General features: G+C 43.2%; 2 protein-coding genes, 1 long non-coding RNA gene and 2 pseudogenes across 5 annotated transcripts; 4 read left to right on the forward strand and 1 right to left on the reverse strand.

The window, feature by feature from the left end:
- The first annotated feature begins 49,179 nt into the window (after nt 1-49,179).
- API5 (apoptosis inhibitor 5) lies at nt 49,180-71,118 on the forward strand. 2 transcript variants are annotated; one of them, XM_037069068.1, is made up of 14 exons: nt 49,180-49,399; nt 53,574-53,735; nt 54,702-54,795; nt 55,246-55,311; nt 55,868-56,019; nt 57,108-57,314; nt 58,016-58,120; nt 60,228-60,317; nt 61,234-61,415; nt 63,028-63,121; nt 63,908-63,964; nt 64,385-64,461; nt 64,973-65,109; nt 69,006-71,118. In XM_037069068.1, the coding sequence occupies exons 1-14, from the start codon at nt 49,331-49,333 to the stop codon at nt 69,086-69,088; spliced, it is 1,575 nt and encodes a 524-aa protein (XP_036924963.1). In that variant the 5' UTR covers nt 49,180-49,330; the 3' UTR covers nt 69,089-71,118. The 2 variants fall into 2 exon arrangements, with proteins under 2 accessions (XP_036924963.1, XP_036924964.1); XM_037069069.1 differs by having other exon boundaries at nt 69,011-71,118.
- Nucleotides 61,427-62,464, forward strand: LOC119002968 (small nuclear ribonucleoprotein E-like; annotated as a pseudogene).
- A 7,297-nt stretch (nt 71,119-78,415) lies between the features above and the next one.
- On the forward strand, nt 78,416-175,722 carry TTC17 (tetratricopeptide repeat domain 17). 2 transcript variants are annotated; one of them, XM_037069083.1, is made up of 25 exons: nt 78,417-78,608; nt 97,097-97,186; nt 102,200-102,369; nt 103,025-103,136; nt 103,343-103,474; nt 106,563-106,672; nt 107,254-107,398; nt 107,824-107,963; nt 109,579-109,739; nt 111,160-111,272; nt 112,030-112,176; nt 113,491-113,606; nt 113,763-113,928; nt 115,055-115,132; nt 115,269-115,493; nt 121,898-122,084; nt 137,877-138,047; nt 147,897-148,156; nt 148,637-148,790; nt 152,629-152,749; nt 154,808-154,967; nt 157,202-157,285; nt 171,022-171,141; nt 172,700-172,843; nt 174,596-175,722. In XM_037069083.1, exons 1-25 carry the CDS (start codon nt 78,450-78,452, stop codon nt 174,725-174,727), a joined length of 3,597 nt encoding a protein of 1,198 aa, XP_036924978.1. In that variant the 5' UTR covers nt 78,417-78,449; the 3' UTR covers nt 174,728-175,722. The 2 variants fall into 2 exon arrangements, with proteins under 2 accessions (XP_036924979.1, XP_036924978.1); XM_037069084.1 differs by lacking the exon at nt 137,877-138,047 and having other exon boundaries at nt 78,416-78,608.
- A 19,164-nt stretch (nt 175,723-194,886) lies between these two features.
- On the reverse strand, nt 194,887-196,504 carry LOC119002988 (chloride intracellular channel protein 1-like; annotated as a pseudogene).
- An 11,218-nt stretch (nt 196,505-207,722) lies between these two features.
- Nucleotides 207,723-220,109, forward strand: LOC119002972 (uncharacterized). The gene is made up of 2 exons (XR_005069847.1): nt 207,723-207,987; nt 219,471-220,109. It is a non-coding gene; the product is annotated as an uncharacterized LOC119002972 (long non-coding RNA).
- The last annotated feature ends 68,249 nt before the right edge of the window (nt 220,110-288,358 follow it).

The raw sequence follows: 288,358 nt of genomic DNA on the forward strand, positions 1-288,358 counted from the left end.
GAGTTGTTTCCAATATTATATGGGACTGCCTAAAAGTCACAGTTTTGGCAAGTCAGGGATATGACTATCTTCAACAGATATGATCCATTATAATTGAATCATCCCCTATCAAGTGGAAGGTTCCAATAAGTCTGTTTTATCATTGCTTCCTTCAGTGATGCATGTATTTTTATATCTTCCCACTGCTTCTTTTATGTTTGTATGTGTGGTTACGCGTCCCCTTGCTCATTCAAGTTTGCCTTACTTAATTTTTTTCCTCTACTTTCCCAATTTTCCCTTTACCCCCCAAGCCAAAGCCCCCTATCCAGATCTAAAATTCTGGAGGCTAGGCACACAACACAATGCAATATGATAAATCATGTATCATAGAAACATACACCTGATACCTAAATGATCTTGCTAACCAATGTCACCCCAATAAATTTAATTTAAAAAATAGAATTCTAGAGTTTCTACAAAGAACACAAGCAGAAGACCCCATAAATGAAAGGGGCCTGTGTAGTTCCTCTTATGGTCTGTTGAGAACAGGGTCTATTAGAAGCATAAAAACCATTTAATCCAAGACATTATTTCCAGCAAAACTGTCACTGTTTTGAAATTGTTAGGTCCAGAATTAGGTTTAAAAGCACTGAATATGCCCTGGCTGGTGTAGCTCAGTGGATTGAGCGTGGGCCTGTGAACCACACGATCGCGGTTCAATTCCCAGTTAGGGCACATGCCTGGGTTGTGGGCCAGTTCCCAGCAGGGGACTCACAAGAGGCAACTATATATTGATGTTTCTCTCCTTCTCTCCTTCCTTTCCTCTCTAAAGATAAATAAATAAAATCTTTTTTTTAAAGCACCGAATATTTTGCATGGTTTTATTTTAATTAATATTATTTATGTCTATTTTCAAGTTTTTTATCATAATTAATATATTCCCTTTATCTGTGTTTTTTAAAGCTTTTTGTGTTATTCTATGTGATTTTATTGCACCTTGAAGCCATGTGCTTCCCATAAGTGTTCCAGGTTCAAGGCTCACCACTATTTTCCTCTCTCTTTACAATAGTGAATGACCCATTGCATTGGAAAATATCTGTATGTTGAAATCACAGAATCACAGACTGAAATGGTGGTTAGTGGGGGCTGAGGGGGAAGGGGAAATGGGAATTATTGTTAATCAGCAGGCATAATGTTTCATTTGAATAAGATAAATAATCTTTAGAGATCTGCTGTGCAATATTATACCTATAGTCAACAATTAACATATTGTATTAAAAAATGGGTAAAGGACTTGAATAGGCACGTCTCCAAAGAGCACATACAGATGGCCAATAGACATATGAAAAGGTGCTTAACCTCACTAATTGTCAGAGAAATGCAAATTAAAACCACAATTAGGTATCACCCATCAGAATGGCTACCGTCAATAAATCCACAAATGACGAGTACTGGTGAGAATGGAGAGGAAAGGAAATCCTCGTGGACTGTTAGCAGGAATGCAGATACTGGCTAGTATGGAAAACAGTACAGAGTTTCCTCAAAAGATTAAAAATGGAACTGCCTTATGACCCAGCAATTCCACTTCTAGGGACTTACCTGAAGACACTAATTCGAAAGAATGTATGCACCCCCATGTTCACGGCAGCATCATCTACAATAGCCAAGCCATGGTTTTCAGCCAGGACCAAACTACTGAAGCACTGCCTGCCCTGGAGTGAAGGTATTCCTAGAAGCCTAACACGGCAGAAGGAGGCTGACCTGCGGACACAGGGCTGATAATCTGATTTACAGGAGGAGCTGTGGTGTAACCGACTTCAATGGACAGTAATAATTAATAACAATAATGATATGCATTAAGAAGAGAAAGTTGGAATCTGACCTGAATATGACCAAGGACTTAACAAGACTGCCAAGATCCAATCCGGGGTCAAGAGAGAAGAGGCTGGCGGTCTCACCACCACCCTATGCCAAGTTCTTTAAAAGGCACTGCTGCTGGGCAAACTTAAAGTAATGTGCATTCCTACAACCTGGATTTTAGGTTTAAGATGCACACTTTCAAGACTAATGGAGAAGCAGCTTTTTGAACTCCCCATCCACTTCATACCCCGACTCTGTTAATGCCATTCCCCACGTTTTAGAAATGTTATTCTGATCTTATAGCTTTGCCTTGAAATCATAAAGATGGAAAGTGAGGGATCAATTTCCTTTCTTCTTCCAGGAGGAAGTGAGAATATTCCTACGAAATGATGGTAGCCGTGACGCAGCAGCCAAAGGCCACTGACACATTAAGAATCCCAACATAACACCTGAAACTAACATAAAATAATACTGAATGACAACTGCAATTGAAAAATAAAATTTAAAAAATAATCTCATCATAGTATAAAAAGAACTGGCTCTGGAACCACGCGGACCTTTGTTTCCATTCTGGTTTAGTGATGTACTCATTCTGTGCTCTTCTAAGTCAGTCCCTCAACTGCTACAAGCCTTAGTTTCCTCATATATGAATTAAGAATGACCACACCTACAAGGAAGGGCTACAATGAAAATTATTTATGTATTCATATATTTAAAGTACCTGGGCAGTGCCTGTCTCACGGTAGGCCCTTATTGTTGGAAGACTAACTCTTAAACCCCATGGTATACTTTTAAGGCATTACCCTTTAAATGTTTACTACAGTTTGGGTCCTGTAGGAAGCTTCCTTCAAAAAGGAGAAGGGAAGATTTATCATCCGAATATATTAGAGTTTCATAAAACACAATGATGTACATGGTTTTTCTATCAAAAACCATAAATAAGCCACCATGCAACTGTTATGCAGTCAAATCTCAAATTTTTCACCAAAGAGAGGAAAACAGAGAGAGACACTCCAGAAGAATGAGTAACCTAACGAAATCTCCTAGATTTCTCTTGACATTTGCATTGAATTCAGTTGTATGTGATATCCCGGAAAAGGGATTTATAATGTATTTCCCATGTGAAATCCTGACTCAGGACAATCAGCTTGACCGCGGCACTTTCCTACATCTCCTCCCACACACAGACTAAGCAGATCCTCAATGAGATCCATTCAAGAAGAGCAGTGCAAGCCAACTTCCCCCCAAATAGAGAGAGTTTCACTCTCTTGGGTAAAATCTACATCCATGGTAAGGGGGAATAGAGTGAATAAAGAAATACCAATAGAGCAAGAGATTGAGTGACCTGAGATCTATCAAAACATATGTAATCAAAACATAGATAATAAAGGGTTGGTCATATTGTCTTTTGGCAATATTTTATGGTATTAGTTTTGCAATAATAGAAGGTCTAACAACAAAAATGATGTTAGCATGGCCTCAGGGCCAAAGAGAACATCTATGAAGACACAGCCCCAAAAAAGCAGTTGCACTGGGCACTGCATTGGTAATTAGAGACAAAAAGGGTGCTTCATTCAGCCTCATAGACATTGCTAAACTCTACACCTACATTTTGAAATTCCTATAAAAAGCAGTTTTGTGTTTCCTCAGTCTTGCAGAACCTAAGCCACGATTGGCCTAAAAAACTATCCCAAATGAAACACAAATCTTCTCCAGGATGTAGAATACTGCTTATAAAACATGGCCTCAATAATCCCCCTTTCTTTATCCACACTTCTTGCAATGTGACTTTGGAGATCCTCCTATCAAGAGGAATGTATTTTCCCTCTCCTCCAATCAGAACTGGCCTTGTGATTTGCTTTGACCAATAGAATGTGGCAGAAGAGATTGTGCAGGTTCCAGAGCCTACCAGAAATGTCCAACATGTTGGTGTCTCTAGACCACAGTGGAAGAAGAAGGGTCATCTTGGGCCACGTATTAAATACACAAATACTAATGAAAACAAAAAAAATCATGTAATGTTTTAAGTAAATTTTACAATTTTATGTTGGGCCACATTCATAGCCACCCTGGGCCGCATGTGGCCCACAGGCCAGGGATTGGACACCCCTGGACCTTAAGGAGCCTTGCAGCTTCCACACTCTATGAGAATCTTGCTCAGTGGCCATCTAAACAAGCCTGAGCTAGCCTCCTCTAGGATGCCAGTCCACAGGAGCAAAGATAAGCTACCCGCAATGAGGTCATGCTAAAGCATCAGCCACAGGACAGTCTGGGAGTTGATTAAGATAAATGAGTGAGCCCAGCAGAAAACAGAAAAGCCACCCAGCTGGTCCCAGCGCCAACTCCCAACCAAGGGAACTATCAGTTAAATAAATGGTGGCTGTTTTTGGCCACTACGTTTTGGAGTGATTTGTTACACAGCAAAAGCTAACATACACCCTCCCAGATAGAGGTGTTTGAAAAACAAGCTTCAACATGCACCTTGTATAACCCTAGGTCCGAGAGGAGGATTTCTGAATGAACGACTGATATTGATATTAGAACAAGGCACTTTTGAAGGTGGAGTGAGTGATACCAAGGCCTGGCATCACTACAAGGCCTCCACAGAGCATTTCACCTCAAAACCTGAGGGGGCCAGATTTCTATGATTTTCCTGCATTCAGTAAAGGGTTACCATGAACAACTCTTATGCTTTGACTAAGAGATAAAGTCTGAATTCTGTAATCTCCAGCAAAGTGGGTTCTCCTAGTTCAATAAGCGTCACAGACTTGTAGGACTTGTCCAAAGAAGGACCCGGCTGAAGGCCTCTGGGTCTCTCTCACATGGAGACTAATTTCTTCACTCCTCTGGTTCGATGGCAACGACGGCTAGGAAATATCTGAGGGCCCAGAATCGCCTTGGTGGCCAACCTTTTGGCGTCTCTGGGCCACACTGGGAGACGAAGAGCTGTCTGGGGCCACACATTAAATACATTGCAACATGTAATCACAAAAAAAGTCTCATCGTGTTTTAAGTAAATTTACAATTTTGTGTTGGGCTGCATTCACATCCATCCTGGGCCCTGTGTAGCCCACAGGCCGCAGGTTGGACACCCCCGCAGAGGATCAGTTTAGCAAAGACAAAGAGAACACAGGAACGTGTAGGATGAGGCAGACAGAAGCTCTGGGTTGGTCATTTCTGCTCTATAAAATAAGAGGAGAAAGGAAGAAATGGATATCTAAAGAAGAGGTAAAACTGTTAGTCCTTTAGTCCTAAAAACAGGGATGTCCTATCCCTTTCCCCTCACGTATGACAGTGATTAGGGCTTTGCTCGCCTCTCTCACTGCACGGGGCAATAAACTGACAAAAGCCACCATTTTTAAGGGTACCTGCAACCTCCCAGGAAAGAGAGAGCTTAGAGCTAATGGCTCTTGGAGAGCAGTAGTTTGGTAGAAAGGAAGAAACGAGAGAGCTATGTAGTCAATACTTGGCTCTCCAAGACACAAGGATAATGAGCATTTGACCTTTTGGGCAGCTGCCTCATGGCTCATCTCTCATCCAGGCACCAGGTCTCTCCTGCTCCCTCGAGTTAATGCATCATAATGGCTCTGTGCTCAAGCAGACAGCACAGAAACCAGCGCCTCCTCTTGACAGTGTTCTCTGTAACTTAGTGCCCCTCCAACAGAGTTCTCTCTCCTGCTGCTCCCTCGGAGGCTAAGGGTTTTATTTTTAGGCCCTCAACAGAGAACTTACCATTTTTTTAAAATACTCACACAGAACCCTGGGGCAATACAGTATACATGGCCATTTAATTGTGTTGACTAGCTTAGTTTAGTGGTTAGATCCCAGGAAAAAATGAGGCCAAGAGATGGAGGGACATTTCCTAGACAGGCTGTCACACGCCATCTGCCCACGCCCACCTTGGGAGTGTTAGTGTGGGAGACTCAGTGCTGATCCAGCCCAACAGTGAGGAAATGAGTCAACCAGCGTTGCCCGGAAACAGCAGGCTAGAAGTGCCATCCATTCAGAGAACAGCTCCTTGTTACAAAGCGTTATATTTCTTTGCCCCATTCAGACATCATATTCTTCTCCACCCACGAGGAAGTTGTAAGGCTTGACCCGATTGGAGTCCTGTTTTCGTTCTGTTCATGACTTTTTGAAAATTTCTCCCAGAAGCCTTGAGACCATGTCACTCCAAAGAGCGAAACTTCAAAACGACCAAAGCAGTACTGACCTGACTAGCAAGTTTTTCCAAATCCTACGAATCCCCTTCAGGCTGGTGGAAACAGGTCTGCCTGGGGACATTCTCTCAAGAGTGAAGTTGAAGAAACTGCCTCAGTTCCCTTCCCTCCAAAGGAAGCCACAGGAGCATAACAGCAGCACAAAGCACCTGGGTGTATGGGTGTGGATGTGTCTTTGGAGACAAAGTTTTGCTGACATTTGGGCAGACAGATCTGTCTTTTAAAATCCACATATGTCCATTGGCTACTTCTGTTCAACTAGGCTCTCCATGACTTCATATTGCAAAGGTCAGGAGCAGTTTTCTCAGGCATTACTCCCTGTCGCTGCATCCACCCAGATCTCCCTTGCTGCTTTCTCTTCATCCATCTAAAAGCTCTCATTCTGCAGCACGAACTGTAAACCTGGTAGTGCACTTGGGCTTTATTTACAGTATCTCACTTAGTCCACAAATCTAATAGCATACATAATTTTTTATTTTCCCAACTCGTAAAAGAGCTCAGAGAACAGGGGTGGCTTGCCTAAGGTTGGAAAAGTAAGACGTAACAGAAGTCAGGACTCAAAACCTCACCTAACTGGCTGCAGAGCCAATGTTCTTAATGACTGTGTTCTATCATCCTCTCACTCATTCACCTGCTGATTGAATCTACCATATTCCTGAAGGCTTCCTAAGCCCACTGTCTATGTGGAGACTGGCTATTGTCATCCCAGAAAATCATGACAGGAGCCCTTGCTGAAAGACACTAGTTCTTGCTCGAGGTCCCATAAACTGTTCTGACCATTCAGTCTGGGAACAGAATTCAAACATGCCCTGTCTCCCTCACGCCCACTACGCTCTTCAACTGGGTGCTCCAATAGAAATCTGGGTCATTCCGTGGCCAGGTGTGCCAGTCTGCAGTCAGTCACCATTGGTTAGAATAGCAATGCCACCATCTAGTAATGCGGTTTTAGGCAGGCTCCTTCTTCTCACTAATCTCAGTTCCTAACTTGTAAAAGGAGAAGTTACATTGCCTTCCCACCCATTGGATCATTTGGATGATTAAAGGAAACAGTACAGATAAAGCGCATAGTTAGTGGATGGAAATCAGGTACGTTGATATTGGTGGTATGGGTCAACATTTTTACACAGAGCAAATGAGATGTGCAGGGAGAAAAACATGTCTTTTCTTTCTTTATTGCATATTAATTAGCCTCCCCTTAGGTGACGCCATGCCACTGAGGAGAGAGCAGAAAAGAGGAGCTTTTGTCTCCTCTGCTCTTCCCCCTCCTACTGGGTAGAAATTACCTGTTCATCCTACCTTCCTTCATCCTTACTTTGTGGATGCTGCTGTCCCAGGCAGGCCCCCTCCCTTCTCTCATGTTACATCAATCTTTATGGCTTAGCCTAAATGGCAGACAGCATGTGGGGAGAGAAGTGAACTTATCAATAAGGCCATCAAGATCAAAAGGTATTTCATAAACAAACTTAATTTTAAAAATTCCATAAAAAACAAAAGAGAGATCTATTTCCTGTTTATCAGACTTGCAACATTACAAAGACTGGATAACTAATTCCAACATTATGGAATATGTGGGAAAGTGGAAATTCCTTTATATACGGCTTTTTTAAAAATACAAATTGGTATAATCACCTTGAAGAGCAACCCTCCAACATAGGATTCCAATCCACCTCCCCCACCTGTTTGAGAATCAATGATATTGATTCTCATTATCATTGGTACATTACAATGTACCTGGAGCTATTCTATAACTGTATGCATGCACACATGTATATATGTATCCATTTATACATGGACATATGCATAATTGAAAGTAGTATAGTGAAGAGTACATTTTTAAAAGAATCAGTTCTGCATTGTGAGCCCCCCAGATTGGCCCAAAATGGCAATCATCAGATGTCCACCGGCCTAAATATTGGAACACTTTCTTCTTGAGGTCATTCGGATGGCTAATTGAAGGTCTAGTGCATGTCCAGGCAGTAGTGCACAACACACTGATGGGCCTCCAGGTATCTATGCAGGGCTGCAAAGTTCAAGTTCCTAAAGTCAGTTAAAACCAGAATAATGGTTTCCTTATGCATCAGCTCACTTAAAGCTAATAATTTAGCAACTTGACCACAGTGACTCCATTTTATTTCTTCACCCTATTCCTCGAGCTCATTTGAAGTTTGATGTTTAATTTTTAACTCTAAGGATGATTAGCCTTTTAAAAATAACTTCTAATACATATTAATAAGGATTCAAAATAGATGAACTGATTTCTTAATACAATGCCTATATTTCTTTATAAAATCATATGCCACTGCCTATAAGAGACTCTAGACATTTGAGCCAGTTCTAAAATAACCCTCTTCTTGGGGTCTTTGTTTAATGTTTAACAGGCAGAATGATAAGTTCAGTATAGTCATGGCTTGCTGTTTCGTAAAACAGTTGAGGAAGTGGGTTCTGGTGAAAGAGAGTGTCTCTCTCTCACCAGCCTCACCCAGACTTGGGGGGACTGGCCAGTAGAGTTATCATGTGAGAGCAAATGACAAATGAGCAATATTAAACACATCTTTTCACCAGGCAATATAGAGTGATAGTTAAGAGAGTGAGCTCTGGAGTCCGCCTGCCCTGGAGTGCTGACTACACTGACTACTAACTGTGTGATCCTGGGTAAGTTACTTACCTTCCCTGGGCTTCAGTCCCTGAAAATGTACATATTAGCAGTAACTGCCTCACAGGATCTGTAAGGATTCGTCAGGATAATCATGGAAAACACATAGGCCAATGCTGACTCTCAATTAACGGTAGCTATGTTTGCTGTCACAGCTTTCTCATGCTATGTTTCTGAGGAGGCGGCTGCTTATGAAATAGATTGGCTCCAAATCACACCCCATAGAAATAAAAGAACTAAATGGTTGCTTAAGAAAAGCCTTCTCAGAAAACTAGAAATGGTACTGCCTTTTGACCTGGCAATGCCCCTGCTGAGATTATACCCTAAGAATCCTGAAACACCAACTCAGAAGAACCTATGCACCCCAATGTTCATAGCAGCATAATTTATAATAGCCAAGTGCTAGAAGCAACCTAAGTGGCCATCAGTAAATCAAAAATCTACAGTACATTTACATGATGGAACACTATGCAGCAGAAAGAAGGAACTCCTATCCTTTGTGACAGCATGGATGGAACTGGAGAGCATTACACTAAGTGAAATAAGCTAGGCAATGAAAGATAAATACCATATGATCTCACCTGTAAGTGGAACCTAATCAACAAAATAAACAAGCAAGCAAAACAGAACAGAGACATTGAAATTAAGAACAACATGATAGTAACCAGAGGGGAGGTGGGAGAGGATAATGGGAGGAAAGGGGGAAGGTTTATCCAGGAACATGTGAAAAGGACACATGAACAAAGCCAAACAGGGGGTAGGATCAAGGGAGGGGGAGGGGGATGGTTGGAGTGGTGGGGAGGGGGAGGAAAACAGAGGCAAATGTACTTGAACAATAATAAAAGCATATATATTAAAAAACAGAAAAGACTTAGGAACTACATAACTGCACTTAAGTAGGTACACCTAGTCATCTGAATGGTAAATTCTATCAGTACACATCTCGCACTTTAATATGCTGACAAAGGCGAAATTCTAGGCAAGTGATTCCAGGACTCTGAAGGTGATCAAAGTAGAAAAAACACTAAACTAAGAGCTCAGAGAACAATTCTTCTTCTAGCTCAGCCATTACCTTCTCTATGCCCTTGTGTAAACAGCTTCACCTCTTGGAATCTCAGCTGTCTCATCCAGGACATGAGACTAATAATGGTCCATGTGCTATAAACTACACGTGTGTGCATGTGTATGCATGATGCTTGTGCGGATGAAAGGGGTATCATTGCAAAATCTTAGTACATTGTAAAATGCTATGCAAATTTGAGCTTTCCATTATTACTACTCTTAGAATCTTTCTTTGCCTAGTTGCCCCTAAAAAATCTTAAGTGAAGGTTGATTATGTGTGCGTAGTTTATTTAGAAACATCCCTGATAGCAAAAAGAAGTAAGGGGTAGAGGAAGTGAAACAGAATAAAAGGAAAGACCAACACAAGGATTTGTTACCGATTTGGCCACCACGGTGAGCTACTAGTTACTGGATCCCCTAGAACCTTCCTGGATACCTACCAATGTGCATCTGAGAACCATCCACCAGGAAAATGAAGGAGCATTTTATTGAGCAGTCCCTGTCTGCCATTGCTCATAAGACGCACCATAGGAAAGTGATTCCTTTGCACTTGAGGACTGCATCTCTCCCCAAAGGTGGCTGCCATCATGCTGTCATGGAGGCCCGTGGCCAGATATGAAAAAGGGGAGTGCCTAGGTCACCTCTGCATGGAGTTGGTCTACGCCTGCACAGCACTGGTTGCCACACAGTGGCTGGACTACAAGTCTCCAGCTGATTGCAAGTGGTTCACTCACAAGCGATGTCCGGCAGAGTTCTTTTAAAAGATCTGAACCTTTACCATCCCTCTTCGGGGTCACCCAGAAAGGTAAGCGCGGCATCATCGGACTTGGGAGGACAGAGTCCCAAACAACTTTTGTGTGGTGTCTTGCGATCGAGTGGGTGGTCGCATGATCCTATTTTCCCACACCTCTGTGGGCCCTTCTCACTCCTGCTTCTTCATGTCCCATCCTAAAGATATGGGGTGCAGCTTTAATGAAAATCCATAGCTCAAAGATTTTTTGAAAGAGCTCAAGGCTGGCTGGCCTTTTGCTTTCTTTTTTCTTTTTTTCTTTTCTGTGGAGTGAAGTGAAAAAATATAATTGGGAGGCTGATGGCTGCATGGGCACAATTTCTTGTCTCCCCAGCTGTGGCAGGAGGTAATTCTGCCCTCTTGAAAGGTCATTCCGAAACAGTCAGTCCTGATCAGCAATCAGGTAGCTAAGCGTTGCACAAATTAGCATTTGGATGACTTTGTTAGCCACTTTTGAGAATAAAGGGTCAATGGACAGTGTAACACAGAGGACCATGTATGCACAAGGTGTCACATACAAGAATTCCTTTTCGTGCTCTGGCACACGTACCTAAGTAATCTTAAACCCTCTAAGCCTATATTTTCTCATCAGTAAAAGGAGAGCATTGAACCCTATGTCCCCGAGTCATAGTAAGGATTGGAAATTAGAAATGATGTGTGTTCTCACCTGAAACGATGCCTGGAAAATAGGAAACATTCAATAAATAGCCGTTGCTGTTATCATTATCATCATCAACGCTGCTTTTACTGCTATTAATTTTTAAATTTCTGATGCTCCTTGCAGAAAATGTCAGCTGATGTTCCCAGCTCCCGATTTGAGGCTGGTGGTAAGACAGAGAGAAAAGTCATAGCTACCAAACAAAGAGACCCTCCAGCTTAGGGGTGTGTTTGCCAGGCGCAGGAACTCGGCCCACTGAAGAAACGTGTGCTGAGCAGCTAGTGTGTTCGGGGCACTGCGCCAGGTGCTGTGGGGGAGACAGGTATGGCTAAGGCTCACCATTTGATGGCAGGCACCCAGTCTCGTTTCTACTATTGTCTACTCAGTCTTTCTCTTAAATTTCCCTTCTTTTAGTTATCTATTTTAGCAACATTTAATATAGTATAACGATGAAATATGAGTTTGATATGGTGGTTACCCATTATTCCGATTCAGCTTCCAATCCCCTGTTAAACAATGTTCAGCCTGGTGCTATGTGAAAAAGAGAAAGTTACAAAAACCACATGTTTGGAAATAATAACCTAGTACATTGCTAAGCACACAAACTTGTTAATTGGAAAAACAGGTAAATAAGTGACTAAATCAATCCGTCACCCCTGACTGTCATAAGAACACATCTGGGAGATGGAGGGTCTCAGATGGACTTCTGAAATTCTTTCGTGAGCTAATTAATTGCTGCTCCTTAAATGAATCAATCCACCAATCATTTCCATTCCTAAATCTGGATCAAGCTGGAAGAAAAGGATGGAAATGGTGTGTGAACTTCCTGAGTTGGTCACGTGGACAAAGTGTGTTTTAAGGAAAGAGACATTTGTGGTCTCCAGGCAGCCATTTAAGAGCAACTTCTTTGGCTGTGTCTACAGGTACAAGAACATCCTTCTTCTCATGGTCCATTAGCTTCCAGGAAGCAAGTGAAGGGTCTGGCAACTGTCTTTCACTTGATCTTTGCTTCCCTCAAAGAAAGGAAAGTGCTTTTAGGCTGAGCTCTAATGGAATTGGAATCCATCTCCGCTGTGGTCATTTAAAGTCAACATCCCTTAACCCTCCCAAATCCAGCCGCTGCCTGAGCTCTGGGCTGAGCACTCACTCAAATGAGAGGAGAGGGACCGCTCTGAGGAACAAAGAGGGGATTCAGACGTACTTCTTCCTTCACAGCACATTCCACGTGCTGCAAGTCTCAGCATTTAATTTAAATGGCCTTGTTTTTCTTTTGCTTTCAATATGTATTTATTAGTCAGTGCTGACCTAAAAGCTATATGCGCTGGTACAGTGAAAAATATCATGACTGTGAGAATCAGGAAAACCCCAATTTTAATTTGCATGTTGCCACTTATTCCCTATAGAGTCTTGGGTAAACAATGAACCTGAGCAAACTTCAATTTTCCTTCCATAAAAATATAAACAATTTAAAAAACATAGCAGGATATGATCACCCAACCCTTTTCATTATGAAAACCCAACTCTGGGGATTTCTCCTCCTTTATATTTATTTCACTAATAGTGTCACAGCTCAGTCGGGGCAAAGAACAGTCCACTCACTCCCTAACTCCTCCCTATATCCTCCGGAAGGAAATAAATATTTTTCCTCTAGGAGAGATGAGAATGGTCCTAGGTTTTTGTTTTGTTTGTTTTAACATTCAGGGTTTTTTTTTTCCCCACATGCTAATGATTTGGGATGTTCAAGACTGTGCAGGAAATTGGGAAAGAGAGGGTGTGTGTGTGTGTGTGTGTGTGTGTGTGTGTGTGTTTACTATGGAGGGATGGTAAGGACCTGGAGGAAGGTGAGCAATGGAACATGCTCAGTCTGGGGTGGCTTACTGTGGCTCGATCTGATACTGGAGAGCACCTCAGAAAGCCCCTCCCATCCCCACTACCCATTCCAATACACACGCAAGGGCTGTGGTCTGAGCTGGGGAGCCAAGTTGGACTGAAGTCTTTGCCAGGCAGATGCCCCACTTCTACCCCAGCAGAGAGCGCATTGCATGCATGCTGTATGCACACTAAAGTCAGTCTCAAAGGACAAGGAAGCTGTCCCACCTAGCACAAAACCAGAATGTCAGATGACCATTTCCACGAGGATTTACTTTGTTGGTTTCCCACATACCCTGTGCAGATCAGTGGACCCCTACACAATTCCAATACAGCCAACCTGTTTAGAAAGGAAATTTGCCTGAGTCCTGAGCATGATTAGTAAACAACACTGTTACATGGGGATAAGGCCCTAAAGGGGTCTTTTTAAGACCCCCTTCAAGACTCTCTTTAAAGGGTGTTTTTAAGGTTTGTATAAAATAATAGACAAAAAGCACAAGACCTGTAGGATTGTCCACATCTTCTTCTTTTTTTGTTTGTTCATCACTTACCCTGAGCTTTGCCATGTCAAAGAAAACTATTAAATTTGACACACCTACCTTCCAATATTAATTGATGCCATGTATAAATAAACCAATGCCTTTTTCATTCCGAGTTACAGAAAAGCCAACCCTTGGAATGCCAGGAGTGAAACTCCAGCATAGTTTGTTGATAAAGTTGAAAATGAAGGATGTGCAAAGGAATATTTTTCTATTTTTTTAATTCTTTTACTAGAACATATTAACAACATTTGTAACTGTGTTGGTGTTAGCCCTGGGAGTATCCTTCAGAGGGGAAAATGAAACTGTGTTGAAATATTCATTGAAATCTTCTGAACCTACCCTTGACTTTCTTCACTGTGGAGGGAGTCTAAGGTATGGCCCGAATGAGGAAAATTGCAGCGTAGACTCTGAACGTTTCTAGATTTCATATTTGAGGACAATATGAAAGGTCCGGAATGCGGAATAACTCTTGAGGCCATTCAGCAGGAATCTGAACCATGGGTCACAAAGCTGGCGTTCTGGACTGAGTCATCCCGGGGCTGAGCTTATTGATCATGCAGCCTCCGCATTTCAAGGCCACCACGTCTCTGTACTCAGTGACTTTCATGGAGTTAGAAAAGAAAAATACCGCTGGGTGACAAGAAAACCAACTACTANTGAACCTACCCTTGACTTTCTTCACTGTGGAGGGAGTCTAAGGTATGGCCCGAATGAGGAAAATTGCAGCGTAGACTCTGAAGGTTTCTAGATTTCATATTTGAGGACAATATGAAAGGTCCAGAATGCGGAATAACTCTTGAGGCCATTCAGCAGGAATCTGAACCATGGGTCACAAAGCTGGCGTTCTGGACCGAGTCATCCCGGGGCTGAGCTTATTGATCATGCAGCCTCCGCATTTCAAGGCCACCACGTCTCTGTACTCAGTGACTTTCATGGAGTTAGAAAAGAAAAATACCGCTGGGTGACAAGAAAACCAACTACTAGTGCTGGTGTTGGAAACAGGTCTCTGACAAGGTTGGAAAACAGACGTTGCGGACGAATTAGAGAGCAGGGAGAGCTGGTATCAACTGGGAACCAGAAACCTAGGCAGGTAGAAATGTGATTTTCAAACTGCATTTCTATTTTAGTCCCCTATTACAATTAGTGATAAAAACTTTATCTCGTCATATTTGGGACATATTGGGTTAAATAAAAATACGTCATTAGAATGAATTCACGTCTCTCGCTTTACGCTTTTTAAAGTGGCTGCTAGGTAACCTCAAATTACACATGCGGCTCGTATTGTATTTTCATTGGGTAGCGCTGGTCTGTAGCGTTGGAACACCTCGTGGCTGGCGCGTTCATCCGAACTTCTTCCAGGACGGCCTCTCTCTCACAACGGGCAGAATGGGAGGCTCTGCCAGTTAAAAAGACCCCCCTCCACACACAGGCCCTGTCTAGTTCTCCATTTCGTCCCTCCCTACGTCACCCCGGTCCTCTCCTTCTCCTTGTCTCCAGCTGCACACACAGGTGTGCGACCAAGAGGCACAGATGGATGGGTTTGCGCGTGCCACCTATTTGATGGCAACTCCAATCCCTGGCCCCTCCTTCTCCTTGTACCCTGGGCACTCTCCATCCTCTGTGGCCTGTATATCATCTTTATAGGCTCAGCTACTAAAAACCAGGAAATTATTAAGGCCCAGGTTTGGCAATTTCACTGAACCTGACAGATCATTAAGAAGATTCATTCTAAATACATTCAGATCAGCTCTGGCACCTTCCCCCGGCCTGAAAGATAGGCTCTAGTCACACAGGGCAGAGGAAGCTGGCTTTGTCCTTGCAGCCCCCTTTGTCCCGGAGACTGTCAGGGACTCCTATTGCATTTCTGTGGCACGCAATTCCCAGAGCCAGAACTGGAAGGGTGAATGGTGGGAGCCAGTCTGCTCGTCATAGGACGCCTCTTCTGCAAAAGGTAGTTTTCAGTTATCTTTATTTATATACAGTTTGCTTATTTATTTTTTGCACATAATTGATATTAATTTGTTGCCGGGTTTTTTGTGTCATTTCTCAAATTGATGTTTTAGTACTTTTTTTATGGTCTTAATTGTATTTCTTGCAGTCTGTTTATCATAAATGACCATAAACTTCTTACATCAAAAGTAAAGAGCAGAAGTATGAACAAAACCAATAGATATTAAAAACTACCTATTCCAGTGGTGTCCTGGCTGATATATATAGGGCACGCAATATTTTTCGAATGAGTGAATGATGAATGAACAAACCTTCACCCCAAATGAGATCTTAGCTAGATGTGTGTCTCGAGCACTCGCTGCTGCCTTATAAACAAGCACAAACATATCAGTGTCATATAGTAAGAAGTGTTTATTATATTGCAACATGCCTCACATGTTTCATTCTGAAGATCAGTCTGGAGGAGAAGAAACTACCTGGGTATTTTCTCCTGCGGCTGAGAATGAGTAATGTCTCTTTGAGGTTTCGGCTCAGAAAAAGCACCTGGTCATTTCTACCTACATTTCATTGGCCAAAGCAAATCATATAGCCAAGCCTACCACCAGTGGGTAAGTAAGTCTTCTTCCATGGATGCACCAGGAGGAAGGGAATAAATATTTGCCCAGACAACATAATCTAACCTCTCAGAAATTCCAAGTCTACCTGGCTGGTGCAGCTCGGTGGATTGAGCGCGGGCCTGCGAACCAAAGGATCGCGGTTCGATTCCCAGTCAGGGCACATGCCTGGGTTGCAGACTGGTTCCCAGCAGGGGATGCACGAAAGGCAACCATACATTGATGTTTCTCTCCCTCTCCTTCCCTTCCCCTCTAAAGATAAATGAATAAAATCTATTAAAAATTATTGAAAAAAAGAAATTCCAAATCTAAAAGAGGAGCTGCCCGTGTTGATGACTGGGATAAGCCAGCCCAGAATTATCTCCAAGAACCTGGTTTCTCTCTCCTGCCTTCTATGGCAGTTCCTGGGGCACTTCATCAGAAACTAGCACCCTGCAGGATGCAATTTTAAAATAAAAGCAAGTGCTTATATTTTCCCTGGATATGACAGGGAAGTGCCAAGGTCATGAGTGGGATGGGCATTCTAAGCTGAGGGAACAAGACAAACAAAAGACAGGTTGGCTGGTTGGTTGGGTTTTTTACAACAGTCTATCCCTAGCACCAAGTACTATCCTTAGCACATTGTAGAAAGTCATTAATTAATGTTTAATAAAAATGAATAAAAATTATAGAAGACACATTCAACCTAGCTGAACAGAGCACTGTGTACGATATTCACCTGGGTTTCTAAATCAAATTTAGCATCAAACAGCCTTGCTGCTTCATCCCCCCAAAATGCCTATGGAGTCAATATAATAAGGACTCTCCAGATGCAGGTAGGCTGAATCTTGTACAAGAAACATGACCTTGAAAGCAAGAACCTCACTCCTGGTTTATTGGAGAAGAACAGAGCTGATTTCCAGGATTTGGAGATACAGTAAAAAATTACTAGAGAGGTTGAGTCATAAGTAAAAGGCATAAACATACCCATTACACATTTCATCCTCATTGAGCAGCTGACCCAGATTCAAAACCTTAGTCCAACTGTTGGGTCGTTCCAGATCTTGCTTCTTGACCTCAGGGCCCCTGGGCTGGCTGACCCACTTTCCACACTATTTAGCAACTGCCCAGGAAAGCGTCCGTGCAAGCAGACCAAAGGGCCATAAACTTCATGACCAGCTCACTCTTTCTAGGCCTAATAACTAGTAGCAAGGAAGCTGGCTGTATTTATTACTATTGCAATGATTTCCAGGTAGGAGAAGCCACTGCTGTAGAATCTCCCTCCCAGTTGCACCAAAGCAGTCTTGAAAATCTGGACGATTTCCCCACATCCAAATGGGGCCACTTAGAGTTGATCATCCACTGATAGTAAAAGGCGTCTGCACAGCTGTGCCTCTTCATTACTTATGCTCTGAGCCGGACCGCACTGCAAATTATTTGCAATATGCTAGAATGCAATATAAACTGAGTTTATAAATATATTCAACTCTTCAGAGGGAGTTGCAGACCTTTTATAAAGCCATTAAATTTAAAAGTGGTTTAGAAGTTCAAACGAGCAGACGGGCGCGGGTACCACCTTCCAAAAGTGCATGGCATTGGCTCACCTAAAAGCAACAACAGATCCTGGGATCAAATGGAAAGATCAGGATCTGCCTGCTTTGGGGGAATCTGTTTTGAAGCCCTGAATAACGTGTGAGATTCAAAGTCTTTCTCCTAGAGACTTGCATGACCTTCCCAGTCCACAGTCTCAAGTGCCCTCTGGATTCCTGTTACACTGGCTACATGCGGGACTCATTTCCAGATTAATCAGAGACACCCTAGCCAGTGTGGCTTAGCTGGTTGGAGCCTCGTCCTGTGAGCCAAAAAGTCACAGGTTCAGTCCCCAGTCAGGGCGTAGACAAGAGGCCACCAATTGATGTTTCTCTCCCTCTCTCTTCCTCCCTTTCCTTCTCTCTAAAATCAATGAGCATGTCCGTGGGTGAGTTTTTTTTAAAAAAGCTAATGAAACTAAACACACAAAATTTTGCATTGTATACAATTTTCATTTCTTATTCATATAACTTGTTATTTTCCCTGACTAAATACTAAATGACTGAAACACTTCTGCTTACTCCTAGAACTACATTACAAAGAAAAAAAAAAGTCTCCAATACCTTGACCTCACCAATGTAATCACTGTTAACCACTTGATGCAGAGTTCTCCAGGTGTTAGTTCTGGTCCATGTACTCACACAAAGGTCCGTTGACACCAACTAGACCATTCATGCTATGTTATAACTTCCTTTTACTCAGGTTTCCCCAGTGTACACTGTAAACTCCTTGAAGGTAAGAATCTGAGCTCAATAAATTGTTTATTCCATACTTATTAAATATCTACTAGGTATTAGGTCCTACCAGATATAAAAACAAATAAAGGGAAAAAAGCTTCAGATCAAAGGAGCTTACCTCCTTGGCAAGAAAAAAACCAGGAGAAATAATTATGATAAAACAGTGCGACACAGGCTGCTGTGCAGGTTCATGTGAAGTGCCATGAAGAAGGCTTTCGGGCAACCTGCGGGGGGGGGGGGGGGGGGGCACACCTTTGACTGACTCAGCCGGCTGCCAACAGCCTCTTTTGGAATGAATGGGACTCGGCTCTGCAACCCCACCCCCCAGTCCACATGCCCACACCTCAGAAATACTGCCTCCAAACGATGTCTTGCGTTAAAAACTCTTCCCCTCCGATCACATTGACACGAAAATGTAACATATAGCTGCACACCTTGAGTCTAACTTTGGGGCCCCCTGCCCTCTACCCCTAAGGCAGCAGGGTTCTGAAAATGAATGCTTTACGAGATAGATGCCAATGGAATCACTTGCTGCATCCCCCACCCCCAGGACCACCAAACAACCCTCCCTCGATGTGCAAGTTGCTCGAGCTGGTTCACATCCCTAAGCCCCGGGCTTCCCTCCTGTGAAGTAAAAATAATCTTTCTGCTTCAATCACTAAGAGAATCACTATATCCTCTCCTCAATGCTGGTGATCAAATGAGATCATATAAATGACTGCTCCCAGCTTTTACAGTGGTTATTCAGTAACTGTTAAGGTAATGGGTATATAAAAAGGAGCCAGGGAATGTAACTGGCAACTTTATTCTATTTTTCATCCCCGAATCCCTTTAGAACGCTCTGGATAAAATTTCAAGTAGATCCCAAGATTTTTCTGCTCACTCCAGGGAGTCCTAAGGTTACATTAAGCTGTAAATACAATCTCAACTCAATAATTCTAAAGTCCTGTCCTGTGCAATATTTCAAACTCTAAACCCAATTTAACAATAAATCTGCCCTTGCGTAGCTGGGGCCTGCTGCAGTATAGCGGTTGTCAGTGAAAAGGAGGTGGTGTGGTCTTTCTCACCAACACAGCACAAGACTTCCCTGTACTTACTCTTCTTGATAATTAAGGTTTCTGATTCCACTGCAGTGGTGCTGGGGGTTGGGAAGTGGAAGGTGGAAACAGGGCAGCTAGGAGATGTTAGGGGTCAGGGATGTGCTTACATGACTGGCATACACCTCACGTAGTTCTGTGCTCTTTGAGCCGAGCAGCTATTTAAAGCTGGCTTTCTCTTGCAGCTACTTTTTGTTCGTTCTTTAGACACCTTGCCCCCAACATCACTTCGACTAAAGCCAGAGTTCTCAATCTCAGCACTATCGACATTTGGGGTGAGTAATTCTCTAATGTGAAGAACTTTCCCATGCATGGCACGATGTTCAGCAGCATCTTCATCCTCTACCTACTAGATGCCAGTAGCATCTCCCTGGGCTGAAACCAAAAGTGTCTCCAGACACTGCTAGATGTCTGCGAGAGGGCAAAATCATCCCTGGTTGAGAACCACTGACCTAGGCCTACACATTCCATCTCAGAGTTGCTTCCTCCCTAGGCTACCCCACACTCTCAGCATCTACGCCCAGTTTCCTATCTATGGCAGTGCACTGGCCCTCTTGAGAGTCCCTTCTGATGAAGTCTTGGGTGAGCTTATACCGTTTTTCTTGCATGCGAAGTCCATATCCAGTCTATTGGGGAAATAAAACATTCCCATGTATGTTTCCTTTAAAACGAACTTCAGGATTATGTACCAGTCACAACATACAGTAAGTTTCCAGACTACCATGTCAAAACACTCACCACAGACCTCTTGCATCCAGGATTTCCAGGGGAAGATGCAGGCAGATGCTAACCCACTGTGCCCTCCCACCACAGAGGACACGTGTCAGGCTGTCTGAGTCATCCAGGTGATGTCTCTTGCATCAGTCCTGAGGGAAGAAACAGATACTCCACTGAAGCTTCTCCCTCAGAGAATAAGCTCTAAGAAAACGATTGTTGAAAATCATTTCCCTATCTCTGTTCAGCATCCTTTTATGCCTTCAATCTGGTTAATAGCTGAATTTCTAAGACTTCTACTTCACACTGTTTACTGGTTGTCTATATCACAACCTATCTTAGTAACTAGGGCTGTCTTATCTCACTACTTCAATCAAAGCCTCTAGTTTAACATCCTTTTATATTGGCACCATGTCCATTACCTTTCCTTTCTCACCAATTCACAGGCTACATAAAGATACTAAGAAAATAGCTAAAGCCATCCAAAACCCAGGGGCTTAAAAGAGTAAGCATTTTTTACTACTCATGGGTCTACGGGCTGAGTTGCTCTTTTGGTCTCAATTGGACACACCGATGCATCCCTTATTAGCTGTGGGCTAGGCAGGAAGCTCTGTGGATCTTGGCTTGGCTTTTTCATAATTCTGGGAGTCAGCCAGCTTTCTGAGCTTGCCTAGGATAGCCTTAGTTGTGGAGATGAGGATGTTGGAGGGTGCACAAACTCTCTTGAGGTTCAGGCTTGGACCGGCCAACTGCCACTTCCACCATATTCTGTTGATTAAAGCAAACACAAGCCCAACCCAAATTCAAGGGAGGAAAACAGACTCCATCTCTTGATGGGAGGGGCTTCAATATCACGCCACAAAGAGTGTGGACACAGGGAAATGTGAAGGATTGGGGCCATTTACAATCAATCTACCATGCTGTGTGTGATGGAGAATCTTAGCTGTCCATCAAAAGCCACTCTCCCTTTTTCCATAGGAAGAGTACTGTAGCCAGCCATGTAGATTACATTTCATAGTCCCCTTTGCAATTGGACATGATCATGGGTAACTAAGTTCTCATTATGAACAAGGTTTTTACCAGTGGAATGTGAACAGAGTGATGTGCGTTACTTAAGATACCTGAGATCGCGTACTCAAAGCTCTAGTCCACCTTCTCATCAGCTGGCATCCCGAAGTGCAACGACCTAGTGCCATTTATGCAGCTGATGACACTGTCCCAGAGGACAGAGGAGTGACAACCTGTGAGGAACTTGGGATCTCAAGTGACCAAGACAAGCAGAGCTTTCTCAGGAGCTGAATTGCTCACATCAGGAATGTTATGCGAACAAGAAATAGCCTTTTGTTGTTGTTCTTTAAACAGCTGTGATGTTGGATCTTTCCTTTATAGCAACCTACCCTCTTGTAACCAACACACTGGGGCAACTGAAGGTATGGTCTCCATTCATTTAGAAAACTAGATTAACAGATACTTCACTCTGGAATTTTGTACCAAAACCCCACAGGCAACCTTAAGGCTCTCCGATGATCACGGCTTAAAAGGAGAAAATGAAAATGACCCAAGTACTTTTTTAGTGGATTTGGGTTAGGAAGACAGTAAAGGCTAAATATCTCTCTGCCAATGCTTTTTAAGTATATTCATTCACACAGAAGCTGAGACTCTTCCTCGTTTGATGAATCCACATCATGTGTCTTTAACCTTTGCCCGAAGTGCCTTTGAGTATGATTGCTAGGGCTTCACAACCCTGGGGCATTGAAATTCTGACACCGCGAGACACAGGTGGAGGATCCGCCACTGGCTATACCTCTCTTCCGGCTGGAGTCTCAGAAAATGTGGAGAGGTGGTGGAGACTCCCCTGAAAAACAATCAACTCAAGATTCCATGTCAAGAGTTACATCATTATTGAACTTTAGGGGAGCCTGGTGACTAAAGGGTAGAATCATATCACTCCTCTATTTTCTATAATCTTCACAGAACTCGTAACCTAAACCCTGGAAAAAGGGCTGCAAGGCCCTGAGCGATCGGCCCTTCTCGAAACGCAGTCTCATCTCATCCACTGGCCCCTTGTTTGTTTTTTCCCTCTGTTCCTGCCTCACTGGCATTTTCTCCATTTCCATACTGCACTGAATTTCCTTCTGGAGTTTGCTCTGCAAACTGGATGGTTTCCTCTAAGTTCCCTGCCCAAGTCCTGTCCATATTTCAGATCAAAGCTGCATTTTCAGTTCCTCAGAGAAATCCTCCTTGAACCCCAGACTTAGCTAGAACCCTCATTTCACATTCTCATAGGACCCTCCATAGCACCACGACCCTGGTATGAACAAGCATTTCTTTATTTTATTTTAAAAGATTTTATTTATTTATGTGTAGAGCAAGGGGAAGGGAAGGAGACAGAGAGAGAGAGAAACATCAATGTGTGGTTGCTTCTCGTGTGTCCCCTACTGGGGACCTGGTCTGCAACCCAAGCATGTGCCCTGACTGGGAATCAAACCAGGGACCCTTTGGTTCGCAGGCTGGCGCTCAAGCCACTGAGCTACACCAGCCAGGGCATAAGTGTTTCTTTAACATCAAATCCTAGACCAACAGTTCTTTGAGGACGGCAACTGTGTCTACTTTCTTTACCTCTACATCCCAGAACCTAATACAGTATGGTTGACCCTCAATAAACATTGAATGAATACATACATACATACATACATGAAAAGGCAGTGCTGGGGAGAAACAGAAAGGGAAGAGAAACAGGCAGACATAGCAAAAACAGAAGAAGAAAGGATGAGCTTGCCTCCTGATGGATATAAGAAGTGAGGCAATTTGAAAAGTAATTAAACTTAAGAAATTGGAGAAAAAATTTAAAAAAAATAAAATCTGAAAAAAAAAGAAGTGAGGCAACGCAAAGTACAGTTCTCCATAGCCCTTTGGAAAACAGGTTGTTTTGAGTGATTCACATGTCAATCAGATCCTGGGGGGACAGCCTCCCAGGAGAGTTCCACAGCATCCCCTCTCCTATCCAACCAGAAATTTCAGATATCAGCCATTTCACTTCACTCTCCTTGGAGAGACACAGCCCTGAGAAATTGGAACACACCTCACTGCACATACCCTTGTAATAGCAGACACGGGGAATTGAATCAGCAGCCTGGGTTTAGGGATAAATTGCATTTGGAAATTGTATTTATGTATCAAAAAACTAATTATTGCCAAGTTCCACCTCAGTAGTACTTGATGATTTCATTATTGGATCTAATTGCACTTCTACTCAAGATAAGAGTTTACTGTCTTTTAATTGATAATGGAAATTGAAGATACAAAAATGTGAATGGCTATGGAGGCCGCTTTCTTTAGCTGATTTCTGGTCTGTGGAAAACAAGATAGCCGTCACCGCTTTCAGACCAAAAAATACAAATATGTGTTTTCTGTTTACCCGTGTTTAGTGGTCTTTTGGGGGTTGCTGGCCTTGAAAGATGAGACGTAACCGTCGGTGTCCACTCTCAGGGATGCACTGAAGTGACATAAGCTTCCAAATCTAAAGTGCTCACTTTCACAAAATCACAAACGGGTTGCTTTACAAACAATTTGCCACCCTTCCTCTGATATGGGAAGTGAGGCAATGAAAGATACAGTTCTCCACAGCTGTTCGGAAAGCATCAGGGTCACTGTCCCCAAACTCAGAGCAGTTCTGTCTCCATCTGAGACAGAGACACTGCCAGCTAGTCTCATGGAGTCACTAGCCACAGAGTCGAGGCAAGATATTCTACCCACTCACCAAACCTGGGAGTAGCAGGGTCTCCCATCCCACAGGCCCTGCTACGTTTTCATTAGAGGAAGCACTGGAGTGTCCCCGTTTACATTGCTTTCCATCGATCACTTTGTTGAGTGGCACAAAGGGAGACACTCAGTAGCTGATGCATAAGAAAGGACCTGGACCCCCAACATCTATCAGGAGGATCCTTATCCCAGCCCATACCCAGAAAAGAGAAACCTCTTTATCCTAATACTGGGTTTTAATTTAAAAACCAATGACAAAAACAAAAGACCCAGGAAAACATCGCACAGGGTTCTGCAGATATTTTCAAAGTAGTGGCCTTCCTGCCACCTCGATCAGAAAAGTCAGTGTCTGCCCCCTAGCTGGCTTGCCTGTTTCCCTCTCATGACCAGGGCCAGAATTCCCTGGCCTCTCATATCTTTAGAAAGTGCCTCTGGTTAGCCTGTGTCTCTTCAGCCTGAGGTCTAGGCAGTTAGTCAGTTGGAGAATAAGAGTATGTAACCGACCCACGGAGAGCCCTAAACCGACAGGCAGCCAGAGGCCAAGGGTACGCCCCTCCTTAGGAGATAACATTGAGGTGGACGCCCACTCTTTCACCCAGTTAGTACTAAGCTTCCCTTCCTGGTTCCGCCACAACCTTGCCTTATCAGAGCAGTATCTCTTTGTCTTGGTCTGTGTGATGTTTCTGTTGCTTCTTGCCTTGCTTTTCATTTTCATTCTCTCCCTCCCTCTCTTCTTCTCTTTCCATTCCCCCTTTTTCTGTTCCTCTTTCCCTCTTTTGATCTGTGTATCTCTCTCTCTCCATCCCTCTGTGTCTCGATGTCTCTACACATCTCTATTTTCCTCTCTTTCCACTGCTCCTTTTCATTAGAAAAGCAAAGCCCAGACCTTGCAGCCCCTTCAGGCTGAGCCACCTTTCCACCAGCTCCCTTACGTCTCTGCAAGTTCATGCTTTTTCACCCCCTCCTCTCCCTTCAGCCTGAAAATCTCCCAGAAGCAGCTCTTTTCCCTGCTCCACGCCTTTGCTCCCTTCCTGAAGCTCCCGAGCTTTCCAGTCTTTCATAGATGGTCGCTCCCTCGCTTTGATCAGCCCCTCCTGACACCCATCAGCCAGCATTGCATGCTTCTTCCACTCCTCTTGCTCTACAATCACCCCAATATTGCTTTCTTTTTCCTTCCTTGTGGAGTAACCCACCTCAGCATCCAATAATTACTCGTTCCCAAGATTCATACCCAAACCATAGTGCAACACTGAATCATTCCAGCGCAATGGCCACTGTCAAAAGGTCAACAAATAACACGGGTTGGCAGGGATGTAGAAAGAGGGAGACTCGTGTACTCACCGTTGCTGGGACGGGGAACTGGTGCGGCCACTGTAGAAAACAGAAAGGAGATGCCTCAGATAACCGAGAATGGATACGCCATACCCCCTGACAGCTCCACTTCTGGGTATTTATTTATCCAAAGAAATCCAAAACATTAATTCAAAAAGATATATACACACCCTATGTCCTTTGCAGTATTATTTACAATAGCCAAAACAGAGAAGGAACCTAAGGGTCCATCAACAGACTTTGGATAAAGAAGATGTGGTATAAATACATGTAATGGAGTATCGCACAGCCATAAAAAACAAAGTCTTGCCATTTGTGACGTGAATGGATCTAGAGGGTATTATGCTAAGTAAAATAAGTTAGGCAGGGAAAATTACCATATGGCCCCATTTGTTATGTGAAATTAAAAAATAAAATAATAAATAAACAAAACAAAACAAAAACAGACTTTTAAAAACAGAGACTAAAGAGAAGGTGGGGTGGGTAGAAAACGGAAGGGGAATATAGCCAATAATATTGTGATAAGTTTGCACAGTGACAGATGATTACTAGAATTAGCAGGGTGATCACATATGAAAAATGTTGAATGACTATATTGTACATCTGAAACTAATACAACTAATATAAAATTGTATACCAACTATACTTAAAACTAAAAATCAATCCCGTGCAAAGAAAATATTCACATTTCTAAGTTGCATTTTTAGTAAATTTACATCATTGCTCTGGCCAATTCAAACAAGCACACACCCAAAGCCATATTAATTTTTGAAAAGGAGCAATTTCACTGCACAACCTCTGCAGTGTCTACCTACAAATACTTCCCCTGCAACTTCATAAAGTGGATATATCCATTCATTCTACACACTTCCACTGAGCACCTACTACATGCTAGCATACAGTGCCATTGATATAAAAGTGAAAAAACAATGATTCCTGACTGCAAGGGGCCAGGATCCAGTACACCCATCTCTTGATTAATGACTCTAATCTACTCCTGAAAGTCCTGCCACTAAATAAAACAATATTTTCATTTACTTTAATGGAAAAAATTTTTAATGTACTTCATTCTGACCAGTGATATCCAAAGGATTTATCCAGATAGAATAATATATCGGTTAAACAAAGAGGTCAAGTTTGTACAAGTAATAAACAATCATTTGAAAATAAACACAGCTGGTACATGAGATACAGTGCAAGCAAAGTTTATTACATGCCCTGTGGGGTAAAGAGCAGGTGGTGAAAGGCAGAGGAGGGTGAGTGGGAGCCTACCCCAGGAGAGGCTTATTCTCCCTTCTACACCATTTGCTTCATCAAAGTGCACTCAAAGTACGGTTACAGCCCAGAGTGCCACACTTGAGTAAAGTAAAGTCCAAACACAAGAAGGCTTCTAAACCCAGAGAAACAATGCCCTTCCCTAACACACTGAGGCGTCGTAGTTGATGTGAATTCTTCCCTGCTCTTGCCAGAGCTACGTGTGCAAAGAAAACATGTTGGGGTCACCCAAACGTGGTACGTGAGTCTTAGGGTCCCATATAGTCTCTGACCAGAAACTGTCTGGTCCAATACATCGGTATACCTGTCTGCAAATGTCATACTGGAATAGTACTCCTTACAGATTTTTAATTGTGTGTGTTTTAAAGTTATATTTTTTAGGTCATTATACCAAAAATAGGAATCGGTATCCAAAAAGTAGAATAGCTTTTCAAGGGCTGATGGGGCGAAGAATCTTTAGCTGAACTGCCGTCATGAGCCTGTGGACCAGTACCACAGAGTTCAGGACAGACGGGGAAGCAGGTAGTGAGGAGTGTGCAGGCCCCGGCCACACCCTGTCTGAAAAGGAGGCTCATCCCAAGTAGGACCAGTTGCTTCGACGAAAGTCAGGGATGTCTTTAGCTCCAGAAAGCCGAGTATCAAACCACAAAGAAATCAAGAATACCTTCTGCCCACAAGGGACCTCCCTGTCAGCCACACTCAGCCGTTAAGTTTAACCTGCCCAGATACATATAAAAATTGATACTGAACCACTTTCTTACACTATATACGAGAATAAACTCAAAATGGATGAAAGCCTTGATTGTAAGACCTAAAACCATGAAACTCCTGGAACAAAACATAGGTAGTAAACTCTTTGACATTGTCTTTAGCATAATTTTTTGGTAGATGGCTCCTCGAGTAAGGGAAAAAAGAAAAATAAACAAATGGGACAACATCCAATTAAAAAGATTTTGCATAATGAAGGACACCATCAACCAAATGAAAAGACAACCAACGAAAATGGAAGAAGATAATCACAGGTGATACATCTAATAAGGGTTAATATCCAAAATATATAAGGAACTCATACAACCTAACACCAAAGAACAAACAACCCAACTAAAAAATGGGCAGAGGACATGAACAGACGTTTCTCCAAAGAGGACATACATCTGACCAATAGACTTATGAAAAGATGCTCAATGTCACTAATCAGAGAAATGCAAATTAAAACTACAATGAGATAGTACCTCATACCTGTCAAATGACTATCATCAATAAATAAAGAAACATTAAATGTTGCTGAGGGTGTAGTGAAAAGGGAACTCTTGTACACTATTGGTGAAATGTAGATTGGTGCAACCACTAAGGAAAACAGTATGGAGGGTCTTCAAAAAATTAAAAATAAAGCTACCATAAGACCCAGCAATTTCACTTCTGGGGATTTTTCTGCAGAAATCAAAAACACAAATTCAAAACCATATTTGCACCTCGATGTCTATCACAGCATTATTTACAATCGCCAAGATATGGAAGGCACCTGTCTACCTCTGGATGAATGGACAAAGGTACATGTACACAGTGGAACATGACTCAGCCATAAAAGAGAATAAAATCACCTGCAACAATATGAATGCACCTAGAGGATGTTATGCTAAGTGAAATAAATCAGACAAAGACTAACATCATATGACTTCACTTGCATGCAGAATCTAAATAACAAAATAAGCAAACAAAACAGAAACAGACTCACAGATCCAGAGAACAAACTGACGGTTGCCAGAGGGGAGAGGGGTTGAAAGGCTGGGGAAAATAGGTGAAGGGATGAAGAAGCACAAGGTGGTAGTTACAGAATGGTCACGGGATGGAAAGTGCAGAAAGGGAACAGAGCCAATACTAATGTAGTAAAAGTTATGGTGTCAGGTAGGTACTAGACTTATCAGGGTGGTCACTTCATAAAGTATAGAAATGTTTAATTACCATGGTGCACACCTGCAACTAATATAATAATGTATGTATAATAACTAATATAATAACTAATGTAACTAATATATAATAATTGCCCTTAGGGCAATTTTTAGCCCTAAACGCTGTGGTGGGGGAGCAATAGGGGACAGGGAGGGGTTCTTTTCCTATTATCATACATCCCCTGTGGCTGTTCGAATTCTATCACAAGCACTGATGACTTTGAAGATAAAAGGGAGACAACAAGATTTTTTAATGGGATACTCAACAGTTGAGATCAAACTATAGAGGTTAATGCTGAAAGTGGTATGCCTTTACCTGGCTATCTATCTGGTCACTCCAGGGTCCACAGCAGTGCCCGGACCATTCCATTAGAGCTGTTTTAGAGACTGAGAGAGAAATGCTCTCTCCTCCAGGTTCCAGCTCCCCACCCCACCCCCAGCTTCTCTGGGTGGGAGAGAGAGCAGTCCCTTCACAGCAACCCGATTTACCCTCCCCGTGAAACATCTTGCGGGTTTCCCAAAGTAACAGTTCTCTCTCCTAGATATTAATTAAGAAGCCCAGTTGTAGGTTGACTGACTATCCTAAGTTCTGAACTGAAAAGCCAAACTTCTCTGACTCCGCAGAGACCAATAAAAGCCTCTCCGAGGAGACTTTCTATAAGCAAAGAAAATTCATTTAAAAAGGCGAGGCCCATCAGTCAGCAGGAAGCTGTAAATCCCACAGCTGGTACCTGTCAGTTACTGGCCTCCGCTGTAATAATGGCTGTTTGCATTGAGGGTGCACTGAATTCCATCAGGCTGGGCTCTCCGGGCCTCAGTGGCTGTGCTGATGCCTCCTGTGGTAACTCTACTGTTTAATCATCTCCTTTCCCATTTCCTCGTCCCTTAAATGGGGGTGTCTATTCTTGCCTCAGCTGCCTTCCGGTGAGAAGGGATCAATCAGGAATGACCAAAACACCGTCTATGAAATACAATAAAATAATTACTGCTATTATACAAACTTTAAAACCCCACTGGGGACTCCACATCACTCGGGAAAAGCATTTTACATGTGAATATAAATCACGCCATCTGCCGCACTCCCCTAATTTTTAAATCAGATCACTGTCACCTCCAGACATCAAAGAGAAAAGAAAAATAAGACCATTTTTAGCTTTATCGCAGCTTTGGGCCTCTTCACCTCGCGGCAGCTCAGTTTTCCCTCCTAAGGCCTGGGTCTTCCTTGAGGATATTCAGTCAGGTTAACTTAACAATGGATTGACTTTTTAAAAAAATTTACATACATACATACACCGATCACTGGGAGGCATTCTCCAAATACTGGAAAGAATTGAATTTGCATTTTCAGGTAAGAAGGGAAGGAGAGATTTTATAGATTAACCAAACTAGAGGTTTAATTCTGAAGACGTTCATTAAATAGACCAGGAAATAGACAACTGTCCTCACATGCAAATACGTGTAGCCCCCTCTGAACGTCATTTAATAAATATTTACCAGTCACCTACTAGGAAGGAGTGGAAAGGGCGCAGGCTTTGGAAACAGAATGAATCTGTCTGTATTGCTTGTTAATTCTATGGCTTTGGGCAAGTTGCTTCGTCTCTGTGGCCCTTACTTCTTTTTAATATCTCCTTTATAGAGTCGTTTTGAGAGTTAATCGTAAAACCTGGGAAGTACCCAGCATCATCCCTGGTCTGTGGGAGACACGCAGGGAAAGTTAGCTATCCTCACTCTCTGCCCCATGCAATGGTGAGGAAAAAAAGGAAGAAAGATAGTTCTGGCCTTCAAAGGCTTCACCACCTCTCGAAGAAATGGGCCTCCCCAACCCTTTCTTGTTTGGGGAGATGCTGTCACCCCTCCATGGGGCCTGTTAACTTCGCATCTGCTTCCAGATGGCAAGCACAGCGGCATCACACACACCGGGGAGGACCAGAAAGCAAAAACATCTTTTCGGAGGAAAACCGGGGCCTACCCTGAAATGCAAAGCTGCATCCCACCAGGTACTCCTGACCCAGGCTGAGGTGCCTGGGTACAGTGGATAATCAGAGGCCGCCCCAGTCTTTGCGCAGACATGACAGGTGCTATTTAATGTAATTACATTACCGTAAAAGGATGCGTTTTCCCATCATCGGTAGGTACGGCATAATTGTAACTACACAGAATAGTAACACCTTCATTGCCAGAGCCTCCCACAACGTTAGCTAAGTTATTGTTTCCATTTTCTCTAGGCAGCAAAATGAGAGGGCTGAAATTTTCCAAAAGAGCCCTTCACATCTGCCCTTTTTTCCCTCAAGGGATCCCACTTTTATTCTTGCAAGGACAGTGCCATGCCCTTCCACCTCCCGTCCCTATTAAAACCTGCCCAGCCAGCCAGCAAGCATCTAACAGGTTCGTGTTGTTTAGAAGTATTCCGGAGAGCACTAGGGTTACACTGAGGCAGGCCTGGCCCAGGTCCTGGCTTGCCTACTTCATTTCCCTGTGACTTTGGCAATCACATGGCCTCGCTGAGTCTTAGTTTCCTCACCTGTCAATTATGTCACCCATTTCATGGTACCAAGGTAGCAAGTAAACAAGTTAGAGCAAACAGTAGGCACTTATGAAATGTTAGTTGAAATTAAGGGTAATTTACTAATCAATAGTAATAGAATGTTGTTCCCAGGATTATTTCCATTTTTTAACATCAAAACCAATACTTTGAATTACATCAATTTAGGTCATTATCCAATAGGTTGGCAAAGTATTTGAGGAAACTGAACAGGCTTTTCCAAAACCCCTTAAGTCCCATACTAGCGTCTGGCCACTCTTCACAAGGGAAGTAGCATGATGGTTAGTGCACATGTCACAAATCCAGATGGCGCAGGTTCAAGTCCCAACTCTGCCACTTTCTAGCTGTGTGACTTGAGCAAGTGATTTAACCCATTGGTGGTGTTAATCCCATTTACAAAGACAAAATAATATTTCATTGTGTTAAACTCCTGTGGGTGTTACGAGGATCAATGCCGCTAAATCCTGGGAAGAACGCTTCTGACATTTTAAAAAATCTTACGTAGATGAGCTTGGACATCTTCCCCAAAAACCTCCTCAACTGCTTTCACAAAGGGAAAGAAGAGGCAGGCTGTGTGGGGTGTTGCACAGAGCGGGAAACGGGAAGAACGGCGGGCTCGGTCTGCCGTTCCCGAGGGGCTTCCTCGGGCACAGGCACATTCTTGAGCCTCTTCAAGTCAGAGTCGATCATAACTTTGGGCCTCTTCGCCTTCATATAATAAAAAAAGATCACAAGACTTTTAAGACCACCCCCAAACCCCCAAATGCTAGTTTTCAGTTTCATTTCTGTACGTCCATTGCCTCCGGCCTATCAGGTCTCACTGGTATTTGCGAAGCAGAAGTTGTTTTTCAAAACTTCCTCCCGTTCTCTTTTTGTTAGTCTGGAAGCTTGTGTTAGCATTTAAACCACTAATTTTTTCGTTCTCCTTTCTTCTTGGAAGAGAAGTCCGACACTTCTTGGGAAATGCCTACAGCTTGGTTGGCAGAAAAAGAGGATTAACGAGAGTGTCTCATTGGTGTGATGAGACTAACGAAGAAACGCTGTAGGACGATCACTGCTCTGGAGAGGAGTCTGACCTTGGGAAGGATTCCACCAGGGGTGACTGAAGACACTCGAGCCTTTGAGAAAGGGTTGCAAACCTTGGCGTAGGATTGCACTCACTGAGAGAGAACGCCTTCAGGAAAGGCCCTTGGAGCTTGTCCGGGCCAATCTGTAGTGAGCAGATGTCACCAGCAGCTTGGGGCTGGGACGTGAGCCAAGGTCAAGGATGCAGTCAGGGAAACCCGGGTGCCAGATCTGTGGAGCCAGTGGCCGTGTCTGTTGTAAAAATGAAACCCTTGCTTCCAATGTTCGCAGCCAGCTTTGCTGGATCAGAGAGGAGTTGGAAGGGAGACGAAAAGATGAAAAGCACCTGCCAAGAAGAGAGCAGCCTGGCCGTGACGTCTGAAGTGCCAGGTTCAATCACCGAAGCACACTTCCTCCGGCCTACTAATGACAGAACAAAGTTCCTAATGAAGTTATCGCTTTGCTGCCCGAATTAATGACTTTCCGTTACCGTGCTTGTAAACACACCAGTTAAGTGCTCACATGTTTAATTGAGGCAGCACTTTGGAGACGTTGACTCACCACGGTTAACTCCTTGCAGGGATGAAAGTGTTGGGAGAAAACGGGGCTGGCCAAGGGGAACAGGCTGTGATTGCCGGAACACTCTGAGCCTGGTGAAGCATTCCAATTAAGAAACCGGGAAAGGGAGGGAAAGGATGAGAGTTGTGTAAAAACAGGAAGGAAGGCAGAAGAGGACACGCAAGACCATTCCTGTGCCTGGTCCGCGGCAGCCTCTGCCATCTCCTACGCCCAGCTTCACACTTCTTTCTCTCGTAGCTCTCACCCTGGCCACCTTCCACCCCACTCTCTCATCACAAACCCCAAATTTAGAACCTGCACTGAGTATGTTTGTCCAGTAGTGAGCCTCATACTATGATCAAATATGTTGGAGACAAATTTTTTTTTTTCTGGATGTGTTTTTTAAAGCCATCAGAAGGGCACGCATCTTGAGAGGTGACAGACTTACCTGTGGCCTCACAGGGTCCACAGCGAGGGTGGCACACATACGCCAGTCTCAGAGGCGACAGGCTGCACCCCGCTTCCTGTGGCTGGGGCTGCGGCTGCTGCCATCTGCGCCTGAGTCAGTTTTTCAGAGCTAGGAGCACCCAGAGCAGTGAGAAAGGAGGGGAGGGGGCGCTAATAGCTTGCGAGCGTGTCTTCTAAAAGGCGTGTTAACCAAACAAGCTGCCATCCTGTAATCCCTCCCACTCCTGCCTGAATGTGCACTAATTGAAAATTAAGTTTCCAATTCGAAGCCATTTTCTAATTCCAGCTCATTCAGGAGCAGTTAGAGTCCCAGTGTTTTGCTGAATTCCCAACGTGCTTTTTCATGAGCTCCCTCAGAAAGCCAATGAAAAGAGCCTTGTCAACAAGTTTTGTGTAGAAGGCGAGATTTGTGTAAAAGGCGAGAGTCCTGTCAGGAGCCAGAGAAAGCGAGGCCAGGACAGGGCTAAGGATTCTGCGGCTCTCGACGGCAAGGGGCGTTCTCACGTTCCTTTTCCCACCCACACCTCCCCCAGCTGAACCGCAGTGGCAGCCTGGCAAAGGGCCCTCTCTCTCTCCTCACTGTGCTGTCCCCAATGCGTTAGGAAAGCCTTGCTGATGAGACCATAAGCTTCCTGTGGGCAGGTTCTCTGGTCCCCAAGGGTAGCTGACCTTGGTGTCCCAGAAAAGGAAAGCAAAATGTCGCAGTAAATAGTGACAAACAGGTTTACGGAGGGGGCCTCTATTAAAAACTGAAATGAATAGCTACCGAAATTGATTCACGTTTGCTTATATTTAACCTAATTTCGGTCATTATTATTCCAGAACGAAGAAGAAATCGTGTGTTGATTCCTCTGACATAAGGTTCCCACACAAGTTTGTGACTGCACAACGCGGTGGTCTTGATCTCCTGTTGGACTTCCACAGCGGGAGGAAATCAGAGTCGTTTCGGGAAACACTTAAAGTCTTCCTCAACGTTCCTGAGGGACTCTCTTACGCAGTTTATGCTCGAATCATTTCCTCTTGCAGAAGCCCATGCAGCCCCCTCCTTTGTCCACTGCTCCGAACTACTAACTGCGGGTTCTCCGCAAGCCCGTTTTGCCAAACAGGACGCGTGTCACTCAGACAGCCTCCTAATAATGACTCCATGGACTTCATGAAATCCTACACCTCTTGCAGGATTTCTAGGTTTACTTGGCAGCTGACTTATCTTGAATTCACTTTGCATTGATCGAATGTTCACGCCTGATGTGTCATCAAGAGACTGCCACCCACCCACCAAGACACTGGGTGATTCAAGGGGCTAGGAGCGAGGGCTGATCAGGAAAGGTACCTGACTCGGAACTGCTGTGAGTGATAAATTCATCCGTAGATGTTTTCATCTGCAAAGCCTTTCCCTGTGCAATTTCACGGAACCGCTGTGGTTTGTTAAGTAACTCAGATATCTGCTACGGGTTGCTACCAAGTGTAATTTTAGAATAATTGAATCCTAATGATGGTTGGGCTTTGAGGAAGCAGAAAGAAGGAGGCATTGTTCAGGGGTTTAATTAATGAGGTTTTTCCAAGTCATCCTTATAAATAAACTATGAGAAATGATATAGCTGCTATACCCCATTCTCAATGTCAATGACAAGCAAGAATCTCATATGCCCTGACTTAAACGTAGGTCTGAAAATGCACATTTCATGAATTTTTGGAATTTGGGTGACGTAAGTGGAGTGCTAGGGAAACCAAAGTCTTGGGGATGGAAGGAAAAGTGTGACTAATACGTGTGAATTTGCCTGGGGCTTGGAATGAGATAGGCATAGGGATGGTGGGGCAGGAGCTCAATGAAGCATCGGATGCCAGGTGCAAGTAGAAAGATTTGGGGCAACTTTAAGCCCAGGCTTGAGAGAAAAGGAAAGGAAGTGTTCATGGAGTTATCAATTCTCCCTGCTGGGAAGGGCCTAGAACACCAGCTCTTAAAAGGGCTATTCACGGGAAGAAAATCAGTGCTTCACGGTTTCACTGCTCTAGAAAACGCAGTTTCCCTAAGGAACCTGACGGTTACCCTCGGCTCCCCACCGGCTGATTGAGGTTCAAAGTCTGACTCAGCCATTGGCCACAAGTGACCTAGCTTCTCTGACCTTCTGCCCCTTGCTGATAAAATGAGGGTGTCTCTCACCATTTTGGAGAGTCTTAGGAAGTTTGAACTAATATCCATCTTATCACAGACACTATCTACTGTCTGTCTGCCACACGTGCGTCATTCACAGAGTGGGCGATGATGACGATGACAATATCATGCTATTATGAAGATAACAATACAGACAGGCTGAGGCGTACCCAGCCAACACAAAGACAGACAGGTGGAATTGTGTTTGACGAGGCTAACAACAATTTCTAATCCCTGATTCTGTTACAAAACAGACAGGTCTCTATACAAATGACAGAGGAGCCAGCACCAGGAAACGAGGTGACACCCTGAGGCAAGGAAGAGCTCACAGCCATCCAGAGTTGACGAATGTATAGTGAAGATCAGTGTCCCAGGTCTGAACGCACTCCCAGAGTGACCAGCAGCACAAAGGAGCAGCTTCCCCTGGGTATGGACCGGACAGCCTCAGCCCAGAAATGAGCAGATGCGTATGGGAAAAACTTTGCCATTCCTGGCATTAGAAGATTAACAGCAGGAAAAATAAAACACAACCGCTGTAGCAACTCATGAAAAAGGCAGGAAGACTGGTAGGTTAATTCCCAGCTCCCTGAAAATGATAATATCAATCTCATGCTTTCATCCTTGGTGCTTGTGTTGAGTCGAGTTCTCTGGAAGCAGAGCCTGAGGCAGGAATTCAGATGCACGTAGTTTACTGAGGCCATGCTCTTCGGAGGGACTGGAAGAGAGTGCGGCGGTAGGAAAGAACTGAGCAAGGATGTGGTCTCAGAAAAGTGTTGCCTTGGTCAGTACACCTGCGGTAGTGGGGGAAGGGGGTCAACCTCCCAAGGTATCTCCAACAAAGTGGGTCTTGTCAGCCAAGGGCAATTATACATAGAAAGTCACTGGTATGAGCTGGTAGCCATCACTTGGAACGGATGCCCCAGCTGGTAAAGAGATCTGGGAGAGGCACCAGCTGTTCCTACTACAACACTGTTTCTGGGTACGTGCTTTGGGTGTATTAATCCATGACAACCCTACGAGGTTCTCCTAATCAACAGGAGAAAAGGGAAGGTCAGATAGTCTAAGCCATTTGCTCTAAATCACCCACCCAGCTTATGTGGCAGAGTCAGGATTTGAACCTCGACACTCTGATTCTAGAACACATTTTCTACCTTGTTATAGTTTGTTATGAATTGTTATAGAATTCATAGAATTGTTATAGAATTGTTATAGTTTGAATTGTGCACCCTCTCCATCCAAAAAAAAAAAAAAAGTTGAAGTCCTAATCCCCAGTACCACAGAATGAGCCCTTATCTACAGCTAGAGTGATGACAGATGTAATCAGTTAAGCAGGGGTCGTACCACGGTGGGGTGGGCCCTTAATCCAACCTGAGACAAGAATGCCGAATGAAAACGAGGGCACAGCTCAGAGGAACGCAGCTATAAGCCGAGGAACACCAAGAGCTGCTAGCAAACCACCTGAAGCTAGGAAGAAGCAGGAAGGATTCTCTACTAGAAATTTCGGAAGAACCACGGCCCTGCTGATGCCTCGATTTCCTACTCCTTAGCTCCAGACCTGGGGAAGAGTACGTCTCTGTTGTTTGAAGCCATTCTGTCTACGGTACTTTGTCACAGCTGCCCCAGGAAACGAATGCAAGTACTAAGAAAATGTACTAAACAGTGGAGAAGAAGAAACTGTCCTGGTATAATGTTCAATTTTAAGCTCAAAATAATGATTTACTCAAAGATTAGAATCATAGTCAAGTGTTTCAAAATGACAGACATACAAGGAATTCATACAGCCCTCGGAGAGAGCAGAAGCTATCGTGTTTAAGCGCTCGGGCTTGGAGTCTCACTGGCTTGAGTTATAATTCTAAATCAATTATTTATTTAGCAGCTGCATGGCCTCTGGCAAGGGTATTGACCTCTCTGTGTCTTAGTATTCTGACTTGTGAATAGTACCCTCCCCTTAGAATTATAAGGATTATATGAAGTAATATATTTAGCATTTAGCATATGACTTGGCCCGTAGCAGGCACTGAATGTTAGCTATTATTCCTATGACTAATTTGAAATCCAGTCACTATGGATTTGGAAAATCTAAGATCACGTCTCATTTCTACTGGATACTCCTACACCTCCGAGTCTCCTTACCTCAGCTGTGGATGGGATTGAGTCAAAGTATTACTGGAAGGGCACAGCAACCAAATAGGAAAACATAGAAATGTCCCCTAGGAATACTAACACTGCAGATATGGCCCAGGGTGACCATGCCAGCGTATTATTTCCCGCTGAATTCAAGAGAACTATGTTTGGGTTGGTGGGAGGAATCATTTCCACCTGCGATCCCGTAGGCCCGAACTGGAATGAGTAGAGGAGTCACCTGGATTGCTTGTTAAACTGCAGATTCCAGTCCCACGGGTCTGATTCCACGGTCTGCCTTGCTAAGAAGCTCCCAGGTGTGGTCCAAAATTCACTAAGACATGTCCACGCCTTGCAAAGTACTGTGAGATAGGATTCACCTCTTAACCATGAAGACTAGGTCCCTACATCCTTCCTCGTTCCAGGAACACAGTAGAAGGTCTTTTGTTGCGAAGATAAAGTTTACATCTGTGCTTGCTGTGCTGGGGATAAACACCATTTAAGAGCCCCAGAGAAGCCCTTCTGGGTGGAGATGAACACCCATTTGCGCCCTGAGTGGTGCTTAACGCCTCCCAAAGGGGCTCTGCAGTGTGAATTGTTCCAACCCTTCCCAAAGCCCTCCTCCCACCACGCAGCTGGAGCTAGGGCTGCAGGGTGCATGCTCGGTTTAAAAAAAAGGTGGAGACTTATCGCCATCTACTGGATGAAGGAAGAAAAGTAAGAATATAGTAAAATAACAGGGTGGAGAAAAGGTAGGTTTACAGTCGTGAGTACTCGAAACAATTTATTCTTGTATTATTATTTATTAATTATGGTATTATTTTCCATATGAACTGTGAGCTGCTTTTGCCCTACGCTGTATTTCATTGATTCCAGCTCTTAAATTTGAGAAGGGCCAGAAAGTGGTGAGAAGTGGGGGTGGATTCTAGAACTGAAGAGGACCAGGGAAAGCCTCGGGGGCCACCGTCTGACCACCAAGTTCAGCCCTGGAACGGAAACCGTCTAGACCTGAAGAAGCCACCCTTTTCCTCCACCACTCTGCCANATTTTCCATATGAACTGTGAGCTGCTTTTGCCCCACGCTGTATTGCATTGATTCCAGCTCTTAAATTTGAGAAGGGCCAGAAAGTGGTGAGAAGTGGGGGTGGATTCTAGAACTGAAGAGGACCAGGGAAAGCCTCGGGGGCCACCGTCTGACCACCAAGTTCAGCCCTGGAACGGAAACCGTCTAGACCTGAAGAAGCCACCCTTTTCCTCCACCACTCTGCCAATTTCAAGAAAAATGACAGCTACAAAGTTCGCACTTACTCGTTTGAAACGTATTTATCTGCACTTTCCCAGGGCACCCGTTCCGCCAGCTCTGAAGATGCACCAGCGATCACCGGGACCTCTAGAGCTTTGCTGTCTGGCTGCACGTGGCTGTGTTTAGTTAAAGTAATGAAAGCCAAATAACATTGAAAACTGAGCCCCACGGTTTCACTAGCCATATTTCAAGGATAGTAAGTCCTCACTTAATGCCACCGATAGCTTCTACATCTTTAAACCAAACAACATGTAATGAAACCAGTTTTACCACAGGCTCATTGACATAGATGAGAGCTAAGTTACTAAGCATCTCTCCAATATTATCACCCCCAAAAAATTGTTCATGGACCTGTGGTTCTCAAAAGCCACAGGCGACTCGGGGCCACCATGTTGGCCACTGTAGATTTAGAACATTTCCACCCCTGGAGGAAAAGTTCTATTGAGGGCGTTGGTCTAGACAGGGAAAGAGGCATTAAGCAAATCCACAAATAAATGCATTAAATAATTTCTGCTTTCAGCGTCTCCAGAAAGGGGGGCATCATTTTTTTAAATTTATTTATGTTTTTGAGAGGGGTGGGGAGGAAGGAAGGAAGGAAGGGGACATAGATTGGTTGTTCCACCCACTTGCACATTCACTGGTTGATTTCTACACACGCCCTGCCCGGTGACCACAATTTGGGTGTATCCGAACGATGCTCTAAGGGAGGCACCATTTTAAAGGGCCTGTGGACCCCGAGAAAGAATTTACCCGCTGATATGATTGACTCCCCATTGTCAATCAAAGGCCCAAATTTTAAAAATAGTGAGACTCTCAAGGTCATCTCATGTTCTCACGTGCACTGGGGAAGAATCTCTGACTGAACCGTCAGCTTCCCACACTACACGCTGCTTACTTACCTCAGATGCAGCAACTGTCATTATAAAGGAGTTCTTGGTTTGGCCCTTCAACCAGTGACCTGAGACCTACCATGTCCAATCCAAACTGTTTCATAACAGCCACTCAGAATGCTAACTCTGACCAATCAGAACCATATAAATGTGGACACCTCGTTTACATAAAATAGGCCTAATTGGGAACTGGTGCAGGAATTTTTGTATTCAAAAAATGGTCTCCCCTTTGTCTTGGTGGAGCGCATTTTCATTTTCTTGCTGGAAACTCTGTCTCCCAAGTTCACAGTATAAAGTCCTTTATCACACTCCAATGCCTTAGGAAGAGTTGTGTCCACTGCTCCTCCTGGGCCTTCTCATCCATGAGGGCTCTGAGAGGGAGGGGTAGGGGACACCCCTACCCCTTAAGTGACCCTCCCCTGCCTGGACCCCGGACTAGCAGCAGGGCTGAAAATCACTACGAGACTGAAACTGTGGTGTCAGCATATTTACACCCAGGGGGCAGACGCTGAGAGGTTCCACTGGAGGGAAGTTGAGCCAAAGTCACATAGATCCGTAAAGGGAGGGGTCAGATTTGAACCTGGTTTTGACTCAAAGCCTGGGCTGCCTCCCAGCATATTAAGCCCACCGAGAAGCGTTCTCTTCCATGTGGCAGAAAGTGCTTCAGGAGAGAATTTGAGGGTGTCTCCCAAACCCTGGAACCCCAATGAGTCCGAGTGGACCGATATTCTCACTGTTGTTTTCCCTCAGAAGGGAAACTTTTTGGGGATTCATGGCCTAGAATATCTGGACACCAGTCTGGGTGCCACTAAGTAGCAGTATCTTGGTAATTATTCAGCCTTTCTATGCCTCCATCTTCTCCCTTTTAAAATGACACAGAATAGGAGTACTTATTTCATAAGAATATTAGGAGGTTTTTAAAATTTAGATATAACTGACAAAGTTGTTAAGATAAAGTGTAAACCGTGATGATATACATATATAGTAAAAGAATTTCACCACTGAGTTAATTAACACATCCATCACTTTTTTTGTTGTTGTTGTTGAGAACATAATGAGTTTTAAAATGAAGACAACTTCACAAACTGCCACAGAGTCCAATTGTCACAATAACATAATGATTGGGGAGACAATACAGGGCCAAGTTCTAAATCAGACCACCTGCTTTAAATTCTACTTTGGTTTGGCCTGAACTAGCTTTATTACTTGGCAAATGACTTACAATCATTCGTAAACTCAGAATAGACACACTTACCTTAAAGGATTGTGGTAAGAATTAAATGAAATAATTTATATATAGATGATTTATGTAAACTATGCTAACGTTACTTAGCATAGTAACTTCCCAAGCCCCTAGTAACTTCCCAATAACTTTTAGCTCTTAAAACTGTTAACAGAGGACACAGGAAAGAAGGGAGGCAGGCAGCCAAGCCCAAGGCAAACAGCATCCTTGGGCCCGGAAGGTGAGCACCACCTACTGGCCCCCAGCTGTACGCCACTGCAGCAAACAGCACAGCCAAGGGCACCAGACTTCATTCGTAACTTTGTAGTATTCCCAAAGTAAGAGCTACCCACCTCAAAGTCAGGGGCAAGTTCTAACCACGGATACAGGAGTAGAGGAAGTGAGGGGAAGCAAGTCAAAGATACAGTTTTCTGAAGCTTTCTGGGCCAGCCCTAGTAAGATACTCAAAATCCACAAACTGCAGCTTTCAGGGAAGTCTTAAAAACCCTTGAGGCGCCGGGGAGGAAGCGAACAGAGTTCGGAGAAGTTGAGCTGCCTCTTGGCTGCCTTTTTTGTCCACCGCATCATGGTCTGCCTCCCGTTTCCCAGTGTCCGACTTTCTCACTCACACAAAGCAGGCATGGTCCCTGGGAAAGGGCATCTCCCAGACCTGCGCGCAGCCCCAGCTCTGACCTGACTAGCTCTGAGCCTCGGGGGGAGTCATTTCAGCTCACTAAACCCCAAGGTCCTCGCCTATAAAGTAAATCGGTGCCGCCCAGTGGAAGGTGGTCCACTCTGATAGGAGACAAAGTTGGGTTGATGTCCCTGAGTGCCAACTTGGCTTGTCTGAACCGCCGATTTCTCTTCCTCCAGGTGCTACAGGTCATTCCAACCTTGGTGGGTTGTTAAGAAAGTTTATGAACTACAGTTTGTAAAACCACTGAACTTATAGAAGGCACTAAAAATACCATAGCTCTTTTCATTAGTTATTCTGCACGTTGTGGTGAGGTTGAAGTAAAATGACGTCCGTGAAAGTTCGTAACGCAATGCTGGGCACATGGTGGACACTGTGGGACACTACCCAGATCCCCCGCAAAACCTCCCGTGGTGAGAGCTGAGAGCTCACAGCTGAGCATCCCCTTTGGGAATTGTCCTCCTCTAAAGACAGCAGCTTTGCATGAGGTCAGGTGCCAGGGACTGGTCAAGGCATTATTTAAAGGCCCAACCTGATTGCCTCGTCTGGGCCAACTCTGCAGGGTGGTTCCAGCTTCAGAGCTCCCGAGGAAGGACCGAGGGCGAGTCACACCTGCCCTCCCCTCTGCCCAGGCCTGCTTCCTGTGCTTCTCCACAGCCGTCGTCCAGAGAGCTTGTCTCCACGAACTCGCTCATGCAAATCTTCCAAGTCTGCTTCCTGGGAATCGTTCCGGAACACTGTGATGTGTTCCGGATGTGTTAGCTAGGTCTTTCTTGCACCCCCCCAATCCCTGCATTTTTTCTGTACACCTGTAAATTGAGGATATGGAGTAAGTACCCTTGTCTCTTACCAGCTTCATTGGATAAGAATTAAGATAATGGGGACAAAAAGAACACCCCAGCACCTCAGGCTCAATTTCCTCTCCTCTAAATTGAGATTAAGTACTATGATGCCGCCTGTTCCAAAAATATTGTCGGCAAATCAATGAGATGCAGAGGTGGGGACCCTTCAGGAAATAAAATAAATATTCCATAAAAATCTCGGGAAGGACAAAACTATTGACTTGACGCACAGTGAGTTCAGATCCCCTCGCTAGTTGAATGTTGAGAATGTGCCAGGCACACGGATGATGGCATTCAACCATCACAAACATTGTAAAAGTAAATGCCATTATTGTCACCATTCAATACCTGAGGAAATTCCGTCTTAAAACATCACACGATTTGCCCAAGGTCAGTAGTGATTAGGTGGATGGAGACAGGACTGGCTCCTGTCGGCTGGGTCGCAGAGTCAGCACCGCCGTCCTCCAGGGTGACGGCCGACTAGCGCTGAGATAACACCAGGGTGGGACTCTCTGTTCCCTGGATGATTAACCCTTCATTAGGTAGTAATTCTGACCTTTGAAACCCATGACTTAGAGTTTTAGGAATTCTAGTAGAAATTCCAGGAAATCGGAGGCTTCTGGGCAAGGCATGGGTTAGGGGGTCAGAAGCGACCACTTTACGGGGACAGCTGAGTCTTTCTAATGGCATAGCAAGACTCTCGGGCTGCGCGATTTCCATTACACTAACTTCCACGGCCTCTTACGCAGCTCGCAACCACCCTGCTCAGACTTCACGGAGCCGTGGGGACCGGGCCAGGAGGAGGGAGACTCCTCTGCTCCTGTGGAACTTGGCTGCGGGCACAGTTTGCATCCTGTGGAAGGAGCACGTCCACCGCCATTCCTTCTCGGCCCTCCTAGAACCTCTCAACGGGGCTGCTGAAAACACGCTGCTGACGTTTTCATTTTCCTACTGCCAGGCTGAGAAATGAGGGCAATCCACCCCGGGGAGTCGTCAGGAATGAAGTCATAGCAGGGGACTGTTCTCAAGAATGAGGACACCTGGAATAATGGACAGTCCATGGCAGGGTGTTCCCGCTATTTACTGCAGCCAAACAAACTGTCCAAAACTGTGACGGGGCCAGTAAACCACAGTCCGGGGGCCAAACTCAGCTCACCACCTGTTTTTTTAAAATAAAGTTTTCTTGGAAGACAGCCACACCTGTTTTGTTTGTATGTCATCTACGGCTGCTGTCACACCACCATGGCAGACTTGAGTCACCGTGACAGATGGTATGGCTCGCAAAGCCTGATACATGTTCTCCCGGGCCCTTTCCAGAAAACATTTGCTGGTCGCCAGCCTACAGCGATGTTTCTCATCGCGCGGTTCTGTGGTTGCCTATAGGGTGCTGCTGCTGGTCTGTCCTGGGCTCACTCAGGCAACCTCCTGCAGCTGTAGGGTGAGCTGGGGGATGGGCTCAGGGGAGACAGCTGGGATAACTGAGGCTCTGTGGTCTTTCCTCATCGTAGAGGCTGGACCACATCTCCCCCCATGGTTGTGGCATAAGCCCCAACACACAAGTGCTTATCAAGGTTCTTCTTGCATCGTGCTGGTTGATGTTCATCCACCGGAGCAAGTCCCACGAGCAAGCCCAGGGTTAATGTGGAAGGTCGGGGCTAGAGTGAGGGTTGGAATACTGGGGAGGGTGGATCTTTGGGAGCCACCGAGACTCCAGCAGAGTGCCTTTGGATTGGAACCGCACCCTCGGCTCTCCTGGGTCCCTTCCTGGTGGCCCACAATTCAGATTTGAACTTGCCAGCCTTCCCAACCACGAGTCCATTTCTTATACTAAATCTCGTTCTGTTTATATTCACATTCTCTTGGGTCTGTTTCTCTGGAGAGCCCCAGTACAAGCCCAGTGCAACTTCAGGGAAAAGGGGTCGGCTTTGGTTATCATATTCTCAACATTAGGGCGGAGAAAAGAGAAATCACTGTTCCTTGATTTGCAGAGGGGAAAAAACTACTTTTACAGACCAGCACCTTGAGACTCTCTTATTCACTAAGTAGCACAGCCAGAACCAGGGCTGCCCGACTCCCAAGCATCTGTTCTTAACCCACTGTAGTGGGTTGAATGTGTTCCCCCAAATGATACAGCTACCTTCAAATCTCCAGAACCTGTGAATGCGACCTCATTTGGAAAACAGGGTCTTTCTAGGTACAATGACGTGAAGGATCTTCAGACGAGATCACCCTGGATCATCTGGGTAGACCCTAGGTCCCATGACAATTGTCCTTATAAGAGACACGCAGGAGAGATTTGATAGACAACAAAAAGCTGTGTCTGTTGTTTGAAGCCACCAAATTTGTGGTAATTTGTTAGGACTGCCATTATTTCCACTGTTTCCCTGTTTCCCCTATTGGGAATACATTCAGAAGGAGCAAACTAACCTCCAGAAAGCACCGTGCAATGATGAAGGATCATTCATTTCTGAAACATATGAATAAGATCTGAAGATGGTACAGGGGAAGGAGGCTAACTGGGTGTTGCAGACCGCTCTGCCTGGTTCTAGGAATTGCATCTTGACCCCTTGTGGCTAAGGGCAAGGGACGACCTCTGGAAAGCGAGCCACAGGAGACAAAGGTTGTCTCTGGTAGTAAACACCGCCTCAGTTTCCTTCCTCTCCCTGCCCTCAAAGCTTGGTCGGAAGCCAATGACGGGTAAGACCCCTCACAGCGGGGGGCAATCTAAGCCAGACTTGATCACTTGGGAGGCCTTCATGGAAGGGGGCGGGGGGGGGGGCTGCAACAAGGAGCAATGGACTCTCGCCCCCGGATTTGACATAGCCCGAGTCCCCATGCTCTCTGGGAGAAGCGCTTCCGGGCTCTAATCCCCTTAAGCCTGAATACCTGATGGGACAGGTGCAGCTCCTTGCCTTGCTAGAGCGTGTCCTGGGAAAAAATCTGACATCACAAAGACTTCCTGATAAGCCTGTGAAATCTGCTCTGCTAAGAGTGCTTTCATTCATATGTTAAGCGTTCAAGCAAAAAACCCTAAAACTCTGTTCCTGACAGACTCTGACTCATAGTAAGCCCTCATATTTCTTTGAAATGTTATCCACTGTTTGATCCTTGCCGCCCTGTATTCCTGTGTATTAGAACCCAATAAAAACCCTGGAAGAGGGGACTTGGGGCCTTTTTCTCTTCGGAGAAACTGGCCACTGCTCTCTTCTCCTCCCCAAGCAGATCACATCACGTTTCAGTCATATTTACTCTCCTCCGTGGCACACGGGGGGACTTGCAAGGAAGGTCGCCCCCACAACTGGGCACTTGTTACAGACCAGTCACTGGCCTAGGCACTGACCTCTATTATTTTGTTTAATCTTCAAAATAATCTTATAAAGTAGATTCCTCTAATAAGTATGTAAATCTTTTCTGGCAAGGCCCGTGTTAAATTAGGAGGTTAGATATGCCTGAATAAGGAACAGTGAGACTCCAGATATGACGGACGTAACGTATGTAAGAAACAAACACATTGCACCAAGAGGCAGTTAGGTGAGGTAGTTATGGGCACAGCCACGACTGCCTGGATATAAACCCCAAGACTTCTATTCACCAGCTGTGTGACCTTGGGCACGTACTTGACCTTTCTGTGCCTTGGTTTTCCTATCTCTTAAATGGACATAGTGCTGGAACCTGCCATACATAAGGTTGTTGTGAGGTAAAGCATGTAAAGCATTTAGGAAAAAGCTTGGCAGATGGCAGCCATTCCATAAGGTATGACTATTATTCTAACACGTGTGGTTTTAAGCATACGGTAAACACTCAATGGGCATTTGTTAAGATTATCATCATTAGTTTAGTTAAGACTCGGCTAGACCCTAATCTTTCTCTGATTTTTCTAGAAAGTCATGCTCTGTTTTTTCTGCTAGGATTAAAAAGCCTTCTTTGGGCCCTGGCTGGTATGGCTCAGCGAACTGAGCACCGGCCTGCAAACTGAAAAGTCACAGGTTTGAGTCCCAGTCCCAGTCCCAGGGCACATGCCATGAGCCAGGCTCGTGGGAGGTGTTCAGTGAGTACTTGCTGAAAAAGAAGCCAGATGTACCCTCTATGCAAGCATGCAGCTTGACAGAAAGGAATCCCGGTGACCCTTAAACGTTTCCTGGGACCAGTCCCATCCTCCTCCACCTGTATGCCTAGGCCCCCAACAGCCACATTTGCTTTGTACGACCCTGCTTTCCTGGTCTTAACTGGACCACAGAAGACATGTGACCTACGCTGGGCCAATCTATCATTTTCTTTTCTGGGACTTACTTTTGCCTTTGTAAGAATAAAGGGAATGTAACAAAATGACCTCTGAACTCATTCATAGATCCAATGACAAAGAGGGAGAATATATATAAGGTTGCAAAAGTCACTATGGAAAAGCTGGAGTCTTAAGAAAAGCAGAAAGAAGGCGATAAAATCACCCATTTATCAGAGTCTGTAATAATGAAAAATAGGAAACAATCTACATATCCAAAAATAAATGAATAAACTATGGTACCTTGATACTAAGCAATACAAAACAAATTAGTAAGGAAGAAAAGCAAGACACAGTACAAAATGTGCAATATGCTACTTAAACATGCAATATAAAAGTCTATAAGAATATAAATGATACTTCTGGGGAAGAGAGATGTAAAGAGGAGTTTTTGCTTTTTGCATAAAATATTTATGTAGTGTTCAAATGTATTATGATTACACTGTATTCTTATGTAACTTGTTAAATTGAAGAGAGAAATTCCAAATTATGAAAGATACTCAATAAGTAGAGTTGACTGAGGCCAGAGATGAGGAAACCACTTAGAAAGGCATGGCCATCACTCGAATGGGACGGGATGGCAACCTGAGCTGGGGCAGAAGGGGTGAGACAGAGGTACATGTGTGATAGAGTTAGAGTGTAGGGTTGAGACTGGTGATGAAGAGGAGAGAGTGTTGGGGGGTGAGAGGCGATACACTTTCATAGTTAAGAGCATGGGCTTTGGAATCCAGCTGCCAAGCCGCAAAGCCCAACGCAGCCACACACCGGTAACGAACACTGAGCAAGTTGGTTCACATCTCTCTGTCCCGGTTTGCTCATTTGTCAGTGGAGATGCTAATATCATGGCGCATAGTGTTTTTATGAATACATTCACATAGGGTGCTTAGCACTTTGTCATTGCTCCATGTGCCGGTTGTCATTAGAATGACTCCTATCATCGTCTTCCTCACCATTATTGTCACTGTCATTAACATGATCATCAGTAGGAGCAATTCTAGGCCCTGAGCTTAGATGACCAGTTGGAAATAGAGAAAAATCTGAAAATGATTGCAAGCATTCTTCAGGTCTGAGAATCAGAGGATAACAAAGAAACCAAAAACGAGTTCACAAGCCTGATTATTGTAGTGAAACAACAGACTGTCTCAGGGAGGGGAGAAGGCAGGGCTGAATGAAACTGCCTGGCAGGTTAGTTTTAAGGATTAGGTTTGAAGGAATTTGTATGAATAGCTACATGTTAGAACAGAGAAACACTAGTTGAGTCTTATTTCTCTTTTTAAGTGTAAAGATATTGTATATATGTACTGGCATACTCACATTGTAATTCATTAAAACATTAAGCCAATGAAGAGATCCCCTGAACAAACACAGCCTCACCGCCCACCTCAGGCCCTCCTCTCTACTTCTACACATAGACCCCTCACTAGATTGAATACCTGACTTGGGGGACCTGATTGAAATACATCTTCATTATCATCTTCCACCATCTCTTTAAAATTTATTCAGGTAGAGCACTTTCATTCTGGTCCTGGAGAGCCATTCTGGCAGACCCACGAATTTTCTGCTCACTCTTAGTTAAAAGATAGTCCTCCAATTTCCTCCTTTTTCTGTATAAAATAATGTTCCTCCCCTTTGTTTGTTGGACTTGCCTATGGTTTTTGCTACAAGTTGCTTGTCCTCCATTGTGATTCCTCAGCTATTCCAAAATAAACCCATTTTACTGAAAAAAAAATTGGCTGTCTTATTTTTAAGGTCATTTTTAACGTAAATGTAATTATTTTATACCTGTTTTTACAACTTCCTTTTTAAATTTAAGCTTGTATTTTAGAGACTCTTACCAGACTGCATATGGCTTCCTTTATTTATTACTCCCTTGGAATTGGATACCATCACACGGCCCTAACTTTACTCTGGCAGCAAGCAAAAATAAACAAACTTGTCCAGCAGGATAAACTTCACCCCGAGACTGGTTTAGACTTATGGACATAGTTTTTATCTTTTTTAAACGACATTTAAATCTTTTTTCCTTTAAAATAATAAATAAATAAAAACTGGATCTACTGCCCCCTGTGTCTAGAGATTTGTTGTTTCTTGAGTCAGAAGGAAATAGAGTTTATGACTTCTCATGCAGCTTGAACTCCACCCCCCTCCCCGTTCTATTTCTTTCCCTTTAAGATCACTTTTCCGGCCAAGGTGAGATCTTTCAAGGGCAGAAATGCAGTCATCTTCGTATGTTGCTCCACTCTAAACCAAAATCTCCTAGACAGGCACAAGCCTTCAAAGCAGCGTCACGCTTGCCGCCTTTTGCACCTCCCAGCGTTAGAGGGCAATGCAACCCCAGGCTGCGCATTGCCGGCAGCTAAAGGCCCCTCCCGACGCGCGCGTCTTTACGTACGCGTTGGGGGCGGGGCCTCCCTTGTGCGCGGTGACTGGTGGTGGAGCTGGCGGTATCTAAAGGCTTAATAGTGCGGCTCGCGGGCTTGGGGAACTTATTGGCGGCGGTGGCGCCGGCAGGGAAGACGACGGCGAGGACTGCAGGAGCGAGCCCTCGGCTTGTGGTTCACCATGCCGACCGTGGAGGAGCTTTACCGCAACTACGGTATCCTGGCCGATGCCACGGAACAAGTGGGCCAGGTTAGTCCCCCAGCGGCCTGCAGGGCCCGGTCCTCCGCGGCCTTTCGGAAGCGCTCCCCGGGCCAGGCCGGGCGGAGAGCACTGCTCCTTGTTCTCCTGCGAGGTCCCAGGAGTGCCGGCTGCTTGGTCGGGGTGGGCCGGTCTCTGGAAGTGTAGACTCAGGCGTCCCCTAGGGCGAGCGCGGTCCCCGGGTCCCAGGCGCCTCCGTCTCCCTTGGGCAGCTTTTTCTCCCCGTGGCGTTTTCTTTCTCAGCCTTTTCAGTCTCCTGTTCATTCTCTCCCGAGTCTTGCCTTCTGAATTTCTCTGAAGTCTTTCTCCTTTTCGGTGGAGTTCAGACGCTCAGAAGATTAGACCGAGAGTTCTCAAGAGGTCAAAAAAATAGTCTTTGTCGAGCTACAGAAGTCTGCTATTAACTTTAGGAAGAGTATTTTAGAAGACAAGTTTGTGGAAGGAAAAAAAAGAGGGGCCTTCCGTCCTGTCTTTACCTAGAGATCCCGATTTCATGTCTTTAGGACATGGCTGGAGTCCCTACCAGCACCCGGACGCGGTGCCGGGCGCTGGAACTACAAAACTGAAGAGCGGCGCTCTACGGGAATGTGTTTTTAGAGAGAAAGACTAGCGGTAAATAGATCAGAAAGATAGATTGGTTGTTTTTCTTAATTTTTAATGGAAAATATTGTGAAATATACAACAGGGCCGCGCAGTGGGAGGGGGCGTGAGCGTGAACCTTTAGAGTGGAAGCTCGGTTTCAGCAGTGTTTTCCTTACGTCGCTGCTTTGTGAGTTTTCAAGCCCTGGAGTACCTTGAACTTGATTTGATGACTATGCGTGTGTTTTATTGTGAAAAGAACCAGGCTCTCCCGGGCATGGGAGGTGTAATGTTAATTGTTTTCAGTAGAAATCCCATGACATAATATGTATTCAGGGCTTAGAACTTCGTGTGATTCTGCATATCCATCCCGTGGAGTGGGAAGCGCATCTCCTGGAGTCTAATAACAAGAGCAAAGCTGGGGTACTGCCCCCTCTGTTCGCTTTTCTGTACGTGCGTCCTGTAGGTAGAACCTTTTTGAGCTGGAGGGGGGGAAATGTCGGGGTCTGAAACTTATTTTAGCTTAGGTAGAATTATAAATATACAGTTGCAAGTATCACGATTTTCCTTCCCTGCAGTACTTCCATTTTAGGAGGGAGTTTTGACATCACCAGTGAGAAATAGACTGGTGTACATAAGGTGCATGTTAGATCTGTTGTGAAGAAGAAATTGGCTACCCATTGAGACAAAGTTGGAAAAGCCACAGTCAATCATAGTTTGATTTTGTTGTTCCTAGAAAGTAGTAGTAATGAAGGTGTTCTCATTCATTGTGAACTGAGTTGGGGATGATTACAGAAGTTGTCGTACCTAAAGTGGACTTTGCTGTAGGTCAGCACAAGGAATGGGCAGAAGTCAGACCAGTGTTTCTCCCTCCGTATGTAGCTGGTCCTCCCGGACAAGGCGCACGGGGAATCTTCCCGGGAAACTCTGAAACCAGTATTGGTAGTGCTGCCCCACATCCACACCCTCCTGTTTTGCTGGAGTAGAAAAAAGGTTGAAGGCCACCTCCTTACAGAGTCTGATAGGGCAAATGGAAGCCAAACGAGAATTTATCTATTCTGTGAATGATCGAGAATTGCTTGCATTCCCCTGTATGTCATCTTTAATTATAAAGCCAGAGTAAATTGAGACATCTCCCTCAAAGGGTCAAAAATGTCTTTCTCAAAGCAAAAGTCTGCTTTTAATTTAGGAAGCATATTTAGGAGCCGTAAGTTTGTGAACAACAAACATGCTTTCCTGCAGACTTGAATGAGGGCCAACGATTTTATGTATTCAGTACGTCTGTTGAGTGCCTGCCATGCAGCAGACTCTGTGGGGCGATAAAATTTTAGCCCCGTTCCCTGCAGGTGGTGGGAGATCAGTGCCTTCATGATGCTGTCAGCTGGCAAGCGACCACTGTGAAAAGACCTCTGTGTGACGAAGTGTAGTGATTTCCTGGGCCTCACCCGGTGAATTGTGCGGGACTAAAGCTGGGCTGACCCTTAGTGCCTACAGATGCTGCTCTCCTGGGCAGTGCTTGTTCCCTTTCAGAAACACATCTCTAAAACTGCTCCTCAAAGAAGATAGTCAATTTCAGGGTACTGCTTGTGAATTTTAACTGTCAAAAGCAAGAGCCAACTTAATGGAAGGGACACCATTCACATTTCTTAGGAGAGAAAAAGGTGTTTTCGTGCTTGGTGTAGCAAAGCCTGATTTTCGTGTTAACTCATGACATTTATAGTCAAGACTTAAGTTTCCTAGCAGATACCTCTCCGGACACTTCTGAATACATGTTTGAGTCCCTTCACCTAGAACTTCCTTCTTTTCTGGTTTTCACCCTTTGTCGAAGAGTTGAGTAACCACAATTGCTCACTGTGCTGCCACCAAGGGGAGGGCCCTTTCCACTGCTGTCGCCTCTAAACACAAGTCCTCTGAGGTTTTTATCAGCTACTTTTCCTCACGCAGATCAGGTCTTTCTCTTTTTTGAGCCTCCTTGTACTGTGTGTTCATTTATAGAGCTTCAGGTTTGTGTTTTATTTCATGTGAGGACTTTTCTTCCCTTACTAGGTTATAAACTCCTGGAATTGAGGGTTAAATCCTTTCACAGTTGACCCTGGAGCAACACCGGTTTGACAAATACCTGTTAAAAGATGGACTGTTACACTGATCTTAGATCAGCATAACACCCAAATTCTCATTTTTGCTATGTTCTTTTACATGGGAGTGCACTGGCCTCTCAGGGTGGAAGGTGTAAACTTCACTGACTTAACAGTTCATGAAATGCCATTCTTTTGTGGGTTTTTTTTTAAATGAAATTTGTTTTTTTACAACTAATTTTTAGAATCTGTTTTTAGGTAGGTTGGCATTGTATGACCTAACCTTTTGTTACATAGAACATTTTATTTCTGATTATAAAAAAGAAAATTCTTAATTAAGATTCTACTATACCTCAGTGACTTTGCATCCTGCTTTTTTAACTAAGTTTTTGGCAATCCTCTAATCCTTTGGATGTTTATGAGTCAATCCCCTCTTGATGGCCAGAAGTAAGCTCTCGTCTCTAGAGCACTAATCACGTTGCCTTATACAGAGTAAACAATGTGCTGTGTAGACGTTTGATATCGTTATTATAGGATTTAAGGATTAAGGTGTTTAGTAATTGAAGGTTTTATCTGTGTTCCAAACCGGAGATGTAGCTGTTGCCTCCGTGTTTGTTACTGTTTAAAGAATGGACTCGCTCGCTGGGAGGAAGGTGTATGGGAGCTGGAATCAGCACCTGTGGGTAGTTGGCTCATCACATTATGGGGGTCTGAGGGGGAGCACTTCTGATTTTTTTAAAGGAAACAAATGAGCTTTGAATGTATTATTCTAATAAAAAGTTAAATATGTGACATTAAAATCTGTCTTACTCCAAAATTGGCTGGCTGTACAGAATCAATTATTGTTTTCATATTCTAAAATGTGAGACAAAGAAAAGCTTCCTTACCTTTCTGGTATTACTTAGTTTCAGGAATGTGTTCTCTTCACCTGCTTTAAGGTGCTAATCGGAAACAGATGGACATATTTAAGTAAATGTAACAGTTCTTTGAGGATTCCATGCTATTCATTGCAGTTTGTTAAAGCATTTTACAGTCACAAGGCCAGGGTCTGATCACGAGAATGGAGACGTGTTGGTGCATCAACAAGCCTGTTTGCTTCTCCCGCTTAAAGTTTGAGTCATCCACCCGGCCAGGTGGCTCAGTTGCTTGCAGGTTCAGTCCCCAGTCCAGGTGCATATGGGAGATAACTGATTGATGTTTCTATCTCACATCAGTCTTTCTCCCTCTTTCTCCCTCTTTCTCTCTAAAATCAATCAACATATCCTCTGGTGAGGTTTTTTTTCTCTTCTTTTTAAATTAGAGTCATCCTTCTCTCCTCCCCAGCTCACAACTTGTGGGGGTGCAGGGGACCAGATGGTAGGAAGGTAGGTGTCCGAGTCAAGCAGCAACACTGCAGAAATAAGCCCTGTTTTCAGTTTCGCCTGTGTAAAATTGTACTAATTTAGATTCAGACAGGTTTGTTTAGCTTTTCATCATTCAAAATCGTGTTCCTTTCTGCTTCATTCCTACAGCACAAAGATGCCTATCAAGTGATACTGGATGGTGTGAAAGGTGGTACCAAGGAAAAGAGATTAGCAGCCCAGTTTATTCCGAAATTCTTTAAGCATTTTCCAGAATTGGCCGATTCTGCTATCAATGCACAGTTAGACCTCTGTGAGGATGAAGATGTATCAGTAAGTTTACAGTTGACGCTTTTCATCAGCTTTCGGGTGTTTCTCTCACTATTTCCAGACACTTGATTTTCTTTGTGCAGCTAATGTAATTGAAGTACCAGTGGTGTCAGGGCCAATGAAACGCCAATGTGACACTAAAATGCTTTGATTTTTCAGTTTGTTGTCCATTGTTAAAAACAGATTGCGGTTCACATCTTTCTCATAGATTCTTGTACATTGTGTGTATGGAATTAGACTAATGTTCGCCTACAGTCAATTTTTGCTTGCCTCGGATATTTAAAATATTTGTAGGATTACATCATAAAACATCGTTTCTACGTAACAAAAATAATTGGTTTGTGTAATAATTGTATGTGATTAATAGAATAAGAGGAATTAGCCTTTAGCATTTCTGGCTATTGATTTAGGTTCCTGAGAATTTTCAACTATTCATGACTTTTCAAATGAAATTAGAGAATTACAAACATTTCATTCAGAATTTGCTAGGCAGAACTATGCCTTTTTATGTTAAACTAAATAAGCCAAGACCACATATTTGGAGTTAAGTACACAGTATAGCCACAAATGTGTGTTAAGTATTCAACACTAAAAAATTATAAAGTGGTTACTAGATATGACATTTCCTCAATAGGCTTTCTTAAGGGATGCTATATTATATGCCCAAAAGTTGTAGAAACCCAATATTTGTATATAATCAGTATATAAACCATGGTTTATAATCTCAAATCTGTCTATTACAGTTAGATAATTGTATTGAATTGCACCACATTTTATTTTAACTTTGTGAAGCTTGAATGTTAAATTGAAGCCGATTATTTCTAAAATTGCTACAAATCTCATGTTTTATATTTTTGTGACTCATATGCCCCTAATTATGGTTTTTCTGTGGTTTAGTTTTCTTTAAAGGTTGGGTTTGTTGTTTTTATTGATGATAGTATTAAAGTTTTTGTTTGAAATTATGTGCAGATTCGACGACAAGCAATTAAAGAGCTTCCTCAGTTTGCCACTGGAGAAAATCTTCCCCGAGTGGCAGACATTCTAACCCAACTTTTGCAGACAGGTAAAGAATTTTAACATTACCCTGTTATAGAAATAGAACTTCTTTCTGAAATAATGACTGTTTTTAGCTTTTTTAAAATAAAATTCTTTTTTTAGTAGTTTGGAACTTAATGACTTATGATTATGTAATTCCTGGTATTGTTTCATTTTTTAGTTCTGTTTATAAAGGCAAAATTGCTGGATTCTTTGGGGGAATTTTGATACATCACAATTCTGACCCCCTGCAATTTCCTATAGTTTCATAATTGTACCATCTTAATATTAAACTTTTCCAGGTTTGCTACATCGGGTTCTTTACCTTTTTAAGGAATGTATTCTTAGTGTTTGAGAGAAATACCTAGTTACGTGTCTCAGTGTAATCTGTGAGAGTCTATGTTGAATCTTAAATTTGAAAATGAAGCAGATGATATTTTTCATTTATTTTATCCTTTGTACCTTCTTCTCTATCTAGATGACTCTGCTGAGTTTAACTTAGTGAACAACGCCCTCTTGAGTATATTTAAGATGGATGCGAAAGGTAAGGCCACTTATTCTGAATTGTGTGTGATGTATTTAAAAATTGAGGAACTCGGCATTACCCATAAAGGATAAAGTCTGGAATTCACCCAGAGATCTATTTCATAAAAATATTGGGGTTTTTTTCTTTTCTTTTTTTATTATTGTTCAAGTACAGTTGTCAGGAGGGGGGTGTTTAACTACGTAGCTCAAGCTTTGTGACTCAAAAACACAACAGAAATAACTGCAAAAACAGATCGAACTTTTCCATTAGAAATTTGTTGGTAAAACTCTCTCTGCCACTAATAAAAAATTCTTCCAAAATACCTGAGTTTTATTTATTATTAGTAATGATAAAAAAGGTAAGTCACACTCAAGCTGACTCTGAATCCATGAACTAAGCATCTGATCACCCTTCTAATTGGAGCTGTAGAAATTTCAAACTAATTTAACTAGTATCAGTAACATTCAGGATGTTAATAACTCACTTGAAAAGAAGTACTATAACTGAGTTAAATTTAAAAACTTTGTTATGATACAGAATTGACTTGCTACACACAAACTATTTTGTTTTGCAGGGACTTTAGGTGGCTTATTCAGCCAAATCCTTCAAGGAGAAGACATTGTTAGAGAACGAGCAATTAAATTTCTTTCTACAAAACTGAAGACTTTACCAGATGAAGTCTTAACAAAGGAAGTAGAGGAACTTATACTAACTGAATCCAAAAAGGTAAACTTTGGTCATCATTGAAGAGAACTTGCCTAAAGCAAAAGTACACATTTGAAATGAGCAGTGTCATCAATGTGTATAAAGTGACATATCCAATTAGAACCGCTATAGAACATCAAGCTTTTCTTACCATGTATTTTGCACTTTGGTTACTTACACCCTTGTCTTCCATCTTAGGATAATCTCTCAGTGTTCTAGATTGTTTCGAAAGAAAAATGAAATCACATCGAAATGGCCAGTTTTTTCCATCTTTCCCCGCAAGACTTTATAAGCTTTTCCAGAGTGTACCCCAGATCTAACATAGTTACAGATGCTGCTGAGAGTCTCGAGATGCATCACAACTAACTTTCACTTACAAAGCGCCAGAGTTTGGGAATAATTTACTTTTTTATGTGTTTAGGGAGATTTCACAATTTCCCCGATAGCACTCTTTGTTTGTTCAGTGAGAGAGAAAGGCGCAGCTGTCCAACTGGGCATGTCAGCGTTTCTTACCTGTGCCCCGGCCAGTGGATCTGGTGGCAGAGGTCATGACTGCCTGCCCCTCTGGCCACCGAGCAGAAAGACTCAGAGCCACTGGTGTGGGGCACTTGCAGCAAGGCTCGAGTGGGCTCCTGCTTCGTGAGCAATGACCATGTTGGTGCAAGTGAGGTTATTTTTAAATACAGGAAACTGCACCTGATTTACTGTCGAATTTCTCAATATTTTGCTAGCAACCCCAGAAGAGCTTTTTTAGAATTTTTTTCCTTACCCACCCTTCCTTGAAATTTTAATGCCACAGATACACTGTGTATCTTTTTATATACTGTGTGTGTGTGTGTGTGTATACACACTGGGCTTTATACATTAAAAACTAAAATTTTCCAAGAACCAAATTGTGCCCCCTTGGAGACAGTATTGGGCCCCACATTGAGAGTAATGATCTATTCTGAAGTTAAATTGACTGAAGCTAGAAGTTATACACTTATCAGTATTTCAGAAGCATTAGGAGCAAACTGACTTCAGTAGCTGAAATAATTTTTTTACAATTTTAATATTGGTCTTTCTTTCCCATTCAAGGCATAAAAATACTTTGAATTCTCTCTTTCCAGGTCCTAGAAGATGTGACTGGTGAAGAATTTGTCCTGTTCATGAAGATACTGTCTGGCTTAAAGAGCCTACAGACAGTGAGTGGAAGACAGCAACTTGTGGAGCTGGTGGCCGAACAGGCTGACCTGGAGCAGACCTTCAACCCGTCGGACCCCGACTGTGTGGACAGGCTCTTACAGTGCACTCGGCAGGCAGTGCCCCTCTTCTCGGTGAGCCCTCGTCTTACAGAGCTGGTGTGTTGGTTACTGTTAGCTTGTGTTTCTGTAGAGGTTGACTTGAACATCCTCCTCAAACCTCTGTGTAAAAGTGCTGACACAGTAGAGTTGGTATTTTCATTTATGGGGGCACAAGTGGGGTTGGTGAGAGGCAAAGGCAGCAGGAAGTTTCTTTCATGTCTTGCTAAGAGACTTTTTTTTTAAGTCTTGAGAATTTTACATCATACTTTATACTTTGGCTGAATTTCTAAACTACTTTCTTTAGCAATTTAACATTTTCAGTTGTCCAACGGATTGTCGTTCTAGGTAAATATGCTCCTAATCTCTGGCCTTGTGCTATCCCTCGCCAAGAGTGTTCTGGGATGTGCATACCACAGTTTGAAAAACACAGTTTAAATGATCTGTCCTTTGTAAAAAACTTATTGAAATCAGCACTAAAAGTTTCTCCTAAATTTGACCTGGGAGGGAGCAGTTCAAAGATGTCTGGGTGTTCCAGTGTCCCAGACAGACAAAGTGTTGTCGGTCGAGGTCGCCTCTGGGCTGCTGTGGGGCACACAGCGTGTTGGGATTGTGGCCATCACACTTGCTGCTGTGGTGCCCGGGCAGCATGTGCGGAACGGCATTCTGCTGTTATATTTGAGAGAGTACGTCTCCTTCATTTTTTTGACAACTCAAATGTTTTTGGACTTTTACAGAAAAATGTGCATTCCACAAGATTTGTGACTTATTTCTGTGAGCACGTTCTCCCTAATCTCAGTTCGTTGACTACCCCAGTAGAAGGTCTTGATATACAGTTGGAGGTAAGAGAAAATTTCTGTACTTAGTACTGAAAAGCCATTCTCATATTTTAATGAAAATGTAAACACTCATTTATACCTGATTTCTAAGACAGTCTCCACCTTTGTGGCCTTAATACTTTTAAATAAGGTATCTAATTGATGACAGTTCCCACCTCTGCCCACAACTGGTAAGAGCCAGGTTTAAGCTGATTAACACAAAATACCTTTATCTCTGATGGAATTTACGGCTCCCTCTCTCCCGGTGTCTCAACTGTAATGTTCATTTACATAAATGTGATAATACATGTTTTCACAGCACGTGTAGTACTTTACGTTTATTTATCTCTCCACCTTAACCAGATTCATCCCTATCCCCAGAATCTAGTGCAGAGCCTGATTCTAAAAGGCACTTGATGGTAGTTGAATGGAACTGAAATGTGAAAACCTATTTCCCTCATAGAAGTGAGGGGAGGTACAGAAGTGCCTCATTGTACCCGCACTGTTATTAAATGTTAGGGGTTTGGCTTATCACACTGGACTGAACAGAGCGAAGATGAACCTCAGTAGTGGCAATCACCGATGCTTTCAGTTGGTGTCCAGATACCACATTTTACAGCAAGTGAGGCCTACTCTAAATGTTCATAAATCTTTGCTGTTAAGAGTTATTCCTCAGTTTCTTCATAGTACAAATTGTCAAGTTAGTTAATATATTTATCATTTTTGCATTTATTTGGCACTATCATCATTAACCTGTAGCAGAAAGTATCATGTATGAGGTCGGTCCAAAAGGTATCCAGCCATGTGATACGAAAAATAGAGACATTCACTGAAGATACAGGAAGCACTACATAATGTCACTTCCATCCCCTTTAAAGTAGACCCTTTGGGATCTCACACAGTTCTCCCAGTTGCCATCAGCTGCCCCATCTTTGAAATCTTTTCCCTTTCAAAGGTGATTTTAGTTTGGGGAAAAGCCGGAAGTTGCGGGTTGCCAAATCTGGGCTGTAGAGGGGCTGAGTCACCTGGGTAGTGGGATATTTCACCAAAAAACTCTGCATGAGATGTGGTGGACGAGCAGACACATTATGGTGATGAAGCTGCCAATCACCAGTTGCCCATAGCTGTGGGCTTCAGAATCATCTGAATAGTTTCCATGGAGTAATGTCCAAGCTTAACGCAAAAAAATGATGCAGATTAAGTACTCTACTTAGTCATTTTGAATGTGATGGCCACACAGTACACGTGTCCATTCCATAGCTTCTACCACCCCCACTAATATAGTGGGTCATCATTGATCACCCATCCGCATTCCAGTCCACCCTCCTTGGCTGCCAGGTTACATCACATCATATTAACAATGGCTGGACTTTCTCAGGACAGACCTCGGATATTCTTTTCCTTCTCACAGATACAGTGAAAGTCATAGGAGTGGGATTTGAAGGTCTTGCCGTAGGACTGCCACATATTGTGACTTTACCAGTCACAAAATCTCTCTGACCTTCAGTTTCCTCAACAGTAAAATAGAGGGCTGCACCTCTCTTTCCAGTTCACACATTCTGATTTCATAAAAGTGCAATTAAAAAAAAAGACTGCTCATTTTTAAGATTTTATTTATTTATTTATTTATTTATTTATTTATTTATTTAGAGAGAGAGGAAGGGAGGGGAAAGAAAGGAGAGAGCCCTGGCTGGTGTAGCTCAGTGGATTGAGTGTAGGCCTGCTAACCAAAGGATCCCGGTTTGATTCCCAGTCAGGGCACTCGCCTGCGTTGCAGGCCAGTTCCCAGCAGGGGACACATGAGAGGCAACCATACATTGATATTTCTCTCCCTCTCTCCTTCCCTTCCCCTCTAAAGATGAATAAATAAAAATCTTTTTTTTAAAAGGTGGGGAAGAGAAACATTGATCCGTCACACACCTCCAAGTGGGGACCTGGCCTGGAACCCTGGCATGTGCCCTGACTGGGAATCAAACCAGCCTTTTAGTTCTCAGGCCACTGCCCAGCCCACTGAGCTACACCAGCCAGGACAAAATAAGCTGTCTTAAATAGTTATCTAGAATCATTTCTTATTTTATAGGCCTTGCTCATTCAAGAAAATAATACTAATAACGGTGATTATGTGTTTTAGGTATTGAAACTATTGGCAGAGATGAGTTCATTTTGTGGTGACATGGAAAAGCTAGAAACAAATTTAAGAAAACTATTTGATAAGTTATTGGTAAGAACTTTTTCTTTCCCTATGGAATATATATAGCCCCGAAATCTAATAGTGTGGTATGACTGTCTAGATTGTGGAGAAGTAGATTTTGGAGTTACAGTATTGGCCAATAATTCTAGCAAGTGTTGTTAGCTACTCAGGCCACATGTCGTCTACTTTTTTTTATGTTTTAATCTTTGGCATTTCTTCTGTTCTTGATGCTTTGCCTAAAGTATAATACAGGATTTATAGGAGGTTTTTCTGCTCTTCCTTTATCAGAATATTTTTTACATTTGCTGCCAGTGACCAAGTAGCTTTAGCAACCAGAAAATAAGGCCATTTAATTCATAATTGTGGAGAAAATAGGCCATTTGATAAAATCATCATCAGAGTTGGCACATGATTTTCTTGCTGGATGTGAGCAGTTATGACCCACAGTATGAATTGAGCCATCCAGTGTCTGTTCTCTTTCAGACCTGTAGTCCCGGCTAGGGTTACGGTGCTGATGTTGGATGCCTTTCGTACTACTTGAATGAACAGAGAGTCAGTACTTAAAGAATATGGACTACCATTCAAAGATTTTTGGAGTAACCAGTGGGTTAAGAGCATCAACTCTTGAGGTCAAACCTAGATTGACTCTTCAGCTTATTAACTTTTCTACTATAGGAAAGAAACCTAAGCTTTTAGAATTCCATCTACATTGAGTACCTAATAAATGTTAGCTACTTTCATTAGCCTTCTTAATAGTGGTAGCAGTTATAACATAGGTTAATATGGAAAACTGATCATCTAGATCATTGATCCAGTAGGTCTAAAAGAGCTATCTTACCTAAGTTTTTTATCTTGGTAGTTTTTCATGCCTTAAAAACATGCCTTACAGTTAGTTGAGTATATTTAATTAGCAGATTGCAAATATCTTGATATTTTTATCTCTTAGGAGTACATGCCTCTCCCTCCTGAAGAAGCAGAAAACGGGGAGAATGCTGGCAATGAAGAACCTAAGCTGCAGTTCAGTTATGTGGAGTGTTTGCTGTACAGCTTCCACCAGTTGGGACGAAAACTTCCAGACTTCTTAACAGCCAAGCTGAATGCAGAAAAGCTCAAAGATTTTAAAATTAGGTGATGTGTGATTAAAGTAGTCCGGTCCTTGGCATCGATGGTTGCTATCTGATGCTCCCTGGGTTTTGTTTTCATCTTTACAAGAGCTGTCTTCCCCTAGTAGAACAAGATAGAAGAGCCAAAAAGCAGGGATAGTTGCACGCATGTGACTCCTGTGGTGAATAACAAATGCGTGGGGAGAAGGATTTCTCAAAAGTAAACTCCAACTCTCCCCACTTGCTTTATGACTTGGGAAGGTTCCATAACCTAACACCCACGTTTCCCTCAGCTGTGAAACGATAATAGCACCCAGCTCAGAGTTGTGAGATCTAAATGAGACCGTGAATGGGAAGCTTTGAGCACAGTGCCCGGGATACGGTGGGTGCTCAGGAAACCGTAGCTGCTGCTGCTATTGGAGAAATTCTAAGTTGTTTACATGAAGTCACTTTGTATTGAATGCTTTCATTAACAAATTCATATCTTAAATTTTGAAATATTTGGCCACTGTATTATTTGTTACTGTCCTGTACTCTTGGGTTTAATAATTGGTGGAACATTTGATCAGTAGCAGGCAACTTAAGAAATTTCTATAGTAGATTAGTGTGGTCTTTGTCAGCTTCCACCATGGCATACCACAGCCAGAGCCCAAAAGCGCAGAAGGTGGTGGGACAGCCCGGCAGCCTCATTTTCAGATGCTTGCAAAATAGAGCTTGGATTCAGGTGTGGCTTTATGGGCAAGTAAGTAAGTGGATAGAGGGCTGTATCCTTGGTGTTGATGAGTCTATGATCCTCAGATTAGATGATGCAGAAGAGAGTCATTGTAAAACAAAGTAAAAAAAAAAAAACTGGGTCAGAAAATCCTAAAAGGAGATAATATTACTCCAAAGTGTCTTCTCCGACTAGAAATGACTAATGAAGTGAGAAATTGTTAAGAAGGCAATACAGCTTGTGTTTTTAGGTGTCCTTTGGTGGGAATATAGTTCTTCAACATTTACTCGTATTGTTTTGATTGCGCTTGTGTTGTTACCAGATGATGATAAGTGGGCTGTTTTTATTCTAAGAAAGAAAGGTGGGGGCCCTAACTGGTGTAGCTCAGTGGATTGAGCACGGGCCTGCGAACCAGAGGATAGCAGTTCGATTCCCAGTCAGGGCACATGCCTGGGTTGCAGGCTGGTTCCCTGCAGGCCAACTCCCAGCAGGGGATGCACGGAAGGCAACCATACATTGATGTTTCTCTCCCTCTCCTTCCCCTCTAAAGATAAATAAATAAATAAAAATCTTAAAAAAAAAAGAAAGGTGGGGGAGGGAGGAAGAAGGGAGATCTCTAAAAATGAAAAAATAAAGTAAATGGAACCAGGTTCTTAAGCAGTGTGCCTAGTAGTCATTGGGATCGAGTTAGGGTACTGACTCTTTATTCACATATTAAGTGGGAACAAACTTGAAAAAGATTACTCACGTCTCTTTGAGATTTGTGAGTTTATCATAAATCCTCAAATCTGAAATTGTTTATTTTTACTGGACCTTGAGATACAAACAGGTCAAACACTGTCACTTGTTAGCAGATAAACATAGAGATTGACTTGTTAGAAAGTAAAGTGATTATTTACTAATTAACAAATACCTCTTCCTTTAGGCTGCAGTACTTTGCACGGGGCCTGCAGGTTTATATCAGACAACTTCGCTTGGCTCTCCAGGGTAAAACAGGCGAGGCCTTAAAAACAGACGAGGTAAGAACATTGGGTCACATCTCATAAGGCAATATTTATAATAGCCACCGTTTATTATAAAATCAGACTGAACTCATACATTGAAATGTAACATTTGATTTTATTTGAAACACATACTTGGTGATACAAGTATGTGTTGAGATATATGATGTTAGAAGGTTATCTACATAGTTAATTGTTAAGTGCCATTTTTGTCAGTATTAAAGTAATCTTGACCGTGTCTAGTGTTTACAAACAGTATTTGTTACCAGACTTAGATACATACCAGTATTTCACTAAGTTCATTAGCAGCACATGTTTAAATATTTGACTGGTGGTTACCATATTTTTAATTTCACCTTTTTGAAACTCACATTAATTCACATTAGGAAAAATGATTAAATTGCTAATTTCTTAGCAAACTGTATGTGTGTTTGTGTTGAGATATTTGGTTCTCTAATCTCATCTATTTTGATCACTTCATCCCAGTCTGCTGAACCATTTTATATTTTCATCATGTCTTACTGCAACTTAAACTGATCGCTTTTAGAACAACTCCTGTGTGCACATGACCTGTCCCTCATTTGTTTTTTCAGGCATATTGTAGCTAACAATTTAAATGTTCTTACCTGTCAAGAGAACAGATTATTTGCTTGCTTGCCATCTCTACACTGGCTTAGAGTTAAAAAAAGAAAGAAAGAAAGAATGATTCTGAGAGAAGTGTAATTACTCTATTTCTATATGGTAACAGAATATACATTATAAAAGTTAGTGGCATTTTAATTTATTTTTGCTTTTTTTTTGCAGAACAAGATTAAAGTTGTTGCATTGAAAATAACAAATAACATCAATGTTTTAATCAAGGTAATGTCTTCCTTTCTTACCCAGTCCTCCCATTAGCTGGACAAGCAGTGCTCAAGTTTTGAGCTACTAAAAATGTGCAAAAGAAATACTTATTTGTTGACTTTGTTTATTAAAGTTGATAAATGATATTTTTTTCTTGGAACTTGAAATCACATTTAGAAAAAACTTAGCTTCGGTTTCTTAAGTGTTGTGCACAAAATGACTTTTAATAAGTGATAGGTGGAGGTTTTGACAAAGTTGCCCTTGCTTACTGTTCTCTTGTAGCCTTTTTTAAGTGCTTAGTCACCAGCACAAGAGCAAGATAAATTAAAGCTTTCTTTCCTACAATTAACCTTGACAATGTCTCCCTGGGTGTTACCCTTGCCACCACCCCCCACACCGTCCCATACATAGAAGTCTTGTCTGATTTTGTCTCTTCAGGATCTCTTCCACATCCCTCCTTCTTATAAGAGCACAGTAACATTATCCTGGAAACCTGTACAGAAGGTTGAAATTGGGTAAGAGATATAATTAAAAGTGATTTAAGTGTTCTAATATTTATGCTTTGTAATATGAAAATCTGAATTCAGATATTAACATTTACTATATAAAATGGTACATTATTAAATGATTCTTAATAAGATGTGAAATGACTATTAGAAGCATGACTTAAAATATTAAATCTAATTCCAGTACTTAAAAAATAAACTGATGGAATGCAACCCTGGATTTTCATCCTTGTTTGTACTGCTGTGGCATAACTAGACTTTCTGACAATTTTTGCAAAATGGGTTACTTGCATATAGTCTTTGAAGCTACGAATTCTAGATTTAAGTCTTGTACATGCTCTCTCACAATGTCTGCATAATTAAGGCACAGTTAATTTGATGACATCAGAATGTTATTTCCTTTATTCTAATATGACTGTCTTCTTTAGGATGTCTTTCATAACTGATAATGCTAAAATACAAGTGTAGTGGTGACCTCTTGTGTAATTTTTTTTAATTGCTGTTCTTTTTACTGTTATAGGCAAAAGAGAGCCTCTGAAGATACAACTTCTGGTTCACCACCCAAGAAATCTCCAGCAGGACCAAAAAGAGATGCCAGGCAGATTTATAATCCTCCCAGTGGGAAATATAGCAGCAATCTCAGCAATTTTAATTATGGTGAGCGTTTCCGTTTGGGTATAAGCAATATGAGAGATTAGGCAAGAATTGTGTTGTGTTTGATTTCACTATCAATTATGTATAGTATAGCTTTTTTATGTGATCTGAGTTAGCTTGGGAAACTAAAGCTGTTGGGGAAACAGTTGATTCCATTACTTTCTGATCCACTTTTGTGGGCTTATTGAACTGAGCATACAAAAGCAAGCACTTAAAAAAGAAAAATGTACCTGTTATATTCAGAGGAGCCAACAGGAAAAAAAAAGGAATTTGGCATAAGCCATTCATTAATGGTTTTCCCTAGTCTACCTTCAAGGCAAGACATTCTGTGCATTCTCCCTCAGGGGTAGAGCTATAGCTTCTGGCAAATGAAGTATTAAATGATCCTTCCTGGACCTTGCCCACCTACTGCTTGTCCTCCCATCTTCTGTACTATTTGAAAAGGACAGGTCATAGAAATGGAGTCAGATGTTAAAGCATCACCTGGCAAGGAAGATGTGTCCAATTATAGTCCCCTCGACACCCTGCCCACTGCCCAGAGTGCAGTCCTCCGGTCACCTTTAGCTATTAGGGCCAGAAGAGCTTCCCACTGGTCCATTCTCTCACTGGTCCAGAGCTATTGAATGAGAAGTGAGGTTTTGTTTTTTGTTTTTGTTTTTCATTGACTGATACCCTCAAAAATCCTTTCAAAGAATAATGAATGAAAGTATCACTACCTCAGCAGATCTTGTTTAAGACACAGTTTAATAATGCTAGCAATCGAAAATGCTTGCAATTGGCCTTGATTACCAACCACGATTAATTTGCAGTACAGGATTCCCCCACTCTTCAAAAGTAGAACGTTCCTATGAAACCTTTCATAAGCCGAAACTGAGTGAAGTGAAGCCATTGTTAATTAACATGGAAAAAATTGTGAGCATTCCCAGACCTAAAAAAACCAAAAACCCTACCAAATGGCACATAAAACATAAAATACAAGTAATATTATCACATAAAGGAATGATAGGACAAGTACACACCATTCTTTGGACATTCATCAACCTGCTCGAGCAGTATGCCTTCCATTACTGGATGCCGACTAAAACCTCACTTTGCTACCACCTGCAGAACCAGGAGTAGCGGGCAGCTTTCAAGATTCTCTCTCTGGGTGTAAAGTAGTACAAATGGTGGACAAAGGAGTTCAGTGCACACACTGTCTTTATGTAATTCACCACGATCAAAACACTAAATTGCATACAGTTTTATACTAAGCATAACACCTTTACAAACTCTTAGGTTTTTCTGATACTTTAGGACACGTCTTCCTCAGGTATGCACAAACTAGAGGTAAAGCCTAGGTACTCAACGTACATGGTTCAAAGCTATGTCAGCCTGATACTGAGATGCCGCACATAGTTCCGGGGAAGAAGCTCAGGAGAGCCGCCCACAACTCACTGCACACTGCCTCCCTAATGCCCCACTGCAGAGCAAACACTGAATACCATTTTCACTTTTTGCCTTTTTTCTTTGAGGCAACTTTAGTCTGAGAGAGATCCCCAAACTCTTACTTATGTAATAATATGTAAATGTGCATCTCAACCTCTTTTCTTACCTGAAAAATATAGATAACAAATAAGAGGGCAATAAATTTTAAATAAGAGTATTGTGAAAGCATTTTGTAAGTGGAAAGGATTCTGTGTTACTTCATTGCACCAAATACTATCCTCTGTCACTTGTGTGATTTAATGTGGTATCTTAAAATCAGCCATTATTAAAATCAGCTGTTATCTCAGATACTATTTTCATTTGATTTAATGAACGTATCCAAAAGCTATGGCAATACATAGAGATTTGTATTCCTTCACTTGGGCAAGTCATTTACTCTTGAGTTTCCATGAGGATTTTGCCCTGTGCCTGATGGAATCAGGTGATATATGCAAATGGAAAGAGATGCAGAAAATGCAAAGCCTTAGATTGTATGGGAATTTTTTTTATTTTTAGAGAGGGCAAAGGAGGAAGAAAGAGACAAACATCAATGTGTGGTTTCCCCTCACATGCCCCACACCAGGGACCATTTGGTTTGCAGGCCAGCTCTCAGTCCACTGAGCTACACCAGCCAGGGCTGTATGTGATATTTTTTAAACTCTTAATGTGAAAAAACAGTTTTTTAAAATTGATTCCAGAATGGCAGAGGGAGTAAGAAAGAGGAGAAAAACATCAGTCACTTGCACGTACCCCCAAATGGCAACTGTGCCCTGACTAGGAATCAAACCCCACAACACTTAAGTTTCTGGGTAACACCCAACCAACTATTTTTATGAGCCAACTTGTAATTTGGAGTACTTGTCATAAATCAAATGGCAAACTGATTCATTAGAAAATAGGTGTAAATTTTTTTGCCAGTTTTTATATTTGGGAGTGGAATGTTATTCCCTTAGAGGTATTCTCCAAGTGCTACAGATGAGAATTGGTGGGTCTTTCTTCTTCAAAATTTTTCCACCTTTTTTATTCCTGTCCTTAGGGAACTATGTAAGGAAAATAGGAAAAGCATTCTTCGGGGTGGGGGGATTGTTTTTTGTTTCTGAGATGTCAACGTTGCCTTAAATGTTGGAATTGGGCAGGGGGATGTTTTGTGTTCTTAAGAATAGATTTTGTTACCCACATTTGGCAAAATCATCATAATTCCACATTTCTGTGTCAGCCAAGCTCACATTTCGCTTTATTTTTCCAGAGAAGACGATGGGAGTTTTTAAAATCATGTACACTGAGGGGTTGGGAAATTTACTCTTTCTGTGCTATTGGGGAACCAGGTAGTGTTAATATCATCACCTCGTCACAGTGAATGGCAGGTCTGTTGTCAAGAAAATGAACTACAGGTGCCCTGGGCCTGGACGTGTTGCCGTCAAGAAGGAGCTTAGCTTTGTTCCTCACCCAAGTTCCTCACTTAACTCGCCCATGTCTCTGTTACTTACCTGTAAGAACACAATACTCGTTCCCACAACGGAGTTCAGCTTCCTAGTGCACTTTCAATCAAACCATCAGGAACACATACCCATGTTCAGTTTCCCTTCCTGTGAAACCTAGTGACCCAGGAGTTCTAAACATTCTGTATTTTGTGACTTCCGTCCTTTACCTTTTACATTTTCAGAATATAAAAATAACATTTAAAGCATATATTTTTATACTTGGAGTAGTGGCTTTTTAAGTTAGTAATAAAGCATGAAATCTCTTAAAAAATCATGGAAGTGCAGAATGGTCCTCAGGATGAAGCCCTTCAGAAAAATACTTGGCTATTCCGAGCTGTAACAGTGGCTGTACCAGATCAAAAAGAACTAGCCAGTATAGAAAGGACAACAGGATCAAACAAGACCTTTACACAGGATATTTAATATTGTCATTAGATCTAGCTAAACAGTCGAGAGGAACCCAGTGCTTTATATTAAAGGTGATTGAAAAACAACTGAAAGGGTGGAGTTCTGTAGACTATTAACTGATGGCTTATAATAATGATACCTGTGAGGATGTTTATTCGTTAAGTGTGTCGATGTTAACTTTACTGAGAGATGGAGGTTTTATAATGAGTATGGTAGGGGGAAATGTGCAGACATGTGTCATAAATGAGACCAAGTCGGAATAAAACATGCAGGAGTTACAGCCCACCATCCAAATGCGCCATGGTCACCGCATTTATCACTAGGAGCATCTTGCCCATAGACCACGTCTAATATTCTGAGTGTATTCACTAGGGTTCTTTGGTGTATATGTTGCCCCAATTTTACGTACAGATTGAATTTGTAGATGGTGTAGCAGATACCAATGCTACTTTTTAAAAGCCTACTGCTGTATTTAGATCTCTGAGCTACATTTGTTGTGTCATGAAGTCCTGAGCAAGACCTAAACCCTTGTTCGCTTTTTCGTAGAGCAGAGAGGAGCCTTCAGGGGAAGTAGAAGTGGCCGCGGTTGGGGAGCACGAGGAAATCGTAGTCGGGGAAGACTCTACTGAGTACAACATCACATTCTTCACCATTGTCATGAGCTTCACACTTCAATTCTACTACTCATTGGATTGCCGGGGATGTCCCTTTAAGCGGACTGCTGCCTTCAGCTAAAAACTTAATGTTCTTTATACCTTTGTATGTATGATCTACTTTTGTAATAGACCATGGTTGTGTCTAAGGTAAAAACCACAGCGATATTTTTGGATGCGTTGTGCGCAGTCTTGTTTTTGCAATATCATCATTATTCAGACTTCATATTGTGAATCTTTTACTTTTAAACATCTAAATAATTTGGTGAGAGTTCTTCAAGTCTAAAATATAATGAAATTCAGTCTGTTTCTGATAAAGATCAGTTTTGAAAGGTTATTGATTTTTTTTCTCCCCTCTGTCCTTTGTTTTTCCCCACAATATATGGAGAAGAGTAATGGTCAGTCTTAACATTTTGTTTTCATTATTTTTTAATAAAGCTGCTAGGCAGTGGTTCAGCATTCCTACCTAGTGTCCTAAGAGCAAAACATTTATCAGCTCTCTTAAAATGTACAAAGAACGTTACATTTTTAGGAGAAAGTAAGCTGCTTTGCACTGCTTACTTAACTCTTCTCCATATGTTGTAATAAAAAGTTTTGAATATGGGATCTTACTATTTGAATAGAAATGTGTATGTATAATATACATACATACATAAGCATATATATGTGTGTGTGTGTATATATATGCATGCTGTGAAACTTGACTGTACAACGTAAATCATTTTTTTTTAATTCTAAGAACGGGTAATCTTTGACATGGTGATTATCCTTTTGAGGCTGAATCCATTGTTAACTTGTTATCTAGGTTTTCCTCCAAGTAGTGAGGAATTCTGAGTCAGTTGCACTTACATGATTATTGTTATTTAAAACAAAAAGTAAACAAAGGCTGCATTTTCAAAGATGAGTTTGGAGATCCCGTTGGAGAAATACAGCCAGAATATTGACTCTGATGTACATATAGGTTTCTGCAGGATGACATAGACTAGTTTAGAATTTGGGGATTTAATAACCAGGGCAATCCAAGAAAAATGACTTGATAACATGCTGTACCAATAATGAGGGATGCTCTCTGTTTGCTTTTGCCACTTTGAAGATTTTAACTTCTCAGGTTATTAATCAAAATTATTGTATAAGTTAGCCAATAGAATCTTTAGGTTAAAACAACAGATGGGGGGTTTGTGGAGTGTTTAATGTCATGGGCATTTTTAGTGTATAGGCCCTTTGCTCTGCATTTGAATGTTTCATATATTTTTGTTTCAGTTAATCTTCCCTCCCCACGTTTGCTATTCAATTCCAATGCCTGAATGACATTTTCTAGTAGTTGGGCATTTTTTTTGAGGAATAGTTTGTGATCCTAATGCAGGTGTCTTCATTACTGTTACCTTCACATTGGGGAAAAAGCAAAACCCCTTTGTTAGAATTACCGCACACATGTTCATGGGAAAAATATTTCTTTGAAGACGAGAATTGTACAAGTGAGCAAAAGAGGTTGATCAGCTTGACTGTGGAGTGGTGGCAATAATCTAAACATTCCAAAAGACAGTGAGCTGAACCCAAGCTCCCTTGGAATCTGCACAGACGTAGGAACATGGAATTGCCGTTTGAAAACTGTGACCAGGTAGTCGAGCTCAGAGGCAGGTCAGCCAGTAGCCTAAAGCCATTTCAAGTACAGGAACTACATTGGGATTATAGTTATGTAAATTTAAACATTAAGTGTAACTTTTCCTCTTTTTCTTTTTTTAAAGAATATTTGTAAACTCAAAGGTAAGCAGAATTGACTCTACTTCTTCAAGTTTGATACTGAGTTGTCTGTGTTTCTTCCGCAACCACTTCATTGTTCTCCTTCCCTTCCCTAAGGCAATAGTGCACAACTTAGGTTATTTTTGCTTCAAAAATTTGAATGGAAAACTTCATGTCATGATTTTTTTCTTTGCAAGACACCTGTTTATCACCTTGTTCAAAAGTAAATGTTCCCTTATGCTTTTGAAATAAATTTCCTTTTGTAATTTTGTTTTGTGTCTTGATGTGTTATGATTATGATAGTTTCAGGTTCTTGGACATTCATTAAATATTTTTTGCTTGTCATATGCCAAACAGTGTGTCAAACGATAAATATACAAAGATGGACAAGCTACTGCTCTGCCTTCAAAAGTTCAGTCTTGCAAATTACCTTTAATTTTTATCCTTTTGGATTTATATTTAGAAGCTAATGATAAAAGGGTTTGGTTCTTTTAATCAGAGCAAAACAGATACTTGCCAAATCGTGAAATATTGCCTTCCTCAAATTCATATGCAGAGCAAATTGGAACTTCTTAATTGGACTGCCAGCCTTTATTAAAAAGTCTTCCTGAAGTAGCACCAAGAATGGTTCGGAGGGTCCTAAAGCCAAAGTTGGAGTCATTCATATGATAATTTCCCTCAGTGGTCACATCCTGTCGCTTTATGCTGAGGACTGCCAAATACATGGCCATCAGTTCTTGCTGGGAATTTCACAGTAACCTCCTCATACTGATTTCCCTGCTATTACACTTGTCTCTCTGCAGCCTGTTCTAAACAGCAGCAAAGGGAACGTCAAACTCTTCCACTTGAAGCTGTTGACTGGCTCCTCATTACAGAATAAAAATAAAAAATACTGCTATGGCTTTTCATTTCTGACCTCAGCTGCTACTCTTCCCCTCCACCATGCTGCCCAAGTCCCCTGGCTAGGCAGACACTCTTGCTTAGAGTCTTTGCAGTAGCTGTTCCCTCTAGCCATTCTTCCTTGTGTCTGCTTGCTTAACTACTTCTCCCTTCAAATCTCCGAAGACCACCTCGAGGAATCCTATTTCACGTTGCAGGTGCCCTTTCTATCCTACCAAGACTCCAGGCCCTGCTTTCCTACCGTGTGTTCCTGGAGCGCGCAGGTTACTTACATGTTGTTTATTCTCTGTCTCCCCCAGGTAAAATGTGATGTACTTTAATGCCACAAAGGTGCGGGTTTTTGCATGTTGTTCACTGATAACCCCAATCATCTAAAAGCAGTTCTTGGTACACAGTAAGCTTTCACTAATTACGTCAAAGGTAGTGTTTACGCTCTACACATACAGTGGTGATCAAGACGGGCAACCTCACAGAGTTTACATTTTCCTATGCAGAGCCTAAGAAGCTGGTTTCATAGAGTAGTGAGTGTTATAAGGACACCGAAGCATTCTAATGTGATAATGTGTAAGAGAACCAACCTAGAAAGAATGGTTAGGAAAAGCCTTTGAAGAATTCACTTGAGCTGAGACGTAGAAGATTATTTGAAGCCAGCCTAATGAATATTTCAAGGAAAAGCATTTGAGATGGAGGCAACAAAACCTACAGAACACCTGGCTCAAAGAATACCAGGCTGTACTAAAGAATGGGCTAACTCAAAGCTTGTAGGTTCCTAATCTTGACCCCAGGCCTCCTAAATTCCTCATCCATTGAGACTGAACTACTTTCAGTAACTCAAAGAGCGCCATGCCCTTTCTGACACTGAGGCATGTTTCCCATCCGGAAAACCACTGTTCCCGGCAACTCCCCTCACCCCTTCATGTAACGATCCTTCAGGTTGGACAAGATCGACCAGCTCTTTGCTCCCTCAGATCCCTATCCTTCCTCCCATTGTAGAAACTGTAGGAGGAATTCAGATCAGTTCTGGGTGGGTAGAAAACAAGTGATTTAATATTAGCAAGCGTAATGGAAACTAATTTATCAACACCCCAAGGAATTGTACATTTGTTCCTAAAAGTTGTACATTTATTCCCTAAAACTAATGTAACCACAAGTAAGAACCCAGTAAAATCCTGGTCATAATAGAGAGCTGATATTAGAAATAAGATCTGGAGTTCTAGCCAAGGTGGAGGTGTAGGCAGAAACCCTTCACTTCCTCGCACAACCAAAAGGAAGATAACAAACATCTAAAATCAATAAACAACCAGAAGCTCCAGAAAATCAAACTGCATGGAACTCCAAAAACCAAGGAATTAAAGAAGAAACCAACCAGAACAACCAGACCGGTAAAGCAGTGGACTGTGAGGGCCAAGCCAGCTCCGAAGAACCGAGGCGAGGCAGCGGAACCGGCGGGCAGGGCTGGCCGAAGGTGAAACTGAGCCTCAGAGCTGACTGTGGACTACAGCGGGGGGGTTGCTGCGGAGGGAGAAACTCCCAGTCTCACACAAGAGTCCACTGGAAAGTCTACTAGAGATGAGCAGGGGAGCTACATTGTTCCCTCTCTGGCCCCTCCCCACAGGCACACCCCAGTGCAGCAAGGAAGGTTGCCCTGCCCAGGTGAAAACCTAAGGCCCCACCCCTCACAACTTAACAGGTGTGGGAAGACAAAGAGATAGGGCCCAAATGAACACAGCAAAACCTGAGAAATAGCTAAGCGAGAAGGAGATTTTGAACCTATCTGATGGAGAATTTAAAGCCCTGATCATCAAAATGCTCAGATCTGACTGCACTTGGTCGAAAAATGAAAGATAGCCAAAGTGAAATAAAGCAAAATATTCAGGGAATCAACAGTGACAGGAAGGAAACCAGGACTCAAAGCAATGACTTGGAACGAAAGGAAAAAATAAACATTCATCCAGAACAGAATGAAGAAACAAGAAATCAAAAAAGTAAAGAGATTTACGAACCTCTGGCACAATGTATTCACAGCTGCGAGGATCTGGATAAATTGATGGCTGGTTTGGATAAATTAACGGCTGGTTCGGTCTGTAGGAGGAAGATTCTTCTGTGGCTGACCATCACACTATCCTCAGAACAGCACCGGGGTCACTGTGGGTTAGAACCCTGGGCTGATTAAACCCTGGGTCTCATGCACAGCAGCCCTCATGCTTCAGACTACCTGACATGTCTGGCAAACTACTTCTAAATGAAATTGCTACGTAGTATGTGTCCTCTGTCTCCCCGATGGGCACCCTCTTCACTTTGCATATAGCTGCTGGGGAGATACACCTGTACAGCCCTTCTACCATAACCAGATTCACTCCCTACACCCCCTCTCAAACTCCTATTGATTCAAAATTTATCTAAAGGAACTAACTATATGTAGTAGGCTACCAATGATTCCTTCCATGCCTGCTTGGACATGCTGCCACGTTTATCAAGGTGAGTCTGTCTCCATTTCCCCCTGGACTCTGGATTAGCCTTGTTACTTTCTTTGACCCATAGAATGCAGAAGGGGCACCTTGCCACTTCTGGCCTGGCCCTCAAGGAGCCTGGTAGCTTCTACTTTCCCTCTTCCGAAGCCCTGAGCCCCCATGTCAGAAGACTTTGTAATTATCCTGACGGAAAGAGAAGCCCAGCCACCCCTAGGCATTTTAGCTGAAGCACTACACACGTGGGTGGAGCCATTCTGAGACATTCCAGTCCCAGCCACTGTCTGAGCTGAATGCCGCCTTATGAATGAATGACTCCAGCCAAAAGCAGGAAGAGAACCACCCAGCTGGGTCTAGCCACAAACTATGAAAAATAATAAAATCATGTATTAAAGCTTAAGCCACTAAGATTTAAGTTGACTATGAAGCAAAAGACAATCAATTAACAGAATTAAAACCAGTGTTAACTCTCTGAGGGATATTAATATCTTAAGTATTTTTGCTAAGAAATACACAGCATAGACTTTTTTGCAACTTTCAGATAAAATGGCCCAAGGGAGGAAATAACAGGAAAATAATTTTATTATTGTCCGTTTCCTAGCTTCAAAAATCCTATTAATTTATAATGAGAGTAAATAAATCAAAGTGTCTATTTGGCAGAATACTTTCTTGAAAGACCAAATAAACGCAGTTAGGAGTTTTTCTATCGCTTATTCAACTGAGGATTAAATTACAGTTTAGAGATCAGTAATTTTATCAAGTACCATCTTATATTTCTATAGGTCTTATCTAAGCATCTAAAAGAGAAAGTACAATTAAAAAGGAAAAGTAAAGTACAATTAAAAAGGATAGCCTTTATTCTAAGGCTATCAAGCCTTATAATAAAATAAGGTTAACAGGTGGTCTATCTGGGTATAGAAAATAAGTAGCAACAACTTTATTTAAGATTTTTAATTGTTTTAGTTACATAAAATGAGAAACATACCTTTTATTGGGGGGTAAAAAACTAAGCAAGCTAGCCCTGGCTGGTGTAGGTCAGTGGATTGAGCGTGGGCCTAGGAACCACACGATGGCGGTTCGATTCCCAGCCAGGGCATATGCCTGGGTTGCAGGCCAGTTCCCAGCAGGGGGCGCACAAGAGGCAACCATGCATTGATGTTTCTCTCCTTCCTTTCCTCTCTAAAGATAAATAAATAAAATCTTTAAAAAAAAACTAAGCAAACTAACCACTTACGTATGAAAGCTTTACAGAAGATAAAAATATGTTTGTATACAAAATGCTTCTTGTTCTCAGATTCTTAGTCTAATTGAACAAAGAATTACTCAAGTTTAGCTCTTCAAAATGGCGAAGTAATTTCACAAAGTAACATGGTATTAGTTGCAATATTAGTGCCATAAAAATCAGAAGAGGCAAAAGAAGTCGACAGACTTTTTACAATGTGGGATTTGAGCTGTACCCTAAATAACAGATTGCAAAAGGAAGAGCAAGGAAAGGATTTCAGGCAGCAAAAAGGACCAGTAAAATCACTTCTATTCCTGTGTGATTCTTAAAACCACCAACAGACTAGAGGAGGCAAAGCTTGGCAGTCAGGGCCTGGGCAGGCAGATTTCCAGCATGACCCCCAGCAATCCTTGCCCCCGTAAAAATCTCCCTCGAATGTGTGGGAGATTTTATATGTGATTTTACATGTGATGTAGTATAATGCCTATAATTTATCATGTATATGGCAAAAGAAATTTTTGCAGATGTCATGAAGGATGATTAGTTAACTTGGGGTTAAGAGATTATCCAGGAGGACCTTATCTAATTACAAGAGCCCTTTCAATCTGGGCCTAGAGATCAGAGCTTGCAAGAAGTCCAAAGATTGGAGCAGAAGAGGTTCTCTTGCTTGCCTTAAAGGAACAGATGCCATACTGAGAGGGCCATGTGGCAAGGAATGGTGAATGGCCTTGAAAGTTTAAAGTGGCCACGGTCAGCAACCAGCAAGAAAATTGGGTCCTCAGTCCTATAGTGGCAAAGAACTAAATTCTGCCAAGAACTTCAAAGAGCCTGGAAGAGGCCTCCAAGCCTCAGATGAGATTGCAGCCTTCATACCAGTCGTGTGAGATGCTGAGCAGAGAACCTAGCCACGCCATGTCAGTTACTTGACCCATGGAAACTGAGTTAAGTGCAAGTTAAACTGCGGTCTTGTGCTTATTTGTTACACCACAATAGAAAACTAATAAAGGATCCAAATTGTCAGCAGTTATCATTTAGGGAAATTAGAGGTGGGTGGTACATTAAAGCTACAGAAGCTATGATTCTACTTCTTTACAGATTAACATGTCAAAGAAATTGCTGATGAGCAAAATATGTGATGTTGGGGCTTCTCTCCAACTCCTCACCATCCTTCGTCCAGGCTGTTTCCTAACTCAGGTAGGTCCGATTCCAAATCTAAGTTCTGCTGCTTATTACCTGTATAATCTCAGCCAAATTACTTAACCAGCCTATGTCTGGTAAATTAGCAAAGATTAATAGGAGCTATGCATGTACAGTGCCCAGTAAACATTTACACACTCAACAAATGTTAGATGTTGATGATTACCATTACTTAGGTTTATACACAGGTAAAAGAGTTGACTTCTATGCCTCAAAAAAAAAAGACGCGAAGAACAAAGGGATTCCATCACTTGCCACTTGTTTCTAAACTCTGAAACATTTCTATCTACGTTTAAACTCCTTGGTATCACATACAAGAAACCCTTAACAACCTGCCACCAATTTCACCTTTTCACAGTTACTGCTTATTCTGCCTGAATCAGCACCTTTACTCCAAGCCTTTCACCTGTTTGGTTACTCTCTCTTCTACACGTGTGCCTGTTACCCTGCATTTCAATGGTCAACCTACCCAGGAGCCCACTAGACTGCAGGCTGCTCAGTAGTTCTAGTTCCATATCCAGTGTCTAGCAGAGTACTAGACAAAAAGCAGGTAAACCATACATTTTTAATAAAATGAATGTTCATTACTTCTGTCCTCAAGAAAAGCTGCTCTCGGAAGGAACAAAAAACCACTACCACGCTGAGCATTGCTTCCACAGCACGAAGTGGTGTTCAAACACTTGGCAATTTTCTTCCTGCAACACACCAGTGTAGGAAGCGGTCAGGCAAAATTCTCATCCTCCTTTTCTCAAAGAGAAAACCAAAAGTATAATGAACCTAAATACAAAATAACACACAAAGCTAGAAGGCAGCCTTGAAATACCTAAACCGACATACGGGAAGGAGAAGCTAGAGTCTAGGCTAGTCGCTCGGACTGTGTTGAGTCACCACAGGGAAGTGCTTCTCAAACCTCGATGTACATACAACACACCAGGCACCTGGAACGGTAGTGAAAAGGCAGAATCTGACGGGGATTGGGAGAAGAGACATGAATGTGCTCCTCTAATAAGTTCCCGCGTGGTGCCAACACCGTTGGTCTCCAGACCTAGCCCTCCAGCCGACACCCATGCATGCGGCCCACGGGCCACGGGTGGCTATTAAGTCCCGGAAACCTAGATAGCTCTAGTTTAGCTGAGCTGTAAACGTTAAATACACACCGATTTCGAAGACTGTACAAAAACAAAACTAATTTGTTCGAATTTTATAGGGAACTTATGCTATTTTGTGCATAACGGACTCAATGAAATGTTATTTCTTTCTTTTAAATTACGTATGTAGCTCGTAGTTCATATTGTATTTCTACAGGATAGCACTGCCCTAGACGGAGAACCGTCCAGATTCCGAAGCTTCCACTACTGTGAGGCTTTAAGAATCAAAGATACAGCAGTTCCCTTAGGCGCTTCGAAAGCCTACCTTTTATTTCTCAATATTTTACACAACCAGAAATAAGATAAACACCAAGGTTTTATTTAAAAATGTGTGTGTATTCACACACTCTTGAGTGAGCTCTTTCTGGCGTAGGCTCCACGTAAAACACTACTTCTACCTCCCGCTGGTTCCCACGATCAGAGATCGGATCGCACGCGAGAAAACTACAATAAGTCGGTCTCCGACCTGAAACCAGGCTGGGCTAGCCGCCAGAGGCCGCGCTTCCCGGTCGCCCAAACGCAGGTGGAGCGAGCCCGTCGCAGGCCCGCGGGCACCCCCTCGGCTCCTCCTCCTAGTCCAACGCCGACCTCCCCAAGATGGCGGGCAGCGGAGGCCCGCTTCCTCTTCCGGCGTGAGCGGCCCGGCCGGGGGCGGGGGCAAGATGGCGGCGGCAGTAGGGGTCCGCGGCCGGTGCGAGCTGCCGCCGTGCTCCGGCCCAGGCTGGCTCCTCAGTCTTTCCGCCTTGCTGAGTATGGCAGCTCGAGGGGCCTTCGCCACCACGCACTGGGTCGTCACGGAGGACGGGAAGATCCAGCAGCAGGTAACAGCTAGGGTGCGCCTGTCCGTCCGCGCCGGCCCCAGCCCTGGGGGTGATGCCCGGGCCAGACCCCTAGCTATTTGGCTCCGCGCGGCCCCGCCCCCAACCTACCCTCCCAAAGACCCTGCGCCTGGGTCCGGATGACCCCGCGCCGCTCCTTCCCCACTCATGCCCTGGCCCTGGCCCTGGCCCTCGCCTTGGCCGCCTGTAAGTTCCTAAGTGTCCACCCCTGGGGCCGCGCGCTGTGTGGGGAGAGTCGCCCAGTTTGAGGGGGTTCGGTCCCTGGGGACATTTTCTCGCGCTCGGGCTTTAGGAACCACAGATTCGTTTTCTTTCCCTCTGGTTCTCCTCGGGCCCACGCATCACCAGCGCTCCCCGAGGAAGGAGAAAGCAGGTGGCAGCGCCGGGCCCCCGGGTGGTGACAGCTTCGGCACCTATGGGCAGTGGGTCATTTATTGCTGCTCCCCTAATCTCCGCTCCCACTTGCTGGCGTTCGTATCTGGCTGTGGCGGTTTTAGCTGGTACAGTTAACCCAGGTGGACAGGGGCCCGTTAGAGACTACACACATTCACTCTCCTTCCGAAGGAATGCCTGAAGATGCCTCTGGTGGCCTTGCCTGCATCTTTTCAGCTGTAACCGCCCTCGTTTCCCAGTGTACTTTGCATTGTTTCTCTACCTAGTTGCTGTGACCCTGCAAGAGGGATATGCGATTTCCTGGATTCTTGTGCCTGAGCTAATTCCTGCTTTTCTTACATAACTTTATGATTGCCAGCATTTTGTGGATGCTGGTGGAGTACATTTGTGTGTGTCTGCTAACGGAAATTTGGTAAACTTGGTAAATTTCAACACTTGAAAGCAATCCTGGAAAGTTCAGCAAACATTTAGAAAGTGAAGTGTGTATCCCAGGCAGTTTAGCCCAGTGGTGTCAAATGTATTCATTGTGTGAAATTACTGGACGTTAGGGTTGTGTGTAATGAACGGTGATGAGAACACAATGCAAGGTTTACTTTTGTATAACATGAGGTTTATTCACACTTACATTTGCCGTGGAATGCACATTTTATCTCAGGTATAATGAATGAGTTAAACAAAATAGTTGAAAGTCAGCATTGATATTGGTGAGGAGTTTTTGGCAATCTGAGAAAAGACTGACTTCCTATCCGGGTGGCATTCTCTCTATACCTAACTTACTTTAGAAAAATTTTCCTTTTCTTGGCCATACCAGCTGAGCTTTAATAAATACAGGTTTCAGAAACCCCAGAAAATGCTGCAAGTGCACCTGTAAAGAAAGATTGGAAGTCTTAAGTGAGTCCCTGTTACTTCCACCCTTCTTTTGTTTCCTCCGCTTTCCCTGAGGCTCTCATGGAGACATGAAATTAATTCACTCTTGCTGCAGTTTGGGGAGCCCTTATCCTATTGGCTCCTCTGCAGTATTGTTTCTGGCCACAGCTATTTATACTCCATGACATTGATTTCTCCTTCCCGCTAGGTGTCCTGCCACTCAGCTTAGAAAGTAGCCCATCTGAAAAGTGAAAGGTGGTGGAAATGTATTACCTATATGCTAAATATGCCCGTTGGAAAGTGAAATCTGATTTGGTTTTTATTTTTTAGCAACTTCCTTCTTTTTGCACATTGAATATATATGTTTTAGAGGGGAATGGTGTGGGTTGCCTCAGAAAGGGAGAAATACAAAGAATTTTCTGGATCTCTGCCAAGTCACCCTTGCAGTAAGTAGTTAGGCTTAAAGTTTAGAAAGCAGGATTTCTTTACTACATGCCTTTTTAAATGATCTTTTTCAGTGAATTTTCCAATATTTTGTTTTGTAACAATTACATAAACTCAGGTACCATCATACCAGAAGAAATAAAGTTGGTGACTATATTGTAACAATAAGCGACTAGAGAAGGAAGGTTGGATTTAATCAGAGGGAAATGCTCACATGTAAATAGAGTTGGGTACCATGTCAGCTTCTGAGTTCTACTCTGATGGCTCTGCTCACGTTATCCATGCTGCTTTTCCAGCAATAATTTTGCAGGCAGAACTCACCCGTCAATTACAATTGTGATCATCACATTTAGATATACTTACTAAAGAATTGGAAGACTGCTTTAGTACGTAGATTTGAGTACACTGCACATTTATCCATACACTCAGAAACACAATTAATTAAAAGCTTTATATATATATAAATATATAGTGTCCTGTTGACATGCCTAAGTACTTGTTTTGGGTTATACTGTCTGAGTATGATTTCAGTTTTAGTTTCTTCATATCAAGGAAAAGGCTAAGGGAAAATTGAAATAGCAGGTCTTAGAAAACTAGAGTGACAAATATCTTTTGAAATTCTTCACCTGATAGTTAACCCTGTTTAAATTAGATATAATAGGTCATTGTTTCCATAGTGAATGAGAAGGCGTACTTATAAATTAAACATCTGAATTGCCCGAAATACAGACTTAAATAGGGACATTTGTCATCATGAGAGTTAAAGCTTAAAGTACAGTAAGTAGTCCTTTTCAGGAGAAGAGAACACTTGTTTGGATTTTCTATTTCCAGCCGTAGCAGATGATAAAGATAGGCGCCCACAAGTTCGATGCCGCAGACTTGTGAGTGTGCATATGTATTGGAAGCCCTAGCTGTGTAGAGGCGTTGAAATGGGGCCTCAGTGAGAGCGGGAAGCAGACATTCCTCCAGGCAGCCTCCTCACGATTCGAGCTGGAGCCGCTCTGGCAGTAGCAGGTGTCTGGTACTTGGCATGGCAGCTCAGCACATTGTTCCTTTCCACAGCCCCTGCCCCGGTTAGGAAGCATGTCTTCCTTGTTTTTAGCCTCCCTGTTTACTGAGCTGCCACTGAACCCTCAGGAACATTGTCCAGGAAATCCTGGAGCTGGGATGTGAAGAGAATCCTCCATTCACTAGGTTCATTTCCCGCTGAGGCCAGGGGATATCTTTAAAAAAAGGCCCCTCCTCTCCTTACCCTCTCCAACTTTGTGCTTTTTTTTTTTGAGCTTTCGCCTCTGGGATACTTCTGAACCATTGGTGCCCCTGTAGCTAAAAATTAGACCCTCGAGTGTTGTGTAGTGAAGGGTCCATCCTTAATTTGGAGTCTGTGGACTTGAGGAGTGGGCTCTTATCATCTGGTCTCTGGGAGGATCTGCAGCGTGCAGAATCAGGCCAGTGGGTCTTTTGGTTGACTTCATTGTGAGGAATAGTCTTCAAGTGAAACATTGCTTGTTTCTTTGTTTCATTCTGATGTTCTTTTTGCTTGATACAAGTGTGGAAGTGTCTGTTTTCTGTTTTTACCAAAAGATTCTAGCAATTCACTTGCATTGGAACTTAAACAAACTTAGGAATTAGCCTAAGAGCCTAGCTACTATGTATCACATCATTTCTGTGGGAGAAATTAATGTTCTCTGTTGTAAATCACCAGCTAACAGATGGACTCTTGAGATGTTACCAGTTGGTTTGTTGCAGAGTATTGAATGGGGAAGTCGTGCTACTAGCACTGGATTCACTGCCTCTGGGTGGTCTTCAGAAACGTTAAGTAGAGAGTCCATCTGTAGGTCCCTTAGAGGACTTAAGTAAATTAAGTCCTCTAAAATGTTAAGTAAATAGAGTATTACCTTTTCCAACTCCCTTAAAACATTAGAACATTTACTTTCTTGGCTACTGTTTCCCTCTCTTCCAATCTTAGAATAATAGAATGTAAAATTTGGAAAAAATCTTTAAGAATATATTGTATAGCCCTGGCTGGTGTGGCTCAGTGGATTGAGTGCAGCCTGCGGGTTGAAAGGTGACGGTTCAGTTCCTGGTCAGGGCACATGCCTAGGTTGCGGTCCAGGGCCCCAGTCCGGGGTGTGAAAGAGGCAACTAATAGTCGCGTTTCCCTCTTTCTCCCTTCTTTCCCCTCTTTCTAAAAATAAACAAGTAAAATCTTTTTAAAAAAGAATGTGTTGTATAACTGATAGGCAAGGAACTCACCCGAAGTCACACAATTAATGAATGGTAGTCATAACAATCAGTAAAAATGTATTTATCTGCAGTAGTATATAAGTGAGCACTCTGGAATCACCAGGTTTGAAATTTTACCTCCCCCCAACCCCTTAACACCTACAAATGAAGGAATAGAAGGAAAAATAAAAGCAAAAATGGAAATAATGAAGTAAATATCTTCTCTTTTCCAGTTTTCTTTACCTCTGTGTCATGTTTTCAGTGACTTCAAATTGGAGGTTGGTGGGTGGAGGGTGTCCCAAACAAGTATGAATTAGTTTGGGGGTTAATCAGTTTTCCTTCTACCAAGCAAATGTCTTAGAATACAGAACCTTTTACTGCTCAGAACAAATGAGGTTTCTGACAAAACTGATGCCCTAAAACCCAGCAACCTTGGTAAAGAACAATTGTTTGATAAGCAACTATTTCATCAGCTATGGTCTAAAGCAGAGCTATCACATTTAGTTGGACAAACAGGTTAAATCTTTATCCGTTGGTTTTTAATAGCTTATAAGTGAAGGAATGGCTTGGTTTTGATCAGATGGTAAGTAGTTTGGTTAATCCGGGAGAGAGCGTCTATATAGTGCCAGGAAGCTGACAGCTTTATTTCAGAGCTTCTCAAAACTGAACCCATCTTTTTGGCATGGAGTGCAATTTCCTTGTTTATACACTTCAGGGATTAACTTGGACCCGAAGGTCATGGTGGTTATTCACTAACTTGCTAGGGACCTGCTACACCTTGTAATTTGTCCTAGATTTGGGCATCAAAGCGATTCTTACATAATCCAGTATTTTTAGATATTTCTACTATTATTTTTCTTATAAATTACTCAGTTATTAACTTTATTTATACTGTAGAGTAGTTAGCAGAAACTTAGAATATACAGAGGTAAATTATAACTTTAAGTACTTGTCCCAGTTATTTATTGAATAAATATTTACTGAATGCTTATTTTTCATCAGTTTTTTTCCGTTGACTACTGTGATGCAAAATTCTCATTTTTCTTTAGCAGTGAGCAGAGCACAGCTTCTTCTTAACTTTTTTTTCCCTTGACTCTTTGGTTTGCAGGCCTGCACTCAATTCACTGAGCTACACCAGCCAGGGCTTGCCTTGACTCTTACTCCACATATTTTCTAAATAAGTGGTTCTCAAACTTTACACAAAAATAATCTGGATTCTTACCTAAAATGCATATTCCCAGGCCATGTGTAGTGTCTCATTCAGGAGGCTGGTGGTGGATCCAACAGTCTACCTTTTTCTCAAACTCCTCAGGAGATTACGATGCAGACGGGCCACAGATCATTCTGAGCAGTTAGTGTTCCATGTGGCTCACCCTCCAGCTTCTGTTCGAGCCTTCTCTTTTTACTCTTGACCGGTGCCTGGGCTGTCTCGTCCTTTCTCAGGGCTTAAGTTACCATGTGCATGCTGAGAACGTCCACATTTCTTTTAAAAACTCACATTTTTTCCAGAGTTATAATAGATTCCAGACCCCTTTGTACTAGCTCTTAATTCCATATGAATGTCTTCTGGGTACAGGAAGCTTCATATGACCAAATCTCAACTTGTTTTACTCCTACACCTGTGTCATGCTCTATTTCCCCACGTTTAATGAAAGGTACCACCATTCACCATCCACCCATTTGCCACATCAGAAATTTAGGTACCTTCTTTAATTTCTCCCTCTCCCCTATTCCATTCCATCTTTCAATTTTACTTTTCTAATTATATATTCTTCTCATAGCCACTATCATTGCTGTAATTCAGTAATGAAAATTTGAATCATAAAAGTAAAGCATGGCATTGTAAAAATAAATCTCTAATGTTGTAGGAATATTTAACGTAATAAAGTGAAGCCCTTCCACCTCTTCCTATTTTTACTCCCCGAGGAAAACTACCTTTAATAGTGCGGTACATATCCCAGGACATGGTCCAAACTCGTTAACATATCTCCTGCTCTGACCCTTCCTTCTCTCTAACTTTCTCTCTGCTCATTCTTGGGTATCCCACCCTCACTCCAGAATGTACACACATCCACACTCAGTTGTACCTAACTTTTGTCAGTGTCCCCAAATATACTCTGTTCCTATTTGCTTCTGGGCCTTTGCACATATTCTTCCCCCAAGATGTCCCACGTTGGCTAACTTACACTCTTCACAACTTAAACATCACTTTCGCAGGGAAGTTTCTGTAACACCCAGACTTGAACCAGCTCTTCTTTCTATATGCTTTCAGAGCATCCTGTATTCCCTTATGAAAGCTTTTGCCATACTGGGTTGTGTCCATTTGCTTATGCAAAAGCCCTGCTAGACTGCTCCCTGCTCCCTGCAGGGAGTGGGTGTGTCCGTCTCCTCTGCAGCTCTGTCGACTCTCACGCTGCTCAGTCATGTAGGCTGCAGTAGAGTCTGTGGAATGGATGTTGTAAGGACATAAGAGAAGAGGTGCCTGCCTTTTAGGAATTTACCGCTGTCTGAATGGAGTCCTTGCCATACTCGTGAATGCGATAGTCATGGAGGCCCGCCTAAAGGAAGCCTCAGACTTCCAGGACTCAGCCCTGAGGCCTTCAGAAAAGGTGCTGTACACAGGCGAGGAGAGCCATAATTTCAGAGACTGCTCTTGCCTGTCTGCAGTGATCAGGTGTGTGTGTAAGAGAAGTCATCCACTTTGCCACTGATGTTGTATCCAGAAAGTCACCTTTAATGCTCAGATGTCCAAAAGTAGGGAGAAGCAACAAGAGAGAAGAAAATAGAGACAAACAAGAAAAGCAGAAAAAAAGAGTCGGAAGGCCCCTGGCCAGTTGGTTGGAGTGTTGTCTTGCACACCAGAAGGTTGGGAGTCTGATTCCCAGAGCACATATCTAGGGTGCGGGTCCAGTCCCTGGTCAGGGCGTGTGTGGGGGCGACCAGTCAATCTCTCTCTTTCACTCTCTTTCCCCTTCTCCCCTCTCTGCCTCTCCCTTCCTCCCTTCCTTCCTCCCTCTCTCTCTGAAGTCTTTTTAAAAAGACTCCTTTAAAAAAAGAATCAGAAGATGAGAAATGGCAGCTGCACTGCTGAGGGGGTTGGGATCATCCATGGGCTCGGCAGTCGTTGCTGCCTGGAAGCACTGGTGGAAGTGAACAGAGGACTGTCCACGGTGAGGAGTAAGAGGGCTTGCCCGCCCATCAGGTCAGAAATCAGAACAGCCTTGCACACTCAGCTGTCAGGAGCAGGGTGTGAACACTCCTGCTGCTCAGCTATGCTCCTTGATGAAGTCCTCTGTTGGGTGGCTCTTCTGTGGCCAGATACCTCAAAGGAGTTATTTGTGTGCACAGGCCCTCCTCTCTGCCTTTGCATAGGCCTCTCTTCAACCTATTTCAGTCTTCATCCCCACGTTTCTTGTTGAGATACCCAGGCCTCTCATACTGCCAAGTTCAGCGCTCAGTTCTGAGTCATCTCAGCCTCTTAGCAAGCCAGGATTTGTCCTCATACCTTATTGAACTGTTTTCTTACATGGCTTCCAGGACGCACACTGCTGGTTTTCCCTTCCAAGTCCCTGGCCATGACTCATCATTCTGTTCTGCTGAATTCCACTTTTCTTCATAAGTCTTAAATATTAGTGTTTCCCTTCACTTCCCTCTATACATTGCTCACCAGATGATTTTATGCAGTCTCATGGCATAAAATACTGTGTACAGGGCCCAGCACGAATAATGCCCCTTTTTTATAACAAAACCTTTTATTACAAAATCATAAGCATGTAGTTCTATAGCGTAACAATATCATGCTCAAGCACACCATATGACATTTTAGGTGAAATGTTCTACTTAAAACTGTAAATTATTATATCCATATTATTACCATACCAACCACACTCCAGCAGGCACTAGTTCTGCCAGACCCTGTTTATTCTGAGGACTCCAAAGTCACACCTGCAGTCTCTCCCTGAAACCCTGTTGTCTGCTCAACATCTCCACTTAGCTGTCTAATAGACATCACAAATACATTATGTCCTGCCTGGCTGGTGTGATTCAGTGGACTGAGCACCTCCCTGTGAACTGAAAAGTTGCAGGTTCAATTCCCAGTCAGGGCTCATGCCTGGATTGTGGGCCAGGTCCCTGGTTGGGGGCGTGCAAGAAGAGGAAACCAATCAATGTGTTTCTTGCATATTGATGTTTTTTCTTCCTCTCTTTCTCCCTCCCTTCCTCTCTCTCTAAAAATAAACAAAATCTTTTTAAGTAAATAAAAGATAGGTTCTTTAAAAAAAAAAAAACAACCCAAATACATTATATCCTAAACCGAACCCTTGAATTTCCACCCCAACATACTGTAACTAAATTGCTCAGCTCCAAAATCTTGGTATTTTCCTGAACTCTTCTTTCTCTCATATGTCATACCCAATCTATCCATAACCAATTAACTTCATTTCCAAAATGCATCCTAAATGAAGCCATGTTGTTCTTCCTCTACTTCTGCAAACCTAGTGCGGACCCTCCTCCGCCTCCTGAGACTGAGCAGGAGTCTCCAGGCTGTCCCCCTCGCTTCCTGCCTCTCACAGTGCACCGTGCGTCGTGTTCCGATATAGCGTTCAATTGCCCTCCTAGGGGACAGCATCAGCAGTGTCTGAAAGTACCTGACAGTGTTTGGAATATGTAAAACCGTTGTTCATAACCCAGTTCTCACGAAAGACCACTTACTCTATCCATTGCCCTTCACTGAAGTGTTGTGGCCTTCAGTCTGGATTTGTTATCATAAAAACATTAAACCTTTGTCATTCGTGCTCATTTCATACTTGTTAGGATTGTAGTAAAAGAAATTAGTCGAGATGAGTTTTCCTCCTCCAGCTGATACCGCTGTTTTATCGGATGAATAATCAAGTTAAACTTTATTCAAGAGCATCGATTTCTAGCATGAATAACAAGAAATTTCTCAGTTGTTGAGTTTGCCACCACCTGAGTAGTGATAAAGTTACTAAGAGTCAACACCTGACACTGATTTTAGTGTTCCTTTTCCAATATTTGATTAACAAGTCTGCCTCAGCTTGGGCCATTATAACAAAACACCATCGACTGGGTGGCTGAAGCCACAGAAGTTTATTTTCTCGAGGTTTGGAAGGCTGGAAGTCCGAGATCGGCATGGTCAGATTCCGGCGGGGTGCTCTTTCTGGCTTGCAGACAGCTGTATTCTTGCTGTCATGTGGCAGAGAGAACACGAAAGCAAGCTCTCTTGTATCTCCTTTAATACGGGCACTAATCCCACCATGAGGGCCCCAACCTCGGGACCTCCTCCAAACTGAAATACCTCCCGAAGGCTCGTTCTCCCCTTACCCTCACATTGGGGGTTAGTGCTTCAATGTGCATATTTCAGGAAGACACGGCTCAGTCCACAACAGCCATCGAAATAAGAAGCTGTCACCTATTTTACTAATCACCGTTATGTCCAATGTTATTTCTGGTACTTAGTGGGTGCTTATACTAGTTTTTAATGCTGCTGTTAAAAGTCACTGAGTGGCTTAAAACAACACAAATGTATTCTTACAGTTCAGTGGGTTAGAACTACAACTCGTATTTCACTGGGCAAAAAACAAGGGGACAGCAGCTTTATGTGTCTTTCTGGAGATTCTGGGAGAGTCCATTTCCTGGCCTTTTCTGGGTACCACCCATGTTCCTTGCCTCTTGCCTCTTTCTGTTGCATCTTCAAAGCCAGCAACATGGCATTTCTCTGACCATTTTTCCCTAACCACATCTCTTTCTCTCTCTGGCTTCCCTATTCTACTTTTGCTGTTGTTATTCGGCTGACTGCTTTCATTTACTTTTTAAATACTTTTAATATTTAAGATTTAAATTGATATAGCTATTCCACTTTTGAGGACGCTTGTGATTACATTGGGTTTACCTGATAATCCCGGTTGTATTCTCTACTCTTAACATGATCTGAATAGCAACCTTAACTCCATCAGTTACCTAAATCTCCTTTTGCCATGTAACCTAACATATTCAGAAATTCTGGTGATTAGGACATGGACATATTTATTAGACCATTATTCTGTGTTTAATAAATGTTTGCTTTTGGAATGAGAATCACTTCTAAGTGACATATGAAACAACTACAGCTGTTCAGCTACATTGTTTCTGTATGTGCTTACAAGAATATATAACTAGTCAAATGATAAGTATCCATGGCTCTTGTGTCTTGATTTAGTGTTTCATTCTCTTTCCTTGTTCCTGTAAATTGTTTATTTTATTCATTATGTTATTTGTATAGTTCTTGGTTACATAAATCATAAAATGTAGCCTAGTTGCGACTGGCAGGCCTTAGTTGGTTGGAGTGTACTCCCGGATGCTGAAAGGTTGCGGGTTTGGTTCCCAGTCAGGGCGCATACCTAGGCTGCAGGTTTGATCCCTGGTCTGGGCATGTGCCCACTTAATGTTTCCTTCCCTCCCTCCCACCCTCTCCCCTTCCTCTCTCTCTAAAAGCAATGAAAAAATGGCCTCAGATGAGGGGGGAAAATACCATGTCTAATAGCACTTTTATTGGAAGTTGTTCATATTGAAAATGAAAAAAATAACTTGATTATCAGTTAGGAAAATGGTGGTCATTTGACATGAATATTCTTGCAAAACTGGCCACAACGCTACATATCCAAATCCAGAGTGTAGCTATATATTTCAAATGCCTAGATGATTTTATGGGACCTTAAGCATGTACAACTGTGTCTTCCATGAGCTATGAAAATGAAAAGGTAAAATCTAATTGAGGGTAAGGCTTTCAGAAATAGGGATATAAGGCCATAAAAATTAATGTCATGGTCAGGATTCAGTACTTTTGTTTATTTAAAGTTTATTTTTAGTTTTGATTACTTGGTATCCTACATAATTAAAACTGGCTTTCAATTTCTCATTTAAATACTGTTTAAGTACCCTAAGAGCAAAAAAAAAAAATTCATCTTTATCTTTAATAACAAAAATATTTCCAAATCCTAACAGTTTGTTTGTGATAATGTTTTATTGATCTCATACCATTAAATTCTAGTAAAAGATCTGTTTATATTAATGTTAAGGTTTAGATAGTTACAGGCAGGAGACTGTGTACTTCCCTCTCAAGAGCTGAGGCTGAACTGGAATTTTGTGAACTTGCACTCTACAGACCTGGAAGAAAGTCCAAGTCCATGATGGTTAGGCAGGGATCCTGAAGAGAGAGTTGCATGCAAAGTAGGCAGCAGACTCCTCTGCCTGTCTCATCCCCTCCCACTAAAACCCATCTTCCTGGCTGCTGTATTGGCCTGATAGGGGCTACAGAGGTGAGGGTTCCTTGGACAATGATTTGAAAATGGCAGTGCACTAGATTGTAGATGGAGGTAAAAATCTGAGGGGAGGGAGGTAAGGAACAAGAACATACAGTAGTAGATGCTGCCTTTTTCAGGTGTGTTGACTGGCCCCGCATCTGTGAGAGAAACTTTTTCTCTATGAGTATATAAGGAAGAGCTACAAAATTGTTCCTCAGGCCTGAGTTTACCCTTGTCATTACAGTTTTTTTTCGATAAGAAATACGTGTTGCACAGTGCTCTGAGGATTTCTTTTGACAACATGACCCCTGTAGAAAAAGTCAAAAAACACAAGAAGAGAGTAATTGTTACCCTCCAGAGTTCCCATTCCCAGTGCCTGGAGTAAAGAAAGGTTTCTTGACTAAGAAGGCACCAACCAAGGCTGTGGGAGCCTTAGTAGTTCTTCAGATCCATTTTAAGAAAGCACAAGATTCAGGCTTCTTTTATGTCAAGGGAAGGGAGGTGGGAGGGGCTGTTTTTGTAACACTCAGGCCCCAGGCAGAGTTCCTCTAGTAGTTAGACTGGTCTGAAGCGGGGAAGGGGGGGGTGGGGGGGGCGGCTGTCAGCCCGCGTACCCTGGGCACCACACAGGCTAGAACAAGTGGGGTCGGGGAGACTGAGCATTCACTTTTTTCACGGTCACCCAGAGTCCACCAACTAGAAGTCACCATTCATGAAATATGACGTATAAAATGTCAGGTGGATTTAAGGGGAAGCAGTGAGAAAGGTTTTTTAATAGGTACACAAAAGAAGAAATACATATGGCCAATGAAGAGATTAAAAATGTATTTCCCCTTACTCCTATGTTCCTGAAAGTGTGTGGAAACTCAGTGGCTGTTGTTACGAATTTAAGCTGATTCAACTATTCCAGAGAAAAGCTAACAAAAATTACAAATTTTACAGTGCGGTGTATTAACCTACAGTTCTCTTTCTGGGAAGGAAATAATTGCACAGCTATCCAAAAAAATATAGGTGTAAGGATATTAACCACAATATTGTTAAAAGAGAGAGAATAACTAAAAACCCAATTTTTAGGTAAAGGAGGAGTCTGGTAAATAAATACAATGTTAACCACTAAATGTGATGAAGTAGATCTATATTTCCTGGGAAAGAAATCTGATAAAATTTAGAGAATAGTGGAGAAGGGAAGGATATAATATAGTACATATATTATTCCATTTTTGTGAAAATACTTATCTAGACAGCTAGTTATATGTGTATATATACAAAGAAGTTATTCTGACATTGTGTGTGTGTGTGTATATGTGTGTATAGCAGCAGATAACCCTGAAAATGAAATTTCAAGTAATTTCAGGTTTTTTACAAAATATTTTATTTATCTATTTTTAGGGACAGGAGGGAGAAAAAGGAGAGAAACAATCAATGTGTGGCTGCCTCCCGTGTACCCCCCACTGGGGACCCAGCCTGCAACACAGGCTTGCACCCTGACCCGGAACCAAACCGGTGACCTACTGATTCACAGGCCAGCACTCAATCCACTGAGCCACACCAGCCAGGGCTCAGTTTCTTCATATTGTCCAAAATGTGTCTGTTTTCAGTAAGCTATGTTTAGCTTACAATCAGAAAAAAAAGTTTTTTAAGTTAAACTTTGTTAGAATTAAATGGCATAAAAACAGAGAGGGCTCTCTTTACCTAAAATACTACTAGCAACTTAACTGCTCAGAAATAACTAACCACTACTAATTGGAGCCTTGGTTTATTGAACCAATCAACAGTTTAAAAGAAAATTTTAACAGTAGCTTTGGAAATCATCCCCACCTAGAGCAAATACAAACTTATCTGGCAAATCGAAAGAATGATTTTAATTCGTTTAAACATCGGATTACTTCACTGGTGTAGATTAGGCTGGTACAAATATGATGTTTTTATGAAAGTTTAAATCTCTTATATGGATAGAATTTGAAAATTATAAGAAACTTCAGAAACCAGTGGGCTGGGTTTCCTCGGTTTACAGTTGAGGAAATACAGGCCCAGGAAGGACGGTGATTTCCTTAAAGTCACCTGCAGCTAGTCACAGAGCTGTCAAGGGCTTAGTAACTTTACATCCTTTCCAGATAACCAGTAGTGAGTGGTGTGCCATCGGAGATGGAGCATCCAACACCTGTGACATCAGACATTTCATCACACAGTCAACAATGTATTAAGTGCCAAGCACGTACCTGAAAGCTGAGAGGTTTTCTTAGGCTCTGCCAAGAAAGAAATGCCAATCAGCCATAAAGGAGGCAATAAAGAGCTTTATTGGGGTTTGTGCACCCGGGCGAGGTTCCCTGGTCTGCAGGATGAGACCAGGGAAGTCACACCCAAGCCAGGAATGTCGGGGGGTTTTATTTTCATTGGCTCCCCGTGGGAGCTGGGGATTCGTGGTCTGAACAAAGCCCTCTGAACAAAGCAGCGATGCAGCATTGGTGGTCTCTTCCTCGGACTCAGGTTACTGTGAGGTTGTCCGTCTTGGCAAAGTCCAGCCGGAGCTTCCTCCTATCCCTGCCCACCCTAACAAAAGCTTATTAAGTACTGAGGGTTAGAAAAGAAATAAAAAACATTTTTGGAGAGACAGACATATAATAGTTAATATAATAATGCCGTTAAGGAAGTGTGTATAAGTACTGAGGGACTTAAAGAGAAGAATGGCCCCACAAAATATGGCCTCATATGAGCCAAGTCACTTGGCCTTCCCCAAAAGCATAGGGATAGAAGTGAAATCCAAGCAGAGGACTTAGCATGTGCAAAGGCACTGAGAGGCTTTCAAAAGAGCAACAGGGTAAGAAGATACCCCAGGCAGAGGGCCTAGAGAAAATTAGGATGAGAGGCTTAATAAATAGCATCAAAGACCTTCTGTACTGAAAACTTTCATTAGAATGTTTGGACAGACTCTAAGTGCTGCAGATACAGTTCGATCAAGAGCTCAAGCAGTGTAACCAGGATAGATTTTTCTCTGTCTTCATTCCTCTGCTTCTTTAACCACATTCTCAGGCCCCCAGAGGATAAAAGTCCCCAAAAGCTCAAACAGCTGTTCTGGATTAGAGTCTTTTTAGTACCCGCTGACCACTTAGGTAAGTAATGTCCCATCTCAGAAATAATGATCGTTGAGCAGGGCTTCCCTGGGGAGGAAGGTTGCTTCCAGCCAAGCAAGGCAGGCGCTTTTGCCACAAGACGGGGTTGCAAGTACTGGGCAGCAGGGACTGTCCCTGCCTACTCGGTGGGATCGTTTAAGGTAGAGGTGAGGTCCTGGTTGCTTTGAAGATTTTTATTTGTATTTTCCATCATATTGTCTCGGTATTTAAATAATCTAGAATTCTGAATAAAAGATATAAAATATTCCAACCCTAGTTTCTCACTTAAAGGGAAAGTTTTTTAAATGAGAGTGGCACAGTGCAAGATTTCACTCGTCAGTTTCAAACTGCTTTTGGGAAAAGAGTGAGTCCCCGTTAATATTGCTTTCATGTACTCATTTAAATAACATTTTTTAAAAATAGTGTGTAGAAATGTTCGATTTTCTGTCCTAAAGGACCAGTGGAAAGTGATTGACTAAAACTTACTTTTGTAGGAATCAAATATGTTTTTATCCGTAGATTGGTTATTTTAAATTTAAAACGTTCACCTTTTATCTGATTTGGCAGTGAAGTGACTACTCTCTTACCTGATCCTTCTGCTACCACTGAGTTTACAGAGATCCATCTGAGACGTGCATGTGGACACCACCTTGGTTAGAGACAGCAGCAAGTATATGAAAATAGACTTGATATGAGTAAGATACTTACTGCTGTTATATGTCATTGGATTATGTACTTATAAAATTGACTTGCCTTACATGGTTTGTCATTTTTCTACTAAAATAAATTGCTACAGTAACAGGGAAACTTTATTACCTGGAACTCTTAGAGAATGAGTCATTTTGGATAATAGAATTCCATAGAGCGAAGTTCCAAATACTTGGTCAGTTTTACCGTGCAGTTTAAATTTTGCCCTAAAATATATTTCATACTGCCTCTCCTGCTTAAGTGGAAGCAGTTGGTAATAATTCCACATTTTCTTAATGATTCTAGTCATAATAGGTGTTTTTTATTGTGCTGCACATTAATGGGAGTTTGTAGGGTTGTCTCTTGTGAAAAAGCCATAAAGTGCTTTGAGGTCTCACGTATGCATTATGGTCTCTTTTTTTAAAATTTACTTTATTGGGATGACATTGGCTAATAAGATTATATAGGTTTTAAGTGTACATTTCTGTGATACATGCTCTGGATATTGGTTGTATGCCCACCACCCAAAGCCAAATCATCTTCCATCACCTCTTCTAATTTCAGTCACTCTTTTGCTCCTGAACGTACAGCCAGCTCTTCTAAGTCCTAAAGATTCTGAAGACGTATTCCCATCCCTCTTCACAATGTGTATAAAATAGGACTACGTAGGTCCCAAATATTGACTCACAATGGCCTGGTTCATAGTCCTAACAAACCTTCGTTGGTTGAGTGGATGATGTGGTACTTATAATCCGCGGAGGATGGGGTGTTTGAAAGGAGAGAGATTCGAGTTTATTGACACTTGCCAAGGATAATTATCTTGTCCTAAAACTTAAGAACTTGAGGATACCTCATTAAAAATATATGCCACGCTGTAAGGCATGTGCCACCAACCCTTACCTGGCCGAGATGCATGCCATTTGCCGCCATTTAAGAAGAGAAACCCAGCTGTCAGTCGGCTCCCTCCCTTCCACTCATCACTTCATCCTCCTGTAGCTGCGTGTCTTTGTTAAACTAAACTGTCTTTGTTGAACTAAACGCTTCAAGGAAACGAAAAGTATTTCCTCATCCTCGAGTGCTGGCCAAACCCATACTATTCTAATATGATAGAGCCCTGGTCATCTAGTATCTTTTTAACCTAAAACTAATATTGTACTTAAAATATTTCTCCAAAATAAACCTTCACTTGTCTTATTCTTTCATCCCTCTTGCAGTTCTCCAATATCTGCTAATCGGATTGGTTAGGTATTTTGGAATATCATGCTCCCATTTTCATTCCCCTCTTCCAATTTTTTCCTAAAAATCCTCACTGAAAAATATTTATGTAAAGTCATATACAAAATAGCTACCTGTTGAGAAGTGGATGAAGTTGCAAAGTAAGCAGACTTTCTATGGCTTCCTTATACATAGTTCTTTTATACTCTGGCCGCTGGCTGTAGGTTTTACATTTTCTCCTGTAAAAAATTTGGTGTCCTGTATCACAAGTAATGTATCACCTTGTAAAAAAAAGATTGATGGGTTTGAATTGAAACTGGTCCATATTCAGTTTACTGTAGTAGCTTTCCCTGTCCCACCTACCAGTGCCTTTTGGGAAGATGTCCAGCTACTATTGAAAAGAGAAGCAAAATTGTCCATCTCTTACTGAGATAGACCTGGCATTTTACTCGTAGGCCTTTGCTAGGTGTGATTGTTTGGTAGAGATTTACAGCTCAAGTGGCCATGAATAGGCCTTGCTATTATCTCCTTAGTGCCTTTTAAATGCAGAATCTAGTTTTAATGTAAATTCCAATATAGTAGGAAGGCCACAGAGCAGCGAAGTGATCTCTTCATAAATACTGTGGGAGGCGGAAATCATATGACTAGGTAATGATAGTGATGTAGTTCAGATCATTGCAATGAAATCTAAGTGGAAGTTATTCAGGACTAGCGTTCCTTTCCTCTGGAACGCTTCCCCAAGAAGGTGGAATGAGCGCAGGCACATTAAGTTTTATTTGTAGTCACTCAACATTGTCCAGGTGTTTCAGTGAATATTATTAAAGCTAACTTTATTTCATACTGTTCTTATTTCCTCTTTTTAAAATAATTTTTAATGGCTTCTCATATTCATTAAGGTCTAAGCAAGGCTTTTTTCTGCACCTAAAAAGTTAGCTCTTAAAATCAATTAGTTGAGCTGATGTCAATTTCTTAGAGGTTACAAAAAGATAGTTTCTTCTCAAAGTGTAACTTCCTGCCAGGCTGATGGATAATTTGACAGACACTATGAGATTGCAGGAACTTCATCTTATCCCTTAGGTTCTAAGGCCTGTGTCTTAGATTCTTCTGAAATTCAAAAGCTGCGTGTGTGTGTGTGTGTGTGTGTATGTGTGAATTGTTTTTCCTTATAAATATGTTGTGTGTACATCACCAACAATTTAAAAATATACAAGTGTGTAGTGTAAAAGCATGAATGTACCCTTCCTTTTTATCCCACTTTCCAAAGACACCATTGTAAACCAGCTTAGTTTTGTGCATATACAGACATGTGTATGTCTTTATGTATAAAAATACACACATATAATTTCTTTTAAAAATCATAGTATACTCAATATTCTCTATTGTTTGTAGTCAGCAATGCATTGTGAACATCTTTGCATGACACTAGATCCAGCTTTCTGTGTGCCGTTCCATGGGTGACGGATTTCTCTACACCCTTATGGACCTAGGTTGCTTCCTCCTCCCCCCACCGCCACCCCAGATAAAAGTGTGATGAAGAGCATCCTTGTGTATACCTGCCTGCTTGTTTAAGAATGACAATAGGAGAGATTCCTAGAGTTTCTACTTCCAGGTCAAAGGGTATACACTTTTAACATTTTTATATATGTTGTCAAATGACTCTCCAAAAAAGAATGAATTTATAAGCCTGCTATCAGCATATGAGGGTTCGTTTTTTCTGCTTCAACCACATAATCTCTTGCTTATGACCCAGAGAAGATGAGTTGTAAACAATAAGTCTCAAGGTTATTTATAGTATCTTTCAGTTATAGCTTTCAAAAATTGGACCTTTTAGTGTTTCTCTTTTACTGCTTGCAAATTTGTTGAGATATGGAATGTGTTATCAAGACAGGACAATCCCTTTTTATTATTACAGGTATGAAATATCTTAAAGAATTTACCCGAATGATTATCTTGTTAAATATTTTTAATGTGCCCAGTGAAATCAGAATGTTTACTTCAGAAGCTTGCCCTTTCAAGTCGGAGTTCAAGGGATAGCTGTTGAACGTGTCATTCTCTTCACTGAAATTTATGTGATCACTTTTATAATACCCCTTGAGTTTTACTGAGCACCTAACACTGACAGTGATGGAGATTGAACAGTAGTGTAGAGTATACTGAAGAAAATTTTGTGATTCAAAACAAATGTTAGTGAAATCTGAGCTTCATTTATTTATTACGTGCTTGCTTGCAGGTGGATTCACCAATGAACTTGAAGCATCCCCACGACTTAGTCATACTAATGAGACAAGAAACAACAGTTAACTACCTCAAAGAATTGGAGGTGAGGCACCTGGGCGTGTGGTATGCAGCTAAAGCTTGGTGTATTTCATGGGAACTACTGTATTCAAAGAAAAATTAAACATATTACTTAAGCCTGATTCTTTGACTTTTACAGGAATTTACTACTTTTAGGTCATGTTTTTAAAAATAACATCTAATTAGAGTAACTTCTGAGCAACAATAAGAAAAACAGGCTACCATACTCTAGGTTTTATGCCTGATTCTTAACTCATTATATCCTTGAACAAAGTTTTCATGTATAAGTGTTCCTTCTTTTTTTTTTTTAAGAGAAAGAGAGGAAGGAAGGGAGAAAGAGGCAGAGAAACATCAGTGAGTGATTACCTCTCTCAAGCTCCCAGCTGGGGACCTGGCTCACAGCCCAGGCATGTGCCCTGACTGGGTACTAGCAACCTTTTAGCTCACGGACCCGCATGCAGTCCACTGAGCCACACCAGCCAGGGCGCCTGTATAAGTTTTTCCATCAAGTATGAAGGGGTGTGGTCTTTGGGGATGTTCTTGGAAGGAGAGCTTGGGTAAAATTTGAAAAGAAAGAATGATTTCAATGCACTGTAATAATGTAATTTTTGTTAATCCCCAAGCAGTAAAAATTAGGGTCTGGATATTTTGTGTTTTTATGACTAAAGTGAAAATCATTTATTACGCTTCACCTTGAAAACTTGAAATTGACTTGTACTAATAAAATGTGACCTTTTTTATTTCTTTCATTGATTCCCATAAATTTATTTTGCTTAATAGCAAACTATTAGTTATTTGAAAAACTAGGGATTTTTTCTTCATAAAATCTCTGCTTAAAAGTTATGGTGTAAATTGAATCCAAATGTTAAGAGAACTATAAGTTGTAGAAAAATGAACCAATATGTAAGATAAGATTTAGAAAATTATTTGGAGTAACAAAAGTCGAATCTTGAGAGCTAAGGGATCATGAAGATCATCCTTGTTTTAGAAGCAAGGAAACAGACCCGAAGACGGTGAATTGCCCGATTTCACATATTAAGTTAGATAGGACCAGAGGCAAACACCGTACCCCTTGGCATAAAAGCCGACATTCCTGTTAGACCAGGTAGCCATTCATTTTTTCATTATGTAAAAATCCTGAGTTTCACTTACATAAATTCAAACTAGTACACCTATCAACAGAAATAGTTACAATTATATGTTTTTAAAATTTCTGTTAATTAAGAAGGAGGAGCTTGTAGCACATATTAACCAGCTCTGTGTAGGTGGTAGTGATTTGTTTGTTTGTTTGTTTGTTCCTAATCCTCACCGGAGGGCATGCTTATTGATCTTAGAGGTACAAGGGAGGGAGGGAGACAGGGAAAGAAACACTGATGTATGAGAGAAACGTTGATTGGTTGCTTCTTGTACATGCCCCGACTGGGGATCAAACCCACAGCCTTTCTGTTTACAGGACAGCACTCCAACTACCTGAGCCACACCAGCCGGGGCAGGTAGTAGTACTTTGAGAATAACTCATCATTTTTTAAATCGTCTCACTTTGTTTCTACCGGTTTTACGACTTACAAATTTGGATTTATAAGTCGGAAAACTTATTGGAAATGTTGGTTTTTATGGATACTAGGAATAAGAGGATAGTTGTATTTATCGGGCTTCATGCTTGTGCAAAAAGATACAGTGGTGCAGAAAATAGTTTTGATTTGCGTATGCACAGACACATTGTATGTTTTTAATGCTATCCAATTTTTAAGGGGACAGTAGAGCGTAATGTAAAGGAAAGGAGACTTAAATTGAGTATATACAAGGGGGAAATGGCATTCATCTAGTCAGTGAAATGCAAATGAAAAAATGTTCACTAATTTTTTATTAAAGTAGTGTATTGAGTTTATACTTAATATACCCTTTTTGCTCCATATACACAGCAGTGACAGATAAAATATAAAATAGAAATCAAAATAAAATGTAGCCAGGCCTAAAAGCAATATAAATATCTCTCTGGACCAGAAATGAAACAGAAACGCCATGTTGGGAAAGCACCTGAACCTCCAGACCTGCTGGTCTCAAAGGCCAGGTGTACTCTGTGGTGTCTGAGCAGCTCTGAGAAGTAAAGGGACTGGCAGAATTCCATGCGAGATGAGGGAAGAGAACCAGGCTTAACTGCTTGAGGGCTGCGATGGAGCCATTCTGTTCATGAAAAGAAGTGGGGGCAGGGGGTGGCGCGGAACAGGAAGACGAAACAAAACCTGATGATCACAAGAGAAGCTGAACTATCCAATGGTTCAATAATTGCATCTTCAATTTTCTGGAATTCATTTCAGGGCAGAATATTACTATGAGGTAGAAACTCCAAACCCAAATTGTAAGATCTGTTTCTGGATTTGGGAACTAGATATAACCTGGAAGCAACCACAGCACTGTTAAGAGAGGCGAGGTCATGGAATGGTTGGGAAGAGGGAGACAGAGATGATCAGGGGTGAAGGATGACTCCAGGTTTTTGATCCAAGAGATTGAAAGGAGGAATTGGTGTTAGCTGAGATAAAGAAGACTAAAGGATGTGTAGGACTGGGGAGTTTATGGAAATCAGTGGTAGTTTGGCTTCTGAGTGTTAAGTTTGACATCTCTTAGAGATCTAAGTGGAGACGTTAAATAGGGAGTTGGTTCTTCGAATGTGGAATCTGGCATAAAGGTCTGGCTGGAGATGGAGATTTGTTCATCCTTCGAGTGTAGACTTAAAGACATAAGACTAGATAGTGCAATTCATACACAAAGTAGTAACAACTACTTAGATCTCAGAAGTGACTTCTTAGATATCAGAAGACAGTGGAGGAATAACCTCAGTGTATTAAGGGAAATCAGTCAAACTAAATGTTTATATTTTTAAACCATCCTTCAAGAGTGAGGGAAAAGCGAAGATGTTTTCTTACATACAGAGGTAGAGTTTACTAACCACAGACTCTCACTTAAAAAAAAGTTAAAGGCATGGTTTTGCAAGAAGAAAATTAAACCCAGTGAAAGCTGTATTGTGATGGTCAGTAAAAACATTGATGGAAAAGTTGCTAAATTTATTTAGCAATTTTTTGTGTGTTTTAAAAGATAAAACTAGATAAAATTAACAATATGTGGCTGAGGTGGGGTATGATCAGTGAGAAGGTAAAGCTTGTTAGACTCTTGTCATGTTCAGGCAAAGATAAAACTAACTGAATAAATTAAAACCCTGTTGCAAGAGTTACCAGCACACACATTAAAAACTGAAGAATGTTGCCACCTTTCAAGCAGTCTTGCCAGAAGAAGCAGGAGTCTAGTCAAACCACAGTACAATTAGTTTTTCAGTAGAATCGGTTCCCTTTGTCAATTTAATATTTTATTTTTGGTTTTAGAAAACTTTTTGTAAAAGGGGTCTCTAGTCTTCATTAGACTGCCAAAGTCCATGACCCAGAAAAGCTGAGAACCTCTGGATCCTGCAGTCAGCATTCAGGAAGTCTGGAGGGCAGGGGAAGGCGCAAGGTGAACCCAGGAGATGTGGTCAGCCCAGTCCTGTGAAGTGGCAAACTAGAGGACACAGGACTCAGTTTCTTTAACGAATAAATAACAAGAATTAGAATAAAAGAAGAACTAGAGAGTAGATTAAAAGGAACTTAAGAGACAAATTAACCAGTTGCAATATGTGTTCACTTCAATGGATTTTGATTTAAAGATTTTATTTATTTATTTATTCATTTATTTATTTATCTTTTAGAGGGGAAGGAGAGGGAGAGAAACATCAATGTATGGTTGCCTTTCATGTGTCCCCTGCTGGGAGTTGGCCTGCAGGGAACTGGCCTGCAACCCAGGCATGTGCCCTGACTTGGATTTTGATTTAAATTATATTTTAAAAAGAAGGAAGAAACAATTGGGGATCTGAACACAAATGAGATACTTGATATTAAGGAATTAAATTATTTTTTACATGTGATAATGGTTTTTTGTTTTATTTTTTAAACATACTGTAATATTTGCTGATGAAAAAATTAACCAAAAAAATCGTAAGGGCAAGCACTAAAGTAACAGAAATGCAATTGATACTTTCCAAACCAACAAATTAAGAGAAGGTCCTGGAGGAGGGGAGGGACTTAGAAAGTGTTATTCCGCACACAGCAAGCAAGAAAAGAGAGAAGCAGAAAAACAATGACAAGCAGAAAGCCCAAAATAATATGGTTGAAGTAAATCCAAATAGATCAGCAATTATAATAAACAAACTCACTGATTAAAACTCAAATTATCAGATTGGGTTTCTTATTTAGACCAGCTGTATGGTACATAGAGGAAATACACCTTAACCCTGGCTGGTGTGGTTCTGTGGCCTGAGTGCCGGCCTACGTGCCGGCCTACAGACCCAGTCAGGGCAGGAGGCACCCTATTGATGTCTCTCACTCCCTTTATCCCGCATTTCCCCTCCCTCTAAAAACAAAATAAAATCTTTTTTTAGAGATAGGTGCCTTCAATAACACAGAAAGTACAGCAATTAAGAAAACAATTGATAAAGTTGGCCATCTTTAAATTAAAAGCACTTTAGCTAATGACACGGTGAGCAAAATTAAAAATTAAGCTGCAAGTTGGGAAGACATATTTGTAATGCGTGAATGATAGGGAATGAGTTCATAGAATTACTCCTTTCTGAAATTTCTACAAATTATTTTTTTTAATTTAACAGAAAATAGACAGATTTGAACAGTCAATTCATAAAATATCTCAAACATCAGAAATATGTTCAGCCTCATTAATGATCAGTTAGTTAGGGTAGTCTGAGTTTTGTTGCAGTATTTCAGTCAGTTTTTGCATTGGCAACAAATAGCCCCAAAATCTCAATACTGTTCTCACTGGGTTAGAGAAGCTAATTTATATCAACTAAATTAACTGATGGCATATTCAGAATCCTGTCTTTCTTCATAAAGGATTCTCTGACTTCTTTAACATGTTAAATTCTCTTTTCTCTTTTCAATATTTCAGGTATATAGACTGAAATATTGAAAAATCTATTGTGTTATTTTCTTCCCAACAGAAGCAATTAGTTGCTCAAAAAATTCACATAGAAGAGAATGAGGACAGAGACACAGGATTGGAACAAAGACATAATAAAGAGGACCCAGACTGCATCAAAGCGAAGGTGCCCTTGGGGGACTTGGATCTGTATGACGGCACGTACATAACTTTGGAAAGCAAAGACATCAGGTAGAGAGATTCACTTCCCTCCCCCAAAGTACATTTTCTTGAACAGGCCTTTCTCAGGTCAGTAAATTACTTCGCTAATGAGAGTGACCTTCAATCACAGATAAGTTTATTAACATTTTAAAGTTCAAAGTACATAGTACGTGTAGAATTCTTACATATCAATCGAAAATTCTTAATACCACAGCAGAAAATTGAAGACCTTAGATTACAAGAAATACAAGTGGATGGTAAACTTGTAGAGAACATGTTTCTCAATAATGATCAAGTAAGTACAAATTAGAACATTTAGATAATTTTCATCTATCAAGCTGAAAAAAAATGTAAACATGAGTAACTGATAAAAAGGTGTAGAGAGACTGTCAATAGAAATGTAAATTGATTTAACATTTTTTGAAAGAATGTAGCAGTGTTATATTCGTTTTTTAAAAGTCCCCGATCTTAACGTTCTGTCACCAACCTACTTTCTCACTCTTGATTTATCTCCTTTAAGTTGAACTCCCAAACTGTTGGACTCTAGCAACAGCTGTTGGAAACATTGATGAGTGCTAACTAATGTTGGTTGTAAAGTTAAGGTGTTCTAAGGATATGGTTCAATTGGGGGGAAGTTAGGCATTTCTTCATCCTACATTCATTGTTTCTTGCTTCTTGGTTTCAGCCCTGAAGATTATATAGACACAGAATCTCCTGTCCCTCCAGCCCCTGAGCAACCTGATTGCACTAAAATTCTAGAACTTCCGTATAGCATACATGCTTTCCAGCACTTACGAGTAAGTAGAGAGTATGGGACTCTTTTTTAGTGCATTTAAAAAAATTTAGTCTCTTGTTTATAAATCCTCTTTTTTCTACCTCTCTTCAGTAGCTTTATACTTTTACAAACATCTTGTATTTTTAAAAATTCCTTCAAAATAGATGTTACAAGATACTGAATTACTTGTAGTCTTTTATAATCTCCTTTGTCTCTGTTTTTCTGCAGGGTGTACAAGAAAGAGTTAATCTTTCTACACCTCTATTATCTAAAGAAGATCCAGTCTTCACATATTTATCTAAACGATTAGGAAGAAATATAGATGACATAGGGCACCTCATTCATGAAGGCCTACAGAAGGTGAGTCATCAGTGACCTAACGAGTCAGGAGACTGTGTGAACAGGAGATATTTTACTCTCAAGAAACACCTTCCTAGCTTGTTTCTATCTGGAGAGTGATTTTAAATGATGGTTATAATCATTGAAGCTGTGTAGTTCAAAGCTAAGGAGAAATATTGATGATATAGTTCCCTTAACCAGGAAAGGGTGCTAAAAAGACTTATTTAAACTAGTTCATTAAAGAATTATATGTTAATATAAGCAACAGAGATTATAGGTTTGATTATATATTTTGAGTGTGAAAGAAAATTTAACATTAGTCTCTGCTGTATCTACACGTAATACGTAGATTATCATTATTGTCTGAATAAGAAAAAAAGTTACCGCTAGCAATAAAATATTCTAGTAATTTTTATTTCAAGGGAACATCTACTTTTAAAAAAATGAAGTAGGGAATTATACAACAGGGCCTGAGAATTTAACTACATCACGCAGAGTGATGTGGGAATTAGAAAACCGTTTTTGTTCTTCCCTGTGCCCAGGGAGTGTTGGAGCAGAGCCTGGTTCCTAGGCAGTGTTTTAGTGGTGTTGAGTAAGATGTGCAATTACGACGTTTACGTGCATGCAGTTTACTCAGAAACATTGTATATTTATATGTTTATTCGAGGACACTTTATATCATACATGGTTATTTTTATTGCTGAGTTGTCTTCATCTTGTTTTTCTGAAGGTAATGTAAGACATCACATCCCCAGAACGTGATGAGTAACAAGGGAAAACCAGCCGAGGATTTGAAATACCCTTTACTAGTTCAAGAGAGAGATGAAGGTGGTTTGGACTAGAATAGTTAGTATTGGAAATGGAGGGACTTAAACTATTTCGGGAACCATTTAGTAGCTGATAAATTAGGTATGGGGAATGAGGGAAAAGGGAATCGAGGATAATTCCCCAATTTTTGGCTTGAGCAACTTGAAGGAAGAAGAGGGTTGAGTGAGTAAAGAGAAGATAGAGATCCGTTTTGGCCATGTTGGATCTGAAATCTGTGTGAGTCTGGAATTTCAGGAATGGGCAGAGCTGAGTGTATGGATAGAGAATAATTGTAAATAGGGAGTATTGGTAGCCATGGGCCTGGGTAGGGTCCTCTGAAGGACAGCCGGAGCGTGAGAGGAGGCCCCTCTGAGTCCCAGGTCCTACGTTTAGCTGTCCAGCAGAGGGGGAAGGGCCAGCAGAAGGGACCAGAAAGGGTGTCCAGAAAAATGTGGTCCTGAGAGCCAAGGGGGAAATGCGTTCCAAAGGAGGAGGGAGTGATCAACATGACAGTAGAGCATGTATGGGTTTGGGGAACGATGTTATGAGAAATCTTACAGAAGGAGTATTTATAAAGGTCCATTTTTCTCTTCTAATATGTGTGGACTCTAGAGTATTCTGCTTATCTTGATGTTTTCAGTAATTCATGTAGAATGTTTAATTCCTCTTTTTGTTCCAGTTCACAATTTGAAGTCTGAAAATAAGAGATAAAGTATCTGTTTATTTGAAGGAAAACTCTCTCAAAGGGCTATCAAAAAGGAGATTCAATCTCAAGTAAAGTAATTTGCGAAAGAATATAGTGACCGTTAACCAACTACACGTAGTGGTCAAGTCCTTCATTGTTTCACTTGAAGAAATCATACGCTTTTCTTGAAGATAGTGTATATAAGGCTGAGTAACAGAGAATTATCCTTAGTCTTAATCTTAAAAATAACTATTTTGAAAATAAAATAATCCTTATAAAAATCAGATTATATTTAAAATCTACAAAAAGATAAAGTAAAAATTAAAATTTGAAAACATGACTAATGACTGTTTTGTATACTTTTGGATTGTTATTTTTATACATTTGTATAGTTAAAACCTAGTTATTCTTATAGGATAACTTTCTAATAGTGGAGTTGTAGGGGTCAGAGGGCAATCGCATTTCTGAGGCCTTTGACAAACACGTGGCAGATCATCCCCCAGCAGTGCTGGCCTGTGCTGACCCAGCCCCTCTGGAGCCGGTACCCAGTGGTGTCTGGGTTGCTTGGTGTCTGCAGTTGGTATCCAGGGGAGCCAGTCCCGTGCTCTTTTTAAGCTTTGCCAGCTTGTAAAAGGCAACTTGTATCTCTTTAATTTCTACTTTTTGTTAAGTTTTGCATCATTTCACCTGCTAAGTAGCCATTATTTTATATTTTTCAATTGTCTGTTGTGGTTTTGGTTGATGGTCTTTAGTTATGAGTTTGTTCATTTGGTCTGTTTACATCTTTATGAGCTCCTTATGTAGTAAAGATATTAAATGTTAGCTGTCATACATGTTTTCCCAGTTTTTCTTGAACTTTATGACGTCCTTCTGTGTGCTGGATTTGAAAGTTCTCTGCTTGGGTTCAAACTCGCTTACACTGTGGTTTGGACGTGGTCCAGTTTAGTGCTCCGGCGTCTGTGTGGTTGAGGCTCTGTGTGTGTGTGCGTGTGAGGGCGTGAGGGCGTGAGGGTCTAAGGCACAAAGGGAGCAAACCTACGTGAACTCCTTTTTAAATTGACCAGATAACACACTTATTATCAACGTATAGAAGGGGGAAGGTTTGACTTAGATTTTAAACATACGTAGGAAAATGACCAATTTATCTGTCACAGAAGCAGGAACCTGTCCTTTGCTTATGTATATACCTTCACTCAGATGGTAAATAGAAAACTTTGAAATACGTTCATTTCAGCAGTTTCATGTTAGAGCAGTTGGCATCTCTCAGTAGGTGAGGCCCTATCTTCTAAAATCTTGAAATAACTAAGGCCCAATAAATTATAGCCCACGTGGGGGGCTTTTCAGTTTGTTTTTCCCTTGGAATGGTCGCCTGTAGTTGGACGGTCTGCTCTGTAGATCACACCCTGACGCACCTGCACAGCTGACGACCAGGAGGCTCTTCTCACGGGTGTAGTTTACTAGTACTTTGTCTTACGCTTTGTCACTGCTGTGAGTCTATCTCTTCATCTTAAACTTCCGAAGTCCTAGACTAGTGAAGGTGCTTACTTTGAACATTATTAATTTGAAGAAACTGTCTTGAACTGTGCTTGATTGTCATTTTGTTTGTTAAATCTCTAGAACTCCTCCTCATGGGTACTGTACAACATGGCTTCATTTTACTGGAGAATAAAGAATGAGCCGTATCAGGTAGTAGAATGTGCCATGCGAGCCCTTCACTTCTCTTCCAGGTAGGTTTCCTCCCCTTCACACCTTCTGATTTTCCATACAGCTTGGGCTTTTAAACAACACATTAAAAAAAACAGTAAGAGGAAGCATTGTGTTGTACTTATTACACTCTCCTTCATTCCTATTCAAAGAAATTAGTCCCATCACAAAAAAGGACAGATTTCAAAGACTTCAAAGTAAAAATAGCATAATATACTTCTGATTTCCATGAGGGCAAAAATACATAACATAGATGCCCTCTGACCCACTTGAGACTTGAATACAAGGACCTCAACTGGAGACATTATCATAAATTTAATTTTTCTCAAAACAAATATAAGTCCTAGATACATTTTAAAATCATAAAATGTCTGCCAGCCCTTATTTTTGTGGCAGAATTTGTAGCTATTAGATTGAGTATCATCAGTTATGCAAAAATGAAACATGATGGTTTTTGTAAATTCTCTTCTCCATCTGTGTGTGTACTCAGTTATGTCCCTGAGCTCTGTGACTGTGAACGTGATTTTCCCTTGTCAGATAGTTGTTCACGTCGTGGAGCACAGGCTTCATTCCTCCCCCTCATTGCTCTCTCCTTCTCTTGCAGGCGCAATAAAGACATCGCCCTGGTCAACTTGGCCAATGTTCTGCACCGAGCGCACTTCTCTGCTGATGCTGCTGTCGTGGTCCACGCAGCCCTGGACGACAGTGACTTCTTCACCAGCTATTACACTTTGGGAAATATATATGCAGTAAATACATTTTTTTGTTTTTCATGAGCTAAACTAGTTGCTGGGTAGGACGGGGGGGGTCCCTCAATTGAAAATACCCTTTTCCCTTCCTCTTTTAGTTCAAACAGGGAAAGGGGATGGAAATGTATCATAGTTTTCCCAGCCTCTCTACAAAAAGGGAGAGTAATTGCATTGATAGGCATATTAAATTTCTGCATAGTATACCTCTTAAGATAGCAATACCTTCCAAGTAAGCCATCCTATAGCATGTTTTCATATTGTGGAGATTTGGCCACTGGTCAAAATGATTTGGCCACTGGTCAAAATAATATTCATTGTAGAGTGAGATACTGGTGTCATCTCATAAATGATTAGGGGATTTGGACAGATGCAGACAGACTGGCTAACATTTTTCCCGTGTGTGTGTGTGTGCTTTCTCCTTTCAGATGCTTGGGGAATATAACCACTCGGTGCTCTGTTATGACCATGCTTTGCAGGCCAAACCTGGGTTTGAGCAGGCTATAAAGAGGAAGCATGCCGTCCTGTGTCAGCAAAAACTGGAACAAAAATTGGAAGCTCAACATAGGTAATCAGGAGAAAAACTGTCCCTGAAGCACTAGCACCATAGAACCTTAGGTTAGACCTGTAGATGGTAATACCGGCATTAATTTCTTCACTGGAATTGTATTTATTTTTTATTAAAGATTTGTTTTTATTTATTTCTAGAGAGGGAGAAAAGCATCAATGTGAGGTTGCCTCTTACACGCCCCCTACCAGGGACCTGGCCCGCAACCCAGGCATGTGCCCTAGACTGGAAAGTGAACTGGTGACCCTTTGATTTGAAGGCCAGGACTCAGTCCACTGAATCACACCAGCCAGAGCTGTTCATTGGAATTTTAAAAAGCAGATTTTCACTACTGCTAGTCCCATCCCTTTTCTCCATATCCACGAGGTTTAGTACAAGTTAGTGGTGATTTGAATATCAGTTACTTCTGTGAAGTCACATGGAGGGGGTGTGCTGCTGAATACTCAGAAAGTCTGTTCGTCACGGTTTTATATCCATAGAATACAGTGTCAGTAACATTACCTGCACATGCGATATTTGATCTTCCTCTCTTTTGAATCCTAGGGTCGGGCTATTGTTGGTTAAGTGAGGATAAGAGACATTATTTTGCCCACATTTTAGTCAGATTGGTATAAGTTGTGCAGTAACGGAATTCTCTTGTACTTGGTCTTTGCAGTATACTTAATAGAAATATTTGATTCCATAAATATAGGGCCAATTAAGAAGCACCACATAACTCAGAAATGAATTGTTCATCACTCAGTGTTTCAAGTCTACTTGGATTATTAGAGAATTAAACGATGATTTGGAGCTCACTGAACTTTTCTACTTGCTGACTTTCCAGTCTAAGGCAGGGATGTCAAACTCAGTTTCCCCTGGAGCCACAGCAGTCTTGTGGTTGCCTTCAAAGGTTGCCTTCCTTGTTTACACCTGGCTTCTATTACACCAGATCAGAACTTTTCCTGGCTGAGCTTCTTCTAATATTATGCTCTTAAGAATCAAGTTGGTCCTCTTTAATACAATCTGTACAGCTCCTAAATCTCCATATGATATAGTGTACTAGGTAGTAAGATTTTTGTGACTAAATATAATCAGGCAGCTGATTTGATACCAGGTGGTAAAGAGTATTCCTCTCTAAAGTAAAATTTCTGTGGTTTTTCCCAAAATCTATAAAATCAATGAGTTAAAGTGTGAGAACAAGGTATAGCGGCCCTTACACTTAACTTCGTCTTTAGGCAAAATCAAAGGAGGATTCTAGAAAGGCTTTGAGAGTCACTGGAACTGATAAACTTTGTGGAAGGAAACAAGAATTGTTAAAGTGTAAAAGTTTGTAGTATATTGTTACGCATCTTTTCTGGCACATGAAAAGTCCTGCACACTGTTTATTTAATGTCAGGGTAGTTATATTTAAGGGGAGAATTTTGCATCCACTTTTTTTGCCCTCAAGTTTTAATAAAACAATAGCATTTATTTAGCCTCATTTTTCTTGAACTTGTGGTACAGTGATTATATGTTAAAAGGGAAAAATAAAATCTAGCAGTTGTTGCTCAGAACCAGAAAACCTGTGCATGTAAGTGGGTTTAACATTCACAATTTTAAAGCCCTGTAACTTTTCCTTGGTGTTAAAAATGCTAAGATCCCTCCAGCGAACACTGAATGAGTTGAAAGAATATCAAAAGCAGCATGATCACTACCTGAGGCAACAGGAGATCCTGGAAAAACATAAGCTGATTCAGGAGGAGCAAATCTTAAGAAATATCATCCATGAGACGCAGATGGCGAAAGAGGCCCAATTAGGTAAGCACCAATCCGGATACTGGAGGCAGCTTCAGAAATGCCCTTGTAGCTTACTTTGCTTTCATAATTCATGTAGTCGTAAGCAGTATAAAGTTGAGTTTATAACTTCCTTAGATTTTCAAATCAAGTATCATCACAGCAAGTATACCAGCAGGCCTGGAGTGCTGGTTTGGTCCCTGGACTTTTTTTTTTAATTTACATTTTAAGGTAAAAGTCAAATCTTCTAGATCCTAGTCTTAAGAATGGTTGTTTGCCCTCTGTGGCTTACATCAGTACTTCTCCAGCTTTACTCTACGAGTCAGTCTCTTGGAGATCTTGTTAAAATGCAGCTTCTGATTTAGTGGGTCGGAGGAGAGGTGTGAGTCTGTATTTCTAACAAGCTTCTGCTTGATGCCTGTTGCTGCTGGTCTGAAAACACTGTGCCTGGAGCCTGTGCCGAGTAAAACAAGCCAGACACACCCTAGAAACAGCATCCACCTCTTCAGTCAACACTGGCAATAAGGCCAAATAAATAACCTTTTTTTCTTGCTCCCTTAAAAACAAACATTGTATTTTAGAAGTAAGATTTTAGATTAGAATGTATCTCAAGCAGGTCTTAATCTGGGTCAATTGATTAGGTTCAGGGAATTCTAAAAACCTTCCCAGAATTTTAAGTAGAATTGTGTATGTGCAAACATTTTTTCTGGGAAGAGGATGTATCAAAATCTCTTAATCTGTAGGCCCAAAATAGAACCACTGGCTAAGGGAACTTGGGTTGTCAGGAGATCAGTGATTTGGTTACATCCAGAATTGTTATTTTTGATTAAACCCTAAGAGAGCAGGTCTAACAGCTTAGCACTGAAGAATAAATTCATAGAATTCCTTATATTACACATTTCTGCCTTGATCAATATATTTATCGTTTATCATTAAGAGGTCTAGAAAGCCTCTTAATCTTTGAACCTTAGCTGTGACCATTCACAATTCATTTTACAATCCACCTAACAAGTTTTCTGTGCTATTTTGAGTGTAAAGAGTATGTTCAGTCCTTAGGATTATTTACTTCTCTGTCTGTACTGAAGTGCAACCAGAGCTCTTATATGTAATTTGAAACAGGGTTATGAAGTATGTAACACAAATTCTTTACAGACAAATGGCTGAAGTCTCTTGTAATTAGTGGATTTTTACAATCATAGAATGTAATTGCCAGAGGATATCTTAACGATTATCTGGAGACCCTATGTATTGTAGGTGGAGTGAGTCTTCCTTAGAAGAATTTAATTTAATTACCCATTAATTCATGTTCTCCCATATAAATACCTCAGTAAGTGCTCTGCCAGGCTCTGAAGAATCCAGAGTGGAAACAAATGGTTTAGACTAAGAAAATCATGTTGACATTGCTGGTCTTTCTCATCAGTTTTAATTTTCTTTCTCATTTCAGGAAATCATCAGATATGCCGTCTGGTCAACCAGCAGCATAGCTTACATTGCCAGTGGGACCAACCTGTGCGCTACCATCGGGGAGATATCTTTGAAAACGTGGATTATGTTCAGGTCTTCTTCTTGTTCTTTTCTAGTTCTTACGTAAACTTTTACATACCTAAGTAATATTGCCCCCTCCTTGTATTTTTGATCCCTACAATTTTTGATTGTCATTTAAGGTTTTGAGTTATCCATTATGTTTATGTAGTCAGAGATTATAGAAAGTACCCTGTTCCTCCATGAATGACATTTCTGTTTCCCAAAAAATACTCATCGTATTCGTTCCTTTTTCCCAAGTCTTTCCTACCCTGTCCCATCCTGGCCCCTTTCTCTTATCTAACAAAGTTTTAGAACTACTCAGTCTTACGAGAACATCAAACATTGTTTTACCTTGGTTTGGAGGAAGGCTATATATATTTGGAATTGATTGTACAGTAGTCTATAAGGCCTGAATGACAGCTGTATTAAACTCTTAAGAACCTTTGCTTTGACCCACAGAACATTAATTTTATAGAGTAGTGATTGTTTGTAGTCTAGGTAGGGGAGTGAAATAATGAACCAGGCCTCTAAATCAGCTAATCATTAAACCTAAAATAGACTCAGTCATCGAAAGGAAGTGACAGGACAGGAGAACAACCCAGTGGCCTGGTTAGTGGAGAGTTGCTGGCTGGCAACATTGTCTGTGAGAGAATACTGTTGGAGCATAGCTCTGAGAATAATTAAAAGTTCTGATTTCATAGTAATTTTGAGTGTTCACCACATGTTTTGAATCAGTCTTAGTCACAACTCTTTTTCTGCTCTCAATTTGATTGAACTTTTCATTTTCCAGTTTGGTGAAGATTCATCAACCTCCAGTATGATGTCCGTGAACTTTGATGTTCCAGCAAACCAGAGTGACATCAGTGATTTGGTCAGGGCTTCTCCTGTAGCCCATTCTATTCTCTGGATCTGGGGCAGGGACTCTGATGCATATAGAGTAAGTTAACAGAGGGCGAGGAAGCAATTTTCTCATACAAACAAGCTCCTTTAAGGCAGTGGCTCTCAACCTCACAGATTAATCTGGCCCCTGTCACAGTACAGCACAGTTCAGCTCAGGTCAGGACTTTGTAAACTTACACCAGACAGCAGGCGTTCAGCTAGGTAGGTAAGTGAGACACTGGGTCTGCCTTGACATCTTTCCAGTCAAATGGGGCAGATTGATGTTCTGATTTCTGTCCAGGCTTTGAGCTCTGAGTACAGTTACCACCCCTAACAAGTGTCTAGACTGGACCTAAGTGCATACTTGGATATACATTTCTGACCAGCATTCTTTTATTGAGCTCCCAACTGTGTACCAGGCTGGTCCTACTACCATAGAGCACAGATTCTGTGCTCTGCTGGGGCTTACATCCTAGCAGAAGCTGCAGGTGATAAGCAAGTTAATAAAGATGCACTTCTAAAGATGCACTTCTAAGAAATAGCTGTATGGTAGTCAGTAGAAATACCAGAGATCATATATTTTTTTAATTCACTATTAAATTTTCAGAACGTATTTGTATTCTAACAAAATTAATATAGCCACTTTGAAATAAATTTCCCATAGTTTGATAGCATCAGGATATAAGCTTAGCAAGCTTCTATATTTAGGAAAAGTCAACATTTTACAAATCAAAATCAGTTGTTAAACTTTGGTATTGGCAAAGAAATGGTCCTAGTTAAGGGAAAAATAGTTTTCTGTGTCAGTTTTATAAGACTATGTGTACATTCAGGAACAATCACAAACTTCACCTCAAATTGGCTTCAACAAGAGAAAATTCTCATTACCGGAAGTCTAGAGATAAGTCATAATTTCAGTTTGGTTGATTCAGTGGCTCAGGGATGTCACCAGTGACCCATTTATTTCATCTCTTTAAATTTGCCATCATGGTACTGTTTTTCATCCTAAAGCTTGACAGCCAGCAGCAACTAGAGCAAAAAGTGTTTTGTTTTTATGCGGCCTAAGAAACTAAGACCGGCGTTTCTTTCCCAGAAGCCCCAAGCAAGCCTCTCCTTCGGTTTCATTGGCTCACCTGCCTTAGGCCCGCCCAACCCTGAACCAGTATGTGGTAAAGCAGGTAGAATTACTGTCTTAGACTAATAATCTGCAGTAGAAGGAATATTACACAGTCAACCACAATGCCTACATTTATCTTAAAATAACTAAATTATTGTTTAATTATCCTAGTATACTCATATGTTCTTTTAAAAGTTCATTAGGCATGTTGAAATGCCAAGTCCAAAGAATTGATGAGAAACGTTCTTTCCTTGTTAGGACAAACAGGATATGCTTTGGCCTAAAAGGGCGGATTGTGCAGAAAGCTACCCGGGAGTCCCTGCTGGTGGAGAGTTGCCAACATACTTTCTGCCTCCAGAAAACAAAGGACTCAGGCAAGTGCTGATGGATTTGGCAAAGCACTTGAATCTGCATGATTGTCACCTGGCAGTTCTTTGAGAGCACCAGCCTTGGACTTGAAAGGTTAAGTCTTTATGTTGACATCACCCAAACTTGTAAAATGTGAATATTGTTCCTTTTTCTTGTGCCAGGATCCACGAACTCAACAGTGATGATTATTCTTCAGAAGAAGAGGCCCATACCCCTGACTGTTCCATAACTGACTTCAGAAAAAGCCAGACCCTGTCCTACTTAGTCAAAGAATTAGAGGTCCGCATGGATCTGAAAGCCAAAATGCCAGATGACCATGCACGCAAAGTAAGGCTCACGTAGGCTGGTGTTTATTGCCGTCCATTCTGGGTGACTTCCCAACCCCTGCGGTGGAACAGAAACGTGGTAGGAGGCGTGGTTGAGCTTTCCCCTGATCGCACTGAAGGATGGAGTTAGGAAGTCAGTGTTGCTGTTGAAAGAGGGCCAGGAAAGTGTTCCTCGGGCTGCCCTTGGCCTAGACCCCGAACACTCCCTCCCGCTGACGGGGCTGCGAGACGAGGAACGCGGCGCTCTGTCTCTTGGTGGGGCCCTTGTGCCCGCTCGGTGTAGCTCCGCATCCCCTTCAGACGTTTGTGTGATTTGAAAGCTTGAGGATTCTTTTCCCATGGCCTTGTCAGCCTTGCTTTGGGCTTATACGAGGTCCTTAGGAATTTGTGTAAGTTTGATAACCGTTTTGGGAACATTTTTACAAATAAGTTCTGTCATGTTGTTTTCTTTAATTCTGTTATGTGTAACTAGGAATATATTATTACTGATTATAAATCCTGTATTACATTCCACTTCATAGGTGCAAATGAAAAAATAACCTTTCTACAGAGAAAATAGACCATTGCAACAACCTCCTATTAAACTTAGTTTTAAAACTGAACAGTTACTACTTACATTCAACAGACATTTACTGAGGCAAAAAATATGTGCTAGGCATTGTTCAGAGTGCTAGGAATACAAAGATAGGTAGACTCTATTACCTGTCTTAGAGTTGCTCGCAGTTGCACACGTGCGGCACAACCATAGACTAATGTAGGGTCAGGTGCTTTCCCAGCTGGAGAAGGTAGATCTTTATTGCATCAGGGACTGCATGCTGTTGTCTCCTGAAGAATTTCTCATTTGTTCTGGACACTTCGCTTGGCTTTAATGGGACATGACAGATCACTTTAGTATGTATATGGGGTATATATCTTCCAGCTTTTTTAATTATAGGAAACTAGGGCATACGTGTGAGCAGGTCCATACCTGTTGGTGTGTCTGTGCCCTCATGTTATGTAATTGTAAATATCTATTCAAATTAGCTGTTCCTGGGGAGCTGCAGTGGAGGCTGCTGTCTGTAGAGATTCTGTTCAAACGTGCTCCCTGCTGTTTTCAACTGAGTCGGTCTTCCTTTTGTTGTTTTCAGATTTTGCTTTCCCGTATTAACAACTATACTATCCCAGAAGAAGAAATTGGGTCTTTCTTATTTCACGCTATTAATAAGGTGAGTCACCTACTTCAGACATTGGAAAGTTAAGTCATTAATAGTTGTAATTAAACACTAAAATGCATGTATCAAAAACTCTTTTTAGAACAAGTACTGAACTCTTGTACTAAGTGAAGTGTTTGGGGTTTTTCAGCCAAATGCTCCTGTCTGGCTGATACTCAATGAAGCTGGACTCTACTGGAGAGCAGTAGGAAATAGCACTTTTGCTATTGCTTGTCTTCAAAGAGCTTTGAATTTGGCTCCACTTCAATACCAGGACGTTCCTCTTGTGAACCTGGCCAACCTTTTGATTCACTATGGCCTTCATCTTGATGCTGCTAAGCTGCTTCTTCAAGCTTTGGCCGTCAATAGCTCTGAGGTAAGGTTTTATGCTCCTTTGTGGCTACGTATGCTGTGCAGGGTAACTCAGACTCAGAGTAGAATGTGCATGTTTCAAGAGCACGTGGAACATATTTTGTTTTATTTTTGATGTGTGTATTTTAAATGAGTGAAATGTGTGATTATACAGTTAAATATTTTTTAGAAAATTACGTTTAAATAGGAATGACATAGCTGCTAAAAATACACGGCCACTATTTTCTGTTATTCTGAAACATCTGGTTTTCCTGTGTCCTACTCATCACAACATGCATGCTGCTTAATATTATGCTGTTCTACAACTCGAATTTATAGCTATCGTTATACCAGCCAGGCCAGGGCGCAGATTAAAGGCGGTTTGGTGAAGACAGGTGGGCCGATGAGCATGCCTGGGACCTCCCCCTGCAGTCCGCGGAGTCGCATCAGCACTTTGCAGTTAGCTGCATATTTTAGTTTCTGAGATAGCACTTCCTTTTTATCATATTTCAGCATCTCTGAAATAAGGATACAATCGATGACATGACATCTTAGGTTTGATGAAATACAGTTAGAATAAATGTACAATTACATTGCTTTTATACCTGATATCTAAAAGTTTATGTTTTCTATCCAAAGAAACTTTTAGAAGAAGTATGCATGAATGATGTAGGTTTATTTGAGATATTCTGAAGCCATTTTTTAAGTATGAGGAGAAAATAGTTCCTATTAAAACGAGTATCCTTTAAAATACACAAATTCATGGCTGGATTTGAAGCAAAAGTTGACAGTTGCTATAATATACAACAGGTCGAGTTGCTAAAGAAGCACATCCAATATTTGTTGAATATTTACTAGGCGCCCGGTGTGCTGGCAGCTTGGGAGCACACGCTGTGCATGGGACGTGAGGAAGTTTGGGTGTCCAGATGGAAGGTGGATGCAGCTGTATTCCCCCGATGCTTTTCACCTTCTACTGCTACAAAGCCAAGGCAACTAGGCAGGATATTCTTCAGAAGAAAGAGCTTCTTTACAGATCACTTGCCTTTCTACGTTTGAATGTAATACTAAAATTTCAATTGTTAAAAACAGTATACTGAAACAAGAACAAAAAGATAAATCAGTGATTCAGAGTAGATACCCTAAAGAAGCCTTAGTCAGTACCTCGTCCACAGCTGCCAGCGTTTGGAAGTGTGTCCTTGTTCAGCTTTTCTTCTATGTAAATATTTCATAGTATTGTAACTCAGATGTATTGGTGATCTTTAAAACGTATTCTATAAAAATAACTTACTACTTCTTAGTTTTTATAGCCATCTGCTTAAATGGTTGTGTAAAGGTTGGATGGATTGGTGTATCACAGCTCACTGCTCTGTCGTTGGGTATTTAGGTTACCAGTAGTGCTTAGCTGTTATCAATATGGTTTTCTCTGTAAGGCCTTTTCTGTATTCCAGATAATTGTTAATAAAGATGGCTAGCACTGAACTTACTAAGAAGAACATGAATATTTTAATGACTATGATACAAAATACCAAAAAATCTACCAACAGATTTGGGCCAATATACACTGCCATAACCAAGGTCTAAAAATACTCATTTCACCTGTATCTTCCCCAGAGTTGGGCAGTTAACAATAAATGCTAACTTTTGTTGATTTTGTTCTAGAACCAGGTACGATAGTGAGCACTTTACATCCAATAACTTACCTGATTCTCACAACAGCCCTACAAGATAGGATTTACCCATTTGATAGACGAAGAAACTTCAAGAGAGTGACCAAAAGTCAGTGCTGAGATTTGAGCTCAGGGAGAGAGGCCACAGGGCTCACACCTTTGGCTGTGTCATACTGTCTGTGAATTTATGTTTGTAAAACAAGTTTTCTCGTCAAGTTTTCACTTCTCTGTTGTAATATAAATGTCTTTGTCTTTTAATTTTTAAAGTAAAAGTTCTTATATGCATTTTGTTCATTTTGTTCAAATTTAGTTGTTTAATTTCATGTGAACTCTTACACAGTAGTCTTTAACTCCATCTGTTATGTTAAAAATATTTCCTTTGCTTTTTTGTCTTAGCTTTTCAAAATTACCCTTACATTTGTCTGTCTTTTCTCTTTTTATTTCTGTTGTTTGATTTAACTTCTTTATAAGAAGTGTGAAACAATTAGTTCTGTTTTGTTTGTGTTTTCTATGATTTGTCTTTAAATAGTTAACTCTCAAGTATACAAAGACCTTTTCCTGTATTGTCTTCTAGATGTTTTATAGTTTTAGGTTGTACATTTGGGGTTATGGTCCCTTTCAGGGTAAATGTACTTTATGATGTGAGGTAGGGATCAAAGGTTATTCGTCAAAGCTCATGTCCACACTGGTAGCCGGTTGTGCTGGTACCGTATCTCGAGAGCACCGTCCTTTCCCTATTGAATCGTCTGTCACCTCTGCTCTGAACTGCAGACTCCTTTATGCGGCAGCTTGCTTGCTTGACATCTCCACCTCAGTGTCTAAAACACACTAAAAAAACTAAGCTTCTTCACATTGTTCCAGTTCGTTCTTCTCTATCTTCCCCATTTAAGTCAAGTAAAGCCTGTTGCTCAGGACAGAAACTTGGAGCCTCGTGTATAATCTTTCTCCTTCTCTCAGGGCAAAGTCAGTCCATTAGCTAACCCTGCTGATTCTATTTTCAAAATATACCTTGAATTTCACTATTTATCACAATCTCTACTGCTGTCTAATCTAAACCACCATTGTCTTTATCTGGGTTATTTCAGTAGCTGCTACCTCGCTTCTCTTCTTTTGGCATTTGTCCCCCTACAGTCTATTCACAATATAGCAACAGTCAGTTCCTTAGTTAAAAAAAAAAAAGAAAGAAATGTCATTTGTATCTTCAAATCTCTGCAGCGGTTCTCCGTGTAATGTACAGTAAAAGAAAGATATAATGGTATAAAAGTCCTGCGTTACCTTGTTTCTTTTTTGACCTCATCTCCATGAGGTCAATCCTTCGCTCATTCTGTTTGGCCTCACTTGCTTCCTTGCATTGCCTTGAATGCGCTGGCCATGCTCCCACCTCAGGGTCTTTGCACTGTTCCCTCTGCTTGGAATACTTCACCCTCCCACCGAGATTTCTTCATAGCATGCTCCTCCATGTCCTTACAATGTTTTACGAATGCTAACCTCTCGGTGAGTCCTTCCATTATCACTCTATTTAAAATGGCACTCCCCCACTCTAGGGTTGCTTGTACCCTGCTGTGATTTTCTCCGTCACATTCTCCTCACAGTTGTGTAACGCTAGACTGGGATCCACAGGGCAGGGGTTTAGCGTTCTTCCTTTTTGTTGGGTCCCCAGTGTCCGAAACACTAGTAAATATTCAGTGATTATTTTCTGGAAGCACTGAGGAAAATTTATCATTTTTTCCACAGTACTTACTAGTGCGTCTCAGTACAGGGTATTTGCACTGCCATCACTTCGGGCGTAACAGTAATCACAACTGCTTTCTTACGCAGAGTGTAAAAACAATCGTGAAGTCAAGGTGCAAAATTTCATTTTGAATCTGAGAGTAAACCACTAAGTAATACTTCACATGTAATTTGAAACCTCCTTGAATTAGGTCTTCTAATCTGGGATATTTTGCACACCTTGGCTTTGTTACATGAGACATTTTGGGTGACCTAAACACCTGTATCAAAAGCAAGTAGTTGGGTAAACCATGGGTGTTGCATTTCATAGGTATATAAAGTGCAATTTGAGAATGAGACATTCNACTCTAGGGTTGCTTGTACCCTGCTGTGATTTGCTCCATCACATTCTCCTCACAGTTGTGTAACGCTAGACTGGGATCCACAGGGCAGGGATTTAGCGTTCTTCCTTTTTGTTGGGTCCCCAGTGTCCGAAACACTAGTAAATATTCAGTGATTATTTTCTGGAAGCACTGATGAAAATTTATCATTTTTCCCACAGTACTTACTAGTGCATCTCAGTACAGGGTATTTGCACTGCCATCACTTCGGGCGTAACAGTAATCACAACTGCTTTCTTACACAGAGTGTAAAAACAATCGTGAAGTCAAGGTGCGAAATTTCATTTTGAATCTGAGAGTAAACCACTAAGTAATACTTCACATGTAATTTGAAACCTCCTTGAATTAGGTCTTCTAATCTGGGATATTTTGCACACCTTGGCTTTGTTACATGAGACATTTTGGGTGACCTAAACACCTGTATCAAAAGCAAGTAGTTGGGTAAACCATGGGTGTTGCATTTCATAGGTATATAAAGTGCAATTTGAGAATGAGACATTCTTAGATCTTTTAAAATATTTTCAATCATAAAGTAAGTGTAGAACGAATGGTATACAAGCAAATCACAAAAACACTAAGCATAGATATATTTCAGCTAAAACACCCTAAACTAAACGCTTTGGCCTTCTTTTAAAAACCGAGTCCCACCAAACAGTAGGAAAACAGAGTATGAAACTGTTTATGACAGCGTCCGTATCTGATATCGAGAAACCAATCTAAAGGAAGATGCAGCCAGCTTCCATACTGATTACACGTCGCTGATAAGGGGGAAAAGACCTAAGTAAGTAGAGATACACATTGTGCTCATGGGTTGGAAGATTCAGTATTCTTCAGAAGTAAGTTCTCTCCAGATTGATTTATAGATTCACTTCACAGGTATTATTTTTCTCTCAGCAGTTGCATGTACATATGTGTGTGTGTTGGTACTTCATTCTAAAATCTAAATAGAAATGGATCTAGAATAGCCAAAAAAAAAAATCTGGTGTGAGATGGAGAAAAATAGAGTTGGAAGGCTTGTATTACTAGATTTGAAGACTGGTTGTAATGAAGTCCATATGGAATTGGCACAGATATACTCAAATATATTAAGGAACAACAATAGAGAAATTAAAAGTAGGCCCCCGTGTGTATGGTCACCTGATTTATGACAAAGGCACATCTGTAGTTCCATGTGTGTGTCAGCGGGGGTGGGGGCAGGGGGCGGTTTATAGTAAGTAGTGCTGGAATACTGGGTAACCCCTAGGGGAAAAGAAACGAACCTTTACTCCTACCTCACGTTGTACACAAAATTAATTTAAGGTGGATCCTGTACTAAAAGGTAAAAGATAAAACAATAAAACTTCTTGATAAAAAAATCGGAGAAAGTCTTCATGACCTTACATTAGGCAAAGATTTCAAAAAGCACTAACTATAATTAAAGAAAAATATATAAACTAAACTTCATTAAAATTAAGAATTTCTATTCATCGAAAGACACCATTAAGAGAGTGAAAAGGAAAACCACAGACTGGGAGAAGATATTTGTGCTAAATATTTCCAACAAAGGTCTTGTATCTTGTATGTATAAGTGTGTGTGTGTGTGTGTGTGTGTGTGTAGTTCTTCAAATAAATAAGGCAAAGACAGTCCATTTTTTTCAAATGGGGAAAACACCAGGCACATCAGAAATGAGGATATCTAAATAAATAATAAGCACATGAAAAAATATTCAGCATCATTACTAATTGAGGAAATGCAGATTAAAACCACAATGAGATGCTACTTCGTCTTACTAAAACCGCTTATTTAAAAAGCCTGACCCAGTGAGCAAATTCTCATACTAACAGGTAGGAGTATAAATCTGTACATCCACTTTGGAAAAACTATTTGGTTGTATCTCCTAAAACTGAGTACATGCCCCTCCTTAAGAACCACTGGTAAGTATACACCCACGGAAAATGAGTACATAACGGCTATCAAAGGACATTCACAAGAATATTGATAATGGCTTTATTTATAATAGCCAAAAACTGGAGGCAGTTCGGATACCTGTATCAGAGAATAGGTGAATACACTGTAGTACTATATTCATATGATGCAACATTACACATTTTTTAAAAAGAATTGACTACTGATACACAGAAACATTCAATTAATTGAATCTTAGTTTTGTGTTTAGTGAAAAAAGGTACAAAAGGGTACATATTGTATATACACATAAGAGAACATGCTGTTTGATTCCATTTATATAAAGTTCAGGAACAGGCAGAGCTAATCTATAGAAGTCACAACAGTGGTTACCTCTGGGATTGGGGTTGACTTTGCCCCATGGAACCTCTTGGAGCATTGGGAACATTCTGAATGTTTTTTTTTATATCTTGAGATGAGTGGTGGTTAAGAGACCTCTGTATATATAAAAATTCATTGATCTATATACTTAATATTAGTATACATTACATACTTTATGTATGCAATTTTTATCTTAGGAAAAAGGTAAAAGATAAATTTATATTTATGTTACACGATTTAGAAATAGTTGGTGAAAGTAAAGTGGGCAGTTAGCCATGAACTTCTATGGGGTAACCTAAAAAAAAAGCCAAAAGACCTATAGTGTAAAGCTTTGTGATTCTCAGATAATATTAATTCATTAACATTTTGCTGATTTTTTTTTCAGCCCCTGACCTTTTTGAGCCTGGGAAATGCTTACCTTGCTCTGAAGAATATCAGTGGGGCACTTGAGGCCTTTAGACAGGCTTTGAAATTAACTACCAAATGCCCAGAGTGTGAAAGCAGCCTGAAGTTGATTCGCTGTATGCAGTTTTATCCTTTTCTGTACAACATCACCTCTTCTGTTTGCAGTGGTAAGCAGCTGTTAAGTGCTGGCAAAATAATGAGTTCCACCAGAATTCCTGTCCTGGTCAACAACACGGAAAATGGCTTTCTCAATTTTTCCAAAGCATATTGCATAACTAGTATAATTCTAGATGCATAGGAAAGAAGTTATTTATTTCTTACTATACAGATGCTGCAGACTGTTAGGCTTAATTCTCTCTCAGAACACTAGCTGAGAAAGGCTGACTAAAGTACATTCATCCGGGATTGGTAGGCTGCGAGATTTTTTTGTCTTTTTCCCAAGTCTCTGATGTTTTTATAGCAACTGATATTTATGGTCAGGGATATTTTTTCTGTCCATGAATTCAAACTGTGTAGTTAGATTTCAAACAGTTTCTCTGTGCTCATACACAGAGATACACCCTCTTGCCTTTCAGTGAAGGGCATCCAAACCTGCCCTCACCTTTGAAGAGCCCCCTGGCATGAGTGGTATCTCTGCATTCATCCACTGTCTTCCAAAGCCACTCTGCAGTGTGCACATATGCGTGTACAAAGGTGTGTCCACCTGGGTCAGAATACTTGAGTTACTATCTAAACTGTTGTAAATTCATCCATTAGAGCTCTCTAAAAGCTCCACGATGTTTGTTTAACCTTTACTACAAGAGAAAAAATGAGTTTCTCTTGAATTATGAGAGGCACGGTTTACAAATGTACATCCTCGGTAGCTCACCATCGTAGAGCACACGGTGGTGCTCCTTTAAATGTTTGAATTTGGTTGTAGTATTCGAGCAGGGGGCTGTCTGTTCAGCGCCTTCACTTCAGATGTTAAAAAAAAAAAGTGACACCAACTTGGCTAAGTGACTTGTCTAAAGGATAATCAGTAATTACTAGTAGATTTGGCACCCCAAACTGGTTTTTCTGACTCCCTATTCTAGAGGGTCTCAGGATTGCAGTGCCATCGCAAGCAGTTTATATTGCTTTCATTTTTAAAAAGTATCAGGGCCTGGTTTTTTAGGGAAAAAAACAAAAATCTCCCAGCAAAATAACTCCATAACCTAGTTGAGGAGCGATGCTGGGCACAGTGTAAAGTGGAAGTCTTGCAAGAATTCCAAGGGTCACAGACCGTGGTTTAGCAAAGCAGTGGAGTGGAGTCCCTCATGCTAGAGTCAACCCCAGTAAAGTAACTCGTGCCCTGATCTATAAAAGGAAAGACGATAAAAGTCTATCTCATATACCTATTGGGAGGACTAGATGAGATTCTTATAAGTGTTGGGTAAAAATAAGTAGAAATGCATAATGTGTACAAAGTATTCAGAGCTTTCACAGTGCAAGTTATGGATCTTTATTTTCATTCTTTTTTTAAGACTTTATATATTTATTTTGAGAGAGAAGGGAAGGGAGGAAAAGAGGGAGAGAAACATCACTGTGGTTGCTTCTTGCACAGCCCCTACTGGGGACCTGGTCTGCAACCCAGGCATGTGCCCTGACTGAGAATTGAACCAGTGACCCTTTAGTTCACAGGCCGGCGGCGCTCAATCCACTGAGCCACACCAGCCAGGGCAGATCTTTATTTTTTTACTGAATCCCAGAAAAATGTTTTGTAGGTTACCTAAGCACAGCTTTGTAAACAAGTTTAACTTGTTCCATTGAGCTGCTTATATATTAATAGTGTTTTATTTTATTTACCTACTATCATCTCCCTCCTCTCTTGATTTGTTTGTTATTGGGAGAGAGGTTTTGAAAGTATATAATGTCCCTTTTCTAAAAAGCCTTTTCCTTAGCATTAGTGTTACATGCTTTTGTGTAGTATTTGTTTCTTTTTTTTGTTAAGATGCACTTTTATTTATTTTAATTTCTGTTTATTCTATTACAATTATCCTAATTTTTCACCCTTTGCCCTCTTCCACCCAGCCGACCACCATTCCCACAGTCTGTCCCCACCCCATTGTCCATGTCCATGGGTTATTGATATATGCTCTTTAATCCCTTTCCATTCTTTCCATGCCTCTGGTTCTATTTTGCTCGTTTATTTTGCTCATTAGATTCCTCCTGTAAGTTAGATCATATGGTATTTGTCCTTCATCAACTGGTTTATTTCACTTAATATAATAGTCTCCAGTTCCACCCATGCTGTTACAAAAGGTAGGAATTCCTCTTTCTTTCTGCTGTTTAGTGTACATGTGCTGCAGTTTTTTGAAGTGAACAAAAGTATAGCTTTTAATTGCTCACAAAATTACTTTAAAATGTTACCAGAAACATTCTGTTCATCTAATGATGGGAGTGTAGCCTGTTTCCAACACTTAGCCATTGTCAGTAGTGCTCCCATGAACATGGGGGCGTAGGTTCTTTTGAATTGGTGTTTCTAATTCTTAGGGTATGTTCATAGTAGTGGAACTGCTGGGTCAAAAGGCAGATCCATTTTTAGTTTTTTAAGGAAACTGCATACCATTTTCCACAGTGCCTGCACCCGTCTGCATTCCCACCAACAGTGGACTTGGGTTCCCTGTTCTCCACACCCTCCCCAGCACTTGTTTGTTGACTCATTAATGATGGCCATTCTGACCAGTGTGAAGTGATATCTCATTTTTCATCTCTCTGATGGTTAGTGATGTTGAGCATCTTTTCATGTATGTCCTCTTTGGAGAAGTGTCTATTCAGGTCCTTTACCCATTTTTTAATTGGCTTGTCTGTGTTCCTGGTGTTGAGTTAAATGAGTTCTTTATATATTTTGGAAATTAAACTTGTCTGTTGTATCATCAGCAAATATGTTCTCCCATACAGTTGGTTCTCTTTTTATTTTGATGATGGTTTCTTTAGCTGTGCAGAAGCTTTTTAATTTAATGAAGTCCCATTTGTTTATTTTTTCCTTTTTTTCCTTGCTCTAGGAGACGTATTGGCAAAAATATTGTTACATGGGATATCTGTAATTTTACTACCCATGTTTTCCATTACGACTTTTATGATATCATGACTTAAATTTAAGTCTTTTATCCATTTTGGGTTTATTCTGGGGTATGGTGTAAGTTGGTGGTCTACTTTCTTTCTTTCTTTCTTTTTTTTTTTGCCATCTATCAGTCCAGTTCTCCCAACACTGTTTATTGAAGAGGCTGCCTTTACTTCATTGTGTGCTTGTGCCCCATTTGTCAGATATTAATTGACCACAGAGACATGGATTTATTTCTGGGCACTCGGTTCTGTTCCACTGGTCTATGGTCTGCTCTTATGCCAGTACCAAACTGTTTTGATTGCAGTGGCCTTGTAGTATAGTTTGATATCAGGTACTGTGATCCATCCAACTTTGCTCTTCTTTCTCAAGATTTCTGAGGCTATTCAGAATCTTTTTTTGTTCCATACAAATTTTTGAAGTATGCTATTGGTATTTTAATAGGAATTGCATTGAATCTATAGATTTCTTTGGGTAGTATGGACATTTTGATGATAATTCTTCTAATCCATTAACAGGGTATATGCATCCATTTATTTGTGTCTTCCTTTCATTTCTTTTAAGTGTTTATAGTTTTCCAAGTATAGGTCTTGTACCTCCTTGGTTGAATTTATTCCAATGTACTTTATTTTTTTCGTTGCTATAGTAAATGGGATTTTTTCTTAGGTCTTCTTTCTCATAGTTCATTGTTGGTGTATAAAAATTCCATCAGTATTCGTTTCTTGAAATTGATTCCTATTATGTGTTACTCATGTCAAGATAGGAAATTCATTTGTCTTGAAATTTTTTCCCAGAATATAACCTCAACTAGCCCAAGATACTAACCTGAAACAGACCTTCCTTAAAGTTGTAGTGTCTGGTGGTCCAGATTATCCCAAGAATATTGTTGGGTCCAGTACAATAACATTAAAAGAAAATAATTGGGAAGTGGGAATACTTTTTTAGTTCTTTTAGAAAGAACTCATTAATTAATAATTTTTAAAATGTAGCCCTTTTCACAGTGTAATTAACTAGTTTAGAAAAGAATCTAACATCTGCTAGCCCCTAAATAAAGTGGGTTATATAGCATTTTCTAGGTTTAAAAACTCATTGATGGTGCTGAATTAATTTCAGTATTGAATTTTCTTTGACAGTGGTTTTGTACTTGTTTCCATGGTAATCCTGTTCATTCACAGTTGCTTTGCTGAGTTCCAGCTTTGAAAGCTGAAACTTGAAAGAAACTATAAACTATAGTTTATAAACTATAAACACCATGAACTTGTATTTGAAAACGTAAGCAATTGCAGCTGCTCAATAAACAAAAATGAATGAAAAATCTCTGGATAATGATTAGTCATACCTTTAGATGATCTGTCTGCTTTTGCTTTTTTGTTTTTACAGTATTGAAATAAGCTTCACAAGTTATTTTACTTGTCTGACATATTATTGTCTGAAGTTTTCATTAAGACAGTATAAGGTTTCAGGAGGATGGACAAGGCTCATGATTCCTTCTCTATATAGTGATCAAGGAATTCATGTTGGTTTCAGTTCGACAAGGATTTAAACTGCCTTTATCCTCCCTTTTTTTTCATAAAGATTTTATTCATTTATCTTTAGAGGGGAAGTGAAGGAGAGAGAGAGAGAGAAATATCAATGTATGGTTGCCTCTCATGTGTCCTCTGCTGGGAACTGGCCTGCAACCCAGGTATGTGCCCTGACTGGGGATCGAACCTCAATCCTCTGGTTCGCAGGCCTGCGCTCAATCCACTGAGCTACACCAGCCAGGGCTATCCTCCCTTTTTTGAAAAGCTGCCAATTTAAAACTTTTTAGATCAGCTTTTCAAGATTGAAAATACTTAAGTACTCTTGGGAAACCCTTTCTAAAATAATTTTTCTGACCACTGTTGTTAATCTCCCATAAATTATTTTCTTTAAAGATTCGTACTAATAACTGTTTTTACAGAAGCTATAGTATAATATAATGTCTTGGGTAATATGAACTTAGTGGTAAAATTATAGTCAGTATGTTAACATCAGCAAGTATTTTATTGCTTTTCATGTATAATCATGGAATTTTTCACATAGATTTTCAGTTTTTGTTTCTTGGAATATCTGCACTGGTAATATATTCTGTTACCTTTGAATACTGATTAATTCAGCTTACAAATAAATAATCACTATACTCATAAAATTTTTCTACTTATAAAGACTTAATAGGTAAAATGTGTCAATTAGTACTGAATTACTTAGCTCATAGTTATTCCACACTTTTATTAATCTGGGAATCAAGCCCTGGCTGGTGTAGCTCAGTGGATTGAGCGCGGGCCTGCGAACCAGAGGATCGTGGTTCAATTCCCAGTCAGGGCACATGCCTGGGTTGCAGACTGGTTCCCTGCAGGCCAACTCCCAGCAGGGGATGCACGAAAGGCAACCATACATTGATGTTTCTCTCCCTCTCCTTCCCCTCTAAAGATAAATAAATAAATAAATAAATCAAATCTTTAAAAAAAAAAAACCATTAAAAAAAAATCTGGGAATCATTTTATTGACTGCCATTTGTTAAGTACATAAGTTCTTATAGCAACTGCTTATCATCTCTCTCCCTTGATTACCATTTAATAAAGCCTTCTCTCTCTTATGTTTTTATTTTTTTAAATATTTTGTTTGTTTATATTCAGAGAGAGGACAAGGGAGAGAGAAAGAGAGTAAGAGAAACATCAGTGTGTGGTTGTCTTTCACATGCGCCATCCACTAGGGACCTAGCCCGCAACCCAGGCATACATCATGTTTGGGAATCGAACCGGTGACCCCTTGGCTTGCAGGCACTCAGTCCACTGAGCCACACCAGCCAGGGCCAAAGCCCTCTCTTTTATAGAAAGTTTTATATTGCCACTACCATTTCAAGAACTGGAAGGGAAAACTTAATAGATTGATTTTTTAATTGCCCACTCTCCAGTTGACTGCAAAAGAGAACTAGTTTTGATTAAATATTTTATTTCACCGGTGGTGAAATATGAGGTCTGTCCAGAAAGTATCCATCAACGCATTATGAAAAATAGGGGCACTTACTCAAGAAGATACAAGAAACATCGTACATGGGACAATGCCTCCTCAGTCGTCTTCAAAGTAGGCACCTTGGGACCTCACACAGTTGTCCCAATTGCCATCAGCTGCCCCGTCATACTTTCCTGAATGTCATCGACGGTCTGAAATCTTCCCTGTCAAAGGTGACTTTAGTTTTGGGAAAAGCCAGAAGTCACAGGGCACCAAATCTGGGTTGTAGGGGGACTGAGTCGACAGCTGGGTGATTTCGTGTTTCACAAAAAAACTCTATACAAGCTGTGATGCATGCACAGACCCATTGTCATGATGAAGCTGCCAGTCTCCAACTGTACATAACTGCAGCCATTTTCGTCATATTGCATCTCTCAACCGACAAAGAACTTTGAGGTAGTCCTCCTTATTAATTGTTTGGCCTGGAGGGACATACTTGTGATGGACAACACCTTCCCAATGGAAAAACACACTTAACATGGTCTTGATCTTGCTACAACTTGGCCACACCTTTGGGTGTGGAGAACCAGGCGACTTCTATTGGGACAACTGGGCCTTCATTTCAAGAACATCTGCATAGCCGTGGACCCACGATTCATCTCCGGTTATGACCTTGAGGAAACCTGCTTCATTGGCAGCAGTTTGAATCCAGTCATTACCAAATGCAGCATGATGTTCCTTCTGCTCTGGTAGCAGAAGCCGCAGAACAAATTTTGCTACATGTTTCATGCCAAGGCTCCACGTCAGTATCTTAGAAACGGTAGTCTTTGGAATCCCCGAATCAACTTCTAGTTCTCGAACTGCCAGTTGCCAATGTTTGTTGATTGCAGCCCACACATGTTCAACGTGCTCAGGTATTCTGCTTGCTGCAGACCTTCCAGAACATGGATCACTTTCAACAGATCCTTGACCATCTTTTAAGCGTTTGTGCCAGCTTTTATTTGCACTGCACTCATTGAATCATTCCCCAAAGCTCTCTGAATCATACAAATAGTTTCCATGGAGGAATGTTCAAGCTTAATGCAAAATTTGATACAGATTCATTGCTCTACTCACCCAGTCATTGAATGTGGTGGCCGCACAGTACACATGCTCACTCACTCAGTGGTGTCTACTGCCCCCACTGACTTGTACAGTGAAGTCGTCATTGTTCACACTGCACATTTAAGTCCACTCTTCTTGGCTGCTAGGTTACATCTGTGTCATGTAATCTGTTTTTCTAATATTAATAGTGGCTGGACTATTTTTCAAGACAGACCTCATATACACTGTTTTTCTACACTTACTGGTTTGTTATTTTACTACTTGATTTAACCTAAATACAACTGAACGAGTCGCTTTAACAAACTCATGCTTCAGTAACAACATATCTGGCCCCTTTTAAAGTAAATGGAATCTGTTTAATAAACTTATGTTTTTAAGTCTAAGTAAGGTCTCTGAAATGCTCAACATTTTTTAAAAGGACCTTTTTTAGTTAGAAAAAATGAAGTTGCCACAGAGATTGAAACTACATGAAGTAATAATTAGTTATCTTCCCTAATGACTAAATTGGGCAATAAATTTTAATAATAGTATAAGCAAAACAATAGATAGTGAATCTGTAACATTCATGACAGTGGGTTTTTCCAAGCATTTATTACTCTAAAATTTTTTCTAAATACTTTTATTCTTCAGCTTCACAAACTTGCAAGTTAAAAAGTTACATTTCACAATCTACATTGTCCTATTTTGTCTTTGATATACATAATTCCACTTTTAGTATTCTTCATTCAGTATTATTTTTATTACATTAGGAAACATCAGATCAATGGTAGGTTATATTCATCAGACTTCCTTTTGATGAGATGTTTACAGGTATGCCACTAACACTGGTGCTGGCACGGACCGAATATAGCTGAGCAGCAAACTCAGGATTTCTCAACCCTGGTCTTAATTCACTGAGACACATGCTCACTAAAATTGTTGGCCCAGAACTTTAGAATTTATGAGTAAATGTTATACAGAAGTCAGAATTTAATATCTAGGTATGCCTAGAATTTTATGCAAGTTTCTCTGTAATATGTGTTCAAAAGTTTTCTCCACTGTAGAAAAAAAAAATGGGAGAGTTTCCAAACTATTTACATGAGCTATAATGTCTTTTCCAGTCGACAGAAGAATTAACCTGCGTTGTCTTCCCAGTGTTTGTTGTTTTGTAGAGTCTATTTACCTAAATCTTATTCCCTTTTCTAACTTGTTTAGTCTGTGTTCTAAATTTCTATAGATTTATAAATTGTAACTTAAAGCAATTTTCATGTAGTTCAGATTTTAAAGGAAAAGAAGTCCTGCGTTTTGCTGCCCTCCTGTGGAGCATCCAGTATATGCCACTTGCAGTTAAGGACTTGGCTTTATCAGCTTCTTAGTAGGAATTAGTGAAAATATCTGCTTTAGAAAAACACCCACACAGTCTTAAAAACTCAGTTTTTATAGCACTTTATATGTTACTAGGCAGCTTACTGCCATTTATTTTTGTAAGAAGAATTAAAACTAGCATCAAAGTCCTGAAATGGAGGTGCATCTTACGACCAAGTATTAAGAATTGCGTGAAGTTGATTCACTGCAAGACTGTGTGGTTGACTCAAGTAGGTGTGGTGAATGTAAGCTCCCTCGCTACATAAGAACTATAGTATAATTCTGCCTTTTTCGAAGTCAGTGGAAATTGTACCAAGCTGTGATTTTTGATAGTGCTACTGTGAACAGCCTGGTTTCTTTACTACATACATCCTGCTTTCCTGGTTCCATGTGTTTGCTCCTGTTTTCTGCAGCAGTTCCCCATAATTCCACCCCCTCCATAAAATTCTTAATCGTACCTATTTTTCAGTGCCCACTTCTGCCATGTGCCATTCCTGATCTCTTAATTACAGGTAACGTGTAACCAGTCAGGCTGCATGCCTGTGCCTCTCCTTCAGCCCCCGTGACACGCTGTTGTAGTTTCTCGTGTAGAGACACAGATCTCCTGTACACAAACAGGGACCGATCATCTTCGTACCCTGGCCCCAAAGTTTAGCACATAGGATTCAGTAAATGGCGTGTTAGCTGATGATATTTCAAGTTTGAACTACTAAAAATACCTAATAGTAAAGAGTAATTAATTTTATCTACCCACTGTTGACCCAGCATGCTTTTGCCGAACCACCACTCAACGTACGTATATAAATGTAGAGGTGTTAAGGTCTGTAGCTGCAGTGTCATAGGAGGCAGAAGAGAAAACGAATTTCATTGTCTCGCTTGTCACTAGACACTGACACATCTAATAGATAGCTTATAATCTTCCACAACAGTTACAAACAAACACCCTTGGAGAGCCTCATAAAAACCTTTATGGGTGCACCAGTGAGTCTGAGAAAACCTTTTAGATTAGTTTCCCAGCATTCTTGCTTGAAATAAACTTCCCTAGGATGAAGTAAGCCAGAGATTTAAATTGAATAATAATAATAGCAGCTGTGGTAGTTCTTTTTTTTTTTTGTGTGGGAACATTTTTCATAGTAAACTTCCAGCAAGTGTTTAAATGCCCTTGTTTAGAGATGTAATCCAATCTTTGATGTTTGTAGAGGAAGGTATGTAGCGGCTGAGAGCCTGGGTTCCGTCACTGGGGTTGTTTCTTCCACAACCCGCGTTTCACGATGTCTGTGTGTCTCAATTGGTGCTGACTGCTTTAGTCACTTAAGGCCACACGGTGTGACAGAGGTCAGATTTACAGCCAATTTTCCTTTTTCTCCTCTTAAAGGGGGCGGGAAATACTGGTCTACAGAAACCAAGACAGATGCAGCCCTGAATTCTTAGGCAAAGCAGGTTCCCTACCACGTGTGAACCAAGTGTTCCCAGCGTAGATTTCAACTCCAGAATATGCAGTAGAAGGGAAGTACACACATTTACTTGTATTTGAGACCATACTTTTCTATCTTAGTTTTCTTTCTTAAACTTCCTTCTGACTCATTTAGCTCACTAGGAGGACATGCCTGTGTAATCCTGAGGTTGCTGAGTTCAAGTCTTCAATACGGTGTTTCCTACGTGGCACTGCACTATTAAGGTCAGTTAATGTACAACCATTTCTTTAAAACCTGCAAAGAATCTCATTCAGCAATAACTGCTGAGTGAGAACAAGTCTAAGGAGCCATTATTTCTCATCTTTCCTAAGTACGGATGGCGCAGGGCAGAGGAGGCAGGACGGCTTCATTTGTCTCAGGCACAGTCCTCAGCGGCCAGGTCTCTCCCAGACGCAGGGAGTTCTGCAGGCTTGTGTTCCCATTGGTTCGTTGATGTTGTCTCCCAGGAACCCTCCTGTGGGACCACAGTTTACCTGTGCATTTCAAAACTTCAGGTAAAGAGCCTAGACACAGAGATGTAGGTTGATTTGTCCCAGTTCAGATGGTCAGGCTGCAGTTGAGGCAGATTTTAAGTTTACTCTGTGGAATGTTACTCTTGGAAGGAGGTGTATAGGACTCTGTCACCACCTCTGGAGACGGAAGTCATAAAAGTGTCTGCCCCCAGAAAAGTTTCTTTCCTCCTGTTACTCTGTGTGGTACCAAGCCCCACATGTCACCCACAGTTAAAGTTTCCTGGTAACATTTTAAAGTAATTTTGTGAGCAATTAAAAGCTATACTTTTGTTCACTTCATGATTTCTTGTACTACCTTTTATAAAAGACAGGTTATTTTACTAGAGAAATGAATATGAAATTATGAGGTCGCTAAAATTATAATAAAGTAAAACATACACAGTGTGTTTCTGAGTTACCTGTATAAAACACAGTGGCTTTAAAGCTGCATAATTTGAGGCGGTTGAGTAGAAAGGTAAGGAGAAAGACATGCTGGGAAATACCGCTTGTGCCTGGTTAGAGGACGGTGTTGTCTGGGTTTTTCACCTGAGTACCTTCTATTTAACTGAATGTACCAGAATGCCTCCCATGAAGTAACTCTGCCTGTAGGCAGAAAAAAGGAGACTTTAGAGTATAATATATAGGTAATCTATTAAACAGGCACAGTAGGAATATTTTTATAATACTGTTTTAGCATTTACTTTTCCTTCAACAACATAAAATTTGAATTCTAGTTCTCATTACAAGTCAGTTCAATTATTATTTACATCATAGAAATTCATTGTGTAATAGGAAGCACGGGAGTATCAGACTGACTTGTTCTGTTCTGGGAGAAAGTATGATGGGGGGTGCAGTTTGGCGGAAGACGGGAGCAGACAGGAGCAGCCTGAGGGGCACTGTTGAGCAGCACGGGTAGGTGTTGGTTTCAGTGAACATGGTATCTAGAGTCTGTTTCTATGTTGTAAGGCAGTGATTTCACACCATCTACTGAAAGGCCCTTTAAAGAGCCCATAGTGGACTGTGAGGCTAATTTCTACAATGACTGACTAATTTAAAATTTAAATATGCTAAACAGTTTAATCAGAAATAATTGCCATTTTCTTCTAAAAGACTGGTAGAAATGAATTTGTGTGTTGCCTCCAGCATCTTCTACATACACATACACTGGAAGCTGAAATTAGACAAATAACCTTGATAACTTCTGAGAGCTAGTTGTTCATACTAGAGATTCTGAGTGGGCTATATCTAAAAGGCTTCTGTGAATAGAGATTATGTTGGGATAACTTCTCATTCCTTTGTTTTCAGGGATACAATAAATAATAATAGCAGCTTGCCATGTGCCAGGCAGTGTGGTCTGATTTAATCTCAACAACCCAATGAAATAGGTACTACTCGGACACTCAGTTTTCAGATGAGGAAGCTGGTACACAGAGATGAAAAAGAATTTGCCCTGCTTTGCACAGCTAGAAAGTAGAGACAGGATCTAACCTGACCTACCTGCTTTCAGGGTGTGCTCCTACACACTGCGCTCTGGGTGCTGCATGATCCTGTCGTTGTCTTCACTCGGCTCTTCCCATTTCTTACGCCTTTCTTTTTATTTGTGGCATTTGTTCAGTATAACTAATCCTAAGGATCCTAAATTACCCAACCAGGAATCTCTTACTAACTTGAGATTCAGAAGGTAAGTATGCTCATCCAACTCTAGTTAGAAAATAAATCTTGAACCTTTGTAAATAGAATTAATATGAGAAGATAGATTTCCTTAACCTTAAAAATGATAGGAGCTTCTGAGAAGTTAGTTTCCTCTGAAAACTGGTAGCCACAGAATAAATTGTGCTTTTATCTCTAAGAGATTTATGCTTTGACAGTGTATTAAATATTTAGTTGTTTTCCAGAACATCCTTTTAGGATAAGTTAATATTAATAACTGAATTTATGCATGTATAGTCTAACCACAGAGGAGGTTGTTGATGTGTCTTAAGATCTCATAGCAGTTCCAGATCAGAAATGCCCCCTTGGAGTGTGCTTAGTTGGTATTGTCTTGGAGACTCTTACTTCTAAGAAAAACCAAGCCACCAGGATTTGAATTAGATGCTAAATGCTTTGCAGGCAAGTATAAAGCATTAAGCACATAAAAGTGTTCCCATCTTCACCTGGGACCTGGTTATCTAAAGTATTTTATTTAAACCCTTAAAAAATTATACCTATCGAAGGCAGTCTAAGCTATCGAATCTCATTTTTGCATCAACAAAAAATAATAGTCATATGCACAGAAGATGACATGTTACTTTATATATAGGTGTCTTTCCATTTTTACTTCGCCAACACTTTCTTGTGTTTCTTTCATGTGAATGTCACCTCCACCTCTGCAGAAAGACAGGTAATATTTTTCCATGTAAGCAGCTTTCGAAGTCCCCCTTTGAGCTGGAATAGACCTGTACCATAGTCCAAAGAATGGAAACTTTCATTCTTTCTGAAATGCTGCTTCCGTTCTTCCTCAGACAACTGGAAGGAGTAATTTAAAATTAGGTAATTTGGCTTTCTATTATTAGTTAAGATAATTATGTCAATCATATCAGAATACCAAAGCAGTCTTTTTCAACTATCATCCTGAGAAAATCATTAACACTTCTAATCTTAAGGCATATAGTTTTCAGTTCTTCATTTTGACCCTGCTTACTTCCAAGAAATATCTGAATGTAAGCTTCTTATTCTTTTTACTTCCCAGTTCTCCCTGATTCCCCACTTCTGCCCTCTCTATCAGAGATTTTGGCCCAAATTTCCTGAGTTGGAGGACAAGACAGTCTTAGGATGTACGAGGTTTGTCTCAAGAGGGTATCTGGGTATTGAGGGTTGTGCAAGAGGATTATTTAGCTTTGGGAACTTAAGCCCATCCTATCTTATAAATTACTTATAAAGCATTTTAAAATACTGCAGATATTTAGAAAGAAGAAACCAATTAAATTTTTATACTGGCAAGAGGGTGGGAGAGGGGGAAAAGAGGGGAAAAAGAGATGCAAAAGGTGAAAGAAGAAGTCAGCTGCAGAAAACAGCTAGGATTTCACTGGGTTCCAGGGTTAAAAGATTTGACCTTTGCTTTTGTAACATTAAGTCTTATTCTACCTGTGTCATGGTGAAATGCTTTAGAAGCAAAACCACCAGAGCTGAGAGCAGAGGATAGTCACTGGGAATGACGTACATTTTAAAATTCTTAGCATCATTGTCATAGTTTCCTCTCTGTTTCAGTAGTCATGCTTATCTGTGTCTCGAGAGTTGCTTCTGAGAAGTATGATAGTAGACTGTATGCAGCTGGGTGTGTAGAGTTAGTGACGTTGCTCTATTTACTTTAATATGCTTACATTTAGTTTCCCCGTACTTACCTGCACATACTAGACGGCAGAAACAGAAGTGGAAGCAAATCAGCAACCTCTGTCTTCCCACAGGGGAATCTGGAGAAAGAAAGCAACTACTATTATTGGTCAAGACTTCTTTTCTTTTTTTTTAAGATTTTATTTATTTATTTTTAGAGGGGAAAGGAAGGAGAGAGAGAAATATCAATGTATGGTTGCCTCTGGTGCGCCCCCTGCCAGGAACTGGCCTGCAACCCAGGCATGTGCCCTGACTGGGAATCGAACCGCGATCGTGTGGTTCACAGGCCCGTGCTCAATCCACTGAGCTACACCAGCCAGGGCAGGACTTCTTTTCTATTAGCCCTCTAGGAGCACATGTAAACACACACACACACACACACACACAGACTTCATTGTCTACCAAACACAAATGAGAATTCCTGTTCCTTTTGCTTTGCTGAACACCTCGTTCCTCCCTGCCTAGAACGCCGCCCGCACTTTTTCTGCTACAGCAGTAGCGTTGACTAGAGGAAGCTCAAGAGGCTTTGCAGTGAGATAGAACTAATTCAGGTGGCAGATCTGTCACTTGCTGGTAAGTTGCTTAATTTCACCGAGAATCAGTTTCCTTATCTGTAAAATGAAAATATTTCGAGAGGTGTTTTCAGGAGTGAGTGGAAGGAGAAGGCAAAGGACTCAACAAATATTGGCCTCCTTGTAGGTTTCTCTTTTTTAAGTCCTACCTGTATTTCAGAATTCAAGATCTGCCTACTCAAAGCTTGTTCTCTGAAGGTCTTATTTGGCACAGAATGCTATCTCATTATTGTTTCTTATTTTGTGTTCACTGTCTCCCCAAGTTGCTTCCAAGTTTCTTGAGAGCTAAAGCTCTCTTCAAACAGAATCCTGGTTCAGTGTAGCCTTGTTGAATATGGTGGCCTCAGATATGTGATAAAATGGATTCGAATCCCAGAACTTACATGTGATAGGGTAGAATTGGAAAATGGAAGGTGACTTCGCATGCCCGTCGTCCATTTCTCTGAACTCAGTGAACTCTGTTGGGTTTCCCTGGCACAGTAAGGGAAATGGCTTGAGAAGGGCTTCCCTGAATAGTGGAGTCTGTGAGGGAGTCATCAAGGCCAGACGAGACTTCTTGTACTTCCACAGCTGCAGAGAGAGCTTGATTGGGAACATATATCTTTTTGAGACAGCATTTTCTGATGAACTCTTAGAGAATTTTAAATGTCCTGGTAAGGAAGGGAAGTTACTTATACACTTTCCCCTGAAGAAGCGTCCTGTAATGGGAAAGTTGTAGGCTTCTCCTGATCATGTATCCTCAGCTGACATACTCATGGGATGTAGGCCAGGGAGAGAAGCCCTGTTCAGTTGGGTCACTGCCACATCAGACTCAACCCTGACCCAGAGAATGACCGTCGGGTGAAGCTGGATAGTAGCTCTTTATCCACATCAACACGCAGTCCCTAGTAGGGCGAAAGCTCCTCGACCCTGGCAAAATTGTCAGAGGTCAGGCTCACCAGAGGGCTGTGGTTACACTCAAGATCTAACATTTTATGCTTAGGCAAATATTTATGTCCACAACCAGAACTTGTTTTCCAAAAGAAGAGGTATCCTTTGTGATACTGCAGTCTTGAACTTGGATTCTCTGCTACCACTGTCCCCTTTTAAATCCTTGGTCTTTCGTTTATAATCCTTTATCATTTGATATATGTTTCATTTTAAGTTAGGATAAAAAATGCTATATTTCTCTGCTATAATTCATCCATCTTCAGATTGATTTAGGTAGAAGGCAAAATTTTAATGATGTTTTTGACTTTCAAAGAACTTTCACATTCATTATGAATGGAATGGGGTTTTAGGATGTGATCTTTGTTGTTCCAGTTTCTCCCCCCAAATACTTGCTGCTTCTTATGGTAGCCCAGCAGGTAAAACTTAGACATCAGTGCTAAACCTGAGTCACGGTGACGACCTGCCTTTGGGCTCTCCTGCTCACTGATGTTGTGTGTTCTGCTGGAAGAAAACCTATACTGTTGCCCTTCCGCTCTTCTTGATGCTTGGGGACCTTGAGCTGCGGGAATACAGAAGAGAGATGTTTCTAATGTGCTGTATTGTGTCTCTTGTCATTGAGGTAATTGTCATGAGAACACCCTGGACAACAGCCATGACAAACAGAAATATTTTGACAACTCACGGTCACTGGATGCTGCTGAAGAAGAGCCCTCTGAGACAGGAACAGAGGAGGACCCTGTACTCTCTGTTGAGAATTCAGGGGGGGACTCACCTGTCCTTAGACTGGAAAGTAAGTGGATGTGACCTGAGCTGTGCTTCTGGGGCACAGTCAACTCTCAGGTTTTGAGCGTAGGCTTTTCTCTACTCAAGACTCTGTTTCCTTCTCTGAGCCGTTTCATGGGGGAGTGATACTCTCACGGGGGAGTGGGCCTCAGATGGTGGGGCAGGAGGTGAGCGGTGCTGTGGACGTGCTCTCCGTCCTCCTTTGTTCTCTGCCTCCCTGTCTCTTGCTAGAACAAACTCGATTTGGTTATGTACTACTTATTTTAGGGTTGTTAGTCTATTGAGTAAGTCCTTGAAAACAAAGCAAGATAAGGTGTATTTATGCTAACCCAGTAAAATTTAGAGATTTGGAATAATGGGGGCTTACCTATCAGCTCCCCCAGTCCCATTTTTATGACCACATTTTGAGTCAGGCCCATAACTGCCAAAATGAATGACTTGATTTTAATACTCATCCCACTTAACCCCAATTTACTGCATTTGGAACTGTGCACAGCTCCTTAAAACTCTCCCCTATCACTTGCTCTTGGCTGTCTTCCTGTCTTCAGAACATCCTTTTCAATTTCCTTCACTTCATTACTTTGCCCCTGATTTGTTGAGTTACCCAGGATTTTAACCTTGGTCTTCTTTTGCTTATCCCTCTCTGTGTTATCTCTTGGTATTTCACGTGCCTTTGAGTGTACCAGTGACCCCAGCTCTCTATTTTCAGCAAAGATATTTTCTACAACTCCAGATCTCACTTCCCCTTTTTCAGTGCTCTCTTTATCAGGATGTGCCACATGCACTTCAAACTTAATATATCCGAACTTGAACTTGTCCTCATTTTCACCCTATTTTCTGAACTGCTTCTAGGGTCCGTATTCCTCTTTCTAGAGGAAATTTTTCTATTTCTATTTTTCTATTTCTATTTTCTATTTTTCTATATTTCTAATTTTTCTATTTCTTAATGACATCATAATTTACCCAGGCACCACTATATCCAATCACTTCGTAAGACTGGTTGAATCGTACCTTCATCTGTTCCTTCTCCCCTGCCTAAATTCACACGTTCTTTGTTTCTACCTGGGCTATTGCAGGGGCCTCCCTCCCTACTATCTAGGCTTTTCCTTTAGTCTGTGCAAGGAGGGAGGGAGGGAGGGAATGAGAGTAAGAGAGAGTGGTGATACATGTAATGGTACAAAAGTTAAAAAGCAGAAGCAACCCCTGTCACCAGTTTCCTGTGTATCCAAAGAGTTGTTTCTGAAATCAGATCTGATCAGGTAAGTTGCCTACATTTACATTTTTCAACAGTTCGCTATTATTTATAGGGAGAGTCCAAATTGTCTTAAAATGGGATACGTGACGGTCTGCCCCTCGGTTTCGTCTTTGACCGAATTTCCGTTCTCTACGCGACGGAGAGGGCAGCTGCTACGCATTCCCCGCACGTGCAGGGCCACTTTGAGCCTCCGTGTCGGCGCGGGCCGGGTGTGGCCGTCGGGTACTCTCTGCTCTACACAGACAGCTCCTGTGCTGCTCCAAGATGCTGCTCAAATATCGCCTCCTCTGTGAAGCCTTCACAAAGGACTCTAAGCATTTGCCGCCGTGTTTCCACTTTCTATCCAGGCCAAGTCATGTAGTATTAGTCACTTGCATGTCTGATCTCCCATCAGACTGTGAGCTTCTTATATACCATATCTTATATTACTATATTCCTATGTACAGTAAGTGTTTTTTAAGGTAATAAAGTGTGGCATTTGCCTTCCTGTATGTAGGTTGGATTAATCTATTGGGTTGGCCAAGAAGTTCATTTGGTATTTTCCGTAAGACAGTTCTAGTAGTGTTAGTTGTCTTTAACTTCATTCAAAACAATTTTGTTAGATTGTGTTGTGACAGCTGTCATATCAGCATGCATTAAAAAAAATCAGTGAGTTTTTGTGAAGCCATTTTAATGTTAAAATGGAAGAAAATACGCAACATTTTCAGCATATTATGCTTTGTTATTTCAAGAAGGGTAAAAAAAACATGCAAAAAAAGATTTGTGCAGTGTGTGTGACTGATCGATCATGTCAAAAGTGGTTTGCGAAGTTTCATGCTGGAGATTCCTTGCTGGACGACGCTCCACAGTTGGGTAGAGCAGTTGCAGTTGATAGAGATCAAATCTAGACACTGAGAACAATCGGTGTTACACCGTGTGGGAGACACCGGTGTCAACATACCCAGAATATCCAAATCAGTACAGTTATTGCTGAAAATTAAATATGTGTCTTTTATTCTACAGGAAAAAAAAATATGCAGACTTTTTGTCCGGCCCAATATTTAGCAATTACAAAGTCTTGCTTCCTTCTAAGTGGAATTGTATATAAGGATGATGTATAAGAGAGGCAAGCTAGACCTCAAAGGAAAAGTTGTGACCTTCACCTTTGCAGGTTTAGAAAATGAGTTTATCAGTTCTACCAGAAACTACTAGGCTTTTAAGGAAGCCGATTCCGATTTACCAGCTCAAAAGAGATTGGACCTTAAATCAGGCAGCCAGTTTGTTCCTTTACAAGGAAGCTGCTCCTCTCTGGTACCTGACAGACTCACATCTCATTCTGACATCAGGCACCCACGCTACCAAATGGACATCGTGAGGTTGCTTGATGGATTGCCAGGGAACACAAATGAAACTGGGTAATGTTGGCGGTTGTTTGTTCACTTTATAGAAACTCCCCCTATTCCAATGCAGTACAGCTCCCCAGTGACCAGCATGCACATGGCTACCAAATTAGAGTCTGTGTTCCTTGGGTAACTCGGAATAAAACTCAAGCAGAGTCTTGCTCTTTGTGTCCCGGATTTCTGAATACGGCATTGGTGAAGACAGACTGTAACCTGGTACTCACATTCTTCAGTCCCATGTCCCTCACGTAGTTCTGTTCCATTGCCCTACTGAGGACGCAGTGTAGTCACCCTGGCTGAGACCAGGTGTTTCCCAGGTCCCCACAGCGCCCTGCAGACTGTCTCCCAGGGCGGATTCCTTTCCAGGCAGCTAATTGAATCTGCAATATGATGATAACTTTTACTGGCTTTGATACTTGTGGTTTTTTAAAATTTCCTCAAAAAATACAATATAAAAACTTTTATGTCTGTACTTTGGCTTTTATTATACCACACTATTTATATTAAAAAGGGGTATTTTTCTGTCTCTGACAGCCGCACCTTAGGAAGCCTGCTGGTGTGAGCATGCTAACTGTACGGCTGCAGTCCTCCTGGACGTGCCAGTGTGGAGGGGAATTTAGAAGGAGGCACTCCCAGAATTTAGGCGTGCGGGGGAGCACATTAATATCCTCTCTAGTAACTGTAAAAATACCACGATAATCACTCCTTTTTGTGGTACTTGTAATTCACGTGGGATTATTAATTATGTTTTAACCTTGTGGGTTTTATTACTAAGCCCATCTGATAAATGAAAAAATTGAGGTCCTGTGATCTTAGGTACCTTGCCCAAATTATTCAGTAGGGGACATAATTTAAATTATTCTCAGGCCTTCTGATTTCATAAGCTGTCCTTTTGCCTGTAGTTTTCAGAAGTAAAGATTTGATTCAGAACTTTATTTTTTAATTGGCAAGGTCATTTTAAAAGAAAACTAGAATCTGCCCTAACCAGTGTGGCTCAGTTGGTTGGGTGTTATTCTGCAAAGCAGAAGGTTGCCAGTTCAGTTCCCAGTCGGGGCACGTGCCTGGATTGCGGATTTGGTCCCCAGTCAGGGCGTGTGCAGGAGGCGGCCAGTCGATGCTTTTCTCTCATGTCAATGTTTCTCTCCCTCTCTGTCTCCCTCTCGTCTCCTCTCTCAAGAAATAGATAAATAAAGTCTTTCAAAAGAAAACTAAAATCTGTTATCACCATTATATAAAGCAAAGAACATTTTAATGTCATAAAGGTACAAAGACAATCTCAGAGTAAAGGTGAGTCTTTCTCAGACATGGACATTCGGCAACCTCATGGCAGCAGAAGTGCGTCTGGACACAAGTGTCCGTGTGTGTGTAGATAACTTTGTGTGTCTTTGTTTCCTTTCTCATTGCGAAGGATTGCTGGAAACTCTGTGTCTGAGTCACGTGTGAAAGCCACTGCTGTCATTTGTCATCATCTAATACAGAATCCCTCCTCCACAGTAAAGCGTAGATATGGAAGGAAGGGTGTAGATTTTGCAGTCAGAAATACTGTCCTGCTTGGCGCTCCCACGTACTAGTTACTAAATCTTGGGCAACTTATTTGGCTTTCCTGAGCCTTCCTTATGTTCTTAGTTTAAAAATAATCAAAGAAAAATGCCAGAGTGTTTTTAAGTATTTCAATGAAATAGCTTAGGGAAACATTTATTTTAGTGTCTGGTACAGAGCGGAAACTAAGTAAATGTCACTTCTGCAAACATAGGCATGAGATTCTGCTGCTTCTGGACTCAGGCTGCTTATGAGCCAAAGTCCTCACAAGCATGTACATACAGTATCTTCTAAGGACACATCTGTTTGATTAAAGGGAGTCCCAAGATATTCTCATGGGTGTTGTCAGAGGGAAGATTCCCTGTTTGCTTTTCTAGGTTATCTTCGCGGAATTCTATTTTCTCTTGCTGTCTGGACCCACCTAAAAGGAGGAAGAGCACCGTTGGTGCAAATGCAAATTCAAGATTCTCTTCTCAGGAGTGAGTCATTCCCGTATCTACTTCGGTCTGGATTAGACCTTTCAAGCTTTCTCATTGCCGGCATGAACTTTTACACCAGTGTCTGTGCGTTAAATTGTATAGGCTTTACGCTTGCCTTCAAAACCAGACCACTACCTTTCAAAGAAGACGCTGGAATGCAAGACAGAACTGCCCAGGGTCCTGTGTGGAGGAGTCCTAATTTGAAACCAAATTCGTCCCCTTCCTTCATATATTCTTTCCATTTTGTGAGACAAAGGGACATGTCCCTCTGTGGTACCATTCTTTAGGTGGACTGCGCCGACCTGTCTTCAGAAAGCACAGCCTCGTACTCAGACCTGCTGTCACTAGCCATGTGAGACTTGATGGGGGAGAAGCCGAGTCAGATTTTCAAGGGAAGACCTCCTCTGCCATTTCTCTGAATGCAGGATCTTTACCTCTGTGTGTTGTCAGTCCGTTTTGTTTTGAAAGGAGCATTCATCTTTCTGTTCTCTGCTCCAAAAACTCTGGAAACCTAACTTTCACGATCGTTAATGCTGCTTCTTATCAAATATTGTCACCTCTGTCATTGTCTGGCTTTTGCTACCTCCCGGGCCTTGGGAGCTCAGTCTCTCTCCCTGAGTAGCCAACCCATTCCACTGTCTGACGATTGAAAAGCCTTTCCTTATGCTGAGCTAAAATAGGACTTCTCATTTCTAGTCCTGTTCTCTGAGGCTAACAGAGTCAGTCCTTCTGTCATTAATATCACATTTCCTTAAATATTTGAAGGTGATTATTGTTTCTACCTTTCCTTCCCCAACCCCACCCTCATATTTTTGCTTCCTTTCACTAAGCGTTCTCATTTTCTTGAACAGTTCCTCTTAATGTGAGGCTTGTAGTCCCTCCTCCAACCCTGAAGTCATCTCTCTGGATTTTAAAAACCTTTCTAGCAAAATATTTGTCAGGCCTGATTTTTTGTGTGTGCGGTAGTAGACGGCTACTCTTCCTGCTGTGGGGGTGGCCCTTGGTTTCTTCCGCCCTTCTTCATTTAACGTGTTTTTGAGTCCCTTCACCAAGTCACTTTTCTGTAAATGTGCTCTGCTTTCAGAATCTTTTAAACTGATGTGCCCAAGCTTAACCACGAACCTCCAGGTGTGTCTCAAATATTGCAATATTGTACTGAAACTAACTGCAAAGAATAGGATAGGTTCAAAGGTGATTTCAAGATTTTAAAGCCAGAGTTGGCTGTGATCTGATGTGCTCAGCTCTGGCCAGAGAAATACTGTCTTCAGTCTTGGTGGAAAGGGAAAATGCGCTCTCCGAGCCAGAGCAGGCTGGCTTACATGAACAAAAGTTCCTGCCCTGGGTGCCTGATTGGTCTGTCTTCATGCAGATGAGGATTCCAAATCCTTGCAGTTGGATTGGTCCAAAAGGCTCTGTCCTAATTAGTCAGAATAGAGCCATTCTGATTGATCAGAGCCGCACAACTGCTATTGGAAGGGGCGCTCCACAGTCCTATTAATTGAACTAGGGTTCCAGGGACTCCTGTAAGGGCTGGCTCCCAGGGCAGAAACACAGCGCAGGCAGAGCGTTCAAGCTTCTCCTGAAGTGCAGTTTGCGACAGAGGTTCCTGTGTAGAAGCAGCTCCTAGGCTGGTTTGGTTTGGTTTGGTTTTAATTTGAGCCACCAGGAGCCCTTCTTGGTCTGCGTCTTCTTTCTCAGGGGCCACACATCCCAGTGCTCTGTCCCATTGCCCTTTTCTCACTCCAGCGTTCTGCTGTCACTCTCGGATTCCAAACTGCATTCACTAATAAAAAGCCCACTTGGGCTTTAAAATCTCGAAATCATCCTTGAACCTACCCTAATCTTTGTCCTTAGTTCCATTTAATCACCAAATTCTATTTTTCCTCCTTTGACATTTTCTCACATACATCTTCCCCTCCTTTTTAAAAATCCCTTTTACCCTCACCCTAAGTCAGCCTCCCTTCATAGAACTGATACGGATTACTGAAATGCCTTTCGGGTTGGCCTCTTATCCTCTCCTCCCCCTCCCAACCTCAAATACACCAGCGGGTTTACTACAGTAACTTGCATCCGTGTGGTGTCCCCTTGGAACTCTTCTGCGTACAAACAGGGCTCTCTCTGCAGTAGGGCTTCTTCCCGACCGTCCTAGGCATTCTCAGGTCACCCACCTTCCCTCAGTGTGTTTGTTACTTGCTGATACCCTCTAAATACAGTTTTGCTCTGGCTCATTAGGAATCAGTGCCTTTGCACGCACCTTCCTCGTGCCTGTGTCAGTCTGTGTGTGTGTGCACATGCTCTTTAGTGTCATCGCTCTAGGCAGTGCCCTGCCTGCTGTGTGCCCTATCTGAACCCTGCCTCAGGTGGTCTGCCTGCTTTAGAACGAGTTGTGTGGCTGCCATCAAGTACGTTTTCCTTTCAAAACTTAAATGTTCTTGTTCTCTCATTGTTTAATGTGTACAGTTTTGTGTCTTCATCTTGAATTAAAATGTATTTAATTCCTCAGTCAGACTCCTCAGGTTCCTGTTGCTCTTGTTCCCACCTGTACAGTTTATACATGTAGATGGGCTCAGCGCAGACTCTAAATGAACAAAGTTTGGTTTATTTTTCTTCCAACTCAGCGTGTGTGTGACCTCCCTCTCCCTCACTGTTGTTTAGTGTGGTTCAGGACTTGCTCTCACCCCAGCCCAGCAGCCTGCAGCAAGTTCCCTGGTTTCTATTTATTTGAATATTGATTTACCATATTTTGGGCTATAAGACTCACCCCCCCCCCCAATTTGGGAGGAATAATAGTTGTTAATGCTGCTGTTGAGTTGTATTTACATTTTCATTGGTAAAATATTATTTATTTTATTAAATATGTTACCACATTTTTTGCTTCAAAATTTTTTTCCTATTTTCCTAACTTTCTACATATTACCTAATGGTGAGGGCATAGGGAAGCCTTAACCTTGGGGAACTCTTTGCAGCTGAATGACATAAATGCTTTCTAAACAGTAAATAAGGCTTCCAGACCCCGTACCTGTGTGCAGCTCCAACTGTGTGCTGGGGCGTTAGTTACTTGCAGTCTCTCTTTGGCCAAAGGCCACTTTTCCTTAAACCCATATTCTTCGCTGTGGCTGAGTTTTTTTCAGAAAACCCTTTCCTGTTTCAGGATGAGGTGCAAGGAATCCCCTGGCATCCATAGGAGAGGCAAGGAGAGGAAGCTGAAGTAGCATGAGCAACACTTAGAGACCGCGGTGTTGCTGCAAGCCAGATGCCTGCAGTTTCTCGAAGTTGCTGTTAGGGTCCCTGTAGAAACCCTGTGCAGCTGCTTTCCTGGGTTAGCTAGTGAGACATTCGTAAATGGCATAGTATGCCGTAGTAAAGGGCATAAAACGCGGCTGGTTATGCTGAAGACATGCTGCCTTTCTGTTGCTTACCATTCATTCAGCCACGCTGAGTATGCTTTAACACGTGACAAGGTAAACCTTAGAGTTGGGAATGTCAGCAGGACAAGGAACAGGCAGGAGCAGCAGGTTCTTAAGAACCTCACAAACCAAATTGTTTCTGCCTTCCCATTCATTCTGTGCCCGCTCTGTGCCAGGTAAAATGCTGGACATTCAGAACATAGTAGCAACATAGAAATTGAAAATTAAAACTCTTTGTCAACCCCACACTTATACTACTGGCCACATAATTGAGGCAAGCAACCAACCCTTTTTATCTGAATATTCTAAAGAAAAGCTTTTGCCAATGCCTATTTTACTTTAATCTTGCTTCAGATCTCATTCTTCTTCTTCATCATCATCATCAGTAGAAATCAGCAGATTCATTCAGAAAATTTAAAAGAAACTTCTTTAAAAATATGGTAGTACATTCTGTAGTCACTTGTGACAAACACCAGAGCCCTATAGATTTGTCAAAGAAGAATAACAGAGGTCTCTGGTGGTACTGACAACAGACCCTCCCACTCTCTGGAATGGAATGGGGGGTGGCAGACAGGTGTCACCTGGGGTAAGGGTGACACTGCATCTTCTGTGAGTAGGACTCAGAGCTTTAGGTTGTTTTTAGCCATGGCAGTCAGGCATGTTTCCCACCCGAGCCTCCTCAGAGACTGCCGCTGACCTTTTCTAAGATCACTCACAGTGGCTGCATAGGGCACCGTGGATGTGAGAGTGCTGACCCTGGCTTTTGGAATACCATGTTCTAAATCACCGAACAAGCCAGAATTACCTGTTGAAGATCATTGGGGTAATTGGGGCAACATAGACTAGCATTTTGTGAGCCATGATCCCCAGGCTCTCAGGTTGTCCAGTGGGCATTTCATTTTGTTGTTTTATATCCTCTACTTCCCAAAAGGGTTGGAGATAACTTCCATCCAACATACAATATAGGGGTCAGCCATTAATTCAGAATAACATAAGGGGTAAAGAATTTTTTTAAGGAAGGCATTCTGTTAAGAAACTTGGAGTAATTCTTCCCTAGGCTTCCTAGTTATCTAAACACAGAGGAGAGCGTGTGAGGTCGTGCAGCCTTCGCCGTGTGATAAGGGGAGCTCACCGACTTCTCGGCGGAGAGACTCTTTAGCAGGCCATAGTGCTGAGAAGCCCCCATGGGAGTCTTCACACAAGAAACTTGAGCAACATAACGAATAATGTCTTGATAACCATTTTAGGGAAAAAGTTACTGTTTTATTATTAGCCTGTTGCTAGTTCTTACATCAGCCGTTAGTGAGAATGGGAGGGAGCCTTCGTGTGGAAACAGGATGGTTTCTCAGTAAACAAAACGTTCACTTCAGGCAATGAGGTTACATGGCCCGGACCTGCAGCTGTGGTGTTTTATGTGCTGTTTGAACAAAGCTCGAAGAAGCCCACATTAAATAAGCAAATCTCATCCTTGCCATGTGTGTCTTATATCTCGAGCAGGTTGGTCTTTTTTGCAAAAATACTTAAAACAGCCGTCCTCATGCTCACTAGGGCCATACGCTGAGTGCCTGCCATCTAGCTGCTGCCGCTGTTCTCAGCCAGACTTTTGACAAGGTGCATGACGAAGATGGTATTTCAGTAGGAATTTTGAAGATGCCAAATGGTATTTTTATGCAAGTAGGCCAGAGAAGTGCCTCTAACCAGAACCAAAATTTTTCTCAAAATGGAAGGTTGGAGTCACTCAGGTACTTGAAAGAATACTATGTAATTTTGAATAACATGCTGGAACTTGAATTCCAGGTACGGTGGTTGAAGAAAGCAATGGTTCTGACGAGATAGAGAATTCAGATGAAACAAAAATGTCAGAAGAGATCTTGGCTTTGGTGGATGAATTTCAACAGGCATGGCCCCTGGAAGGCTTTGGGGGACCACTGGAGATGAAAGGGCGGCGTCTGGACCTGCAGGGCATTCGGGTGCTGAAGAAGGGTCCCCAGGACGGAGTGGCCAAAAGCTCTTGCTACGGAGACTGCAGAAGTGAAGATGACGAAGCAACAGAATGGGTGAGAGTTGCCAAGTCAGTTCTTCCCAAAGTGTAGCCCAGGTCTTTGGGGGTCGGGGGGGCTGAGTTTTCAGAGTGTGATGTTTCTGTTGGACACGTGGCCCTACTTTACTGCGCACTCCAGTCAGCCTTCACACTGGGATTGTAGCGCAGGAAGCGCTTTATGTAACTTACGTGTCGCTAGCTTTTCCAGGAAGCGGAGGCAACAGGACGGGCGTGTGGCCACCTTCAGAGCCCGTGCATTTGGAGCTCCCCAGTTCAGATATCTTAGTTTTCAGGTTCCTCTGTATACTTACTCTTCGGGGCTAGGTACTATTTTTATTTTACTAGACATTTTTGATTTAGAGCTTTAAGAATTAAACTGAAGGAGAAAACTTAACCTTAGCTCAGGACTGGTTTTTCTTAAATCCACCAATATCCACAGCCATCGACAGATTTGATCACTGGTCTCATTTGTTCCTAACATGTTTTTATCTCCTAGATCACATTCCAGGTCAAACGGGTAAAGAAACCCAAAGGAGATCATAAAAAAACTCCAGGGAAGAAGATAGAATCAAATCTAGCAGGAAATGTACATCACTACCAAGCCAACCTGGAGGTCACGGGCCCACAGGTGGCATCTCCCGGGCCACAAGGTGATTTGAATGTTTAAATCATTTAAACCAGTTTCTTCTTTCAGACTTTACTGTCGTAGTTCTCACAAAAAGTTTGTTTGCGACTTAAATAGATGACGAGGTAAGTTGCCTAAGTGAACAAGAAGCCAGTTGTTGATACAAAAAGTTTGTTTTGAGAGTTCACTTTTTTACCATTGGTTATTTGGCATCTGTTCTTATTATCTTGAGCTTAAATATCCTATTGATAACTTGAAAGTCTAGGTTAATATATTAAAATGGGGGTTTGAGACTGACTCCCTGGCCTCAGACTCCAGCTTTGCCATTCAGTTCCCCATGCCTCACTTTCCTGACCCACAGACTGGGGATAAGAATTGCACCTGTCTTGTGTGGTGAATGCGAGGGTTCTGTGAGTTCATACATCTCTGGGGCTTTAAATGAACTGGGCACAAGGGGCTCAGCACATAGTGACTATCCAGTAACACCTTTGTGTGTCCGTGTCTCTTCACATGTTGGGCGGATGCTCCGGAACCATTCCCCAGGACAAATGCGTGCACGTCAAACTCGGACCTGTACTTTCAGGGTTCGTAGGGGTTCCAAACCCCATCTCTGGACTCCAGGGTCAGGGCCCTTCCTGTAAGTCCAGGTGACTTTCTGTTCCAGCAATCGGGACGTTAGAATTTCTTTATCCTTAAAAGGATGTATTCCCTGTCTTGGACTTTGGAGATTCAGGGTAACTACCTGAAAATGTCTCATTTCATTTGGTGTACTGACCAGAGTTCAAAGTGGAGGGCCCACAGTAAAGTGACTCAATCCCAGAGTGAACTGTGACTTGCAAAGGATAGTAAGGACACCAGAAAGGACATTTTGTCATGACTGGAGCTAAAGCATGAAGTGGCGTTCCTGCTTAAGGAAGACAGCATGTGTTAACAGGCAACAAAAGAAAGCCACACTCCCTTTGTCAGGTCTGCCCTCTGTCGCCAGGGAGCAGCGCTCAAACAGTAGAATGTGCTGGAAATGAGCACTGCGTTGGATTAAACAGTGCACGTAGTAAAATGATCAAAGAAAATTTAGATGGTTATTTATAAGCATTTAATGTGAAAAGGAAATTTCTGAGGTTGAAAGAACAAATAATTCTAGCGTCAGAAAATACCATGAAATAAAAAGACAGGACTGAAACAAAGTAATTTTTGTGGAATACTTACAGGATATATGATAAGCAAAGGATAGTAATATTTAAAGAGCACCTACAAATCAATAAGAAAAGTACAGCATTTCAGCAAAATATGTTCAAGTACATAGGTGGTTCACCAAAGACACAGGTGTGTACACACACATGCATGTGGCCCTGGACATGAGAAAGTGTGCACCCTCACTAGCAAACAAAAAAGTGCAGACATCAACAGTGACGTTCCATTTTTGCTTATCGAATTCTTTAAATGCGTAATAAACAATGAGAGTTAATAAAATGAATTATGAGTTCTGGGACAGTTTGACTAGATGTCCAGAAAATTTAAAAATATACCAACAGTTTTACTTCCAGTACCTCACCCCAAGTAAATCATTTTACAAGTGCCACAAATAGAAGTACAAAGTTATTGATCACAGGGTTGCTTATAATAAAAATTTGGAAACCACCTAAAGGTTGGTAATTTTCTAAATAAATTATAGCATGTGTGCTGTGCAGGCAAGATGTTTGTAATTTAGTAAGTGAACAAAAGCAGTTTAGTAAGCAGCATACCGATGTACTTCTTTTTATTTTAACATTTTATTGCACTTTATAGATATTGTGGGGGTTTTTTTATTTGCCACAAATTGAAGGTTCGTGGCAACCCCTCACTGGGCAAGTCTGGGGGTGCCCTTCTTTCCAGCAGCATTCGCTTGCTTTGTTTCTCTGTCACATTTTAGTAACTCTCAATATTTCAGACTTTTCCTGTATTATAAACATCATCGTGGTCTGTGAAGTTCTGTTGTAGTTGTTTTGAGGCACCACGAACCACACGCATGGAAGACTGAAAACTTCATCAGTAAATGTTGTGTGTGTCTGACTGTGCCACCAACTAGCCATTCCCCAGTGCGCTCTCCATTTGGGCCTCCCTGTATCCTGAGACACAACAATCCTGAAATCAGGTCAGCTAGTGACCCTGCGGTGGCTTCCAAGCATTCAAGTGGAAGGAAGAGCCACTTTAAATCAAAAGTTAAAGATAGTGAGGAAGTAATGTCAACAGCCAAGACAGGTCAAAAGTTAGATGTCTTGTGCTGAACAGTTAGCCAGTGGGAGTGGGAAGGAAACGTTTTTAAATGAAATGAAGAGTGCTATTCCAGTAAGCCCAAATGATAAGAAAGCAAAACAGCCTTATTGCTGGTGTGGAGAGGGTTTCAGTGGCCTGGACAGAAGACCAAACCAGCCACGGCATTCCCTTGTACCAAAGCCTGATCCAGAGCAAGGCCCTCACCCTTCAGTTCCGTGAGAGCTGAGAGATGAAGCAGCTGCAGGAGGAAAGTTTGAGGCCAGCAAAGGTAGCTTCGTGATGTTCCCTCTGCTTGGAATGCCCTTATGCTACCTCAGAGATACCAAATATCACTCATCCTTAAACTCCAGGCTCAAGCTCAAGTGCTGTCTCTTCCTTGGTGCCCTCAGACAGAATTAGTTGCACTCTCTCCAGTTATTTGGCACAGGCACTCGCCCTAACGCCACCGTATTCTAATGGTTCGTTTGTATTTCCCCTCCTCACTGGGCCGTGAGCACGGGTCAGGCTCTCGTATTGTTCCCTCCGTGCCCTGTGTTTGCTGCCACGACTCCCCGCCCTGTGCCACAGGTGTTCACGAAGCATTTTCCGAGTGAACTTCCTAAACGTAAGAGAAAACAAGCTTAATTGTGAAACTACGGTTTAATTCCTTGTTATTAGTTTAAACAGTGTTCGTTTGAAACTCTTTCACACTTTTCTGTTTTATTAAAATCTAAATCTAAAACCCTGCCTGAACCTCAGACAGTTTTCTACTATTAGTAAGTTTCTGCAGTAAAAAAGAGCTATTCAGAACCGAAGTTCTCCGTCCTGCCCCTTTAGTTATAATTCCTTCAGAAGAACCCTTCTCAGACCAAACTTAGTTCTGCTTTTTTCTGGGGAACTTGATCTAAGTAAAGGGCCTGTACCCAAAAGGGAGCACTTGGGAAGGGTATCCGCAAACAGAACTTTAAAGGCCCTAGTACCTTTAAATAGCGTGGTAATTGGGGGCCTGCATGTTAGTCTACGGACCTGGATGTTCATCCCAGCCCTGCCACCTGCTGCTTTTGGTTACTGCAGTGGTTCTCCACCTGGAGCAATTCTGCCCTTCCAGGGGGACGTTCAGCAGTACCTGGAGGTACTTTCAGTTGTCACGTCTGGGGGAGGGTGCTACTAAGCTTCCTCCAGTGCACAGGACGGTCCCCGCAGCAAAGCGTTATTCTGCCTGCGGAGTTGTAGGGCCAGGCTGAAAAGCCTACTTTAGACACATGTCTCTCGTGGTCTATAAAATCAAAATGTAGAAGGTTGAAAATTAAATTTGGTAAGAATGTTAACATTGAAGAACATCTTAACCCTTATCTGGTGTTGATTAGTCTTAAATCTAGTGAAGGACTTGAGTATTTGTACTTAAATTACTATCTACCTTCAAGTACAAGGCTTCACCCAGAGATGATCTTTATTCTTGTTGCTGTGAATGACAAGATTGTCATTCTCTATATGGTACAAATTCTGAAGGCTAGAAGAATGGCTAGCGCCTTTAAATAACACCAACCTGGGTGAAGTAATCACCTGGGCATAAGACACTGGGGATTCTGTTCCTTTGCAATTGTGTCATTGCTGACATGGTCTTTTCCCAGGAAAAAAGCGTGACTACCAGAGTCTGGGATGGCCCAGTCCAGACGAGTGCGTCAAACTCCGCTGGGTAGAGCTGACTGCCATCGTGAGTACCTGGCTTGCAGTTTCTTCAAAAAACATCGAGTGAGTATCTTGTACGTTTCCCTCCTCCGTGGCCTTCGTGTGCCCGCGAGTGCACAGGGCCTGAGGTGGCATCAGGGCTGCCCGTTTCTGGCAGAAAGGGTGAAGAGTCATCCTTCGATGACTCTAGAGTTGGTGATTCAGAGGATGACCGCTGCTGACCGCTGCCCACAGATGGGCCCAGCCAGTTGCTCCGAACAGTAAATGTGCCCCCCATCTGGGTGCCTTTGCCCTCACTTTTGTAACTTACCCAGGTGAAAACCTGTGGTCTCTCACTGATATCACACACTCAGAAAAGGATTGGGGCAAATCTGATTTACAGACACCTTCTGAAACACAAGGTTGCCTCTCTGGTGACTGCTTTTTTCCTTCTCAGACACTTGTTCTCTTTTGCTGGCCCCTTTCCTAGTCTTTAAGCATTGGAGTTCCCAGAGATTTACCAGGAAGCCTTCTTTATAATCACTCTAGTCAGACCGATCTGCTCCCAGAACGTACAGCACCGCCAATATATTCATAATTCCCAAACGTGAATCTCCAGACCAGACCTTGGTTCAAGTCCTCAGCCCTCCTCTCCAGGTAACTGCCTGGCCTCTTTGCCTAAATAGCTCTCAGGTGTCCCAAGTTCAGGAAAGCTAAACTCATAATTTTCTTGTGCACTAGCCCTCCAAAAAATTATCGTTGTGTTTGTTTTCTATTTCTTAGTAGAGAGCTCCAGCAGTGCTTAGGCCGGAAATGTGGGAGTCATCCTTAACAGTCCTCTGCCTTATCCCTTGAATCTAGTCTGTTATTACCACCTCTTGCCATTTTAACTCTCTTGAGTATTTTTCAAATCCAGCCACTTTTCTCCATCTCCATTGCTGCCTTCTTGAATCAGGTCACCATCTTCTCCCCTTACATTCATTTAGTAGTCTCCTAGCTGGTTCTCTTGCTTTATTGACTCTTGGCTCTATTCAATCCATTCTCTCCATAGTGCTCAGAATTCTTCCTCAATTACAAGTCAGATAATTCTTAAAATGCTCTAATAACTTCTTACTGCTATGTACAGTGTTCCACATTGTCAGTCTGCTCATGTCCTTCCATCTCCGACTCTGTCCTCTCTCCCGTCAGGGCCTTCATGCGTGGTGTCTCTTCCCGTCTGTTCTTTTCGTCGTCTTCCACCTGGTTAGTGCACGATCCCCCTCCTGGCTGCAACTTGAATCTGACTTCCTCGGGCAGTTCTTCACTGACCGTCCCCCTCCTCTGTCGGCGTGGAGGAGAAAGATTCCCTCCTGCAGTGTTGCACGGACATTTTACCACGTTTTTATCTTCTGTGATTTGTCACATCTGTAACAATTGTCACTCACAAGACTGAGCACCAAACAGCAGGGACTGGGTTGTTATGTTAATTATGATAGCCCTGGTATTAAATAGCTAGAAACAAAATTTGCCAATGCCAGTTTGCCATGTTGGTGTGTATGGTGGTGCATAATATTTAGCTTTTGTCTAGCAGGAAAGTGACTACTTTGGGACCATGCAGAAAATACTTTCATGTAGATACCAGGGACAGCTGTCTTGTATAAAATTTACTATCTAAACTCTCTGTAGACACAAGTGTGTGTCTGTGTAAAATGGAAAATAAAATAGAAACAACTCGTGGGTATTTATCACTGTCTGTACTCTGGAAAGAGAGATCCTACCAGAAAACCCAGCTGGTTTAAAACCTTCCCAGTGAGAACAAGCAGCCAGCAGGAGTGAGCCTATCAGATGCCATGGTGTGTAGAAAGAAGGCAGCTTGGGTGGCTGGGAAAATCGCTGAGTGCGGACTCAGATCCCAGCTGCTCCTTTGATCTGGGATACGATCTTAACTCGTGCATTCAGCACGTAGTTATCGCCAGGCTCGGGAGTCCTCGCACCTGTGTGATGAGAGATCGGTCTAAATAACTTCTGAGGTCTCTCCCTGTCTGAGTCTGTGGTTCCAGGCAATTCTCATAACCCATTGAAGTTATGACCAGCTGATCATTAATACTTTCTCCCCACCCATTCGTCTTTCCTATGGCTAATGTGGTCATCTCCATGTTTCAGCATCACAGAACACATAGACTTTGCCACTCCAATCCAGCAGCCAGCGATGGAGCCTATTTGCAATGGCAACCTCCCCACCAGCATGCACACCCTGGACCACCTGCACGGGGTTTCCAACCGAGCCAGTCTGCACTACACAGGCGAGAGTCAGTTGACAGAGGTCAGTGCTCACCTTTATTCAGCTCATCTGCAGTTCTTAGCCCAACCGTTTCAGTGCAACTGATAGCAGAAAGCACAATGGCCAGGCCGTGTGTTTCTGTCTTTCTTTGGTTGGCTGTCACTTCAGTGGCTTTAGGCTAGGCCTAATTTCTTTCAGGCCTGGGACTGAGCTTACTGAGCTTTACTTTCCTGGAAATTAAGATTTTCAGGAAATTTTAATTCTGATTCACTCCTCGAGGTGGGTAGCATTCTGCTTGCTATCAGACAGAGGCTCTTACAAGAAATATTTGGGGCAGTTTAACTCCCCTGTTGGCATTCCAAAAAAGGAAAGAAAGGACAGACCCAGAATATACCAAGCAAAGAATGTATCGAGAAGAATTGGGAAAACATGCCACAGATGCCCAACGATGCAGGATTGGTTACACAAACGTTGGTGTAGGATGAGGTGGTACACCATGGAGTCATTAAGAAAGATGTGTGGGAATACATTTAGTGGCTGGAGAAGTTTTCAGAATATATTATGTGAAAATGGTGACAGTAGGCAGTGTGGCCCCATATTTTGTGAGAGAAATAATGTGTATATGTATAAAAATCTGGAAGATACGCGAGGCGTGTCCAGGAAGTATCCAGCGGCATGATGAGGAGAACACAGGCGGAAGAGGATACAGGAGCCCTGGCGCCTCCGCCCCTTCAGGGTAGGCACCCGGGGGCCTCGCGCGGTTCTCGCAGCGTCGCCTCCACTGTTCACAACACTCTGCAAAGGCCTTTGTTGGAATCGCCATCAGATGCCCCGTCATATTTTCATAAATGTCATCGATGGTCTGAAATCTCTTCTTTTTCAAAGGTGATTTTAGTTTGGGGAAGAGCCAGAAGTCACAAGACCCCAAATCTGGACCATAGGGAGACTGAGTCACCTTTTGGGGTGAAACATTTGGGGATTTGATGTTTCACCGAAAACCTCCGCATGAGATGTGATGTATGAGTGGGCACATTGTCCTAGTAAAGCTGCCAATCACCAGTTCCCCTGGCTGCAGCATTTTCATCATATTGCATCTCCCAGCCAACAAAAAACACTGAGGTAGTCCTCCTTATTGTTTGGCCTGGAGGGGCATACTCGTTATGGACAACACCTTCCCAATCAAAAAACACAGTTAACATGGTCTCGATTAGGTTGTGACTTTGCCATTTCTTCAGGCGTGGAGAACCAGGTGACTTCCACTGGGACAACTGGACCTTCATTTCCGGACCATAGCCATAGAGCCACAGTTCATCTCTGGTTATGACCTTACCAAAATCTGGTTCATTGGCATCAGTTTGAATCAAGTCATTAGCAAGTGCAGCACGATGTTCCTTCTGCTCTGGTGGCAGGAGCTGTGGAATGAATTTTGCATGACAGGTTTCATGCCAAGATCCTGCATCCAAATCTCAGACACAGTCGTGTTTGGAATCCCCAGATCGCCTTCTCTTTCTCACACTGTCACTTGCCCATCTTCATTGGTTGCAGCCTGTACACATTCAACGTGCTCAGCTGTTCTGCTTGCTGCAGGCCTTCCAGAACATGGATTGCTTTCAACAGATTCTCGACCATCTTTGAAGCATTCGTGCCACACCTTGATTTGCGCTGCACTCATTGCGTTCTCCCCAAAAGCCATCTGAATCATCCAAATAGCTTCTGTGGAGGAATGTTTACGCTTAATGCAAAATTTGATGCCAATCCATTGCTCCACTCGGTTATTTTGAATGCGATGGGCACACAGTACACATGCTCACTCAACAGTGTCTCCGGCCCCCGCCGATTAGTACAGTGAAGTCATTATTGTTCACACAGGAGCACTCCAGTCCACTCTCCTTGGCAGCCAAGTTACATCCATGTTGAGCAAACCGTTCTCCTTATGTTAACACTAGCTGGACTCTTTCCAGACAGATCTCATGTATGGAAAGATATAATTGGTTGTGTCTGGGTGACAAGATTACAAACAGTTTCTATTTTCTTTATTCTATTTTCTCATGTTGCTGTAATGAGTGTGATTAACATGTCTGTAATTTTTGTTAACTGGGAGAAGCCTAACGGGTTGATGTACTAGCCTTAAACACGTCTGACCGACGGGACCACAGGACTTACCCCAGAGAAGTAACTTGCTTTTGTGGGTGGAGCCCAGCTCACTGTCATCAGTGCTGTCTGGACCCCGCCTCAACTCGCACCCCTCTAATCTACCGCCTTCCTCCCTGTACCAGGTGTTACAAAATCTTGGCAAAAACCAATATCCACAACAGTCACTTGAACAGATTGGCACCCGAATTGCCAAAGTTTTGGAAAAGGTAAGTCACCCTGTAGGAAAGCTGGGAACTGTTGCCCACCTTCTAACTTTTCCAAATGTATTTGTCATGCAGTGGCTCTGACTTCTCCTGTCAGGCACTCAGCACTCGGTAACTAAACAGATGACATGAAGTAACCCCATGCAGAGTGTCTCAATCCCTTTTCCTTACTTTCCCACCCCTGGATTGGTGTTGAATATTTCTGCTTCTTTGCTTACCCTCTGTGGTGAAAGCCCCCCGGTCAGTTTTCTCTTCTTTACTCCATCGTGGGTGTGTAGAGGTGAAGGCCCTGGGAACCACGCAATCGAGGTGTATGAAATAAGCCAGATGTTCTTCTCATGGTGAAGAATACTTGGTATTTCAGGTTGTGGGTGGGAAATACATCTTTAAATACGTTTCTCAAAATTGTGAAACAAAATATTTATACAACTGCATTTTCATATAGCATACAGAAAATATAACTATCCCTTCAGTTTAAAAGTGAGGAAGTGGAAAGAAAACACACAAAGTAGTCACCATTTGTTGTCAGCTCTGAAATCCATCTGGACGGTGTCACCCCAGTCCCAGAGTAGGGACTATTTTGGGCAATTGAGAGAGTTTCATTTCTAACCCTGCAAGTAGCTTGAAGACATTTTTTCTAAATTCTGCTTAAAAACTACACAGCTCCCCATTTAGTTCTCTCTCTTTTAATACCATATTATAAATTATTTTTTAAAAATCATTTGTCGGCTTTCAGCATTCTTCCTCAAGTCTTCTTCACCAGGACCACAACTTTGTTAGGTGTTTTTTCTATGTGCAGGACACAGCCACACTATTTGTATTGCCCGTGGACAACAGCACCACTTTGCCAGCCTCCAGCAGCGAGGTCTTGGGGCTCGTCCAGAACCTTTGATGGTCTCATGGCTGCTCTTTTAGCAGATGTCTGCCACCCCTTCCCAGAACTGATACCACACGTTTTAGTTCTCTGTTATGGCAACACTTCATTCGTGATGCCAAATAGTATTTCAGTTATCTATTTCTGCCTTAACCCGCCCCCCAAACTTACTGACTTAAAACCATTAGCTCAAGATTCTGCAGTCTGAGTGGAGCTCAGCTGGGCATTTCTTGTGGTCTCACTTGGCATCATTTATGCACCTGCAGACATGTGGCGACTCCTCTGAGACTGTCCACGAAAACAGGCTGCACCCACATGTCCGGTGCCTTACCCACAGTGGCTGCCTGGAGCACAGCTGGGAATGTTCTCTCTCCATGTGGGCTCTCCAGCTGTGCAGCTGGGCCTTTGTGCACAGTGGCTTCAGGCTCTGCAAGGGTGAGAGGAGTAGTGACAGAAATTGTAGGGCCCATCTTTGATGTGTCACAGTTCCCTTCAAAGGAGGACCAGGGCTGACAGCTTCTCAACAGAAATTATGGAAAGCAGAAGCCAATGTAAAGACATCTTGAAAGCCAGAAAAAGAAAATGACAAGCTTAGGATTCTGTACCAGCCAAAACACCCCCCAAATATTAAAAGTGAAATAAAGACATGTTCAAACAAACAGGAAACCCGAGGATTTGGCACCAGTAGAGCCGCACTGAAATAAGACTTAAAGGGAGTTTTTCGGGAAAATAGTCCCAGACAGAAATATGAACATGCAAGAGGGAATAAAGAGCAGTGGAAAGGAAAATATAAATGAACAGCGACTATACAAAATAGTTAACTGTAGAGCTTCAGTTTTACAGATGGTGAAGTTCATGGTAATAGCAACAAACGATGGGAGGGAAGTAAATGGATTTTAAAGTCCTAAGCTTTAATTGGTATCAGCCAAGTAGTTAAAGTGATAATTTGCATGTTATAAGGTATAGTCCAACTACTAAAAATGGTTTTAAAATATAATTTAATTGAAGGAAAATGGAGCAATGTAAAAACATTTGATTAATTCAAAGAAATGCAAAATAACATAAAAATAGAACACAAATAAATGAAATTAGACCACCAACTTACACCATACACAAAAATAAACTCAGCATGGAAAAAAGACTTAAATATGAATCATGACGGCATAAAGTCCTAGAGGAGAACACAGGCAGGAAAACCTCAGAGACCCCACGCAGCAGTGTTCTCACCGACCAGTCCCCTGGGGCAAGGGATATAAAGGAAAGAATAAACAAATGGGACTGCATCAAATTAGAAAGCCTCTGCACAGCTAAAGAAAACATCAGAAAAATGAAAAGGGAACCAAATGTATGGGAAAATATATTTATCAATCATACCTTGGACAAGGTTTTTATCTCCAGAATATTTAAAGAATTCACATGACTCAACACCAGGAAGGCAAACAATCCAATTAAAAAAATGGGCAAAGGACCTGAATAGACGCTTCTAAGATGGACATACAGAGTTTGCATGGGCAAATGAAAGGATGGTCAGCATCACTAGCCACCAGAGTAATGCAAATTAAAACCACAATGAGGTACCGCTTCACACTGATGAGAATGGCCTTCATAAATAAATCAACAAACAACAAGTGCTGGCGCAGTTGTAGAGAAAAGGGAACCCTAGTGCACTGTTGGTGGGAATGCAGACTGGTGCAGCCACTGTGGAAAACAGTATGGAATTTCCTTAGAAAACTAAAAATGGAATTGCTATTTGATGCAGTGATTCCACTGCTGGGATTATACTCTAAGAATCCCAAAACACCAATTCAGAAGAACCTATGCACCCCGATGTTCATAGCAGTGCTATTTACAATACCCAAGTGCTGGAAATAGCCTAGATGCCCATCAGTAAATGACTGGATCAAAAAACTGGTACATTTACATAATGGAATACAATGCAGCAGAAAGAAAGAAGGAACTATCCTTTGCAACAGCATGAAAGAGCATTATGCTAAGTGAAATAAGCCAGACAGTGAAAGACACATACCATTTGATCTCACCTTTAAGTGGAACCTAATAGACAAAACAAACAAACAAGCAAAAAAAGAAGAACCAGACACATGGAAATAAAGAAAAATCTGACAGTGACCAGAGGGGAGGGTGATAACACGATAAGAACAAGAAGTGTCGAGTCAAAGACACGTACAAGGGACCCGTGGTCAAGGACAGTGGGGTGGAGATTTTCTCTAGGAGCGGATGTTGGCCCAGGCAGGGAAGAGCAATAGGGGGAAAAAATGGAGACAAATGTAACTGCACAACAATAAAATAAAACCTTACGAATTTAACAAAGAAGAAAAAATATAACAAATAGTGAATACACCAAAGTTTGTCAGTAGTTAAGTACAAAAGATTATATAAAATAAGTATTTGGGACTTTGGTCAAGATGACAGTGTAGGCAGACCTGTCTCATCAAAAGTATATCACATCACAAGTACAACTAAAATATATAACAACCATCACTCAGAACCATCAGAAATTTAACTGAATGAGTCTGACAACTACAGAATTAAACTGCATCCATCCAGACTTGGTGCAGACATGGAACATGCTGGTCCCATACCTGCATGCGATGGATGAAAATTTGGGAAGGATGTCTCAGGAGCAAGGAACCCAGCCCTGCACCAGCCCTCCCAGCCCAGGGTTCCAGGGCCAGGAAGATAAATCCCCACAACTTTTGGCTGCAAAAACCAGCAGGGATTGAGTCAGTAGAAGAAAATTCTGGAGTCCCAGGCAGTTCCTCTTAAGAACTGACACACAGACTCACCTACTCAGACTCACTCTCTCTGGGCTCCAACACTGAGGTAGAAGCTTGAAAAAAACCAGTGGCATACTGGGAGAAATAGCAGAGTCTAGCATCAAGGTGAGCAGAGGCCATTATCTCTTTTCTGAGCCCTCCCCCTATAGAGCCACTGAGTGTGCAAGCTGGTGCCATATCTGAGACTGCATCAACCTGGCCAGCACTGTTGGACCCACCTTGGAGATCCCCTGAGACTCTGTCCCACCCAACTTAAGGTCCCACCCATGCTGCTTTTCCCTATGAATGGCTGGTCTTGGCCCCTGCTTCACAGCTTACTAAATCCTCTCAAATAAGCAACACCTGGCTTCAGGGAGCCCCCCCAGGCCCAGCACTACCAGCAGCCAGCCTAGGTTCACAGCTTGGCTTCTCCTGGGAATCTCCAAGCTCAGCACAAGTAGCAACCATCTCAGATTGCTTTGTAACTCAGTGATCCCAGACAAAACATGAGTAGGGGCTGACCTTGGCCTGCATCACCCAGGAAATGTGAGAGCCAGTGCACCCAGTGGACAGCTATGGACCACATCAGAGCACCACCACCCTGTCCCTGCACAGCTGATCCTCCATGAAGGGCGAACGTTGGTGGTATGTGGTGACAGCCAATCCTTGCAGCTGAGTGGCCTGGGTAAATCCCACCCATTGGTGTGCCAACAGCAATCCAGACTCAACTACAACGGGAGGCTGTACTCAGTCCACATGGAGGGCACACCTCGACTTCTCAGCTTGAGTGACAGAGGAGGCTGTGCCACCAGACCCTGCAGGACACCTACCACATTTGGCCACACTACAGAGTCAAAAAAGCTCCATGTAATACATAGAGACAAATGCAGGGAGGCTGCCAAAATGACTAGACAAAGAAACATGGCCCAAATGGAAGAACAGATCAAAACTCCAGGAAAACAGCTAAACAAAATGGAGATAAGCAGTCTACCAGGTACAGAGTTCAAAACACTGGTTATGAGAATGCTCAAGAAACTTAGTGATGACCTCAATGGGATAAAAAAGATCCAGTCAGAAACGAAAGGTACACTAACTAAAATAAAGAACAATTTACAGGGAAACAGCTGTAGAGTTGTTGAAGCTGAGAATCAAATCAATGATTTGGAACATAAGGAAGCAAAAAACAACCAATCCGAACAACAAGAAGGAAAAAGGAATCCAAAAAAACAATACGATAAGCAGCCTCTGGGACAACTTCAAGTAATCCAACATTCACATCATAGGGGTGCGAGAAGAGAAAGAGCAAGAAATTGGAAATCTGAAAAAATAATGAAAGAAAACTTCCCTAAGGTGATGAAAGGAATAGACATGCAAGTCCAGGAGGCACAGAAAATCCCACACAAGATGGATGCAAAGAGGCCCACTCCAAGACACATCATAATCAAAATGCCAAAGGTTAAAGATAAAGACAGAATCTTTTTTTAATATAATTTTAATTTAATTCTTGTTCACGTACAGGTTTCTGTCTTATATTCCCAACCCTGCCCGCCCCCCGCCCCGTGCTCCCCGCCTCCCTCCCCTTTCCACCCCCCACCCTTAGTTATTGTCCATGTGTCCTTTATACTTGTTCATATGAGTCCATTCCCTTTTCCCCTATGATTCTCTCCCCTCTCCCCTCTGGACTCTGTCAGCCTGCTCTGTAATTTAGTGTCATTGGTCGTATTTTGCTTGCTTGTTTGTTTTGTTTAGATCCCTGTTAACAGTGAGATCATATGATATTTGTCTTTCACCGCCTGGCTTATTTCGCTCAGCATAATGCTTTCCAGTTCCATCCATGATGTTGCAAAGGGTAGTAGTTGTTCTTCCTTTCTGCGGCATAGAATTCCATTGTGTAAATGTACCATAGTTTTGTGATCCAGTCATTGACCGATGGACATCTAGGTTGCTTCCTAAAGACAGAATCTTAAAAGCAGCAAAAGAAAAGCAGTTACCTACAGAGGAGTTCCCATAAGACTGTCAGCTGATTTCTCAAAAGAAACTTTGCAGGCTAAAGGGGATTTGGCAAGAAATATTCAAAGTTATGAAAACAGGGACCTGCAGCCAAGATTGCTCTACTCAGTGAAGCTATCATTTAGAATTGAAGGGCAGTTAAAGAAATTCCCAGACAGGAAAAACTAAAGGAGTTAACCATCACTGCATTATCACTGCATTTTACCTTGTGTAATGAGCACTGTCTGCCCAAGTTTTTTAAGAAAAATAAGGATGTGCATTATACATGGGTAGTACTAGATCCTGAGTGCACATTATACATGGGAGCACATGATACACAGCAAAATGTGGTATATGAAATGTCAAAGGGACTTCTTAAGAAAAAGAAGAAGGAAAGGCAGATAAAGTACTTCCCAGGAAAGGTCAGTTTAAAGGAGTTCATTATCACCAAGCCTTTATTATATGAAATGTTAAAAGGACCTATCTTTAAAGAAGATCAAATCTATGAACAGTGAGATGACAACAAACTTGCAACTATCAACAACTGAACCTAAAAAACAAAACCAAACTAGGCAAACAATTAGAACAGGAATAGAATCACATAAATGAAGATCACATGGAGGATTATCAGTGGGGGAGGGGAGGGGAAGAATGGGAGAAAAGGTACAGGGATTAAAGCATAATTGTTGAGCGCGGGCCTTCGAACCAAAGGGTCACTGTTTCAGTTCCCAGTCAGGGCACATGCCTGCTCTGCAGGCCGGGTCCCAGAAGGGGCCGTGCAAGAGGTAACCACACACTGATGCTTCACTCCCCGCTTCCTTCCTTCCTTCCCTTCTCTCTAAAAATAAATAAATAAATAAAAATCTTTTTTTTTAAAGCATAACTGGTAGGTACAAAATAGACAAGGGGAAGTTAGGAATAGTATAGGAAGTGGAGAAGCCAAAGAGCTTACACACACGACCCGTGGATGTGAACAGTGGCAGGGGGATTGCCTAGGGAGTGGGGGTACTTGGTGGAGGGGGGCAAAGGGGAAAAAATTAGGACAACTGTAATAGCATAATAAAATGTCATTCAAAAGAAAAAAGATTATATAATTTAGTATAGAGTAGATTTTTTTAATCCAACTATGTAGTGCTTATCAGAGAAACATTTTAATTATTAGGTACAGTGGGTTGAAAGTACAAAGATAGAAAATATCATGTGTACATTTTTTTTTAAAGCTGGTACAACTACACTCGTTAGACAAAATAAACTTGGAAGCAACAAGCATTACTAGAGTTAGAAGGGCTAAAATGAAGGGTTGATAATGGTAAATGTTAGTAATGGTGCAGAGCAACCAGAACTGTTATAATTGTTGGTGGGAATGTAACACAGTGTATACAGTCATTTTGGAAAACACTTTGGTAGTCTATTAAATGTAAAGCATACATGACCCAGTGATTTTACTGCTGTTTATTACAGAGATATGAAAACATGTCCACAAAATCCTTGTTTAAAAAAGTGTTCACAACAGCCCTGGCTGGTGTAGCTCAGTGGATTGAGCGCAGGCCTGCGAACCACACGAATGTGATTCAATTCCCAGTCAGGGCACATGCCTGGGTTGCAGGCCAGTTCCCAGCAGGGGACTCAGGAGAGGCAACTATACACTGATATTTCTTTCCTCTCCTTCCCTTCCTCTCTAAAGATGAATAAATAAAATCTAAAAAAAAATTTTTATGTTCACACCAGATTTATTCAGAATAGCCGATATACCTAGAAACAGCGGAATGCCCACCAGGAGAAGACTAGATAAACAATGGGATATTTATACAGTGGGTACTATCCAGCAAGGAAGATCCAACATCTGTATTGATGAATTTTTAAAATATGCTAATAGAAGACGTTGGGCACACAGAAAAGTGCATAGTGAATGATCCCAGCTCTGAAATTCTAGCACAAGCAAAAGTAACCTATGGTTCTAGAAATCAGATCAGCAATTGCTTCGTGGGCAGAACAGGTTGCCTGGGATGCAGTTTGAAAGGACTTTCTGGAGTATTGGAAATTTTCTGTCTTTAAATAATAGTCAAAAACTAAATGTTACACTTAAGAGCTGAGTATTTCTCTCTGTGTAAATTACACCTGTTTTCTTTTTAATGAAGTTTAAATAAATATTTTAGGCCACCCCAAACTGAAAGATGCATATTGCCAACAGACTTGCACTAAAAATCACTAGGGAGATTATTTTGGGCAGAAGGAAAACTATCCCAGATGGAAACTCAGAAATACAGGAAAGAGTGAAGACCAACAGGATGGGTAAATATTAAATGTAAAAGACTATGACTATACAAAATAATAGCAGTAGTGTCTTCTGAGGTTAAAATTCATGACAACAGTAATTCACTAGGCGGAAGGGGGCTGCACTGACCACCCCGAAGGGGGCTGCACTGACCACCGTCGGGAGCTTTGTGTCTGGTCAGGCAGGCCACACGCGGGGATGTCACTCAGAGGACGAGTGAGGAGGAAGCCAAACAGGCCCAGGTGTGTACCTCCCTAGACAAGTGTGACCTTGAAAACATGACTAGGCAAAGGCATTGTGAGAAAGAAAGTTATAGGTTAATCTCATTTGTGAATTTTTTAGGTATCAAAACCATTAGCAAAATAGTAACAGACTGAATCCAAAGTCATCTTTTTCAGATGCAACTTGACCAATTTGGGTTTATCCCAGATATACAAAAATGGTTTAACTTTTGAAAAATCTTACATTTACCAAATTAAAGAAGAAAAACTATGAAGTCATTTAATTAGATTGCATTTGATAGAATACCATTCATGATGTAAAGCTCATGCAGATTAGAATAGACAACTTCCTTAATCTGATTAGAATAATCAGCAAGACATCTGCATCAAAGATGATTCTTAATGGGGGAAATATTTAAACTAATTCTTTGAAATCAGGAAAAACATTGTATATCATCACTTTTTTTCAGCCTTACACTGAAGGTAGGTCCTAGCAAGTACAAGCAAGACAAAGAATATTCAGAAATAACACGATCATCTACATAGCAAACCCAAAAGAATCTACAAATCGTTAGCAATATCATTTTTACCAAGATGGCTGCCTGTAAAGTCAATAATTAAATGTTCATTTCTGTACAGCAGCAAAAAATATTAGGAAAATAATTTTTAAATATATTTGCATTGATATAGAAATAAGTTCCCAATAATAAATTGAACAAAAAATTTGTAAGATTTTATGCAGGAAGTGATAAAACCTTATTGAAAGGCATTTTGAAACACCTGAGCAAGCAGGTATATGGTGTTCAGGATGAGAGGACGCGTCATAAGCATGTCAGCTTTCTCTGTTTGATTGGTGTAGAAGCAGTGCTGTCATTTTTCTAAAATCAACAGTATCTTTGTGGCATTTGAAAAGCATATCTTTACATGGAAGGGTAAGAAACAGGCATGATACCCTTGAAAAGAATAAGGTTGTCAGAACTGCCTTTTATAAAAAATGGTAAGACATTATGCCCTTAGATCAAGAACAAGCTGAAGTCACTAGCAGAACTACACAGAAAGACCAGAACAGGCTCATGTGTACAACGGTGAAAGACCAGTGGGAAGAAGAGGACTATTCAGGAAGCTGTGCTGGCGTGGTTACTTAGTTATTACCCCACACAAAAAAATCAATTCCATGTGAATTAAGTATCAAAACTCAGGTATCAAAAACTAAACTCTAAAAATTAGAATAAAATGTGGGAGATACTCTCTCTGGCCTTACAGTACAAGAAGGTTTTTTTAAAAAGATAATAAAAATATTATATATAAAGAAAATGTTAATAAGTTCAACTACACTTAAGTTTAAGGTTTCTTAAAGATGTTTTGCCCTGACACATGGGACTTGGTTGGGCGCAGTCCTGCAGAGCGAAAGGTCGCCAGTTCAGTTCCGGTCGGGGTGCATGGCTGGCTCATGAGTCCAGTCCCTGGCTGGGGCACACACGAGGGACAGCAGGTCCATGTTTCCTTCCTGCATCAGTGTTCCTCTCCTTTTTCTCCCTACCATCCCCCTCTCTAAAAATAAAGAAATAAAATCTTTTTCAAGATGTTTTTAAATTAAAGAGGTAAGCCTGAGTGGGAGAAAATATATGTAACACGCTTAACCTATAAGGCTTAATATCTTAATAAAATACATTTTATTTATTTACATGTATATAAAATTATGAGAAAGATAAATAAAACAAAATGCATACAAGATATTAGCAGATATTTCGTAGCAAAAAAATAGGTATATATGACCAATATATACGGAGAAACAATTCTCAATTTCATTAGTAATCAGAAAATGTGAATTAAAACCCCTACTGATAATAACCAAGGATTAGAAAGGAAGTCGATTAAGGAGTGCTTTTAAGCATTGCTGATGAGATAGCAGATAGTCAACACCTTTCCGAAACATTGGCATTATCTTGTTAGGTTGGATGTATCTTGTTGGGTTGGATGTATCTTGTTGGGTTGGATGTATCTTGTTGGGTTGGATGTATCTTGTTAGGTTGCGTGTCCTGTGACCTAGCAGTTTCACTCTGAGGTACTCTAGAGGAAGAAACTCTGTGCGTCTATTTGCAACAGGAGATTTAAAAACAGGAAAGGACTCAAACCCCTATCTACAGAACATGAATAAGTACATTATAGTGTATTCCCTTGATGGACATTTAATTGTGTGGCAAGGAAATTGAACAAAAGCGACATACAACATGGATGAATCTTATGAAATAGTGTGTTGAGTAAAAATCCCAAGACCCAGTAGACTGCTTAAATGTATTACACCATTTTTGTAACACACAGGAAGAAGTAAACGAAGTATTATGTTGTTGAAGCAAATGTGTGTACGTGATGGAACAGTGTTTATACAGTGGAGTGACAAACATGGCATCTAGGGTAGGGTGTGCCCCCGGGAGAAAGGCCAGGGGCTGGAATGGCGTAAGGGATGCAAGTTCTTTGTCTATAGGGTGGCAGTTTGGGGGTTACTCATCATTTTGTGCTTTACTGCATAAGTATGTTTTATATAGTAACATGCAATATGCATAATGCAAATACACCCTTTTGTATGTGTCAAATACTGGCAGTAAAGATAATTTTATTTTTTAATAAAGAGTCCTTTGGGGAAGCCAGTCTAGGGGTCCAGTCACTAAGAAGGAGGAACGAGTGAGGCTAGCTTCAGATCTCTCCGCAGCAACGTCCTTGCCAAGGGGGGGCAGAGCAGTGCTGACACGTCGTTCCAGGCGGGAACGAGCGTGATTTTGTACCTAGTCAGCTGTCCTTCGGGGTGGAGGGCTGCAGAGAGTTTGGAACACACACGACTGTTTTAGTTTGCTAGGGCTACCATAACCAAAGTACCACAGACTAGGTGGCTTAAACAGGAGAAATTTGTCTTTCCACAATTCTGGAGGCTGCAAGACAGGATCCAGGCACCAGGAGGGTTGGTGTCCTCTGCGTCCTCTTTGGCTTGTAAAAGGCTGACTTCTGGATGCCTCTTCACATGGTCATCCCTTGTACACACGACCCCGGTGTGTGTCTTTTCTGCACATCCTTCACACACTTCCACTCAGATTGCACTAGGGCACCATAGAAATGGTCTCATTTTAACTTAATCGCATCTTTAAAGATCTTATCTCCAAATACAAGGTGCATTCTGAGGTACTAGAGGTTGAGACCTCAAATAGGAATTTTGTGGGGAACACATATCAGCCCATAACAATCTTATTCCTGTGGACTCTTGTTGAGGAGACTACTTGAAAATGAACATCAGCCCTGGCTGGTGTGGCTCGGTGGATTGAGTGTGGGCTTGCAAACGGAAGGGTTGCTGGTTTGAGTCCCAGCAGGGCACATGCCTGGGTTGTAGGCCAGGTCCCCAGTAGGGGGCGTGCGAGAGGCAACCACACATTGATGTGTCTCCCCTTCCCCTCTCTCTAAAAAAATAAATACAGTCTTTTCTTAAAAAAAGAATTTGAATATCAGTCAACCAGGAGATGATTGGGGAAGCCACAGAAAAGCTTGTGTCGGTGATCAATGAATGTATTTAACTGCAAAACCAACACAAAACAAAGCTGGAAAATAAGATGACAGGACAAAATAAATTATAAATGCTCTGACAATGAAGAATGATAAAATTACAAAAAAATAGACTGGAGAAAAGAAATAAGCTAGGAAGCATGGTAAGTTTTCTGATTGCCTCATCTATAATTGCTGGGAGTTAGAGACCATCCATTAAAAAAGGCAAACAAAATAGGAAAATCCAAAATTAGACCTAAATTAAATGCTAGAATGTTATCTATGGTAAAGGCAGCATCTTAGTGTGGGGAGAGATGAATTATTCATTAAATATTATTGGGACAACTTAGTGGCCATTTGGAAAGAAAAAAATGGAGCCCTATTATTTACACCAAGTTAAATTTCAAGTGGATCAAAAATTTGTGAAAAATTGAACTATAAAAGTTATATAAAGTTTCCTGATAATCTTGAACTAAACAAGACCTTTCTAATTAAAACTAAAATTCCAGGAGTCATCAGAGATAAATTAATAAATTGGACTGTGTAGAAATCAAAACCTACACCACATAAGCATCATAAGTTCAAAGCTGGACTTCAGAAAACTGAAGGAATGTACCTGTGAATTGTATCACAGGCACTGGACTAATCTTCCTGCCATATAAAGGGGTTTCTCAAACAGATAAGGTAAAAACCTCACAGAAAATTAACAAAATGTAACAACAGATACTTCACAGAAAAATATGAAAGGATGTCCAATATGAAATGATCAGCTCCACTCATAAGAAGAAATACAGATTTAAACCACACTTGTCACTGTCAAAGGTCCAAAGGTTTGATGACACCAGGGGGGGGCTACAGGAAGCAGGGGTGCATTTCTGGTGGGACACTAGCGTGTCACAATCCTGTGGGAACTATGTGGGGTGTCCCTCATAGCATTCCACTCCTGGCAGTGTATCCTGCAAATGCACCTGCACGAATGCAGGGTTACACCTGGGCGGGTGGTTGATGCGGCGTTATTTACAATAGTAATAACTGGGGGAGAGGAATATTCACTAATAAGGGTCTAGTTTAATAAACAATGGCGCATCCATACGATGAAATACTGTCCAGTTGAGAAGAGAATAAGGGATAAAGATCTCCAAGTTGTACTGTTTAGTGAGGAAAGCAAGATGCAGGTGACTGTTACCTCTTCCATATGTAGTAAGGAATGTAAGAAAAGAGTGGGGGCGTAACTCTGTATTCATAATTTCTTGTATAAAACAGAAAACCCTAGAAGGTTGCATAAGAAACTAAAACGTGTTTACTGATGCACAGTAGAGACGAGGGTGGGAGGGAGACTTTTCACATCATAACTGTATAATTTCCAGGTTTTGAAATACGTAATGAGTTAGGTGTTCAAAAAGTCAAGTAAATGTAAATTATAAAGAACATGGAACCCTGGCTGGTGTTGCTCAGTGGAATGAGTGCCAGCCTGCAAACCAAAGGGTCGCCAACTAGATTCCCAGTCAGGGCACATGCCCGGTTCCCAGCCAGGTCCCCAGTTGGCGGTGTGCAAGACACAACTGAACTATAGATCTCTCCATTGGTGTTTCTCTCCCTCTCCTCCTTCCATTCCTCTCTCTCTAAAAACACAGTAAATCTTTAAAAAGAAAAGAACATGGACATGAACTCTAGGTCTGCTATTTAGTAGTTGAGTGAATTTGGACAAGACACTCCTCTGAATCATAGTTTTCTCATCTCTAAAAAGGCTGAAATAGTAGAATCAAGCTCATAAGATTGTTATTAGGATTAATAAGAGGATGAACATAAGGTGCATTGCAGGGTGCCAACACCTAGTAAACACTCAGTTAAATGGTTATTAACTCATTTTTTAAATTTATTTTAGAGAGAGAAACATTGATTTATTGTTCCACTTTGTGTGTTCATTGGTTGATTCTTGTATGTGCCCTGACCAGGGATCGAACCTGCAACCTTGGTGTATCTGGACGCCAAGGGCCAGGGCCTCACGTTATTGTTCTTGACCTTGGTAGAAAATTAGCATGTTAAGACCTCAGCTGTAGTTGGCCATTCCTCTGCAGAACCAGACATCCTGGGTCCTCTCCAGCATGGCTGCCCTCTACTGGAGAGTGAAAGGCCAAGGCAAGAAGGCCATCGACTGCCTGCGCCAGGCCCTCCACTATGCGCCCCACCAGATGAAGGTGAGTGGGACTGCGACGCGGCACATCTCTGTCCCTGGGTCCCCATTGCCTGGTGGTTTATTCAGAGGTTTGGCCAGTAAAGTGGCAGAAGCCTAGGACAAGGCAGAAGAACATGTGATCGCCCTCTCTGCCTCGGCACGCTGGAACGTGCGGAAGGGCTTCAGGGTCACCCTGAGAGGTCACGTCCTTCAGTGCCCCTCCTACTGCAGGCAGGCCACCGCTCCACGGGTGGTTCTGGATTTAGCTGCCCCCGGGCCTGGAGGCCTGTGATACTTGATTCGCTTATGCTCCTGACTTAAGCTTGCTTCCAGACTCAGAAACAGGCACATTTCCATTCCTTCACATACATCAGCTAGTTCCTGTTCTTTGTCCGACTTCACCTTTCACAGACACACACACATGCACACAACCTCCACACACAAACACAAGGCAGCTAACCCCCTGTGGGGGGTCAACATCAAGCTTTTCCAAAAAGTCAGTTATTTTTATAACTGAGAATTTACCATTTTTTAACAGAACATTTGTACCCATGTGTGCTGAAAGCCGTGTTAACCTCCAGACCTTATCCTTCCTCAGCACAGCTGACGTCTTTGTGCATAGGCCTGGGAGCGTAGGGGGTGGGGAGAGGCACGGGCTTCCTGGTCGGCGTTGCCGAGTGCTCACTGCAGCGCCGCCTCTCGCTGGCTCTGTGACCTTAGGCCAGTTACTCAACCTCTGCAACCTCTCGCACTGTTGTGCACTCTTATGGGTGTCCACTTAGGACAAAGACGGGTCCGTTTTTCTTGTTTCTTCTGTATCTCCTGTACAGTGTGATATAGATGCTAAATAAATATTTTGTGATGATAATGTTGCTGCTGTTTCAGCCCACCATCCTGTGCTCTGTACTGTCAGGCAGTAGGGAAGGAAGGGCTAAGACTCTAGTAGATCGAGGGTCAGAAAACTTTCTGCAAAGGGTCAGATGGGAAGAAATTTAGCCATGGCAAGCCTGACAGCCTCTGTTCTGCTGTGGTAACATACAACAGCCACGGAAGTACATAAAGGAATAGGAATGATTGTGTTTTAGTAAAACATTACCAAAACAGGCAGCAGGCTGGGTACAGCCTGTGGGCCAAAGTTTGCCAGTCCTTGCTTCAGGTGGTCCAGTGGTCACTGCAGAAAATACTTTTGCTCCATGACAGCATGACAAAGTGTGGCCCGTGGACAGGTGTCAGCCCATTAACTGATTATTACCAACCTGAAATGAGGCAAGGAGCGTGCAGCAGATGTAAACCAACACCTTCACTCGGCAGGTTGTTTGCTCAGCTCAAGTTTCTGTTCCGCTTGTGCTTTGAGGCAAGACTCTGTGTGAAAGCAGTAATGCACTGGTCTAGACTCGTATTCCGGTGCGAGCTTCTTACCTGGCACAGGCCAGCAGCAAACAGCAGACTAGCACATCCTCGAGCTGCCCTCCCTCGTTCACCAGGAAACGTCAGCTGCGTTGTTTATGGTCACAAAAAGCAAGAAGGAAGGCTCAGACACCTGTGTTCTTCCCGTCTCGCCATTCTCCTTCCTCCCCCAGGACGTGCCCCTGATTAGCCTGGCCAACATCCTGCACAACGCCAAGCTCTGGAACGACGCCGTCATCGTGGCCACCATGGCGGTGGAGATCGCGCCGCACTTTGCTGTGAACCACTTCACGCTGGGCAACGTCTACGTGGCCATGGTGAGGCTGGCGCGGGGGCAGAGAGCCCCGTTCTGCCGCCTCTCGGTGGCGCCTCTCTGGTTTCAAAACTCATTTGACTATGTCAGTATCCTCGCTGTTCTGTAAGTTTTGTGTCCAAAACCACTCACTCCGCCAAAGGTATATTTTATGAATACGGGGTTTGTGCGTTTTTAAAAACAGTAAGTAAATTCGTCAAAGTACTTGCAGCTGTGTGGTTCACCGTGAGTTGAACACTAATCGCAGAGTCAGATGCACCTCCAGTTTCCTGGAGACACCACCTAGCAGTCCCCTCGGACACAGGCACACTCCTGCCCCCTTCAGGTTGGGCCGGGCACCTGCCATTGCACTTGGTGCCCTGTGCCTATTTCTCTTGCCGTATTTTCACCTTGTTTTATGTTTTGAGTTAAGCATTTGTCTCTTTCCCCTAGACCAGGAGCTCCTTAGAGAAAAAGCACTGCTCTTCATCTCCCTGTTCCCAGCAGGAGCAGTGTTTGGCACACAGTAGGTGCTCACCAAATGTTCAGTGAATGATGAAATGACACACCCATCATCCAGAACCCTCATTCTGGTCAGAAACAAGGACTGATTTCAGAACTTAAAATTCTAGGGGTCCCCCCAGAAGTTGTCATAACAAAATTTAACATGAGAATTGTGCCACCGCTCCATCCGAAACTTGGTGCCCCATCAGAGGGCTATCCCCAGGGTGTGCGCACCGAAGGCTCACAGAACGAGCAGCTTCTGGCTGAGTTTCATGAGTCTCCTTTACCCCAAAGGTAGGGAGTATAATGTGGCCAGGGATTTCCCTCTCTTCTTCTTAAAACTGAAGATTCTGTTTTCGTCCCCAGCAAGTGTGAAAATTTCTACCCCTTAATGAGGATTTCTGTCTCTCGTTTGGCTAAAAGGAGTCATTCAGCCACTTGGTCTGAGCTCTTCTTTGAGACCATTAGACGTCTAAGTAAAAGACAGACACCTTCAGTGTAGCAGTGATGGTTCCCAAACTGCGCCCAGGCATTTTTAACCCTCACCTGAGGGCATGATCACTGATACTAGAGAGGGCAGGAGAGAAACATCAGTGTGAGAGAGAAACATCCATTGGCTGGCTGTCTCTCGCATGTGCCCCAGCTGGGACCGAACCCACAACCCAGGGACGCGCCCTGACGGGGAATCAAACCTGCAACCCTTTCGGTTTACAGGGTAATGCTCCAGCCAACCGAGCCACACCAGCCAGGGCCATGTTCATATTTTTAAATGTTAGGGAGAACAAAAACCTGTTTCAGAATGTACAAATCTAATTGAGATACCTGACTTGACTTCCACGTTTCCAGCAGAATGTTCAGGCCGAGGAATAATTAGCATCTGTCAGGTGGCTCCTGTGAGGACTGAGTGGGAGGGGTTCACAGAGCACCCACTCGGCGCTGGCACACAGCAGGCACTCAGCAGTGTGAGCTCTCACTGTCCCCGGCAGGAGTGTTCCCCTCGTGGTCAGATCTCCCTTGTAAATGGTCTCCCCTCTCCCTGTGCATCGTGGGCTCCGCCGTGGTTTTCTCTGTGAGTTGTAGTTGGGGTTGGAGGTAGTCATTTCCCCCCAGGCCTCAGAGTTTTTCTCAGCCATTTAGATCCATTGAGAAAGTACCGGAGATCGTCACTCACGCAGAGGTGCTTTTTGACAGCGGGGAGGTGGTGGGGAGAGTCTGAATGTATCTTTGGTCTGGTGGCCGTGCCCCCTCACATTTGCCCCTTTGCCCCTCGCAGGAGGAGTTTGAAAAGGCGCTGCTGTGGTACGAGTCGACTCTGAAGCTGCAGCCTGAGTTTGTCCCGGCCAAGAACCGGATCCAGACCATCCAGTGTCACTTAATGCTGAAGAAGGGGCGACGTTCTCCTTAGTGCACCCCTCCTTTCTCTTTCTCTTCTGCTCCTAAAAAAAAAAAAAAAAAGAATAAGAAACCAATCATTGTCAGTATCTACTTTTAATGATGTGTGAAAATAACTGAGTAAGACTTATAACAGGACTTTTACGTATGTGGGAATCAGTTTTTGTTCGTAAGCTCCTCCTTCTTCCCCCAGCCAACCTCAGAAACACAGATTTCTTAAAGGAAAATGCAGCTTAATATGTTGTGTAAATACTGAGCCAAGACATTTCTGGAGCCGTGCTCTGTGTCCAGAACCTCGAGGCCCTTGGGGCTGTTCTCAGTGGTACAGCCAGCCTCCCCCTCCTCAGTGAGGGCAAACCACACGCGCATCCTCTGCTTCCTGTCTAGCCTCCGTGGTCGGTGGAAGTGCAGAAGCCCCTGGTGCCCCTCGGGGAGAGCAGCACCTTGCTCTCCGTTAGCTCTCCGTGCTGTCCCGGTCTTGCCCATTCCATGCTGCTACGTCACAGACTCTCAGAGGTAGCTTGCAGGGGAGGAAGGGGAAAATGATTTTTAACACAAAATATTTACAACAGCAAAATCCCTTAGGATCACCTGACCTTTGTGATGTTATTTATGTTGGGGAGGGAGGGGGGCTGAGAAGGGGCGGTCAGCAGTGTGCAACATCTGTATCATTTGTACTTTAATTGCAAATCATGAGGACACCAATAAGTTGAAATCCTATATAACAGGTTTATATATATAGAATATGTATATTTGAAGCCCTCTGCAGACTGAGTCTGTGGTTTACTAATTCTCTGTCTGCTGTGTTACCCATCTTGGAATAAGGTGTGAATGCAGCCCCCTGTCCCCGAGGTCTTCAGACTTAGCTCCTCAGGAGAGTGGTGAGCAGGGCTGAGTGTCTCCCTACAAAGCCGTTACCTGTGGTCCCAGGAGAATCAGGAACTTCGGCCATTTTGGAATCTTCAAGGGCACATACTGAGAACAAAATTAAAGTTGTTTATGAGCAAAACTGTTCTGTAGTGTGGTTATTCTTTAGAACCAGGCTGACTCGGACAGCTGGGAAGCCTGCCCATAACTCTGGATCTGATCCTCAAGGCCTAGCTAGGTTGCCTTTCTCTCTCGTTCCGTAACAGCAAGGGGAGCGGAGAAACAGTCCCTCACTGGGCTTTGTAGTCGATGGACTTACTAGCAGGAGACCTCTGACCAGGAAAGCAGCAGAATCAGCAGACATTCAGAGGTGGGTCTGCAACTGACCTTCCCAGAAACGGAAGAGTGATGTGGGCCACCAAGTCACATCCCCTCAGGTGAGCCCTGATTCAGACATTCACCCCAGTAAGCATCACAGAGGGCCTTGGTGAGGATCACATGAGTGTAAAACGGCCTCCCCTTCAGGACGGGACTCCCACTGAGGACAGGAGTTCTGTGGACTCTCCAAGAACACCAGTTGTCCCAGATGCAGGGTCAGGGATCTCGGTGCATTTGGTTCTCGCACGGACTACGTAAGTACCGAGAGGCAGGTGGGCAGTCAGCCATCCCTGTGACCTCTGTCCTTTATGCCGCCAGAGTCCAACTAATTCCAAACAGTTTGATCAGATGTGCTCTGAGAATGAGCTCGTTCACCGCTAATAAAGGGAGCCTTCAATCACTCACCAGATATTTATGAATTAAGGTGCTTCCCCACTTCCTCACAACTTGGTGTTTAGTTTCTTGAGACACTCAATAGTTGTTTTTTGGAGGTTTTTAAAAATTTACATAGAATGAGAATCACCCTTTGGTGGACAGTTCTATGAACTTTGAAAAATGCCTAGTCATGCAGCCCCTACAGGACACACAACTTCCATCACCCCCAAAGATGCCCTCATGCTGCCCATTTGTTGTCAGACACGCCCGTAACACTTGGCAACTGCTGCTCCGTTCTCCCTGGTCCTCCCTTCACCATACTGTCAGAATGGAATTGCGTAGCGTATAGCCTTCTGAGACTGACTTCTTCCACTTAACAGAAGGCGCTTGAGATTCGTCCCTGCAGTTGCATGAATCAGTTCATTACTCTTTATTGCTAAATAGTGTTCCATCGTTTTTATTCACCTGGTGGAAGACATTGGGATGCCTCCAGCTTTGGGAGGTTATGCATAAGGCTGCAATAAACATTCACATACAGGATTTTGTGTGCACATAGGTTTTCATTTCTCTTGTGTAAGCAATTTGGGGATGTGTGGGGCTGCTGCTATGCTCCAAAAGTATCCAGGAGTTTTCACGCAATAAAGCTCATGTAAGCCTCACACCAAACGACAAGTATGGGTAGTGTTGTTACTCGATTTCAAAAATCGGAAAACATTACATAGCTTGCCCAAGACCACAGGTGGGAAGCAACAGTCAGGTGTGAGCCCAAGCAGACCTGCACACCGTGCTCTCTGCGTCCACCGCGTTAACCCTCACAACTACACAGTGGGGTAGATGGCACTACCCCTATTTCACAGGTGAGAGGACCACGCTCGGAGGTGCAGTAACCGCTTGCTAATTGCGTAGTATGTAGTGGAGTTCAAATTCACGCCAAGCTCCGGTTTGCCTCAGTGCACCACATTAGTTCCCTGAACTGCTCTGCTGTCCTTCACTGTGTAAATTACTTCTAGAGACTGCGTCATCCTGAATTGTTCCTTATTTACTTCCAGGTGTGTTGATCTTGTCTCTCACGCGTGTTCATATGTCACATGTCTGTGTCTCCCAGCACTAACTGCACTATAGTAAATAATAAATGCTGAATGATTGACAAACAGTGCGATTAACATGTTCCTCCTCTTCCTGCTGTTGGAGTTCTGAGGGCTTTCCACCCACACATCTCACAGTCTTTTAGAAAACTAATTTCAGGGAAATGAAATGTCTTGCTTCTCTACAATGGAACTTGCACACACACACACACATCTTTTGGCCTCAGACTCTCCATTCTCAATCTGGCTAAGAGAGGAAAAAGTCTACAGTCCACCCTTCACTGCCCATGGGCCCTGCACCACGGTGGGGCCAGCCAGCTTCGTGCAGAGAATTCCCCTCTCCTGGGCCTCCGGCCACTCCACTCTGATGGCTATGCCTGCTGTCGTCTCCCAACCAGTGGTTGAGCCAGCAGCTGGGAAGGCTGCTTCCAGCTTCTGCTCTTTGTGGTTATTCTAACCGCCAGACTTCTGCTGGACAGATGTGCCTTCTTCCCTAGATCGAATCCCATATTTTCCCTCTCTGTGAAGATGTGACCGGGCAAAGCCAGCTCTACCTACAAACATTTAAGTCTGCACCTGTTGATGTACAACACTGTGGAGGAGCCGAAAGACAAGGTTTCTGCCCTCAAGAGTCCCATCTAGTGGAAGAGATGAGACTGGGAGAATTGAAAGGTGCAGCGTCTACTCCAGCAGAAGCCTGAATGTTGAAATGGAGTTCTCTGATGGAGCTACCACACGAGCCCACTGGGACGGTGTGAGCCTTTCCAGGGCACTTTCCTTGGTTTGGACACCCCAAGCAGAGCCCTCCGTGTCTCAGCCCCTGCCTGCCTTTCCATGCATTTCTTTTGCCATTGTTTTCATTCAGTAAACATAGATTAAACAAAACACCAGTCTGAAGAGATACATGCACCCCAATGTTCACTGCAGCTTTATTTACAGTAGATAAGATATGGAAGCAACCAAGGTGCCCGTGCATAGATGGCTGGACATAGAAGATGCTGTACAGAGGTGCAGTGGAATATTACTTGGTCATAAAGAGGAATGAAATCTTACTGTTTGTGACAGCATAAATGGACCCAGAAGGTGCTTTGCTAAGTAAAATAAGTCAGACAGAGAAAGACAAATGCCATGATTCCACACATTTGTGGCATCTAAAAAAAAACTAACAAAACAGAAACAGACTCACAGATACAGAGCATAGACTGAGGGATGGTTGCTGGGGGGAGGGCTTTGCCGGGGGGAGGGGGGAGGAAGGTGAAGGAGTAAGATGTACAACCTGGCAGTTAGAAGACAGTCACAGGGATGTAAAGCACAGCGTGGGGAACACCGTCAGTAATGTGATAGCTGTGCATGGTGCCAGTGGGTACTGGGTTTACCAGGGTAGCACTTCATAAGTTATATAAGTGCCTAGCCACTATGCTAAACACCTGAAAGTAATATGATATTTAGTGTCAATGGTAATTGAAAATGATAAAAACTAAAATTCAAAAGAAAACTCTGACTGAAGACCTGCTCCGTGCCGGGCACGGTGCTGGTCGCTGCAGGGAATCCTACAGAGTGGGCGAGCGGAGTGGGCGTGGGGCAGGGGCGGGAGGTGAGCCCGCAGCCAGCTCACGAGCAACATCATGGCCTCATAAGCCGAGCTATGGAGTTTGGGCTGTTGGGAAGCGAAAAGGAAATCCACGCCCCAGTTCCTCGGTCAAGCTGCAATTTAGTGTGTCCCACACGCACCAAACATCCCCCTCTCCGTGCCTGGGCCCCTGGTGTTCCTGCTACCTGAATCCCAGCTTCGCCCAGGCCTCTCTCTGTCTTCACTGGTTTATTTCCATTGGTTCTGCAAGGCGGTGTCTGCTGGTCACAGGCGCCGAGCTCCGACAGCACCTGCGGTCAACCCCGCTGGTGACACTCATCACCACACTGTGTGGGTGAGCTACAGATCTCGTCTCCGATTACAAACTCAGCTCTGAGTCTAAGTCTGTATCCCCTGCCCCAACAACATATGGGCCTGGGCCAAAACAATGCCTTGGTTTAAAAAAAAATTACTGAACAATTGAATGGTGAATAGCAACATCAGGGAGAGTGGAAACAGGTAGTTGTGGAAAGGGGGAGGGAAGACCCGGTCAGGGAAAACTCTTCACCCCAGCCCCAGCTCTGAGCCGGGCTTTGAACCGGGCACTCACTAGGCAGTCGACAAGAGTTGGCGCTTCTAATGAGCAGAGGTCTTCGATCCCTCTGCAAAATCTTTTCCTAATTCTAGAATTAGATTACCTTTTCCTTTCAGGTTAAGAGTTTTGTTCCATTTCTGGTCTCTGATTTTTTTTTTTAAGATTTTACATATTCATGTGTAGAGAAAGGGGAAGGAGAAAGAGAGGGGGAGAAATATATCAATCAGTTGCCTCTCACGCACCCCCTCACTGGGAACTGGCCTGCAACCCAGGCATGTGCCCTGACTGGGAATCCAACAGGCAACCCTTTCGGTTCGCAGCCCAGCACTCAGTCCACCGAGCCACACCAGCCCGGGCAGGGCCCTGTTTTAAAAGATTCACCGCCCAGGACAGTGGTTCCTGGTCTGGAAGGAGGAGGAGCTTCCCCACAACAGCATTTAATAGAAACACCTGAGGAAATTCTTACCTTTCTGTTTGTCACTTGGGCGGATTTCTTCTGTTCCAACTTCCAATTCACTCCAGGAAAACAAAGCCCAGACCTGTTCACGGTGAGGCCCAGCCGGACTCTTCCCAGATGCTGACCTCCTAAACAGGATGGACAGGTGCCCGGGGCATCTTCACGGAGGTCTCCCCAAGAGTTTAGGATCCTGTTCTTAAGAGTGAGTTGGCGGGAGGCTAGTAGCTCAGCCAAGTTCAGGTGAAAGCAGGAGGGGTAGGAACTCCAGACAGAGCGCTCCTGGGGACAGCGAGTGAGGGGCCCTCGACAGACACCTTCTGGGCTGGGAGGGTAGAGGGGTTTGGCCACCCCACAAAGGCCATGCTGGGAGTGATGTGAAAACAGACCAGAGCAGGTCCCCGGGGAGGCTGGGGTGCGAGTGGACGAGGAGAGATGGAGCAGGGACTAGGTGGGGCCCAGGCCCTGGGGGTGGGCAGAAGGTGAAGGGTCAGCGAAGGGTTGGTGGAGAGTTGCCAGGACCCGGTGATCATTAAAGCCACAAAGGCTCAGGGAGACTTCAGGCTTCCGGAGGGCATTTTACCAGCCACCGCCCTGGGAATACAGTAGATGTCAGTGCTCAGTATTTCTAGAAGGATAAATGAACTTCCTTTATGAGCAGTGCCCGACCTTTCAGATAGCCAGACAAGGAAACATTTAATGAATCTCTGATAAAAGGGACTTCGTATCGGTCAGCTATCACTGTGTGACAAACTATCCCAAAACTCAGTGACTTAAAACCACAGGCATTTATGATCGTATCTCACCTGTCTTTGGGCTGATAGTAGACTGGCCAAGGCTGGGGTCAGATGGAAGTCAGGGGTCTGCTGGCCTCACTGGGGTCATGTCTGCCTCTGGGGGTTGGTTTAGGTGTTCTTTTTTAGGCTGGGCAGGAGGGGCACCAGTGCCAGGGTAACTCTGTTCCACGTCTTTCCCCCTCTTCCTGGGACCAGCAAGCTAGCCCCAAAGTATTCCGGCAACGGCAGAGGGCCTGGGGAATAAGCCCAACCACTTTGGGATACTCTGCCTGTGGCACATCTGCTAGTAGCCATTGTTCAGGGACAGGGAATGACAAGTGGCCCTCAGTGGGGGAGCACTGCCAAGTCCGTGGACTAGTCGCAGGGAGGCGTGAGGAGCAGGGCCAGGAATGCAGTCTGCCACAGCCCCTTCCAAACGCTGCCTTCCGTGGGCCCGAGAAACGGCACGCCTGCTTCGTGCTTTCTGTCCACGCCACAGCTCTGGAAGGTTTGTCACTTTGAGTGAACTGTCACTGTGGGGGAACTTTTGGGGTGTCACTTCCTCCATTTTCTCTCTTATAACATGTCCCATGTAGTTTCATAGCCAGTTCTTTGCGTGTCGGTCTCTGTGTGGCTGAGTGGTCCTGTCTTGTTCATCGAGCGCCCAGAGCGGACGTCCGTAACCAACCTGAATGCAGAATGAACGATGGCGAAGTCCTGCCCGTTGCCACTTCCCTGTTCTCTGACTTCCCCCTTTGACCCCTTTGACATGTTCCTTTGGTCCCTTACCTCCTCTGGATGTTGTCTACCCTCTCTTCGGCTCACAAATCATTAGAGCGTCCCACGGCTGACTTTTTACTGATCTTTCAGAGTTGTTAAAGCAGTCACCTCGAAAACGTTATCTACTCCTGTCCCACTGAATTCTGAAGGAAGTGTCAGGAATCCCTACAGTGACGCTGTCCTGTTCCCCTGAAACCCCTGAGAGTGGCAAATCTTGGCCCCAGCAGGTTGGATGGAATTTTTGGACGCTAGCAGTCAGCAGCTTTGGATTCAAAGCTGGTGACTGAAGTGGGTGATGAAGCCGGGTCCTTCTCGGGACAAAAACAAGACGAGGTCAGGGAAAAGTGAGCCTGGGATTCTTCCGCGCTTTCAATAGCCCAAAGGAGCCTCTGATGGAAACAGAGAGTCTCACCTGACCGTGGTGACCCCTCCCCAGGCAGCAATGGGACCAGGGAGTGCTGCTCTCGTTCACCTTTGCTGCGGTTCCTGTTCTTTTAAATCCTTTGAGAGTCCAGTGAACGCTCTGTGAAAATGCTCGTGAGGCCGTATTTTGCATATAACGTCAGGGGGTCCCTGGACCCGTCCAAAGACTCCAGGTAAGAAGGGCTATTTGGAATGAGCACACCAACTACTAGAATGAAAGCACGCGAGAGCAGCGGTGTGGGGCCCTTGGGTTCCCAGTTTCCGTCACGCACCCCTCCATGAGCCCAGCCCAGACCTTGGTCTCAACAGTCTCCAAACGCAGTGTGTGAACGATGTGTACCATATTCTCCACTCTGAGGCCACTCCACCTTTGCGGGCGACATCGCTGCGGCCAGCTGGCCCCTCAGCCCCCCTTCCCCCACCGCAGCTGGCCAGCCCCAGACGAGTGTGGTGAGGTTCTCAGAGTGGCTGCGTTTCATCCTCCACAGGGTTTTTGCTTGGGAAGGCAGGAGAAAGCCATGCTGCTCCATCTAGACTTGGGGCGGGGGGAGCAGAGGACAGGCCAGGAATGATTTTACTTCGGGTGCAGAAGGGCTGGGCCAGACCAAATCCCGGCCGTTCTCCGACCCGGCTCTCCTTAGGGCCCCTCCCTGCAGATACCGGTCAGAGTTCTCCAAGCAGCCCCCAAGGGCACAGGAGTGGGAAGCCACGGCTATGAGGCCTGGCGGCCACAAGAGGGACCCATTTGTCCTGAAAGGACTAGACGTCTGGCTGAGATCGTGACTCTCGCCTTCATCCAACACCCACGTAGGCTCCCGCTCCGGCTGGGTGCTGACCACGAAGTCAGGGCTATGCCTCTGCCCTGGGACCCTGGCTCATGTGGCCACCAGCTGAGGCAGGCTCTCCCCCAGCACCCGCTTCTACCCAGGCAGGTGCGATGGGCGGAGGGCACAGGACGCCCCTCTAGGCTGCTGCCCACTCCGAACGCCTCTGAGCTCTCAGGTCTTTGGTAAGGTGTGCTTCACCCACTCTCAACTTCCTCTTTTCTTTAGGGCAAAAGCAACCCCGGTGCAAAGGAGAACGTGAGAAAATTCAGACAGGCAAAGGACACCTGTAACCAGGCCATCTCAAAGACGACCTTGCCACCCACCACCATAAGGACCCATCCTGCTCAGCACCCTCACAGACTGAGCCTCTCAGGCGGCTTTTAGGGAGAGTGGGCGTGTATTTGTGTCTGTGGGGTGTCTCGGCAGTTTGTGTAGAGCTGGGAGATACCTCCTGCGTTCTGGGTCACAGGAGCACGCAAGGTGACTACTGTCTGGGAGGGAAGGGGAGCCAACCCACAAGCAGCTGTGTGGTGCCAGCTCAGCGCTCACAGGGGCGACTCCTCCATCCAGTGCGCACGTGCTAAGGCCAGAATCATTCCCGTTTTAATGCTCGAGAAACGGAACCTCGGAGAGACTGTGTTGCTGCAGAAGCTGACGCAGTTCCAAAGCCCCAGGGCCTCTCAGGGGTCTGCGCTCAGGCTTGGACAACGCAGCCCCACCCCAACACCCCAGCTCCCACTCCCGCCTGCGCCCACAGCATCAGAGCACACCCCGAAGTCGGCAGGACAGCCCCCGGGAGAGGGCCCCTGCGAAAACCTGTCCTCCGGAGGCCTCAGTGCGGGAGAGTGTGCACTGGGGAAAGGTCCCCCGCGGACACTGCGGCGTGGCGCCTGCGGCCGCTCAGCAGGCCCGCACTGTGTGCAGTGGAAACTGCTCTGGGTTCTTGCGGGGTCTCCCTCGGCGGCTCTGTGCAATGAGTCCACAGAGGCGCTGACCCTCTTCTCTGGAAAGGGGCCCCGGCCGCCTTCCCTTGGGGGACAGACAGCTCTGAGAACAGGCACCCCCAGCCCACCCGCTCTGTTCCCAACCTCCCTTTCTCAGGACACCTCTTCCCAGACTCAGCCTTGAGGCCCAGGGAGAGGCCTCCCCTGGTTGCCAGGGCAACGGTTCCATTGTTCCCAGTGCGGGAGTTTAGCAACCAGGCCCCCTCAGTTCCTGGACCCTCTCTCCCCACCATTCTTGAGGCAGTGGAGCCCGCGGGGCCCCATTCTATACTCCGAAGGGCCTCTTTGTCAGGTCAGAGGAGGGGGAGACAGGCTGAGCGGTCACCATGCCAACATCGAATTGCCCACGTCCTCGGGGGAAAGGAGAGGAGGGGCCGGGGCAGTCAGACATTCAGAGTCTAGTGAGCAAGTTGTTCTACCTTTTGGCTCACCTGTCAGGGGCTCCTGCTGTTGCCACCGCCACAAGCCCCAGAGCCCACTGTGGGAAAGGATTTCACTAGCTCTCGGTTTTTACACACAGTTTGCTCCATTTTTGCTTGGTTAAGCAAAGCTTGGGACTTAGGTTTTCTCTTACCCACCCAGAATTCTCAGCCAGCAGGCTGAGGCCTGGCTGAGGGAGAGGAGCCTGGCTTTGTCCCCCCCACCCAGCCTGGGCGGGGGGGCCACAGGCCCTCCGTCTGTCCACTCATCCACTCCCTCTGTCTTGGTCATTCAACAACATCCACTGAGGCGGACGCAAGACCTTCCCGCAAGTTACGCATTGCTAAAATCATCTTAGAGGAGCAAAAGACAAATGGCCCAAGGTGCTCAAAGTGTTGTCAGAGGCAGGATTCACTCTCAGGCCCGCCTGGCTCCAACATCACTGCTTTCAAATCGAGAAGAGATTATGTTCTCCTCACCACTGGCAATCTCTTCACTACCCCATGCATAACAAATAGATTGCTTGTGGACGGAAAATAAAGCCATTACAGGGAGTTTAAGGGCAGAACGTCTTGAACATACTAGGTCTCTTTTTTTATATTTTATTTATTTATTTGTAGAGAGAGGTGAAGGGAAGGAGAAAGAGGGAGAGAAATATCGTATAGTTGCCTCTCGCTCGCCCCCTACTGGGGGCCTGGCCCTGCAACCCAGGCACAGGTCCTGCCTGGTTGGGAATCCAACTGGTGACCCTTTGGTTTGCAGCCTGTGCTCAATCCACTGAGTCACACCAGCCAGGTTTATAGCAGGTCTTAATGAGGTGGATGGATGGATGGATGGATGGACGGACGGACAGACATAATCAAGGTGACTTCTTAGGGTATTAAGGCCAATACCATAAAAGACAGCCACACACTCATTTATTTATTCATTTGCGCATTCATTCAGTAAATAATTACTGAGGACTCCTGTTGCCAGGCACTGTGCTGGGCACTGGAGACGTGATGAAGACAAGACAGCGATCTGGCTCCATGTCTGGGGAGAGAAGCAGGCAAGGAACCCTCCCATCACAATACAAGGTGGTGAGAGCTGGCCGGTCAAGGCCAGCTGACCCCAGTGGCACTTCTCATCTCCTCAGCCGCTGACACACAGACCCTCTCAGCTGAAATGGGTCCTAGTTCAGTTTTTACTGGCTTCACTCATTCATCACCATCACCATTTTTGCTATCTCCATATACCACTTTCTGTTATTTCTTTAAACCAAATCACTTATTAAGCTCTTAAACAATTTACATAACTTGGAAAATTTATGTCACTACCAGACTTGGAAGGTCAACATCATGGGTAAAATGAATTCATTGTGATCAAAACAATGTTATTAAATTCAAGGGAGCGAATGTTGCTGGGATGGGCCCTCATTCTAAGTAAGACCCAGTCTCTTACTTAAAGGGACATTCAGTACAGTGTTCAAAGCATGAGCACCAAATGGTTCCCGTGGAGCCCTCGGACTTAAAAGCCTTGAAAGAGAATTAAAAGGGGAGGAACTGTTCTTTGCAGGCGATTGAAAGTTATTTAGGGCCTGACATGCCCTAAAAGTGATTCAGGTGAACTATGGATGTCAGCTGTGCTGGTCGGACAGTCTACCCCCCGTCTGACGAACACCGATGATCCCTGCCCCAGCCTGCACAGGTTACTAAGTCCCCATGTCCGTGCGGAAGGGCTGCGTGGTCTGCAGGAAAGCCAAGGCGCGTCAGGATGACCTCTTCCAGTCCTCCAGGGCAATGTGTTCCACCATTTCCGCCCCCTCTGCCACCTCCATCCAGATCGGCAATGTTTGGTCTCTTGCCTCCAGTGCCTCAGCACAGGCAGCTGGTCTCCCCCTTGAGAGGGGCACCCCAAGGGCAGAAATCTCCCCCTTCCTCTGTGCAATGCTCAGCAGGGCCTCAGCCACTGCGAAAACTCACTGGCCTGTTCCTGGGTGCCGCAGGTGATTGGCTTCTGACATTTTCCTTTCCAAGCAGGTTATGGGAGAAAAACAAAAAAACAAATGGGCTAGCATTATGCACACAGGAAGTAGGATCTGGCTCTCCAAATTCTTCTTCCTCTCTGGCGTACACATGCACGCACACCCCTGTTGCCCATGCTGAGAGTCTGTCATTAGAGCTTCGTTCCTTTGCATTGAAGATAATTCCAGTTCAAATAAAAAGAAAACAATTTAAGACGGCAGTTTGCTTATCATGCATTCTGATTCCATTTATATGAAACGTACGGAATAGGCAAGTATATAGAGACGGAAAGTGGATTAGGGTGTTATGGGGCCAGTGGTGGTGGGGACTTGGGGGTGATAGCGAAAGTAATGGGGGTTTTGGAAGCGATGAAAATGTTCTATAGCTGTTTGTAGCGATAGTTGCACAACTATGTGAATATACTAAAAATCATGGAAATGGACGATTTAAATGAGTGAATCGTGGGGTGTATGAATTATATCTCGATGAAGGAGAGAGAGACAGAGAGAGCTGTCACATGCAATAAAGTTGTTTGTTAAGATATGGTTTTGGCAGAATGAATGGCAGATACCATAGCACAGTTGGGTTGTTATGAAGAATATAGGGATTACGAAGTAGGCTGGCTGATTCTAACCATTCAGACGAGTTTGAAGAAATGGAATAACAAGTGCAAAACTTTAAATTTATGGCTCAGGATACAGTCAGAGAACCAAGGACTTCCTATAACTGCCCTAACAGAGCATCTTATGATCTCCCTAAAACAATAGCTTATTCTTAGAGCTGGTAAGTTGGTGTGGCCAAAAATCAGGTACTGACTCTTAGCCTGTAGGTTGCCGATTGACAAAATTTATTAAATTCACCGCCTCACCAGATTTAAGTTAGGGCCATAATGAGGAAAGACCAGAATCTCCAAAATTAGAATGGTAATAATTAGGAGAACCCAGTTAAATCTGAAGACCCTGAACCTCAGCACTCCAGTAGCCTTCTCGCACCAGTAGAAATGCCCCTTCTGTGCCGCCAAGGGAGGCTGGGCCAGCCTTACCTGAAGGCTCCGTTGCTCTTTCCCCCTCCATGCTCACCCATCTCCCAGATCCAATCTCGCTATGCCCAGCTTGCCAATTATAACGCTGGCCTAAAAATGCTTCGATGTCCAAATTTCCAAGTTTATATGTCAGTGAACCTGGGGAATATTCGCAGGAACCAGCCTCCGCCATGCCTGGAGACAGAGAGAGAATGTAGTTCTGAATCTGGCTGGATGTTTTGGTGGGGCTGTGGTTACCAGAGACTCCGAAGCTGGTGTGCCAGCTCAATAATCTGATGGAAGTTCTGTTGTTATTGCAGTTGTAAACTGAAGACCCAACTCAGCCATAGCCAAATGAAACTGAGATGCTAAAAAAAACACACACAAATAAGGTAGGAGAAATGCATGGACTTAGGGAGCGAGGTGCATGGAAGTGGATTTATTACCTGTAAATGGCGTATCCCCTGAGAGGGACCAAAGGACTCCCCTGTCACCCAGATGCAGAGAAACACGTTGATGAGGACAGAGCACCCACGGCCTTCGTAAAGGCTACAGTTACAGTCCTCTATCTGCTGGGGATGACGGTGGAAGATGCTGCCATTGAACTGTGTCCCTGGGTTTGAAGGGAGACGATGAGATCCTAGCATTGACTATGCAGTGACACTTAGTGACCAGAAGCAAAGAGGGCAGAAGAGTCAGAGCGATCGTCCGAAAAAACGAACACGCAGGGATCTTTGGCAATGGCTAATTGATTATGAACACCAAGGACTGAAATATATGGAGTGTTGCATTAAGGTCGCACCTGGTCAGTAGAATTGGGGGGGGTGCGGACTAGAGGAGATCTGACTAATGAAGTCTCGGGACAGCAGAGACTCAGGATACCAGAGGGTGAGAGGTGTCCCCTGGATTTCCAGAGCCAAGTCAGGTGACTAGAAGGGAAGGCGTACCCCGTGCCATAGACACTGCGCCTGTGTACGCTAGATCTTCCTCCTCATTTTCCCCCAAGGGAATTCAGTGGAGTGAGTGTTCACTGGGAAAAGAGAAAAACAAGACTTTTAGGGGCTTAGTTCTGGTTCTGAAACAATGCTCTCTTCTGGTCATGGGGTGAGTGGGAGTTAACGGGAGTCAGGAAACAAACAGAGTCTGGCCCAAACCATCTGACAGCGAGTCAAATAGAGTTATACCCACCTCATCATTATTTCTCTAGGTCCTGGATGTATTCTTGGAATACACCCAGCAACGTGCCTGACCTGGGGATTAAGGACTGTCGTGAAAGGAAGGATCAAATGAAAGCTCCTGGTGAGTTTTCCGAACAAAACAGTAAATCAAAACCACAGCCACACTTCTGGGAGAATCCCAGGGAGCAGTGCTATCACAGAAGGCCCGGAAACTGCAGGTGTGGTGGCACAGTGGTGTGCTGGGATCAACCCAGACAGGCTCTGGAGAACTGGTATTATTTATTCATGGGAATTGCTGTGAGATTGGTCACATTACCTCGAAACTTCCTCTTCAATGACGTCACTTTGGTACCTTGAAATCAGCCACGGTTGGGACTATTTAAACCATGAAAATTGGCAAACACTACAAATTAGGATTTTTTTTTTCCCTTTGAGGAGCCAGTTTACCAGCAAACCACTGTTCATCCCTGTTACGTCCCCATTTAACTTCCCTGTTTGGCTTGGGCAGATGTATCTTGGATTTGGAGGATGGTGGCGGATAATGTGAGAGCAATCAGACTGTGACTTCAGTTGCTCGGCTGGTCTAGACCTGTCGTATTTACTATGCTGTATAGACAGCACCTCTGATGCCTATGGTGGATGGATAGATTAATGGGTTCTTGCATGCTATTCACACTAGCTAATATACAGAAACAGCCTAAATGTCTGTCTACGGATAAACAAATAAAGAAAATATGGTATACACACACAATGGGGAACCCCCCCCAAAAAAACCAGAGTTATCTTCTGGAAGGTGGGCCCTTTATACAGGCTTCTCCTGCTAGGTGAGTGTTCTAGGATCCTGTCTCTCATCCTGTACCAACTGGTGTTGTTGTGAGAGGCTGTGTTCCATTTCAATGAATCTTTTTTGAGGACTCTTTCAACATGTTCGCCCATTTCATGATGGGTGATTTATAGCACACCTGCCCCATTGTGCTGAGTGTTCAGCAGTTTTTGACCAAAAACAGCATGACCCCCACACCCTACCCTCTCTTACTCTCCCCTCCAGCTCACCCTGAGCTACTTTTTATATTTCCCCAAAGAAAAAAATTCCTCAAAGGGAAACATTTCACCAATGTGGAAGAGGTGAAGAAAAAAAGGCAGAAGCACTAAAAAACATCAAAACCAATGAGTTCAAAACCTGTTTTGAGCAGTGGGAAAAAAACATGGCATCAAATGGAGAGTACTTTGAAGGTGACTGGAGTTTAAACATATAAGAATAAATATACAATTTTTTAATAAATACATTCCGGTTTTTTTTTTGGGGGGGGTCCCCCCTCATAGCCATAAAAAAAGAAAGCAATCCTGCCATTAATGATGACGTGAAAGACCCTGCAGGGCATGGTGCTGAGTGAAATAAGCCAGACACAGAAAGACAACTACCACATGATGTCACTTGTATGCGGACTCTAAAATAGTCAAACTCATAGAATGAGTTTGTCCAGCTGGTGGGGGGCGGGGCTTAAATGAGGAGACGTTGGTGAAAGAACACAGTTTCAGTCCTGCAAAGCGATTAAGTCTGATCACTTTAGTGATCTAAAGTACAGCATGGTGCTACAGTCGGTAACACCGCACTGTACACTTGACATTTACTGAGAGTGTGTAGACACTGTGTTCTCCCCCACGGGGTGGGGGGAGGGAGGGAAGGAGAGGAAGGAAGGGGAATTACAACTCCGTGGGGTGATGGGTACACGATTACCCTGACTGCAGTAACCATTCCACAATGTGTACATGTATCAGCGCATCACATTGCGTACCTGAAAGAAACACAACTCTTCTTTGTCACTTGTACCTTAATAAGCTGAAGAAATTATTGACAAGGTGAAGGTAATTGCTTCTGGTCTTATATTGACAGATTAATAGACTGTCCAATGGAAAGGAATTGACCCATAACCTGTATTATTTATTATGTATTATTATTGAATGTAATGCACAACCTCATTCTCTTTGATGGACTGTAAATACATTTGAATACTAAAGTTCTTTGCAATTAATACAGATATTAGTAAAATATATATGCTACTGTACTAATCGGGAGTTCTGTCAGCTATAAAAGGAAAACAGTAACCCCTCTATACATGTCCAGTTCACAAAATGATATGATAATCAAATGAAATTGTATATGTCAAACAGTACTGTAACCCTGGCTGGCACAGCTCAATGAATTGAGAGCTGGAGTACAAAGCAGAGGGTCACTGGTTTGATTCCCAGTCAGGGTACGTGCCTGGGTTGCAGACCAGGTGTCCGGGTGTGGGGAGCACGAGAGGAAACCACACATTGATGTTTCTCTCTCTTTCTCCCTCCCTTCCCCTCTGTCTAAAAATAAATAAATAACAATCTTTGAAAAAAACAGCACTGTAAACTTTAGTGTCCTGCCTGGCTAAACTTAGTGTCACTTCCTCAGAGGAGGTCCTCTAAAGTTCCACACCGTATCAGCGTCCTAACTGTGCCGTCATAGAAAGCTGGAGTTATTTTGCCCAGGATTTATCTTAGTTTCTACCTACATGTTTATATTTGTGGCTATGTCATTAATATATTTCTCCCCCACTAGACTGAAAACCGTGAGAGCTGGAGGTCTGTCAATTTTATTCACCCCTGACTGGGGGAGCCCCTCATGGAGGAAATGGCACGCAGAAGAAACTCAATAAACATTTCTTTAAATGAGGGAATGAACTGAGTCCTACTTCTTGGCCCGTTGCCGTGAGGCCGTTATCTGGACGAAAAAATCCTTACCCACATAGAATTCATGTCGTAAGTCTCATCCAACCAAGACTTGGTGATGGCTTTGAGCTTATGTTAACCTCAGGTTACAGTTTCAATTTTGTGTCATTTATGTGATGATTGTATTGGTCAGGGTCCCAGCAGGAAGTGGGAGACACTCTCAGATGGGGTAACAGAAAGTTTAATAAAGGGGCTGGATAATCATTTGGGCAGGGATACGGGAAGCCAGCAAGGACCGGAGCTTGCCCCAAAAGGCCCAGGCACTATCACAAGTCCTGCTGGGGCAAAGGGACGGGGAGACACCAGGGCCTAGAGACAGGTGCTGCAGCCCATCACAGCCTGACCAGGCCTGTGGTCTTCAGAAGAGGGATGCAGCCCATCACAGCCTGACCAGGCCTGTGGTCTTCAGAAGAGGGATGCAGCCCGCACCCGGTGACTCAGCTGGGAGGAAGCCACAGAATAAATGTCCCAACTTTATTCTCCTTCCACCGTCCAATCTCCTGCTGGTTGACTCTTGTTGGCTGAACCTCATAGGAGCCAAGGGGGCCTGAGAGCCCACTGCTACATAAAGATAGGTCTCGGGCATAATCGCAAATGGCTGGAGAGGGGAACGAGAGGAGAGAATAGCGATATCCAGCCTCAGTCTGAGCCACGTAAACTTCACTGAGAACCTCTTTGCTCTTTCTATTTTTTACTTATGCTGGGCCTGTTCTCCACAATATCCATTGCAGACGGATATTGTCCCCTCCCTCTTTCCCTCAAATTTTAGTTTTAAGTCATGTTCACCAGGTAGGAAACTTTCCTGCAAACACCATTGTCACGACCCCCTTCAGATGTACTCTGTCCTTGGTAGAAGTCCGCTTCTATAATGTAAGTCTTAGTTCCGAAGACCCAGTTCTGACCTTTAACACTAGGGGACCATTACCCAGGGCTTCCTCTCTCTGTCAGACTTACCACATGCAAGAATAAGAGAGATGCAAACGCCTCCTGACCTCCCACCTCACCCTGTAATTTCTGCAGCTTCCCAGGGCTCCCAAGTTGTGAGGTTCCGTGGGGACGCAGCTATCCTCCATTCCCAGGTCGTGTCTCTGGGGCCCAAGGTACGCAAGCCGAGTGGACACTTCCACCTCAGGGACGTGGGCCCACACAGTTCTGGCTCTGGAGAGCAGGTCCCCTGGATACCCTCATGCACCCCCTTCCAACTATGGAATTCTGGGCTTCAAAGGCTCTGTCTCATCTCTCTCTCTCTCTCTCTCTCAACTTCTGGCTCCACATTGCCACACCTGGGCCACCTGATCTTTCTCTCCCCTGACTTGTGCTCAGTGTATTTCCCCTCAGACCAAAGACTTGGACATGAAGCCTACTAGCTACAGAAAATTCTGACCCCTATGGCCACAGGCTGAATGTGCCCTCCCTACCTGAGTTTCAGCATCTTCTTTTATAAAGATCGGACAAACGTCTAAGCCCTCCTCTGCCCCTGAGGAACCCACGCCACCTCTCCCTCCGTGTCTGGAACCTGCTCTCCTCCATGTTCCTCAGTGCCGGCTGTTCTCCTCTTCCTTGGCTTTGAGAGAAGCACCCTTCTCCTCCACGCGCTTCTCCACGGGGCCAGTGGAGGAGAAGGATGTGGTGGGGAGTGGGATCTCCTTGCTCCCCAGCCCAACCGAGGCCGGGAGTTTGGTGTGTCTGGGAGGGGCGGCGTGGGGAGGTGGTCCCTGTCAGCAGCTGTCCTCCTAGCAGACTAGTGGGTGGGTGGGTCTCCAAAGCAGGAAGCCTCTCTGCCCAGGTAGAGGTTTGGGGGTTCAGTAGGAATGCGGGGGGTCCAGGTAAGGGTGGCAGCCCCGCTCTTCTGAACCTGGGCCTCTCCAGGGCCCCTCCCAACACCCTACAGTCCTGCCAGCTGGGTTTCCCAGTCTTTCACTGGGATGACCTTCTTCTCCCCTCTAAATCATTTAAACATCGAAAAGAAAAAGGCAAACCCCGAACTCCACACACAATAAAGAGCAGTGACAGGATGGAAAATAACGAGGGATAAAAGCTCTCCGTCCCAGCTGCAGACAGAAACCCGCTCTGACGTCCTTGGGCGCCCGGAGGGGTTAACCCTCCGCAGCCCGCGGGAAGCCGCCTCCCTCCCTCCCCCTTGCCGCGGAGGGGGGTGCCCGTCCCCGTCCGTCCGTCGAGCTCTGGGTGGATGGCTGCAGGAGCTCATCTCCAGCGCCCCACCCTCCCCGACCACCAGACCTTTTGTCTCAGCCCCTCTTCAGTCAAGGAAATCTCCCCGGTGAAACTTAACCACGAGCCAGGTTCTTTGGGGACACGACATGGATGCCTTGTGCGTGCTTCTCATCGTCCCTTGCCTTCTTTCTTACAGACTGCCTCCGCGGGCAGAGGCAGTCACGGCACCTGGCGCATCCCATCTCTGGGCCATTAATGACAGCTTCGGCTGTCGTGTAGGCAGGCAGCGGCGGACAAAGGACCCCAGATGATTGAAGCCACACCCCTCACCTCCTCCGAGAGCCCGAAGCAGGCTCCTCCGGGGAGCAGAGCGCAAGGATTACTTTCAGGGCCCCCATTTTCTAAAGCAAGTGCTAAGTCCACAGTGCGGTTTTATCAAGAGCAGCATTTTCACCACTCCGTTCAAATGACATTTTTCTGCATTTTCAAACACTAGGGACTTGGGGTTGAGGTTCCCGAACCCCAGGACAACACTGTGAGAAAACGGGACCTGCAGTGAAGCAGCAGGTCAGAGCTCTCTAGTAAAAGCTGGTTTGAAGGCGTTCAAACCCGTTCGCCCCCATTCCAGAGGCACGCCCCCCCACACCCCCACCGTGAGTCTCATGCCCCAGCAGGGAGCGAGTTGCTCCCTGAACTGCGGAGAACTCCCGGGTGACCTCAGATGGAGCCCCACATGGGATGGGGACAAGGACATCCTCCCCAGACTGTGAACAGAAACACTTGGGCAAGAACCTTCCTCAGGCCTGACTGAGGCTGAAGTTGTTAGCATTTTAAGACATTGTCTGGACAAGCAAGTCCCTCTGGAGGGGAAGTGTCTAATAGATGGAAAGGGGGATTTGGAGAAGGAGGGAAATATGTGTTCAGCACCGGGACTTTATTTGAGAGGCTCTGCCAGAGTGTAAAGCGCACACACACACACACACTCATTTATTCTTTCAAAATCTATGGACTGCACCGTAGTCATGTGCCCTGGAGATGCGTCGGTGGTGAGGCAGGCCGCAACCCTTGTCCTCGGGGGTGTTAGTCTGGTGAGGACACTACACACGAAGGATTTAGCTTCCAGCCCTGACGTCCGGGCCGGGTCTCCTGCTCCGTCTCTGCATCTGTAAATGATGCTCCTTCCTGTGGTGCGACACACCAAGAAGAAGACAGCTGGACGTGTAATTTGAAATATCATATATATACATATTTGCCTGGTTTTTGATGTGGTTTTTTTCTTCATTCTGTATTTTATTACTGCAATATGTTGTCCCACCCTTCCCACCCACAGATCCCCAGTTCCTTCCACTCGCCCCCCAGGTAGGAGGTAGTTGCACACGGGGCCCCAGAATTCCCCTCCCACTAGACATCTTGGAGTGTGTCCCTTGCGTAGCCAAATGGAAACCACTGGGGGAGCTTATTCGAGGGCCTTGGCCACGGGCTCACAGGCCATCATCTGGACATGTGGAGGCATCACACAAGTACCCATGCACCCCCAGCACACCTCAGGGATGGAGAACTCACAGCACTCTTACACGTCACCTGTCCTACGTGGAGCTTTGGCAACAGGCTGCAGTCAGCCAGATTGAACTCACTGCCTTCCAGAACCTTCCCCTGAGAGATCCCCTCCTCCTTAGCACCCATCTCATCCACTCCTTCTGGGAGAGGGGATGCCCCATAATCACCTAAAACATTCAGGGCTTTCAGGAGCCCCTCTTCTGGATTATTACTGAGTCCTGGGTTTGAATTCTTGATGTACACAGGAAATGTAGTAAATATGTCCAGGCTAGTTGTGTCTGATTCAAGGTTCAGAGCTGCCCGCATGGGGCGCCTGGCCGCGGGTGGTGGTCGTCACATCACTGCCTCCAAGAAGTCTTCAGTCTTGTTGGTGTCTGCATGCACTTCAGTGCCATACGGCAGAAATGGGAGCTGCCCTCCCCCGCACAGCTCCGCACAGTCTCGGTTCACCTCTTGGTGTCAACGGCGGTGACGCCGAAGAGCCAGAGCACCAGGTCTTCGGGAGAAGGGGCAGTTCCCAGTCTTGGCCCATCACTGCCAGCCTTCATGAACAAGTCAGTCTGTGGTGTTCTTCAGCCATGGCTGCCATGGGCCTGTTGTTCAATTTGAATTAAAATGCAGCAGGGAACTGAGAGCAGATACTTGTGCCCCAGTGTCCACAGTAGCATCATTCACAACAGCCAAATGGTGGAAGGAAGCAAGCCAAGTGTCCCTCAACAGGTAACGGGAACAAATATTTATATGCACAATGGAGTACTACTCAGCCACGAAAAGGGACGAAGTTCTGATCGATGCTGCAACATGGAGGAACCTTGGAGACATTATGCTAAATGAAATAAGTCAAACATAAAAGGACAATTTTGTCTGATTCCTCTTTTACGAAGTGCCCAAAATAGGCAGATTCATAGAAACAGAAAGTACAGTGAAGGTTACCAGGAGCTGAAGGGGAAGGAGGGTGGGGAGTTATCACTTAATGGGCACAGAGTTTGTTTGGAATAAAAAAAATCTCGAAATGGGTAGTGCTGATGGTCGCACAGCAATGATAAAATTTATACCATCGTTTTTTAGCATAAAAAACCTCAAATATATATGTGATATTGTGATATATAATAAGACACATATAGTCTATTAAATTTGCTAAGTTTTAGGAGGAATAAAGGTAAAAGGAGCATTTTTTGTTATTCTAAACAAGCCTCTAGCAACTACACCTGAGTTTGTTAATGAGGTGACTTTTAAGAAGCCCCTCAGGATGGAAGCTGGTTGCCAAGGAAACCAGCCTTGTGATTAAAGGATTGGAACTCTCAGCCTCTGACCTGACCTCCTAGGAAAGAAGGATGAACAGGTTGAGTTAATCATCAATGGCCCATGGTTTAATTGTTCATGGCTAAGTAACAAAGCCTCTGTAAAAAAGCCAACAATGTGTGGTGCTGGGAGCTTTGAAATTTCTGGACATCTGGAGGTGCAGGGAAGGTTGGGTGCCTGGACTGGGCGTGGAAGTCCCACATCCCTTCCCACCTACCTTGACCCATGCATCTCATCCATCTGGCCATTCTGAGTTGTACCTCTTTAAACAACTTTATACAACGTGGTTAATAGTCAGCCGCTTCTGAGCAAATGACTAACCCCTATACAAGGTTGACCCAATAGTTCGGGAATCACCTACTTGTTCTTGCTTCGCAGCATTGGGGTGGGGGGAGGTGGGAGTTGCCAACTAGGCATCTTGGCCAAGCGGTGTTCCTCTTTAAACACCTCCGATGGGATAGAAGGCGATAGAGGAAAAGGGGTAGAAATGGGGCCTTTACTAACCAGAGTCAGCAGGAGAGACAAGCTAAGGGCCGAGACCCAGGTGGCCATCAGAATCATCTAGAGGCATCCCCTGAAATAGCTCCAGGAACACAGGCTGAAATTTTAGAAGACTCGATACCTGCAGCAGTCATTGTGGTAGCCTTCAGTTCCCATGCACAACCATCCCTGTCCAGTCTCTAAGGCATCAAAAATGTTACGGCAATCTGCTGGGTTTTGGGCCTGTTTTCCCAGTATTTATGGAAACCAATAATTTTTAGGTAACTTGGGTTCATTTTCTTTGGGAAGACATGTAACAATAAATCAGTGTCCTTCCCTCTGGGACAATTCTTGAAACAGGGGTGGGAGGCTAGCCCCTTAAAAGAGATGCCCACCTAGGAGGGTAGGGTGAGCAAAGAATGCTGCCCAACACTATGCAGCCACAGAGGAAAAGGCGTTGAAGGGAGGTGCCTGGTTTCTCTGAAGCCCCAAGCTGTTTTATGCCCCCACACCTGGGGCCCAGGAGGCTGTAGGCATATCCGCCCTGCCTTGACTGCTCCCCTGGCCCCAGTGCATCAGCCCCAGCCTCTGGGAGGCTGTGGTAGGTTGTATTATTTCTCTAGATATTACCGTCCTTCCCCACTGGACCGACCCTGTGGAAAGATTATACTTCCTGCTCCATAGATGGCCAACTTTACCACATGACTTTCTGCGGCCAATGAAGCATGAATGAGCGTGACTAGGGCACTGTGGAGCAGAGCCCTTACATGACTCTGTTGTCTCTATTTTCCCTCTGCTTTTGAGACCCACCGGTCCCTCAAAGGGACTCCACCTTGACCTTTGGTTTCAGAATGAAGAGCGCATGGGCTGGGGCGACAGGCTCCTGGTGAACTGATCGTTTTAGCTCCTTGAGGAACACGTTGGGAGTCCCTGGTTACTGCAGCATAATGGAGCTCAAGCTGATCCTAGAGTCCCCAGAGCGGATTCCCGCAGCTTCTTCCCTCATTGCAGTGCCCTCCCCGTGACATGATCATTCATTGTCTTCTCCGTGGCTCCCCGAACTCCCCACCATCGGAGCCCATGTCATTTTAACTGAGTTTCTTCAGGGCCTCACACAAGGCATGGAATGCAGTGAAACCTCAAAAACCACGAATGAATAAATAAATGGTCAAAGGATCCTAACGCCCTGCACTGTCCTTTCCTCCCCAAGGAGTGTAGCCCTCTCCTGGAGCTCTTTGCACACCTGTACATAAATCTCGGTCTTCAAAGTGGTATCACCTGACAAGATCAACTCTAATCAAAGAATACGCTGCTGCTAAACTGTATGAAATGACTGTCCCGAGGAACAGGAATTTTGAGAGTGGCCCGGAAGGGAGAGAGCTTTCTGAAGACGTCCTCAAGTTTCTAATGCTAAGGGCCACCAGATTCAATACATCCGGTAGGCTGTAGCACAGAGACCAGGGGAAACTGAACCAGCTGCCCTCACTTCTCTTCCGGGGACGACACAGTGCGTCTGCCAGACAGTGCTGAAAAGCCCGAGCAGGCCAAGCTCTCACACAGTGGCTATCGCTGGAACCTGGAATGCTCAACGCCCAGAAGGCCAGCCCTGTGGCCTCTCGCCTGGTGAGAGGGCCGCATCCAGCATCAACCTCCAGCTGGGGAGAGGCGAAACAGCTCTCCCACGGTCCCTCCCTCAGAGTGAGCCCACCCCCTCTACTGCAGGGTGTTACCAAAGGGAGGTGTTACCTAAGTGTGATTTCTGAATACCTTCTGCTTTTCATAATATTTATTTTCTCACCCTTCCTCCCTCCGTGTGTCCAACACACACCGCCTTATCTTGGACCCTACGTCAGAAGCACTGAATCCTACCTGTGAGAGCCCGGGGCCAGGCCTTGCTGCCCAGTTACCAGGGGCAGCAATTGCGTCTTCTGGGTGATGAGCGGAACCAAACCACAATATTTATCCCCAGGGGCGGACACACGTGCTGGTGACCAGCCCCAGGAAGGGGGAAAGGAGCTGGTGTTTTGACTACTTCTTCGGCAGAGTTCCTGTTTGTTTTTCCACTGCCCTGTTCCAAGAGGGTGCACACGGAAGGGGCCTTGTGGACAGTCTGTCTGTTGCCCCACTACCCTCGCCATTCCCACCTGCTGCCAGCACCCATGTAGACTCTAGAGGTGGAGTGTGGGCCCCCAAAGGAAAGCACCCATTGAAAGTGATGGGCACTTTCAGTGCCCGGGGGGTTGGGGTGGGGCAACCAAGAGCAGGATGGACAGTGTCCGGTATGGACAGGGACTCAGGGGCTGGACCAGGTCCATCCTGACCTGGTGTGGGAGGCCTCGGACATTGCAGGTGGAGGTGGGTATGTGGGGTGGCTTGGTATGTCCACGTGTGGGCATGCACAAGGGGGTAACGCTGGGAGCTAATCCCCTGCCCCCACTGCCCCCACTGCCCCCATCCCCACCCTCAAACGCACGCTGCGGATTTCTGCCAGCACGAAGCAAAGTCACGAGCAGAGCCCGAGCAGCAGAGCGGTCAGGACATCATCAGTGCCGGGAGAGCACGCGCGCGTGGGTGGATGAATGGGGGGAGGTGTGCCCGCATCCGACTGCACCCCGCGCCTCCACCACCCTGCAGCTCTACTCCGCACCCCTGCTTCTCCTTGCTCCAAATCTAGAAAAACAAAACCGGGTGTCCCGGAGAGCCTTTAGAGGAGCTGGGAGGGGGCTTCCTGGCGCTGGGGGGTCCGCGTAGGCCCAGCGCCCACCCCTTCAGCCTGCCACACCACCTCCCCCCCTTCCCTCCCCTCGCTAGCTCCGGCTCTTCAGTCTCCGCGGCCCGCCCCCGCGCGGAGCGCTCAGGGAGGAGGTGGCGGGCGCAGCAGTGCGGGGGCAGCAGTGCCGGGCGGGGCGGGGCGGGAAGGAGGGAGGGGGGAGGAGGCACGCGGGCCGGGGCGGGCGTCGCGCTCCTACGCAGGCAGCGCGAGAGGGGATCCTGGGCTCAGGCCCCGCCCCCTCACGTGTCCGCAGCGCGGGGCCGCGTGCGGTCCGCGTGACCGACAGGCCCCGGCGGACCTCAGCCTCCGAAGCCGCGCGGCTTCCACGCGTGGGTGGGAGACCGCGGCGGCGGGGGCGGGCTGGTCTGGCAAGGCTGCCGGGAAGGCTGCTTCTGCAGGTGCACACCCCTCACCCCATCGCGGCCCCCCGGGCATCGGGAACCCCTGCCCGCTTGTGCCCTGGAGTCAGGGGTCTAGGTTGCCCGGTTCTGTGCCGGCCCGAGTTTGGAACGGGAGCGTGGAACTCCGGCCAGGGAGTGCTCCCTTCCCTAACCCCGTCGGCCCCTGCGTCTCGGAGGTGGCAGCGGGAGGCACAGAAGGGCCTCCTCCCCAGTGAAGAGGTGGTACTGGAAGCTTCACCCAAGCTTGGCTTGGGAGGGAAAGGGGGAGGGTCCCCACAGCACTGCTCAGCCTCCATTACTGCACCAGCCCCCCAGGCTTCCCAGCTTGGTGGGTCTCCTCTGCCACATTGAGTGGCCACCATATTCGGAGTTTGTTTGAGTAAGGGGGCCCGTGGCATTGAGCCTGGGCCCAGCTCCCTGCTCAACACAGAGTAAGAACCTGACGTCTTCGTCCTCCCTGCGTCAGTGACCTCATTGACTCGCGCTCCCCGGCCCCACCCCCTTCCTGGAGTGGCGGAGCATGGGGACAGCATCGGTGAGCAATGGAGGCCGAAGACGGGACAACCACCAAATTCAGTGTCCACAGCAACAGAGGAGGAAACCTATCATCAGTGCCTTCGCATTGTGTCCTTAAGTGACCCATGTCCTTGCAAGGTGACAGGTGCTGAGAGAGTCCACAGCCCTGTTGCTGTCTTGAAACTCGTGTCTCACTGGTTGATGTTTCCAATGGCTGGTGAAGCGAAGTGGACACTGCTGAAGGGAAGCACTAGAGTTGAAGCCCCTAAAGTAAGTAAAGTGTCTTCAGGGAAAGTGACAAATACGGTGTGGCACGGAGCCTGGGGAGCAAGGGGCCAGGGAAGCCAGGTCCATGCTGGAGGAGGGGCAGGGCTGTGAGTTGGCCAGGGGGAGGGCACTGAATGTGACTCAGGCCCACTTTCCTGTCTCCCCGTTGGAAATCATGGGCTTGCTGTGCTCTCTTGAACGTCAGTTATATTCCCTGGAGCACAGGTGGCAAACACAAGGCCTGTGGGCCGAATCCGGCCCTGCACCTTGTTTTATCTGGCCCAGCACCTTGTTTCTACCTGGCAGCAGCTCCAAGCTCTCGCTTAACTATTAAGGAGTGGTTACATTTATAGTCCTAAAATTACATGTGGTCCTTTGAAGGCAACCTAGAGGCTGGTGTGGCCCTCTGGTGAGAATGAGTTTGACACCCTTGCCCTAAAGCAAAGGTAGTTAATTCCCGAAGACAGTGTCATGAAAGGCAAAACCTATGTATGTCCAGATCTCAATGTGTTCATTTCTGGGCTGGCCAAGGAATGGGAAGAGGGAGGGAGCCTGGGAAATGTGTCCCCTTTGACCATGTGTCCCCATGTCAGTTTATCTGGACAACTGCCCTTCTACCGTTGGCTCTTCAGGAGGCCGCTTGGCTCTTAACACTCACTTTGTTAGGTCTGTGTGAGGATGGTCAATATAAGTGAATGCCTATTGAGTGCCAGATACTGGAGAAAACAAAAAAAGTGCCAGGTAAGGTCCTTGACGGGATAGGGTTTATATCTCATGGGGGGACATCCTATATTATTGAAATACATACTTAAGGAAATGTGAGTGGGTATATGAGATTAAGAGCCAATGTGAGTGGGATAGATAAGTGCTTTCATAGAACAGAGAGAGCAATAGAGGCCAAGGAGCCAGAGTAGAATGAGGAGGATTTGAATAAATGGGCAGGAGCTGGGGAAGGCACCTAGGCGCCGAGGGAACTATGTAAACAAAAGCAGAAGGGAAGGTGTGGTTAAGGCCAGCCCACTGGTCGTGAACAAGGCTAGTTTGGCTGGAACAAAAGATTCAGGATCAGGGAAGGTCGATGAATGGATCTACTGAGGCCCGAAGCAGAAGCTTCTGGATTCCCCTGCAGCCCCACATTGCCCAGTACTCTCTGCGGCTGAGCTCTGATCTGAGAAAACCCTCCTTAGAAACACACAGTGGCTGTGCTTTGGGATAGTGGCCCAAACAGTGCTGTGGCACCCCAGGCCCTTTACGATTGATCCCAAACCTACCTGTCCAGCCCAACCTCCGGTCTCCCCTTTCAAACCAGCCATGGTCCACAGTTCCCCGCGACATGCCTTCTGTTTTCCCTTTGGTGCCTTCACTCGCATGTTCTTCCCTTTCCTTGGAGCGTCTTCTCCCTCCCCCTCCCTGCCCACTCATCCTTGAAGACACACACAGCTCAAGTGCCAGCTCATCCTTCAGCCAGATGTAATTTTCATCTGAGTTCCCACAACAACTTGGCACTTCACTCTCTATGGTTTTTTCCCCCTTCCATTCTATGTCACATTCTGGATATGTAGTGGCATCAACTTTCCGAGTAGGTAGCACTAATTCAACCACGTCTTGCCGCCTCCATCACTGACAGCCTAGGCCAAGCCACTCACATCTCTTGCCTGGACTGCAGTGATGGCCTCCTTCGCAGTCTCGTTGCTTTTGCTCTTGCTCTCTTCGGTCGGTTCTCCACACAGCAGCAAGAGTGATCCTGTAGAAACGGAAGTCAGATCCAACCACCCTGCACTGGTTTCCCCATCATACTCAGATGTAACTCAGGATGACCATGACATTAGGCACCTCTGTCATCTGGCCCCATCAACCTCTCATATGCGCACTAAGCTCTCGCCACTCTGGCTTTCTGCCTATTTCTAGGCTATTCCATTTTTGCCTCAGAGCCTTTGCTCTTGGTGGTCCCATAGAATTTACACAGTTCACACCTTCACTTCGTGTCTCTCGGCAAATACCTTCTCCTTGGAGGAATGTTCCCTGACTGCCTTATCCAGAATAGGCTTTCCTGCCAGTCACTCTCCATGTCCTCACTCATCTGAGCCATGTTATGTTTATTTGGTTGGTTATTTATTTTTAGAGCGAGGAGAGGGAGGTAGAAAGAGGAAGAGAGAAACATGGATGTGAGAAAAACATCAATCGGTTGCCTCTCATATGCACCCAACCGGGGCCAAAACTGCAACCCAGGCATGTGTCCTGGTGGGGAATCGAACCAGTGACTTTTTGCTTCACAGTACGACACTCGATCAACTGAACTATACCAGTCAGGGCACTTGGGTTATTTATTGCCCATCACTGTCATGAAACAGTATGCTTTGTGAGATCAGGAAACTGTCTGATGTAGAACAGTGCTTTCTCACACATAGTAGGTGCTCAATTTGTTAAATGACTAAATGAGCGAACAAATCTTAACTGTGTCACTCAGCCATAAGCTCCTTGAGGTCAGTCACCATGCTATATACATTTGGGTCCCCAACTCCTAGTTACTTACACATAAGTCCACAAAAATGCTTGATGGGGGAATTTCCGATTCTGGAGAGAGTATCTCTAATTTTTTTCCCCTATTACTATGACTACACCTGTTTAGAAGACATCAGGAAATGGTCCTTACCTATTCTTCAAGGATGTCCTCATCACATTGATCCCCAGAAGGTTCACCAGATCACTGTTTCACCATTAATTGTTGTGACACGATTTTTTAAAATAAAATAGAACAAATGAAATATCAAAGTGCATTGTAAGTTGTAAAGTTAAGTATTACTATCTTTCAGTTTATGTGTGTGTGTGTGTGTATCTTCAGGTCATGATATAAAATGAATATTTTATTTTGGGCCATGGTTCAGAAACTTTGAAAGTTTCTAGGGGCATCATAGGAAGCCATCTGTGGACTGCATATTTATATTATTAATAGTTAAATAGCTAACAGTTTGTTAATTCTGTCCTAGGCATTGTGTTACACACATTCACATACATTATCTAGTACAGTCCTTGTAACGTTTTAAGTGTAAGGTGCTATTATTATCATTCCTGTTTTACAGAGGAGCAAACTGAGGCTTAGAGGCATTAAGTAACTTGCCCATGATCACAAAGCTGGTAAACAGCTGAGCTGCCCGTCCACTTTCAGAGCTCTCCTTAACCACTGCTCTGCAGTATCTTTGTAGCATCTATTCTTTGATTTCATGTACTTGACTAAAAAAAGCTCACTTTGTTGTTACCTGTATGTAAAGTAAACACTACTTACCCAGCATTCCAACAGAAGACTTTTTTAGGTAGCCAGCAGGAGCTAATGACACACATGCATCCAGGGACTTTTGTCCTGGTGAAGAGTTTCATACACTGAGAGACCAAGATTTGCCGGTCTAAACGCACTGAAACTCACACACAGAACTTAGAGGAGGCTGGGACTGTAGCCGTTACAGGAAGGCCACTGACAGCAGCTGTGGCTTTCAGCAGAGGGACAGAGCCACAGACAATCCATAGCTTGTCAGGGAGGGAGATGAGGGACTAAGCACCCTGCCATGCCCTCCCCCATCCTCAGTTTCCCTGCCAGGGTCCTTCGTAGGCTGAGCCAGGGATGAAGAGTGTGTTAATGAAGTCCATAGAGGTCAGCCTCTCCGAGCACAGAAGAGAGAGGTGAGAGTGTCAAGTGGATCTGGAGGGGCACACGGAGTCTCCCCAGCTCCCTGTGCTTCATGTGCGGATGGACAAGAATTGCCAGGGCCTAGGAATGCTGAGCCTTGGCTCCTTCAGTACTTGACGGCTCTCCACAAGTCTCACCTCTCCGCGAAGGACAAGATCCGAACAGGCCAAGTGGGACATTGTGCAGTCTTGGGCCACGTTGCAAGCCCCTCCCTTGGCCCTCTCTATTCAGTGGCTGCCAAGTGAGGAAAACCAGGCCAGGAAAAGGACCGCCCCCCCCCCATACACCTAGGCATCTGCAGCTCTGCCAGCTCCTGGGCATCTTTTTCCATGATCTAATCATGGACCAGGTCAGTGGGTCTTTATATAGGCTGGAGATGTGACCATATGAGTGGCAGAAATTTATTCCTGCCAGGATTTTGCGCACTTCAGAGCTGAAAGCCCCTGGGGGAAGGAAGCAGAGAAGCAGGGCAAACAGTGAAGGGGGGGGGCAGTGTGTAAGAGGGAAGGAAGAGAATGCAGCCTTCCTTCTAAAGGTGTGTTACTGCTGTGTACACTCTCCCAGCCTATGCAGACGAATGCGTGGCTGCAATTGTGGCTAAAATATGAATGAATGTGGTTGGATGCAGGTGCATGAATGACTCTAGGTTTCTGTGAATGAATGCATTTGTGATGAAGGGTGTATGGAAGCCCCTGTAAGCCTGGGTGCTGGTTTGCAGGTGTCTGGCTGGCTGGAAGCACCCACTGATCAGTGTCTTTGCCAAAATCCATTAAGTGCTGGGTTGTGGGGGGGCGTGCCCTCGGTCTTCCCACCACACCTCCCTTTGCTGCTGCGGCTGCGGCAGCAGGAACTGCTGGCCATTGCCTTGTCCTCCCCGATCCCTCAGAGGAGAAGGGGTAGCAGGCAAGGGAAACCACATGGCCAGTCTGTCATCAGTTAGAGTTTCCTCCAAACACCAGACATTGTCCTTAGATAAACTCTTGCCCCACAGCCTCCTGTGTTACCCTCAGTGCTCCTCCTTGGGACTGAGCAAGGGGCAGATGTGTAGGAGCTGGGGATGATTTTCTCTGCCTTCCGTGCCCCTGACCTGCTAGCCTGGTGTGATAGAATCATGGCACGGACGTTCCTTGTCTGAAAATGTTGAGGTCAACAAGATCTTAACCAGGTCTCTCTCTCAACTCCATTTCAGGGAATGGAACAAAGGCTCATTCATTTTAGGAAACAGTGATAAGCACAAATCATTGAGTGATTATGAACCTGACCTTGTAGGTGCATCAAGAAAAGGAAAATTCAGGCCCTCTTAATTTTGAGTCATGATTTAAATATATCTTGTGCTCTCCTTGCCTCCACCCAAGGCCCCCACATCCCTTGTCATCCTAGTGGCCTCCAAGAGGGCCCCTGTACACAGTGGCTCTAATTAGTCCCCTCATTAATAGTCTCAGCAGAGGCCAAAGACTGAATGGGTCAGAGAAACCAAATTCTTTTGTCTCCCAGAGGCACAAGTTCAGCACATTGAGAAGAGTGGGTAAGGGAGAGAGGGTGGGAAGTAGGAATGTAAGAAATAAAGACTATACAAAATTATTATAAACTGCCTCCCCTGGAAAGAGAAAGATCCCCCATTTCCTGAACGCTTTGAGAGTGGAGGATATCACCCACCTGGCTTCCATGGGGGATGTACTTTCTATATTCACGTATATAATTCAAAGATATATATGTATATATGTATATATATATATATATATACATACATATATATATATATATATATATATGAGTATGGTTGTAAAATGTGCCGATTAAAGCTGTATTGTTAGGTGAAGGGGGTGGTTGCTCCTCTATACAAAGCAGATTTTTAAATAAATGCGGATGTTAACAATGCAATCTGATTATCAGATGGCATATTTAAATCCCCCAGTTTAAACCTAATCCCATTTTGGTGGGCTGCTATGCCTTTTCTGCCAAGCAGCCATGAGAGGAAGAAAGATCCAGAGCCTCTGCTTATGAATGTACTGTGTCTGCTCAGTGTGAATGTGCTGGTACTTTGTGTTTGTATGAATGGGGGTTGCTTGTGCTGGTCAGAGGCCACGTGAGACACGTGGGGTGGGAATTACAGCCCAAAAAGATGAATTGGAAAACCATGAAACAGAAAAGTGTGAATGGCATGAATCTCGTTATGGCACCTCCTCTCCTTCATTACCTACCAACATCAGGCACGCTTGTTTTATTAAAATTAATTATTGGCTTTGCAAATATCAATAGATCAATATCTGTATTTGTGTTCCACCCTTCACCAGACCACACTGCTAAAACCAGAAAGCTGCAACACAAAAGATACTGCAGTCAGCTCAAGCAGGGGTTATTTTTAGATCAGAAAAAAGAAGGGAAAGAAAAAAAAGAAGCAGTTCTGGGTTTGCAATCTAATTTGGTCCCTTTTCTTAAGGAGAAAAAAAATCCCATCAATGGCATTTTCCATACAATCTGATTTCTATTTGGCTCCTAGAAAAAGAAGAGATGGAGGGCTGAAAATTCTGGAGTTTTATGGTTGATTCCAGCTAGTAGCCTTTCTTCACCAGGCTCCAACTGAATTAATTTGATACTATTTTTGAAAGTCAGTGTTTCTAAGGGAGACCTAATGACGCACTGACGTCAATGCAGGTCAATAGCACACACCGCTGGAACTGGGCGTGCTACACCGAGCCAGAGCTGGAGCCTTTTCAAACAGCCCCAACTCTGCAAATATCCCAGCTTTGCTGGGGGGAGGGAGGCGACCGGGTTTTGTAAGCTTTGAGACCCCTCCCCACAATTCCCCCTGACAAAATTCCCCCTTCAAAATTGATGCATGTTTTCCGGATGCAAAAAAAAAAAGAGAGAAGAAAATCCAAGCAGATATAATCAAACGCACCGCAGTTTTTTAAAAATAGATAAAATAGAAATCATACCTGTCAAAGGAACCATATGTGATCTGCGAGCGCGCACACACACATTTACGTTCATAATGCAATGCATATCTTTAGGGTTTGTCTATAAATAGACCCCGAGAGTGAGTGCCTCGGGACTTAGTCCCCAAACGGGGTTTTTGAACGTGGGTGAGGAGTTCTTTGCTCGGATCGGTTACTCAGGAGGTGCCTGAATGTGTGGGGGTGGGAGCGGGGGAGGGGGCTGCCGCCGCCTCCTCTCCTCCTCTCCTCCTCTCCTCCGCCTGTCCCCCTCCTTCCTTCTCTGTCTCTCTCCTTCTCCCTTCCCGCTCACCTCCCGCTCTTCTGCCTCTATCCCTTTCTCGTTTCCCCTCTTTCTCTCTTCTCCCTCTCTCAGCCTACCCCTCCCTCTTTCTTTCTCCCCCTCCCGCTCTCCCTCCCTCTCTCCTCCCTCTCCCACCAAGTCTGGCACTGAACGCGAACTGTTTTGCTTTGCTCCGGGAAGAGTGCAGACATAACGTGAAATCCCGAGCTTTTTGCGTGGTGCATTGAAACGCTTCCTTATTTATATTACCCTCGTTCCCTCACCTCTTCCACCCCCTCACCAGTCCTTCCAAATTTCCCTAGTAATCTGTGTAAAGCGTGCGGAGGGGAAAACATTTGCACAAAAAGTGAAGGAGCTCGCCAAGGTAGGTTATACCATGCACTGTCTTGTGTTTGGCTTTTGCAAAGTTTATGATGTCAGTTGGTGAATGTTTGGAGAAGTAGATCGGTGTGACTGGCCATGATTACTGTCTTTTTCATTGAACACGTATATTTGTACAAATTGCCTAGACTTCTTGAGCAGGCTTTCCCGGGCCGTGTGTGAGAGGGCTTTGCAGGAGGCATGCCAGCTGGAAGGCAACCCTGGGCGGTAGACCGGGGAGGGGGTGCTGCCCCCCCCCCCCGCAGTGTTCTGTGGTGTAGGGGTGGTGGGAGGGTGGAGGGGGATTCTGTGGTGGGCAAGTGTTTCTTCCACTCTCATGTTTTGGATTGATTCTCATTCACCAAGTGTCTTCATTCTTGTAATTATTTGGCTTTATGAAGTCAAAGCAAAGTGGAGGAGTGTGAGGAGGTATAAAGAGGCAGAGCCCGGCGGTGGTGACAGTAGCGGTAATATTTCTTGCATAAAGAATTTAATCTCTCTTCCCACTGTTTGGAGGAAATGCCAAGTCTTGAGTGGGGGCAAGCAAAACAATTTTTTAAAAAATCCCTATTAAGGGGTAAAATGAAATTAAAGGAAAAAAAATACATTTCCATTGCAAGAGCAAAAACTGCTACAGCTCACAACCACCTGTAGAGGGAAATCTTTATGCATGGTTTCTCAGGGCCGGTTGCACAGAGCAAACCGCTTGAACAGGCGCCTGGCAAACTTTGCAGCTTGAAGAGCAGCTGAACTCCGCAGGGTGGAGGGTTAAAATCATGGGGGCGGGTGGCAGAGCAGGAGGGAAAGGTGGGTAAGCGGCCAGGGGCTCTCACAGTCTGGGGAGCTGCGGGGCGGGCCTCCTTGCTTCTGGAGGTTGGTATGAAGATGGCTCAGCTTGAAGGGGAGAAGCTAAATGGGTGTGGGAGCTTGCAGGGTATTTGGGGGGAGGGGGGCGTTCTATGAGGCCGGGGATTGTATGGTGCCTGGTGCCATGTGGAGATGGGGAGATCAGAGGCCAGTTTTTCCAGCGGGGCCCTGGTTTCTCTGTTGCCGCACAAACGCAAGGTGGTTATCAACAAGTGTCCCCCCCCCCCCCCGCCCAGAAGATTAGTTTTGACAGAGACTTCAAGGGGTTCTTTAATCTGGGCAAATCCACCAGGGCTTTATTATGTGTAGCAAAGAGAGTCCTTCTTTGTTAGCAAGGAGCTTGGGGAAGAGAGGTGGAGGGATTGAAAGTGGGGGATTTTGAACATCCGCCATTTGACCTTGGAGGCCAGAGTTCAAATCCTCTAGGGGGTTTAAAAGGTATTGTCCCCCCTTCTCTTGCCCTGCATCCTTCATCCTGAGCTTTCGATTTAACGGGGGAAATTTACCCCCAGTGAGGGCCAGATTTCGTCACTGGGAATTCCGTGTATGAGAGCAGGATTTTTTTTTTTTTAATCTACGGAAGCAGGCAGCACTCTCTGCTGTAGTACTGTTTTTTTTCCCCCTGCAAATGATCTCTAGGAAAGCTGAATCACATCCACTCTGAAGAGCAGCCACTTCTGGAAGGTAGAATACAAGTCTCTTTGGAGGGGGAATACCCCCCTTCTAATGGGCCTTTAAAGATATAGGTGGGGGCATCATTTGCATGCCTGGTTAAAATGCATTTGGAAATACAGAGAAGGTAAAGGCAGTGGTTCTTCGGATGGGGCTGGTGGTAGTGAAGACCACCTGGATGGGAATGTGATTCTGAAGGACTAAGTTGCAGCTTTTTCCTCCAACAGGGTTATCAAATGGACATGAATCTTTTTCAGCAAGGGTGGTGGTAGGAGAATTTGGGAGGGTGCTTGGAAATGAGAACCAACATGCTGTTGTCATGGTTCCAGAGCTAGAGTAACCCCAAGGCAAGGATTGCACAGAATGGGATCGGAGGCGGGATGGGCACAGCCTGGCACGAAGCCTGCTGCCGTTGCAACGTGCTGTCCCACTAAAAACAGCAGCGTGGCTCGCAGCTCCATCCTCGCGGACCTGTTGGTGTGGAGTAAAGCCAGGACAGCATGGCTGGCATGTCCCGTCCACGTCACTTACGGTCCTAGTTCTGGGGGTGGCACCCTCATTTTTGTATGCAGTGGAGGAGGTGGGGACAGTCTCACAGCCTAGGAGGCGATAGGGTCACTTGTGTTGTGACCCTCTGAAAGAAGTTGTTTCTGCTCTTTACCTGAGTCAACAAGTGTTTGTCTCCTATTGACACGAAAGAGAGGAAAGTGGTTACGAGAAAAATCGGGTCCTGGAACTAGTCCTCCATAGTCCCTCCAACCTGTCAGTCTCGCGCTCTACTCTTAGCTGTGGTCTCCTGAGGAGCCAAATTCCAGGACACCATTTCCACACTCACTTTGACTGTGTCTCACGTCCGTCAGCCAGCCCCCGAGATCCACGTAAAAATACCTCTCTCAGGTTCACCCAGGTGCCCAAGCCCACATCACATGCAAATATACATATGCAGTACACACACATATGTGTACGGCAAGACCACCTGGATGGGAATGTGATTCTGAAGCACTCTTGTGAAGGACGTATGTGTGTGTGCGCAGAGTTCTCTCCACTTCTGAGCTCATGAGCTACAAACAAGAGTGGACCCTCTTCATCTGTGAAGTCCGAAGATGCCGGTGGAGAAATGCCACATCCAGTTTGGGGGTGGGTCTGATGTCCCTGAGTGTATGTGGTGAACCTGAATTTGCCTTGGGTTTCCTCACGTTCACTCAGGAGTATCAGTTTCCCCTTCACTCGCCGTTGGAAAGCATTCCTGCAAGCTGATGGCTACCTACCTATGCGAAGAGTGGAGTCCACCTTGTCCCTTCTCCTGTCCCTTCGCCCTTGGCTGAGCTCCAGTGCTGCCCCTTCCCTTTTTCAACAGAAAAAGAAGGATAAGACCAGGGCCAGCTATGTAATTCACAAGCCTAGTATAGTGACAGTGGAGGGTCCCTTGTTCAAAACACAGGAAAAAGTGCCATTAAAGATACTAAGGTTTTTTTTCTTTGACTATCTCTCTCAACTTGTGATTTTTTCTTTTAACAAAATTTGCTGTTTAATATCATGCTAGATAAAAATTTTAATTATTAGCATGAACTTTACCACTCACCTTTATGTTGTGCAATGATAGTTTCAAATGCAAACAGTGACTCATTTAATTCATTTGCAGAATCACTGAAACTACACAATTGGTATTTCATAGATCATACATGCATATATATTTTGTTCTTACCAGAACATTGGGAACATTGAAAAAAATGAACTCAAACTGCCTTTACGGTATTTCACTTCTTTGTGCGCACGTTCTACCAGCACTCTCTGACTTCGACTTGCTGATGAATAAGGAAGGACTGAAAGGAAAAGGAGCTATGGGTTGCTTTATCTTTCCCTGTCCTTCCATGTCATCATTTTCAGCATAGATGGTTGGCAAATGCAGGGAAGAGACACTAGTCAGAGATGATATGATAGGGCTCCTTGGTCATTAGTATTTGATAGAATCCCACAGCTGCCTTTCTGCTTTCAAAGTAGGTTTTGGTTCAAACAGCATGACCTGTAGGCATGGTCAGTGCCCTACTTACTTACCTTTGACTTGCTTTGAGTCTCACTGAGCTCCATGGAAATCCTCTACTCTTAGGGTACTACGGGGGCAGCAAGGAACGGTGAACATGCATAGCGGGCATATTTTCTCTACTCAGGCATTTTTCCACAGACTTTACTTATGGAACACAAGTTCAAACAGAAAGTTATTAAGAATCTCAAGACAATGACAGCAGAGTATTAAACCAGGCACAAGGCCCTTCTGAGCACGGGGCCACGTGTACTACACAGGAAACGTTCCTGGGCAGGAGGAGGTAAGAAGTAACCCAGATCCCAGACTGGGAACCCTGTGGCTCATCTTCCTTCATCAAGAGAACCATCCATCGGCAGCAAGAAACTTCAGCAAGCCTCCATTTTTGATCCGTTGGTGTTTTCTTTACTCCACTCGGTGAGTATTCTGCCACTTCCTGGGGATCGTGTCACAGCTCTGAAGAAGTCATTCACCCGTGTATCCCTTCTGGGCCTGCTGAAGCCTTGGGTTGGAGCCCAGGTCTTAGAAATTACGCGTCCAATCCCTACCCATCACTTTCGAGCCGGCTCCGTGAAGCAGACCCTCTGCTTGGTGTGTCCTTAGGCCCCGCCATCTACAAATAAAGAAAATAATGTTTAAACTTGCTTCGTGAATAATTGTATTAATTATTTAGCACTTACTGCTATCAGGTATCATTTGTCTCGCCACTGCTCTGATGTCTGCCCAGGAGTCTGCTCTGATTTACTGCCCAGAAATGACTTTGGCAGTAAATTCAATGATGCTGATGCGGGGGAAGTTGCACCTGAGGCTCAAAGGGTCAAGAAGAAGACAGTCCTATATTCCTGATAGACCCCATGGAAAGGGACTCTTTCCTGTTTTCATCAACTACCTTCTAAAGAGTAAAGCTAAAGGACACCTCCAAAATGTGAGGTGGACTACTGTGGAAACAGGGTGGCATTGCAAACGCATCCAACCTAGAGAACGAAGACACTGCTGACCCTCTGTCCTTGGTTCAGGGAGTTTGAGAGTTGCATTTCTTAGACTTAGTCTAGTTTTTCATTCTTGCCTTGTCCTGAAGATGACAACAACACTGTTTTAAATATTCAGCTTGAACTAAGCGACTGATAATACCTAGAGAAATAGGGAAAGGAATTACTCTTATTTTTTGTGTGTGTAACCTTTACAAGACACAGACGGTGATGCAGTGACAGCCCAGTTAGCGGACTGGAAGATCAATGAATAACTGTTGACTGTGTGTGTGAGCCTAGCACAGTGCTGGACCCGTGGTGGGTGGTGCATAAATGCTAGCTGACTGAGCATGTCTCATTCCTGTGGCAACACGTCACAAAGAGCCGTGGGTTTGGCATCAAACCACGTAGATTTAGGCAACCAAGTGAATATATGATTTGGGGCAAATTATTCAGCTTCTTTGTGACCTGCTTACTTTGCCCACACAATTGGAATATTTATCTACCCCTTTGAGAATGAAATGAGAAGTGAGGTGACTTATCCAAAGACACTCTGGAGGGCTCTTCATACGTGATTCATGTGTTTGTGTATATGTGTGTGCACAGAGGCAGATGTTAAAATTTTTAAATTTTTCATGTCACTCAGCAATACAGGTAGTCATAGGTCTTTCGTGGTCTGGACTTTCACAGTGTTCTGAGTGCAGTTTGATGGCGAGTCGTTTAGGCTTTGCAACTAAAGAAGCCTGAAGTTAAATCTCAGCTCCTTTAATTTGGTTGGTTATGTGCCTTTTGACAAGTTATTTCAGTTCTTGAAGTCTCAGGGTATTTTGTTTGTTTTTTTAATTTTATTTATTTATCTCTTTTTTTTAGAGAGGAAGGGAAGGAGAGAGAGAGAAATATCAATGTATGGTTGCCTCTCGTGAGTCCCCTGCTGGGAACTGGCCTGCAACCCAGGCATGTGCCCTGACTGGGAATCGAACCACAGTTGTTTGGTTTGCAGGCCCAAGCTCAATCCACTGAGCTACACCAGCCAGGGCAGAAGTGTCCGTTTTTTGAAACTTAAAAATGAGAGTAATAATAGCACCTACCTCAAAGACTTAGCATGATTCATTGAGTTTTTTTGCAAAGAGCTTGACACAGTGCCTGGCACATACCAAATGGCCGATACATTACTATTTTTATTGGCATTTTATGATTGTTATACCTCTGGCTATTCATGGGCCAAAGGAAGCATCAGAAACGTGACCTGGGAGCATCTTTTAATAGCATATTGAGGAGTGGCATTTCCACCATATGCCTTTCTTTCCCAGGTAGATTCTTCCTTTTCCGAAGCTGATAGAGTCACTCTTAGACCTTTTCATACTCACAGGGACTCTTGGGAGATGCTAAGTAGAACCTGTCTTTCCCCTCTGCACCCTACTACAAGCCAGAGGAACTGTTCTCCATTGACCCTGCCAAGCCAAGAACAAGCCTGGGAAACTGCTAGAGCTCTCACTTCGGCTCAAAGCCCGTAAACCCTTCCCCCACTGCCCCAGCAGCCTCCAGTTTTGAAAGGGGAGGCCTCCTGGTAATGAGAAAGGGACCAGGTCAAGGCTTATCACAGTCTGGACCTCAAGACTTAGGGTAAGAAGATCGCTGGCATTTTGACTCACTGGGGTCTAGAAAGAAGGCAAGACTCCTTCTTTCCACTTCTTTCCGAGGTGTTCCAGATCCACCTCGGACACTGTGAGGGTCCCTCGGCCATTCCTTGGAGGCCATTAGGACGATCTACGCATCCAGATCTTGTGTTTCAATGACCTTGTTTCCACGTGGAGAACAGAAGAAAGAGACCCCTTACCTGGACCCCAAGGCCTCATCAAAATTGGGAGCTCAACAAAAATTTATCGAGGGTTCACTAGACAGCAGGCCATATACTAGGTTCTGAAAATCTGGGAATAACTAGGATGCGGCTCCTGCTTGCCACTCACAGTGCCGTGCAGGTGAAAGCGGCCATTAGAAGCTCATGTTCTGCTTTGGGGAAGACTCTTTCCAACTCTGGGTTGTTTTTTTTTTAACCCTTGTCTGACCAATAAGCCAGTACAGGTTCTGTGGCTCTAACTTAGTGAACTTAGGTGATTCATTGGCTTCATCCCTGAAACAAGGGGACCCGCATCAACCCGCTCCATAATGTGCGCAATCTCCTAACTGCTCTGCAGATCAACTTGAGTAATTCTCATCCTTAAGGAGCTCCTCAGGCTCATGGAGGAGTGGCATGCTTGAGATGAAGGTACTGTTGTCACGGTCTTCTTCTACAGCCTTGGGGTGGAGTGGTCAGTGGTTGCTCAGGCCTCAGGCAACAGGTTGCTCTGGGCCCGTTAGCCCCCAGGATGTCCAGCATGCATGGGCCATCCACATCAAATACACACTGGACTGAATGTGGATCTCTTTTCATTCAGGGCCTATGTCGGCCCCCTGGCACCACCTTAAAGATCCTTCCATTAAGACAAGAGAATCTAGCACAGAGCTCAGAGTAGGAGCCAGACAGCCTGGATGAAAATCTTGCCTACTCAAGTAGCTCTGAGATCTTGTAACCTGTTCAAGTTCAGTAACCTGTTTCCTCAACTATAAGATGGGAATAACAACAGTCCTCGCCTCCTAAGGTTATGATGAGGAATGCATATAAATGAATGCATATAAAGTGCTCAGGACACTCCCTGACATACAAGTGCCAGTAAATGCTTGCTATTACTATGAGTGTTTCCCCATTTTTTAGGCATCTCTGTCCCTAACACCCTGCCCTCCTGGGAGAGTGATGTTCATTTGCAGGGGATTTCAGGAAAAACATGCTCTGTAACTAGTTTGGCTCTGAAGGGCTTTTAGCAGGATGCAAATGAAGCAAGATGCAGCAGGATGAAGGTCGTCCTTGCTGAGGGCTTGGCGCATCCCCACCAGGGCCTGGAAGTAAACCAGACCACAAATCCCTGATCAGAGGGAACTCCTCATAGGCATGGGCCCCAGAGCCAGTCCAAACATTAGTGATTCTCCTGAGTTACTGTTCAGCCCAAAGTTTTGTTTTGCTTTGTAACCAAACATTTCAAACCAGTTGGAGCCTGTATATGTGCTAATACTGGTGGCTCCGAGCAGCAAGGTATTCCATAAACCACAACATTCGGTGTCAGCCCTAGAGGTGAGGGAATGAGAGGACAAGCCAGGACAGGCCTGGGTCTGAGTCCTCTCTTCCTCCTATAGCCAGTGTTTCCCTGGCTCTTCAAACAGCGTTCAGTAGCCCCCTTGTGTTTTCCTTTTCCTCAGCAGAACCCCACCTTCTCCCGGGCAGCCTCCCTCTCTTGACTTCAGGAAGTGGAGGATGAATAGGAGCAGCCCAGCTCATGGGTGACTGAGGCAGGGTCCCTGCCATCTCTGGTGAAAGAGAAGCACCTCCTGTGATGTTAGCTGTACAGCCTCTGCCTTCCCTACCTGGTCTCGTCCCCTGTGTCAAAGGGGCCGTCTCAGCCCCACGTCGATGCAGACAGCCCAGCAAAGTCACGTATCAGGGCAGATGCATCCATGGTTTGAGATCCGCTGGTAAAATCCATCACCTACCCAGCACCACTGATTATTTCCAATGGCAGTTCCCAAAGAGACTTATTTTCAGACATGAGACCTAAATAATTTTCCTCTAGAACTAGCTCCCCAGCTGTCTGTCTTCCAGCTCATCCCCAAATTAAGAAAGTCCAATACATTTTCCAAAGATGGAATGAGTCCCTTTTGTTCTCTGTGGCTTGGCCAGGTGTCCAAAGGGATTATCTTAGAGAAGAAAAGGGAGGTAAACTGCTTCATCCTGGTGGTGGTGAATCCTCCTGGGACAATGGAATGAGAAGGAACCTCACGTGTCTCCATGGGTCCTGGCTGGGACTGGACAAGGGGTGGCCCCTGCCCAGGTTTCCCTCATTCTTGGAAACGTTTCCTAATACTGAAGGGAACTCCACCAATGTCTGTGGTGGAGAGCCCAGCTACAGCCCAGAGAGGGGCTGTCCTGTGTTTCAGAATACCAGCTACCATACTTACCAGCTTTTTGACTTAGGGCAGTTTATTTAAGCTCTCTAAGCCCTAGCTTTTCAACTTGAAAAATGGATATTGTAAGTAGACCCATTTTACTGAGTTGCTATAGGAACTGAGTGGAATAATGTCGACATACTTCTTAGTGGAGTACCCGAGGCTGGTAAATACCCCATAAGTACTATCATGCCAGCAAAAGGAGGTGGAGAAAAGTTCTCATATGTTTTAAACCTTCCCGATAGCAAGTCCTTGCCTTATTTGGGGCTCCTCCTGAGCTATGTATCACCCTATAAGTAGGTGAGGCGTAGAGCCCCTGGGGGACCCTAAAGGAAACGAGGCCACTTCTAATCAGAATCAGAGTGTGAGCAAATGTTAATTATAAGAAAGCCTGGAAAGATCTCCCTCCATCTCTTGGGGCTCCTACTGTTGCATTGATTAACTGTGAGCCAGAACAGAAGTATGAGAAGAAAGGGTTTGCGCCCCCTGGTTGACCCAAGGAATCCGAGGAGAGAAGGAGCTGTGGACGCACAGGGCTCAGCGCCTCGAGTCCATGTTGCCACTGCTGGGCAGCCGTTTTAGCTCTCGTATCAGAGAGAAATGCGATGTCCAGTGTCTGGTTTCTCAGATGCGGTTCAAGGATCCAAGAGCTGGCAACGACTATTTCCTCCTAACAGTATCCAGGTTCCAGGCCTTATAACAAGTTTATAACAAGGTCCTTTGACGACTATGACATAGGTATTTGTGGGGAGAGGGTGACTAGAAAGCTGGAGCTTGCTCAGAATTGCAAGAAGAGTTAGCTTCGAAGCCTCAGCCCCATATCTGGGATCAGCCAGGATAGGACCTGTTTTGTCCCAGTTTGGAAACTGGAGCCCAAAAGTTGAACCTTGGCATGGGACTCAAGCTGCCTCTGAAGTTCAAGAACCCCTGGGTGCTCTGAAAGCAGGGCTGGACCCAGGTCTTTTGCTGAGGTCGCCAGTTTTCTCATAGAGAAAAAGTCCGTGGCCTTGGGGCAGAGAAATGAAGAGCAGTGGACCACAGAGAGCAGTTCTACTCTGGAGCTCCCTCTACTGGCTCTTTGGTAGAAATTCCAAAGCAGACATTCTGCCCTGCCCTGTGGGGATCAACCTGATGCGTCTGAGCAGCTAGGTGCCTTGAGCCGAGGAGAAAATCAGGTATCCTGAGGCACCAAGGAAGATGAAACTCCAGAGGCTTGTTTCTTCTGCCGTCTTCAAAATTTCATCTAGTACTGACTGGGTGCCAACACAGTGCTAAGCATCTTATTCAAGGGCTTTACAAATGAGGCAGCCCAGAACTGAAGCAATTACGTTCCTGACATCACCAGAGGCTAGCAGACCACGTTCACGACCCTCATTGTTCTTAGGATTCTCCTGAGAGAGAACTCAGGAGAAGCAAGGACCAAGGGACGAAGTGAAGTCGGAAGCAACACTTGCTCTCGTCACCTAACACGAGTAGACCGTGCTGGCTCTGGATTGCGCCATAGAAACCCCACCCGCAGGATGACATGGAAATGCTTGTCCACTCTGTGCTTCCACTGTGATGCCCAGGCGGAGGAAAGAGTCACTACCACAGTGGCTGAGAAGAATTTCCATTGCAAAGTCACACTGAATTGTGAGTTTTGTCCCTGAATTGTTCCTGAATTGTGGGACATGTTCACACTTGCGTTTTTAAAAATAAAATCCTGTGAGGTGGGTAGGGCGGGGGGCAGGACACACTGGTTTTCCGACGAGCACTGAAGATGTCGAGCGACGTGTTCCAGGTTTTGGTTAGGAGCAAATGGCAAAGGCAAGTCCAGAATCTTCACTCTCAGCTTAACTGCTGACTTTCTGGTTGGTGTTGCTCGAAACTGAGTTCTACATGGTTTTGTTTGTTTGCTTTGTTTTTGAACTTCAGAAGATAAGGATTGTGAAACTACCTCCCTGACTCACTTACAGATCTTGCCCCGAGTCCCTCCTTTCCCTGTTTCGGGTTGGTTCACAACCGAGGCCCCTTGATGCTGAGTCATTTGGGAATTAGGAATTCACACACACCACTTCTCTCTTTAAGGTTTTAAGGCTGGTTCCTTAGAGCCTGCATTTTAAAGGTGATATGTGGGGGCCCCCCAGGTCCCTGGGGGGTCCCGTCTGTTATCTCAACTCTCCTGTACCATGCAAAGATGTGATCCTTTTCACACAGATAACCCGAAAGCATTGATTAATTCACATTGATTCTTCCTGGGGATTTGAGATATAGGTAAGCCGTAGGATCCCCAGTCCTGGTTGGGTTGGGTGCTGGTCTCCAGTGTCACTGCTGGGTCTATTACACAATGGGACAGCAGCCACTCCAGATTTTACCTAGCACCCCACCCCACCTCAACTCAAGATCTTCTACTAGCTTCCTTCTTCCCTAGAGGCAGGGTGATATCATAATGGGGTCAGGATGGTTCCTGCTGTTGGTAACACAGTGGATGCAAGAGGGGCTTTCTGCAGAGCCTTCTGAGCAACTGGGCCATCCCTGTCCTAAACAGAGTGGTTGGGTTAAAAATATGTGTCCATAACGGAACCTCCTGGCTCCCAACAACCAGTGGAAGCAGCTGTCTCTCTGGTTTGACCTGTTAATACCACAAACTCTACTTTGCCAGAAGTGTGACTTCTTGATGCACAGTTGGTCCAGACCTGCCAATTTGGAGTGAACTCTTACTGGCCACCTGCTGGTAAGGCTGGGCATCTTTACCCAACGGTAGCCTTGAGCATCTGTCTCTCTTCCCTGACACCCCCAGGGAAGCCAAAATGATGCCTCTGAAGGAGGGGAGGGGAGAGCCTGGCACTGAACGCTCACAGGGAACTGTGAGTGATGGAATGTAGATTGCTGACACCATATCCCTTTCATTCTTGCTTGTTGTAGGAGCGCCAACGACCAGGAGGAGACCAGATGAGGTTTCAAAGCAGTCCTCAAACACCCAGGACACACCTCACCCTTTGCCTCGTGCTTTCTGCAATGTTGCTGCTCACATTCATCTTCCTATTAACCCTCACCATAATTACCCCTTCCTGTCCACCATCTTTCCTCCATTCACTGCCCACTGAGTTCTTTCTCCCAGGTGCCCCTCTCATGGGCAGTGCCTTTGCTCTCTGTTTGGCAAGTTCCCCTCTTGAGTTTTACCCAGGTGGCTAACATTACCTCCCTCCCTCCTACCATTGTCTTGTGCCAGACTCAGCCCAACACCCAGCCCCCTGGTCAGGAAAGGGACAGCAAATCTTACTTCTTCCCAAAGGCAGTTGTAAGACTTTGCTAGAGCAGGGACCCTCAAGGCAGGTACCCAAGGTATCTGAGTGTGATGTAACTGAAACCAGATGGAAAGACCACAAAGCCCTTAATCCCATCAGATGTAGTGAAAGAGCTTACTCCTGACTTTCTGGAGTGATTGAGAATGTGGGGGTAGGAGGAGAGAAAGAGAATGGTCCTCAGAATTGGAATGCCCCTCCACGCAGGATGGAATCATCTCAATTTCCCCCCCTCCAATTAAATTTGCATTTCATTCTACCACATTGTGATGGCTTCACTCTAAACATGTTCATTTGAGACTCAAGGCTTTGCTTCATGGTTTCTGAGCCACAGGTTCCGGGATGGTGAGGTAAGTGACCTTTGGCAGCACTGTCTAGGGTGATGTGCAGTGACCTTGGAAGCCCAGTGCTGATGAGCCAGATCCACCCTGTTAGGATGTAAGATCTGTCCTCTGTTGGTTCCTATTGACTCAGGTGCCTTTCAGGCCAGCCAGCCTCACAGTGTTAATCTAAATCTCCACAAAATAAAACAGACCCCCCAGGATTAAAACAAATTGGAATTGGTTGAGGTCACAGTGCTTTCTTTTCCAAAGACAATCACTACAAAAAAAAGTGTGGTTCTCAGGAAACCCACTACACAGAGAAAGTGCATTTTCTCTCCCCACATCTATTTCCACTTTTAGAGGTCAACTAGAACTAATGACAGATGCCAGGTTTTCACAGGTGAGCTGAAGTTCTCTCTTCTCACGACAAGGTTCAGAACTAATCGTTATTTAACTCATAGCCTTGCCAATAAGTACAAAACACTGGCCATCCAAGCAGATACCTTAGTTCATTCTACCTCTGTTCTACAGCCTATATTTATTGGGGGTAGGAATTAAAGGATAGGCCATGATTTACTGTTGGCCTATCAGATAGAGTGGCCCAAGCCTAGAAGACCAGCAGCTACTTTCAAGGCTGACTTGAGAGTGAAAACATAAAAAGTTCAGGTAATTCAGACCCACCAGACCTCCCCTCATGAATTTGTGATTGAGCCGTCCCTGCCCACTGAATTCAGGAAAGGCAGACAACTATCCACCAACCACCAGATTAAGGCCAAGCTCATGCAACTGTCTGGAAGCACCCCTCAGGTGGTTCTTTTCTCCCCATGGGCCATGCTTTACAAGCTTGGATCTTTTTTTTAATTTAGCTTATGCTACACTAAAGCATGCTGGCATCCCGAGTCCCACCCCACCCCTGCTCCTTCAGCCTCAGCCCCCTATCATGTGCTTGCTCTGGCTTCCTTGTCTTTGCTTAGATCCTCGCCATGAAACCCACTCTAGATACTCCTGGGTGACCCTCTAGGTCCCCATTCTCCCAAGTGTGCCTTCCACCAACAAGGCAAGGGAGAAACTATCATCTGGTTCTCCGAGGCGTCCAGCAGTTAATAGTGATGTAGGGAGGGGAGGAAGGCATTTGAAGGAGCTTGCTCCTTGATAACGGAGGTGTGCAGAGGGCAGATACTGTCTTCACTATTCTGGAGTGGAACATTGCCGTTCTTTCAGGTAGATAGAGAGTTGAGACTTTTGAGTACTGATGGCAACGAAAAAGGGAGAGGGGTGAAATTCTAGTCCCTTTGCTGTAGCATGCAAGTGGTCCGGTAAAACATCATTCTCAAACTCGTAAATACGCTGCTTTAAGCAATGTTTCCCAAGATGGAATGCACCTCTGGGTCAGGGTAAGTGGCGAAAACATGTGTAATAGGGGAGGGCATCGTGGGATAGCTTGTATTATCAAGCTGTGGTGCAACCCCCCCCCCCCCCCCCCGTGCCCCCGGCTTTGCCCCTCCGNTTGCAGAATCGAAATGATCAGGGGTGCCAGCTTCTAAAGGGGTGAAGGAGGGCTCATGACCAGCCAAACAACATGCACATTCGCTGCTGTTCTCACCTCGGGACAACCTTCTTAGGAGCTGGCCTAGGGAGTTCCGAGCTCCTCCTTGGTGCCGGTGCCGCTAAGGGGCTTCCTCGGGGAGGATGGAGACACAGTGGGGTGCAACAGCCCGAATGTGCGTGATGTTCACGGCAACTGCGATCCACACCGGCTGGCTTTGGGCAAATCTGTTGAGTTGTGGATGAGCCGGGGCTTTCCTAGGTAGAGGATGAAGGGTGTCTCTTCTCAGGAGGAGAGCCTCGTGGGAGGGGAGGGGGGTGATGTCTATTGGTTAAAGGGCTCCTTAAAAGGAAGAACTCAGTTTCATTATTCAGGCCACTGCTGAGAAGGTCCCAGACATCTCTGATCCCAGATGATGGAGCCTAGAGCTGAAATGTAAAAGATAAGATAGAGGCAATGTGATACAGTGGTATGGGCGTAAGTATTGAAGGCACAAAGACCCGAATTTGATTAGATTCCTAATTGTACAAAGTGAAGCTCTAAGACTTTTGGATAAGTCATTTAAACTATCTGTTATCTACTTTCTTAACTTTAAGATGGGAAAATCATAACTATCTTTTGATGTGATCTCTGTGCTCTACAACGCAAATAGGGTAGGTGACATTATTAAAATGATACCCATAGAATTGGTCATTTATGTAAAAGCACAGGGTCTAGCACATAGTAGGTTCTCAGAGACTGCTGGTTTATTTTCCTCCTACCCCATCCCTCACTTAGGCCAAATAGTTCTGCTCCCTGATGGAGACACCTTTAGGTGAAAAGAAGTATCTTCCTTAGACTTCTTCCCAGAGAGACTGCTGGTTGATTAACTGGCGCCAGGTTGCTTTCCTCCTCCAAACCCAGTATTTTAACTCCTGGCATTTTTCTTGGTGCTTGGAGAGGAGGCAGAGACACAGGTGGGACATTCCTGGGATCCACTGGCCCTGAAAGAGAAGAGACTCGGTTCTTTTCAAGGGCTTGGGGACAACAGCCTACCCCTACAGGCCCTCTGTGGGAGTATTAGGGAAAGCAAGTCCTCTTCATGCTCGGGATGCCCAGGAATCGGGTGACAGTGCAGAAGTCGAGTTGGACAGGTTCTGCGTTGGTCTGTTAATTCCCTTGGCCCTGAGCTTGACTGCTCCAACAAGAACTGGGCATCACAGCCCTTAGCAAAGAATGGTGGGACAGCTCAGAAAGCCAATGTCACCAGCTCCAGTTCAGGCAAGGGCCAAAGGATCTGAGTACAGAGTATGAAAAACAGAGATGTCTCTGTAGGCCTTTCTGCAAGTGTTTCTGCTAAGTGTCCTAGGTACCTCTCCACCCACCCCCCTCCGCTCCAGCCCCAGCCCTTCCTCCCATCTAACCACTCAGCTTGATTACTATAGCAAGATGGGGGCCAGGCAGAGGGGCCTCTTCTTGGGGTGGCGGTGGGTAGGCAGAGATGTTGGGTCCACCTGGTGGCCAAGGTTCTGTTAGTATAATTTAGGCTACTGACCTCAAAGCTTTGAGATGCAGAGTCTTCTATTTCTTACTCTGCCTCATTTGTTAGGGCTAGATTCGGGCATTCCTAACAGCTGTTAGGGAACCCCAAAGTGATCTTAAATGAACCTGCCTTGGTTCCAACAGCAGACACAATAGCAACCAAGCACCAAAGAAAGCAGGTCACATTATTCTAAATGGCCTCTTCTCTACATAGTTGATGTGGTTATATGTTTTCTGTGAGTGTGAACTCATGCTTACACACACCTAGTCTCATCTCTCTAAAAGCACACCTACTCTGTGCCTTTAAAAAAACCATGTTTAGCCTGCCATTTGCATTAATTCCAGAAGAGTGCATTGAAATGCTGCTGACACATGATGGGCACGCTTTCCTGTCTGTTGGGCCTCATCTCATCGGATGACCCCATGTGATAGGCCGTCTTCATGGGAAGAACCAGGGCCACCAACATTGCCTTGATATTTCTTCTGACTGCCTGCCTGCCTGCATGCCTCCCCACTGCAGCAACATTCTCGCATGCACACATACATGCATTCATGCAGCTAAAAATAACTAGCTGCTGATGGGCTGCCAGAGGGTGTCCTCTGTGCTAAGCAGTCATCCTCAGTCTCCCCTTAGTAGGCAAGGTTTAAACCAGGCGTTGAGGGTACAAGATGAGCCTCAGCTAAAACCAAAATCTCCAAGGCAAGTTACAAAGTCCAGGAGCACCTGAGGAGGAGGAGGAGGGGGTATTAAAGACCACACTGCTTAGAGACAACCCCATGAGCACTGCTCCCAGGCTTCATGGCTCAAAGCCTGGTGGGGACCCCTGGAAAGTTGTTTATTGGCAGCAAGGAAAACCATTGTCAGGGACAGTTGATAATTAGGGTCGGTAAAGGAGATGAACTGAATATCAAGCCAGGCCTGTAAAGAGCTCTCTGCCCCTCCTTCCCCACCCCCCACCCCCAGCACAGAAACTGGGCAAGGTGGGTCTGGGATGCTGTATAGATTTGGGGAGGGTGAGCTGTGTATGAGATTTTGTTCAGATATTCCAATATGCAAGGATTTTCCCACCTCCACCCCTCCATCCACCAGTAAACCCTTTGTTGTGCTGAGGTGTGGTATGTCTTCTGCCAAAGGCCTCAGCTTTGAAGGCCTCAGTTTGGACGCGACACAGGCGTGGTGCACAAGCACTCGATTTTGTCGCCCTCTTGAAACAAGCTCCATTCAAACTAGTTTAAAAATAGCACTAATCCACTGAGCTCATTTTCCAGGCACTTTTTTTTTTAAGAAGAAAAAGGATCACCTGGTCTTGAAAAGGACAAAGGGTAAACCACCATTTAGTCTTAAAAAGTCCTGATTATGTTGCTCGAGACTAAGCATTTTCAGTCTTTGTTGAGTGTTCTCCCCCTCTACCATTCAACATAAATTATTATTCACCAATACCCTGCCATCTGGGTATTTGTAGAGGTGCATTTCCTTTTGGGGTGATAAGGAGAAGCCCTGCAGCACAGAGCCCTGTTCCCTGTCCCTCGCCTCATCCCTTCCCCCAAAATGGGCGCCCCCCCGCCCCCCCCCCCACACACAACACACCCGCAGCTCCTAAATGCCGCTGGCCATTTGCAAAGGGCTGTGTGTTTAATTGCAGTTTTATTTGTCCCTGCTCTGGGAATCTGTCTGTCTGTAACTCGGATTACCATTGCTTTCTGGGAAGCTGTAGCGGCTGATTCCGTGGGAGACCAAGGAGGATGCGTGGGCGCAGGAACCAGAGGAGGGAAAAGAAGGAGGGGGAGAGAGAACGGGGGCAGGGGAGAGAGCCATAGAATCTGTTATTTGCGTCACTCGAGGAGCCACGGCTCTCTGCCCGATAAACAGAATTCATCCGAGTTACAGCCATAGCTGTCTGCTACAGTGGCCAGTTGCGAAAAGGCAGGGAAAGGACGCTCGCGCGAGTTTGTGCAAAGCTTCGCTTGCACTGGGCGGCGGAGGGCATTTGGGAAGGGGGCTATCCAGCTAGGCACGCCCTCGGGGCCCCGCACGGCAAGGCTGCAGCCTCTACTGCAGCTGCCCAGCCCAAGCCTGGGGTGGCGCCCTCCTCCGCCGCCTCGCCAGCTTAGTGGCTGCGCGGAACACAAAGCGCTGTCTCCGAGCAGAAGCATTTTCCCGGCTGAACCAGACCCACCAAAGAGGAGAATCTGCACGTGACGTCAGTAGCTGCCGACTGACGCAGGCTGGCAAAGGAGACTCAACGCGGCTGCTCTGCGCTGCTTTTCTGAGGCTCTTTTCTCCAGCCCCCTCGTAGTGAATTACTAGAACGCAAAACACACACACACACACACACACACACACACACACACACACACACATGCAGCTTTCAAAATATACATTTCCAAAGGCGGTGTGTTGCAAACACAGCGCGATTTTTGCAAAGCATGGGTGGGAAACGTGGGAAGGGTACAGAGGATTCCCTCCCCCCCTCGTTTGGGAAACTCCATCGTAGATTGCATTTGACTCTAGAGCTTTCTTGGGAAGCTCCTCTGGGAAGGAGCCTAAGGAGCCCCCTCTTCCTCAACACACAGGGAATCTGGTCAATGGAGACATGAGGGTCTGAAAGAATAAAACCCCTCCAAAGCCTTCTGCTCAGGGAGACTGCGAGCAGCTTGCAACAGGCAGAAGCAGACAAGAGTTACTGGGAGGGGGGAAGAATATAAGAAATATTTGGGTATTTTTCTGCTTTGAAAAACATCTGCAGTAATGCGAGAGAGTCTAGTGGTGCAGAAAAAAGTGGGGAGGGGGCGCTTAATGCACATTTAATGTTTTGGATGAAACGTTCCAGCAAAATGCCTTTGTGTGTGGAGGTTTTTTTCAGTACTTGCTAAAAATAGCATCAGGGTTTGATCGTGTTCCAGAAATAGACCGAGGGCTGCACTGGGATAAAAAGCCAGCGCGGGTGGAAGAAAACCTGGACATCACCGCATTCCCCACCCCCCCAACTATGTCTGGAAATTAATTGTTGGATTTTTCCTCTCCTCTCTTCTGTCTCCCTCTCTCCACTTTCTCTTTCCTCCTCTATGTTTCTTTCTCTCTCTCAAGGAGTTCCCGTTCGGGTAAGTAATGTCATGTCATGTGCATGCCGCAGACTGTGAGTATGAGCTGAGGCTTACTTCGTGCATGCCCTGAGGTTCTTTATGGCTGCTTTTTTTTTTTACCTCTTTCTAAAGAGGAGTGTGGAACTGAGCGGGAGGTGAGGGGTGTAGCTCTGTGTGTGTGTGTGTGTGTGTGTGTGTGTGCACATAAGGAATTTGGGGCTGCATGCAAAGGAACTGGAATGGGAAATTCTTGCAGAGCGGGGAATCACCCTGACGAATCTCTGAATCAATAGCTGCTGCAACTCCCTCTCTCTTTATGGGTCGGCGCTGTGGAGCTCGGTTATCTCGACCGCTCCCCTCCCCTCCCCATTTTCTCTGTCTTAAAGGGTGCCCAGATACGACTTAATGGACCATTTCTCTGCGAGATTAATGGAGACGATAGATATAGATTAAAATTGCATGGATGGGGTTGGGAGATAAAGGGAGGGAGATCCCTATTCCTTTGACGAACTTCCCTGCGCGCTCTGGTCCGGTCCAGGATCCGGAGGACAGCGACCCTAGTCCCGGCTGGCTCATGGCGAGGTAGCTGTCCATGGAAGGCAGGTGCTGAAAATTCCGTGGTCCTCGGAGAATTCAGCTCCCAGCGCCAGGGGGCCGAGTTGGTGCCAGCTGCAGATAGCCCCGCCCTGGATGCGGGAGGAGGATACGGAGAGGAGGGAGTTAAGGATATTCAAAGGGGATAGTCGTGACTTCGGTGAGAGCTTTGGGGAAAAGGAGGGGTGAGTGGGAAGGAAGGGAAAAAAAATTAAGGAGGGGGAGCCAAATGTTAGATGAAGATGAGCCAAGGCCCAGCGCTCCAGGAACGGAGAGCGGCGCCTCACCGGCTTTCACCGCAGAGGCCAGACACTATCCGGGTCTCCATTCCCAGGCGCCCGCACCTTCCCGCCAGTGGGTTTGAAAGATTTCTCTCCGGTGATGGTGACTCTCAAAATAAGAGGCTATAGGTTGCTTTATTCGGACTCTCGTCCCCTCCCACTTCATGACCCCACTCTCCCACATTCTGTAATTCCTGTGAGGTGTGTAAGGATGTGTCTGAGCATCGTAGCACTTTTCTAACTATTCCCCCTTCGCACCCTAGTCACAGAAGCCCCAAATGAGTTGGTGGGATGAATGAGTTGGAATCCAAGGCACAGGAGTTGCTGGTGTGATGCGCAGAGAAGCCAGGCTTGGGAACATCACGTGGTGCCTTAAAACCAAAAGCCAAAGGATTTCTGAAAACTGGCTCTGTCTGAGGGAAACTGGGGAGGAGGGGGTTTCTCCTAGTTGCCAAATGTTACCAGGGAGACCATCAACTCCCTGGGATTATGGGCTCCACCTAGAGTGAGGTTCGTTGCAGTCAGCTCCAGGCACCTTGGCCAAACCTGTAGCTAGACAGGTGAAGAGGGAGGAAGGCTATCAGAGGTCAGGGGTGGGGGGTGAATATCACGGACACACAAAGACATCCACACTGATTAACTCCAGGTAGAGAAATAATAAAAATGGATCCTCAAACTGGCCACAGAGTGGGCTGTAGTCGGTGGGGGAAATGAGGCAGTCTTACGGATCTGCAGTAAGCTTGTGTGCATGCAGGGACATTTCCTATGTAATTAGGAAAAACAAAAACAAAAACAAACAAAAAAAACCTCGGGCCTGGGAGGTAAGTATCTGAGGGGGCTAGCCTTCAGGCCAGAGAAGAACCCAGGTACTCTCTGCTCCCTCGCCCCCATCCTAATCCTGCAACAGCCTCTGGCTTTAGTGACCTGACCCCCATACAGGACATCCGAGGAGCAGCCCTGGGGGTTTGGGGGAGGGGTGGGTCGATTTATTCTTAGTTCAGATGCTGTCCTTCCCTGGGAAGATTCCCTGGCTGAGACTGAGTATTCGCCAACTCATAATAGTAACAAGGGCTGTTACTGATGTTGTGGAGAATAACACAAATAACGCTGCATCCCACACTTTGTCTTGACAATTCAGCTCAAACCAAAGCTGCTCGCAACCCCTCGGCTTCCTCGTCATTCATTCGGACCTACTCGCTCCCTTTCCCAAGCCTTGCTCCTCAGTCCCGCAAGTTGCGTGGTCGTGTTTACAAATTCTGCCACATTTGCACAGAAAATAGCTGTGGTTGCGGGGTGGGAGCGGTGGGCCGGGAGGGGTGGTAGCGCAATAAATCACTTGCAACACGTGGAACGGTTGGGGGTGTCCAAGTGTCATGAAAGGGGAGGGGAAGACGCCCCGGGTCCTAATTACGACCCCCCCCCCGCCGTCCCTCTCCTCCGTCGCTTGACACAATGCACAAGTTCACCCCTCCGAACTGGAACCTATTAAATAATTCAATGGTAGCGGTGTAATTTTGGTTGGAACCAGCACGGATTCCCAAGTCGTGACTGCAAAAAGTGAGTAATGCGCTCTGGCTTCGTCATGGCTCTAGTCACAGTTCATTCCGAACTGAGAAGGAATCGTGACTTCGCCAGGAGACGTCCCCTACAAGGGAGATGGGGGGGCACCAAACCAGGGGGGCCGGGGGTGGGGGGAAAGACCTATCCAATGAAAACCGCTGCCAGGGGGGCATTTGAACTCCGCTGCTGGCTGCCTCGCTCTCCCCTCGCTGGCCGGTGCACCTCTATCCCCTCCCGGCCCGCGCGCTCGCTGGTGCGCTCGCTAGCTCCGCCGGCGACCCGACAGTCCTCAACAAGTTGGAGGAAGGCAGGAACGCAGGGGTTAAGCTCGGAAAGCCGCAATTACCAAGATCGTGACCCTCCCACACAGTACAGTAACTTATATACTTACCTGGAAGAGCCCGCTTTGCCTATGGGCAAACACTCGTGGGGGGCAGGGAGGGGCGCGAGAGGGGCCCGTTGGAGAGGGCCTCCTTCCAGCTGGCTGCGGTGCGGACGGGACCAGCGCACTCCCGGGGCCTCCGAACCGAGGTAAGAGGACAGGGATTGGTTCAAGGGTCGGCCGGTGGTCGGTATGCTCAATGGTCGGGTAGGCAGAACTTTTTTCTCCGTTGCCCCGCGCCACCGCGGCGGCAGGCGCGGCCTGTGGAGCCCCCTCTGGCGCTGCCGGCGCGCCGACGCTCGGAGGGTGTGTGCGTGCGTCTGTTGGTCGCCGAGCAGAGGGGAGGCCGTGGGAGGGTGGGTGGGTCGCAGAGCGGCAGGAGGGTGATGGATGGGCGAAGGGGGTGGGTCGACAGGAGACAGTGACTACTCGGTCTAGCTACGTTTTCCCCGGGCGTGCTGAGCAAGAGTGTGTGTGCGCGCGCGCCCGCGCCTGTCCGCACGTCGATTCCAGGGTGGCAGAGAACAAATATGGCAACTTTCCCCTTAAGTTATTGCAATGTTTGCAGCTTCCCACCTTGGCTGTGTTCTTCCTTCCCCAGGACTACGGCCGGGAGGGAGATGGTCACACTGTTCTTGGACTCTAATGGGGCTAGGGGGTGGGGGGGGGCGGGGCAAAAGAGGCTAAGGGAAGAGGGGCGCTGCCCTGGGAAGTAGGAGGGCGCCCCCTCGAAATCTGGGTTTTGGGGAGCCGGAGTGGGCCTGGAGGGAGAGAAGGAAGAGGGAAGGAAGGTGAACGTAGGAAAGAGATCTCTCCTCCTTCCATCCTAGCCTCCCTTCCTCGACTCTCCTTCCTGCCCTGCAGAGGCTGGAATCTCAGGTCTTCCCGGGAGGCAGCGTCTGTGACGGGATCGAGCCTTGTTGTTCCTCCAGCATTCTGCAGAATGGGTAGGGAGTGGGGGGAGGGGCTGCAGCAATGGAAGGGCACCTGAGGCGAGTGGGCTGTTAGATACCCGATATCTAGACAGGTTGGGGGAGGGTGGGGAGGGATGATATGCACCCTTTCTATGGAGCACTCAGAACTTTGGAGGGGTGGGATTGAGGCAGTCTCATATTTCTAGAAATAGGCTGACTAGCGTGGACTTTAGGTTTATTTTATGGTCATCTTTTTCTGTCTGAATCTTCTGGCTTGGGTCCCGTTGGGAGAGGTCGCTCTCTTGAACCCCGCTTGCCCAGCATCTTGCGCCCTTCCCCTCACCTGGGCTGGAATAGGGTCATGGCCAGTTTTTTTTGCAACAATAATATTATAACGTGTTCCAGTCTGGGTTTTGTTGAATAATTAGAAATGGAAATATTTTTTTTCCCTCCCCGTTCTGGGGAGGGAAAAAAAAAAGAAAAAAAAAAGAAAATGTGAGCTCTCTCCTGATTGGTGGGTGACGATTTTAGTCCGTACCAATGAGCTGGCAGCTTCGTCTGTATTTATTTAGTGCTCTGGGGGAGTTTTTCTCTTTACGCAGCGCCTGTAGTCACGGCTGGAACCTCGACTGGGGGACTAGGAGGGACAGGAGGGGGTTTCAGGGGGAATCCGAACTGTACCTGTTTAGAGATCCGCGACCTTGCAGCTGGGCTGGCAGAGCCCTGATAAGGGAATGGGGGTGATAGAACAGATAGGCGGGGAAGCTCGGGGAGCTAGAGCGACGGGAGAGGGGTGGAGGCTGGGCGGCGGGATTCCTGATCCCCCCTCGGCGCTCCTCTTCTCGCCCTCTACACAGCTCTCTCGAGGCTGTGAAGGCTGAGTTGGGGGATCGCGGACGGTGTGGAGAAATGCAGGGATGGGTCGGGGGCGCGGAGAGGGGCAGGAGAGGGCTGGCAGCGCTCAGGGTGGGAAGGCTGAGCCGCGTTGGAGCGCGCTGGGGAGACCCAGCCGCCTCGGCTCCGGGGTTCAGAGACATCCTGGGCTGAAGACGGCGGCGGCGGCGGCGGCGGCGGACGGAAGAAGCCGGCAGACTCTGCCCTTCGCGAATCTTTTTGCGGTCTGGGCTTGCTGTACATAACTCAATAGCCGGAAGCCCTTACCCCAAAAAGCATTCGCGGAGGGCGCCCTCGTCGAGAAGACGGCAAGCCATCGCCGAAGCCCACACATCTCTCCGAAGCGACTCAGTCCGAGCCTTCCTTAGCCCTGTCCCCGTTTTCCACGGAAAAATTAATCCTTTCCCTTCTGTCCTTCTAGTGCTCGCCGAGGCTTTGGTCACCCGCCTGTCCTTTGCGCAGGTCCCCCGCCCCCAACTTTTTAATCGACTTTGTATCACAGGGGGAATTGGAGCAGGCAGTGTGCGTGTGTTTTCGGAGAAATGGGAAGAAGCTAAAATACAATAAAAGTTTACAGAAGTTGTGCCTTCCCCACTGCCCCTGTCCACACCCCGAATAACCCCATTCACCCACTGCAAAAAAAAAAAAAGAGAGAGAGAGAAAGAAAGAAAGAAGGAAAGAAAAAATAATAAAAGAAAAAGAAAAAAGAGAAAAGGATCTGGTCTTAGGACCAAGTCAGTACCTGGAATATGAATCAGTTGTGGACATTTTCTGGTCGTGTTGGACCCTAATGGTCCAACTCTGTGCTATGGGGGTGGGGAAGCCCTTGAGGGAGGAGCAGGAGGCCCTCGGCATCCTCTGTCCTAGCGCCAGGGACCCGGAGGTGAGGAGAGCCGCGGCGAATTAGGTGGCTCCCCCGGAGTCCCTTCTTCCCCCCTTCACCTGCTTCCAACCTAATTTAGGGCATTTTGCAGCCTCGGGTCCCTCCCCATCTCATCTTTTTCAAAACTAAGTAGCACCAAAGGGGGCAAAACAGTAAAAAACAAACTGGGGGAAACCCCCGCAGAAAGGAGATTTTGAGAGATGCGGTTGCACCGGACCCATCAGCTGGCCAGTCCTGGCCTCTCAAGGCACCCCGTCCTGGGGAGGAAGGCCAGACTGCAGGCTCGGGGACCGTCTGCGGCCCCCCCCCTCTCCATTGCCTGCAGTCGTGACCACTTTGGTTACAAGTGGCACAAATCAGGCCTTCGCCATGCTCTGCGCCCTGTGCCCTTCGCCAGCCAGAAACACTGGGGACGTCCTTAGGGACTGGACCAGAAGGACACACAGACACACAAGGGCGCCCAGAGGGATGCATGAGGTTAGAGAATGAGCCTGGAGATACGATAGTCCAAGACCCGAGGGCTGCAAAGCTACTCATTTTCGGGGAGGGCCTGAATTCCCCCGCACCCCAACCACCGTCCTTTCAGCAAACTAAACGCCCACCGTCGTTCCCCACTCGGTTAGCCGAGCACCCAGACTCTCCCCTCTCCCGAGCAAAGATAGGACGACGGAGTCCGACAGTGCTGGACAGAGTCAATCTTTGCAGCTCAGCCTGCGAGAAGGCACGGAAGACGAGGACTCCGAGCTCTAGGGCTGAATCAGAGCCCTTCTCCCGAGATAAAGGAGATTTCCCCTCCCCGATTGCGTGTTCTGAAAGAGTAAAAGGGTCTCTACGATCTGCAACAGGAGATGGAGCAAAAGCAAAAGCTCTGGGGGGGTTTCCTCCCTGCCTCTCACCTGGGGCCGTCTGTGGAGCGATAACTTCGCCGAGGGAGAGGCAGAAGAGCCACGTTAGGTTAAAAATAGCCTCACCCTGTGTCCCTCCAGTTTTGCTTTTGTCTTTTGCTTCTTATACCCCCCTCCTTTCCCCAGAAAGAAAGCCCTCCTCTCTCCAAAAGCCTGATCCTCCACCAGGTTTGGGAGAGAGGTGACCGAAGAGAAGTGAACTTGTGCCGAGGGTGTGAAGCAACCAGACAGGCAGGAGGCAGGGGCTCCTGGACCGCCGGGTGCCCTCACGTCTCCCGCAGAGGCTAGGCTGGGGCCGGGGCTGCGGAGCCCAGGAGCTCCCGGCCGGCCCAAGCCGGCGTCGTGCGCCCGGAGCGAGTCCTCGCCTCGCCTCGCCTCAGCCAGACAACTGTTGCTGCCTCGGAGGAGCCGCTACTGCGGCACAGCCGCCGGGGCGGCCGCGCCGAGCTGGGGCGGCCCACTTTCCCTCCGGGCCCCAGGGACTGCCCAGAGGGGTGTCTCATTCCGGGTGGGTGGGATCGGAGGACAGGACCCCCACCCCTCCCCCTTCACAGTGAGTGGAAATCTGTGGCTTCCTGTGTGTCTTTCCTTCCCTCCTAAGGGCAGTTGCCTTAGCCTGAGGCCAGTGGGAGCTGACCCACCCCATTCTCCCCACTTTGCCTTTGCTGAGGAAGGTCGGCAAGGGGGGGTGTAAATCTTTTTGAACCCTCACACTGCTAATACATCCCTTTTGAAAAAAAAGCCATGTCACGTAGGGCCTGATGGAAACTTCCAAGCATTTGCATCTGATGCCAACCCCTAGAGTCCCTATAGGTAAGGGGTTGGGGGGGCAGCTGAGACCCTTCCCCACCGCAGTCTGCTTCTCCCTGGGGAGTGGGAAGTGTCCTGGAAGCTGCTGGGACGACTTGGTCCCTGGAGCCCAGCCAACGAGCTTAGCTTTTGCTTGTGTTAGAAATCCAGACTGCCTCTGCGGCTAAGGAAGGGGTGAAGGCTCCCCAGAGCCCCCTCTCTACCACCTGCCCTCTAGTGGCTGGGCCAGACTAGGGGCTTCTGCACGCTGCCCCCACAGGCTCACTTTCGGCTGCTCTGTATCTGCACTGCTCTCCCTCTGGGCACCCCCCCTTATCCACGGTTAGAACCAGGTTCCTCCCTTTGCCTGGCCTTTTCTTCCCTTCTGTCCTCATTCCAAGACCTGTGGTTACTTTGAGTTTCTCTGCCTGAGGCTGGAGGCAAAGGCAGGGGTTGAGTCAAAGGTTCCAGGTGCACTTGCTGCAGTCTCAGACCAGGACCCTCTTCTCTGCCCCAGAGACCTCTCAGACTGGGAGGCTTGGTGCGTAGCCCTGCAAAAACAACCCTGCACCAGCATCCCTGCCTTGGAGCCCTTGGCCCAGACGTGTCTTCTGCCCTTTTCTTCCCCTTTGGCATCCCCTCTCCTTGATTTCCTGCAAAATGCCCCTGTCCCCACAGTAACCAGCCGAGTAACCTTACCCATCTATTTTGTCCTTTCAGGTGGTCAAACCTGTGCCCGCACCTGGAGGTCTGCATGTGGGGTGGCCACTGGAGGAGGGGGTCTCAGAGGTCAGAGGAGCTGAAGGGTCCGGACAAATGAGCTCTGGAGTCGCAGGTGAGTGCAGATACCTCAGCCCCTCGTTCTGGACAGCCACCACTTGGGGACTGTAGCTGCCAGGGATCCAACATGGGGGACTGTCCTCAATGGCTTAGTCTTTGGAAAAAGTAGGCACCTATCCTAGATGTCGTATGGAAGGACACAGTACCCTATGAGGCAGGCCCCCCTCCTGCCTTATTCTCTAGCAGGACTTGGGCCTTGGTGTTTGGGGGCTCCTGAGGCCCCAGGACTAAGGGGTGCAGGCCTTACTCAGTAGGCCTCACAGTTCACTCTCAACCCCCCACTTTTGGGGCTATTTCAGGCCTCTCAGGGGCCCAGGAGAGGTGCAGAGTTGGTCATTTGCTAAGCTCAGTTTCCCCGAGGAAACTAAAATATTGAGTTATGTCTTCTGAACTGGAGTTCAGTGTAGGACAGATAGAAATTTCAGGTAATGGCTTGTTTTGCGTTGTTTTTTTTTTTTTTTTAAGGATAACACATTAAACTCTAAATACGTTTACTTTTTCTATTAACCAGTGAAATCCTCTGTGACAGAGCTTCTGTTTAGCTGCCTTTCTGAGCTTCAGTGTCATCCTGTGGTTCTTACTGGGGAATTCAGTCCAGCTCTTGGTAGAGAATTTTGAACCCCCAGGGCTGTTAGATCTGTGAGGAAGGGAGAAACCGAGCTACCTGGCTAGTTCTTGGATATTATGTGAGCAAAACGATTGCTATTATGTTAGCAATCGTAGAGGAAAACTTTCAGCTCATGTCACAACTGAAGCACGTTACGTGGAAGACCTTCAGAGCATGACAAAGCAGACCTGTTTGCCCTGTGCACTGAATGACTGCCACGTAGGTTTGGCGAAATATTTGCATATTGAGAGTGGAACTCAAATAATAAAGAAATTGACTGGAATCCTCTATAACCCCACCATGTAACGTGAAGGCGAGGTCTTCAGATCATTGGCTGAACCTATCTTCCTTTTAAATCCCCCTTTTGAATATAAGAATCTGTCTTAGAGCAATAGGGTTGCTGTTCATTCCAAGAGATTACTATCTCGCCCTTTCCCCCCTTTACTTTATATTTCAATTGCAAGAGAAATTTCAGAAAATAATATGGAGGGAGTTATTTTGGCTAAAGTGTAATCTCTTCTGGTCATGTTTGAAAAAACCTGTCGCTGGGTTGGATCTCAAACCTAGATGTCATACATGGCATGCAAAAAGAGCTATACAGGATATGTAGACCAAAATCTTTGTTTAATAAATTAAAAAACAGAGGTTCAGAGAGGTTGAGTGCTTTATCAAGGTCACACAGCTGGGCCTGAATCCAAGTTGTTTATTGTCCACTCTGGATTCTTTCTTTTTCACTGAATATTTTATACCACTACCAAATAGTACAGACAATCCATAAACACAACCCAGGCATTTTAACCGATTCCCTTCCAAAATGACCTGTGTTTATGACGCCAGGGTTTGAAGAAGAGTCTACAGGAAGTTTCTTTTGCAAGCAAGTAGCATTCTGGGGGTGTCGATGGTGAAGACCAGCTCTTGTCCTTGCCCGTGACATGGCTTAGCCCTCAGAGCCTTCATGTCGGCCTCAATGTGCCGAGGGAGTCATCAGCACAAGCAATTTGCTGCGTCACAGAATCTGGTCTCTTTCAAAATCTCTCCCAGGAGCAGCTCTGTGAAACCTAGGCCCCTCTCCCAATTTCTGTTCTCTGGGTGGCAATTAGAGTCTCCTCCTTCTTGCCCGCTGGGTTGGACTGTGAACTGTTAGGACAGTAGGAAGGTCTGCTTTGACTTCTTCCAGGATTTCCTGATTACCTTACAAGCAAGGAAGGCCCTCAAAAGGAGCTTTCAAACCACGAGGGGAATCTGTTTGATCCTTGTCCGCGGATATCTTTTAGAATGTTGCAGGTCACCTGCTCATAGGACAGCTGCTTGGCCTGATCCGTGTTCAGCGTAAGATGTCCTCATCTGCAAAGTGGGGACAATAGTAGCCACCATAGGTTCTGGTGAGGATTAAATGAGATTAGGTTTAAAAAGTGTTTTGTACCTTGCCAGTGCTCAATCAGTGTTAGTTGGCATTCTTATTACTATTATTAGCATAGGGGTTTTTTCCTGTTTGACATGTATAGAAATGTCATACAAAGCTTAGATCATACAACTGGTAGTCATAGGACCAGAGTCGGTCCCTGAGTGACAGATAAAATATTATCTTTTCTGGAAGCATCTGTCCATTTGCTCCATAGCCTGATCTAACTACACTGTTTTCGCTTTACATATTTCTGTCAATAACAGCCATTTCGTTGTGCATTAATCACGTCCTCAGTACGTAGGAATGGTAGCCATTCTATGTGCCATTGCAAACGAGGTATTCCGGTGGCCTTTTTCACAGACTCTCCTGCTGTTTGTTCCCCCGCCTCCCCTTTGGGACGTGCACTAGTCAGCAGCTTCTAACTAGGAAATAAGATTTGTTTCTCTGTGTAGAAGGAAATAGATTGGGAGGAAGAAAATGAAATGGAGTGAAAGATACAATTAGGGGAAAAAGCAAAACAAGACTAGCCAGTAGTGGAGAGAGTCAAAAGAGTTAACTCCGTCTGGTCGTGACTATAAAGTTCACGATGTTGAAGATGGTCCTTTCTAGGCCTCAATTTCTCCGTCTGTAAAATCAGGTACGTTAAAGCTCGGACCCTTCAACCGTTCATTTATTCAACAAATGTTGACTGTTTGTCCAACAAGTGTCTATTGGGTCCTTACTAGGTATAAAGCCTTGTTCTAGGCATTAGAGCTATAAGCAATTTTTTCTCCCTTTGGTGGTAGCCTAATGAAGATATGGACCTTGCTCCCATCAAAACAAGAGAAGAAAAGGAAAAAAACCCCACAGATATTATACATTCATTTCAAGGAGTTCATGACCTCCCTAGGCCCCAGGAACCCCAAATTAAAATGTTAATCCAGGTAGTCTCTAAGGCCTGCATTTTATAATATTAGGGTTTGAAACTTACATTGCATCATCAAATCTTAATTTCTAACTGCTCCTCACTCCCCCCGCCGCCCCCCCCCCACCCCCCCGCCAGTAGCGTTCTATTGCATGTATTTTGGTCTCTCTTTTTTGGAGAACAAATATTTGGAACTTAGCAAATGGGGAGAATAAATGCTGAACAGAAAATGAGTAACTGAAAGGCAGGGCAGGTGGGGAGCTGAGGGACAAAAGCAGGCGAAAGGTTTCGATGACAGAGCCTAGCCTGGTCCTACGGAATTTTGAGGAGAGGATTTATCTTCTAGGCCGAGTGCTCTTGGCAGAGTGTGCTGACTCCGCAGGGGGAAGAGAGGTTTGTGTTGGAGCCGTATGGGGTAAGGTCTCAATGTCGGGGTTTGTAGCAAAGTCAGATTTCCTCTGGTGCTTTTGGAAACCAGGGGAGAAATCACAGCTGGACAGGACGGGGATTCCTTGAGAAGGAATGGAACAGTCCACTTATTTCATTGCTGGTTTGGGGAGACTGGTCCAGCTGGGTTGGCCCTGTTGGGGGGGTAGACTGCTTCTACCTGGCTCCACAGGGGCTTTGTGGCACGTGGGGCTGCTGAGGTCTCCAAGGCCCAAAATGGGCATGAAGCGGTCCATGTGCAAAGGCTTCTTCCTTGTTCCCAGTCTTGCAGAGCCTCTTTCTTCCCTTCCTGCAGGGCTCTCAGAATTCCTCCTGGCAATGACCAGGGCCCAGGCTTTATCAGTTAGGGCAAAGGGCATTTACAAACCGGCTCTGATCCGGTATGGGTGCAAACTTCATTTTCGGAGAGAGGTAGATGCCCAGGGCACACAGCCAGTGGAAGTCACAGCTGGGAAATGACCCTAGAAGTGAGAGGCCCAGCGTAGGATATGAATTTGCAAAGATTTTGTAGTAGGTTGTGGGAGGGTGGGGTGAAGTGTATGAATTTTTGCTTAAACGAGAAAGCAGCGGATTGCTGCTGCCGAGGCTGAAGTGTAGAAAAATCCATCTAAACACAGACTCGTCCTTTCTGTCTTCTCAATGTCCTCATCTGTAAAATGGGGACAATAGTAGTCACCATAGGTTCTGGTGAGGATTAAGTGAGATTAGGTTTGAAAAGTGTTTTGTATCTTGTCGGTGCTCAGCCAGTGTTAGTCGTCATTATTATTACTATTATTATTATAGGTTTTTTCCTGTTTGACACATGTAGCAATGCCATACAAGGCTCAGATCGTACAGCCAGCAGTCATAGGACCAGAGCTGGTCCCTGAGTGACAAATAGAAGATAATCTTTTCTGGAAGCATCTGTCCATTTGCCCCATAGTCTGCCAGTGGCCAGGATTACCCGGCTGGGAGCAAATCAGAATCACTGATAGGAAAATCTTTTTCTCTACTTTACGCATCCCTACACACAGATTATCTCTTTGCAGTTTCATTTCCCTGTATTCTTTCCTTTCAAATTCCCTTTAAAATCTGTTGAATTTAATCACAATTGTTTTTGCAAATCACTCTCTTTATACTTTTAAAAAAGTTTTTTTGACAGGGAAGAAAAAGCCATTCATTGAGGGTGCTTGCCCTTTACTTTTGACTTTCAGCTTATGTCCCATCCTAAATTTTCAGGGCTCCCATGACTCCCTCCAAGGAAAAGGTAAAGGCAAGGATTGACAACACTATTTGCTGTCATCAATTATATTTTCTCTTTCCTTTTTGTACCTATGGGGGGGGGGCAACAGTAGGTTTACAAGTGTGAGTACAGGAAACAGTTTATTCTTGCATTACTATGTATTAATTATTGTATTATTTTCCACACACACAACTGTAAACCTACTTTTGCCCCACCCTGTATTTTATCTTCTTTCTTTTCTTCTTCTAGCTTCACTTTTCTCAGTCTTTTAAATTTTTTTCAGCTTCTCTTATTACTCTCCATGCCCCCGCCCCAGACCCCAATCTCCATTCTCCTCCCTTTGATCCACTTCATTTGTCCCATCAGGCATTTCTTTTAAGTCTTGGCTGCAAATTGCAGGGGTGATGACAGGCAGAATCTGCTGTGGTCTCTCTGTTTTCTGGGTAACACTGGGAAAAAGGGGCCAGGGCCACATTTGTACCCTTGAACCTGTTAAGCACGTTCAAGGCCTTTCCAAAGGGAAAAGAAAAGATGTTTTCGTTTATTTATTTTATTTAATTTTTATAGAAACTGGAGCCCTCTTCACAGACATTTCAACTTTTAACCCATTGCTTCTATTCAGTGATTTCTCTCTCTGTTTTTAAAAAATTGTAATGAAAGCTCAGGGGCCTGTGAAGCTTAGTTATAGAGTGATCCTTGCCATCTCTTCTTTGCAGCCTTTTTAGGGGAGGATAAAAGCTGTTTCGTTAAAGGGAGCAGTAACACCTAATAGCCCGAGAGCCTTGGGCTTCGAGGCCAGTGAGACCTAATTTTACTTCTCAGTTCTACTCTTTTCAGCTGAATACCCCTGAGCAAACTGTCTCTGAATCAGTTTCCTCGTCTGTGAAATGGGGATAATCAAGTACCTATTCCACAGGATTGCTGGGAAGATGAAATATCAGTAAATTACTTTAGGCAGGTATTGTAGTATGGACTCAACTGATATTAACTGTTATTATTAAGGCAGGTCCATGCAGACCCAGGAATAGAAATAGTCCTGGATTAGTTGGGAGCGTTGAAATAGGAATAAAGAAGTAGAAAGGTTAAGTCGCTAGGAGTCATAAGGTCAAGGATAAGTCTAAAGTCAAGGAGTGTCCAGTCATACCAAGATATTCTGGAGGCTGTGAACTGGGTAGGGATGGCGTCTGGAGCTGAGCAAATAGTGGGAATTCGAGGCAGCTTGCTCAGGGCTTCCTGGCCTCCCAGGAGAGCTGGTCGTTCAAACTGTGATGACTTACACCGCATTGACCCTTGAATGCCTCAACAGGCGAGCTAACCTGTAAGAGGGTCATGCTCCCCAGGGTCAAAGCATCTTTAAGGCCCAGAGCTCAGGTTAGTAGGAAAAAAAAAGTAAACATATAGTTTTCATCTTTATCTCAAGGTAGAGTGAGGAGGTTTTTTGGTTTTATTTTTGTTTTTTAATTAAGGGGTCTTGTTTCACTTTTTGAATTTGTGGCAAGAGCACTGGGTCAGGGACAAGAAAAAGAGCAGAAAACATCCTTGCTAGAGGTGGGGGGTCTATAAACCAGAAGGGATTGTCTGGAAAACTCTTCCCTTCTCAGCTGATTGAAGAGCAGTGAGTAAATTGGCAGGCTGTAAATTCATTGAAAAGGAAAGCGAATCAGATATAATCATCCCAAATTTATCCTTTAGATTTCTACCACCTCTGAGTGTTAACACCACTGTTAATGAAATAATATTTCTATAAAAGAGGACTACAGATTCCCCCAGTGAATTTTATTATGCCTAACTTTCTTTTTAAATTAAATTCATTATTATATATAGTTATATGTATATATACGTATAATATATATGTAAGGGAGCACAAAAGCTGTCATTTATAAGAAAAATTTAAAAAGAAAGAAAAAATTTTTATTGATAGCTTTCTGAATTAAAATTTGCTCATTAAAGTGTTAAAGAATTAAAATGAAAATGTTAAGAAAAAACATTTTAGCTTGTAACATTAATCTAGTATTTTCATATATTTGTAGGCTTCTAAAACCTCCAATTCATAGATATTTCCCTCTCCAGGTTACCCTTTGCGAAGTTTACCTAGAAAGAAACCTGTTTCACAAGAAATATTTGCATTTGAATATAAAGCAATTGTGAAAAACAGTTGATATCTCTTCAAATAACAAATATTTTTAAAATACAGATTCAAGCTTCTTGCATTATTGAGGATTAACTATTAGCTTTTGAATTTATTTTTTCAGGATGATTTAGAATTCTGAGAGAAGGGAAAATCTTTTTAAAAGAGGGAAACCTTTAAAAATACTATACTTTTTTTTTCATTTTAGGATTGAACATTTGTCTCAGTAAAGCTACCCCTCAGCTACTGGGAGATTTAACATGAGATTTTGTTTCTTTTTGTTTGTTTATGTTCTGTACAGCCTACGGCACCAAAGATACTTCATCCCAGTGAGGATGATCATTTCACCAAAGCTCAATATCTAAGATATTTTATTTATGCCTACAAAATATTCATTTTTCACATGGCATAAAACAGAACCTTCTACAGAGATATATAATTTTATTAATATGCTTATTTGGGGGAGATGTGCCACTTTTTTCTACTCTTCATACATTCATTTCTTAATCTGAAAATAAGCCCTCTTTTTTTAGAGAGAAATATAATTTTGGTCAAAAAATCTTTTCAGATGCAATTTTAAACTGAAAGCATTTTTTTTTCCTAACATAAATTTCAGAAGTTTATGTTTTAGTACTTGGTTTTATCTCTTTTTCTTATCTCTTTTTCTTTCTGTATATGCTTAGGGATTATAAAATTTTAGATCTTATAACACATCAAAATAGGTTGTTTTATTTATCATAGTTATAAAAGAATGCATTAAACATGACACTAAATAAGAACTGTTGTTTATTTCCTGCTTTGCTTTGTGGAAAAATATTTTTACTGTGTTTTTTTTTAATGTAGGAGAGCTTTATAATAAGTTAAAGTGGTAGATCCTTACAGCTGCTTGAGGAGACATAATAAAATGAAATGGAGTTTGTGGAAATCTCCAGAAATTATTATAATTCAAAAGTCATATATCTAAAAAAATGTATGAAATCTCAGGTTACAGAATTGCTCCAAATTACATTTTTTTTTCAAAATTTTACAGATCTTTGTTTCTCATACCTTATATCATAACCACCAACCTGTTGCATTTAAATGTACTGTGTCTGCCCTAGGAAAGAGAGGCATGAGGTGATTAAAATGATGATACATATATACGTCCATCTTCACAAGTTTTTTTTTTCATTCTTTCTGTTGCGTGTTAATAATATGCAACTTTGGGGGGGATATGGCTTATAGAGCTATCTTTTATTAAAATAGAGGAGGTTTTATGGTAGTCAGGAAGGGAAGTTAATGTCTGCTAATTCTTCTTTCTCTTCAAGGGGGTCAGAATTATATTTTGATGTCATGTACTCTTTGAGGCTAATATATATTTACTGAAGGTAGGGAAGGGCAGCTGTGATCTTAAAATATCCTCAGAGGATGAGGGAGAAATACGTCACAGCAAGGAAATGACTCGGAGGAGCCAGGGTGAAGAGAGATACAGGAGTTTGTTCCAATATCTTAGCTGAGTGATGTTATCAAAGCCCTGAAATTGTATCCTCCACATCCGTCCACATGTTGGCAATTTCATTGTTGTTGTTGTCTTTTTGTGTGTGTGCAGGTGCGTGCACACACACGCACATAGGGACACTATCACAAACAGATATGCTAGCCCATCTTTCTCACCTAGAAGGTGGGATGTAACCGTCCGTATTGGAAGGTAGCCTGATGTTAAAACAGTCACGCCGACTGACTAGTACCCTGGGAGATGTGAAGTCCTCTGTTCCATTTAAAATTCCAGTGCAGTCTGCCACATAAATAAACTAAATATTGACATTAGTTTTGACACAGGATAGTTTTTTTTTCAAAAGTAGGTTACCCTCAAGTCTGAAATAAACCTGGAACCCTCTTTGCCTTCTTAAAAAGACTGACTGTGGACCTGGGCAGTCTCAGTGCCTGACAGCCCTCAATAAAAACATCTTTAAATAAAATTCATGTCTCCAGCCTTGAATATGGGCAAATTCCAATAATGATACAGCAAAGGTACTCTCTAGAATGGTTTAGCATCAGTATCCTATAAGATAAAATGACAATTGTCAAATTTCTAAATCATGTGAGAACAGGAAAAGCACTGACTTTATTTTCTTTTTGTTAGCTACCATGAGATCTTTAGAAGGAAAGCAAGGGGCAATATCGTTACAACCTCATTGTGGCTGTGCTGCCATTATTTACTGATGATGTTGTTATCCAAACATTGCTGATGACCAAAAAGAAGAGACTATATGTAACAGGGTGATTAAAGAAAGAAAAGGTAAAATATGAAAAGAAAAAGGAAAGAAAAAATCTGCCCACAGCAAATTAAATTTGGAGGCCTATGAAAGGCAGGTTTGAACACATAGTATAAATACCAAGTAAGGTTTTTCCCTGGGTCCCCTCTCTTCTTTCGTGGCACACGCCCAGAGACCCCAAATGCACAACAAGTATTTTTTAAATGGTATATTGAGCTTATTTAAAACCTGACTGCTGTTAAATTTTGCCCATTATATTTTGGTAAATATAGAAATCAGTATTCTCTGAAGGAGATTTCTTTTTTTGCAAACTAGAACCAGAATTCAAAGGGGGAAAGGTCGATTTATCCTTCACCCTGATAATTGGATTAAGGGCTTTCTGAGTCATAAAGATGGTTAAATTTTTAAAATACTTAATTACTCCATAATGGCACAATCCTTGGAAAAGTAGTAATCATTTTTAAATACCCTGGAGTAAAAAAAAAAAATACAACTTTGGGAAAGGATATTTCAGGGGAAAAATGCTAACAATTTATACAAAACCAAACAAAAGGTTGGCTATTTTATTAATATATTGAAAATATAGATTTGGAGGGAAATGTTCCTTTGGGGGCAATCTTCAGTAAATAAAATACTTGAGGAAGGCATTTAATGTAGGGAAGAAAATACTGTTAAAAAGATACTAAAATATAGGAGGAAGTTGAATCTCAAAAATATTTCACTGAATTTTTTGCTGACAATTCTAATAACTGGTTTGGTTTTCTTTTGTGAAAATTGTGTTGATTTAACAACCTTGGTCTCTAAACTGTGCCCCTCCTGGTAGGCTGGCTTGGCCTGGCCTTGTCAGAGCTGAGAACTGACTGCATTTAACTGGGAGCTCCTTGCTTTCTGAGAACCCTCTGCATGTCCCGAGTTTGCACTGAAAATATATTTTACTGGGGATTATACATTACTCCTTGTTTTTCCTGTCCCTTTCCTTTCTGGATACTTTCTTTTTCCTCAGAATTTCACATCATACTACCCCCACTTTCCTCAAAATACTCAATAAAATTTTTCTTTGTTTTGATCTCCTTTTCCCCCCTTTGTCTTATTTTTTAAGATCTTCCCCCCTTGCAGAACAAATACCTTTCATTTACAGCAAACTCATAGTACTGATATAGTCAGGGCCTTTTTATTGGGGCCTCTATGGCATTTCTACATGTGAGACCCATTATTAGGCAGCTTTGGGTGAAACAGCCTGGGTGGAAATATCAGAACTGCAGCAAGTAAATCTTTGCTGTTAACAAATGGCTGAGTCTGACCCTGACCCTGACCCTGGCAATGTCAAAGAGTCTGTCTGTGGTGTTCTCTGACGGAGGGGAAAGGACGCTGCGTGTCCTTGGGGAAGCAGAGAGCCATGGTGGCCTCACCGAAACCAAGCTGAAAGTTACTGCTATTTGGATATGCACAGGCCTTGTCCATAAACTGCATCTTTTCACCCAAACCTGCCTGAGGGCAGGTTTAGTCCCGTCTAGTGGGCGGTTTTGAAAACAATGGTTGAATTCAGATCAACTGGTGATTAAGGAGGGAAGTGATAGCTTCCATCGATGATCTGACAAAAATCCATTGTTCCGTGCTTCCTCTCCCCCTGCCGAAGTTGAGGCGACGCTGTTGATTTATTTATTCATTTATTGGACAAGATCCTTCTGGATGACTAGTCAGATTTTTGATGTAAATGAAGAGAACTTCCTTGTTAATGGTCTATTGGTCTGTGGGTTTTTTTGTTTTTTTGTTTTTACCAGATTCTCCACTGTAACAGAAATGTATTTAAAAAGAACCCTTTTAGTGTCCAATGAACAACAACAGCAGCAGCAGCGGCAAAAAATGGCAGCCCCCAGTGGGGTGTAACCAAGCAATGTTTTTACTATTTAGGTATCCATTTGGATACATTTAAAAGTCTCTTGAAAATATACTTTCATGGAATGGATTGACAGCTTTCCACTTCTCTCTCAGATATCCACACAGAGGAAACATTCGCAGAGCACACACACACACACAGAGGAGAGAGAAAGAGAGATCTATCTCCCTCTTTATATAACGTTCCATATATTTTGGTGTTTGCAGTTTGGCCTAAATAAGGAGCTGACTCCCAGGGCATTTTGTGTAGGCTGATTGGCGTAGAATCCTAGCCTTGTAGGGAACTATTAGGGACCCTTGAGATCATGCAGCCCAAATTCCTCAAACTCCTCATTTTACAAAAGTTAAAAATGAGGCAGAGCGAGGGGTACCATTTTGCTTCATGTCCACAGACAATTAGTGATAGGTCTGGAATTAGAACCATCTAGCCTGATGATGTCTGGCTATGGGCCAGAAAGATAGGATTCTGAGTTCCTGGGTGGGGCAGAGAAAAACGAGCATGAGAAAAAAATGGTGTCCTTTTCTGGCTAGGGCATTTTTCTAAGACAGACGTAGCAATATTTAAATATATTTGTCACCCTTTCTCTAGGCCGTCCCACTGAGTGGATCGGTCTAACTCTTTTTCTCATGTCTTTCAAGTCTCTGGAAGGAGACATAGTGATCTTTTCTAGAGTCAACATTTATGAACAGCTGAAATGGGTGAACACCCTGCTGCATATTAGCAAGAAAAGGATGAATTAGACGATGTCTGTGAAGGTGCCTGGCACCACAGTAGGTGTTCGATAAATGTTCACTGACTTCCCACCTGTAAGGACAGATTTGAACAGCAACGTAGACAAGGTGGAATGAAGGGGGTCTAACTAAGGGCAACACAAATCTCTGTGGCACTGATGGGAAGGGATGCTAACTCTGATGGGAGCTGTGCCTGGTAAGGTGGGTCGGGTTTTGCTTGAAGGATAATGAATAAAGGCCTGTCTGGCTGGGGGGAATGTCACAATGCAGGTCTGGAGTGGCGAGTGCATGGTGTATCCTGGAGATATCAGGCCATAGATTGGGTCACTGGGTGGTTGCAATGACGAAGAGGAAACGAAAACTATAAAGAGAGGGGCCAGATTGTAGAGGAAGTTGAATGCAGGGGATTTTGTACTAGGTTTTGAAGGCGTTACAGAGCCCCTGAAGGCTTTCAACCAGGGGGTTGATCTGTGGTGCCAGCACTAAGGAGTGGTTTGGAAGAGCAAGAACATGGAAGCCGAGCCGGCTCCAATGAGTTTCGGTCATTAGGAAAGACCTGCCTTTTTGATATTGCTTCAGAGGAAGTCAAGGCATTGTTTGTGGCAGTGCTGAGTGGAAACTTGACTGGGGTGACACCATTTACGTGATTGGGAGCCTGGTGGTCTACGGAGCTCCGTGGGCCACAGGGAGACTTCCAGGTAGAACTTAGAGCACCCAGTACTGGTCAAGGCCCTCCAAGAAGCAACCAAGTTACCGGGCGTGCAGTGTGTGTGTGTGTGTGTGTGTGTGTGTGTGTGTGTGTGTGTATGTGTTATCCAGTGTCCCTCCTGGCTGGAAAAGGCTCGTGGGTGTTCGAGTGTCCAGCGTCTTCACACAGAGATGTGTTACGTGTGCCATGTGTCTGGTCTCCTGGGTCACTGATGCTCCTTTTGCAAGGCATCTGCCGATGAGCTGGCGCCTCCTCCTCCAAGAGTCTTCCTTAGGGGAGGACGAAGTTCTTGAGGGGTCCTGTCCTCTCCAAACCTGATCTCAGCGAATTCAGTTTTCTCCCCTTGCACCCCCGTTTCTGTCCATGCCAGCAGGAAAATGTCTCTCTGTGGGAACCGGACCTTCATCCCGCTTTACCCCACCCTGCAGCTCTCTTCCCTTCTGACTCTGTTTTCTGTACCCTGCACCCGCCTGGTTTCCCCTTCTGCTCCTTAGTGTTCACATCTCTGTCCCCAAGTCCTCGTCCTCTCAGTCCTCTTGCTCTTCCTTTTGAAACGTTTGAAACACATGCACCTCCGGTCTCTGCTGTGATGTCCCTGTATCGTGCCTTCCAAGTCAGGCTGAGGCGCGACAAGTCAGGCGAGGGGGAACTGGAAATGTCCTCTGGGTGTGCACACGAGACTCGGCAGGACTGTGGACTGATGCAGGGTCACCAGGCGAGTGGGTAGTGTACGTGTGTAGAGGTGGGGCTGTGATGTCACATCCACCGCCTCCCCCCCCCCACTGACATATGCATCTAGAGCAGGAGGTATACTTCACGGCTTAGACCCAAAACAGGACGTTTAAACATCTGGGTCTGATTTCTAATATCACTTTGGACAATTTAGTGGTTTTGGAATGGAATCTTTGTGTTATTAAATAGCACATATAATCTCATTCTATTTTTTTTTTACAATATTATTTCTCTGGTCATCTATACATATGTCCACTGTGGATAAAAATTCTTTGTGATGCTGTTCACCTGATGGTAATGATGTTTTTTCTAGATCGTAGGACTTAGTGTGACTTTCTCAAAACTCCCTCTTCGAAGCTTTTAGGCACTGCTTAAATTCTTGGTAGGAAATCAGAACACCAGAGTGGACTGAATGATGGCTCGGGTCACAACAGCCTACGTGTCTCTTAGTACTTAATCTCTTTCTTTTTCCGGTATATTTTTTGCCACATAACAGAGGAGATTTTATTTTATTTTATTTTTTCCATGGAAAAATCTCCTTGTTTATTTGATGAAACAATGGTAAAATAAGCTGCCTAGGAACAATTTTAAAGTACCAAGACACCAACTTTGTTTTGTAGCTGCAGTAGCTGGCCCAGCATTCCCCTGCTCCCTTCTCCAGCCTCCTCTGTGGGCCACAGTGATACAGTCAGAAGCCTGTTCGCTAACCGAGAGTTTCTGAACCCTTTTCCCTGGGCTGTTCACCTGCTCATTGCCTGTCGGGCCCGTGGCCTGCAGTATAACATTTAAGATTTAAAAGTAAAAATCCACAGGGTAAAAAGAACCCTATTCTTAACAAACACCCATTTTATTTTTTTATATTTTATTGACTATGCTATTACACTTGTCCTGATTTTTCTCCCTTTGCCCTCCTCCACCCAGCATCTCCCCACTCCCTCAGGCTCATGCGTGCAAGTTCTTTGGCTACTCCATTTCCTACACTGTACTTTACATCTCCCTGGCTATTCTGTAACTACTTATTTGTACCTCTTAATCCCCTCACCTCTTCACCACAGTCCCACCACACCGCTCTGCCGTCATGTAACCAATAAAATGTTCACCCATCATTCTGTCTCTGTTCTTCTTGTTTGATTAGTTTGTTTTTTTAGATTTGATTGTTGATAGATAATGTATTTTTGCCATTTTATTGTTCATAGCTTTGGTCTTCTTTTTCTTAAATAAGTCCTTTTAAATTTCATATCATAGGGGTTTGATGATGATGAACTCCATTAGTTTTTCCTGTCTGGGAAGCTCCTTATCTACCCTTCAATTGTAAATGATGATATCTTCGCTGGGTAGAGCAATCTTGGCTGCAGGTCCCTGCTTTTCATGACTTTGAATATGTCTTGCCAACTCCTTCTAGCCTGCTAAGTTTCTTTTGAGAAATTAGCTGACAGTCTTATGGGAACTCCCCTGTACATAACTAACTTCTTTTCTCTTGCTGCTTTTAAGATTCTCTCTTTATCTTTAACCTTTGGCACTTTAATTATGATATGTCTTGGAGTGGGCCTCTTTGCATCCGTCTTGTTACAGATTCTGTGCTTTCTGGATTTGGATGTCTGTTTCATTCACCAGATTAGGGAAGTATTCTTGCATTATTTTTTTCAGATAGATTTCCAATTTCTTGCTTTTTCTCTTTCTTTGCCTTCTGGCATCCCTATGATGTGAATGTTGGGCCACCTAAAGTTGTCTCAGAGGCTGCTTATACTGTCCTCATTTTTTTTGGATTCTTTTTTCTTCTAGTTGTTCTGATTGGTTGTTTTTTGTCTCCTTATGTTCCAAATCATTGATTTGATTCTCAGCTTTATCCACTCCATTGTTGTTTCCCCATAAATTGTTCTTTATTTCAGTTAGTGTACCCTTTGTTTCTGACTGGATCTTTTTTCATGCTGCTGAGGAGGTCCTCACTAAATTCCGTGGGCATTCTAATAACCAGTTTTGAACTCTGCATCTGATAGATTCCTTATCTCCATTTTGTTTAGCTTTTTTTCCTGGAGTTTTGATCTGTTCTTTCATTTGGGCCATGTTTGTCTCCTCATTTTGGCAGCCTCCCTGTGTTTGTGTCTATGTATTAGGTAGAGCTGCTTTGACTCTGTCTTTGTAGTGTGGCCTAATGTGGTAGGTGTCCTGTAGGTTCCAGTAGCACAGCCTTCCCTATCCCCCAAGCTGGATACTTGAGGTGCATCCTTTGTGTGGGCTGAGTACACCCCCTCTTATAATTGAGCCTTGGTTGCTATTAGCAGATCAATGGGAGGGACTTACCCAGGCCAGTCAGCTGCAAGGATTGGCTGTGATCGCTTATCACCAACCTCCACCCTCTCTGGAGGATCAGCTGTGCAGGGGCAGGGTGGTGGTGCTCTGATGTGGTCTGTAGCTGTCCAGTGGGTGCATTGGCCCTGGGTTTCCCATGTGGTGCAGGCCAAGGTCAGTTCCAACCTGTGATTTTCCCAGGGCCACCCTGCCTGAACTATAAAGCAATCTGAGATGGCTGCTACTTAGGCTGGGTTTGGAGATTCCCAGGCAAAGCCAGGCTGTGAACCTAGGCTGGCTGCTGGTAGTGCTGGGCCTGGGGCTCCGGGAGGCCAGCTGTTGCTTGTTTGAGAGGACTTAGTAAGTTGTGAAGCAGGGGCCAAGACCAGCCATTCACATGTAAAAGCAGCTTGGGTGGGCCCCTAAATTGGGTGGGCCCCTAAATTGGGTGGGGTGGAATTTCTAGGTATCTCCAAGGTGGGCCAAACAGTGGTAGCCAGGTTGATGGAGTCTCAGGTGTGGCACCAGCTTGTGACTCTATTGGGGGAGAGTTTAGAAAAGGCACAATGGCCTCTTCTTGCCTTGATATCTGGGACTTCAGTTTCTGCCAGTGTGCTGCTCGTGCCTTTCAAGCTACTACCCCAGTGCTGGAACTCAGAGGGAGTGAGTCTGAGTAGGTGGGTCCGTGTGCGGGTTCTCTAAGAGGAACTGCTTGGAGCTCCAGCAGTTTCTTCCACCCACTCAATTCCCGCTGATTTTTGCAGCCAGAAGTTGTGGGGACTTACCTTCCTGGCAACCTGGGCTGGAGGGCCTGGGACCCCTTGCTTCCAGAATATTTCTCTCAACTTTTTATTTACTGTACATGGGTGTGAGAGAGCCCATTCGGCCTCTGTGCCCCTCCTACCAGACTGGATGAATGTGGCGTCTTTAATTCTGTAGTTGTCAGACGTCCATTCAACTCAATTTCTGATGATTCGGCGTGATGGTGGTTCTATATTTTAGTTGTAATTTTGATGTGCTTGTGCGAAGAGGTGAGTCATGTCTGCCTACGCCGCTGTCTTGACCGGAAGTCAAAAACCCACTTTAAAGGCTTTGGGGCAAACCTTTGCTTCTCCATTTTCCACTTCCTAGATGGGATCTGCACCACCACAGCAGTGCCCACTTTCAACAGTGTCCTGAGGCAGTCAGCACCCTGAATGGGCTTGCAGAGGCTTTCTCTGGCCTGGAGAGTTCTTCTGGGGGTGCATATTCCTTACCCCATGTCTGCCTTGGAAATTTTTTTAAAAAATAAAATACTTAGTCTAACACCAGGCAGCATGCCTGTGTTATTTTCTCCAACTCTGTATGTATCTACCTTTCTCATACACACACAGACACACACACAAAAAGAAAGAAAGAAAAGAAAAAAGACCAAAAAAAAAAAACTCAACTCAATCATTTTCTACACTTAAAGGATTTTGCTGACCAGGCCTGACAGCTAATGGACAGTATTAGAGAAGATTCATTAAAAAAAATACTAACAACCCTCCCACCCACGCACGTGCACTTAACAGGCTGGTTGAAAACAACATCTTTTCTCCCGCCCACCCCCTCACCTGCGCTGGTTCAGAGACAGGGGGGCTTTCAAAGTCTCATCCAACTTCCCAAATCCATGATTATAACTTTGTTTCTTTACATGAAAATCACTTAATTGTTTTTGCTTTTAAAGATAATTTAAGCTTTTAAAAAATGCTGCGTGATTTAAAAGATTTCCTAAGCACATATAAATAGAACAGTGGGTGGATCGGTGAAGACAGACACTCAAGATACTATTACGTGCAAAATGAGCTCAGACTGCTGCTTTTAAACACAATTAATACGTTTCATTTTATGAAACTAAAAACACAAAGTTGAAGGAATTATTAACTTCGAATAAACGTTTCTTTCTCAATAGAACTATCACTTTAAAATATATATATATCCCTTCCAATGTTGAAAAGAGATTATGAAGTACCTTAACAGGTGGTAGTCATGTTTTTCTACCCTAAGTGATTCCATTTTCAGCAGTATTGATCTCGTCCCTGCTACGCAAGGACTCTTTATTCCTCCCACCTTTTCTCCCTTATTTTGACTTTTATTGTTATATCACTTACATTATTTTGTTATTGTTGTTTAGTTATATTATTTGCACATTATCAAGTTTTGTATTATTTCTGTAACCATAATTCATAGCTATCGTGTAATATGTGTTTTTTTCACTGTATTCTATTTACCACGGCTTCTCCATCCTTGGGTTCTTTATTTGGATTTATTGTTTAATTGGCTGGATTTTATTGTAAACATTTTTTTCTTCTGAATAATTCATTGGTACTGTTTCATTGAATTCTTTATACATGTTGCCTTTATATTTGAATAAGCATACTATTCTTGGGTCACACTTTATATCTAAAAATCTCTGTGGTTATTTCTCTTTTCTTTCTGACATTGAATATTATTGTGGAGAAAGCTGTGAGCATGATTATTTCCTATTATAGGTGATTTACATTTTCTGACTGTTTGAAAAGTTATTTTTAAATCCTGGATGTTATGGTTTTGCATTGTGAGTTTCACGTTCAGTTTTTCTAGAACCCAGCATGTACTTTTCAATAGACAGATATAGTTCTACCTGGCTTAATATTATTAGCTGCAAGACCTTACCGAGTTACCTAATCTCTTTATGCCTCTGTTTCTTTACTTATAACATGTAAATCATTATAATTATCTACCTTGTAGAATTGTTGGGATAACTGGAGTTAGCCTGTGTGAAGTGTGTGGAGCAGAGCCTGATACAGAACGAGCACCATTTTAAAGGTTGCTTTATTTTTAGGGAGATTTTCTTGTTTAAGGTCTTTTCATACTTTTTTTTGCCTTATTGGTTGAGCTTGCTGCTTTGAAAATATTTATTATTATTGTTACTATTGGTTAACTTTATCCTCCATTTCTATTGGCTTTGCTTTCTGGATTTGCTTTTCTTTTTAATATGTGCACACATTGATTTCTTGAATCCGTTATTCTGCAACTGTACTTTATTTTTAGCTGTGTCTCTTCTGTCCCTTGGTATTTTTATTTATATGTTAATTTTTAACGCTATTGTTTTGGCATTATTTCCTAGATCCACTATTTCTTTGATCGTCTCTTTGTGTTGTTTTTATCACCTTCTGAGGTACTAGTTCTTAATTAGGTGTTTTCTTAGTTAAATGCACAGCTGAAGGGTTTTTCTTCTGTTTCTTGAGTTATATTTTCTAGGCCGGCTGTTCGTGGGTCTTTTTCATGCTGTATTTGTGTGTGTGTCTTGTATACACTTAGCATTGGTGCCATTCCATTTCTTTTTTTAAATTGAGATATAATTGACATACACCATTATATTACTTTCATGCACTGATTGATATTGGTACATTATTTATTTTTATCTTGAACATATATACCCATGTTATATTTTCTATCTGTTTACTCTTCTGGTATTAGTGATGTGTTCACTTTCATCTCACAGTATCATTTGTTCATCCTTACAGTCTGCCTTTAAGAGCTAGGCAACGTTTTCTGTAGCCTGAGAACAGGGAGGCAGGGAGGACTTACCTGACTGAGGCAGGCTTTGTTAGACGGCTTAGGCTGTCCCCTTCCTTCAGAGGTTTTGTTGGTTGTTTCCTCCCAGAGATCACGCCCTCTGGTTTAGGTGGGGAGTGGATCTCCATTTGATGAACAGATAATCCCTCTGTTCCCGTTCAGGACACAGCCCTGAGGTCTCCACGTTGCCAGAGGCAGCCTCCTTGTCTGCTCTTTGCAGCTATTTCCACTACTTCCCAGTGAAGAAGAAAAGCACTAGGGTATCCTCAGTTTAATTGTCACCAGGTTTGGAATTGGAAGTGAGAATTTTCATGATTGGCTGGCCTGATCCTTTGGAGAAATCAGGATGTGGTTAGGAGACCTGCCGTTCCGGGGCCCAACTCCACCCCAGAACTGACGTCTCCTTTTTAGCCACCTCTTGCTTTCTGAGCCTTACCTACAGCGTTGGCTGTGCCCCTTTCCTTGTGAGTTGCTGCTAGAGAGCCTTGTTATTTCCTTAAGTATTGAGGAGTTTCTGTATGACACTTTTCTTCTTTCCTCTCAACTCAGGGTCTTTCTCTGGACTTCAGTTCCATCTCTCTTGCTTCAGTCTCTCGGGAAGATAGGGGTTGCAAAAGTAGGTTTACCGTTATTCATATGAAAAATAATGCAATAACAATAACACAAGAATGAACTTTCATGTGCTCACAGCTGTAAAACTACATTTTCCCACCCCTGTAATGAGGCACTGATAGTACAATGAAAAAACTTTTATGGAATTATATTTAGTTGCAAAATGAATACATGCCCACTGTAACAAGTTCAATGACAAAAGGATCTATAATTACAAAGTTCACATTTGCCTCCCAGCAAGTGCCCCATTGCCATTTTTGTGAGGTAACATCCTGGGTGTGAGAGGTAGTGTCTTTAAAAACACAAGAACCCTTTCGAATCACGGAGCGACAGGAACCACTGTACTACAATGCACACTTATAGGTTTGGTCCTTTTGTGCAAGTAATTTGGTGGGATGTTACCAGGTGGTCTTGGGAGGTAATAACTTGAGGCAGACAGTAGTAAGCTCCCTGACAGCAGGGATTTAAGTCCGCCCCCCACTCCACCACCCCAACACACAGTGTTTACTCAGTACCTTTTTGTACCATTTGCCTTCGGCAGCTTAGGTTCGGCAGCTCAGGTTCGCGCTGATGACTAGTAAGATGAAGTGATGTTAGCTGCAGGTGCACAGTATGATTTTAGGTATGTACAATACATATGGTGAAATGATGACCACAGTGACATCCATCGTTACACATAGTTTTACATTTTTTTCTTGTGATGAGAACTTTTAAGATCTACTTACCTAGCAACTTCCAAGTGTAAAATATGGCATTATAATCTGCAGTCACCATGCTGTACATCCCTGGGATTTATTTATTTTATAACTGGAAGTTTGTACCTCTTAGCCACTTTGGCCCATGTTGCCTGCCCACCTACTCCTACCTCTGTCTGTGACTTGGTTGGGGTTTTCTAAGATGCTAAAGATAAGTGAGATCGTACAGTGTGTCTTTCTCTTCTGACTTCTTTCACTCAGTGTAATGTCCTTAACGTTCATTCATGTTGTTACATTGGCAGGATTTACTTCTTGTTTATGGCTAACAAATATTCCAACGTATATTACATATATCCCACACCTTCTTTATCCATTCACCTGTCAGTGGGCATTTAGGTCCCTTCCAGATCTTGGCTACTGTAAAGAATGCTCCAGTAAGTATGAGGGTGCAGATATCTTTATATGTTAGTGTTTTCCTTTCCTCTGAATAAATACCCAGAAGTGGAATTGCTGGGTCATAGAGTGGTTCTACTTTTAATTTTTTTGAGGAAACTCCACACTGTTTTTCATGCTGGTTACACCAACTTACACTCCAACCAGCAGTGCATGAGTTCTTTAATATGGGCTCTTTTTGCCTCTACATTCTCACCAACACACGTTATTTCTTGTCAATAATAATCACTCTAACAGGTGTGAGGTGGTATCTCACGGTGGCTTTGATTTGTTTTCCCCAATGATTAGTGACGTTGAGCACCTTTTCATGGACCTGTCTGCCACCTGTATGTCTTCTTCGGAAAAATGTTTATTGAGATCGTCTGCCCATTTTTTCAGTTGAACCATTTGGATATCTTTGATACTGAGTTGCATGACATATGCATTTTTAAAAAGTAAAAGTAACATTTTCTTCATTCAAAGATCAATGGTTTTTCTTTGGAAAAGGTTGGAAAGCACATTTAATGAAAAAGAAAAAAAATGCCCAGAATTTTACTACTCAGAGATAGTACCTTAGTGTGTGTATCTATGTATCGTTTGTTTGTTTTACAAAAACAGCCTCAAATACGCATTCTCACATAACGTATTAAGAACAGTTTTTCATGCAATATGTATTCACTACAATGTAATTTTAAGAAGTTAGGTAGAACTATAATGCATGCATGTCTCATGATATATTTAACCAGTCCCTTATTGTTGGAAAATTTTCAACGTATAAAAAGTATCTTTGGCTATTGTTGGTAATGCAGCGATGAAAATATTTGTACCTAAATCTTTGTGCAAATATCTAATTACTTCTGAGACTAAATTATTGCCAAAATGCTTTTCAGAGAAGTTGTTCCAAATAATGAAGCGCTTTGGAAGGCCCTACATTAAAAGCAGTTGAAATGAGAGTTAAAGCAAGAGGGTGAGAGGGTGGGGAGGCTACCTAGGTGGTGGGTCTGCTTCGGTTACCTGAGAAAGCCCCTCTGCTGAAGGCTCATTCTTCCAGATGAAGCCAGACCTGCAGTGTCCTGCCAGTTCACTGAGGCCTCAAAGAGCTGGTTTTTCTGTTTTACTTCCTCTCTCTGCCTATTCCCCACTCAGTGTGTAGGAGTTCTGAGAGCAGTGGATTGGAGATAAAAACCCGAGCCCGTGTTCTGTCTCTGCCGCATGCTGTGTGGCACTGGGAAAACCCTATGGCTCCTCTGAGTGTCACTTTTCCTCATCATTAAGTGGGAATAATAGTATTTCCCCTTACTGCCTCCTAGGGGCCCTTGGAGGTTTCGACTCCCAAAATAGTAGCCATAATATATGTACGACAGCTTTTTAGAACAGTGAAAGCCTTTCCACATGGAAGCTATGATGAATATAGTTCAATATTTACTTAATCTCTTACAAACCCCGCACCCCTGGTCAGGGAAGACAGCCCCCAACTTGACCAGGAGGCGTAGATTCTGATCTTGGATCTGCTATTAACCATCCCTGACCGTTCACGCAAGCCATTTTCTCTCTCTGGAACTATTCCCCATTTCTTAAACAAGAGGGTTGTACCGTAGGACTTCCATCACCAAGATTTTGATAAAGTCCTTATTAGCAACCCTTAGACTCAGAACGGGAATTATCTGGAAAGTTTAAGTCCATTACCTGTGGCCACATGTTTTCATCTGTTTCCTTCCGCGGGACTGGTAGCGTGGAATGAAATAAGAGTCATATTTTCTACTTGTTACTAGAAAGAAAAATTTGGAATATGGTTTTCCCACCCCTTTTTGTTTAAAGGATTCTTTTTCGATGAATTTGTCTTCTTTAGCCACTTGGGTTGTTCGCTTCTTGTTTGGGTGTGTTGATTCAGATATAAGTGATTAAAAAAACAATTTGGAGTCACAGAGACCCAGCATAAAACCGAGTTCCTTACTTGTGATGAGATCTCTGAAACCAGGGGTATCTTATACATGTCCACATCTCCAGCATCTGATGTAATGTTTGGCACGTAACTGGTGACCAGTGACGGCTGTTATCAAAGGCGAGGTGGCGAACAGACAGGGCTCCACAGAGCGTCAGGTATCTGACTCGTAGTCCATTGGTTCCAGACAACTAGCTCAGTAGGAGTCTCAGGAAATACTTAGAAGGAAAAGAGTACTTGGGAGGAAGGCTGGTGGGGACAGAGGTGGGTTGGAATTCTGGCTCTGACACTTCGTAGCTGAGTGGTCTGCACCTCAGTTTTCTATGTAAAATGGAGATAAAGCATACCTCATTGTCTATATGTATATATATATGTGTGTGTGTATCTGTATCTGTATCTATATCTATACTTATACCCATATCTCTCTTCTAGTATATGATAGGGGCTCATTACAGAGGAGTTCCTCTTCAGGAAATAAGACATATAAGACATTGTTGGATGCTTTTGGAGGACCACAAGCAGGGGAGATCTTTGCCACAAGGCAGGCAATGAGCACATTTTCTTGGAAATTCATTAGGGAAGTCAGTGTTCCAAGAGTTTGAGATTGGGTCCTTCCTAAAACCCAGTAGATTTGATTTCCTGTTATCTGCATGCGGACAGCCTATTTGATCTGTAATATGTCAGACCGTGATGTCCAGCCTGTGTTCTGCTGACACATAAAACCACTCCAGACAAACCTTTGATATCTTTAATTGACTTGGTCAGGGAACACAGGTTATTTTAACATCATTAAAAAAGAAAGAGCAGCAACAACAAACAGTACCAGAAAAAGTAAATCTACTTTGTATGTAGATGGGATGCCAAATATTTCGTGTTTCCCTGTGCTTTTGAATTAGTCATCCCATAGGGGTAATCTCATTACCCCACAGGCCACCGGTCCTTCCAGGCCAGCACAAATGACTTCTTTTGTGAGGCCCCCCGTCCCCAGCTCCCCACTGCTTGGTGAGTTCTGGATTAGGGCCAGTTTTGCAGCTCAGCAACATCCATTGGTTTCAAAAGTGAATAAAACATTACTAAGAATTTGCCGTGTAAAACGTATGTTTAGCAGAGTTGTGAGTGCTTTCATTTTATTTTGTTTTAATCCAAGTGCAGACTCCTAGGTGGGGTGTGGAGCCTTCCTGATTCTGGACTAGCCAGGATGCAGATGTCCCCAGTGACCCAAACAGCTCTGGCCAGGAGCAAGTGGCCGCTGGGCTGCGGCCACCGCCTGCCTTTGGTGCCGATACACTGCTCTAAGCTATCTGATGTGGGGTAAGGACTAAATACAGTAATTCATAGTTTCAGTTCCTCTCATTTACCATGCCCACTGTATATCATCTTGAACTCTGACAAGGGTCATGTACATTTTTTTTACCCTTTTAGGGATGAGAAACTAAGATTTAAAGAGGCTGAGCTACTTTCCCATAGTGGCCCATTATATACCGACTCTGAGTTCATTGTATGGCATAACTTAGTCCTGCTCAAGTTCATGGTCGGTTCTTAATAAGAAGTTACTTTTACTATTACTATTATTATTATTATATATTTTAAAGTGATGAGTATAGACCTTCTAGGGAATTCCAAACCCCTTGTTTCCTCCTCTGCATCGGAGCACCTCTAACTTTTCTTTGTCTGACTCCTTTCTGGTTAAAAAAAAATGACACAAAAAGATAGCTTCTTTCTTGGTATCAAATTTTATGGTTCCTGGGAAATTACCTTGAAAACTAGAAAGTGTTCCTGGAATGTTAAGTATGAACATTATAATTATTATTCTAATAGTTATTAGAATGTTATAATATTGTAACAATAATTATTATTATTAGACCACCTTCATCAGTGGATTGTGAGTTCGACAGGGTAAGAATCTTGTCTGATTTTTTGCATCCACAGAGCAAGTCCTCAGGTGATGCTTAATAAACAGATTGTGTGCAGAACAATGGCATTTATTGGCATTAAGACGTAGACTGGGAAAAGGTAGCGTTTCGTCTGGGCTGATCCAGAGGCAGACTGGTTCAGGGGCAACTTAAGCAAGATGTAAAAGAGATAAAGTCTAGCAAAGGAAGTAGGTAATGCATAAACAGGAAAACTTCTAATTGCACTGAGGAATGAAGAAAATGAAAATGGCTAAAGCGAGAGCTGAGTAAGGCAGAGGGTGTGCCCACGTGAGACAGGGAGGTTGGGAGTGGTGTCTCCGAAACCTGGGTGGAGAGCCACATTTTCGGCCTTATGGGCCTTGGTGAAGAATTTAGTTTTCATCCCAAGATCCGTGAGCAAGCCATTGGAGGGTTTCAGGAGAATGATATGCTCTGACCTAGTCCTAAAAATCTCTCTTTGGCTTTAAGGGTGGGGTTAGGGGAATGGGTGGAAAAGGTGAAGGAATTAGAAAGGACAGATTGGTAGTTACCAAACAGTCACAGGGCTGTAAAGTACAGCATAGGGAGTGTGGTCAGTAATATTGTGATGACCATGTATGGCGCCAGGCGGGCACTAGATTTATCAGAGCGATCACCTCATAAATTATATAAATGTCTAATCACTGGGTTGTGCACTCGAAACTAATATTACACATCAACCATAATTGAAAAATTAAAAATCATTATAAAAGAAAAAATCTCTTTGGCTAATGGTGGAGGATGGATGGAAGAAAAGCCAAAAATGTAAACAGGGAGACCAGCTGAAAGGCCAATGAAAGCTGGCAGTGAGAGATGGTGAGAAGCAGGTATGTCTGTGGCATATTTTTGAGATACAACTCATGGGGTCTAGGTCCTCCGTGCATGCAGGGCCCTGGCAATGATGGGGCGTTACTCTCGCTGCCCTAAGTTTGTCTAGGGCTGATGCCTAATGAACAAATATTTGCCTATTCAGGACCAAAATTGCAATCTTAGGGTTGGGAATGATTAACTTTCCCATTTTACAGAGAAAATGACAGAGGCACAGATGAGCTTAAGTGACCAATCGAAGTCACCGACTTTCTTATAGGCAACCGAGCCATCAGGCGTTTTCCTCGCAGAAAACGATTCCTTCAGAGCCGTGTTCTTTGCCCTTGTCTTGGCCTAAATTCCGAGACGCCTCAGAATGTCAGGGGGGTTTCCTGCAGGGGTCCACATGGTTATGTGGTTTGGTGACCAGCGACATGGTAAATAATGTGACTGGATCTGACCCGTATTTCCAGTACAGATTTCATCCATAAATAAAAACGGGTTGCTCTTTTTTCCCCCCTTAAACTCTGTGGCTTTTGATTCTTTTATTTTTTTCCTTTATTGCCCTGACTAGAACATTCAGTACAACGTTGAGAAATGGTGAAAGCAGACATTCTTGCCTTGATCCAGAACTTAGTTGGGTGAGGGAAGTTAGCTGTAGATTATTCATAAGTGCTATTTATGGGGTTAGGGAAGTTCCCTTCCACTCTAGTTTACTAAAACTGGTTGTTGTTTTTTCATGAATGATCCTTGAATTTTGTTAAGTTCTTTCTCTGCATATATTGAAACAATCATGTGACTGTTCTCCTTTATTTTGTAAATATAAGGAATTGCATTGATTTTCAAATATGAAACCAATATTGCACTCAAGCAATAAGCTCTATTCAGTCTAGTATGTTATCAATCTTACATATTGTGGAATTTAGTTTGCTAATATTTTACTAAATATTTCTGTCTGCCTTTAAGAGCGTTATTATAATTTTCCTTTCTTGTAATGTCCTTGGCTATTATAAGGGCTAAGCTAACTTCATAAAGTTAATTGGGAAATAGTACCTCCTCCTCTATTTTCTGAAAGAATTTATGTAAGATTGGTATTATTATATATTTTAAATATTGGGTATAACTAACCAATGAACCTGTCTCAGCCTGGTTCTTCCCACATGGGTACGGGTATAAGGTTATTTGGGCTTTTAATGTCTTTGTGTATCAGTGTCTACAGCACAAATTCTGTTTCAACCTAAATTTCAAATTTATTGGCATAAAGTCATTCATAAGAATTTTTTATTATCCTTTTAATGTTTGAAAGATCTATAGTGATGCCCCTCTTTCATTCTTTATATTGTTAATTTGTTTTTTCTGCTTATTTCTTCATCAGTCTAGCAAAAAATGTATTCATTTTTGTTGATCTTTCTCGAAGAACCAATATTTGATTTTCTTGATTTTGTTTTCTATTGTATTAATTTACGTTCTTTATTAATATTATTTTTACTCCCTTTATTTTGGCTTTAATGTTCTCTTCTTTTTCTATCTTCTCAAATTGTGTTTTTTAATCTTTTTTCTCTTCTAGTATAATTAAGTAAAGCTCTAAACTCCCCTCCCAGCTCTGCTTTAGCTGTGTCCTACATGTGTTTTTAAATAGGCCTTCCATCCATGATTTTTAGAATGCTTATTTCAAATTGAGAATTTGGGGATATTTTAGATCTCTTTTTGCTGGTGATTTACAGCTTAATTGTTTTGTAGTCAGATAACATATTATATATGATATTAATTTTTGGAAATTTATTGAAATTTGTTTTATGGCTCCATATGTGTTTTGTCTTAGTGAATATTCCCTGAGCACTTGAAAAAAATGTATTCTGAAGTTCTTGGGTCTAGTGTTCAGTAAGTGTTTACTAGACTAAGCTGATTGATAGCCTTGTTCAAATTTTACATCTCACTAATTTTCTGTATTCTTGTTTTATCAATTCTGAGACAGGAGAGTTAAAATCCAGCAACAATTGTGCATTTGCCCATTTCTCCCTTTAGTTCTGTGTGTTTGTGCTTCATGTGTTTTTCAGGTACTGTTATTAGATGCATAATCATTTAGGATTATTATTTTTTCTTAATGAATAAACTTGTCATTTTGAAATATTCTCTTTTATATTTGTTCATGTTGTCTGATATTAACATCATTTAATGTTAATATCAAACTCCAGCTTTGTGATTAGTGTCTGTGCATTATATAGTTACCCATTCTTTTTCCTTTTAACTAATCTGTTTGTTTATGTTTAATGTGAAACTCTTTAGCATATGTTTAAGGCTTGCTTCTGTTTCCAGGCTGACAATGAGTGCTTTTTCATTGGAGTGTTTAATTGATTTACATTAGACATAACTGTTAATGGAGTTGGAAGTAAGTTTACCATCTTGTTATTTGTTTTCGACGTGTCCCTCAGTGTTTGTTCCTTTCTGCTGCTTTCTTTTATAATAATTTAGAATTTGGTTTTTTAAAAAATATATTTTATTTATTTATTTTCAGAGAGAGGGGAAGGGAAGGAGAGAGGGAGAGAAATATCAATGTATGGTTGCCTCTCATGTGTCTCCCATTGGGAACTGGCCTGCAACTCAGGCATGTACCCTGACTGGGAATCGAACCGTGATCCTTTGCTTCACAGGCCCGCACTCAATCCACTGAGCTACACCAGCCAGGGCTATAATAATTTAGAATTTGTTATTACTGTTTTGTCTTGTCTATGAGCTTTAACTGTATCTTATTTGACACTTTTTCTGGTTGGTCTAAGAGTTATTTGCATTCTTAACTTACCATAACTTCCTATGAATTATTATGATTCCACTTTTATGTTTATTTTGAGAATTTTACAAGATGACATTTTTATGTATTCTATAAACCACACTTTTACATGATTACATCTAAGGAATTATAACATTAGGAAATAAAAATTCTTATATTTACCCAAATATGTATATGATGCTCTTGGTGCCTTTGGTGTATGCAATTTTTCTTCAGCCCGAAGGACTTCCTTTAACATTTCTTATAGCACAGGTCTGCTAGTAATCAATTAGCTTAATTTTTGTTTATCTAACAACAGCAGTTATTTTGCCTTCAATTTTTTCAAAGATATTTTCACTGGACATAGAATTCTTAGTTGGCAAGTTTTTCTTTGATTCACTTCAGTACTTGAAAAATGTCATTCCATTAGATTGTGGTTTTCATTATTTCTGATGAGAAATCAGTATTTAAATAATCAGTATTTTATTCCTCTGTATGTGATTGGCCATTTTAGACATTCTTCTATTTATCTTCGGCTTCAGCTATGTATCTAGGTGTGATTTTGTTTGTATCTTTGCTTGTTGAATTTTGTTAACTTTCTGGTATCTCCCAGTAATATTTTTCATCAAGTGTTGGAGGAAAGTTGGTCATTGGCTCTTCAAATGCTTTCTCTGACTCAATCTCTCTTTCCTCTCCTACTGGGACTTCAGTTACACCTGTATTAAACCATTTTGCATTTTCTCCAGGATCTATTCATTTTTCTTTAGTCTTTTTTACACTGTCCTTCAGGTTCTTTGATTTCTTCTTCTGTAGTGTCCAATTTGCTATTAAACTCACTGAGTAAAGTTTTATTTCAGATACAATAATTTTTGCTTTTATAATTTTTATTTGGTCCTTTTTATAGCTCCTGGGTTTTGTACTGATTCTTTATCTCTTTACCTGTTACATTGTTTGTTTTATTTTTAAAATATTTTATTTATTTATTTTTAGAGAGGGAGAATATCATTGATGTGGGAGAGACACACCAATTGGTTGCCTCTTGCACATACCCCAGCCAGGGAGAAGGCCTGCAGCCCAGGCAGATGCCCTGACCAGGAATCAAACCAGCAGCCTTTTGCTTTGTGGGACCATGCTTAATCCACTGAGCCATGCCGGTCAGGGCTGTCTAGTTTGCTTTAAATTCTTGATATGTTTGAAAGTCCTGTATACTAATTTCAACATCTGAGCTATCTATCTGTGGGTCTTTTTTTTTATTGTTTTTTTTTCTCCTTGCTTATAGGTCATATTTTTCTGTCTTCTTACATAGCTAGTGATTTTTTTTTCAGTGTATGCTGGACATTGTAGATTTTACCTTGTTGCAAAACTGGATTTGTGTTCCTTTGAAAGAGACTTGACTTTTGTTCTGTCAGATGTTTCATTTGCTCACAGACCAGCTTGGTCCCCCTGTGGCTTGTTTTAGAAGTTTCTAGGGACCCAATAAACTAACCCTTACTCTAGAGCTAGAATAGCCCTAAGACTTTTTCTTCTGAGATCTCAACTGAATGGCCAGTATGCACAGTGAGGTCTCTCAAGTCTGCCTGGTCAGTTCTCCAGTGTCTCCAAGCCCTGTGCGATCCTTGGGACTCTTGCTTAGCTCACAGTGTCTCAGTGGTTATTCTCTGCCATGACTCACAGGGTCTTTTCCTATGTAGGCACAACTTAGTGTGCAGTGAAATATTCAAGGGGACTTTTATGCGTATTTCGAGAGTTTTCTCTCTCTTCCTCTGCGTGTGTGTGTGTGTGTGTGTGTTCAGCCTCTTTCTCTCTGGCATCAAGTGCACAAATATCAGCCACCTAAGCAACCCTGGACCCCATTCTTTACCCCATCAGCTCAGTCAGATCATCGTGCTACCCCTTTACGTACCACAGTCTAGAAGGTGCTTCTAGGCAGAACTGAAGGTGGATACGGGGCTGGCATCATGTGTTTTCTTTTTTCAGGATCTCGTTCCTTTTCTGCTTGTTGTCTGAAGTGTGAGAACTTCCGTTTCAGTTTTATGTGTGTTTATAACAGGAGGACTAGTCTGGTACTAATTATGCCATCATGGCTGAAAGTGTAAATCTCTAGCACAATCGACTGATTCACATCCAGTTGTTCCCAACCCTCCCTTTGGGTGACTACAGTATTCTCTTTGAGAAGTGGAATGTATTTGAAAAGGCATGGGAAAGAAAGAATTCTTTATAGGCAGAGAGCACGGTCAGCGCGGTATCGGAATTCAAGGTGCTGTTTGCAAACTCTGGTGTAGGGCTTTTCCTGTAAGAGTGGTTGTGTGCTTTTGTGTGTTTGTGTGGGAGTGAAAGTGAGAGAAATGGGTACGAGGAGAGGGAAAAGAGAGGCCAAGTAAATACAAAAGTAGGGAAGACACACCGAAAGGGTCAAAATGTTCAATTTTGAAAGATAATGCACAGCAGGAAAGTAATTTAAAAGAAAAAACAAGACTCTTCTTGCAATACTAGCTAATTTTTTGAGTGCTTACCATGTGTCAGGCGATGTTCTAAGTGTTTCACATATTTTAACTTATTTGTTCTTCACAACAACCCACTGGGATATGTGCGTGTATTATCCCCATTTTACAGATTAGAAAACCATGAAATAAGGACATGGGATAACTTTCCCAAGGCTGCAATGTTAATAGGTAGTTCATTCTAGATAGTCGACATCCCAAACTCTGCATTTTTAATCTTCACATGGCTTTCAAATCAGAGAAGGATCTTGTTAGTCTCTTCTTTATTCCCTCCCTCACTCCTCTGTCCACTAAAAACAATTCCAATGTTCAATTTTGGTGAGCTATAAAAGGCTCACTGGGATTTGGGGCTGGCAGGAGATGGTTGACAATCAATGATACAGATGTACTGTTGGCCCACAGATTGTTCACACCAGACCCTGTTAGCCCCTTCCATTTCATTGACTTCAGCCATCAGTCTCTCTTTTATATTCAAGTGACCTTCCAGTGTGGGTAAAACTCACCGAGTGACTCAGGGGGATTTTCAGCACCTAATCTGGACAACCTGAGAAACCAGACGATGGTTGTGATGACCCATCTCCCTTGAGATATAGGAAGTTGTTGGGGAAAAATCACTCTCCTAAATTATCAGCAATCCACGCTACCAGACTTTCAGACTAGTTCTGCTTCTGACTCAGGGGTGGTGAGGTTGGGAGGGTGGGGAGGGATTCCAATCCAGACTAGAGGCGCTGGGTCTCTCCAGGATTTTGTTTCCACTTCTCTCCTTGAGAGTTGATATCTCCCTGGGACGAGTCCTTCCTGAGATCTTGGAGATCTCAGGAAGGAAGGCGATAACAGATTGCAGGCTGTTATTATGGCAAGATCATTTCTCTTTGGCCACCAAACAGTTGCTCCCTGAGTCATGAACCACTCTGTTCAGCGACTGTCGAATGAGACTGCCTTTGACACCCAGAGGAGGAAGTCTGTGTGTGCCAGAACCGAGCCCCTGAGTCACCCAGCACCCAGCAGGAAGACAGCAGTGAACAGGGTTGGAAGCAGTGCCAGGGTTCACGTCTTGTAGCTGGTGTGGACCTTCAGGTGCCCATTCCACACACGTCTTTCCCCGTCACAGAATCCCATGTCCTCACAGACAGGAGGCGCCATTGTCTATTCTCACTGCTGTCTGCAAGGTTCCTAATTAGAGAATCAGCTCCTTCAGTATCTTTTTACATCAATTGAGCCATGTACTAGGGTGATCATATTTTATTTGTAATGTCTAAGGAAACTGCATTAGACATTGCAGTTTATGAAATGAAATAGGTGGCATTTGTATTTGGAATGGTAACATCTTATCTACCAGGAAGACCTGAGTGTGGACAGAGTTACCTGGGCCCATTTTAAACCCAGAAAACCAATGTCTCTTTTCTCTTGTCAACCACAGTTCTGTAATTATTCTATATAATTGTTATTTTTCTTTTCTTTTTGGAAGGAGTCTCCTGCCGAAGAAAGAATCTAAAGAGATGCCTAAGTTCCAGGGAACTTTCCTCTAAGACTAATAACATCAAGATAGTTTTGATTTTATTTATTTATGTTCATTATTGTTCTCCACATGAAAAACATGTCCTCTTCAGAGATCCTGGGTTAGAATGTTTAGTTTCTCTTGTGCTGGTAGAAGAAGAATCTCAAACCCTGGTGCTGTTTTTTTTTGTTTATTGCATGAAGAATTGCAGATGGTGCTTGACAACTTATACCTCCTATAAAACTAAGAAATAATTTTTACACTGTGTATATGAAAGACATCTTCCAACAGACATTTCACCAAACAAAGAAAATGAGCCCTACATACTTTGGGTTAAATATTTGAGAGCTGTGGTTTTGAGAGTCAACCATATAATAATAGCCAACTCAAAAAATGTCCTACTGAAGGGTAAGTTAAAATATGGCTCTATTTCTACATTTATACCCCATCTTTCTTCATCTGTTAGTCCTTCCAGAAACAGAACAGCATATCCCCCCTCGGCAAACTTCTGGCAAAGTTTCATGTAAGAAAATGTTGAGCTTGAAATTCTGACACCTCGCCATCAGTTTCTGATGATTCCAGGATTAGAACGAAACTGGAAATTTAGGGCTAAAGAGCCTAGAACATTGACTTCTAAGACGAAATGGCACTGGCTGCAAGGTTATAAACAGAGGGCCAGCGTTTCATTGCCTGTGATTATGACATACTCGGACGTCAGCTGGGCTCAAACACGCATCAGAGACTTTCAGCCAAAGGGTAAATAAATTAAACTGAAGTGACTCAGAAAGCACCCAGGGAGCTGAGATGTGCAGCACTGACAAGGACCTGTGTTCTGGACAATGGCCCCACTTAGAACTCAAGGGAGAGAGCCTCATTAGACAACTCAGAGAACCGTAGTACCAAAACGAGTTTCACTTCTAAGCTTTCTTAACGAAGATGGAAAAGAATATACTGATGGTGATTTAAGGGGACTGGTGTCTATATTTGGAAGTTCTGGGCACTTACCATACATTAATGCCAATGCATTTTCCCTTTTAAACCAACACAGTAGCCTGATCACATGTGCTAAGAATGTCTGTTTAAAATGATAGACAAAAATACATTGATGTGAAGACCTTGAGGCTTTCCTCATTCTCACTTACCAGCTTGCTGCTTGGAACAGCTTCCTGTTGGGGCACTGAGCTACTACTGAAGCTCTCTTTGTGGAATATTTTTTTCTTAGTGATTTGCTTTTATAAGTTAACCTTGTTGCATTTTCCTGTACCAGGACAAGGTCCAGGTGTCCATTAACTTTCATGAAGCCATCTGTGGACGGTTTTGAAGTCCACTGGTTAAGAGGAAAACGTGCTTTTGTGTTCGATCAGTATGTAGGCAGAAGATAGTTAGAAACAATGCTGAGTCACACTTTGAAACAGCTGCATCACAAACACAGTGAGAAGGCTTCATCCTGGGCTTCGAAGTCAGCTAAGCTGGGTCGTGGCTTTTGCTACATCCAGGGCACACCTCTCAACGTCTCTAAGTGTCATTTACCTTCTCTTCAAATGACAGCATTTATTGAGTACTTACTATGTACCAACCACTATACTTAGCACCTTTATTCATTTAAACCTCACAACAATCATATCACATCCCTACTTTACAGATAAGTAAACTGAGGCTCAGAAAGGCTCTGAAGCATGCTCAAGATTGTACAGCCAGAAAATTAAGGGGACCAAGATTCAATTTCTCATCAGTCTCAATTCAGACACTGAGCTTTTAATCTCCCTGAAGTGGGGCTAGTAACAACATCATCATGGCCATACATCAAAAGAGATAGTGTCTGTGAAAACACCAACGCCGTATACACATGTGAAGTGTCGCCATTGATATAATGAGATCATTTAAGAAAAGGGAAGAATGACAAATTATTTTATGACATGGGGTCATGGAAAAGTGCTGTCATGTGCCAACACAACACCGCTTACTTGCTCTATGTCAACCACCTCAGTATTTCCTGAATACATTCTTTCTCTTGACAGCACCCCATCAAAATAGTAAATATGATATGTTACATAAATGAGGAAGGATGCATGAACATTCCACTTTAGATTGTATCAGTTTTTGGAAGGCTGGACAAAGAGAAAAAACACAGAGAAGCAACTCCGGTGTATTTGATACCTCCCAGCCAAGCTACACTGGTTTGCTTATTTGTTTAAGCTGTGAAGACATTTGCACAGAAATGCAGCTCAGAAACCCCAGGAACAATGATGTAGGTTACCAATAATCTAGAAAGTGTTATTTGTTTGCTGGTAGGACAAAAGAAGATCAGAGTCTATGAAACAGAGACATAATGTTCCTTAAATTACCTCCACAATGAAATATACACAACTCCAAGTTTTCCTATTTTCAAGTAGAAATTTAAACATACCCTTACAGATAGTAAATTTAGAAACACAGTGATGAAAATGCTTTGCAGATTTACAGTTAAAAACAACCCAGACAAACAACAACAACACACACAAGAAAAAAAAACCCTACAAGGATTTTCAAAAGATTTTATTCCAGTTCCATATGCTTTTTGTCGGAAATGCCCCCAAACCCAATCATACTTTTTCCCTTCAGCTGGGTCTGTAGGTTCCTCAGATCCCATCAGCTCACCGTGAACACTCTGCTTTTGCTGTCTGGGCCTGTCTTCCACCATCAGAACTCTGTTGACAGGTGGTAGGAGAAGCAGAGAAGAAGGCTGAGGCCATTCCTTCCCTTCCTGCCATTGGCTGCGTCAGGGAGTCAACAAGAATCCTTCAGTCATCAGCAGGAAGGCCATGGCTACATGGACCAACCAGATGGAATCTCCAGTGCAAACAGCTCCTTAACAGAGTCAAACTACTGGCTTTCCTTGTTCTGGGCACCGTAGTACTGATGGTATTGATTAAAGTGGTTGGGTACTGTAGGGTTAAGTAGACAGATAGGAATATATAATACTAGGGAGATCAAGAATAAAGGGACTGTGGTCACCAGTAGGCCTCAAAATGAAAAAGTAACTCTGGCTACCAGATATTGTACCCTGTGGGGAGCCTGAACTTTTAGAATGCATGCTCCTATCCCTTAAGAAGAAATATTTTCAAAATTCTTAGGCTTGATGATGACAACTCGATTCCCAGCTAGAACTGGGGATTTTTTTTAGCTGATGAGTGTCTCTCTTTCCCAAAGTATTTGTCTGTTGATATGAGAAGTCTTTCAGAGTTATACACTTGCATCGCATTTAGTGCAGGTTTAATAATCTGTTCTTACTGAAAAGATTGACATTTTCCGAAGTTCGGCCTGCGCTAGAAAACCCACGCGGAATGGCCTCCATACTCAGGGGAGCTCCATCTGCTGAGTTGTAAAGGCTTCTCTTCCGGGGAAACGAAAGCTGTCCCCGGTTGAGTCACGGAGCAGCTTTGCAGCTGCAGCTCCAGGGTTGCCCCTTTGCCCCCGCACAGGAAAGGGTGTGCACCCTGGATGACCCGGCGTGGGTTTATGAGGTTGCGTGAGCTCCATCCTCGGTGAGAGGCGGGTTATTTCAGGAAGGGAGATAGAAGTAGCTCAATGAGTGCGCTGCACGATGTTTAGGGAGCAGGGGGTTTTACTCTCTTACTGTTTTGCTCTATATTAGAAAATTTATAATTACTGGAAATTTTTTTTCTGGCAGGCAGTGTGGGTAGGGGAGAGAGGAAGGCCTGTAAGAATTTATTGAGGCGCACCCAAACCAAAATGGCTTAAGAAAGGACCACTTTTAAAAGGCAATCTTGTGAATTTTAACACTGGGTTTAACCATTCTACAAGGTTTACAAGCAAAACCTTTTTTGTTTTGAATTTCGTTTTCCTTTTGGTTAGCTCAACATGATTACTGGTGAATGGGTCCCACGCGTGATCCCAAAGAGTGTGTTTTCCAGCAGTCGTTTCGTGGGTCTCGACAGTAACTACTGTCGAGTTACGGTCGACAGTAGTCAACAGTAATAGGGAAAATAATGCTGCTTGAGGAATACAAAGCCCAGTTGATTCACAAAATTCAAGGAGGTATATGTTTTTTTGGGATCTTGTCACCAGAGTTTTCCTTTCCAGGTTTTAATCTGGAGGGAGAGTAATTTATTTAAAATCATTGAAAATGAAGGATTCCAGACAAGGTCTCGCATTATCCATATAGCAATAGCAATTGTTGGAACAGTCAACCGACACTTATTTATTAGTGCTTTTGGATCAATAATAATTTTTCTGCCCTGGCTGGTGTGGCTCAGTGGATTGAGCATGGGCTGCAAACCAAAGGGTTGCCAGTTTGATTCCCGGTCAGGGCACATACCTGGGTTGCAGGCCAGGTCCCTAACATCGGCCATGTGGGAAGCAACCACACATTGCTGTTTCTCTCCCTTTCTCCCTCCCTTCCCCACTCTCTAAAAATGAATAAATAAAATCTTTTTTTAAAAAAAGAAAAATAATATATTTTTCTCTTTTTGATTTTTCAGTTTTATTGAGATGTAATTGGCATACAGCACTATGCCAGTGAAGGGATATGGCATAATAACTTGACATACATATGTTACAAAATGATTACCACAGTAAGTTAACAACCACCACCTCACACAGTTACAAAACAAAGTTTTTCTCTTGTGATGAGAACTTCTGGCAGTGACCCTTTTAGCCACTTTCAAACATACCACGTACACAGCAGTGTTAACTGGCCATCATTGCTGCTCTTCCCATCCCCAGTAATTGCTGGAAATCTGTATCTTTTGACCACTTTCATTCAATCACGTTTTTAACTCTTTCCAGTCTGCCACTTGCTGTTTGAAAGAATGATGAAGAAAGCTTTCGATTTCTTTTTTTTGCATATTCCTCAGAAAACATGTTGTTTTTTTTTAAAAGTAGCCTATTTTTTGCCTTCTGAAATGATTTATAACTTTTTTAAAAAACGGTTTTAGCAAAATGTAAGTGAAAAAATTCTTACATTTAACAAGTGAAACCATTCCTGCTTTCCTTTTCTTCTCTGAAAAGAGTTGCCTCTGAGTAATTAATTATGTTTCAAGAGTTACCTTACATTGCTAAAGAGCAATGCATTTAAAAAACCCAAATTCCTTTTTCTTTTTAAAGAAAAGAAAAAGAGGTAAAACATTTTAATTTGTTCATAAAAACTGGGTTTGGGGGGAAAATAAGTCACATAAGTTACATATAAGTGCCAAATGAAAATCTGTGGTGGGCTTTTAAAAGAGAAAAAGTGAAACAGACCCCGGTAAGTTTTAAAATGTGATTATATTTCTGCATAACAACTGCTGCAATGACACGAGATTTCTGCAAGGCCTCGGATGCAAGCAGTCCGGGAGGTTACACATGGAAGATAGGAAGAATTACAGTTCAAAATGCAGGGGTTTTTTTTTCTTTGAAAAAAAAGCAGTTTTAGAAATCACAGTCCTTCCAACTCTTATTCAGCCTAGTTTCCTGTCTAGACATGCAAATTGAACTGAAGAGTTGAAGCAGTTATTCAGATAATTCAAAGGAAAAAAAAATTCTTCACTGAAAAATGGAGATTGGAGGAGCCTGAACTACGTGGATTGTTTGTTCTCACTGATCAGTTTGCCCAATAATTAAACTTCACCCTAGGAGTTTGAAGAGGGCTCTAGGATTTGAGTCATGAAGAAATGCCATGAACATTTCTTTTTTTTCCCCTCTATGCATTCAACCTCCATGAAATGTGTATGAGTTATACTTTAAAGGAAAAGAAAGTAAGACCCTTGGAGAATCCTCTTTCAAGAAAATCTAAAGTTATTTTTCTGAGGAATAAAGAGTTTTAGTAATGACTCCCCTCTCCCCTCAAAAAAGTTTTCTCAAGACTAATTTTCAAGGTACGTTTCTTTTTCAGCTGAGATTACAAATTTAACAGAAGATAACAGAAGCTCATTAAGCTCTCAGTTGGATGTGATGCCCCTATGGTTCTGTTCACGTGGTATATCCTTGTGAATTGCACAATTTAAATAAAGGAATTATTACCAGTGTGTATAGTACACACTAGAGTAATTGTTGATAGATGCTAAAGTAATAGCCAGACTAGGAAATTATAAAGGTTCAGAAATACAAAAGTAATTCCAGTGACCCCATCAGCTAAAAAGATACATGATCTTTTGAAAATATTTGTAAAACCCATTATGAATATGTTTTTTTAAAATTTAAAGTAAATATTCACATAAAACTAACCTGCAAATTTCAAGGTAAAAATTGCATAGATTAATAGTCCATGAATTATAGCAGATATTTAAATTAAAGCAAATTTTGAAAAATCATTAATGACAGAAATTACTACTGCCAAGGTCTGTCATACGTCAGACCTTTTCCCATTAGAAAATAAGAAGCACAATATTTAAACCAGGATTAGTTAAGTGAATATAAAAAAGAAGCTTATAATTTATCTCATTTGTTCTTCAAATATGGACTTGTGCAATAGATTCAACAGAATCACATTCATTTTATTACTGCTTTAAAGGATAGTTCAGGTACACACAAAATTTAAGACAGCTTTACAAACAAAAATATATCAAAACATGCTTCTAAGTATCAGAAATGATATGGCTAGTATCTGTTTACAAAAAGCCTAAACTCTATGAAACTAGATTGCCAAAATATAAAAAGAAAACAAAACCAAAACTTAACAATTTTCCAAATTTAACTTCTAAGATTTTTTTAATTACAGTTTTGTCATACTTGAAGATTTTCTCAGGATGACATAATTAAATATTGTAAACTCTTAACATAAAGCTTTTATAAACCCTGTGGCAAAATACTGGCCATAATCACTGAATGTTAAGCTAATGGTTACTGTTTAAAATGATGTAATTATACTTTTTTTCATTTAATGTATTTTCAGAATTAAAGTAAAAATAGGTAATTTTAAAATAATCTGAAAAACTAAATTTTGGTTATTACCAGATAACCAATTTGGCAATTGATTTGTAGTTCAGAAAAAAAGGAGATATGACTAAAATATTTTTTTAGGTATCATATACAAATGTAAACATGCAAGAAATTTTACCACATGTTTATGCAAACCTTATTTTAAAAGAAACAATTAAATTAGGAAAAGAAGATGTTAGCCCTATAAATAATGTTTAAACTTTGCCAAGCAGGAACATTTTGATGAAGGCAAATTGATAACTATAGAAGTTCATTGTCAATTTAGTTCTGAAATCTGTTCTTAATGATTCAAAAAGTACTAGAAAGACCAAAGTAAATAATTTTGGACTAATAATTAACATATGATAGTATAAAACAATGTAATTCATTATTTTCTCCCATAAGCAATCATTGGCAATTTCAAAATTTCAATATGAATTTTTTCTAATTCACAAATATTTTTACTTGGCAATAAAATTATTATAAATATTTAAAACTCTTCTTTTGGTTTTAAAAACAGCTTAAATTCTCAATGCTTGAAATACTAATATTTGAAACACTGAAGGAAAGAAAGATGAGCTAATTTCATTAGCTAGAAGTTTTATTTCCAAGAAAAGCAAGAAATTACTATGAAATTATTCATTGCTTAAGATTTTTTAATTTAAATTTTTAAAAAGTTGAATTTAAAAACTATTGTCTCTCTTTGTAAAACAATGGCAATGTATACATTCTAGAGAGAAATTCTATTTTAAAATATTTCCTAACAACTAAAAGCAATCTTAACTAAATATGAAAAAATTTTAAATTACTTTTAGTTAAGCTCCTTTTAGATTTATAAAGCAATACCAATTTATTTAAATGCTTGCCTTGAATATCAGACATCTAAAGAAGTTGGTATTTTATTACTCAGATTTTGTATCCTGTAGTTAGAATATAAACCTTCCATTTATTTCAATTTGTTTATAAATTCTAAAGATAGAGTAGACATTCTAGAACTAGTCAGATATTCCTTTATTGGCTTATAAAATGCGTATAAAATTGTGCTTTTTTTGTTTTATATGCAAATACATGAACAAGAAGCAAGAAACAGAAAGTATATGGCATATTAAAATTTTCTTGCATTTTATTCTTTAGGAGTTTCTAAAACAATGATTTCAGGACAGATTATTTTTATTTTATCTGAAACTTGTAGTATCATAACTAACATTTTCAAAGGATAATAATACTGTTTAATTTTCTATTTTACCAGCTCTTAGACTTAAATGAAAAAGCTGCAGCAGATTACAGTTTTGATGTAAAATGTAACTCCATATGGTTTAGAATTATATCTTACTAAACTAAGTGTTTGCATGGACATAGTAATAAATGTTATGTGCTCTATGGATGATGATAATAATAATAATAGTAATAATAATGGCTATTCCAGAGAACATAAAAACTACCATAGAAAGAATCAATAAAGAGGGAGAAAATAAAGAGGGAAATTGTAGTGCAGTTTTAGGACCTTCAAACCCATGGCTAGCCAGTTACATTTACTTCAATTTACTTGATGGATTAATTAATCTCACAGTTTGGAAAGTTAAAGAGGGATGGCTTGGTTTGAGAGAGCAGAGAACGTTAACGTGCCTCAGTTCTCGCTACCTGGTATTTACAAACATTCAGTTGTCAGGCCTCACCAAGGCAACACAACCCTGTGCAGAGCTTCGATTTTCAAACAGATATATTGACATTATAAAAGCAAAGCAATCGGGTTCATTGGGACTGTATAGAACTGTAGCAATGTTAACAGAAATTTAGGGAGAAATCCTATCATCTCCTGAGTTTGTTGTCTAAATGGATAAGTATTAGTCCTTAATTTAAAAAAAAATTGATTACAAAAAAACCCTGCATTTAAGAAAAATGTATTTGAGTTAAAATAAAATGCCAATTTAACAAAAAAAATTTATAGTGATCTTAAATAAGAGCCACAGATATAAACTAAAATGGCATTTTCCTTCTTACTATTTGGCTATTATGCATTATGATACTAACAACATTAGTGATAGTATACCTGTTGGCATGTAATTTTTCATTAACTTTTGAAAATGTCATAGTACTAGAAATCTATATTCTGGTCTTTTCAGGCAGTTGCAAAAATTACTAAAAGCTTAACAAGTAAATTGTGTTTATTTCTAAAATATATTTTTTAGATATTCTAAATGATATTCTTTTCTTCAGATTTTGATATAATTTTGATGTAATGCTAATCTTTACAATCCTTCTCATGCTAAATAATAAATCTTAAAGAATTTTTGATCTTGCCTAATGTTTAAAATTTTTAAATCTGTATTTTAGAAGTATTATTTTTAAAAAATTGAAAAGCACTGGTAAAATTTTTCTTTTGTTAACTTAACGCAAGTAGTAATGTTTTATAATTCTCAATATTGGTCCAGAAGTTTTTGTCTTCCTGACATTTTTTTACAAAACACTGTATAAAAAGAAATATATAATTATAGTTTAAAATGTTTGCAACATGACAAATAAAAGAAATATTGCAAATTAATGATTTTTTAAAAGTTACCAGGGAAACTGGATCCCATCTCAATGAAATTTTCTTTTCTCTCATAAACAAAAATTCTTCCTTAAATATTTTTGGTCAGCTTCCCTTGTCTTGTTTTTACAGTGGTATCCCATTTTGCTGAAGAACTTTCTGTTGAGATTTACCCCAAATGAAAAACATTTAAGCATTCTGAAAGACATCATTATTCGTTTGTGCTTGGCAGCTACCGCTATGGCTTGTCTGCTATCCAAACGATACAGAAAGAAAAATGAAAAAAAAAAGCCCACCCACAAAAACAACAAAAACCAACCTTCTGGCCTTGATCACTTTTCACTGTCACTATTGACTAGAATTTTAAAAGCATCTTTACTCCTCAAGTGTTGTTAGGTATTCAGATGAGCACTACTCACAAGTTACAGATAGGATCAGCTACACAAAAAAGATGTTGCTTAAATACAGGGTGGGGCAAAAGGAGGTTTACAGTTGGTCATATGGAAAATAATAATAAATATGAATACAGGAATAAACTCTTTGTTTTGCATACTCAGAACTGTAAACTTACTTTTTCCCCACCTTATATAAATGTTCATGAAAATGGGCAAGAAGACCACTTTACCTCCATACAGATTTTCAACTTACTTTGACTCGAAAACATTGTGCCCTAGTACAAATTTGGCTGGGTTAGGGCTCATCTTCAGAGCTGGGTTAGCTTTCTAAACTTCTTCAACCTGCATTATAGCTGTGGCCAGAGAAATGAATGAGTGCATATACTTATATTCTTTCAGAGAATATATATATATATATATACACACACACATACCTATACACATTCTTGAGAGACACAGAGAATCACTGATTTGTTGTTCCACTTATTTACACACCCACTGGGATGTTTTTGTATGTACCCTGACCAGGGATTAAACCTGAAATTTGTGTGTATTGGGGTGAGGCTCTAACCCCCTGAACTACTGGGACCGGAGTACCCTGGTTTTGCATACTTATCCCAGTCATGGCTCTAACTAAATTGTGATAGAGCAGGTTGCGTGCCACTGGTAGAGGTATCCCAGAACTCTTTTATAAAGCTCTGAGGTTCATCTAAGTAATTTTCAAGCAAGTAGTGTTGACTTTTCAACATTATGAAATGTTGACCAGCTTAATTAAAAGTATTATGGGCTATACGATATGATCATTTCAGAATGTCCTTCAGCTTTGTGGCTAATCCACACCGTTAATCTCCTCACCACCTTTCACCCAGTGTCTGAGTCTATGCTTATAATCGGTACTTGGCCAAACATGACCCCACCCCCAACCAATTTTTTCAATGTTGATGGATTTGGAAATTGATTTTCCTAGACATATTTTTCTACGGAAACGCAGATGGGGAGATCTAGTTAACTGCCAATTGTGACAAAATTTATTTGTAAGTCCTTTGCTTTGAATAAATTATCCAGACTTCTTAACAAAATATAATAATTTTTGTAATCTTACAAATTCTCAAATAAGCTGTGTCAAAGGATTCTAATGGGACCCTCTAATGACTTAGTATTTAAGTTGTGGTCACCTGTGGTATTTTTGTTTGTGATAGGATTGTCTGGGTCATTATCTTGAAATGTACCTTGAGAAAGTTACCATTGTATTTTTGTTTGTCCTTAGTACTTGTTCAATTTTCTCTGTTTCTAAGATTTAAAAGTATTGGGTAATTCTAATCAACAGAGATGACTTTTGGGGGTCTAGAAGAGATCAATGGTAGGTGGCTCACACCCCTTGGCAGTCTCACTCGCTGAGTTTACTGAACTTGCCTGGTGAGGATCCCTCCCTCAGGTACTTCTTCTCTCTAGGTCTATGTGGAAGGACATACTGTGTCAGCCACCGGCTCGATGGAATTTAGAAACGGTTTTATTCGAATTTCCAGTGACTGCAGCTTCTTTCCTATTTTGAATGATTGCCTTTTAGCATCCTCGGACACAAAGACAGTCCTCAATCTTTTCCTTTCACCACCGAGATTTTCCAGAAAAATCAATAAATAACTTAGTTATTGGCCACCTCCCCTTACCACTCTCCTGAATAAAGCCTTAAAAGCAAGAAAAATGGCAACTGTAAGAAGTAAAGGGTGTAGAGGTGCTATGGTGATCTAAAAACTCCGTCACTGACCATGGCAGTGGCCGCAGAGCCACTCAGCAGGTGCCCAGATGGACAGGCAGGCTGTGTGTGCGTTCCTTCCCACATAACCATCACTGTTGACGCTTCCCCGCCCCCCTTCAATGTGATGTTAGGGGAAACCACCTTTTCTCCTTCTGAAAAGTCATCAGGAAGAACAATTCATAATCTCCTAGTTTCAGTGGTGCTTCTCTCTCACATCCGTGGCTTCCTATTTAGCAGTTCCTTTTTTGAGCAATTGGCCATCTGTTTGGGAGGGTAAACAGTTCAGCGAGCCACGTGGCCCTGATTAGTCATTTTACCTCTCCTGTCTTCACCTCGGGAGCAAATAGAATGAATTAGATGATGCCCAAAGAACCTTCCAACTTCAAAGACCAAGGTTTCTATTACCAGTCATGTAGGGGTAACCAATAAATATTTATTAGGTGATGCGGCGTGGACCTTCTGCCTCTTGTACAGTGAAATGCCTGTAAAGGATGGCATAATGCAGAACTGTAAATTTCATTTAGAAAACCTCTTTTTAAATGTATTTATTTTGTTGTTGTTGTTCAAGTACAGTTCTCTCCATTTTCCCACCACCACTTTCCCGCACCCCACCCACTCCCACCTCCCACCCTCAATCCTACCCCCCTTTGGTTCTGTCCACGGGTCCTTCACACATGTTCCTCCAATACTTTCAGAGGAAAAAAGTCCCTTTCTTGTGAGGCATTTAAAGTCCTATAGTGCGTGCGTGTGCGTGTGTGTGTTCTGAGGTTGTTTGGATTCTGCTTTCCCAAGCTGTCCTTTGGTCTCATTTTAACAGAAGTTCACTGTGCCTTTCTCTACAGAAGTTTTCATATCAAACGTAACCATTTCTGTGCATATATTTTTGTAAATGTGCATGTAGGCATTTTGGCATGTCTTTGAGGACAAGGATCTTAAGGGGGTGGCACGTAGCTGAGTGTTAATGGGTGTGCTTCATTCAGTTCTGATAATATCTGTAAATATTTTCTGCTTCGTATTTTTGTTATCGCGTCCCTATTAGAGAAGAAAAAAGAAACAGAAAAGCGTAATGTGGTGTGCTTTGGTTACAGTGGAAAGAAGAGGTATCTTTATCTTCTCCTCACACAGTTTTACCTCAATGAAAAAAACAAAATTTGTATTTTCTTAACTGATTTAGTCATCTGTAACCCAATACAAAGAATAACTAAAAAAATAATAACATGGCACATATTTTTGAGGCTGCTTTGTGAAGAAGGAGAAGAAAGGTAAAGCTTAAGAAAAGTCATCGAGCTGTTCTAAGCTACATTCTCAGTCTAAATGGGGTGGAAGCACAGCCCTCCAGACGGTTTCAAGTGGTGTGGCTTGCGACACCCTTGACCACCTTCCTTTGTTTGCCTCAGTTTCTGACAGACACATAAAGGAGACTTGGTCATTTCTAGGAAAAAAAGAAGTCGCTTCCAGACGAAAGAAAACAGAAAGTATTATCTTGGTTAAGTTACCTATTTTCTCTATTCTTCTGATTATTTCCTATTAAAGGACAAGAGAGACCTTTCACCCTGGTATGATTTAAAATTTATGTCAGGGCAACCATGTCCAGTCTCCTTCTCCATCCCCAGCACATCTCTTTGTTTTGTTTTGTTTTGTTTTGTATTAATTTTTATTGAATTTATTGACATTGGTTAAGAAAAGAATATAGCTATCAGGTGTACAATTCTATAAGATATCATCTGCATATTGTATTGTGTCTTCACCGCTAAAGTCAAGTCTCCTTGTATCACCCCTTATCTCCCCTTTACCCTTTCTGCCTCCCCTCACCCCCCTTTCCCTCTGGTAAGCACCATCCTGTTGTCCTTGTCTAGGAGGGTTTTTTTTTTCTTAATCCCTTTACATTTTTCACCTATCTTCTCAAACACTTCTCCTCGAACAGCTGTCCGTCTGTTCTCCGTACCTATGAGTCTGTTTCTATTGTGTTCATTGGATTCCACATTTGAGTGAAATATGGTACTTGTTTTTCTCTGACTGGCTTATATCCCTTAGCATATTACTCTATAGGTCCTTCCATGCTGTCACAAAAAGTAGGATCTCCTTCTTGTTTACAGCCGAGTAGTATTCCACCGTGGAAACGTGCCGCTGCTTTTTATCCACTCTTGTGCTTACGGCAGTTGGCTGCTTGCAAATCTTGGCCGTTGTAAATACTGCAGCTATGAACATGAGGGTGCATCTATTCTTTCAAGTTAATGTTTCGGGTTCTTCTTGGCTGTAGAAGTGGAACTTCCAATTCCAAAAAGTGGAATTGCTGGATCAAAAGGCAATTCCATGTTTCAGCATTTTGAGGTAACTCCATCCTGCTTTCCACAGTGGCTGCACCAGTCTGCACACCCACCAACAGTGAATACTGTTTCTCCACGTCCTCATCAACACCGTTGTTTGCTGATTTATTGATGATATTCACTTTGAAAGGCGTGAGGTGATATCTCATGGTGGTTTTAATTTGCATGTCTTTGATGCTTTAGTGACACTGAACGTCGTTTCATATGTCTGTTGGCCATCTGTATGTCCTCTTTAAAGAAGTTTCTATTCAGATTCTTGGCCTATTTTTTATTTGCAGTATTTGGTTTTTTGGTGTTGAGTTTTATAAGTTCTTCATAAATTTTGGATATTAACCCCTTACCAGATATGTTTTTTGGTGAATATGTTCTCCCATTCAGTGGGTTGTCTTTTCATTTTGTCTATGGTTTCCTTTGCTGTGCAAAAACTTTTTTGTTTGATGTAGTCCCGTTTGTCTTTGTTGTTGTTGTTGTTTCCTTTGCCCGAAGAGATATATCAGAAAAAAATGTTACTATGAGAAATGTCTGAGAATTTACTGCCTTTGTTTTCTTCTAGGTTTTTTATGGTTTCAGTCTTACATTTAAGTCTTTAACCCATTTTGAGTTTATTTTTGTGTGTGGCATAAGAATATGGTCTAGTTTCTTTTTTTGCATATATCTGTCCCATTTCCCCAACACCATTTGTAGAATAGCCTATCTTTACCCCATCGTATATTTTTGCCTCCTTTGTCAAATATTAATTGACCATTAAGGCATGGGTTTATTTCTGTGCTCTCTATTCCATTCCACTGATTTATATGTCTGTTTGTATGCCAGTGCCATGCTGTTTTGAGTACTATGACATCGTAGTACAGTTTGATATCAGGTACCATGATTCCTCAGACTTTGTTCTTTCTCAGTATTGCTGTGGCTATTCGGGGTCTTTTGTAGTTCCATATAAATTTATGGAATATTTGTCCTAGTTCTGTGAAATACACGATTAGTATGTTGATAGGAATTGCACTGAATCTATAGGCTGCTTTGGGTAGTAGGGACATTTTAATGATGTTATTTTTTTCTGTCCATTAACATGGTTTATGCTTCCATTTATTTGTATCTTCCTCAATTTCTTTCTTGTCTTATAATTTTCTGAGTACAGGTCTTTTACATCCTTGGTTAAATTTATTCCTAGGTGTTTTATTGTATTTTTTGTTGCAACTGTAAATATACTTTTTTAAAAATTTCTCTTTTTGATAGTTCATTTTTGGTGTGTAAAAATGCAACTGATTTCTGTATATTTATTTTGTATTCTGCTACTTTACTGAACTCATTTATCAATTCTAGCAGTTATTTGGTGGACTCTTTGGGTTCTCTATACACAGTATCGTGTCATCTGAAAATAATGACAGTTTCACTTCTTTTTATCCAATTTGGATGTCTCCTTCTTGTCCAGTTGCTGTGGCAAGAAGTTCTAGTACTACATTGAATAAGATTGTTGATAGCAGACATCCCTATTTGTTTCTGGTCTTAAGGGAAACACTTTGAGTTTTTCCCCATTGAGTATGATGTTGACTGTGGGTTTGCCGTATACGGCCTTTATTATGTTGAGGTGCGTTCCCTCTATTTGCATCTCTGCCCTTCCTACTAGTCTTCATGTGACTTCTTCTGTAAATCCTTGGTTGTAAGACTTTTGCTCAGCTATTTTTCAGTCAGCTACTCAAGTTGATCGGTCCATGTTTTAGTTGTGATTGCAGTTTGGTCCTGGAAGGATGTGAGTGTAACATACACGTACTCCGCTGACAGCCTGGATACCCTACCTCTTCATTTCTTGCTACAACAAGAATCTAAATAATCCAGTTATTCCATGGGCTATTGTAATTTCACTTTTACTGAAGTAACTAAATAGTTGAAGGAAAAGTAGTTTTTTTTCCGAGTTTCTGTGAATTTATTCTATAGAAAATTACAACTTTTGTATCTGTGTCGATCGAGCTATATAAACATGTACTGGATGATTAGACAACACAACGTTATTTTAAACATTTTATTTATTTATTTATTTTTTAGAGAGGGGAAGGGAGGGAGAAAGAGAAACCTCAATATGTGGTTGAGTCTTGTACGCCCCCTACTGGGGACCTGGCCTGCCACCCAGGCCCCATACCCTGACTGGTAGTGAACCAGCGACCCTTTGGTATCCTAGCCAGCACTCAATCCACTGAGCCACACCAGTTGGGACCTAAAACAATCTTATTTTAAATAGTGACTGTATTTAGGGTGTTGTGGTTCCTTATTCCACTTTTTTTGCTCCCCAATGCACACTGATTATTGAGGGAAAATATCTATTTGCAATTCCACAGAGTCTTTTATCACAGTTCTCATCAGTGTTTGATTTAATGTGACATCTCCAATGGGCATGAGGGCAAGATTAGAAGATGTCTCATGATCCATCAGATAACGGGCTTGGAGCCATTCAGAGAGGGCATTGCTTCCTTCATAGAACTGGCTAGAATTAGCCACTTTAGAGGTGGCTTTGTCGAAGGACGCATGTGTACTGTCACTGATGACAGAATAGAGACTTAAGGATATTATCAAGAAAATTGGATTGCAAGGAGAGAAATTAGAGTATGGCCTGGGTAGTAGAAAATTATTGTTCATTTTGTAGGAGTAATAATGGCATTCTGGTTGTGTAAGAAAATGTCCTTACTTTTTATACATGCCCAGGGAAGTATTTGGGAGTGAAATGCTACATCTGTATTTTTTTAGAATAGTTGAGCAAAAAAAAAGATTTCCAAATATGATTAAATGTCAATCATTGTTAAATAGAGCTGATGCATGCATGGATATTTGTCATACCTTTTCCACTTTTCTCTGTTTGAAAATCTCTATAACAAATAGTGAAAAAGAACTAATTGAGATAATATTCCTGTGCGTGCACAAGAGGGGCGCATGGATTAAAATTTCTCTGGACTGACAGGCAAATTCAATGTCCGAAGTTGGAGGTTTGGTTTTTGAAGTATGGTCAGCAACTTATAAACCAGCATAAAATGAAATTCCTGTGCAAAAATACTATTTATTTTATTTTTAAAAATGCACTTAAAATTGTAGAATTGAAACTACAATGAAAGCATGATATATGGTTAGAAATGAAGACATATTCATTTCTATTTACCTGAGCCAAATGCTGAAAAGTTTGGGCTTTGACCTCGGGGTTAGGTATAATGTTCCTTGAAGAAAGTCACAGACATATAAAAGTTTAAGAAACTTGGATTCATGGATGAGAATATGAGAGGAAATTGGAGTAGCCAGAATCATGGTATAAACTAACTGAAAGTCTGAAACTAATGACATAAATTACGAAAATGTAAACTGTACCAAGATGATTTTATTTTAGTCTTTGGAATTATCAGATTAATGTGCTTCTTAAAAATGCTTACTTTTGTCTTTTGATTAGTTATTACTACAGTAGCTGCATTCTACCCAAATCATGTAATACTTTTTGATATGTTAGCAAAGCACTTGTCTATCATAAACATGTGTTTATTTACTTATTACCATAAGGCGGCAGAAAGAATATATACTTCTAGTAGTAAAAGGGTCTTTTCTATTATGAAATTCTGTGAGGGCCCAGCTTCAGTTGGGTTGACTTCTGGTCCTTCAGTTCTTGCTGTACGCAAATGCAGACCTTAATCTACTGTTATCACATTTACTACATCACCTTGATTTAAAATATGTTACTTGTACAACACTTGTGAGCCCCAGTGCTTTAGATTATATTTATTTACCTCTAGAGAGAGGGGAAGGGAGGGAGCGAGAGAGGGAGAGAAACATTGATTGGCTGCCTGCTTCACAGACCCCTTCAGGGGACTGGACTCGCAAACCAGGCAGGTGTCTGACCTGGAATCAAACTACCGCCGACCCTTTGCTCCGCAGGACAATGCCCAACCGAGGGAACCACACTGGTCAGGGCCAGTTTCGTTTATACAGGGAAGAAACTCTTCCCTCTGCAACGCCAATCTAGTTTTCAATTAATAAATATAAAATGGGCTTGATGTAAAGTAGGGGACCCCTGGTGAGAAATAATGTTTCACCAAATCGATATCCACATTTGAAACGACTTTAAATTAGACCTATACTAAGATAGACGTGATGTTTAATAGATACGAAACCTCCGGTAGTCTTGGTCTTCCAAAAAGCAGATGCTGCTGATTTACTGGGACGGAGAGTCCAGCTGTGGGGTATGAGGAGTGGATGGTAAATCCCTGGTCCTTGATTCCTCAGCATTTGCTTTTTAGCCAGAGGAGTGCGGTTCAGCAGATAAAACCGTGGACTAAGAAACAAAAGATGAAGGCTATTTTAATGTCTTAAAATGTAAGTGTGTCTCTGAAGTTAGCACTACACTAACAAATTTTTTAAGAACAGGGTGCATTACTTCTAAGTCTGGTTTTCCTACTAAGCACCGACCTCAGGGTCTTCATCTGCAAATTAAGAGATCTCTCGTTAAATAACTGCTAACCTTTCTTCAAACTATTTACTCTGTACCAGGCACTGTTTTGAGTGCTTTACATTAATTTTTTAAAATCTCACAACTCCATAAAGTAGATATCCTGATTATGCCTAATTCATCAGTTAGGAAACTAGATATTGTGAGACAATCAAGTGCTTGGTAATCAAGGAGTTTTGGAGGTGGGAAGGCCCTGGGTGGGGGGCATTTCATCAGAGAGGCAGCGCAGCAGAGCAGTTACGCGTGCAAACTCTATACCCGGAATGTGTAGCTTTCAGACTTGGATCCTTCACTTGTTGGGATTACCTGCTGGGCAGCCGACTAACCTTGGTTTGCCTCAGTGTCCTCATCGGCAACACGGGGCTGGTAATGGCATCTGCATTGTAAGGTCTCTAGCATGCAGTGTGCAGCGTCTGTCAACGTGGAAGTTCTCAGTAAATGTTACAGATGAGGATGAGGACAGGGACTGGGTTACATAGACACTGCTGTTTGATTTAGAAGAGCATGTGGCCGAATTAAGAGATTAGGTCAGAAAATGCCTGCTGCCCGCAGTGGGGGTCTTGATGGAAAGAACGGTGTTATTATTAGTGATACTGGATGGTTTCTCAGAGAGAGAAAGGAATTTGGTTGAAGAGGCAAAGCAAAGAGGGGAGTTGTTGGCCTACACGGGCAGGAAAATGCATGTTGTGTTGTAACTCAGCGAGAAGTTTGGAGGAACACGGTGACAGCAGTCGCACGGGAAACTGGGACCGAAAGTTGGGTGCCGACAGGGAGTTACTGCAGTTCCTCTGGATCCTCACAGACACATACAGGGTGTTGGAGCTAAATGGGGCCTTGGAGACTGTCCTGGGAAAGCCTCTCCTGTCACATTTTACATTTCCTCTGAGCACAGCATCTGGGGAAATCTGGCCAGTATCACAGTACAGTGGGGCCAGGGAAACTTGTGGTGCTCTTGAAGAGGGATTTCAAGTAAGGATGAAGGGAAAAAGAGAAGTTCCTTAACCTTTACGGTGATGCCCAGCTAGGAAAACAGTGTAGAGAGGGCAGTGGATTTTCCCAGATTAATTAAAAGAGGAAGAGAGGGGAAAGGGGGTTGGGGGAGGGAGGGGGAGAGAAAGAGGAAGAGAGAGAGAGGAGACACTAACTTTATGCTAAATAAAGTCAGATTGGATTTGCAGTGACTGTTTAAAAAGCCCATGATAAAGAAAAAAAATTTTTTTCATTATTTCTAGGAACTTGGTTTCTTAAAATGGAAAGGAAGTTTGGGGGAGAGTTTGGCAGCATTGATGGTTCCAGCAAATGAAGACTCAAGCCATTTGCAGCTGGTGTGAAAACTAGTAAGCAGTTCATGTTCATCTGTTAATTTGTTACTGTTTGAGATGACTATATCCTGGCTTTTTAAAAAATGGCTTTTGACTAGGTTTCTGCTCAGGGCATTCTTTTAAATACCGAAGGGTCTTAATAGGAACTAATGAGTCAGGTTAATTCGATGTGGGGTTCTGAGCAGGGGAGAGGGCAGGGACCCTTATTTGGAACACTAAAAAACATTTGGCAGAGTTTCCGGTACAATTCTCCCAGCCAGAGTTGGGTCGGAGGGAGTTTCTCCCAGGGGGTTAAAGGCTCCCCACTGTGCCTGCTCCCCAGTTGCAATAGCATCCGGTTACTGAATGAGGACTAGATTGGCTGTTTACATGGAGGGGAAAAAAAAAGCCAGCAGCACAGAGGCTGAAGCAAAGAGAAGGTTGTTATGGCTCTGAACCCACTTGTGTATTATTCTTTATAAAAAGCATTTACCTACCATGTCAGTATTTTAGAAAGAGGCTTTTAGTTTGTCATTTTTTTTATTAAAAAAGAAAAACATTGCTGTTATTTCTCCCCATGTTGTTGGCTGCGCCGTTGTAGGGTTGGAGGACTTTGTAGACTCTCCCTATCATACGTACCCCTCCGCCTTGCCCGAGGTTGTAGGCCACGGCCCTCGTGGGAGAAAGGCTTCGGGGAAATGGGTACAGCTGGGGAATCACTGCCATGTTATTGTTAGTTCAAGTTTTTCTTCTTTTCGCCTTTTGGTCCTGACTGCCCTGGCTGCTTCGACTTCAGCATCTGCTTGTTGTTGGGTGTCGGAACCGAGTTAGAGACGAAGGAACTGAGGCACAGCGTAGTTACATACTTACCTTCAGCCCTTCAGGGGCACATGGCAAGGAGAAAGGAGAAGCAGAACTCAGAGCTGGAGTCTGGGTGGAGACCTGCTAGGTCACGTTGCATCTGCCTTAGACTTTGGTTGGGCCTGTGAATGGCCAACTCTCCTACCCTCAAAGGAAACCTCCACTTTGCACTTACAAAATCATCTGTACCAGAAAGGTCACATCCTTTGAAAACATGGCTTGGAAATGGAAACTAGGCAATAGTGACTTGAGAGGAATTTTTTAGTGCTCATGCATATACATTTTGTAGGTTCTGTATTGCTCCTAAGTTTCAAAATTTGTCATGAGCAAGATGCTTTCAAAGATGTGAAAGGTACTCTCCGTGGTTGGCATTCTTCCTTGTGGTTTTAACTTACCTAAACTCTCCAACTTTGTTCATCTACATTTGACCCCCAACTGAGATGTTCTGGTGAAGAACAGAAAACAACTAGGGTCTGGCGAGTGAGAGCTCGCAGGTTCCTGGTGGGGGTGCATATGTTTATGTTTGGAGTGTGGAGAGGTACCATTAGCCGGATGCTACTACGAGCACGGAAACACAGAAACAAAATCAGAATATGCCTTCGGGCATTGGAGAGAGCACTATTAGACAAATGTTGTTGGTTTGTTTAAAAAAAAACCTCAAATGGGGTACAGTACGATTCGATAAAGGGAAAATTAGAAAACATATCTAGGAAAAGAAATTCAGGGAAGAAACACCGTAATTAGTTCTCATTTACCCTTCTAGAGTTTGAAATAGTAAATCCTTATATAAAATTAGGGAAAATGAAAGGAATCTGAAATATTTCTAAGCAGAAGATAATTTTTCTTTGGAGAGAAGGCATGTGAGTTAAGAAATGCAAACCTGCATTAAAATGGAAAGAAAATTATGAGCAGAAACAGGGAGAGGGAAAAAGAGGGTAATTGTTTTAAAATATTTACCCTAAATCTTACTCTGTCTTAGAGTGTTTAATATTTCCATCTTAGAGTATTTAGTGTTTTAAGTATTTTTTTTTTGGAGAAATTGACTTGAAGCTAGAAAAGCCTCTGAAAGTTAGAAAATTTAGGGGTTATATTTTTTCTTTCACGTTTATTAGAAATTTAGGCCATAGAAACTATGTATAAAACAGGCATTATTATGTGTTAAAAAGCATTTAAAACATTTAAGGATAGTTAATGATAAATATATTGAAAGAGTATTAAAGCCTTCTTGTTTCTGTGATAAAATTTAAAACAGGGTAGTTTTTTTTTAATGGGCAGTTTTGAGTTCATTTACTTATATTTAAGCCTTGCTGTCTAAAAGTAAGACTCAAAAAATTCAAATATCCATCCTTCTATATTAT

Source organism: Sturnira hondurensis, unplaced genomic scaffold, assembly GCF_014824575.4.
Source record: "Sturnira hondurensis isolate 20B ecotype Veracruz unplaced genomic scaffold, ASM1482457v3 Scaffold0018399, whole genome shotgun sequence".
Lineage (NCBI taxonomy): Eukaryota > Metazoa > Chordata > Mammalia > Chiroptera > Phyllostomidae > Sturnira > Sturnira hondurensis.

What these genes read in the sequence shown, in the direction of transcription:
- API5 (XM_037069068.1), top strand. Translation starts at nt 49,331, where the DNA reads ATGCCGACCGTGGAGGAGCTTTACCGCAACTACGGTATCCTGGCCGAT. An exon ending in ATTTAAGATGGATGCGAAAG is followed by an intron (nt 55,312 to 55,867) that starts GTAAGGCCACTT and finishes TTTGTTTTGCAG; the next exon opens with GGACTTTAGGTGGCTTATTC. An exon ending in TACTAACTGAATCCAAAAAG is followed by an intron (nt 56,020 to 57,107) that starts GTAAACTTTGGT and finishes CTCTCTTTCCAG; the next exon opens with GTCCTAGAAGATGTGACTGG.
- TTC17 (XM_037069083.1), top strand. Translation starts at nt 78,450, where the DNA reads ATGGCGGCGGCAGTAGGGGTCCGCGGCCGGTGCGAGCTGCCGCCGTGC. An exon ending in GGGACTCTGATGCATATAGA is followed by an intron (nt 112,177 to 113,490) that starts GTAAGTTAACAG and finishes TTTCCTTGTTAG; the next exon opens with GACAAACAGGATATGCTTTG. An exon ending in CCAGAAAACAAAGGACTCAG is followed by an intron (nt 113,607 to 113,762) that starts GCAAGTGCTGAT and finishes TTCTTGTGCCAG; the next exon opens with GATCCACGAACTCAACAGTG.